Source organism: Salmo trutta, chromosome 18 (assembly GCF_901001165.1).
Source record: "Salmo trutta chromosome 18, fSalTru1.1, whole genome shotgun sequence".
Taxonomy (NCBI): domain Eukaryota; kingdom Metazoa; phylum Chordata; class Actinopteri; order Salmoniformes; family Salmonidae; genus Salmo; species Salmo trutta.
Genome location: NC_042974.1, coordinates 24,920,759 through 25,209,116, shown reverse-complemented (window position 1 = coordinate 25,209,116; position 288,358 = coordinate 24,920,759). Strand labels below are relative to the sequence as shown.

The 288,358-nt window shown below is 42.7% G+C and overlaps 2 protein-coding genes across 4 annotated transcripts; one reads left to right on the top strand and one right to left on the bottom strand.

The window, feature by feature from the left end:
• Positions 1-61,918: 61,918 nt before the first annotated feature.
• LOC115153056 (type I inositol 1,4,5-trisphosphate 5-phosphatase) lies at positions 61,919-253,872 on the top strand. 2 transcript variants are annotated; one of them, XM_029698100.1, is made up of 16 exons: positions 61,919-62,372; positions 136,357-136,398; positions 148,382-148,482; positions 149,519-149,606; positions 181,448-181,511; positions 182,940-183,043; positions 189,861-189,913; positions 190,784-190,903; positions 198,130-198,214; positions 222,601-222,696; positions 223,111-223,185; positions 238,835-238,908; positions 247,935-248,046; positions 250,980-251,048; positions 251,951-251,987; positions 252,239-253,872. In XM_029698100.1, the coding sequence occupies exons 1-16, from the start codon at positions 62,301-62,303 to the stop codon at positions 252,274-252,276; spliced, it is 1,230 nt and encodes a 409-aa protein (XP_029553960.1). In that variant the 5' UTR covers positions 61,919-62,300; the 3' UTR covers positions 252,277-253,872. The 2 variants fall into 2 exon arrangements, with proteins under 2 accessions (XP_029553960.1, XP_029553959.1); XM_029698099.1 differs by having other exon boundaries at positions 251,951-252,038.
• A 1,740-nt stretch (positions 253,873-255,612) lies between these two features.
• On the bottom strand, positions 255,613-258,241 carry nkx6.2 (NK6 homeobox 2). 2 transcript variants are annotated; one of them, XM_029698096.1, is made up of 3 exons: positions 257,322-258,241; positions 256,786-256,979; positions 255,613-256,403 (listed from the first exon to the last, which is right to left on the bottom strand). In XM_029698096.1, the coding sequence occupies exons 1-3, from the start codon at positions 257,731-257,733 to the stop codon at positions 256,155-256,157; spliced, it is 855 nt and encodes a 284-aa protein (XP_029553956.1). In that variant the 5' UTR covers positions 257,734-258,241; the 3' UTR covers positions 255,613-256,154. The 2 variants fall into 2 exon arrangements, with proteins under 2 accessions (XP_029553956.1, XP_029553957.1); XM_029698097.1 differs by having other exon boundaries at positions 256,786-256,958; positions 257,322-258,240.
• Between the last annotated feature and the right edge of the window lie 30,117 nt (positions 258,242-288,358).

Sequence of the window (288,358 nt, the reverse complement as noted above, 5' to 3'; positions counted from 1 at the left end):
TTTTCATTAAGTTTACAAAATTGTTTTTTCATGGCAAGATTTAGTCTGCGTTTTAGTTTTCTAGGCGTATTCATCTTCTCTCCTGCGTTACACTGAATAGAGCATGCTGCACGTTGAAGCATGTTTTTTTGTTGCCAAATCCCACCATAGCTGTTGCTCTTATCCAGTCTATTAGCCAATTTAGTGCACCGTAGGCAGTTGCTTACTGTTGGCTTTGCATCTGCTATGCATCCAGCTCAGCAAGGTACTTGTCTGGGCAAGTCAAGTGTTTTTAAATGCAACATACACTGTTTTTGTGTAATGTCTGTGTCTTATTGTTTTGGCCTAGTTGTGGTTAATGTGTCTAGTTATTACGTGTAGCTTTTTAAAATACAATGTGAGACAGGAGGGGAGTAGGCCTACAGTACCTCTACTGCGGTGTCACGTCCTGACCAGTAATAGGGGTATTTTGTTATTGTAGTTTGGTCAGGACGTGGCAGAGGGTATTTGTTTTATATGGTTTGGGGGGTTATGTGTATGTAGAGGGGTACTGTATTTATGTGTTCTGGGGTTTTTGGTATATGTTCTTGTGTTGGTGTTCTAGGTTTTTCCAGTTTGTGTATTTCTTTGTTGGTCTGTGTGGCTCTCAATCAGGAACAGCTGTACATCGTTGTTCCTGATTGAAAGTCATATATAGGGAGCTTGTTTTCACCTGTTTGAGGGTGGATAGTTGTATTTTGCACTGCTGTTATTATAGCCTGTGAAACTGTCGGTCTGTCGTTTCTTGTTTTCGTGTTCACTTTAATTAAAATAAAATAATGATGAGCACGCAACCCGCTGCGCCTTGGTCCCCTTCTCTCTTCAACGACGCCCGTTACATGCGGGCTCTTGTACTCAAGTGGCCAGGGTGCCTAACACAAATGTACATTGTTTGAAGCAATCTTAGTCACAAATGATGGTTCCAATAAGCCCCCTATGTTTCTTTCACATTTTTTTGTTCAGCGTTCGCTGGTAGGGGGTCCTGCGTGCTCTGGGCATTAATGAATGAAGTGGTTTGAAAGATTTGTTATTTTGACTGAACAAGTTGAACAGATTAGTCAGTAAAAAAATGCCAAACTTCCCATCACTAGGAGCTGTGGAGGTGGAAACATACAAGTCTGAGGCTTTTAGGTAAAGCAGTGGAAAATCCCCAAGTGGAAAATCCCCAGTACAAAGTCTATATTCTTATCATGTAATGACAATGCAGTGTTGTGTTGAGCCTGACCATTCCATTTCTAGGCTTGTGGCTGAAGGGTGACATAAGGTAAAATGACCCCACTGGGCACACCACATAATTTCAACGTGGACAATTGGGTAATATTTGGTTGAGCCCTATATTCACCCCAAGTTTGTTGAATTCTCAATGTGTTATCACTTTGCTTTTAACCATCTAAAAACACAACCAAATTCCAATGGAAAACATGTCTGATTTTTGGTTACGTTGTCACCTAAATGTGTTATCACTGCACTCTAAACGATTTAAAAGCACAACAAAGTTCAAATGGGAATACAATGGCAGATATTTTGTTTATATATACAACTTAATAATTTAGATTTTTGGTTGAGAGGGAGACGTGAATCCAACATATGAATTATTACCTCATAGATTAAATTGAAATCAACCCAAGCTTGAAACTCTAGGCCTATACATGCTTTTATTTCCTCATAGCTGGATTACTGTAACTCTTTGTATGTCTCAGTCAGAAATGGTCTCCATTCACTTCAAAATGCTGCAGTTCAGCTTTTAATAGGCACCAGAACATTTTAACATACCACACCTATTTGAGCTTTTTCTACACTGGCTACCAGTCACTTTTAGAATAGATTTTACCATTTTATTAATCACGTTTAAGGCTAGGCTTAGTTAAGCCCCATCCTATGTCTTGGATCTTTTATCTCGAGCACGGCACTGTTGACCATTCCAAAGTCTAGGTTGAAAACAAAAAGACTTTGGAATGGTCTGACAGATGAGATCAGGCTTGCTGATTCAGTGCCTCTTTTTAAATCCCTGCTGATGACACACTTTTATAAAGATGCTTTTAATGTATGATTTCAATGTATGATGCATGATCTATGTATGATCTTTTTGAATTCTCCTTCCTTCTGTCTTTGTTTCTTTGTTAGTACTTTTATTTCATTATGTTATAATGTGAAGCACTTGTTTACTTGTATTGAAAAGCCCTATACAAATGAAGTTATTATTATATGTATACACCCAATGACCCCAGGTTACATCACTGATGATGTGTCCAAGAGCATAGTGAGATGTATTCTTCCATTCACTTTTCTGGCAAAACCAGTGATGACCAGGGACAGACTGGTTGACAAACAAGAATAGTGTGGTGACGGCTGGAGAGACAGTGGACAGCTCGGAAAGACAGAACTCGGGCCGGGGCGGGTTGGCAACTCAAACCGCATCCTCTGTGAGAAGGAGACACAAAATAAGCAGATCGACTCATGGAAACATACTCCCAGGAGAGCCCGAGATGGGGGAGAATGTGACGGTCCAAAGGTTTATGAGGCATTGAAACGGACAACCGACTAAGAGCATGGAATGTGTTTGCGGAAAGGTCTGCAAGAACGTCCTTAAGGTTCATCAGTCCCAGATGAAATGTTCGGAGGGAGTAGCAGGGGCACAACGCTCAGGTAGCGAACCTGGTGAGACGCAGGAGGACGCAGGAGGAGCCAGGCCCGGAGTTACCCAACCTCAGACCCTGGCGCCTCCACGTGTCTACTAGATCCGGCAGGCTACACTATCCTGCTAGTGTCCCGTAAAATAATTTGGGTATTTTAAATGTGGTCACCATAATCCCAAACGAAGAATAGTCCAAGAGAATTGACCAGTTCGGGATCATGTCATCGTGTCAAAGGGAAGATTTTCTTCAGCATTGTAGCTAGGTGGCTGGCAGACTTCCTCTCAAACAACAGCTACATTGACACTTCAGTGCAAAAATTAGGCATCCCGCCTCCTGGGTGGCGTAGTGGTCTAAGGCACTGCATTGCAGTGCTAGCTGTGCCACCAGAGATCCTGGGTTTGAGCACAGGCTCTGCCGCAGCTGGCCGCAACTGGGAGGCTCATGGGGCGACGCACAATTGGCCCAGCGTCATCCGGGTTAGGGAGGGTTTGGCCGGCAGGGATATCCTTGTCTCATCGTGCACTAGCGACTCCTGTGGAGGGCCGGGCGCAGTGCACGCTGACCAGGTTGCTAGGTGTACGGTGTTTCCTCCGACACATTGGTGCAGCTGGCTTCCGGGTTGGATGTGCGTTGTGTCAAGAAGCAGTGCTGCTTGGTTGGGTTGTGTTTCGGGGGACGCATGGCTCTCGACCTTCGCCTCTCCTGAGTCCGTACGGGAGTTGCAGCAATGTGACAAGACAGTAACTACTACCAATTGGATACCACGAAATTGGGGAGAAAAAGGGGTAAAAAAAAACAACAACAAAAAAATAAATAATAATAACATTTGGCATCCCAACAGTTTCTGGTTGTCTGGAGCACACAGGAGTGGTGACCTAGCTCATCAGCAATACGTGAGAGAACAAGGGAGAACTGGCTGTGCTCTGGCTACGGATTAATGCCCCACAAGCTGGTGCAGTATACAATTACCAAACACCATGTCCCAGGCAAAGTGGCAGACCTTATTCTAGTCTACTACGGACGGTTCAGCATGAGAGTCTCATCAGGGTCAGTAACATCAGAGTGGCACAGACTTCAGTCATGGGAATCACAGGCTGCACCATCTCCGTGATCCTGTTTGCCCTGGCAATGAACATGATTGTGAAGTCTGCTGAAGCTGAGTGCCGGGGACCCTGAACCAAATCTGTGGTGCAACAACCACCAATCAGAGCCTTCATGGACTACCTGACAGTCACCACAGAGTCAGTGCCAGCTGATTGGATGGGCAAAATTGAAGTTGCTGGTGTTGAAGGGTAATGTCGTTGACAGATTCCGCTTCAACATCGCAGGAACACCGATCCCAACCATCTCAGAAAAGCCAGTAAACACCTTGCCCGAAAGGATCCAGCTGGCTGAAAGTGGTTCGCTGGTCAGGAATGCCCGGCAAGTTCAAGGTGTGGATGTACCAGCATGGCATCCTCCTGAGGATACTTTGGTCTCTGCTCATCTACGACCTCCCCATCTCTACTGTTGAGAATGTGGCGAGGAAGGTTGTAAAAATGTAAAAATCTTGTGTTCTGATTTTGACATCATGTTGTCAAATTTCTCACATCATGTTTGTGTGGATGGTTGAGCGCTTGCAGCTGTCTGTCAGGATCCAAACAACCTGTTTTTTTTACTGTTATTATAGATTAAGATGAGTATTTTCCTTTGTTATATATAATGTACTATGTTTTCTCATTCTATATGGTTGAGGAGTGCCCAGAGTGTCAACTCTATGATCACATGAAAAAGTGGGCCCTTGTAATGCATTACATCGAAGTTAGACAGGCATGGTCTGCACTGGGCATAAATCTAATAGGCCTTTTTGAGAAGAGAACCGCAGCTGGTAACCAGTATGCCCTAACCATGACTGGCCTCTTCAGGAAATGGGTGATTGCTGAACCACTGGAGGGCAAATCGGGAACAGAGAACGCTTCAATAGTCATCAATATACTTCTTGATTTTGGACTTGTGGGACAAGAAGTTTATTTCACCTTTATTTAACTAGGCAAGTCAGTTAAGAACAAATTCTTATTTACAATGACAGCCTACACCGGCCAGACCCTAACCAGGGCCAATTGTGCGCCGCCCTATGGAACTCCCGATCACAGCCGGTTGTGATACAGCCCGGGATCGAACCAGAGTCTGTAGTGATGCCTCTCGCACTGTGATGCAGTGCCTTAGACCGTTGCGCCACTCAGGAGTATCATCACTGACCAGGGCGGTGAGTTTGTAAACGATGTACCTAGTCTTACTGTCACTGATGTCAAACATTGGTCATGAAAAGTCTAACACTTTCGAATCATAACCATGCAAGTGCTATGTTTGTCACTTTTTCTTTTTCAGCTCAACATATCCATAATAGACACAAGGTTTGCCCAGCTAGATGCCAATACGGAGCTAGTAGCAGAAATGGAGACCAAAGATGTGAGTATACAAATATATTAGAAGTGTAGTAATTAATGTAATGTCTGTAACGCAAACATCTCCCCTGGTACACAACAGAGTAACACTTTCTCTCAATAGGTGAAAACACTTCCCGTGTGTACATTCATATCCTGGTTGCGCAGTTGGACTAACAGCAGACATGTCCATGTCTTGTTACCTAAAGGTATGAAATGCAGATTGACTAAACTTAATTACTTCACCTTCTTCCTCGGTGCGTGGGAGCTGATACTGAGAAAGCGGACCATTACGTCGTTTAGGTGCTTGTCCACTTAATGATATATGCGACATGTTGAAGACCTAAGACTAATTTAATGTCATATCATTTAATGTCATGGTAATGTCATGAAATATGCATGTATTTAATATATTCGACAGGTCTTTGATGGTGCGTCCAAGCAGAGTGTACAACTCAAAGGGCTCCCGCCAAGGCATCAGGTCAGAGGGTCTGGACTTGCTGAGGTACCTCAACCCTCTCCATACTTCAATTCCAAAACACATGGGAAATCGTGGTTGTGGTATATTAACCCTTTACACTAGTGGGAATTGGCTGATAGGGATAGGGCTAAATTGAAATGTTTCTTACAGAAGAAATATGAAATGCATATGCATAACCATGGTGGCAATTGAAAGGGAACAGTTTGGAAAAGTATTAGACAAAGATGAGGACACAACAATAAGAGAAGCAGAAATATTAACAAAATCTGAAAATACTCTGGATATAATAAATTACAGACAACAAAACATTTGCTAAAGTTGCAGGGTACAAGTGTAAAGGGCTACATAGCAAAATCCTATATTAATTGCAGCAATGCCTTCAGGAACGTCTGGGATCTGAGTGAATTATAAAGGCGCCGGGGGGGATGGCTGCCGTTTTACAGGCTCCTAACCAACTGTGCTATTTTGTGTTTTTTTGCATTGTTTGAAACTTATTTCATACATAATGTTGCTGCTACCGTCTCTTATGACGGAAAATAACTTCTGGATATCAGAACAGCGATTACTCACCTCGAACTGGACAAAGATATTTTCTTTAATGAGTTTGACGCAAAGGATATACTGCTTCTCCGAGACCAGGCCCAAAATCCCTGTCATTCATGTGAAGAAAAGACGGAAATACAGGGGGCAGAGATCGGGTGCCTGGTGAGAATTTGTTGGCGAGTGGGTAACCCGCCTCTACGATCTCCGTCCAAAACTATCCTACCAACGGGACATTAAAAACAGTAATACCTTATGTTTTACCGAGTCGTGGCTGAACGACGACACAGATAATATACAGTTGGCTGGGTTTTCCGTGCATCGGCAGGACAGAACAGCTACGTCTGGTAAGACGAGGGGTGTGTGTGTGTGTGTGTCTATTTGTGATTGACAACTGGTGCGCAATGTCTAATATTAACCTGTTATGGCTAGGGGGCAGTATTTTCACGGCCGGATAAAAAACGTACCCGATTTAATCTGATTATTACTCCTGCCCAGAAACTAGAATATGCATATAATTATTGGCTTTGGATAGAAAACACCCTAAAGTTTCTAAAACTGTTTGAATGGTGTCTGTGAGTATAACAGAACTCATATGGCAGGCAAAAACCTGAGAAGATTCCAAACAGGAAGTACCCTCTCTGACCATTCCTTGAGCTTGGCTCTGTTTAAAGAAAATTTAGGATCTTTGCTGTAACGTGACACTTCCTACGGCTCCCATAGGCTCTCAGAACCCGGGAAAAAGCTGAATGATGTAATTCCAGCCGCTGGCTGAAAAACTTTAGCGCGTTTGGATGGTGGTCGATCAGAGGGCCATCAGACTGAGGCTCGTGCACGAGGGGATCCCATGCTTTTACTTTCTCTCTCTCTGAACGTAAACACGCTTTGCCGGTCGGAATATTATCGCTTTTTTACGAGAAAAATGGCATAAAAATGTATTTTAAACAGCGGTTGACATGCTTCGAAGTACGGTAATAGAATATTTAGAATTTTTTTGTCACGAAATGCGTCGGGCGCGTAACCATTATTTACCCTTTCGGATAGTGTCTTGAACGCACGAACAAAACGCCGCTGTTTGGATATCAAATCAAATCAAATCAAATCAAATTTATTTATATAGCCCTTCGTACATCAGCTGAAATCTCAAAGTGCTGTACAGAAACCCAGCCTAAAACCCCAAACAGCAAGCAATGCATGTGAAAGAAGCACGGTGGCTGGGAAAAACTCCCTAGGAAAAACTCCTGAGAAAGGCCAAAAACCTAGGAAGAAACCTAGAGAGGAACCAGGCTATGAGGGGTGGCCAGTCCTCTTCTGGCTGTGCCGGGTGGATATTATAACAGAACATAGTCAAGATGTTAAAATGTTCGTAAATGACCAGCATGGTCAAATAATAATAATCATAGTAATTGTCGAGGGTGCAACAAGCACGTCCGGTGAACAGGTCAGGGTTCCGTAGCCGCAGGCAGAACAGTTGAAACTGGAGCAGCAGCATGGCCAGGTGGACTGGGGACAGCAAGGAGTCATCATGCCAGGTAGTCCTAGGGCTCAGGTCCTCCGAGAGAAAGAAAGAAAGAAAGAAAGAGAGAATTAGAGAGAGCATATTTACATTCACACAGGACACCGGATAAGACAAGAGAATACTCCAGATGTAACAGACTGACCCTAGCCCCCCGACACATAAACTACTGCAGCATAAATACTGGAGGCTGAGACAGGAGGGATCAGAAGACACTGTGGCCCCATCCGATGATACCCCCGGACAGGGCCAAACAGGCAGGATATAACCCCACCCACTTTGCCAAAGCACAGCCCCCCACACCACTAGAGGGATATCTACAACCACCAACTTACCGTCCGAAGACAAGGCCGAGTATAGCCCACAAAGATGTCCGCCACGGCACAACCCAAGGGGGGGGCGCCAACCCAGACAGGAAGACCACGTCAGTGGCTCAACCTACTCAAGTGACGCACCCCTCCCATGGACGGCATGGAAGAACACCAGTAAGTCAGTGACTCAGCCCCTGTAAAAGGGTTAGAGGCAGAGAATCCCAGTGGGAAGAGGGGAACCGACAAGGCAGAGACAGCAAGGGCGGTTCGTTGCTCCAGCCTTTCCGTTCACCTTCACACTCCTGGGCCAGACTATACTTAATCATAGGACCTACTGAAGAGATAAGTCTTCAGTAAAGACTTAAAGGTTGAGACTGAGTCTGCGTCTCTCACATGGGTAGGCAGACCATTCCATAAAAATGGAGCTCTATAGGAGAAAGCCCTACCTCCAGCCGTTTGCTTAGAAATTCTAGGGACAATTAGGAGGCCTGCGTCTTGTGACCGTAGCGTACGTGTAGGTATGTACGGCAGGACCAAATCGGAAAGATAGGTAGGAGCAAGCCCATGTAATGCTTTGTAGGTTAGCAGTAAAACCTTGAAATCAGCCCTTGCCTTAACAGGAAGCCAGTGTAGGGAAGCTAGCACTGGAGTAATATGATCAAATTTTTTGGTTCTAGTCAGGATTCTAGCAGCCGTATTTAGCACTAACTGAAGTTTGTTTAGTGCTTTATCCGGGTAGCCGGAAAGTAGAGCATTGCAGTAGTCGAGCCTAGAAGTAACAAAAGCATGGATTAATTTTTCTGCGTCATTTTTGGACAGAAAGTTTCTGATTTTTGCAATGTTACGTAGATGGAAAAAAGCTGTCCTTGAAGCAGTCTTGATATGTTCTTCAAAAGAGAGATCAGGGTCCAGAGTAACGCCGAGGTCCTTCACAGTTTTATTTGAGACGACTGTACAACCATCCAGATTAATTGTCAGATTCAACAGAAGATCTCTTTGTTTCTTGGGACCTAGGACAAGCATCTCTGTTTTGTCCGAGTTTAAAAGTAGAAAATTTGCAGCCATCCACTTCCTTATGTCTGAAACACAGGCTTCTAGCGAGAGCAATTTTGGGGCTTCACCATGTTTCATTGAAATGTACAGCTGTGTGTCGTCCGCATAGCAGTGAAATTTAACATTATGTTTTCGAATGACATCCCCAAGAGGTAAAATATATATAACTGTCACAGTTTACGTCGGTGAAGGAGGACCAAAACGCAGCAGGTATGAGTAAGCTCATCTTGAGATTTATTCACTCCAAAATGAACGCCAAAATAACAAAAGAGAACGAACGATAAACTGACAGTCCTGTAATGTTGACACACACTAAACACGGAACAATCTCCCACAAATGACAAACACAAACACACCCCAATATATGGGACTCTCAATCAAAGGCAAAGAGAAAACACCTGCCTTCAATTGAGAGTCCCAACCCCAATTAATCAACCATAGAAACACAAACATAGACCATAAACCAAAAACCCGGAAATACTAAATCAAACACCCTTTTAACAAACACACCACCCTGAACTACATAAAACAAATACCCTCTGCCACGTCCTGACCAAACTACAATAACAATTAACCCTTATACTGGCCAGGACGTGACAATAACTATGGATTATTTGGGACCAAACCAACATTTGTTATTGAAGTAGAAGTCCTGGGAGTGCATTCTGACGAAGAACAGCAAAGGTAATAACATTTTTCTTATAGTAAATCTGACTTTGGTGAGTGCTAAACTTGGTGGGTGTCTAAATAGCTAGCCTTGATGGCTGGGCTATCTACTGAGAATATTGCAAAATGTGCTTTCACCGAAAAGCTATTTTAAAATCGGACATAGCGAGTGCATAGAGGAGTTCTGTATCTATAATTCTTAAAATAATTGTTATGTTTTTTGTGAACGTTAATCGTGAGTAATTTAGTAAATTCACCGGAAGTTTGCGGGGGGGTATGCTAGTTCTGAACGTCACATGCTAATGTAAAAAGCTGGTTTTTGATATAAATATGAACTTGATTGAACAAAACATGCATGTATTGTATAACATAATGTCCTAGGGGTGTCATCTGATGAAGATCATCAAAGGTTAGTGCTGCATTTAGCTGTGGTTTGGATTTATGTGACATTATATGCTAGCTTGAAAAATGGGTGTCTGATTATTTCTGGCTGGGTACTCTCCTGACATAATCTAATGTTTTGCTTTCGTTGTAAAGCCTTTTTGAAATCGGACAGTGTAGATAAAGGAGTCTTGTCTTTAAAATGGTGTAAAATAGTCATATGTTTGAAAAATGGAAGTTTTTGTATTTTTGAGGAATTTGTAATTCGCGCCACGCCCATCATTGGCTATTGGAGCAGGTGTTCCGCTAGCGGAACGTCTAGATGTAAGAGGTTTTAAGGAAGTTTCGAGGTATTGCTCGCCTGAGGTAGAGTACCTCATGATAAGCTGTAGACCACACTATCTACCAAGATGCTGGCACTAACAAACTGGATAAGGCCATAAACCAACAAGAAAATGCTCCAGAAGCGGCGCTCCTAGTGGCCGGAGACCATAATTCTATCCTCCTGATTCCTGCTTACAAGCAAAAACTAAAACAGGAAGTACCAGTGACTCGCTCAATATGGAAGTGGTAAGATGACGCGGATGCTACGCTACAGGACTGTTTTGCTAGCACAGACTGGAATATGTTCTGGGATTCATCCAATGGCAGTATACCACCTCAGTCACCGACTTCATCAATAAGTGCATCGACGACGTCGTCACCGCAGTGACCGTACGTGCACTACCGTTCAAAGTTTGGGGATGACTTAGATATGGCCTTGTTTTGAAATAATTATTTTTTTGTCCATTAAAATAACATCAAATTGATCAGAAATACAGCATAGTCATTTACATCATTAACAATGTATATCTTAGCTTGAAACAGCAGATTTTTGAGGAATATCTACATAGCCGTACAAAGGCCCATTATCAGCAACCATCACTCCTGTGTTCCAATGGCACGTTGTGTTAGCTAATCCAAGTTTATCATTTTAAAAGGCTAATTGATCATTAGAAAACCCTTTTGCAATTATGTTAGCACAGCTGACAACTGTGGTGCTAATAAAAGAAGCAATTAAACTAGCCTTCTTTAGACTAGTTGAGTATCTGGAGCATCAGCATTTGTGGGTTCGATTACAGGCTCAAAATGCCCCGAAACAAACAACTTTCTTCTGAAACTCATCAGTCTACTCTTGTTCTGAGAAATGAAGGCTATTCCATGCGAGAAATTGCCAAGAAACTGAAGATCGGAGGGGATCACGTGACCCTTGAACGAGATGGCCGCATTAACTAAGAGCTCTGCACAAGTAGTTTCCAATTCCTAATCTTACCTCCACTTCAAGTTTAAACTCCTTTAGCTTTAGTCAAAAAGTAATGGCGGCTACAAAAGGTGACATTACAGGTGACATTTTTACCCGGACTCGAGCATTAGCGACGGAAAAAGCCTCCAAGAAGCAGCTAGCTTCAGAAAAAGCTAGCGCCATTAGCCAGGAGCAAGAGGACCCGTTCCCCCCGAGGCCCAACGAATGCCAACCTCGCACTCTGTCGAAGACATCCTTTCTGAGCTGAGATCCCAACGTACAGAACTCAACATTAAATTAGATGCCATTAACTCTCAGTTCAGTGCGATAGGGGGCAAGGTGACAATCCTGGAAAATGCTTTGCCTGACATCAACAACAAGATAACCATAAACGCGGGGCGCCTGGACGAGGCAGAGGGGCGAATCCTATCCATGGAAAACTTATTGACAGACGCCATGGAAACAATAGCATATGCTAAAAAGAAAATAGAGTATTTGGAAGAGAAAACAGAGGACCTGCAAAACAGGGGACGAAGGAATAATTGTGTTCTATTAAATCTGGGCGAAAAAGAAGAGGGAAACATGCCACTGATCCGCTACCTGCAAGACAAACTTCCCGAGTGGCTCCACCTGTCCACCGACAGGCCCATAGAACTCGAGAGAGCTCACCGAGCATTGAGGCCCACCACCAGCAGCCAGACAACCACCGCGCCCATCACCACACGTTTCCTGAGATTCACCGACAAGGAACGAGTCCTACAGGCGGCGAAAATCAACACCATTACAGTGGGAATGTCACGGTTGTCGTACGTTAAAGCGGACCAAGACGCAGCGGGGAAATGTGCACTCATCTTCTTTTTATTTAAACGGACAAGAAGGTGAACCAAAACAAACACAACAAAAACACAACGACTAATAACAGGCCGGTAAGGCAACAAAGCTATACCAAGCACAATCTCCCACAAAATACCAACACAAACACATACCTATTTATAGGACCCTCAATCAGAGGCAACAAGAAAACACCTGCCTCCAATTGAGAGTCCAACCCCCAATTACCTAAACATAGAAATACAAATGACTAGACTAAACATAGAAATACATAAACATAGAACATTGCCCAAAACCCGGAATAATAAATCAAACACCCCACTAAACACACAACCACATAAAACAAATACCCCCTGCCACGTCCTGACCAAACTACAATAACAAATAACCCCTATTACTGGTCAGGACGTGACAGGGAAATGCCAAACTCACTTTACACCAGGACCTGTCAGCTGGAATACGCCGAAGCGGTGAGAGTTTGACGAGGTGAAGAAGTACTCCATTGACCGAGGAATCTTTAGGGGATTCAAATACCCAAACGAGCTCAGGATTCTTCACCAAAGAGCCCTGCAACACTTCAAAACTCCCGAAGAGGCAAAACGTTTTTTGAAAGACAATCCTGGTCAACGAGAAATGGACCAATGACTAAATGCGATTACTGTTATTACTAAAGGAGGTAAGACAACATATAGCCGACATCCAAAGACCCACCCGCCCCGCTAAATGTCATTACAGCCGTCTAATCTATATTTATTTTCCTTTAGCTGAGAGGGATAGGCTCTATAGCCTAACCTAGGCCTACTAACGTTTCAGCCTACTTTTATTTCCTTTTTTTGTTGCTATTATTACGTGTGGTTCCCTATGTCCCTTGGGGGAGGTATATGTAGGCTGGGCTATTGATTTTATTTTCTCCCTCTTTTAATGTGGTCTGGACGGGGGCTACATTGTCATTTACTCAATGCGGGGCGGAGAGGAGAGGATGAGGCATTTTTTTGGTGGGGAGGGGGAGACGTTGTGCGTTGTTAACTGTTCCCGTTTTTTGGGGGAACACAGAATTGAGACTGAGCGGGGGGGTAATAGATCCAACGGGATATGTCGAGTTGTTTGGGAACTCGGCTGGGGTGTTCAGAGATTGTTATTTTATGTACACCATTTATTTTCCTTTTATGTGAATGCAGCTGTAACTATTATCCACCTTTATTATCCACCTTTATCCACCTTTGCACTAAAGTTTGATTACTGTTCGATGACGATGACTAGTACCTTAAATCTATTGACATAGAACTGTCATGGTCTAGGTCATGCAATAAAACGGAAAAAGATACTATGTGCTCTAAAAAAGGAAAAAGCAGACATTGCGCTATTACAAGAGACACACCTCTGTGATGCTGAACATGCCAAACTCCGCAGGGCTTGGGTGGGACAGGTGTTTTTCTCATCTTTCAAATCAAACAGTAGAGGCACAGCCATACTTATCCATAAGCATGTTCCATTCATAATTGACAAAAACATATCTGACCCGGAGGGGAGATTTATTTTGATAACTGGGTCACTGTATGGACAACCAATTACTATCTTAAACATATACGCCCCTAATACAGATACTACTGCTTTCATGTCAAAAATGATAACCCTGTTCAATGAGCATTGTGTTTCCTTTGGCTTGGTGGCCGGAGATTTTAATTGTACCTTTAACCCAACCCTAGACAAAACATCTCAAGTCCCCACCACAAATCCAATATCTGCAAAGATGTTGAACTCTCTTACTAAAGAGATGGGACTGATAGATATCTGGAGAGAGACTAATAGCTCATCTATGGACTATACATACTACTCTAATGTCTATAACACCTACTCCCATATAGATTACATTTTTATCCCAAAGAGTTTCATAAATTCAGCCACGTGTACAATCGGACTCATAGCACTTAAAGATCACGCCTTTGTCCACCTCCGCTTTGACCTCTGCAAAAACATCCCAAGGTCAAAGAGTTGGAAATTCAACACCTCCATGTTATCAAACGAAGCGTTCCATACATTGGTAACTACATAGATAGACAACTACACACAAGACAAGAAAGATTCTCCTGTTTCTCCGGCCACAATGTGGGACGCTGCTAAAGCCACACTAAGAGGTCATCTAATTGCATATGCTTCCTCTAAGAAAAAAGCAATGGAAGCACACAAGCTAGATCTTGAGAGAGAGCTGGAACGCTGTGAAAAAGTACATAAACAATCCCCAGACAGCACCTCCTGGAGTCAACTTAAAGCAGCCAAAGCCAAACTGAATTTGGACTATACTCGGGAGATAAAAAAAAGAGTTTTCTTTACTAAACAGAAATACCATGAGTATAGCAATAGGCCGAGTAGATTGCTTGCTTACCAATTTAAAAAAGAGCAGTCAGAGCGTAAAATCATGGCTATCCGAACAGCAGAGGACGAGGTTACATATGACCCAAAAAAGATACATTTAACTTTTCATGATTTTTACTGCAAACTATATACCTCTGAGAGAAAACACACGGAGGCAGAACTCCACTCCTTCCTAGAGGGACTCTCGCTATCTAAATTATCAGAGACCGACCAAGAAGATCTCAACTCCCCCTTCACTCCTGAGGAGGTCCTGGAGGCAATTACCTCCATGCCACCTAATAAGTCCCCAGGCCCATGCTGGAGGATTTTTGCAAAAACTGAGTTCTCCCAGACTCAATGCACACATCTCGCATTACAGTGTTGCTCAAAAAAGACAAGGACACTCTATCCTGCTCGTCCTTCCGGCCCATAAGCTTGTTGGATTTTGACTACAAAATAATTACCAAATTGCTCACCAAAAGACTAAACACTCTTCTTCCCAAAATAATAATAGCGGACCAAACTGGATTTATTAGAGACAGATACTCTTCTGATAACATTCGCCGTCTTTTGATATTATTGATCAAGTAAACGCACAGACCCCTGTCCTGCTGGCTTCACTGGATGCTGAGAAGGTTGTTCGACAGGATGGAGTGGAGCTTTCTGTTCTCAGTCTTAGAAAAGTTCAATATGGGCCCAAACTTTATTAAATGGATCAAATCACTATACTCTCATCCAAATGCCATGGCGACTACTAACGGACTGAACTCTGACAGATTCCCTTTGGGACGGGGCACAAGACAAGGGTGCTCGCTGTCCACCCTGCTCTACTTGTTGGGGGCGGAGCCTCTGGCAGAGTTGATAAGGAGCAATCCAAGTATTATGGGTGTTTCTGCAGGCGGCCTGCAGCACAAGATTACATATCCAACCCTGAGAAATCCCTCCCATTTTAGACACAATTGCTCAGTATGGCAAGTTTTCAGGTTATAAGATAAATTTGAACAAATTCACTGTCTGCCCTCTCAATATTACACTCACCAGCTCTATGAAGACACTATGTCCATTCCAATGGGAGACACAGAGGTTTCAATACCTTGGGATCTTCATAACACCAGATCTGAATAGCCTTTTCAAGGAAAATTATATTCCACTCCTGGATCGAATCAAGAATGATCTCCAAACCTGGATCTCCCTCCCAATTAGCTTAGAAGGAAGAATTAATGTCATCCGTATGAACATCCTCCCTAGACTGAACAATTTATTTCAGATGCTCCCATGCTATCTCCCAGTTTCCTTTTTCAAAACAACTAACCAAAGCCTCACCAAATTTATATGGGGCAATAAAAAACCTAAGATCAAGTTCTCCACTCTATTGAAACCTGAATCTAAGGGTGGTCTTGCCCTTCCCTCCCTTCAATTGTACTACTGGTCTGCCCAAATCCGCAACATGCTAACATGGATCACAAACAGACAAGAGTCAACGTGGATTCACATAGAAGCCCAATCCTGTGGTTCATTGCCCCTAAGCTCAATTATATTAATTAATAACTTTAGTGAAGTGGGCAACATAGCCAAAACTTTGTGATTTACAGCACCCTACTAGCGTGGAGGGACTGCAAGAAATACCTGGGTATTTCCTCCCAAATATGTTCTTACTCGCCTATAGTAGGCAACCCAGACTTGCCAACTTTAATCTTTGGCATACTCTAGGAATCAGGACCTTTTCAGACCTATTTCATCAGAAAACCACTACACTGAAATCCTTTCAAGAGCTCTGCAGTGAATTCAATGTGCCAAGATCATTCACAAGGCCCCGGGGGCCAGACGGATTACAAGAACTTGTACACAGAGCATGCGTGGACCAACTGGCAAGTGTCTTCACTGACATTTTAACCTCTCCCTGACCGAGTCTGTAATACCTACATGTTTCAAGCAGACCACCATAGTCCCTGTGCCCGAAAAAGTGAAGGGAACCTGCCTAAATGAAGTGCTTCGAAAGCCTGGTCATGGCTCACATCAACACCATCACCCGGGAAACCCTAGACCCACTCCAATTGGCATACCGCCCCAACAGATCCACAGATGACACAATCGCACTTCACACTGCCCTTTCCCACCTGAACAAAAGGAACACCTATGGGAGAATCCTGTTCATTGACTTCAGCTCAGCGTTCAACACCATAGTGCCCACAAAGCTCTTCACTAAGCCCAAGACCCTGGGACTAAACACCTCACTCTGTAATGGGATCCTGGACTTTCTGACGGGCCACCCCAAGGTGGTAAGGGTAGGCAACCATACATCTGCCACGCTGATCCTTAACACGGGGGCCACTCAGGGGTGCGTGCTTAATCCCCTGCTGTACTCCCTATTCACCCACGACTGCGTGGCCAAGCACGACTCCAACATCATTAAGTTTGCTGATGACACAACAGTGGTAGGCCTGATCACCGACAATGATGAGACCTATAGGGAGGTCAAAGACCTGGCAGTGTGGTGCCAGGACAAAAAACTCTACCTCAATGTGAGCAAGACAAAGGAGCTGATCGTGGACTACAGGAAAAGACGGGCCGAACAGGCCCCCATTAACATTGATGGGGCTGTAGTGGAGCGGGTTGAGATTTTCAAGTTCCTTGGTGTCCACCTCACCAATGAACTATCATGGTCCAAACACACCAAGACAGTCATGAAGAGGGCATGATAACATCTTTAAACCTCAGGAGACTGAAAATATTTGGCATGGGTCCCTAGATCCTCCTGGTGGGAGCAGTGATCAGGGGAAGAGACGGTCTGGGAACCTTCTTAATCCTAAGTATGACACTGCCAAGGGGAAGGAGAGAAGCAGGCTGGTTCAGGAGGAGGGGAGAGTAGCTGTGGAAGAAGAGAGGTCCAGCAAAACAGTCGGGATGAGTCAGCAAGGAGCCTGGACAAGGTGGGAGCAGGCAGTGGACAGGAAAGTTATGTGGACTGACCTCTGGCAGGCAGAACCAAGTTCCTAATCCAGGCAGTGTACAATGTCCTTCACAGACCATCTAACCTGTTCTCCTAGGTGCAAAGTGGAGTCTCCTGCATGCCCGCTATGCTCCAAGAGATGAACATTGGAGCACATCCTGAGCTGCTGTCCAAAAGTTCTGGGAGAGGGCTGTTACCGCTGGCGCTATTACCAGGTTCTCCAGATAATCACAGAAGCAATGTGCACAGGAATTAGCAGCAAGTAAGTACGGCCCACCATTCACACGATTGCTTTCATCAGAGCTGGAGAGCAACCAGGGTCCCGATCCAATCAACCAACAGGGATCCTGGTGATTACTCAGGCTCTCAGCTTACAGCCAATCTGGAGAAACAACATAAGTTCCCACAACACATTGTCAAGACAACTCTGAGACTAGACATCATCCAGGAGGCCTACAAGAGGAGGGCTGGTCAACAAATGTCGGAAACAGGGCTGTAGGGCAAGGTGCATGCCTATTGTATCGAGGTAGGCTGTAGGAGTTTTGCTGGCTGGACAATCTCTCAATAAATCAGCACACGGCATCACTGGAGCAAGGAGCAAAGTATGGTTGCATTTCATTTGCTCTGTTAAACCTACCCTTTGGAATGACTTTGATAGCAACACACAGTTAATCTATTTCGTTTTTATGTGGAGATGTCAAGAGAATTTTCTATCCCAATGATAATAACTAACAATCAATAAGCTTTGACTAATCCCCAAGGTTTGTAAGACACTGGGTTAAGAATAATTAGGCAAAGACTCGGCTTCTGCAAAAGGTTCGTACAGTTTATTCAGAGAACGTTCTGAAGTCCATTATACAAAGACATTCATTTTATGCTCATTCCCTACTTACGCACATACCTCCACACAAACAGTAGATGTCCTACACACATACATACACCCGAACAGTAGGTGAGTTGTATCCCTCCCCGGAGTTCTCACCACTGTTAATCACTACCCAGCGCTGTCTGTTCCTTTCCCCCGAGATTAGAGAAACCTTGAGAGTTACTCCCTTTCTCCTCATAAGTTTCTCAAAGTTCTCGCTAGGTCGGGTCAAACACAGTCTAATTGTTCTCGCTATTTTCTTAGGCACACTCATACACACATACATTTCTCTTCCTTCCGGGTCTCTACTAAACCTTATGGGACTTACGTTTAGTACTTTAATTATTCATTATACATGCTACATAAACTACCAATTACTAATTAGTTATGTTTCAGGGTGGGATTCTTTAATCATTTACCTTTAAACAAATTATTCCCTTATCAGGAGATCTCTCAACAATTATTCTCATGATAGCACATTTGTAATAGTAAAGTTACACATTTTAAAGCTAAGCAGCAACAGGCTTGGATAAAGTAACTCTCCTGTCAAAGTCATATTCTGTTAAGTCATACCACCAGTAAGTCATACCACCAGTATGACATACCACCATACCAAACTTTTATTTTAGTTTTAGTCTCTGGCAAACCCACAGGCGTGGTGCAATCTGTATCAAAAAAAGCATTAACGTGCTCCAACAGATTTGTTTTTGACTTGAAGGTGTCGCCCTGCAACAACCTCTCAGCAAGCTCAAAAGACCGCTGACATGATGTCCAAACACAAGCTCATTCGGACTCAAACCAAGAGATTCCTGAACAACCTCTCGTGCTGCAAACAGCACAAGAGAGAACCCTTGTCGTGGAAATTCTTACACAGGGACAATCAAAGTCAATCTTAAATGAATCATTGTGTATTTGTCAGAGCGCTGGAGAGGTTCCAACCGACTCAATGCACCATAGTACACATGTAAATCAGGAGCTCTGCCTGGGCAGTCCCAGCAGTTGTCTTATATACGGCTATACACAGACAAGTTATATTTGCATTATTTAACATAATTAATTAATCATTACCGTTTTGTTTAATTCATATGACCAACCAAAACTGGTTCATAACATATCACAGACCAATACCTTACGAGGCTTCTTCTCTCTAAGCTGAGACCTTGAAACTGAGATATCTTTCGTTCGTTCTCAAAATAAGGTCTGGGCGTACTGCAAATTGCAGCTACTGATAAGTGAGCATTCGTTAAATCAGTCACTTGCATCAATACAGAAATGTGTTTATAGAATAGCACATAAATAGAACACAGAAATGAGTTATAAGAAAAGCACAAACATAAAAATGCCATTACTGTAACGTCCTGACCAGTATAAGGGTTATTTGTTATTGTAGTTTGGTCAGGACGTGGCAGAGGGTATTTGTTTTATGTGGTTTGGGGTGGTGGTTTATTTAGTAGGGCGTTTGATTTATTATTTCCGGGTTTTTGGGTAATGTTCTATGTTTGTATTTCTATGTGGTCTCTGGTCTTTTGTATTTCTATGTCTGGTTTATTGGGGTTGGACTCTCAATTGGAGGCAGGTGTTTTCTCGTTGCCTCTGATTGGGAGTCCTATATATGGGTATGTGTTTGGTTTAGTGTTTGTGGGAGATTGTTTCTTGTTTTGCGTGTGTGAGCCTGACAAGACTGTTTTGTTGTTTGTGAGTTCTTCTTTTGTTATTTTGGTGTTTTCTTGGTTTAAAATAAATACAAGATGAGCATCCACATTCCTGCTGCGTTTTGGTCCTCCATTCCCGACGACAACCGTTACAATTACATTCCATCCTCTTATCACTTGTGCGATAATAATCATACAATTTTAATGCAGACATTTAGATTTCAGCGTCTATATCTCAAAATTCTATACTCTTGTTAAAGTAAGGCAATCAACACAGAAATAAACCAGACACCATATTTCTTACCACAATCGCATTGCATTGACCTATATTTTCACTAACTGTCCCTGGGACATCAACTTAGTCAAAATATTAAACCCTGTTGTTTAACAATTCTGCTAAGACCTTGGTGTTTGCCCATGAGCTCAGTGTTCCACATAATGTAAACAGGTTAAAGGTTTAGATGACTTTACTCTCAACTTCTTAAAAGAAAACAACCTTCAATCATTACTCATCGTCCGTATCTGCCTGGGGAAATGGGGGCTCATTCATAGTTTTCCCCATCCTCTGGAGGAGCAGCAAACATGATAGCTGCTGAAATCTTACCAGCCAGAGAGGTGCAGATCGCCTTAATCATGTTAATAACATTTCGCAGGGAAGAGAAAGAGAACACGTTATAACAGTTTCACACCAACCTTGCTAAGAATGAGATTGGGGCAAGGTTAGCCCGAGCTACAATCTAGTGGCTCTGCTCAGATTTTTAAGGCACAGCTCTGTCTCTAGAAGCCTTGCCTTTCCAAATCATAATTACAACTATTGATAAATGATCTAAACCAAATTTAGAATGACAGTCCTTAGTGGTTCACGTTGGCTCTATCACTTTAATTTAAGACCCTAACTTTTCTCATCACTTGTGGTAATGAGAGATTGGTATTTCAATGCATTCTTAGTCTAAATTACTATACATTTTGCAGTGTGAAGACCTTCACAATCAACCTGATACCCCAAATAAACAATTTTGAATAAGCCTAAATCAATTACGGGCATGGTTGACCACCCCTCCGTCCCCGGCACTCATCCTTCCTTTCCTGGCATTTCTTCATGTTCTTCTTCTTGTTTCAGTTCATCCTTTTAATGGCACATGTTCAAAGTGGATGGCCCTGGACAATGTCTCTCACCTGAGCCGCCACTGCCCTATACAGTCCACTATGTCTTGTCCATTATCCTAGCAGTACACCAGCAGCATGAGAGAAGTTTGGACTGGATCTCTCTCCATGCTCACTCCACATGGACATATGTCGCACTCCCTCCTGAGAGAAAAAGTATGTGAGAAAAGGCAGTTGATAGCTTCGACTGGATGCTGTATACAGGTTGCTCGCTCGGACTCAGGTCTCACGGTAGAAGTGGTGAAGGACCATACTGAACGCAATTTTCACCATTTTCAGCCGGATGGTGGGAGGGGGGGGTTGAGGTTCCCACTGTTCTCGGCCAAATTATCTTCCATGCATTTAGATACCATCTGTGGTCACCTTCGCCATGAAATGTGAAGTTAGTTGTCTAAACTAGATCTGAGTCAAATCCATACCTTGCCTCGTAACTAGACATGCCCAGAGAACTTGGCATAAAGACGGAAACTCCCCTTTGTGACCCGGGGGTATGAACTTGTGAGTTAAGATTTTACAATTGAGACTAGGTGACCACGCGCTGCAGCCAATGTCCGAGTAGTCGCATTACCAAAATGCAACACGAGGTTGAAGAAGACAAAATAACCTCTTAAAAATCTATGCTACGGATCAATAGCTGTGTCTAAAAGGGTGAATTCAAGCAGGACCACCCAGTTATTCTATCCAAGGAATCGTGTGTCTACACTACTTTCATTCCCACGCTGGAACAGCTATACACGGCTGATTAGCCGTTCGGAGAAGACCCCTTTTCAGAACGAGGGTGAGGAAACAGACCACTAAGAGAAAGGACACTGACATCGTGTGGATAATCAGAGACTTACACCCGGTAATGAAAGAAGTGCCGCCATCAGAGGAGAAGAGACCCCATCGGAGACCTTCGACAAGTAATTACATCATTATATTCTGACCCATAAGAGCGGCAGTTCGGGGCAAGGTGTTAGGGTTAAACTAAGCTTAGTTAACAAATGTATCCAAGTGTTCTTTTCTCTCGTGCACCCTCTCTTTCTAAAATCCCAATTTTGTGTAACGGGTCATATTGTGTTGGCCCGCAAGGTACCCGTTTCATTGTACTAAGTTCTAATCAATATTCAACTCAATTTGTGTGTTACGGAAGGATTTAGTGAGACTCGGGTTTGTGCAGATTTACGAATTATTCAATGTTCAGGATGAGACTGTAGAGGAAATTGATTAATTAGCGACTGCTGTAAAATAGATATTCTGATATTCTTTGAGTTAATTTGGGAAACGGAAACTCAATAAAAACAACGTTTTCCCATGGTGCCCCAGGTTACTGAGTTAATGATTACCTGATTAATTGAATCACGTAATTATAAACAGGTAATCATTCGATGAACAGCATTCGTCACATTAATTAATACAATGTTACGACATATTTATATGGTGTCCCCTGTGAGGAGTCTAAAATAAAACTAGGCCTCACTTTTGAATTAACTCCATACCAATTGTGTAGCAAGATACGTATACGCCAACAATAGCTATAAGCAGGATTATTGTTGAGAGGGGCGTGTGCGTGGTTTTTCCTTTTCACCCATATACTGGTAGGTAGAAAACCACTCATGTGTTGTATATCTGACGAAAATCAGTGTGTGGGGGGATTTACTGAATGATACGAGCTAGGGCATATGTACCAGCCGATGCAGGCATTCTGAGAATAATATTAGTTGTGCCCAACGTAGTGTTATTTCTGTCTATCGCTTTCAGAAGCAATTAGACTTGGTCATAAGTCATTTCTAGAGCAGAGGACATATGAGCCGGCCATTACTGAAATTTGAGTAGATATATTTGTTTGACCGAAGCGAAGTCATTATCTCTCTACCTCTCGCGTTTTGGTAATGTCAAGAACTCAAGGGTTGAACGTGAGACGTCACTTAGTAAGCCTGTGTCACGGGTGTCGTAAGGATTGGACCAAGGTGCAGCGGAAACGTGTATACTCATCTTCTTTATTAATCGAAAAGAAGGAAAAAAACAAAAGAAACACGTATACAAAACAATGAACAACACTAAACAGTCCTGTCAGGTGCACAGACACAAAACAGGAGACAACTACCCACAAACCCCCATAGCACAAACACCCCTATACATAGGACCTTCAATCAGAGGCAACGAGGAACAGCTACCACCAATTGAAGGTCAATCAACAAACCCTAAACATAGAAGTAGAAAAACTAGACTGAACATAGAAAAACACTAACCTAGAACATAGACCAAAAACCCCGAAACACTCTAAACAAACACCCCTCTTACATAATAACATAGCCCAACAAACCCCGAAACACTCTAAACAAACACCCCCTGCCACGTCCTGACCAAACTACAATAACAAAAAAAAACTTTACTGGTCAGGACGTGACAGCCTGTTCCCTTGTTGGAGGGACATTTCCTTGTGCTGGGAAATGGAAATCCCGCACAAGTGAAGCTAAGCATCGCACCAGATGCTAAGCTAACAAAAGGAGAGCAGCCATTTTTGTTTTCCCCTTTGTTCAAAGTGAAATCCCACGCAGGGGGGATCTCGTGTGATTTCAGCTTGTACTATCAATGACCTCTGGTGAAGAATCGGCAGTAATTGCTTTTAAATAATTCAGGTTACAGTGTATAGTATCAAACAAATCTCAACTGATTGGATACCATTGTCTCGTTCAATGTAATACATAAGTTAAATTGCCATACTACATTTTCAGGTCGTTTATTGGGATAATACACAAACTGATGTGTTCCAACCAATGAGACATTGTTAAACTTTCCACATTAAATAAACTTTAAATAAACTTTAATTAACCTGAAAACTTTAATTCCCAAATAGCCTAGACAGGTATGATTCATTAATAACATTGATTAATCGATTAAATTTGTATTTACCAGCTCATTGGTGTCTACGACCACATTACTAACAGTATTGTAAAATTCCACCTTTGCTGGTACCGTCGATTTCAGCTTGTGCTATCAGTGACTTCTGGTGGTGAAGAATCACCAGTAATTGTTTTGAAATAATCCAGGTTACACTACATGGCAGGTATTCCCAAACTGGGGTACACGTTGCCATCGGGGATGTGACAAATAAAAATGTGATTCACATTAAAACATTTTTTTTTTAAGTAACTTTTTTTAAAACATTTTTTTCTTCACATTTTCAAACAGTCCATTTATATTTTCCAACGGTGCTATACATTTGGGTGAGGTTTTTGTCTCGCCTGAGTAGCCTCGTTTCACTGGCAAAAATAAAATTAAACCATCTAGTGTTCAGCGAAATGACAACACAATGTCAAATACAGGTAGCCTAGTCAAATAATTAACATCCAATCACATTAACCTTACTCTCTTGCGGGAATTCCATTAACCGTATGTAGCCAAACGTAGCTGCTGCTCATGTTGGTATCTGTACTGATGGCGCAAAAGCCATGACAGGGAGACATAGTGGAGTGGTAACGCGCATGCAAGCAGTTGCTCCCGACGCCACTTGGGTACACTGCAGCATCCACCGAGAGGCTCTTGCTGCCAAGGGAATGCCTGACAGCTTGAAAGACGTTTTGGACACAACAGTGAAAACTTTGATAAAGCAAGGCCCCTGACCTCTCATGTATTTTTTGCACTATGCAATGATATTGGCAGCGACCATGTAACGCTTTTACAACATGCAGAAGTGCGCTGGTTATCAAGGGGCAAAGTATTGACAGGTTTTTTAGAATTGAGAGACGAGCTTAAAGTTTTCTTAGCTGACCATCATTTTCACTTGTCTGACCGCTTGCATGATGACGTCAACGTAAACAGTGAAGAGGCGACTCCGGGATGCTGGCCTTCTAGGCAGAGTTCCTCTGTCCAGCGTCTGTGTTCTTTTGCCCATCTTAATCTTTTCTTTTTATTGGCCAGTCTGAGATATGGCTTTTTCTTTGCAACTCTGCCTAGAAGGCCAGCATTCCGGAGTCCCCTCTTCACTGTTGACGTTGAGACTGGTGTTTTGTGGGTACTATTTAATGAAGCTACCAGTTGAGGACTTGTGAGGCGTTTGTTTCTCAAACTAAACACTAATGTACTTGTCCTCTTGCTCAGTTGTGCACCGGGGCCTCCCACTCCTCTTTCTATTCTGGTTAGAGCCAGTTTGCGCTGTTCTGTGAAGGGAGTAGTACACAGCATTCTACGAGATCTTCAGTTTCTTGGCAATTCATTTTTCAGAACAAGAATAGACTGACGAGTTTCAGAATAAAGTTATTTGTTTCTGGCCATTTTGAGCCTGTAATTGAAACCCACAAATGCTGATGCTCCAGATACTCAACTCGTCTAAAGAAGGCCAGTTTTATTGCTTCTTTAATCAGAACAACAGTTTCAGCTGTGCAAACATAAGTGCAAAAGGGTTTTCAAATAATCAATTAGCCTTTTAAACTTGGATTGGCTAACACAACGTGCCATTAGGACACAGGAGTGATGGTTGCTATAATGGGCCTCCGTACGCCTATGTAGATATTCCATAATATCCAGCTACAGTAGCTACAATAGACATATACAACATTAACAATGTCTACACTGTTACTCTGATCAATTTGATGTTATTTTAATGGACGGAAAAATTAGCTTTTCTTTCAAAAACAAGGATATTTCTAAGTCACCCCAAACCTTTGAACGGTAGTGTATATTCAGTATGCGGGACAAAATTGAGGCTATGATTAAGAAGTTGGAGCTCTTCTCTGTCTGCATTAACAAGGACAACACACAGGTTTTCCATCATTGTATGATTTTTTGTGTGCAAATTAACTCAAGCATACGGTCAATGTCAAATGTGATATCGTGAAGCACCTGAGTGAGTTGGGTGCGCAATTACGCAGGTACTTTCCCGAAACGGATGACAAACAACTGGATTTGTTATCCCTTTCATGCCATGCCTCCAGTCCACTTACTGATATCTGAACAAGAGAGCCTCATCGAAATTGCCACAAGCAGTTCTGTGAAAATTTAATTTAGTCAGAAGCCACTGCCAGATTTCTGTATTGGGCTGCGCTCAGAGAATCCTGCCTTGGAAAATCGCACTGTTAAGACACTGATACCCTTTGCAACCACGTACCTATGTGAGAGTGGATTCTCGTCCCTCACTAGCATGAAAACTAAATACAGGCACAGATTGTGTGTGGGAAATGATTTAAGACTGAGACTCTCTCCAATACAACCCAACATTGTAGAGTTATGTGCATCCTTTCAAGCACACCCTTCTCATTAACCTGTGGTGAGTTATTCACATTTACTTATGAATAAATAGGGTTTTATATGTAAGATGGTTAAATAAATAGCAAAATTCTTGATTATTATTATGTTATTATTTGTGCCCTGGTCCTACAAGAGCTCTTTGTCACTTCCCACGAGCCGGGTTGTGACAAAAACTCACACTCATTCTTGTTTAATAAATGTATGTGTGTGGCAAGCTTACAATGATGGCAAAACACATTTGAGAGTGCGCTGACCCCGGGGCTAGAGGGGGTACGCAGCTGGAGGTTGAATGTTTGAAGGGGTACGGGACTATAAAAAGTTTGGGAACAACTTCTATATGGTATCCAACCATTCTCAACTGATTGGATACCATTGTCTCGTTTAATTTAATACATAAGTTAAATTGCCATACTACCTTTTCAGGTCATTTATTGGGATAATACACAAACTGATTTGTTCCAACCAATGAGACATTGTTAAACTTTTCCACGTTAACTTAGATACAGCAACACTTTCAGGTTAATTCAAGTTTAATTCCCAAATAGCCAATACAGGTTTGATTTATCCTAAAAATGTATTAAATCAATAAAATCTGCTTTTGCAAGTTCATTAATAGCCCAACTTTCACATTACTGGCCCAGTCTTGATGATTCATTGACGCTTATAAACTGATTTAAATCGTGTTTGCAGCTTCCAACTCAAAAACCAAACTTTACATACATTGAAATAACTGATAATCATAATAATGAGCAAGCTATCAGATGGGTGGCCACCCATTCCCCCACTAAAAAGTGAACCCTCCCCCACGGAAAGATTGATCACTGACCTCAGCAGCGATGTAAATCCTAACTATGCCGATGGGCTGAAAATTGTAGATTTCAATGCCATAAGCGAAAAAAAATGCAGACATTGCGACACTAGATGAATCTGACGAGCTAGCTAAAAACAGGGGTGAGCAACGTGATGCCCTACAAATGGTTTTGAATTAAACCACTCAAAGCAATAATGTTCTGTTCCAAAAGCTGCAGACCAAAGACGATCAGTTAATGAACAATCAATCAATCAATCAAATGTATTTATAAAGCCCTTCTTACATCAGCTGATGTCACAAAGAGCTGTACAGAAACCCAGCCTAAAACCCCAAACAGCAAGCAATGCTGGTGTAGAAGCACGGTGGCTAGGAAACACTCCCTAGAAAGGTGTAACGGCCGTCGTCAGAATTAGACCAAGGTGCAGCGGAGGATGTGTTCATCATTAGAATTTTAATGAAAAAGAAAACACTACAAAAATAAACAAAAGACGACAGCAAAACAGTCCTGTCAGGATAAACTCTACACAAGACAGAAAACACTAGACAGAAACAATTACCCACAAAACCCAAAGGAAAAACATGCTCCTTATGTGTGACTCCTAATCAGCAACAACGAGCTTCAGATGTGCCTGATTGGGAGCCACACACGGCCCAAAACAAAGAAATACAAAAACATAGAAAAAGGAATATAGAACGCCCACCCAATGTAACACCCTGGCCTAACCAAAATAAAGAACAAAAACCCCTCTCTATGGTCAAGGCGTTACAAAAGGCTAGAACCTAGGAAGAAACCTAGAGAGGAACCAGGCTATGAGGGGTGGCCAGTCCTCTTCTGGCTGTGCCGGGTGGAGATTATAACAGAACATGGCCAAGATGTTCAAATGTTCATAGATGACCAGAAGGGTCAAATAATAATAATCACAGTGGTTGTAGAGGGTGCAACAGGTCAGCACCTCAGGAGTAAATGTCAGTTGGCTGACAAAACAGTAGAACTCCTCGATGTCGCTTATTTAATGAAGGATAAGAAAGACCAGGTGAGAAAGTTGGAAAACGTGACCTCTAAGCAAAAGGAGGACATCTCATCACTGGATCTCTCGCTCCACACTCGAGACCTCTCCCTGAAAACCATGACAGATAAGTATGAGGCCAAGCGGAGCAAGTGCAACACCTACGTACCTAAAATAAACACCCTCCTCTCCCAGGTGGACTCTGCAATGTAGCAGAATACCACCCTTAGGTATCATCTGGAGGAACTCCAGAACAGTCACGTGCTATCGCGGGCCTACCGAACCAAGCAACCTAGCTCACATCCGGAGCTCAGGGAACCGGGGAATGTAGAGGACAGGAGATTTCAGACTTCACCTCTCTTAGGGGTCCCTCAGTCTTTTCCTCCTGGCCATTCGGCCCACAGTGACATGGCGCCTCCTCGCCAACACAACCAAAGCTTGGCTTTTCCTCTTGGCCTTTCGGCCTATAAGTCCCCAGATGCTCCATGCGCACTTGGCAGGGATCGAGTTGACAAAATCGTCAAATGCTTCCGCATCTTTGACCCCGTTCCAGGAAAGCCAAACGACACCGAGACGGTCTTAGCAGACATTGAAGATGCCTTGGATGGCTACCCAAATGCTATGAATGCCGACAGGGTCTACCTGTTGAAACGAACGTCCAACAAACACGTGACAAGGTTCATCCGTCTACAAGAGCAACACGTGCAAAACGACTACGCTAAACTTTCCACGGTTTTGGAAATAGAATTCAGTGGTTCTGCGACTCGCAAACACAACAGCTCATTGTCTAACAATATCAAACAAGCTCGAAATGAACACACACAAGCCTAGTATCATAGGCTTCGTTCAGCTTACTTTGGCATGCTCGCTGAAACAGTTATGGAAGATCTATAAACATTCAAACAATTGTTTCTGTCAAACATGTCTCCCAACTTCATTAACTACTTGGGCCCTACTGTCCACGTTGGTTTGCTGATCTCGACTCTCCGAGAGCTTGCGAGCACAGCTTTTTAAGCATCGAAAGCAAGCCGGGCTAAGAGCCCCGGACAGCTCGGTTTTCGAGCTTGGGCGGGAACAATCACTCCAATTGGAAGGTGTGGCATCAGGGACAGGTGCGGTAAAAGATGACGCACAAATGGTGTGGCTACCAATAACCACCACAGTAACAATAACTATGATGAACGTCCCCAACCTAACAGGTCCCGTAGAGATCGACCTGGCCGCTAAGTCCCTGGTCCCGTGTGGCTCAGTTGGTAGAGCATGGTGTTTGCAACGCCAGGGTTGTGGGTTCGATTCCCACGGGGGGCCAGTACGAATTTTTACAAATAAAATGTATGAAATGTATGCATTGACTACTGTAAGTCGCTCTGGATAAGAGCGTCTGCTAAATGACTAAAATATAAAATGTAAAATCTAACCCTCACAAAGGGTTAGGACACAAGGGTAACAAGGGCAACAAAGTGTTCAACAACAATCTAAATGTGAACCTAAATGATATAGAAGCTCTGATAAGAGATGTGCTGCAGCGGAAGAAATTTGAGAAAGAGGACAAGGATAAGTCATCATGACTAGGCGTAAAATTGTTGGAGACCTAGTCCGCCAAAATTCACGCCATTCGCGAGGACATCAACATTCCCATTACCCCGGCCCTCACTTAAATCCCTGTCCAGAGACCGCTCATTCTAGACACAAGCCCACAGGTTTTGTCTACAGACATTGATATGGATGTGGAGACGCACAAGGTAAGCAGCGTTGCAACAAATGATTCCTCTCCCATTCTGATAGAGGACCCACTGGGTCACGAAGGTGGGTCGACACAGATAACAAACCGCTCCAATCTTCCAACCCACTCCACTTTGTTAGGGATTTGACAAGAAAAACCAACTCGAACAGGCCATACCTTAAAGCAATCTTAGAAGACTGTTTGACCTGTGATGCTCTGATAGATTCGGGTTGGACAATTTCACTCATATCTGAAACTTTGCTGAATGAACTTTAAAGGGCAGTGGACCCAGCAAAACGTTGGTTGAAAACGGAACGCCGCGCCACGAATCCTTGCGGTTTCATTCAAGCTACCTCGCCCCTAACCAACCGTCTCCTACTTAAACTCAACTTGGAAAGCGTGTCACTGATCAACCTTGTGTACGTGACTGTGTATGTCTGATCCACCCTGTGTACGTGATCAGTGACACCGAACGGATGCTGATTGGGATAGATTTAATTGACCGTTTGGTACCCCTAATGGATTGGAAAACCAACCAAGTCTGGTCACAAATAACTATGCTAACTCCGTTGACTTCACCGCATTCCCCCAAGGCCTAGATGTGTGTGTATTAGGTTTATGTTGTGGAATTGTTAGATATTACTTGCTAGATATTGCTGCACTGTCGCTACACTCTCAATAACATCTGCTAACCATTGACCAAAAGGTAAGTTGCCCCTCACTATAGCTGCACTTTCCACATGGCCAGATTTATAGTGGTCTTCTCCCCTTTTAATGCTCTAATGCTCATCCTTTAAAAAATGCCATAAGGTCTGAAATAGACATCAAAGTCAACATACTGTACAAACAATTATCAAAGTAAAACCAAATGATATTTTGATCTATTGCTGTGCTAACTAGATAACTAAAGTGCAGTCAGTGGTTAGCTAACACAGAGAAAGAGTACAGAAGAAATGAATGGATTGGACAGTGGTCTCTGATCGTGTTGGTGAACGGTAGCTGACAGTGTCGGCTAGAGATGACGTGCAAGAGCTTCCTGCAGGAATTTGTAGTCTTACTGAGGTCTTCTCTTTTGCTAATTAGCATTTCAAATTTAGAGTAAATTGAGGTGAATATATTGCTAAAACTCACCTTACATGGCTGTCAAAATGTCACACCAGGGTAAGCCTGCACGAAACACAGTCCTTATATCAAGTAGATATAAAATCCCAGATGCAAAAATGAATGGGGAAAAAACGATTGGAACCATTACTGGGTTTTACAGCTAGGTTTTATGGGTATTATGACATTATGTGCCAGACTACAGCTGCCAGCAGAGACTTCTATTGCAGTAACGTTGAAGGGCTCTTAGCCAGCTACAAGGATGAAGTAAGAAGCTAACGTTTAACGGAGCCTACCTCAGCAGGAGAAAAAAATAGGCAACTAAGTTCTCATAACTTTGCTTTACAGAGAGTAGGCTACTGAGACAGAAAGTGATGTGTCACTCAGTGGTGGAGACAGAGAGAGAGAAAGAGGAAGCAAGCAAAGAGAGAGAGAGGATAGTAGTGGTTCCCTAACTTGGCAGTCGGGGCCTAAATCTGTACTGAAAAGTTAGGAACAAAAAACAAAGATATGTTTCAATATGAACATCTCCACATGGCCTATCTTCCCTAGAGGCAGTGGTGTAAAGTACTTAAGTAAAAATACTTTAAAGTACTACTTAAGTCGTTTTTTGGGGTATCTGTACTTTACTATTTATATTTTTGACAACTTTTACGGGCTCCCGAGTGGCGCAGCAGTCTACCCTGGTTCAATTCCAGGCTGTATCACAACCAGACATGATTGGGAGTCCCATAGGGCGGCGTACAATTGGCTCTGCGTCGTCTGGGTTAAGGTTTGGCCGGGGTAGGCATTGTAAATAAGAATTTGTTCTTAACTGACTTGCCTAGTTAAATAAAGGTTAAATACATTTACTTCACTACATTCCTCATGAAAATATTGTACTTTTTACTCCATACATTTTCCCTGACACCCAAAAGTACTAGTTATATTTTGAATACTTAGCAGGACAGGAAAATGATCAAATTCACACACTTATCAACAGAACATCCCTGGTCATCCCTACTGCCTCTGATTTGGCAGACTCACTAAACACACATGCTCGTTTGTAAATGATGTCCGAATGTTGGTGTGACCCTTGCTATCCGTAAAAAAAATGTAAAACTAGAAAATGGTGCCATCTGGTTTGCTCAATTTAAGGAATTAGAAATTATTTATACTTTTACTTTTGATACTTAAGTATATTTTAGCAATTACATTTACTTTTGATACTTAAGTATATTTTAAACAAAATACTTTTAGACTTTCACTCAAGTAGAATTTTACTGGGTGACTTTTACTTGAGTCATTTTCTATTAAGGTATCATTACTTTTACTCAAGTATGACAATTGGGTCATTATTCCACAACTGCCTATAGGGCTATACCTAGATTAAAATACAAAAACAATACAGTTCTAAAAATGTAATACGTTTTAGTCTACAGTGCCTTCAGAAAGTATTTATACCTTATGACTTATTCCAGATTTTGTTGTGTTACAGCCTGAATTCAAAATGGATTAAACAGATTTTTTTCCCCAAAACACAATACCCCATAATGACAAAGTGAAAACATGTTTTTTGGAATGTTTGCAAATCTATTGAACATTAAATGCAGAAATATCTAATTTACATAAGTATTCACACCCCTTAGTCAATACCTTGTAGAAGCACCTGGCAGTGATTACAACTGTGAGTCTTTTTGGTTGAGTCTCTAAGAGCTTTGCTCACCTGGATTGTACAATATTTGTCCATTGTTCTTTAAAAATTATTCAAGCTCTGTCAAGTTGATTGTTGATCATTGCTCGATAGCCATTTTCAAGTCTTGCCATAGATTTTCAAGACGATTTAAGTCAAAACTGTAACTAGGCCACTCAGGAACATTCAATGCCGTCTTAGTAAGAAACTCCAGTGTCAATTTGGCCTTGTGTTTTAGGCTATTGTCCTGCTGAAAGGTGAATTCGGCTCCCAGTGTCTGTTGGAAAGCAGACTGATCCATGTTTTCTTCTATGATTTTGCCAGTGCTTATTGCTGTATTCCGTTTCTTTTTATCTTAAACTCCTTAGTCCTTGCCGATGACAAGCATACCCATAACATGATGCAGCCACCACTATGCTTGAAAATATGAATAGTGGTACTGAGTGATGTGTTTTGTTGGTTTAGCCCCAAACATAACTTTTTGTCAGGAATACAAAGCGTTATGTTTGGGGCAAAACAATTTCTTTGCCACATTTTTTGCAGTATTACTTACTTAAGTGCCTTGTTGCAAACAGGATACATGTTTTGGAATGTTTTTTTTATTCTGTACATGCTTCCTAATTTTCACTCATTTAGGTTAGTATTGTGGAGCAACTACAATATTGTTGATCCATCCTCAGGTTTCTCATATCACAACCATTAAACTCTGTAACTGTTTTTTAAATCACCATTGGCCTCAGCAGTTTCCTGAGTTAGGAAGGATTCCTGTATCTTTGTAGTGACTGTCACGTTCTGACCTTAGTATGAGGTCATTTTTCCATAGTAGATTGGTCAGGGCGTGACTGATTGGTCAGGGCGCGACTGTCACGTTCTGACCTTAGTATGAGGTCATTTTTCCATAGTAGATTGGTCAGGGCGTGACAGGGGGGTGTTTTTGTCTATGTATTTTGGGTTTTCTGTTTTCTATGTGGGTTGTCTAGATTGTCGTTCTATGTTGTATTTTCTATGTTGGTGCCGGGTATGGTTTCCAATCAGAGGCAGGTGTTTTTCATTGTCTCTGATTGGAAGCCATACTTAGGCAGCCTGTTTTTCATGTGGTTTTGTGGGTGGTTGTTTTCCGTTTCGTTGTTTGTACCTGACGGGACTGTTGATGGTCGTTTTTGTTATTTTGCAAAGTGTTTTCATTAAAAGTAATTATGAGCACTTCACACGCTGCATTTTGGTCTCCTTTAGACGACCCTTATTACAGTGACTGGGTGTATTGATACACCATCCAAAGGCTAATTAATAACTTCATCATGCTCAAAGGGATGTTCACCATCTGCTTTTTAAAATTTGTACACATCTACCAGTCAGTGCCCTTTGAAAGGCATTGAAAAACCTACCTGGTCTTTGTGGTTGAATCTGTGCTTGAAATGTACTACTCGATTGAGGGACCTTGCAGAAAATTGAATGTGTGGGGTACAGCGATGGGGTAGTCATTCAAAAATCATGTTAACCACTATTATTGAACACGGAATGAGTCCATGCCTCTTATTATGCGATTTGTTAAGCACATTTTTACTCTTGAACTTATTTAGGCTTGTCAAAACAAATGGGTCGAATACTTTTTAATGCAAGACATTTCAGCTTTTAATTTCTTATTATTGTGAGAAAAGCGATATCTATGTAAAGATTTGATGATTTTCTGCAATTCATCATTACAACTGACTGAACGGTCACTGATTCTACGTGTCAGCGTGAATCATTTCTCATATTTCCCCCTTTCAGGGTTATAACGCTACAATTGTATTGCTAATAGGCTATGTGTTTGTTGATCGACTGAGGTGAATGAACCTAGAGCAGCCAAGGTGGCTTGAGTCATTTGTTCCTTGTTTTTGCTGTTCTCCAAATAGCATTTAGAATTTTTTTCATTGTATAGAAATGCAGTAAATGAGCTTCAACTTTCAAAAAATGTCCCTCCTTCCGGACCTCACAAAAACTCACACACTGGTTACAGCCCTGCTAGCCAGGTAAACACTGATTGTTGAATACACAATCAGGGGGATCTCCTAGCCAGTATATGCTCAGTAATTGTGACTAAAGAAAGAGTTTGGCTGGTATAGGACTAGCTATATGCCTAATGTATAGACTATAAATGTATGCATTTAAAAATGTAATGTTTTGCTGAAATCACTGTGTTGTAGTTTCAAGGGTTGTCTTAGGTATGTTTTATAAATGCAAATATACAATATATTATAACAAATGCAATAACATAATGATTAGCAAAACATCTCCATCTGTCACATTTATATTTTTCTGCTGCCATCTTTTTTATTAGTCAGATTACTCCCAGTAATACAATAAATGGATTGCAACAGCTTCACACACATGACGAATGGGCCAGATGTGTGTGAATCTGGGGTGTGTAGGGACTGAGGGAAGACGTTTGACTTTTGGCTTGTTTTCACAGTGTGTTAATATGTAACCTCTCAGACCATATGTCCTCTCCCTTGCTTTTTCTCTTGTTTTTTCTCTGGTATGTAGTGTATCTACAGTGCCTTCAGAAAGTATTCACACCCCTTGACATTTTCCAAATTTTGTTGTGTTACAGCCTGAATTTAAAATTGATAACATTTAGATTTTTGTGTCAATGGCCAACACAATACCCCTTAATGTCAAAGTGGGAATCTGTTTTTTGACATTTTTACAAATGAATAAAATATGAAATCTGAAATGTCTTGAGTCTTTAACAACTCTGTCACGTCCTGACCATAGTAAGCTGTTAGTTTCTATGGTAGAGTAGGTCAGGGCGTGACAGGGGGGTTTTCTAGTTTAGTTTTCTATGTTATGTTCTAGTTTTGTATTTCTATGTTGGGTTGTTCTAGTATTGTATTTCTATGTTGGGCTGTGTTTGGGATGATCTCCAATTAGAGGCAGCTGGTCATCGTTGTCTCTAATTGGAGGTCATATTTAAGTTGGTGTTTGTCCCACCTGGGTTTGTGGGAGATTAATTTTGAGTAGTGTATGTTTCACCTCTGCGTCACATTTTTTTATTTTTTTGTCATTCAGTTTATTTATGTATTGCATAGTTTCACAGTAATAATAAAATGTGGAACGACACACACGCTGCACTTTGGTCCGCTCATTCCTACGACAACCGTGACAAACTCTCATCATGGATTATGTGTACAATAGTAGTCACTCAAAAATCATGTTAAACGCTATCTCATCTCTGTACTCCACACATACAATTATCTATAAGGTCCCTCAGTCGAGCAGTGAATTTCAAACACAGATTCAACCACAAAAGTCCAGGGAGGTTTTCCTATGCCTCGCAAAGAAGAGCATATATATATATATATTGGTGGATGGGTAAAAAAAAGCAGACATTGAATATCCCTTTGAGCATAGTGAAGTTATTAATTACTCTTTGGATGGTGTATCAATACACCCAGTCATGACAAAGATACAGGCGTCCTTCCTAACTCAGTTGGCGGAGAGGAAGGAAACCGCACAGGGATTTCACCATGAGGCCAATGCTGACTTCAAAACGGTTACAGAGTTTAATCTTAGGGATAGGCGTCCCGCTAGCGGGACACCTGTTGACAACATCCGGTGAAATTGGAGGGCACGCAATTCAAATAAATAATTGTAATATTAAACATTCATGAACATACAAGTTTGTTATATAATTTAAAAGCTTAAATTCTTCTTAATCTAACTGCATTGTCCGATTTACAATAGGCTTTACAGCGAAAGCATACCATGCGGTTGTCTGAGGACGGCGCCCCACATCAACATATTTTTCAACCAGCACAGGGTTCACAAAATCACAAATACCGATTTATATAAATCACTTACTTTTGAAAATCATCCTCTGTTTGCAATCCCAAGGGTCCCAGCTATAACATGAATGGTCTTTTTGTTGATAAAATCCTTCTTTATGTCCCAAAAAGTCAATTTTGTTGGCGCCATTGATTTCAGTAATCCACTCGTTTAACATGCAGACAAAGGAATCCAAAAAGCTACCGCTAAACTTCGTCCAAACAAGTCAAACGACGTTTCTATTTAATCCTCAGGTACCCTAAAATGTAAATAAACTATAATATTTAATATGGAAAGTAGTATGTTTAATAGGAAAGTAAAATTAGTAAGCGCGTGCGCCGAAAGACTGATATTGTTCTGGTGGTCTCTTCACAAAAACTCAAAATTCTTGCTCGTTTTTTAAGAAACAAGCCTGAAACCTTGAATAAAGACTGTTGACATCTAGTGGAAGCCATAGGAATTGCAATCTGGGAGCCGGAATTACATCGGACCCATAGCTTTCCATTTTAAGAGCCTGGGACTTGAACATTTCTTTTTATTCTGGTTGGTTTTTCTTCGGGTTTTCACATGCCATATCAATTCTGTTATAGTCTCAGACATTATTTTAACATTTTTAGAAACTTCAAAGTGTTTTCGATCCAATGCTATTATATGCATATCCTGGCTTCTGGGCCAGGATAGTTTACAGGTAGTTTACTTTGGGCACGTCAGTCAGACGAAAATTTAGGAAAATAGACCCTAGCTCTAAGATATATATATATATATATTATTATTAATGGCTGTGATAGTTTTCTCCTAAGGATGGATCAACAACATTGTAGTTACTCCACAATACTAATCTAATTGACAGAGTGAAAAGATGGAAGCTTGTACAGAATAAAAATATTACAAAACATGGATCCTGTTTGCAACAAGGCATTAAAACAATACTGAAAAAATGTGGCAAAGCAATTCACTTTTTATCCTGAATACAAAGTGTTATGTTTGGGGCAAATCCAATACAACACATTACTGAGTACCACTCTCCATATGTTCAAGCATAGTGGTGGCTGCATCATGATATGGTATACTTGTAATCATTAAGGACTGGGAAGTACAGGAAAAATCCTAGAGGAAACCTGGTTCAGTCTGCTTTCCACCAGACAATGGGAGATTAATTCACCTTTCAACAGGACAATTACCTAATCTACTCGTTCAAGGGTTTTTCTTTATTTTGACTATTTTCTACATTGTAGAATAAAAGTGGAGACATAAACACTGTGAAATAACACATATGGAATCATGTAGTAACCAAAAAAGTGTTAACTTGTTATGGATAGGGGGCAGTATTTTCACGGCCGGATAAAAAATGTACCCAATTTAATCTGATTATTACTCCTGCCCAGAAACGAGAATATGCATATAATTATTAGCTTTGGATAGAAAACACTCCAAAGTTTCTAAAACCGTTTGAATGGTGTCTGTGAGTATAACAGAACTCATTTGGCAGGCCAAAACCTGAGAAGATTCCAAACAGGAAGCGCCCTCTCTGACTATTTCTTGGCCTTCTTGATCATCTCTATCCAAAACAGGGGATCTCTGCTGTAACTAGACATTTTCTAATGCTCCCATAGGCTCTCAGAAGGCGCCAGAACGTTGAATGATGACTTTGCAGGCCATGGCTGAAAAACAGTAGCGCATTTGGATAGTGGTCGATCTGAGAACAATGAGACTGGGGGCGCGTGCACGAGACGACTCCATGTTTTTATTTTTTCGTCTTTGAACGAAAACAGGGTTTCCCGGTCGGAATATTATCGGTTTTTTACGAGAAAAATTGCATAAAAATTGATTTTAAACAGCGTTTGACATGCTTCGAAGTACGGTAATGGAATATTTTGAATTTTTTTGTCACGAAACGAAGCGTCACCCTTCTTTACCCTTCGGATAGTGTCTTGAACGCACAACAAAACGCCGCTATTTGGATATAACTATGGATTATTTTGAACCAAACCAACATTTGTTATTGAAGTAGAAGTCCTGGGAGTGCATTCTGACGAAGAACAGCAAAGGTAATCCAATTTTTCTTATAGTAAATCTGAGTTTGGTGAGTACCAAACTTGGTGGGTGTCAAAATAGCTAGCCATAATCTACTCAGAATATTGCAAAATGTGCTTTCACCGAAAAGCTATTTTAAAATCGGACATAGCGATTGCATAAAGGAGTTCTGTATCTATAATTCTTAAAATAATTGTTATTTTTTTGTGAACGTTTATCGTGTGTAATTTAGTAAATTCACCGGAAGTGTTCGGTGGGAATGCTAGTTCTGAACGTCACATGCTAAAAAGCTGGTTTTTGATATAAATATGAACTTGATTGAACAAAACATGCATGTATTGTATAACATAATGTCCTAGGAGTGTCATCTGATGAAGATAATCAAAGGTTAGTGCTGCATTTAGCTGTGGTTTTGTTTTTTGTGACATTATATGCTAGCTTGAAAAATGGGTGTCTGATTATTTCTGGCTGGGTACTCTGCTGACATAATCTAATGTTTTGCTTTCGCTGTAAAGCCTTTTTGAAATCGGACAGTGTGGTTAGATAAAGGTGAGTCTTGTCTTTAAAATGGTGTAAAATAGTCATATGTTTGAAAAATTGAAGTTTTCAGATTTTCGAGGAATTTGTATTTCGCGCCACGCCCATCATTGGATATTGGAGCAGGTGTTCCGCTAGCGGAACGTCTAGATGTAAGAGTTAAACAAAACAAAATATATTTGAGATTTGAGATCCTTCAAAGTAGCCACCCTTTGCCTTGATGACAGCTTTGCACACTCTTGGCATTCTCTCAACCAGCTTCACAAGGAGTTCCCACATATGTTGAGCACTTGTTGACTGCTGTCCAAACTTTTGACTGGTACTATATGTAAATTACATATTTCTGCATTTCATTTTCAATACATTTACAAAAATTTCTAAATACATGTTTTTACTTTGTCATTATGTGGTATTGTGTGCAGATTGGTTAGAAAAAAAATCTATTTAATCCATTTTGAATTTGGGCTGTAACAATAAAATGTGGAATAAATCACGGGGATTAATTATTTCTGAAGGCACTGTATGTGTGTGTGAGAACCTATTACAGTAATTTACTGTAGCTCATTCAGCCACACTAGTTTGTCCGCTGTAGCCTGTGGGCTCTTGAACATTTTCTAGAACCTGCATCCTCTGGCTAATCTGTACTCTTTTATCAAGGAATTTGACCGGATCATTGTCCTAGATCAAACAGTCAAACACAATGGGAAATGAGCATAGCATACAAGTCAAAAGATACCATGGAAACTTCACCATGAATCATATAGCCATGGCCAGCCAATCCTGATATTTGATAAAAACCTGATATATGAGCATTGCGCATGGGTGTGATGTTAACATGATCCAGAGGAGGGGGGTGTGTGTGTCCCTGCATGAGTGCATGTGTGTGGCAGTATGCATGATATTGGAAATGCCACTCCTTAAAGGGAAAAAGACTCAGTTTACTGTTATGTAAATAGCATATATTATGGAATTACAGCGCTGAACTGGACAATGCGATTTTAGTAAAGCATATCAAAAGTAATGTGAGAGAGGTTATAAGGTGAAGTAATGAAGCGGAAAGCAGAGGGGAAGGAGGAGGAGGTGGAGGAGGAGGGGGTAATGGCAGCTGTCACAGAGGCACAAATACATCCCTCTGTGAGAGAGGACATTCAGAGGGGGCCAAACAGCTGTCCCAGACCTGTCAGATGTGACATTATCTTACATCATATATCAACAACCTAATTGGATTTTACCCAGCACCCATTGTGATAAGTTGATACCACCATGTCTCAACCCAATCCACCTGGGGTTAACGAGGTTTGTGAGGCCACTTTCTTTGTGTAGGCTACTGTAGGCTAAATAATGTGAAATTCCAGTTTAGTATCTACATCTCTGTCCATCTGCTACTTCATTTCAATATGTGAAACACAGCAAATTGTAATGCATGTTATAGGAATACACTTCATATGTTAGCATGGCAGAAGAAAACTCACAAAAACTGAAACAAACAACCCGTAATGCTTTGAGGCTGTTGACTCACTGGGAGCACACAGGTTGAATCAACGTTGTTTCCAGGTCATTTCAATGAAATTACATTGAACCAATGTGGAATAGATGTTGAATTGACATCTGTGCCCAGTGGGGAGTCTATGGCCTAATGTTGTTAAGATTACCTACCTCCTGATTACTCTGTTAGCCAAAAGTTTATCAGAGCCTGTGAAGAGACTGCCACCCAGTGGACATAAAGGGAAAGTGACATCAAAAAGTAGTCTCGGAAATTGTCGGAAACTTAATAATTTACATTTACATTTTTTTTTACATTTTAGTCATTTAGCAGACGCTCTTATCCAGAGCGACTTACAGTAGTGAATGCATACATTTCATACAATTTCATACATTTTTTTTTTTTCTGTGCTGGCCCCCCGTGGGAATCGAACCCACAACCCTGGTGTTGCAAACACCATGCTCTACCAACTGAGCTACAGGGAAGGCAACCCGCATGCCTAGGAAGACTACCTTTCTAGAGTTGCAAAATGTCATAAATGTTCCCAAAATGTCCAGGTTTTCCAGAAAACAGGGTTGGAAGATTCCCAGAATCAGGAGGAAATAAGTAGGAAATCCAGAATACTCAAACCAGGATTTCTGGAAAAAAATTGCATTTTGTGGAAAGTTGTCAGACTTTTGCAATGCTATGCCTGTCACTCTACCACATAATTATCCTCCGTTACCATTCCAGTCTTAAATAGATTATCATTAATCAATTGACTGATCAGATCAAGGGAGAGGGGACTTTCTCTGATGCTGTCAGGGTATAGAGTTGTCTTGGCTATGATAAAGCACATAAGTGTGGAGTTGAATGGACCAACATTTAGAATGGACCAGTACAGGATAGGGTCTATGATTCTACGATAAATCCTGTGATATACCTAGGATTCCTCAGGTTCTTCCCTTCTCTTTAGGGGCAATATGCACCTCTGTGGCAACATAAACAGCAACAGTATAATGTTTAGGTTGTATGCTTTTGTCTCTATCTTTTGTATTTGGTGAACAATTATAGTTGTAGTTGGTGGCCAACACTGTTGACTGTGTTGTGTGTGTTAATCATTACTGCCATCCCCTGGAATAGTATGGTTATTGCAATGATAAAAATGTTAATTACTTTGTCTGAAAACGCCACAAGCTGTCAAATCTTTGCTTCCTCCATCCTTCTATCCTTAATACCTCTCAACGCTCGGTGGAGGAGAGGATCAGAGAAGAATGGGATAAACTCTCAAAATACAGGTGTGCCAAGCTTATAGCGTCATACCCAAGAAGACTCGATGCTGTAACCACTGCCAAAGGTGCGAAAACAAAGTACTGAGTAAAGGGTCTGAATAGTAAGGATGTAAGCTTTTCAGACAAAGCCATTGAGTGTATTAATTGACACAAGTGGCACACTAATGTAATGAACATCTTTCACCAGTATTTGACATGATTGGCCATGATTTGACATTAATGTCACACTGTCTTTCTATACAAATTCAGCTTGTTTATCGTAGCAGTGAAATGTATACCAATTCAATGAAATAGACAGTGTCCTGTGAAAGGATGTTTATAACAGTAAAGACTCAATTCATATGTTGTCCCTTTTATGATAATCCAGTTTGGTATTGTCTGTATATAGTCATAATGCTTTATCTGCCAGAATCAGTTGACGGTTGACAAAATGAGCTGCAGCGCAAACATCTGTCAGTCACAAGGTGGAACAAGCCCATCATTTTTAGTCTGGGAAAGGCCATAAGTTAATGTCAATTAAGACTAACTCTGTTGGGCATAAAGGGTCTGAGTAGAGCACAGAGAAGGGTTTGTTTCCAGTTTGGCAATGGTGGTTACCTAGCTACACAAGCCAGTTTTCAACACCTTCAGGATCCCTTAGCTTGACAAGCGACAAAAAGTCTAAATCCTGTAGAGTATATTTAGAACACACCTTCTCATTACCAAGATTCTGGATTGTGGAGGAGAAGGTCACATGTCATTTGACAATTGCCAGTTAAGGTTTTGAATGAAGCGGAAAATAAATAAGAGAGTGGGAAGGGGGTGGTCTTGGTCTGAATGCTACCTCCTCTCTGTGTCTTAGTAAGGGCGGCTATTTCTAAAAATGGTTGATGTTTCTCTAGGTATGGAATGACAGTGCGAGATTGACTGTATGCTAATGAAAGCGCACCAAGTGTGAGGAGCTTGTCTGTCCTTTGGTGAAATATATTTTGTACGGTTATAGTTTTGAACAATTCCCACCCCAAATAGTTGTTTGCACATTTCTTGCAGCCAAGAATTGGTATGGTAAGACAACAACAGGTCTAGCATATTCTCTGTGCTCCCACTTACAGTGCATTCGGAAAATAATCAGACCCCTTGACTTTTTCCACATTTTGTTACGTTAATATTTTGTTACGTTACAGCCCAAATCTAAAATTGATTAAATAAAGAATTGTCCTCATTAATCGACACACAATAATGACGAAGTGAAAACAGGTTTTTAGAAATGTTGGAAAATGTAAAAAATTTGAAAAACTGAAATACCTTATTTACATAAGAATTCAGACTGTTTGTTATGAGACTCTAAATTGAGCTCAGGTGCATCCTGATTCCATTGATCATCCTTGAGATGTTTCTACAACTTGATTGGAGTCCACCTGTGGTAAATTCAATTGATTGTACATGATTTATATAGACATCTGTATATATAAGTTCCCACAGTTGACAGTACATATCAGAGCAAAAAACCAAGCCATGTCCGTAGAGCTCCGAGACAGGATTGAGTCGAGGCACAGATCTGTGGAAGGGTACCAAAACATTTCTGCTGCATTAAAGGTCCCCAAGAACACATTCCATTCCTTAAATGGAAGACGTTTGGAACCATCAGAACTCTAGCCGCCCGGCTAAACTGAGCAATTGGGGGAGTAGGGCCTTGGCCAGGGAGGTGACCAAGAACCCGATGGTCACTCTGACAGAGCTCCAGAGTTCCTCTGTGGAGAACCTTCTAGAAGGACAACCATCTCTTCAGCATTCCACCAATCAGGCCTTTATGGTAGAGCGGCCAGACAGAAGCCACTCCTCAGTAAAAGGCACATGACAGCCCGCTTGGAGTTTGCCAAAAGGCATATAAAGACTCTCAGACCATGAGAAACAAAATTCTTTGGTCTGATGAAACCAAGATTGAACTCTTTGGCCAAAATGCCAAGTGTCACGTCTGGAGGAAACTTGGCACCATCCCTACGGTGAAGCATGGTAGTGGCAGAGTCATGCTGTGGTGATGTTTTTCAGCGGCAGGGACTGGGAGACTGAGATCCTTGATAAAAACCTGTTCCAGAGCACTCAAGACCTCAGACTAGGTTGAAGGTTCACCTTTCAACAGGACAACAACCCTAATTACACAGCCAAGACAATGCAGGAGTGACTTCGGGACAAGTCTCTGAATGTCGTTGAGTGGCCCAGCCAGAGCCCGGACTTGAACCTGATCGAACATCTCTGGAGAGACTTGAAAATAGCTGTGCAGCAACGCTCCCCATCCAACCTGACAGCGCTTGAGAGGATCTGCAGAGAAGAATGGGATAAACTCTCAAAATACAGGTGTGCCAAGCTTGTAGCGTCATACCCAAGAAGACTCGATGCTGTAATCGCTGCCAAAGATGTGAAAACAAAGTACTGAGTAAAGGGTCTGAATACTTATGTAAATGTTATATTTCAGAATTTTATTTTTTTGCAAAAATTTCAAAAAAACTTTGTTTTGTCATTATGGGATATTGTGTGTAGATTGATGACGGGGAAAAACAATTTTTCCACATTTTGTTACATTACAGCCTTATTCTAAAATTGATTAAAGTCAACGGGTCTGAATACTTTCTGAATGCACTGAATAAACTCTATAGCACAAATGAGGGAGCATCCATAATTTACAAGTGCAAACAAAAGGTTTACACAGGATACAAACTCATGATTTCAAGAGAGTTCAAACTTTCCAAATGTTCCTTCATTGGTTCAGATAAGGGCCCTGTTCTGGTGAAAGCCATTTGGTGGAGCCCTTGCATTCATCTGTCAAACCATGCTGAATTTGTGAAATTATAAAAGAAGTACAGTAACCACTTTAAAGAAGCAAGTACATCTCATTAGTCGCAATCCCTCTCGAATTAACCTGATTTAGTCCACCAGCCTCTTTCAGAAAATAACTGACATTTTGTCCCACAAGAATGCAGCGTTCCAAATTAATTGGTGAAAGAGGGTAAATTAGAAGGGGGGATATTATAGACCTCTCCTAAGGGAGCACCAAAATAGGTCGGAGTCACAGTGGGATCCACCCAGGCCAAGAAAGGGAGTAGCAGAAATGTGTCATCAATTTAAGGGTACAGTTCAGGCAGAGAAGGCAGACTTTGTGAACTGCTCAAATTGAAATCATGGACGGGGTTAATTGCCGCCCCCGGCATCAGAAAATAGACTTTGTGGCTATGCTGTGAGGAGCGGGATGGGGGCTGTTTCCAGGTTCCAGATCAGTAGAGGGACCTCCCTAGTCGCTCAGAGTACACGTGCTGAATTGTGTGCATAGTGTGTAGGAAAAAGACATGAATAGCCTCAGTGTAGCCTAAGCCATAGATCTACTTCAACAACTATGCAGAGAGTGAGAGAGAGAGACCTAATTGTTTGCATGAGAAACACACCACATCACAGGCCTTTATTACCTACTACAGTTGAAGTCGGAAGTTTACATACACTTAGGTTGGAGTCATTAAAACTCCTTTTTCAACCACACCACAAATGTATTGTTAACAAACTATAGTTTTGGCAAGTCGGTAAGGACATCTACTTTGTGCATCACACAAGTAATTTTTTCCAACAATTGTTTGCTGACAGATTATTTGACTTATAATTCACTGTATCACAATTCCAGTGGGTCAGAAGTTTACATACACTGAGTTGACTGTGCCTTCAAACAGCTTGGAAAATTCCAGAAAATGATGTCATGGCTTTAGAAGCTTCTCATAGGCCAATTGACATCATTTAAATCAATTGGAGGTGTACCTGTGGATGTATTTCAAGGCCTACCTTCAAACTCAGTGCCTCTTTGCTTGACATCATGGGGAAAACATTTGTAGACCTCCACAAGTCTGGTTCATCCTTGGGAGCAATTTACAAACGCCTGAAGGTAAAAAAATCAACATTAGTTCTGAAATAGCAGCACTGCTTGTAGACATATTGACCCATATGCTTGTACTGTAGCTTCCCAGTCATAAAACACAATTCAATGATTGGTTCAACAACAAAATTTCAGGAGCAATTCATCCTTGTTCAGATTTCAGAAATCAGATTTCAAAATTCGTAATAAGATACTTAGGTCATCACCTCTTTGCACAAAACATATAGTTGCAAGTATAAACACCATGGGACCACGCAGCTGTCTACCGCGCAGGAAGGAGACGCGTACTTTGGTCCGAAAAGTGCAAATCAAACCAGAACAAGAGCAAAGGACCGACCTTGTGAAGATGCTGGAGGAAACAGGTACAAAGGTATCTATATCCACGGTAAAACAAGTCCTATATCGACATAACCTGAAAGGCTGCTCAGCAAGGAAGAAGCCACTGCTCCACAAAGATTGTAATTTTGGGAGAAATGTCCTCTGGTCTGTTGAAACAAAAATAGAACTGTTTGGCCATAATGACCATCACTATGTTTGGAGGAAAAAGGGGGAGGCTTGCAAGCCGAAGAAGACCATCCCAACCGTGAAGCACTGGGGTGGCAGCATCATGTTGTGGGGGTGCTTTGCTGCAGGAGGGACTTGTGCACTTCACAAAATAGATGCCATCATGAGGAGGAAAATTATGTGGATACATTGAAGCAACATCTCAAGACATCTCAGTCAGGAAGTTAAAGCTTGGTCGCAAATGGGTCTTCCAAATGGACAATGACCCCAAGCATACTTCCAAAGTTGTGGCAAAATGGCTTAAGGACAACAAAGTCAAGGTATTGGAGGGGCCATCACAAAGCCCTGACCTCAATCCTATAGAAAATTTGTGGGCAGAACTGAAAAAGCTTGTGCGAGCAAGGAGGCCTACAAACCTGACTCAGTTACACCAGCTCTGTCAGGAGGAATGGGCCAAGATTCACCCAATTTATTGTGGGAAGCTTGTGGAAGGCTACCTGAAACATTTGACCCAAGTTAAACAATTTAAAGGCAATGCTATCAAATACTAATTGAGTGTATGTAAACTTCTGACCCACTGGGAATGTGATGAAAGAAATAAAAGCTGAAATAAATCATTCTCTCTACTATTATTCTGACATTTCACATTCTTAAAATAAAGTGGTGATCCTAACTGACCTAAGACAGGGAACTTTTACTAGGATTAAATGTCAGGAATTGTGAAAAACTGACTTTAAATGTATTTGGCTAAGGTGTATGTAAACTTCCAACTTCAACTGTATGTCTGCCTCTTATTTACCCTCTTTATAGTTAGCTGTCAGATGAAGATATAAAATAAGTATGCTGCTTAGAACATTACATGTTTATGTAGATTTCCAAGTTGATAAATAAGGAGGCACACTGTCTTTTTCAGACACAGAGTTAAAATGATTTTATGCTGCAGGTCATTCCCATGCGATTGAACAAGTTATGTCTTGAGACTGGGACTTGGGACTCTGAACTATAGTGAATTACAAAATAATATAAAATGTACAGTTGAGACATTGTTGTCACAGTTTTAAAAGGGCTGAATCACAGCTCTTGAAACCTGAGAAAGTGTTATTATTTCCAGGTTTTTCTATTTTTAGGTGAGTGAATTTTTGCAGTGGAGGGATAAGGGTCAAAGTGCACATATTTGCTCTCAGACTGGAATCCCTACATCATTTTTTCCATTACCCTGGGTGGAGAGGGAGGGGCTGCCTTCAGCCAGTTGGAAGTTGGAGTCCGATATCAGCAAAAGGGACAAAAACACACACACACACGCACGCACACACAAACATGCAAATGCAAACAACAACCCTACTACCCCCCACCCGTCATTCCCCTGTGGGATATCCTGCCCAGGGCTAACAATGTAGTATTTAGTGGGGCTCATGGAAAACATCACAGTACCTGAACCGCTATCACGTTCTACACAATCCTCCTCACATATGTATAATGTTTTTTTAGGGCCATTTCCACTAGCTTTCCCCCCCTCTCTGTTTGAATAATAAAAGGAAAGGGGCAGAAGGCTATTATAAGCTTTGCAAAGACAACCCCCCCAGCCTCAGCTAATGTAAATGGCAAAACACCAACTTTATTTTCCTCTACTCCTTCTCTCCGCCTCACTCCCTCCTCTTTTCTTCTCCCTATTAAGGGCACTGTTAATGGTCTCTTTTCTACACAAAACTGTTAACTCTCAATCACCCAACCACAGCGCAATTGCAGTGAGTCTGCCGAGCTGCTGACTAAATGTTAACTTTATGAGAATCATCAGTCAGTCTGATTACGAACCCTTAGGTAGAGTATAACCAGTTTCAACAACTGGACTTGTACTTGGCTTCAAAGGAATAGAGATATCATTATCATATATGTCAGAATTATGAAAGAACATAGGCTACTTTGTCATGTTCTGTACTATTTACATAAGTAAAAAGTAGGAACATCTGGTGAATTAATCACTTGGAACAAATAGAAAAACAAATTAAATGAAGAATGATTTGGCAATACTTAATAGGCTACAACACACCCACAACAACCAGCTCTGACTGAGAACAGCAGGATAGTAATGGTTATTACCCTCCTCATGTCTGTGGTTGAGAGGCCAGCTGCCGGTCACACCTGGTGTGCCATGCCAGCTCCAACACATTCAAAGTAGCTGGAGATCGTGTACACCGTCCAGTCTGCAGTGGATGTTCTACAGTGTAAGGGCCTGGCACCCAATCTTCTCTCCCTCAACACACACACACACACACACACACACACACACACACACACACACACACACACACACACACACACACACACACACACACATATACACCAGGGGAGAAGGACTGCCGGTAAGACGAGGGGTGGGGGTGTGTGTCTATTTGACAATAACAGCTGGTGCGCAATGTCTAATGTTAAGATAGTCTCAAGGTATTGCTCGCCTGAGGTAGAGTACCTCATGATAAGCTGTAAACCCCACTATTACCAAGAGAGTTATCTATATTTTTCGTAGCCGTCTATTTACCACCACAAACCGACGCTGGCACTAAGACCGCACTCAACGAGCTGTATAAGGCATAAGCAAACAAGAAAATGCTCATCCAGAATCGGTGCTCCTAGTGGCCGGGGACTTTAAAGCAGGCAAACTTAAATCTGTTTTACCTCATTTCTACCAGCATGTCACATGTGCAACCACAGGATGAAAAAAAAACTCTAGACCACCTTTACTCCACATACAGAGACACGTACAAAGCTCTTGCTTGCCCTCCATTTGGCAAATCTGACCTTAACTCTATCCTCCTGATTCCTGCTTTCAAGCAAAAACTAAAGTAGGAAGTACCGGTGACTCACTCAATACATAAGTGGTCAGATGACACAAATGCTACGCTACAGGACTGTTTTGCTAGCACAGACTAGAATACGTTCCGGGATTCATCCAATGGCATTGAGGAGTATACCACCTCAGTCACCAGCTTCATCTATCACGTTTTAGTGAAGACCCAGATGCATACAATGTCGAAGTAACAAGTTTATTACTAGAACAGGAGGCAGGCAAAACGACAGGTCAAGGGCAGGCAGAGGCCAGTAATCCAGATCAGAGTCCAAAAGGTACAGAACGGCAGGCAGTTTCAGGGTCAGGGCAGGCAGAGGTCAATAATCCAGTGTGGTGTGACAAGGTACAGAACGGCAGGCAGGCTCAGTGCCGGCAGAATGGTCAAAACTGGGAAAACAGGAACTAGAAACAGACAGGAGCAAGGGGGAAAACGCTGGTAGGCTTGACGAATGAAGCGAACTGTCAACAGACAAACAGAGAACACAGGTATAAACAGGAGACAAAGGGCTGTGAGACATGGGTTTAATTCTAGACACATGAAAAGAAGATGCATACGGAGGGTACGGGGCAACAGAAGACCGACAGCAGAAGGGCTAATAACCTTGGAGATGGGGAAAGGGGCGATAAAACAGGGGGGGGGAGTTTGCGGGATTCCACCCGGAGGGGCAGATCCCGGGTGGACAGCCATACACGAGACGATACCGAGGAGACGGGGTCCACTGGTGGTCTGCTTGTTGTTGATACCTGGAGGTGGTCTTGAGAAGGACCGACCGGGCTCTCTTCCAGGTACCACGACAGCGATGGACAAACATCTGGGCTGAAGGTATTCCGACCTCTTCCTCTTGCTCAGGGAAGAGTGGGGGGCTGATAACCCAGGGAACACTCAAAGGGTGAGAGACCCATGGCAGAGCAAGGAAGGGTATTGCGGGCGTATTCGACCCACATTGGTTGCTGGCTCTAGGTGGTGGGGCTGGAGGAGACAAGGCAGCGAAGAATCATCTCCAGGTCTTGGTTGGCTTGCTCCAACTAGCCATTGGACTGGGGGTGAAATGCAGAGCACAGGCTGGCTGACGACCAAATGAGTGTGCAGAACTCCTTCCAGAACCGGGACGAGAACTGAGGACCCCGGTCGGAGACCAAGTCCACTGGGAATCCATGGATCTGGAAGACTGCACCATGAGTTAAATTAAAGGTTACATTTTTTTATGAGCTGGACCGTCTCTTTGGCAGAGGGTAGCTTGGGGAGAGGAATGAAGTGGGTGGCTTTGGAAAACTGGTCTACTACTGTCAGGATGGCGGTGTTGCCATCAGACGGGGGGAGACCCGTGACAGGGGTCCAGGGATATGTGAGACCAGGGACAGTGAGGGATAGACAGAGGTTGAAGGAGACCAGCCGGAGCTTGCCGAGGAGTCTTGTTCTGCTCACAGATCGTGCAAGCGGCGAGGAATGCAGAGACATCAGGAACGATGGTAGGCCACCAAAAGCATTGTCGCACAAAGGCCAGGGTCCGACCGGAGACTATATGGCAGGCAAGCCTGGAGGAGTGGGCCCACTCCAGGACCGAGGAGCGGACCACGTCAGGAACAAACATCCAGTTATCTGGGTCCCCCCCCCCCCGGGGTTCAGCTGGGAACGCTGCACCTCACAAACCTGCTTCCCTATTCCCCAGCTGAGTGCTGTCGCCAGGCACGAGGTGGGAAGGATGGTCTCGGGTTCCGGGGTTGTAGCCGTGGGGCTATAGCGGCATGACAGTGCATCTGGCTTGACATTCTTGGATCCCGGTTGGTATGAGAGGGAGTAGTTGAACCGGGTGAAAAGCAGGGCCCACCTCGCTTGCGTGGAGTTGAGACGCTTGGCAGTACGGAGATATTTCAGATTCTTGTGGTCAGTCCACACACTGAACGGATGTTCCACCCCCTCCAGCCAGTGCCAACACACATCCAACGCCATCTTCACCGCGAGAAGCTCACAATTCCCCACATCATAGTTCCTCTCCGTGGCATTGAGGTGATGGGAGAAGGCGGCGCAGGGATGTAACTTGAGCTACAGGGCAGAACGCTGGGACAGGACAGCCCCCATTCAGACATCCGAAGCATCGGCCTCCACCACGAACTGACGGGACAGGTCAGGATGAACCAAGATGGGAGCTGTCATGAAACGGTGTTTGAGATCCCGGAATGCCCGGTCAGCAGCTGGGGACCACGTGAACAGAACCTTGTGAGAGGTGAGTGCAGACAGGGGGAAGCCAGGGCGCTGTAACCCGTGATATAGCAGCGATAAAAGTTGGCGAATCACAACAAACATTGCAACTGTACCCTGGACATAGGCTGGGGCCAATCCACCACCACTCTCACCTTCCCGGGATCCATCTGTACACTCCTTGCAGCGATGATGTAACCCAGGATGGGGATGGTGGAGCAATGGAGTTTGCATTTCTCTGCTTTCACAAAAAGCTAGTTCTCCAGGATGTGTTGGTGAACCTGTCGGACGTAGAGCACGTGTTCTTGGGCGGAGGGGGAGAAGACGAGGATGTCGGCGAGGTAGACGAAGACGAACCGGTTCAACATGTCGCAGAGAACATCATTAACCAGAGCCTGGAACACAGCTTGGGTGTTGGGTAGGCCAAATAGTAGTGACCGCTGGCCATGTTGAAGGAAAGTCTTCCACTCGTCCTTCCATATCCGCACCAGGTGGTAGGCGTTCCGCAGGTCCAGCTTGGAGAACACGGTGACCCCTGGAGTGGCTCGAAGGCCGAGGAAATGATGGTAGCGGGTATCGGTTCTTCACCGTGATGTCGTTGAGGCCCCGGTAGTCAATACACGGGCACAGGGTTTTGTCGTTCTTCTCCACAACGAAGAACCCTGCGCTGGTGGGGGAGGCAGAAAGACGGATGAACCCTGCAGCTAGGGAGTCCTCAATGTAGGTCTCCATAGCCTTGGTCTCCGGACCCGGCAGAGTACAGTCATCCCCGGGGCAGAGTGGTGCCAGGGAGAAGGTCAATCCTACAGTCATAGGGTCGGTGCGGCGGAAGCGAAGCGGCCCAGGCCTTACTGAACACCTCCCGGAGGTCCTGGTGCTCTGCGGGAATGGTGGAGAGGTCCGGGGTAACTTCTGAGCCCCCGGGAAGACGTCCCGGGCAGGCTGCGCTGACTTCAGGCAATGAGCATGGCAGAACGGGCTCCAGCTCATGATGGAACCAGCAGACCAGTCAATAAAGGGATTGTGTTGCTGGCACCAAGAGAATCCCAATACCACAGGAACCTGAGGAGACTTAATGAGCAGGAATTTGATTGTCTTGCTGTGGTTCTCTGACACACGTAGGTTGATGAGGGTGGTATTGTGGTTGACCCCTGTACAGCGCCCGTCCAGTGCTCTAACATCCATGGGAATGGAGAGGGGCTGAATGGGGATGCCCAGCTCGGACCCAGGGTAGCGTCCATAAAGCTCTCATCGGCCCCAGAGTTGATGAGTACCTGGAGAGATTGACTGGTTCCCCCACAGCAAAATGGTATGAAAAGGGGTGCGAGTAAGGGGAGAGGAAAAGTTATACGTATGGCCCACCAGAGTACTCGCACTTACCGGTGAGGCTGGTCTATTAGTGGACAGCTGGAGAAAATGACCAGTAGTCCTGCAATACAGGCAACTCTTACTGTGAAGCCTATATAGCCGTTCGGCTGGAGACAGCCTTGCTCTGCCTAGTTGCATTGGCTCGGGAAGAGGTGAATTGGCAGACTTCGGAGACTCTTGGGGGAACTTGGGTAGCCTCAGGTTCTCTCGGCAACGGAGTTGTCAGGGACTTCCGAGATGCCTTGGAGGCGAGGTGGAATCCTTGGGCAGGCGAGTGAAATCTCCTCTCCTCTCCTTCCTTCGTTCCCGTAGTCGCCCATTGAGCCGAATGGTCAAGGCGACGAGCGAGTCATTTAACATTAACATTTAAGTCATTTAGCAGACGCTCTTATCCAGAGCGACTTACAAATTGGTGCATTCACCTTATGATATCCAGTGGAACAACCACTTTACAATAGTGCATCTAAATCTTTTAGGGGGGGGGTTAGAAGGATTACTTTATCCTATCCCAGGTATTCCTTAAAGAGGTGGGGTTTCAGGTGTCTCCGGAAGGTGGTGATTGACTCCGCTGTCCTGGCGTCGTGAGGGAGCTTGTTCCACCATTGGGGTGCCAGAGCAGCGAACAGTTTTGACTGGGCTGAGCGGGAACTGTGCTTCCTCAGAGGTAGGGAGGCGAGCAGGCCAGAGGCGAGCAGGCCAGAGGTCCGAGATCCGTCGGTAGTTCCTGGGCTGCAAGTTCGTCCTTTACTTCCTCTGATACTCCATGCAGGAACATGTCAAACAGTGCTTCTGGGTTCCAGGCACTCTCAGCTGCTAACGTGCAGATCAGGGTGTGACATTCATCAATAAATGGATCGATGATGTCGTCCCCACAATGACCGTACGTACATATCCAAACCAGAAGCCATGGATTACATGCAACATCTGCACTGAGCTAAAGGCTAGATCTGCTGTTTTCAAGGAGCGGGACACAAATCTGGAAGCTTGTAAGAAGTCCCGCTATGCCCTCAGACAAACCATCAAACAGGCAAATCCTCAATACAGGACTAAGATTGAATCCTAATACACTGGCTCTGACACTTGTCAGATGTGGCAGGGCTTGCATCGGTTGAAGAGCATGCATTTAGTTTTACTTGCATTTAAGAGCAGTTGGAGGCCACAGAAGGAGAGTTGTATGGCATTGAAGCTTGTCTGGAGGTTAGTTAACACAGTGTCCAAAGAAGGGCCAGAAGTATACAGAACGCTGTCGTCTGCATAGAGGTAGATCAGAGAATCACCAGCAGCAAGAGCGACATCATTGATGTATACAGCGAAAAGAGTCGGTCCGAGAATTGAACCCTGTGGCACCTCCATAGAGACTGCCGGATGTCCGGGCAACAGGCCCTCCGATTTGACACACTGAATTCTATCTGAGAAGTAGTTGGTGAACCAGGCAAGGCAGTCATTTGAGAAACCAAGGCTGTTGAGTCTGCCGATAAGAATGTGGTGATTGACAGAGTCGAAAGCCTTGGCCAGGTCGATGAATACAGCTGCACAGTATTGTCTCTTATCGATGGTAGTTATGATATCATTTAGGACCTTGAGCGTGGCTGAGTTGCACCCATGACCAGCTCAGAAACCAGATTGCATAGCGGAGAAGGTACGGTGAGATTCGAAATGGTCTGTGATCTGTTTGTTAACTTGGCTTTCGAAGACCTTAGAAAGGCAGGGTAGGATAGATATAGGTCTGTAGCAGTTTGGGTCTAGAGTGTCTCCCCCTTTGAAGATGGGGATGACCGCGGCAGCTTTCCAATCTTTGGGGATCTCAGACGATACAAAAAAGAGGTTGAACAGGCTAGTAATAGGGGTTGCAACAATTTCAGCGGATCATTTTAGAAAGGGAGGGTCCAGATTGTCTAGCCCGGCTGATTTGTAGGGGTCCAGATTTTGCAGCTCTTTCAGAACATCAGCTATCTGGATTTGGGTGAAGAAGAAATGGGGGAGGCTTGGGCAAGTTGATGTGTGGGGTGCAGGGCTGTTGACCGGGGTAGGGGTAGCCAGGTGGAAAGCATGGCCAGCCGTAGAAAAATGCTTGTTGAAATTCTCAATTAGCGTGGATTTATCGGTGGTGACAGTGTTTCCTAGCCTCAGTGCAGTGGGCAGCTGGGAGGAGGTGCTCTTATTCTCCATGGACTTTATAGTGTCCCAGAACGTTTTGGAGTTTGTGCTACAGGATGCAAATTTCTGTTTGAAAAAGCTAGCCTTTGCTTTCCTAACTGCCTGTGTATATTGGTTCCTAACTTCCCTGAAAAGTTGCATATCGCGGGGGCTATTTAATACTAATGCAGTACACCACAGGATGTTTTTGTGCTGGTCAAGGGCAGTCAGGTCTGGAGTGAACCAAGGGCTATATCAGTTCTTGGTCCTACATTTTTTGAATGGGGCAAGCTTATTTAAAATTGTGAGGAATGCACTTTTAAAGAATAACCAGGCATCCTCTACTGTCGGAATGAGGTCAATATCCTTCCAGGATACCCGAGCCAGGTCGATTAGAAAGGCCTGCTCCCTGAAGTGTTTTAGGGAGCGTTTGACAGTGATGAGGGGTGGTCGTTTGACCGGAGACCCATTACGGACGCAGGCAATGAAGCAGTGACCGCTGAGATCCTGGTTGAAGACAGCAGTGGTGTATTTGGAGTGCAGGTTGGTTATGATGATATCTATGAGGGTGCCCGTGTTTACGGATTTGGGGTTGTACCTGGTAGGGTCATTGATAATTTGTTTGAGACTGAGGGCATCAAGCATAGATTGTAGGATGACCAGGGTGTTAAGCATGTCCCAGCTTAGGTCACCTAACAGCACGAGCTCTGAAGATAGATGGGGGGCAATCAATTCACATATGGTGTCCAGGGCACAGCTGGGGAAGAAGGTGGTCTATAGCAAGCGGCAATGGTGAGAGACTTGTTTCTGGAAAGGTGGATTTTAAAAAGTAGAAGCTCAAATTGTTTGGGCACAGACCTTGATAGTAAGACAGAACTCTGCAGGCTATCTCTGCAGTAGATTGAAAAATGTTATAGTTAGGGATGATAATTTCAGGGTTTTTGGATGTCTTCCTAAGCCAGGATTCAGACATGGCTAGGACATCCGGTTTGGCAGAGTGTGCTAAAGCAGTGAATAAAACAAACTTAGGGAGGAGGCTTCTAATGTTAACATGCATGAAACCAAGGCTTTTACGGTTACAGAAGTCAACAAATGAGAGCGCCTGGGGAATGGGAGTGGAGCTAGGCACTGCAGCGCCTGGATTAACCTCTACATCACCAGAGGATCTGAGGAAGAGTAGGATAAGGGTATGGCTAAAGGCTATAAGAACTGGTCATCTAGTACGTTCAGAACAGAGTGTAAAAGGAGCAGGTTTCTGGGCACGGTAGAATAGATTCAAGGCATAATGTACAGACAAAGGTATGGTAGGATGTGAATACAGTGGAGGTAAACCTATGCATTGAGTGACGATGAGAGAGATTTTGTCTCTAGAAACATCATTTATACCAGGTGAGGTCACCGCATGTGTGAGAGGTGGAACTAAAGGGTTAGCTAAGGTGTATTGAGCAGGGCTAGAGGCGCTACACCAAAATAAGGCAATAATCACTAACCAAAACAGCAATGGACAATCGCATATTGACATTAGGGAGAGGCATGCATAGCCGAGTGATCATAGGGGTTCAGTGAGTAGCACGGCGGGCTGGAGACACGGCGATTCAGACAGCTAGCGGGCCGGGGCTAGCAAGCTAGCAGAAGGGCCTTAGAGGGACGTCACGACAGAAGAAGTCTGTTGTAGCCCCCTCTTGCTGTTACGTCGGCAGACCAGTCGTGATGGATCAGCAGGGCTCCGTGTGGTAAAAGGGTCCAAGCCAATTGGCAAAATAGGTATAGTGGCCAAAGAATTTGTCCGATGGGCCTCTTCAGCTAACAGTCCGATATTCTCTAGACAGCTAGCAGGCTAGCAGATGGGCATTCAGGGGACGTCGTGACGGAGGAGCCAGTTGAAAAAACCCCTCTGGCAGATTACGTCAGTAGTCCAGTCGTGATGGATCGGCGGGGCTCCTTGTCGGCAGTAAAAGGGGTCCAGGCCAATTGGCAAAATAGGTATTGTAGCCCAAGGAGTGGCTGATTGACGTCTTCGGCTAGCCGGGAGATGGGCCTAGCAAAGGCTAGCTCCAGGTTAATTGGTTCTTGCTTCGGGACAGAGACGTTAGCCAGGAGTGGCCACTCGGATAGCAGCTAGCTAGCTGTCATGATCCAGGTGAGAAGGTTCAGAGCTTGCGGTAGGAATCCGGAGATATGGAGAAAAATAAGTCAGATTTGCTCTGGTTTGAATCGCGCTGTGCAGACTGGCAAGAGTTGTCCGGGCTAAAGGTTAGCTGATGACCGCTAGAAGTGGCTAGCTGACTACTAGCTAGTAGCTAGTTAGCTGGCTAGCTTCTGTTGGGGGTTCCGGTTAAAAAGTAAAGAAAATAGCAGATCCATATCACATTGGGAGAGGCGGATTGCAGGACAGTATGTTGAAGTTGAGGTTAAGAAAAATATTTAAAAATACATGCGAAGAAAAAATATATAAAAATATATATACACGGGACATGACAAGACGAAGACAAAGACATCTGACTGCTACACCATCTTGGAAACATCACGCCCTAAACCCTCAGCCCTTAGAATGGCGTTTTACATCGTCACATCCGAGTGTACATTAAATGTCCCTTGCCCAAGCGAGGGAGAGCGATGATCGGAGAGGCAACATCCTTGGTGGAAATCTTCAAGTTGAGCTTAAAAACAACCAACCTAAAGCTATTAATGTACCAAGTAAGCTAACGTATCTAGCTAGCACTCCTGTCAGGTAGATAGCTACAGTTACCCATAGCTGGCTAGCTAGTTTTAATGTATATACACTACCGTTCAAAAGTTTGGGGTCACTTAGAAATGTCCTTGTTTTTGAAAGAAAAGCAATTGTTTTGTCCATTAACATAACATCAAATTGATCAGAAATACATTGTAGACATTGTTAATGTTGTAAATTACTATTGTAGCTGGAAACGGCAAATGTTTATGGAATATCTACATAGGCGTACAGCGTTCCATTATCAGCAACCATCACTCGTGTGTTCCAATGGCACTTTGTGATAGCTAATCCAAGTTAATTTAATTAATTATCAAAGGCTAATTGATCATTAGAAAACCCTTTTGCAATTATGTTAGCACAGCTGAAAACTGTTGTCCTGATTAAAGAAGCAATAAAACTAGCCTTCTTTAGACTAGTGGAGTATCTGGAGCAACAGCATTTGTGGGTTTGATTACAGGCTCAAAATGGCCAGAAACAAAGACCTTTCTTCTGAAACTCGTCAGTCTATTCTTGTTCTGAGAAATGAAGGCTATTCCATGCGAGAAATTGCCAATAAACTGAAGATCCTGTACAGCGCTGTGTACTACTCCCTTCACAGAATAGTGCAAACTTGCTCTAACCAGAATAGAAAGGGGAGTGGGAGGCCCCAGTGCAAAACTGAGCAAGAGGACAAGTACATTAGAGTGTCTAGTTTTAGAAACAGATGCCTCACAAGTCCTCAGTTGGCAGCTTCCTTAAATAGTACCCGCAAAAATACCAGTCTCAACGTCAACAGTGAAGAGGCGACTCTGGGATGGTGGACTTCTAGGCAGAGTTGCAAAGAAAAAAACATATCTCAGACTGGCCAATAAAAATAAATGATTAAGATGGGCAAAAGGACACAGACACTGGACAGAGGAACTCTGCCTAGAAGGCCAGCAGCCTACAGTTGAAGTCAGAAGTTTGCATACACTTAGGTTGGAGTCATTAAAACTTGTTTTCAACCGCTCCACAAATTTCTTGTTAACAAAATATAGTTTTGGCAAGTCGGTTAGGACATCTACTGTGTGCATGACACAAGTACTTTTTCCAACAATTGTTTACAGACAGATTATTTCACTTATAATTCACTGTATCACAATTCCAGTGGGTCAGAGGTTTACATACACTAAGTTGACTGTGCCTTTAAACAGCTTGGAAAATTCCAGAAAATTATGTCATGGTTTTAGAAGCTTCTGATAGGCTAATTGACATCATTTGAGTCAATTGAAGGTGTACCTGTGGATGTATTTCAAGGCCTACCTTCAAACTCAATGCCTCTTTGCTTGACATCATGGGAAAAACAAAAGTAATCAGCCAAGACCTCAGAAAAAAAAATGTAGGTCTCCACAAGTCTGGTTCATCCTGAAAGTACCAAGTTCATCTGTCACAAACAATAGTATGCAAGTATAAACACCATGGGACCACACAGCCGTCATACCGCTCAGGAAGGAGAAGCGTCCTGTCTCCTAGAGATGAACGTACCTTGGTGCGAAAAGTGCAAATCAAACCAGAACAACAGCAAAGGACCTTGTGAAGATGCTGGAGGAAACAGGTACAAAAGTATTTATATCCACATTAAAACGAGTCCTATATCGACACAACCTGAAAGGCTGCTCAACAAGGAAGAAGCCACTGCTCCAAAACTGCCATAAAAAAGCCAGACTACGGTTTGCAACTGCACATGGGGACAAAGATGGTACTTTTTGGAGGAATGTCCTCTGGTCTGATGAAACAAAAATAGAACTGTTTGGCCATAATGACCATCGTTTGGAGGAAAAAGGGGGAGGCTTGCAAGCTGAAGGAGACCATCCCAACCGTGAAGCGCGGGGGTGGCAGCATCATGTTGTGGGGGTGCTTTGCTGCAGGAGGGACTGGTGCACTTGACAAAATAGATGGCATCATGGGGATGGAAAATTATGTGGATATATTGAAGCAACATCTCAAGACATCAGTCAGGAAGTTGAAGCTTGGTCGCAAACGGGTCTTCCAAATGGACAATGACCCCAAGCATACTTCCAAAGTTGTGGCAAAATGGCTTAAGGACAACAAAGTCAAGGTATTGGAGGGGCCGTCACAAAGCCCTGACCTCAATCCTATAGAACATTTGTGGGCAGAACTGAAAAAGCATCTGCAAGCAAGGTGGCCTACAAACCTGACTCAGTTACACCAGCTCTGTGAGGAGGAATGGGCCAAAATTCACCCAACTTATTGTGGGAAGCTTGTGGAAGGCTACCCGTTACGTTTGACCCAAGTTAAACAATTTAAAGGCAATGCTACCAAATACTAATTGAGTGTATGTAAACTTCTGACCCACTGGGAATGTGATGAAAGAAATAAAAACTGAAATAAATCATTCTCTCTACTATTATTCTGACATTTCACATTCTTAAAATAAAGTGGTGATCCTAACTGGCCTAAGACAAGGACTTTTTACTAGGATTAAATGTCAGGAATTGTGAAAAACTGAGTATAAATGTATTTGGCTAAGGTGTATATAAACTTCCAACTTCAACTGTATGTAGATATTCCTTTAAAAATCAGCCATTTACAGCTACAATAGTCATTTACAACATTAACAAAGTCTACACTATATTTTTGATCAATTTGATGTTATTTTACTGAACAATTTATTTATTTTTCTTTCAAAAACAAGGACATTTCTAAGTGAGCCCAATATTATGTTTGCAAGCTAGCTTCATACTTTTTTCTGACATGCTGAAATTGCAGCCTTGTTGATTACATTTGACATTTCACGCCCACCAGAGTTTGACATGTGACTACAGTTTGCATTGAATTGTGGGTCATATCAACCCCATAAGTGACCAAAGTTGTTCAATCACTCCCTCGATTTCTAAATTGAGGGCCGAGGGAGCAACGTTAGTGAATTGGACTTCCACTTAAGATGGCAATCAAACTGTATCCGGTTTCGACGGGGATTCCCTCAAGGGAAAGTGGATAGCGCAAGGGCTGAGGGGGTAAAAATAACGTTTTTGGACTGCAGCCACTCACTGAGCTAGCCTGCAACGTCACTTCCTGGATTAGCTCCATCTGCGCGAGTTCTGTCTCCATTAGACACCATCTGGACAGTTTTAATTTGGCTTCAATGTGCTATTGAGTCTTCACATAAAAATGAATGGTGTCATGTGATCAGTGGCTTTGTCCATTCATATACAGTCATTGACACACACACACACACACACACACACTGCCAGACACAGCTGTTGACACTGAACATTTTATGGTGATAATCTTCTTGCTCTCTTCACAAAATCTCAATGAGCCATGTATCCTTCCCCACTATCCCACAACCCCCAAAGGTGGAAACACCAAAACATTAAGGAACTTCCACCGTGTCCCCGTTTGCTTATCTCCCCTCCCCTTTGGATCATGCCTCCACCATCTTGTCATCTCCTCACAAAATATGACCCTCCCTGATTGGTTCTTGTATGTTCTCATGTATCTGACATTCTTGCCAGCCGAGAACTATTTGAGCGAAGAGGCCAATTTGTGACCTCACTTGTTCCTCCAGACCATTAGGGGAGGTAATGGCGTGTAACAGCAAATCACTTTTATGTCATGGGCTATTTAGTAAGATGAAGGTTGCAAGGCCTTCACAAACTTGTTGTCTTTTAGGTACATTTTGAATGAGCATTGAGAAACCATCTTAAAACTGAATGACGATTAGAGATTAAAAAGGCCTCTAACCACTTCGATAACTTTGGAAGAAAAAAAAAAGTCAGGTGGGCCCCACCAACTTCATACAATGAAATGGCATGGGAGGAGGCACTGGTCTCTTAAAGAGGTAAACGTTTCAATTTCCCAGTTTGTAGATGTAGAAATGATGGTATCCTATATACGCTATTCAATGCCAAACCTATCTAGGCATATATGTAAATTGGAAAACAAACAATGTATCTATTATCAGGTCAACAATAACTAACTACTGGTTTAGAAAAGAACAGTAAAGATAGTGTAATCTGCAATAAAAAAATGATGTAGGCCATTCATATCTCCTACACTGACTCAAGCACACTGCAGCTGCAACACCAGTTGCTTGCAATTTTCAATAACAACCCCGTTTTTAGGTAAGGTGTTGACTATAGTGCTTTCACCTTGCTTATAAGCTGACCAGCACAGTTTTCTATCATGTAGCTTCTGTGTCTCTACAGAAGGTTAGTAATAACCTGTCACTGTTATGACATTGTTATGACAGAAGCTTCATACATACGGCATTAAATTGTTTATGTAGGACAGTTATATTTCCCCCCCATTTTGTGTGAATTGTTTTTATTGAGCAACAAGAAGTCAAGTGGCATTTTTGCAAGCGCTCTGAAAGGCAATCTCTTGCTCGGCGTGTCTAGCGGTGCGTTGCCCTTTTAAAAAAGCTCCATCTTTCCATTCGCTTGGTGACGTCAGGACAGTGAAGGACTCTAGCCTATCCTCTCTAAACAATCAAAGGCAATGGTCCTGACTGAGTCGCGGCTTACGAGTGAGACTTTTTCACTGCAAAAGCCAGGGAAAAACACTCCACGTTGAAATGAACCAGAGGCCAGCAGTCGCTATGGATTAAAACAGAAACTTTTACGATGGCGGTTAATGTGAAAAAGTAGGCAAAAACATCAGCAGACCTTCAGCAAGCAACTAGATGCACGAGCCTTGCTAGTATGAGCGAGCAGAGCGGTCACAAACCTGGCTGCAGTATTTTCCTCAGTATTTTAACCGAATCAGCCTCAAACCTTTAACGACTTGTGCTACTTTAAATTCTAAAACAGTCAAAGTCCGGTAGACTTTTGATTCTGAAAGAGTTATGGCGGGGAAGGTGACAGCAGGCTCGGGAATACTGCTCGTGACAGCCAACGTTGGATCGCTCTTTGAAGATGTGAGTTGCTGCGCCTGCGACAGCTTGAAACACGGTGTCTGCTACACTATTTCTTTGTAACTAATGTGAATGTTGTCCTCATGTGTTGGTTACAATGTATTCAACAATGCCGCTTTCAATTTGTGTTCCCTGGGCCCTCGATATGTCAGGTAGTCTTTTATTATAGCGTCGTAAGTAACCTACCTTACTTCACGTATGAGCACAACCACAGCGTGGGCCTCTATAGCCGTCAAGATTGATCATGTTTGTAGCCTCTATCATTGCACTAACAGTGATTTGGGGAAACAACGATTTGTTGGGACGTTGCCTCGGGTTACATCGATCATTCTGTCCTGCAGCTTGCTGTAAAATGGTAGTAGTAGTCTACCATCATGGCCTAGACTACTTGAAAACATTATTGTGACATAGCTAAGGAGTGGAGGCGGAGATTTAGCGTGCCTGTTTTGACTTTCACCTAGGGGCTTTAAATTCTCATAGAAGTCCACTATTTTTTTTAAATAGAGAGAGAGGTGTATTTTTGTTGTTGTCTGTTTGTCCATAGATAATACATTTTCCTCATGCGTTCAGATGGGCAACATATACATTGCCTTCAGAAAGTATTCACACCCATTTACTTTTTCCATATTGTTACAGCCTGAATGAAAAATGTATTAAATTGATATTTTGTGTCACTGGCCTACACACAATAGTCCATAATGTAAAATAATTACGTTTTTAGAAATGTTCACAAATTAATTAAATGAAAAGCTGAGATGTCTTGAGTCAATAACTATTCAACCCCTTTGTTAAGGCAAACATAAATAAGTTCAGGAGTAAAAATGTGCATAACAAATCACATAAGTGTGCAATAATAGTATCTAACATAATTTTTTTTGACTGTCTCATCTCTGTAGCCCACATATATAATGTTTCTGTAAGGTCCTTTAGTCGAGCAGTGATTTTTAAAACACAGGTTTAACCACAAAGACCAGGGAGGTTTTCCAATGCCTCGCAAAAAGGGCACCTATTGGTAGATGGGTAAAAATAATTAAAGCAGTGAATATCCCTTTGAGCATGATGAAGTTATTAATTACACTTTGGATGGTGTATCAATACACCCAGTCACTACAAAGATACAGGCATCCTTCCTAACTCGGTTGCCGGAGAATAAAGAAACCGCTCAGGGATTTCACCATGAGGCCAATGGTGACCTTGGAAATAGTTAGAGTTTAATGGCTGTGATAGGAGAGACCTGAAAATAGATCAACAACATTGTAGTTACTCCACAATAAAAATATTCCAACACATGCATCCTGTTTGCAAAAAATGTGGTAAAGAAATTAACTTAATTACAGTTTTGACTTAAATCGTCTTGAAAATCTTTGAAAAGACTTGAAAATGGCTGTCTAGCAATGATCAACAACCTACTTGACAGAGCTTGAAGAATTAAAAAACAAATAAAGTGCAAATATTGTACAATCCAGGTGTGGAAAGCTCTTGGACTTACCCAGAAAGATTCACAGCTGTAATTGCTGCCAAAGGAGATTCTAACATATTGACTCAGGGGTGTGAATACTTATGTAAATTACATTTCTGTATATTTCATTTTCAATAATTTGCAAAAATGTATTTTTCTCAAATGTTGTGCACAAATTTGTTTACATCCCTTTAGTGAGCATTTTGTCTTTGCCAAGTTAATCCATCTACCTGACAGGTGTGGCATATCAAGAAGCTAAATAAACAGAATGATCATTACACAGGTGCACCCTGTGCTGGGGACAATAAAAGGCCACACAAATGTGCAGTTTTGTCACACAACACAATGCCACAGAAGTCTCAAGTTTTCAGGGAGTGTGCAGGAATGTCCAGCAGAGCTGTTGCCAAAGAATTTAATGTTAATTTCTCTACCATAAGCCACCTCCAACATGGTTTTTGAGAATTTGGCAGTACGACCAACCGGCCTTACAACCGTAGGCCACGTGTAACCACGCCAACCCAGGACCTCCACATCAGGGTTCTTCACCTGCAGGATCATTTGAGACCAGCCACCCAGACAGCTGATGAAACTGTGGGTTTGCAGAACCGAATAGTTTGTGTAGAAATTGTCTCGGGGAATTTCATCTGCTTGCTTGCCGTTCTCACCAGGGTCTTTTGACTTGACTGCAGTTCGGCGTCGTAACAGACTTCACTGGGCAAATGTTCACCTTCGATGGCCACTGGCATGCCAGATAAGTGTGCTCTTCACGGATAAATCCCGGTTTCAACTGTACCAGGCAGATGGCTTCGTGTGGGTGAGTGGTTTGCTGATGTCAACGTTGTGAACAGGGTGCCCCATGGTGGGGTTATGGTATGGGCAGGCATAAGCTATGGACAATGAACACAAGTAAGTGCACTTTATCAATGACAATTTGAATGCACAGAGATACTGTGACGAGATCCTGAGGCCCATTGACGTGCCATTCATGCGCCGCCATCACCTCCTGCTTCAACATAACGCATGGCCCCATGTCGCAAGGATCTGTAAAATGTTTGGAAGCTGAAAATGTCCCAGTTCTTCCATGGCCTGCATACTCACCAGACATGTCACCCGTTGAACATGTTTGGGATGCTCTGGATCAACGTGTACGACAGCGTGTTCCAGTTCAAGCCTATATCCAACAACTTCGCACAGCCGTTGAAGAGGAGTGGGACAACATTCCACAGGCCACAATCAACAGCCTGATCAACTCTATACGAAGGAGATGTGTCGTGCTGCATTAGTAAAATTGTTGTCACACCAGATACTGACTGGTTTTCTGATCCATGCCCCTACTTTATTTTTTTAAGGAATCTGGCCAACAGATGCATATCTGTATTCCCAGTCATGTGAAATCCATAGATTACAGCCTAATGCATTTATTTATATTGACTGATTTCATTATATGACATTGTTGCGTTTTTACATTTTTGTTCATTTTATATTTATTCCATTTTGAATTCTGGCTGTAACACAACAAAATGTGGAATATGTCAAGGGCTATGAATACTTTCTGAAGGCACTGTATCTGCTATTCAGTATGGGTCCAGTGAGAAGGATTTGGATGCATTTTCTTGACAGGTATAGCCTGTAGGCCAATCATAGTAAATATGTACAAAGTGAAACCGACATGTTGTGGAGTAGACTGTAGATTATTTGAATTAGAGTTTTGTTGAAGTTTCTCATGCTGTATTAAATAAACCTGTTTTATATCCTAGTTTCCTTCTAATAGCTGCTGGTTCATCATTTTTATGACCCTTTCAACTTAGAATGGCTAACTTGATGATCATAGAGGGATATTTGGCAGACTACTTGTTGTTATGGTCTTTGCTTCGGCTGCTCCTACAACTTCAGCATCCAGTAGAATCTTTGATAACACTTTACATTACCATGTTCTTTTTACTGTGTATTTCCTTTAAGTAAATTGCAATGACTATGGAGTACCACAGACCCTAAACCTAAGTACAGTGTAAGCAGTACAATGACATTTGGATGTGTTGGAACAGAATTGCAAAGTAAGCCCAGTTAGGAATAAGAGCTGTGTTTTTATTCATAATTCCGTGTTAATACTGACCTTTTTATATGAACGCTACAACTCCAAACAAGTTGTATCACTTTCAGTGTTGTGTCAACATTTCAAGAGCCTCTAAGGGTTTTTTCACTCTGGCTGTTATTAGACTGCCTGTCATGACTGCTGAGTTATGGGTGTCTTATGGATACTAGGTTATTGTTTTTAGAACAGACTTTTAATGTGAGCCATAATGCACATTCAACTAGTAAACACTGGGCATGTTTTTAGTGGGCGTGCAGTGACATTGAAACATTAAATGTTTTTCCAGACTCCAGATGTTGAATTTGGGCATTTGGATGGAGTCTTTGACTGTAAGTTGTTCGTGATGTTTTTTTAATTACACACATGAAACAAATACAGGCTTTGTGTTGAGATCACAAGTTCTGGTGTTTTGTGACCTATTTGGCAGAATCTAACATTAGGGGATCAGCTGATGTTAAGGCGGTACTAGTCAAACGCGCGCTCTGCTATTTTCCAACCCTGGTGCCAGGATTGGTCATTTACCTGCCTTATATCAGCTCGCTTGCGCTGAGGGGTGGAAATATTTGAGGTGTGCCCTTAATGTGTGCCAATTTCAAGCAGCGCTACTGGTGATATTTAAGACACACCAAAAGCTTGTCTTAGCAGTAACGTAATTGGTTATGGCATCGATTTTTACCAGTGGAGGCACACAGTAGGCTAATTGGTATTGTTTTATTAAAATAGGGAAATCAGCAAAACTGTCAACAGACATTCCTCTTAAAAAAATTTTTTATTGGACATTATTTTTGTCCATGCAGCTTCTGTGAAAAGTTTGGACTCAGTAGGCCTATGTACGATTCCCATTGAATGAAAGGTGTCAGTGACTGTAGGAAGTATGTTCAGGGACATCAAGTTATTGTTTTTCCTTGATCATTTTGTAAAACAATAGTATCTTACACTTTCATCTGTTGGACCTAACTGTCAATCGCAGGAATTTCGATCGCTGTCCTTGGTGCTGAATCCGGCCCGGGCCTAGTCTACACAAGAAAAGGAAAGTAGACAATCAATGTAGGGTGTTCCAGCAAGAGTGGACATCGAAATATTTCTTTATTGAGGTATCAGGGAAAGCTGTGTGCTTAGTGTGCAAAGAGAGCATCGCTGCCTTGAAAGACTACAACTTGTCCCGACACTTCCAGACGAACCATGCAGAGAAATATAGGAATATGTCTTCTGAGCAGAGGGCAAGTGCTTCAAAAGAGCTGCTTTCTCAGTTGCAAAAGCAGCAAGGACTTTTCACAAAACTGCGTTCAGCAAATCATGGAATTGCAAGAGCTAGCTATGTAATGTCCAATAAAATTGCTAAACATAAACCATTCGCTAACTAATTAAAGAATACTTAATTGACTCTGCAGCAATACTTTGCCCCGACAAGAAAGAGCTGTTTGAAAATGTTTCCCTGTCAAGACGTCCTCAACACGCCGTGCCATTGTTCATCGCAGAGAATATGGAACAACAGGTGAAAGACAAGGTAAAGGATTTCTCCTTGGCCCTAGATGAGAGCAGTGATGCACGTGATGCGGCGCAGTTGTTGATATTCTTACGAGGCAAAACCCTAGACTTTGAAATTACAGAGGAGCTTGCTTCAATGCAGTCAATGAAGACCACAACCACAGGGAAAGATTTATTGGAGGAGGTTAATAAGCGTGTGGCAAAGCTGGGACTGAGTTTTCAAAAGTTTATCCAGTGTGACCACTGATGGGTGCCCAAACTTGACTGGAAAAAAACGTTGGCCTTTTGCAAAGGATACAAGATCAAGTAGCTGAGCTGAACATAGATAGGAATGTTTTCCTGCATTGCATTATTCATCAAGAGGTGCTCTGTAAACGTGTTCTGAAAATGAGCCATGTTGTGGATACAGTCACTAAAGTGGTGAACTTCATAAGAGCAAAATCTTTAAACCACAGGCAGTTTGTCTCACTTTTGGAAGAGACAGAGTTGGATCATGTTGATCTCCCCTACCACACAAACGTGAGATGGCTGAGTATGGGAAAGGTGCTTAAAAGGGTGTGTGACCTGAAGTCGGAGATTGGTGAGTTTTTACAAATTAAAGATATATATGTGGATTCCCCTCAACATAATGAATGGTTGGCTGATCTTGCCTTCACCGTGGACATCATGGCCTCATGAATGAACTGAATTCCAAACTGCAAGGGAAGGGCCTTTTTGCACATCAGATGTACAGCCTTGTCAAAGCCTTCAAGGGAAAATTACTCCTCCTGACCCGCCAAGTAGAAGCCAACAATCTCACCCACCTTCTGACACTACTAGTCTGTTCCCTATCAGATGACCAGTGGGAGACGTATACATCGCTTCTGTGTGCTTTGAACGGTGAGTTTTCTGTTCATTTTGAGGATTTTCAAAGTGTTGGAAAATGACATGGTGTTGGTTTCCTCTCCTTTCCTCTTCAATGTGGATAATGCTCCCACTGACCTGCAACTTGAGCTTATCCATCTTCAGTCTGATGCAGTGATTGGAGAACTATTCAAAACAATGTCACTGACAAGGTTTCATGCATCTCTTGATGAACAAAACAAAGATTAGGAGTCGCTCCGATGTTTGTACTGTTTGGGTCAACCTATGTATGTGAACAGACATTTTCAGTGATGAAATATAACAAGTCAAGGCACAGATAATCTCTTACTGACTCACCTCTCAGCAGTCCTACGCATAGCGACGTCAGAAACTATATCTGACTTCACTACTCTAGTCAATGCCCATCAGAGGCTTCAATCCTCACACTGATTGAGTAGTTTAAATGTAATGTTGAGCTCTCTTTCTTGTGCTGAATGCAGTGTACTTTTCCCTCCATGTAGTTCATTGCATGTTTAATAATGAAAATACCAATCACAAGGAGAACATGGATGTGTTTTTATTTCTGTGCATGTTAAAAAAGTTAAATAAGTAGCATATCTGGACGTGATTTACAGTAGATATATCTGCCAACACAGTCATACACATGATGTAGAATCCTGTAATATGATTCTGGCCCACGATGGCTAGAATATATTCTAATGTGGCCCTCCATGGAAATTAATTGCCCAGGCCTGGTGTAGACGTTGTTGAAGCCGCCCGCCCGCCCCCCCCCAAAAAAACCGCAAAACATTTCATTGGCTACATGTTTGTTATAACTAGGCCTATTGTAGGGTTAGTGTATACTTTTTTAAATAACTATATGGGCAATTCCACAGTAACGGAATTGCGGTGAGACTCAGCAACAACCATTGATTTCAAAGTTTAACAAACCATACAACTCTATGCACAAGGACTACTTTAAACAATTTACACAGATTTTTTTTTTTTTTTTTACGAAGACACATTTGTTTGAGGAACTTTGCAGGTGCGAAGTTTGGTATCAGAATTTTCGTAAAATATCTCTCAATTTATGTTAAATATCTGCTCCGGATCAGGATTAAATATGTCTGCTGAAAGAATGGGATGTCAGCTATGATGTGACACCTTGAGTTTGAACATTTTTTATTTTGGTTATTGTAAGTGAAGTGGATTTACCCTCTAACAGAATTTCATCATCGGTCCCTGATCTGTACTACACAGAAATGCAAAATTATGGATATGAATGTCATTCTCTTCATGGTAATATATTCTAAATAGGTACAAAAGGTAGAAATATGTTATATCCTCCTTCGCATATTTGGATAATTATTCTACACACTGGCTATTATTTTAACGAGCTCCACCACCAAACAAGACCAAATTTGGTTGTACCGGACCAAATCTCAACCAATCATAGCTGTCTGTTTCACAAGTTTGGACATAAAAGAGTACAGTAAAGTTTAGTATAGGGCTGGGAATTGTCAGGGACCTCACAATATGATATTATCACAATACTTAGGTACCGATACGATCTGTATTGCGATTCTCACATTTCTATATGTATTGTGATTCGATGGTCGAAACATATTGCTCACCATATGTCTGCTGCAGAGGAGCAAGAGAGCCATGAGAAAATTCATTTTGATCAGTCATGGAAATAAAAGCGCTGAAAACAAATTGCCTACCTAATTTTAAAATAACAATCTTGAAGGGAAAATACTGGAATTTTGGTTTAGGTGAAGGCCAACTAATGCATAATATTGCGATTATTGTCAAAACAATATGATATTGTCAAGATAATACCCCGATTTCTAACTGTATCAACCCCCCCATTTATAGTGTACTCAACTCTAGTATGCCTTGTGTACTGTACTGAACTCTACTCTAGCGTGCTATATGCTACTGTTCTTTACTGTGATCTACTGTACTGCAATGTACTGATCTGAACTATCATACATTTTCTTTACTGTGCTCTACTGTACTGTCCAAACTTGTGAAACATATACGTGTATGATTGGTTCAGATGATCCGGCCAAATTAAGGCCGGTCCAGACATCTGTGTTCTGTGCGTCTGCGGACTGACCAAATTTCAATGTCCGCGGACGTCCGGTGCCGGTCAGTCCACAATGAGCAAGAGAATGGTTGCCCAAAAAAGTGTTAAACAAATCCAATTATATTTTAGATTCTTCAAAGTAGCCACCCTTTGCCTTGATGAAAGCTTTGCACACTCTTAGCATTCTCTCAACCAGCTTCACCTGGAAGGCTTTTCCAACAGTCTTGAAGGAGTTCCCACATGATAAGCACTTGATGGCTGTTTTTCCTTCGCTCTGCGTTCCAACTCAGGTCGGGATTGTGGAGGCCAGGTCATCTGATGCTGCAATCCATCACTCTCCTTCTTGGTCAAATAGCTCTTACACAGCCTGGAGGTGTGTTGGGTCATTGTCCAGCTGAAAAACAAATGATAGTCCCACAAAACAAATAAACCACCGACAGTGTTACCAGCAAAGCACCACCACACCATAACATCACCTCCTCCATGCTTTACGGTGGGAAATACACATCCGGAGATTATCTGTTCAACCACACCGTGTCTCGCGAAGACGTGGCGGTTGGAACCAAAAATCTCCAATTTAGACTCGAGACCAAAGGACAAATTTCCACCGGTCTAATGTCCATTGCTCGTGTTTCTTGGCCCAAGCAAGTGTCTTCTTATTGGTGTACTTTTAGTAGTGGTTTCTTTAGAGCAATGGACCATGAAGGCCTGATTCATGCAGTGCCCTCTGAACAGTTGATGTTGAGATGTCTGTTACTTGAACTCTGTGAAGCATTTATTTGGGCTGCAATTTAGGAGGCAGGTAACTCTAATGAACTTATCCTCTGCAGCAGAGGTAACTGGGTCTTCCATTCCTGTAGCAGTCCTCATGAGTGCCAGTTTCATCATAGCGCTTGATGGGTTTTGCGACTGCACTTGAAGAAACTTTCAAATTTCTTGAAATGTTCCATATTGACTAACCTTCATATCTTAAGGTAATGATGGACTGTCATTTCTCTTTGCTTATTTGAGCTGTTCTTGCTATAATATGTACTTGGTCTTTTACCAAATAGGGCGATCTTCTGTATACCACACATACCCTGTCACAACACAGCTGATTGGCCCAAACGCATTAAGAAGAAAATAAATTCCACAAATTAACTTTTAAGAAGGCACACCTGTTAATTGAAATGCATTCCAGGTGGCTACCTCATGAAGCTGGTTGAGAGAATGCCAATAGTGTGCAAAGCTGTCATCAAGGCAAAGGGCGTCTATTTAAAGAATCTCAAATTCTTTATTTATTTAACACTTTTTTTTGTTGGTTAATATATGATTTCATGGGTGAAATAATATAGGATTTGAGCTAATCTAGGTTTATAATTCATCAGATGTGTTGCACCACTTAATCATAGATCCATTGATCCAGATTTAAAATGATCGGTTTTAAACTATGATTGGTGACCTGGTACACCAATATGAGGTATTTCATGAGTTGAAACCAAGTAACTAGCCTACTTGACAAATGAGGCCACACATTTCTGTTCGTTGATAAGATAATAACAATTAGAACTACTGCAACTCCATTGTGAAAGGTTGTCATGGGTTGGCTGATTTTGAAATAAAATCTGTTATTTGCCAGTACTAGACAGAACTAATTATTTAGCTAACGTTAGCTACTGTAGCTAGCTAGTTTATAAACCAAGCTAGCTAGCATACAATGTTATTTATTATTGTCATTACTTAACGTTGTTTAGCCATTATTTGTCCGCTAACCACCTGATCATGGCACGTCAAAGCAGTTCAGATTTCTCAGCTTGTGGAAAAAAAACTCTTGTCGGGGCTGATGGAGATATTTTGTAATGTACTGGAGGATTAAAAAGACAGACAACACGACTGTCAAAAAGAAGACCGACACCTGGGCCATTTCATGCAACAAATGTAATGGATCAACACAGATTTAAAGAGAAGAGGGACCCAAATCGGATGAAACAGTGCTGGAAAACAATTACAAGCAAAATCCAAAATTGATGCGGCAGAGGAGAAGCGTGGGCTATTTCTGACCGGAGCCGGAGGGGGACCTCTGTCCAAGGGAATTGATCCTATCACCCAGAATAGATGCGAGATTTCCCAGCAGTTTGCCCCTCTCTGTAACTCCTATGACGACGATGATGACGACAGACAACTTGACCCACCATTATTTAGTAAGCATAAATAACTGGTAAATAGCAATGCCTATAATGCACGTTAAAACTAACGCTCATGTTACTTCACTACAATGTTATCATTATCAGGCCCTTTACAGCATGTTGCTTAACATCATTCGTACCAAGGCTGGGTATATCATAAGCACCAATTCAATTGTTGTACAAAATGGGCACGTAAATAGCCTACTGATAATTTAGTTAATTATCAGAAAACTCAACATGATTCAACTTGTCTAATTATTCTCTGAGGAATTAGTTTTGGTCTCTCCACAGTAAATATTATCAGTTAAACCACCTCCGTTTAGAATGTATCTCCAATCTACATTTATATTTTTTTAATTTTTTTATCTACAGGCTTAAATTTAATCTAGGTTTAAAGTGAAAACTAAACTTAGATTAGAGGAAGGATTTAATTTCACTAGGATTCATTTAAAACTAGGTTTAAAATTTGGTGCAACAAGAAAAATAGATAAATTGGGTTAAAAGGTTTAGAAGTTAATCCATATTGGTGCATCCCACCCCATTTGTGTTATTTCATAGTTTTGATGTCTTGACTATTTTTCTACAATGTAGAAAATAAAGAAAAACCCTTGAATAAGTCGGTGTTCTAAAACTTTTGACCGGTAGTGTATGTATGCATGTACATGCATGCATGCATAAACTCAGCATAAAAAGAAGTCCCTTTTTCAGGACCCTGTCTTTCAAAGATAATTCGTAAAAATCCAAATAACTTCACAGATCTTCATTGTAAAGGGTTTAAGCTTTAATTTGGTTTATTGCACTTGTGAATGTATGATATTTCTAATAATTCTTTTTGAATTTCGCGCACTGCAATTTCACCGGATGTTGTCAAATCGATCCCGCTAACGGGATTTGATCCATAAGAAGTTTTAAACTCTGTTTCCCATGCTTGTTCAATGAACCATAAACAATTAAATGAACATGCACCTGTGGAACGGTCGTTAAGACACTGACAGCTTACAGACGGTAGGCAATTAAGGTCACAGTTATGTAAACTTAGGACACTAAAGAGGCCTTTCTACTGACTCTGAAAAACACCAAAAGAAAGATCCCAGAAGGACCCTGCTCATCTGCGTGAACATGCCTTAGGCATGCTGCATGGAGGCGTGAGGACTGCAGATGTGGCCAGGGCAATAAATTGCAATGTCTGTACTGTGAGACGCCTATGACGGCGCTACAGGGAGACAGGATGGACAGCTGATCATCCTCGCTGTGGCGGACCACATGTAACAACACCTGCACAGGATCGGTACATCCGAACATCACACCTGCAGGACAGGTACAGGATGGCAACAACATCTGCCCGAGTTACACCAGTAATGCACAATCCCTCCATCAGTGCTCAGACTGTCCTCAATAGGCTGAGGGAGGCTGGACTGAGGGCTTGTAAGCCTGTTGTAAGGCAGGTCCTCACCAGACATCACCGGCAACAACGTTGCCTATGGGCACAAACCCACCGTCGCTGGACTAGACAGGACTAGCAAAAAGTGCTCTTCACTGACCAGTCACGGTTTTGTCTCACCAGGTGGGATGGTCGGATTCGCGTTTATCGTCAAAGCAATGAGCGTTACACCGAGGCCTGTACTCTGGATCGGTTTGGAGGTGGAGGGTCCGTCATGGTCTGGGGCGGTGTGTCACAGCATCATCGGACTGAGTTTGTTGTCATTGCAGGCAATCTCAACGCTGTTCGTTACAAGGAAGACATCCTCCTCCCTCATGTGGTACCCTTCCTGCAGGCTCATTCTGTGACCCTCCAGCCTGACAATGCCATCAGCCATACTGCTCGTTCTGTGCGTGTTTTCCTGCAAGACCGGAATGTCGGTGTTATGCCATGGCCAGCGAAGAGCCCGGATCTCTATCCCATTTAGCACGTCTGGGAGCTGTTGGATCGAAGGGTGAGGGCTAGGTGCCTTGGTGGAAGAGTGGGGTAACATCTCACAGCAAGAACTGGCAAATCTGGTGTAGTCCATGAGGAGGAGATGCACTGCAGTACTTAATGCAGCTGGTGGCCGCAGCTGGTGGCCACACCAGATACTGACTGTTACTTTTGGTTTTGACCCCCCCCCCTCCCCCCTCTTTGTTCAGGGACACATTATTCAATTTATATTAGTCACATGTCTGTGGAACTTATTCAGTTTGTCTCAGTTGTTGAATCTTATGTACATACAAATATTTACACATGTTAAGTTTGCTGAAAATAAACACAGTTGACAGTGAGAGTGTGTGTTATTTTTTTGGGCTGAGTTTATATACAGTGCCTTCGGAAAGTATTCAGCCTCCTTAACTTTTTCCACATTTTGTTACATTAAAGCCTTATTCTAAAACTGATTAAATGAAATGTTTTATTACAAATAAAAAATCTGAAATACGTTATTTCTGTAAGTGTTCAGTCCCTTTGCTAGGAGACTCGAAATTGAGCTCAGGATCATTCTGTTTCCATTGATCATCCTTGAGATGTTTCTACAACTTAATTGAAGGGGACTTTCAATGCTGCAGAAATGTTTTGTTACCTTTCCCCAGATCTGTGCCTCGACACAATCCTGTCTCAGAGATCTACGGACAATTCCTTCAACCTCATGGCTTGGTTTTTGCTCTGAGATGCACTGTCAACTGCGGGACCTTTTATATAGACAGGTGTGTGCCTTTCCAAATCAAGTCCAATCAGTTGAATTTGCCACAGGTGGCCTCCAATCAAGTTGTAGAAACATCTCAAGCATGATCATTGGAAAGAGGATGCATCCGAGCACAATTTCGAGGCTCATAGAAAAGGGTCTGAATACTTAAGATATTTCATTTATTTGTAATTTGTTTTGTAACAATTTCTAAAAAACGGTTTTCGTTTTTTCATTATGGGGTATTGTGTGTAGATTGATGTGGAAAACTATTTAATCCATTTTAGAATAAGGCTGTAACGTAACAAAATCTGAAAAAAACTAAAGGGCTCTGAATACTTTCCGAATGCACTCTAGGCCTAGCTGCTGCTCCTGCTGGATTGGAACCTTGAATGACTCCATAATCAAGCACAGCGTGTGTATTTGGAGGTTGTTGATTTTTCATGTTGCTACCGTAGGTGGGCCCACTGCTAACGCTTTGTTAACAATCGGAGAGGAGGGCCTGTGGAGAGAATTGTGCTTTTCTGGTAAACAGATAAGAATGTTATAGTTTAATCTCAGATGGAACAGAAATAGCTTGTGGAAAATCTGTGTGTTTATATTTAGTCCCAGATCACATGGTTGATGCTAGGTAATGGTGCGGCTAAGTGAATAATATGATATAATAGTCTGCAGTAAGTCTTTAGAGTGGTGGAGGGGTATTAGACTGCAATATGTGTGTTTTGGTTTATGGTGCTGAACATTAAATCTGTTGTGAACATCATTTAGAATTTTTCTTTTTTGTTTGTTTCGTCACGTTGTCTAGAAGGGCTGGGCGATATGGCCTAAAAATCATATGTCAATTTTCTTCTTCAAACTTATGTGCGATTCACGATATACAGTATATTTTCTCTAAATAAGCGTTGTTGTACAATTTTAAAGATCAAATCTGCATTTCAGCCAGCCAGAAATAATGTAATGAATTCAGGGCTTGTGAAATTATACCTAGGCAAAATATAAGCCTCCGACAACTTTAAGACCCACTAATTTCATTTATCAAAAACATTTAAACCTGCTTTTTTGCAATTATCAATGATCTGGCTTTCAAGTCAGAATTTTTGTTTTGTAAAAAAAAAATACCAGAATGCATGCATAATGCACATTCACTAATAATGATTAACTATTTGTAGCAGTCGTTATAGAAAATGAACACAGGTCTCATAAACTCGCAGAAGCCTACATGCTAGTGAGTAGCCAGCTAATCTTATTTTTCAATTTTAGCAAACCTATTTTCTAACTAACAATTTAGAACAGAAGGGTATGTTCAAAACAATTCAACTATCTCCAACTGTTTGAACAGCATGCTAGCCTGTCCACTTTGTTCAGATGTTGAAATCAAGTGACCTACCTTATTTCTCAGACTGAAAATGAGTTGCCAATTCCTTTATGTAATAGTGTTTTTATGCTTATTGAACATGTATAAAATAGACTAGACAGCTAGTTTAACAGAATTTGGCTAAAATGCTGCTAGCTGTGCGTGGTACTGCAATGCCGCGCTTGACAAACTAAGCATTTTCCACATTCAATGTTCATTGATACTCCCGTTTTAGTCGTGTCTGCTCTCCGCACAATTTGAGGAGTTGAGACATAAAAAGTGTATCGTTAGAAAGGTTAACTTCTCTATTACACTAAAATAATGTCTTGACGCGTTTCGGTGTCCATATGAACGATTTCAGTTGGACCCAAGCTCAAATGCAAATAGCGAGTTGAAACACTTGTCAGAGAGGAAGACGCGATCTCTCGTCTTTGTTGTGAGTGGCAGAGGGAGGAGCTTGGTGTGTGTGTAAGTGGGAAGGTGCACACAGCCTACAGTCATTGTAAACAGCACAGAACTAGCGAAAGAAACGAGACCAAAAAGACAACGTACACGCTTGTAAAAACGAGCCAGCCCTAGTGTCTAGCCCACAGTTCAGTCAGATTGAAGAGATTTCAAGGCTAGCGAGAGATGTTTAATAGTGTATTTGCAGAGAGGAGGTTGACAATGAAAAGTTTTGAGAAAAGGGTAGCTAATAATGACCTCTATAATGGGTGAAGAGCTTCGTGTCCTGACCAATTGACTTCAAATGACTAGGCTTGCTGAATCACTGACCTTACCAGCCAATGGTTGACTTGCCACAATTGCAGAGTTCCTGGAAGTTGAGACTTTCAAACAATTGCTTTTGATGACACCACCATCTCTCCTTGTGTTTTCAGTCTTAGAGAGTTCCAGTATGTGTTAGATGTTGGAATGGAAGGTTTCTGAAAGAAGTATCAGATGGTGCTATTTTGGTGCGCTCCCAGCTTGCGCTCTCCTCCTGCCCCCTCAGAACATGAAATTAGATTTTTAAATGGAAGATTGAGTAAGATGAATTGTGCTGGCATCTAGAAGCCAGAATAATCAGCTTCTATTGCCTGAGCCCTCTTTATTCCTCGCCAATGTTATTTATTTAATAATATGTTGACTTTTTGGGCCTAGATTATGCTGCGGTGATTTTATACACCATTTATAATTTTCTGTTAAAGAATACTGAACTCTTACGTCGCTGCATTTGTACAATTCACTTAATAAGGAAAATGGTGAGTTGTCTGGACATTTAGTTGATTCTTCTCTAATTGGTACAGCTGGGAGTTTAGTGGCATTCTGCTTCTCTTTTACCACCCGTAATTTCTTTGGACGAGAATCTGAGCTGTTCAGTAGATCTCTTCAGATCACGGCCATTACATTGATGAGAACTGGTCATATGCACATCCTTAAAAACAGGTGCTGGGCTAATAAAGATTTCTAGTAAAGAACAAGCCCTTGATGACCTGAACTCCTCTAACATTACCAGCTTTAAAACTGTATAAGATATCACACTTTGATAGCTTCAGGAATTTCAGCAGCATTCAGCAAACTGAGCGTTGTTATTGAGGAGTCCACCATTCAAAAGAACCGTGAATACATTTTTCTTTCAGGTGGTTCTGCTCTGTATCTGCATGGGAGGTATTGCCTTTGTGTCACTTAGTGCTTTCCTGTCATTTCTATGTAATATCACCCATGAGCACCAATGTGAAGTTCATAGGAGCGTATCAAAATGGGTGTCAAATGAATGCAAGGAGTCTATATTTTGGAGAAATGAATGCACAAACAAGGTTTCCATCCAACCATTTCATGCGGATGAATTACTTTACACATGAAAAAGTCACGACCGGGCTGAGGAAATAGGACAACCTTCCTAATGTTTGGTAGACTCGGTGTATATACAGGCAGTTTGTGGGCCTGGTAACAGATAAAGACTGACTCTGATGCTGTTGAAATGCAGTTCTTGAGGAGAAACGACCACACAGGATTTGTGTACATCTTGCCAGCCAAGGATGACAAGGCTTGGGTAGCTGTAGGTCAAGTTGTCCAGTCCCTGTGTCCTTTTGTGGACAACGAGGAGGAGGTACCATTTTCATAGAGCCTGTACTGGCACATTAAAAGGTGTGAGATTAATACAAAGCATGGGTTTATAAAAATACTTTATTTGAGTTTGCATGTTTATTCTGTTACTCAGTAGGCGAATGATAATAACATTTAATATTTAAATAAGACTTCTGTCATTAATGATCTAGAATATAATTTTTATGTTTGTGCTTTTCTGTAAACCAATTTCTGTGTTCATGTAAGTGACTGACTGAACGCCTCACTTTAGTATCTGCAATTTGGCAGTATGCCCAGACCCTTGTTTTGAGAACAATATCTCAGTTTCAAGGTCTCACCTTGGCGAGAAGAAGCCTCGTGAGGTATTGGTCTGCCACATGCATGAACCAGTATTGGCCGGTCACATGAAGGAAGCAAATGTTAATTCATTCTCAATGATGAATAAGCTTAATCATGCAAATATGACTTGTCTGCAGTATGTAAGAGAACTGCCCCGCGAGAGCTCCTGCCAGACATTCACTGGTGCATTGAGTTTGTTGGAACCTCTCCAGAGTGCTGATAATAAACAATGATTAATTTACTGTTGACTGAGTGTCCCTGGGTAGTATTTCCACGACATTTTGTTGAAGTACCTTTGGCAGCGATTACAGCCTTGAGTCTTCTTGGGTATGACGCTACAAGCTTGGTACACCTGTATTTGGGCAGTTTCTCCCATTCTTCTCTGCTGAGCCTCTCAAGCTCTCAGGTTGGATGGGGAGCGTCGCTGCTGCGCTATTTTCAGGTCTCTCCAGAGATGTAAAAGTCTGGGCTCTGGTTGGGCCACTCAAGGACATTGAGACTTATCCCGAAGCCACTCCTGCGTTGTTTTGGCTGTGTGCTTAGGGTTGTTGGAATGTGAACCTTCACCCCAGTCTGAGGTCACGAGCACTCTGGAGCAGGTTTTCATCAAGGATCTCTGAACTTTGCTCCGTTTATCTTTGCCTCGATCCTGACTAGTCTCCCAGTCCCTGCCGCTGAAAAACATCTCCACAGCATGATGCTGGCACCATGCTTCACCGTAGGGATGGTGTCAGGTTTCCTCCAGACGTGACGTTTGGCATTCAGGCCAAAGAGCTCAATCTTGTTTCTCATGGTCTGAGAGTCTTTAGGTGCCTTTTGGCAAACTCCAAGCGGGCAGTTGTGCCTTTAACTGAGGAGTGGCTTCTGTCTGGCCACTCTACCATAAAGGCCTGATTGGTGGAGTGCTGCAGAGATGGTTGTCCTTCTGGAAAGTTTTTCCATCTCCACAGAGGATCTCTGAAGCACTGTCAGTCACCATCAGGTTCTTGGTAACCTCCTTGACCAAGGCCCTTCTCCCCTGATTGCTCAGTTTGGCCGGGTGGCCAGCTCTTGGAAGAGTCTTGGTGGTTCCAAACTTCTTCCATTTAAGAATGATGGAGGCCACTGTGTTCTTGGGGACCTTCAATGCTGCAGTAATGTTTTGCTACCCTTCCCCAGATCTGTGCCTTGACACAATCCTGTCTTGGAGCTCTACGGACAATTTCTTTGACCTCATGTCTTGGTTTTTGCTCTGACATGCGCTTTCCAAATCATGTCCAATCAAATTGAATTTACCACAAGTGGACTCCAATGAAGTTGTATACACATCTCATGGATGAGCAATGGAAACAGGATGCACCTAAGCTCAATTTCGAGTTTCATAGCAAAGGGTCTGAATAGTTATGTAACTATTTCTGTTTTAGTTTTTTCATACATTTGCAAACATTCCTACAAACCTGTTTTTGATTTGTCATTATGGGCTGTTGTGTGTGTAGATTATTTTTTAAATACATTTTAGAATAAGGCTATAACATAACAAAATGTGGAAAAAGTCAGGGGCTCTGAATACTTTCCGAATGCACTGTGTGTATGTGTATATATGTGTATGTGTGTGTATATGTATATATATATATATATATATATATATATATATATATATATATATGTATATATATATATATATATATACGTATATATGTATATATATATATATATATATATATATACGTATATATATATATATATATATATATATATATATATATATATATATATATATATATATATATATATATATATATATATATATACGTATATATATATATATATATATACGTATATATATATATATACGTATATACGTATATGTATATGTATATGTATATATATATATATATACGTATATGTGTATATGTATATGTATGTATATATATATATATATATATATATATATATATATATATATATATATATATATATATATATATATATATATATATATATATATATATATATATATATATATATATATATATATGCTAAAGGTTTAAACTAAATGTCATGTTTGACAAATATAATGTAGGATCATTATTAATATCTGAAGGCTTGATTCTGTTAACATACTTGAGGCACTGTTTGCTCAGATAGGAGAGAGACCAGTGCCTGTTGCACAATGCAAAATCCCCCACCTTGCAAAAGCGGATGCAGTCCAAATGTTGAAACTATTTAACCATAAACGTAATTGTTTAAAACCTGGAAATGTTTTGTCATTTTATGAGGCATGTCTTAGTGTGTTCCGATCCATAGGTATGTTAATAAAATGTATTATTTCCTCATGCCATTGAAACCAGTATTTCCCTCATGTTCTCAACTTTTTTTTTGTCCAGCAGCTAAAGACCTAGTCATATTAACAACCCATGCTTGGGAGGATATTTTCATCTCTGTCAGATGAAACCGCTCGTGTTTTCGGTGCACATTTAAGAAAGGTGTTTTCCCACATTGCATTTTGGTTATATCCTACTGCCGTGTGCGCATTGCTGCGCTTATAATGTGGAGAAATAGCCTTTTAGTTTATCAAATTTTAAGCTCAACATTCTCATCTGTTGCGTCAGTCTCATTTACTTTAAAATGTTTTTTGATGTACAGTGGTTGTATTAATTTGGGATCTTTCGCATCCCACAATTGTCCCAGAGTATTTTTGGAATATTTATTTCTCGCACAGAAGGACAAGCTGGCCAATAGAATAGGTGAACTTTTTTTACTAACAGGGAGCGTAGATAGACAGGCTAGTGCTTATGCTATTCGTTAGGTCTGCTCATCTTATTGGCTGACAAAAAGTAAATGTGGACAGTTCTTCTAACATCTTCAATATGCGCCTCGGAATTCGATAAGAATGCATTGCTGTTGCATCCCCGATGTGTCTGTCTTCATTTGTAGCCTACTTTGGCGCTGAGATGCTTGTGAGAAGGACCTGAAAACGTGATGGGCATTGGCTAATAATAATTAAGATATCAGAGCGCCATGTGAGTGAGCGGTGCTTCGGTGTGTGACGATTGGCAGCCGGGAGAAGGGAATTGAATTATTATATTCAGCTCAAGGGCACAACAGCCTGCCGTGGGGAAATTGGAGGCCTGGTGGTGTCTCACTACGTTGCATCAGCAGTAGATGAGAGGAGGGAGAGAATAAGTACTGTAGTGAGTGCTTCTGTGGATCTCAGACTGGTTGGTTACATCAGAGGTGTGGTGTTGCTTTTCAAGGCGCTTATTCTCACAGAATAGAGTTGTCGGGACAATTTCAATTGACATATGTACATTACCAGTCAAAAGTTTAGACACCTGTTCATTCAAGGGTTTTTCTTTATTTTGACTATTTTCTACATTGTAGAATAATAGTGAAGACATCAAAACTATGAAGTTACACATGGAATAATTTAGTAACCAAAAAAGTGTTAAACAAATCAAAATATATTTTATGAGTTTCTTCAAAGTAGCCACCCTTTGCCTTGATGACAGCTTTGGCCACTCTTGGCATTCTCTCAACCAACTATATAAGGAATGCTTTTTCAACAGTCTTGAAGGACTTCCCACATATGCTGAGCCCTTGTTGGCTGCTTTTCCTTCACTCTTTGGTCCAGCTTATCCCAAACCATCACAGTTTAGTTGAGGTCACGTGATTGTGGAGGCCAGGTCATCTGATGCAGCACTCTCCTTCTTGGTCAAATAGCCCTTACACAGCGTGGAGGTGTGTTTTGGGTCATTGTCCTGTTGAATAACAAATGATAGTCCATCGACATTTACATTACATTTACATTTAAGTCATTTAGCAGACGCTCTTATCCAGAGCGACTTACAAATTGGTGCATTCACCTTAAGATATCCAGTGGAAAAACCACTTTACAATAGTGCATCAAAATCTTTTTTGGGGGGGGGGGGGGGGGGTAGAAGGATTACTTTATCCTATCCCAGGTATTCCTTAAAGAGGTGGGGTTTCAGGTGTCTCCGGAAGGTGGTGATTGACTCCGCTGTCCTGGCGTCGTGAGGGAGCTTGTTCCACCATTGGGGTGCCAGAGCAGCGAACAGTTTTGACTGGGCTGAGCGGGAACTGTGCTTCCGCAGAGGTAGGGGGGCCAGCAGGCCAGAGGTGGATGAACGCAGTGCCCTTGTTTGGGTGTAGGGCCTGATCAGAGCCTGAAGGTACGGAGGTGCCGTTCCCCTCACAGCTCCGTAGGCAAGCACCATGGACTTGTAGCGGATGCGAGCTTCAACTGGAAGCCAGTGGAGAGAGCGGAGGAGCGGGGTGACGTGAGAGAACTTGGGAAGGTTGAACACCAGACGGGCTGCGGCGTTCTGGATGAGTTGTAAGGGTTTAATGGCACAGGCAGGGAGCCCAGCCAACAGCGAGTTGCAGTAATCCAGACGGGAGATGACAAGTGCCTGGACTAGGACCTGCGCCGCTTCCTGTGTGAGGCAGGGTCGTACTCTGCGAATGTTGTAGAGCATGAACCTACAGGATCGGGTCACCGCCTTGATGTTAGTGGAGAACGACAGGGTGTTGTCCAGGGTCACGCCAAGGTTCTTAGCACTCTGGGAGGAGGACACAAGGGAGTTGTCAACCGTGATGGCGAGATCATGGAACGGGCAGTCCTTCCCTGGGAGGAGGAGCAGCTCCGTCTTGCCGAGGTTCAGCTTGAGGTGGTGAGCCGTCATCCACACTGATATGTCTGCCAGACATGCAGAGATGCGATTCGCCACCTGGTTATCAGAAGGGGGAAAGGAGAAGATTAATTGTGTGTCGTCTGCGTAGCAATGATAGGAGAGACCATGTGAGGATATGACCGAGCCAAGTGACTTGGTGTATAGTGAGAATAGGAGAGGGCCTAGAACAGAGCCCTGGGGGACACCAGTGGTGAGAGCACGTGGTGCGGAGACAGATTCTCGCCACGCCACCTGGTAGGAGCAACCTGTCAGGTAGGACGCAATCCAAGCGTGGGCCGCGCCGGAGATGCCCAGCTCGGAGAGGGTGGAGAGGAGGATCTGATGGTTCACGGTATCAAAGGCAGCAGATAGGTCTAGAAGGATGAGCGCAGAGGAGAGAGAGTTAGCTTTAGCAGTGCGGAGAGCCTCCGTGACACATCTAAGTGCATCTAAGTGCAAACCAGATGGGATGGCGTATTGCTGCAGAATGCTGTGGTAGCTATGCTGGTGAAGTGTGCCTTTAATTCTAAATGAATCACTGACAGTGTCACCAGCAAAGCACCATCATACCACTTCCATGTTTCACGATGGGAACCACACATGCAGAATTCATCCATTCATCTACTCTGCGTCTCACAAAGAAACGGTGGTTGGAACCAAAGATCTCACCTGTCTAATGTCCATTGTTCGTGTTTCTTGGCCCAAGCAAGTCTCTTCTTCTTAATGGTGTTCTTTAGTAGTGATTTCTTTGCAGCAATTCGACCATGAAGGCCTGATTCACACAGTCTACTCTGAACTGTTGATGTTGCGATGTCTGTTAAATGCTCCAAAGAGTTCAAGTATCTGGGCTGCTATGTCTGAGGCTGGTAACTCTAATGAACTTGTACTCCGCAGTAGAGGTAACTCTGGGTCTTCCTTTCCTGTGGCGGTCCTCATGAGAGCCAGTTTCATCATAGCGCTTGATTGTTTTTGCGACTGCACTTGAAGAAACATTGAAAGTTCTTGAAATTTTCCGTATCGACTGACCTTCATGTCTTAAGGTAATGATGGCATTTCGCTACACTCGGGTTAACATCTGCTAACCATGTGCATGTTGTGACGGCCCTGAATTTTCCTGAACCGTCTCAGTGCTTCTCCTTCCAATAGGGCGCTTCCCTTTAATTCTTAATTAAATAATGCTTCTCCTTCCAATAGGGCGCTTCCCTTTAATTCTTAATTAAATAATGCTTCTCCTTCCAATAGGGCGCTTCCCCTTTAATTCCCAATTAAATAGTCAGCATCAGCTGCGCAAAAGTGGGGTTGTGATGGAAACGTGAATGAGGATGTGTTCAACCCTCAGTTCTGAAGCTTCTCTCTTCCGTTTGTTGTGTTGCTTTAAAAGTGTGCTTTGTGTAGCCTAATAGCAAATCTACCCAGGATCAGATCCATTCTTTGCATCCGTGGACTACACCTCTCCGTTGTTCTTCGTGGCCTTTCTCCGCTGGAGATCTGTCGGCGGATTGGATTGTCTGACTGACCGACTGACTACAACCTTATGTATACGGTATTTCATTTGTTTTGGTGTGATGTATACCGTGATGATTTATGTAGTTAGTTGTAGTTGAGGACTTATTAAGGTGTGATACGCTTTATAGTTGTGTGGTAAAATATGTGTTCTTTTGGTTGTATGATTGACACTGGGTTTACGCTACACTGTATGAATGGACAAACATTGCGTGACTAAGGTCACTTGAGTTCCCTGAACTTGTTTACCGGGCTGGACTCTTTTTAGGCCCGAGGTACAGGACATTTCTGGAGGAACTAGAGCTGGTTAAAGCTCATTATTGTATATTGTTATATGTGTTTGTGTGTGTGTGTGATCATTTGTTAGTAATGCAACCACGCAAAAGAATACAGTTGTTTTGTAAGTTCTTTCCAATGTTTTAAGGGTTTATGAAAAGTGATTTTCATCCTGACTTTTACATGAGTCCTTTGTATTGGTGTAGACTTGACGGACCAGATGGGACTCATTCTCTCCCAAACTAAAAGGAGAAACCAATATTTTCTCTGGTAGGCACAACCTACCTGGCACCCCTATAAATGATAACCTCAAGTCAAAAGCGTTACAATGTGACCAATAAATTTGTATATGATTTGACTGTCGTTTCTCTTTGCTTATTTGAGCTGTTCTTGCCATAATATGGACTCAGCCCTTTTTGGTAAAAGACAATCTTCTGTATACCAGCTCTACCTTGTCCCAACACAACTGATTGGCTCAAACGCATAAAGAAATTAACTTTAAACAAGGCACACCTGTTAACACTTTATGGGTTACTACATGATTCCATGTGTTATTTCATAGTTGTAATGTCTTCTATTATTCTACAATGTAGAAAATAGTAAAAATAAAGAACTCTTGAATTAGTAGGTGTGTCCAAACATTTCACTGGTACTGTACAATTTGGTCACGAATGCAGCAAAATATTTTGCTGTGCGACCTAGTTTTATTTTGGGAGCACTGTGCGACTAATGAAAAAAAAAAAAAAAAGAAATCTCTCATAATGTAATGATAAGGTTTCGCTGTACAAGCAAATGTAGATTCGTTAGCATCATGGTTTCACTATTACTACAGTGAAAACGGCTTTCTTCTACCCCAACCGGCTAAGGGGAGTTGAGATGCTGAGCTGTTTTTATTTCGAAGCTCATTCCTTCCACTCCAAAATAAAATACATGTAGGTCATAAATAAATAAATATAGGTTGTTTCTTTATTTTTAGCATTGTGGAGATTTACATCTATCCACGTTGCAGAGATCAGCACAGCAGGGCCGCCGGCAAACGTGTGGCGAGCTGGAATTTGCACCAGCACTTTTGATTTGGTTTGATAAAAATATTGACATCAGCATTAAACAGAGTGACAAAGAACTGTTGTTCAGACTGATTCGCCTCATGATATGTTTGTCTGGATTTTTGTTTATATCCGTCTTGGGGCCAAAGGCTTTTCCAGGATTTTTTTTTTTTTTACAAATATAAACTTAAAAAAATGTTTATAGCTTATTTATTATGGTCATACCCTGCATTTTACCTGGTTTGGTTAGCCTACCATATCAGGAAAAACATTGGGCCCCAGGAAAACCATTTCCCCACCACCACTCTGGGACCTGTGATGCTACTTCTGAAATCACCACACAATGTTAGAACATGTTTTTTCATTTGTATTTGAATGATCTACTATCTAAAAAAATTCACTTGTGTATTTCAAAATGTTAGTATATCAAAAAAATGTAGATAGTATCGACATAAAAAAAGATTGTTGGCGGGAATGGAAATGCCTCACACTTTTCCTCAAGGTGTCAACACTTTTGAGTGAGCCTAACACAGATTCTCATGACTGTCTTGTTGAAGGAGGAAACTACGCTCATATAGAGAAAGTCATGAACAGAATGTTTTCATTTCATGTCTGAAAAGTTTTTGCTCCTTTTCCAGTCTACCTGTTGGCCACAGCAGGGCTAGTATAGAGACTGTATAGGGCTATGTCCAGTGCAGGTCCAGTGAATAAGCGTCCGCTTAGGCCCCTGCATCTGCTAGGGGGCCCTGACCAAGAGGTGGGCCACTAAAATGTTTTGCCCGGGAGGTGGTGGGCCCCCCATTAGCCTGGCTGACTCTATCCACGATTCACAGCTGCAGGGAGAGCTGTGACACACTGGTCCCTCAGAAATGTAGTTACGGGGTTTGATTGGTTCTCTGAAAAAAAAAAAAGTATTCTTTTTTTCCTCAGGCGTTGAGACCTCATTGTTTTGGATTAGAAAAACCAAGTGTTGTAATGAAGAGGGCGGGGGCTCTGTGTGGGTGTTTGAGTGAGAAGAGGAGAGCCAACCAGTAAAAGCACAGCTCCCTTCATTATCTACTCATTGTGCCGACAATATCAAAGAGCCATTCCAGACTCTGAAGTTAGGTGTTAGGTGCTAGCCAGACTAGTGCCCCCCAACCACATCTAGTTTAGGGCCCCCAAAAGGCCGGGGCGTGCCCTGGCTATGTCCATGCACTCCTATAGACGTGCACAATGTCCACCGAATCCAGCTTTCTTGTGTCTACCGAACCTTGTGAGAACAGCCTGACTCAGTACTCCTTTAATGACATGCATGTCGATACTTGCCTTGTCACAAGAATGTCAACATTTTTTAATATAACCTTTATTTAACTAGGCAAGTCAGTTAAGAACAAATTCTTATTTACAATGATGGCCTACCGTGGCACAGTGGGTTAACTGCCTTGTTCAGAGGCAGAACGATTTTTACCTTTTTTTTTTTTAACATGTGTTGCCCATATTAAATAAAGCAGGTAAAGTAGAGACTCCTTCTGTGGAGGCTTGCTGATTAACCTGACTGGGGCTTGTCACAACTGGAATATAGACTACCCTATTACATGACTAATAGAGTATCACAGTATGAGTCTGCTCACCAACAACGATGAGACAGCTATAGGGAGGTCAGAGACCTGGCAGGGTGGTGCCAGGACAACAAGCTGTCCCTCGACGTGAGCAAGACAAAGAAGATGATTGTGGACTACAGGAAAAGGAGGCCCGAACACGCCCCCATTCACATCGACAGGGCTGTAGTGGGTCGAGAGTTTCAAGTTCCTTGGTGTCCACATCACCAACAAACTATCACAGTCCAAACACACCAAGAAAGTTGGTAAGAGTGCATTCAGAAAATATTCAAATCCCTTGACTTTTTCCACATTTTGTTACGTTACAACCTTATTCTAAAATGTATTACATTGGGGTCTTTCCTCATTAATTACCCCATAACGACGAAGCAAAAACAGGTTAAACATTTTTTTGGCAAATTTTAAATAAAAAAACAAAACAAATTACATTTACTTAAGTATTCAGAACCTTTGGCTTCGATTACAGCTTAGTCTTGAGTATGAAGCTACAAGCTTGGCACACCTGTATTCTTCTTTGCAGATCTTCTCAAGCTCTGTCAGGTTGGATGCGGAGTGTCGGTGCACAGCTATTTTCAGGTCTCCAGAGATGTTCGATCAGGTTCAAATCCGGGCTCTGGCTGGGTCACTCAAGGACTTGTCCCGAAGCCACTCCTGTGTTGTCTTGGCTGTGTGCTTAGGGTCGTTGTCCTGTTGGAAGGTGAACCTTTGCCCTAGTCTGAGGTCCTAAGCGCTCCAGAGCGCTTTTCATCAAGGATCTCTCTGTACTTTGCTCTGTTCATCTTTGCCTCAATCCTAACTAGTCCCCTATTCCCTGCTGTGGAAAAACATTCCCACAGCATGATGCTGCCACCACCATGCTTCTGAGAGTCTTTAGGTACCTTTTGGAAAACTCCAAGTGGGCTTTCATGTGCCTTTTACTGAGGAGGGGCTTCCATCTGGCCACTCTACTATAAAGGCCTGATTGGTGGAGTGCTGCAGAGATGGTTGTCCTTCTAGAAGGTTCTTCCATCTCTAGAGGAACTCTAGAGCTCTGTCAGTGACCATCGGGTTCTTGGTCACCTCCCTGACCAATGCCCTTCTCCCCCGATTGCTCAGTTTGGCTGGGCAGCCAGCTTTAGGAAGAGTCTTGATGTTTCCAAACTTCTTCCATTTAAGAATGATGGAGGCCACTGTGTTCTTGGGGATCTTCAATGCGGCAGACATTTTTTGATACCCTTCCCCAGATCTGTGCCTCGACACAATCCTGTCTCGGAGCTCTACGGACAATTCGTTCAAACTCATGGCTTGGTTTTTGCTCTGACATGCACTGTCAACTGTGAGACCTTATAAAGATAGGTGTGTGCCTTTCCAAATCATGTCCAGTCAATTGAATTTAACACTAGTGGACTCCAATTTGTGGAAACATCTCAAGGATAATCAATGGAAACAGGATGCACCTGAGATCAATTTCGAGTCACATAGCAAAGGGTCTGAATACGTATGTAAATAAGGTGTTTCTGTTTTTTATTTTAATACATTTGCAAAAATGTCTAAACCTGTTTTTCTTTGTCATTATGGGATGTTGAGTGCTTAGATTTGTATTTTTATTTAATCCATTTTATAATAAGGCTGTAACGTAACAAAAATACTGAATACTTTTCAAAGGCACTGTACCTAATTGAAATGTAGGCCTACGTGATGGTATTAAGGCTAAACAGGATGTGCTCTTAGGCCTACAGCTTGATGTTTGTTATACAAAGCTGCTATACTAAGCCTGCTAATTATACTGACATTACTTATTATAATGTGGATCAGAATAAAAATAGTAATAATGAAATCAAGAAAAAGGACAATTGTTATTATTATACATTATTTTTTGGACAATTTGGAACAGTGTAAACAACACTAAATAAACTGTACAAAAATATAAGTATAAGTAAAACATGCAACAATTTAAAATATTTTGCTGAGTTACAGTTCATATAAAGAAATCAGTCAATTGAAATGAATTCATTAGTCCCTAATCTCTGGATTTCACATAACTGGGCAGGGGTGCAGCCATGGGTGGGCCTTGGAGGGCATATGCCGATCAGAATGTGTTTTTCCCAACGAAATGGCTTTATTACAGACAAATACTGACTTGGTAGATCATGGCCCTTGCGGCGCCAAGGTTGCGTTCGATTCCCACGGGGGACCAGTATTTTTATTTTTTTATATATTACACATGATGCACTCATAAGTCGCTCTAGATAAGAGTGTCTAGTAAAATGTAAATATTTTTTTGCTAAATCTCGGTCGACCAACAGCCTATAGACCAAACTATTGACCAGTCGACTAAATTGGGTCAACCCTACTGAAGAGTTATAGCCAAATCACCTGCTGGGTGATACTTCATGTCATTTTCTTTACTTTTGCAAATGTCATGTCTGTCTTTTGGTGTGTGTGTGTGTGTGTGTGTGTGTGTGTTGTGCATTTTTATAAATGTCAAATCTGCATGTTGGAAAAGCTGCTGCTGCCGTGCCTGGTTTCCCTCACTAACGAGCAGAACCATAATCTAGATGAACATTAGTATCTCATTGTTTGATATTTACAGGTGCCCATTTAAGGAAAAATGTACACTTACGTGACAATACATTTACGCTTATCTGTGACCACACACACGACGCACGCTCAAACTTATGCACACAGACACGCACACTGTTTGTATTCCATCTTATACATTTTATTAACGCCTCGCTGCTGTTTTCATGTCACATGCCTGTTTACAAAGTTTGGTATAGTCTGTTGTGCTCAAGAAAGAAAATTGTGTGTTTTTGTATGTGTTGATTGTTTGGTGGGGGTTGCCAGTCCTGTATCTAATCCGCCAACGCTGTGGCTTTATTCAGGAGTGACACAAATAGAAGGCCAGCTGCAGGAAGATGGAGGGAGAGAGGCGAGAGAGAAGCAGGGGGACAACGAATGGTTCTCTCTATAGTATTACTCACCATGGACGTGGGGCTGCTGTATCCTGGCGCCATGCTTAATTACTGCATCATTACTCCTCCCACTGAATCCCGCAGTCCCTTGTTTAAGGCCCCTCCTAAGTGATGTGAATGTGCTTTGTGCATGTACTCAGTCATGAGAGGGCAACTGAAATAGCAGGATGTCTAACTGGAAACCATTCTATGTGCTGATGATCGTCATATGTAGTAACACAGGCTTACGTCAGTGTGTCCATGTCCCACTAGAAACCTCCCAGTAGTGGAAATACTAGTAGGGGGTTTAAGCGTCACGCGTCGGTGTGTGTCTGTCTTACTGTGTGTGTGTTTGACACTGCGTGCATATGTGTCTGTGTACGTCCGTATTATGTTTGACTGTGTCTGTCACTCCAAATCAAATTTTATTCGTCACATGCTTCGGAAACAACAGGTGTAAACTAAAAGTGGAATGCTTACTTACTGGCCCTTCCCAACAACGCAGAGAAACTAAAGAGAAATGATAGAAAAGTAAAACATGTAACAATATGAGGAACAATAACATGGCTAAATACACTAGTACCAATATCGAGTTGATGGGCAAGGCTCGACATTAATGCTTGTCCGCTTCTCCGTAGCAATTAAAAATATTTGCCAGACAAGCAGTTTTATCGATTGTTGTCCAAATGGACAAGCAAAAAAAAGATTGCGTCAAAATCACTATCAAACAATTTGGCTACGCCGATCAGAATTGTATGAAAGTGTCCTAAGGACACGATGTGTTATGCACTTAACACCCAATCTCTGCAGAGCACATTGGAGTCAGAGTATGTGAGCGGAGCTGGAGCAGAACAAACCAAATTATGCCTGGAGACCCCAGCGAGATTTCCAAAGGCTGGAGCATTTACCTTCTCGCCCTCTCCAATAGCGCTAACTTCATGAGCTCAGGGCATGCCTGGCCCAGCATGCATTTGTAGTCTATTTGTGTGCTGCTATAGCCCCTTGCTTTAGCTACTGTCATGGAGTTTGTTAAATATTTTCATAAAGAAACTGATAAAACCCACAGGTGCAAAACCAAGGTGACTTACAATGTCTTGCCTAAAAACCTTGAGGACTACACACACACACACACACACACACACACGCGCACTACCGGACACACACACACACACACTACTGGTCAAAAGTTTTAGAACACCTACTCATTCAATGGTTTTTCTTTATTTTTACTATTTTCTACATTGTAGAATAATAGTGAAGACATCAAAACTATGAAATAATACATTTGGAATCATCTAACCAAAAAAGTGTTAAACAAATCAAAATATATTTTATTTTTGATAATGCAAATAGCCACCCTTTGCCTTGATGACAGCTTTGAACACTCTTGGCATTCTCTCAACCAGCTTCATGAGGTAGTCACCTGGAATGAATTTCAATTAACAGGTGTGCCTTGTTAAAAGTTAATTTTCCTTAATGCGTTTGAGCCAATCAGTTATGTTGTGACAAGGTAGGTAGGGTATGCAGAAGATGGCCCTATTTGGTAAAAGACTAAGTCCATATTATGGCAAGAACAGCTCAAATAAGCAAAGAGAAATGACGGTCCGTTATTACTTTAAGACAGGTCCGTCAATACGGAACATTTCTAAAACTTTGACAGTTCCTTCAAGCGCAGTCGCAAAAACCATCAAACGCTATGATGAAACTGGCTCTGAGGACCGCCAAAGGAAAGGAAGACCCAGAGTTACCAGTCTCCTAAATTGCAGGCCAAATAAATGCTTCACAGAGTTCAAGTAACAGACACATCTTAACAATAACTGTTCAGAGGAGACTGTGTGAATCAGGCCTTCATCGTCGATTTTCTTCAAAGTAACCACTACTAAAGGACACCAATAATAAGAAGAGACTTGCTTGGGTCAAGAAACACAAGCAATGGACATTATACTGGTGGAAATCTGTCCTGTGGTCTGATAAGTTCAAATTTGAGATTTTTGGTTCCAACCGCCATGTCTTTGTGAGATGCAGAGTAGGTGAACGGATGATCTCCATGTGTGGTTACCACCGTGAAGCATGGAGGTGTGATGGTGTGGGGGTGCTTTGCTGGTGAAACTGTCAGTGATTTATTTAGAATTCACCTGGCGCCATGGCGTCAGAGTTTCTTCCTCCTGTCTGTAGGCCGTCTCGTCGTTGTTGGTAATCAAGCCTACTATTTTTGTGTTGTCAGTGAACTTGATAGCGCTGAAACTGCGTGAGACCCTCTCCCTGCCTATATCTCCTCAGCCTTTTGGCCCACTGAGAGGGCTTATCACTTTACTGTTTCACCCAGCCCTGTTTAGTCTGCACGCCAATGTTTCCACTCTGGACCACTCAAACAATACACGACCCCCTCTGAAACTTTTGATCCCCCACCCTTCCTCTCTCTCTCTCCCTCCCTCACCGCTTCTCCTTTGGGTCTATTTATAGCTTTCACAAGTGTATCTTTGTTGAAGACATCCTTTTATTGGGCGATGGCGGCGGTGGAAAAGGCCCCTTGGTCTGGGAAAATTGACTGACAATTAAGACTTAGGCCCTAATTTCCTCTCGTAGTGAGAATAAATAGAAGTTTTGGGGTCATCTGCATTTAGCTGAGATTTGGATTGTACAAAATGTAGCTTCCTTGTTCTCGCTCTTTGTTGGATTTCCCTCTTATACTGTGATATGTTTTCCCCCTTGTGCAGCATGGAGCACAGATGAGCGCTTCCTCACAGCTTGGTAGAGTGAGAAGGCCCCATGTGCATTTTTGTTGTTGCTACACGGAATAGGGTTACATGCACACAATAATGTGATTATTGTGCATAGTCTAATAATAGTTTGATTAAAACATTTACATGCTTTGCAAGAAGACCGATTTCCCTTATAATCCCGTTTTACATGGACACATCTGAAATCTGACTACCTGATGGCACTCTGATGCAGAAAATCGGCAATCAAAATAAACATTCTGCCGCAGCAACATTGATATTTTTGGGAAGCATAATTTGATTCTGAGTTCGGACATAGTTCCCATGCAAACTTTCTATTTCTAAGACGCATACATTTAGTTGTTCCGAACTCACTTCACTCGTGCTAAAGAGTGAGGCTCGCTCGGTTAAAATGCGCAGATGAAATACATAGCTGGCATTCTGATTCAGGTGTTTACAGGTCCTAATAATTCTCTAGATTGCAGAGTAAAGTGTTTATATGACTATTGCATAATCTGCCTACTGCCATAATCAGTTTAATATCAAATTATTATTGTGGGTGTAAACATGCTCACTGAGTGGTTCTAAGCAGGACTGTTCCCTCTCTGTGACTCAGTTTAAGGCTGGACAATATATTGTCCTTTTTATGGTGTACTGGTATGGATTTTTTAAATTACCTTTATGAAGTTATTTTGATACAGTGCTAAATAAATGAAACGTTGTGCAAATTGGACTACTTCACTGTCAGTTTTGTCCTAGTTTGGTTGAGTATTAAACTATCATAATGGAGAGAGCCCATTAAAACCACTTAGAATTCATTGGTTGTCATCCAAGGGTGATGCGCTACTCATGAAACATATTTAGAACTTTACTATTCAGAAAAAAGAATACTCAAATACAGCCATACCACCAAGAATTAAGAAACATTGTGTGATATATTTTGGTTATATCTCCCAGCCCTAGCTCACTTGTCTTATGTAACTTGAGACCTGTCATTGTTTATGTTGCATGTAGACCTTTAGTTAATTGGTGTCTGTGAGTGTATAGGCTAGCATCTGTGGTTTGTGAGATGTCTAAGTATGGATTTAGAGAGCAGCTGGTGGTGAAAACCAGTCCCACTGATCAAAGGTGGATGGATTGGACAGATGTTATCAGAGTTTGGCAGCAGCCACTGGTCACTGTCCTCATAAATCTCCCTTGCGCACACAGACAGACACGGACAGACATGCTTCATTCTAGGAAGTGCCCATTCCATCTACCTCAGGGCAGTAGGAGCTCCTCCAAAACTGTCTAGCTGACTGGCCCTCACCCACCCAGAAATTCCAATCTTCATACCGCTTGGCAGATGGTACTCTGCTAGCATTCCTGGTAAACATGCCCGTCATTGGACGTTTTGGATGGGGACAGTTGGATTGGCTCAGAAGATGCTTTCTGGGACAGTAGTACAACTGAAAATAGTCATGTCAGATGTATAGGGATCTAGTCTTGTTTTGGGAGTTGGGCATTTCCAAGCTGACGGAATTACGCTCAAACTCCAATTTTTCACTTTTAAAATGTATGTAAAAAAAAATACAAATATTTTGAAGTTGAACAAATGTATAACTCTATGCACGAGAATGACAGAATAACATAATTATGATACAATCTCCTTTAATTTTCCCAAAAATATCTGCTCTGAATTAAAATGTAAAGATGTCTGCAGAAAGAATGGTGTGTCAGCTATGACATGACACCTTGAGTTTGAAAAAAATATATTTTGGTTATTTAACTACAGTGAGTGAAGTGGATTTACACCCGGTAACGGAATTGCATCATGGGTCCCTGATCTGTACTACACAGAAATCCATAAATTATGGATATGAATGTCATTCTCTTCATGGTGATGTGTACCTATTCAAGATACAAAGGTAGAAATATGCAATATCATCCTTTGCTGAATATGGACATTAGTCTGCACCAGTGGTTAGGCAACCCTGTTCCTGGAGTGCCACAGTTACTGCAGGATTTTGTTCCAATTAGCCACCACACCTGGCCAACTGAACTAGTTCAGTGATTGCCTAAATTCAACACACCTGGTCTTCCAGGTGTAGAACCCCTGTTCTACACACTGGCTATTATTTTAATGAGCTCTGACCCCAAACAAGACCAAATTTGGTTGGTCCAAAAACCAAATATGAACCTATCATAGACGTCTATGTTTCACAAGTTTGGACAACAAAGCAGAGTTCTGTACAGTACATTAAACTGAACTTTACTCTAGTGTGCTCTTGCCCAGGGACCCCTGCCCAGGCAAACTGGCAACCTAGGGAGCCCCATCATATATTAGCAAAAAATTATACGAATATCACATCTTGTCTTATCAGTTGAATGATAATGGCAAGTGGAAGTAATCAACATTTTAAAAATAATAGATTTGTTAGACAGTTTTATTATTTTGACCTCCCCACAGTTCATTGGAAGTGTAAACTCTAGCTTACCTTTCTAGCTTATAGGCTATCTTGGCAAACAAAAACAATCCATTGAGCTGAGAGAAAATGTTGCCATTTTAAAGCTAATTTCTAGCAATTATACAGTTTGGCATGGAGCTGATAAACAATTTAGCCATTTAAAGCTAATTTCCTGAAATTCTATGCATTTTGCCATGGTTAATGCTGTACTCCTCTGCTCAAACATTATAACTAAATCAATGGGCATGTGTCCTGAAATGGGTAATTCTGATTAAACCAGTTGTTTGAAAGTCTGTAGCAAATTGAGTTGATGCATCTGAAAAAAATTAACTATCATTTTGAGAACTAAGATGTCTAGTTTTTGTCAAAGTGTCTTATTTTAAATACGTTTTACATTTTTGCCTGAATTTTGTACATTTTGACCCCAGACATAGGTCCAGATTAAATTCTTGGGTCATTTTATACAATTGTATTTTTGAAAAACTGAGCTTATTTGAATAAAACACGTGTTGCTGTGGTTTGTCCATAAATCATAAAAATTGTATACTAGTTGAAGTTGACATTTAACTATAGAATTTATTACGTACAATTTTTTCAAGTTCCAGTAAAAACTAAAAAATTTGTACATAGTTTTATTCACCCATCATGGAGAGGAGTAGTTCATTTATTTGCTTATATACCGTCAGAATTAGGTTTTTATTCTCAAAAAAAACCTTTACCCCACTTGGCCTTCACATTTAATGAAATGGCTAAAAAGGTAAAATTGGGAAAAAGTCTGGTAAAATGTTATAATCATTTATTTTCAATTATGTTTAACTCAGGCCTTTTCGTTAGGGGAGCAATGTTCAGTGATGAGAGTGGAAATTGTTGTAATAATCACAATAGAAAGGAAACAGTTATGAGCTGAACATAACAGTATGCCAGTGGAATGGAGGACAGCAGCAGCTGACCCAACGGTGGTTTGTGACTATTATGATTTCCCATTGTAGCCAATTCAATTGCAGTAATTCCGTTAAAGATTTTTCATTAACTCTGTCCCCAGTTTGGTAAACAGAATTAAGTTTTAATAACTTCATAATTCATAAACAAATTGATATCAGTAAAAACACTAACTAATTGGTAGGTTTTCCTTTACTTGTTACTTATGGGAACTCTCATTATCCTCCTTCCTCATGAGCGAGAGAAATGAGAAAATATCGTAAAGATATGTGATTTTTTTGGTAACGGAATTACAAGTCAAATAACTGGTCAGCAGTCGTTATTTCAACATGACTGTTTTTTGATGTATTTCTAATACCTTTAAGACTTTTACTGGTAGATGTTTTCTAAGACCCCTTTCCACCTGTTTGACCAGAAATCGAAGCCATTGCATATGCCTTATTTTTAAGTATTGAAAATGGTAGAAAAACGTGTCTTTGACTTTGTTTTCCAAAAATGTGGACTCTTCTCTTTTGATATGCTCCTATGAACTTCACGTTGGTGCTCATGGGTCCTTTTACATGGAAATGCCTGTTCTGGTTTTTCTGCCGTTGGAAGAGGCAAAGCAGGTGAAATTCCTGTAGTCCTACGCACCAACTGCACCACTTAATTTTGACTCTGTGTATGGCTGAAATGGTTTTACTCAGGAAATCTATATAAACCTATACAGCTGCTTTGTTGTACATTTATATAAGCTAATGTAAATAATAAGTCAGTGAAGAAAGGCAGCCCTGGGCTTTGAGTTTCCACCTCTCTAAAGTGCTGGTGACAGACCTAGTCTTCATGTAGCGACTATTAGGGCAGGCTAATGAAGCAATAACACAGGAGAGGCTTCCATAAGGATCTCATAAGACCTGGGTCCTATTCATTAGGCACCGATTGGAAGAGAACTGACTGAAATGGGGAAGGGACTACCTGGCCTAGTCTAAGAAACACTCATTTTTGTTTTCCGTTTGCGAAATGTTTTAGACCGTTTTCCGTTGCGTGCTCAAATTATTGAATTGTTTTATTTAACCTTTATTTAACTAGGCAAGTCAGTTAAGAACAAATTCTTATTTACAATGACTGCCTACCAAAAGGCAAAAGGCCTCCTGCGGGGACGGGGGCCTGGGATTAAAAAAATAAAAAAATAAATTCAATATAAATATAGGACAAAACACACATCACAACAAGAGAGACACAACACTACATAAAGAGAGACCTAAGACAACAACATAAGGCAGCAACACATGACAACACAGCATGGTAGCAACACAACATGGTAGCAGCACAAAAACATGGTACAAACGTTATTGGGTAAAGTCAACAGCACAAAGGTCAAGAAGGTAGAGATCACAATACATCATACAAAGCAGCCGCAACTGTCAGTAAGAGTTACCTAGCTAGCTAGCAAACGGGTCATTTGATCCAGCTAGCTATCAAGATGCTTAACAATGCTAACAATACTTGTTCCACCACACTTTCTCCCTCACCTCAAACTTTCCAAATGCCAGTTTGTTTTTCGGTTACAGCTCATGAAGTACGCTTCATCACCTTCTCACCCCCGTCTCCATGGTCAGGCTTCTCACCGACCTCTTAGTTATCGTTCAGGGGATGCGCTGCTGTAAGTTAACTGCTAAACTGCCTTTCAACTCTCCCGCTGTCATTCCGGAGCGCGCGCTGATGCTGTAACTAGCCAATCTCTTCTCTCTTCAGTCACGTGCTACATTCTGTTGTTATGTGAATGATTTGGCGGAGCCTTGGATACAGCCAGTATTGCTCCAAATGCGGCTCACTAGTTCGCTTACAGCCAGTCGCCATCCAAAGCCCCCCCCCCCTTGCCCAAACTTTGTCATCAGATCTACACGAATCACGTAGGTCACCTATTTTGGATTCAAAACAGCGAATTTTGCCGAAAGGTGACGAGTTTGCATCCCTGATTGACTACAACCCAGGATGATCTAGCTGGTGCTAGGTGTTATAAGTAGCAATGTCTCCTGAATAGTCCTGTCTCCAGGCTGAGCTAGGCTCAGTAACTTGGCTGACTGTTTGATCAGCCACACCATGTCTGGCTTTTATTACCAGGGGAAAGCAAGGGAATAGAGCCCACCCCGCCTCACCAAATGACTCCTTTAACCTCGCCGTGTTCATCAGGGAAGACCGTAGCAAAACATTTTGCAATGGAAATCAAGAATGATCATTTCTTATTTGACAAGTCTAGGTAGTCCTTCAGTCTCATTCGTTTGGTGCCTAATGGACACAACCTTGTCTCTGCCACAGTGTGATTTAATGTCAGATGACTTCAGATTGTAGCCTGGCGGTTACATGAGCCGTCCAGGAGTGTGTTGCTCGCTGCCTGTTCTCAGGCCACTGAGGAGCAATGTGTTGTGGGAAGAGATGGGAATGACTTATCTGATTGGGCGCAAGCAGAGTGAAAGTTGTGTAAAAGAAAAACCCTTGAGAGGACTGACAAGGTGGCCTGGTCTGTCTGCTCTCCTCTCTGTCTTGTTTTACATGGCCTCCCTTGGACCCCCAAGGGAAGCTGTCAGTCAGGCTATTGTGAAGGGTTACAAAACTGTTTACACGCGCCACTAACATACAACCATACAATGTGACTTACACAATGTAGGTTATTGCTAACGCCTCTGAACTGGATCACAGCTCTGTACGTCTAATCGTTAGCTCCAACTCAATAACGTTTTCGTGAATATTCTGCACACGTGTGTAGGCCTAGGTCTACATATGTTTTTGAGTGGTATGTGTGCGTTGTGCATTTCAGCTTGTTAGATATGAGCCCATACTACGAATCTGGTTCGAGGAGTTAGTGAGGTGACTTTGGTCAGCTCTCAGTTGAACTTCAGAATAACCGAAAGTGGCTCACCTTTTAGCCATGTAAATTTCTATGGCAACGGATCTTTCGGAACTAACCTGCTCCGGGTGCCGCGAGTTCAGGACCAATGAAATCCGATTCCCTCCCTCGCGCAAAGATTGCATCATTATCCCCTTCATTTGAAGACGACTGATTTTTAAATATTTCCTAGGCCACAGTTTTTGAACCAAGTCAGCTAGTCACTTTAGATACTGCATGTTCTTTACACTCTTTTAGTGTGGCATTTTCATCAGCAGAATTGAATGTAAACCGTAACGTGTACACATTTTTAAAGGGTTAGGCATAGGAGTGGTTGACTTCTTAGGAATCCACAGGTTCTTCCTGTTTCATTGTTGGGTCATCATCATGTCTTCCTTGAAATTCGCACACTCTCTCGCTCTCTCGCTCTCTCACACACACACACACACACACACACACACACACACACACACACACACACACACACACACACACACACACACTGTGTGTTATCTCTGACTGGACATTAGTCCTGGGAGTGGTTGTCTCTGACGATCAGTATTTGTTTACACAGGCATCTGGAAGACGAGCCACTTGCTGCCCGGCTCTCCAATCGACCGTGTCATGTTTGTGATAGTTGGGATAAGTGTGTGAAGCGATAGGCTAGCTACTTGAGACAGCCTTGACTGCCTGACTGAGCTGTGATGTGAGGAGAGCAGCTCACCGTGATGAGAAGATACTCACTTCTGTGTGTGCTTTCATGGCTCGATAGACTCTAGACATTTTGGATTTGTTGAAGATTTCGGCTGAAGTGATAAACAAGGTTTAACCATGCAGTGGTCCTGCTGTGTCAGAAATAGTCTGCCTGCCCATCAGGATTCAACACCTGTGTTTGTGTTTAGTACCTCTAGGAACCAGAAACCCTTCTCCCAGCTGTCCCCCTCTCTCTGTCGCCTGGCCTCAGTCAGCACAATGTGTGATACACACCGTAGTGGAGGTTTAGGTGCTCTAAGATTTACATCTGTCGCAATGACTTTATTTGCTTCGTGTGTGTGTGTGTGTGTGTGTGTACACTTGTGCATCTGGAACACAGAGATTAGACAGCACTTTGTCTCTCAATTTCTGTTTACGACTCCCTCATGATATTAAGTGTGTACTGCACATCCTGTGTGTGTGTGTGTGTGTGTGTGTGTGTTTTCCATTTCATTCTGTTTTATTCCTGGTCTAGATGTTGTTGGGATGTCAGTGGAGACGGATTGGGCTGTCAGTGGTGTGGTTAGAGCAGATGAAAGATGGGAGCAGACATCTGCGGTGAATAGGTGGCCGTCTGGCTGGATCTGTGAAATTGATTAGGCTGAATGTGAGCGAAGGCCCATGGCACTGAGCTGAGATGCGAGGTGACAGTCACAAATAGCGTGAAGATGGTTTCGCTAGATCCTAAGGCACAGTTTTGGGGCAGGGAGAGAAATGAGCCTAACCCTAGTCCATTCTGTCACATATCTCAAGTGTATTTCTAAATTACACGAAATGTCTTGCTCCAAAATAACCCTTTAATTGATGGTCTTATCTGAGACACTTTACGTTTCCACAGAAACCTAGACCGCCTAACACTTTCATGACTCGCTTTCCTGTGATGACAGAGTTGTGACTTGGAATTGCAACATTGCTAAGTTGTGTGTCATCATACACCATTTCATTAGAAGTGGAAACAGCGCACCATCAAAGAATATTTGCAATCGTACTATAAGATTAGGGGTTGTGTTCGACAAGAGGGAGTTCCTCGAGACTTCTATCAGACCGTTGGCGTACACTCTGAACCACAGCATAGTTCAGATAAACAACAGCTTACACAACTCCCGCAGAGGGGGATTGTCAATCTCAAAGAACGGGGCTCACCCCTCTTTTCTAAGTTTGGGCTTCTGAAGCAGTTCAATGTTGTTTTTAAAAAATATATTTTCAAGGAAATGTCTGAAAATAGCCTGGGGATGGGCCAGTGGGAATGAGTGTGAGAGGAAAGACGGGGAGAAGAGGAGGAGGAAGAGGGAGGGAGGCGTAGCTAAGTTCAGTGACAGGGCACAGGCCATGGGAAATAACCAGCAGACATGGACACACGCACAGCAGAGTGAGAATAGAGAGTAGACGCAGCTCACAAGTTCCTTTTTCCTAGCCTGAGTAGCCTGGGCTATACTGAGAACCACAGCTGCCAGACCCATCCATGATCCAGCATGCAGACTTCCAGACCATAACCACTCCCATCACAGTGGGTGATAGACCCAAGCTGTCTGTCCGGTGTCTTGGCCCAGGTCCTGAGCCCTCTACTGTGGTGGTGTCCTTGGGGTTTTGAGGGCATGACTCGTATATACAGTGACTTCGGAAAGTATTCAGACGCCTTGACTTTATCCACATTTTGTTACGTTACAGCCTTATTCTAAAATGGTTTTTCCCTCCTCAATCTATACACAATACCCCATAATGACAAAACAAAAACAGGTTTTTAGATTTTTTTTTGCAAATGTATAAAAAAAAAACTGAGCACATTTACGTACGTAAGTTTTGAGACCCTTTACTCAGTACTTTGTTGACACACCTTTTGGCAGCGATTAGGCCTCAAGTCTTGGATGACGCTACAAGCTTGGCACACCTGTATTTGGGGAGTTTCTCCCATTCTTCTCTGCAGATCCTCTCAAGCTCTGTCAGGTTGGATGTGAGCTGCACAGCTATTTTTGGGTCTCTCCAGAGATGTTTGATCTCGTTCAAGACCAGGCTGGGCCACTCAACGACATTCAGAGACTTGTCCCGAAGCCACTCCTGCGTTGTCTTGGCTGTGTGCTTAGGGTCTTCGTCCTGTTGGAAGGTGAACCTTTGCCCCAGTCGGAGGTCCTGAGCACTCTGCGGCAGGTTTTCATCAAGGATCTCTCTGTACTTTGCTCTGTTCATCTTTCCCTCGATCCTGACTAGTCTCCCATTCCCTGCCGCTGAAAAACATCCCCACATCAAGATGCTGCCACCACCATGCTTCAACGTAGGGATGGTGCCAGGTTTCCTCCAGATGTGACGCTTGGCATTCAGGCCAAAGAGTTAAATCTTGGTTTCATCAGACCAGAGAATCTTGTTTCCCATGATCTGATAGTCCTTTAGGTGCCTTTTGGCAATATCCAAGCAGGCTGTCATGTGCCTTTTACTGAGGAGTGTGGCCACTCTACCATAAAGGCCTGATTGGTGGAGTGCTGCAGAGATGGTTGTCCTTCTGGAATGTTCTCCCATCTCCACAGAGGAACTCTGGAGCTCTGTCAGAGTGACTCGAGTAAATGGTCACCTCCCTGACCCAAGGCCCTTCTCCCCCGATTGCTCAGTTTGGCCAGGCGGTCAGCTCTAGGAAGAGTCTTGGTGGTTCCAAACTTCTTCCATTTTAGAATGATGGAGGCCACTGTGCTCTTGGAGACCTTCAATGCTGCAGACATTATTTGGTATCCTTCCAGAGATCTGTGCCTCCACACAATCCTGTCTCAGAGCTCTACGGACAATTCCTTCAACCTCATGGCTTGGTTTTTGCTCTGACATGCACTGTCAACTGTGGGACCTTATAGGTATGTGCCTTTCCAAATTACGACCAATCAACTGAATTTACAACAGGTGGACTCCATTCAAGTTGTAGAAACATCTCGAAGATGATCAATGGAAACAGGATGCACTGAGCTCAATTTCGAGTCTCAGCAAATGGTCTAAATACTTTACATTTTTTATACATTTCCTAACATTTTCTATGGGGCATTGTGTGTATTGATTTAATCCATTTTAGAATAATTCTAACGTAACAAAATGTGGAAAAAGTCCAGTACCAGTCACAACTTTTGACACAGCTACTCATTCCAGGGTTTTTCTTTATTTGTACTATTTTTCTACATTGTAGAATAATAGTGAAGGCATCACAACTATGAAATAACACACATGGAATCATTTAGTAACCAAAAAAGTGTTAAACAAATATATATTTGAGATTCTTCAAAGTAGCCACCCTTTGCTTTGATGACAGCTCTGCACACTCTTGGCATTCTTTCAACCAGATTCATGAGGTAGTCACCTGGAATGCATTTCAATTAACAGGTGTGCCTTGTTAATTTGTGGAACTTATTTCCTCAATACGTTTGCGCCAATCAGTTGTGTTGTGACAAGGTAGGGATGGCATACAGAAGATAGCCCCATTTGGTAAAAAAAAACAGGTCCATATTATGGCAAGAACAGCTCAAATAAAGCAAAGAGAAACGAAACCACTAATAAAGGACACCAATGAGAAGGAGAGACTTGCTTGGGCCAAGAAACACAAGCAATGGACATTAGACTGGTGAAAATGTTTGGTTCCAACCGCCGTGTCTTTGTGAGATGCAGAGTAGGTGAATGGATGATCTCCCAATGTGTAGTTCCCACCATGCAGCATGGAGGTGTGATGGGGTGGGTGTTCTTTGCTCGTGACACTGTCTGTGATTTATTTAGAATTCAAGGCACACCTTAACCAGCATGACTACCGCAGCGATACGCCATCCCATCTGGTTTGGGCTTAGTGGGACATTTGTTTTTCAACAGGACAATGACCCAACACACCTCCAGGCTGTGTAAGGGCTATTTGACCAAGAAGGGGAGTGATGGAGTGCTACATCAGATAACCTGGCCTCCACAATCACCCGACCTCAACCCAATTGGTATGGTTTTGGATGAGTTGGACCGCAGAGTGAAGGAAAAGCAGCCATCAAGTGCTCAGCATATGTGGGAACTCCTTCAAAACTGTTGGCAAAGCATTTCAGGTAAAGCTGGTTGAGAGAATGCCAAGAGTGTGCAAAGCTGTCATCAAGGCAAAGTTTGGCTACTTTGATGAACCTCAAATATAAAATATATTTTGATTTGTTTTAACCTTTTTTGGTTACTACATGATTCCTTATGTGTTACTTCATAGTTATGTCTTCACTATTATTCTTCAAAGTCTACATTTGTAAAAATAAAGAAAAACCCTTGAATGAGTAGGTGTGGCAAACTTTTGACTGTGTGTGGGTGTGTGGTTACCTAGCCTAGCTCTGGGTGAGGTCAACTAAACCCACTGATTTCTGGTGTTTATTTTGGAGGGCCCTTTATGGCAGGATGTGCCCAGGAGGGTATGAGAGAGATTTTTGGGGATTTGGACCAGATTTGGACATATTTTGGACATACACGTAGATGGGCTTATTCTTTTTTGTGCCGACAGTACCAGTCCTGTTTTGGGTCTTAGTCTCATCAGGGGGGATTTAGACGTTGTTATTACCTTATGTAATGATATGGAAACAATGTTGATATTTGTGAGGGTAAGGCAGTGTGTGATGATGGAAAGACTTGTGGAAAATGAATGTCCTTGTCTCCATTTCTGTCCCTCTTCACTCACTCTTTCACTCTCTCTCACCCCCCCCCCCCCCCCCCCCCTGGCCAGCAGGAAGGGCCCAATTATAGAGATATCAGGCCAATGCAGAAAACCTGATACTCTGTGAAATGTCTTCCGCGCCACAGAGACGATGTTTGCCCTGCTCCAGTGCAAACAGGATACAGTGTGCAGGAGAGCAGCACCAGATAAGAACAACAGACAGTCAACTTAAGGAAGGAAAAAGGGAGGAGAGGGCGGCATGGGACAGAGAGAAAAAGTAGTGGAAAACGGGGGTAGTGACAAATAGCGGTAGTGGTAGGCCACACAAGCTCACAGAACGGGACCGCCCGAGTCCCCGGTTACAACACACAATACCGAGTTCCAAACTGCTTCTGGAAGCAACGTCGGCACAAGAACTGTTCGTTGGGAGCTTCATGAAATGTGTTAACATGGCCTCGCAGCCACACACAAGGGCCAGGCCCCTTAGTTCCAGTGAAGGGAAATCTTAACGCTACAGCATACAATGACTTTCTAGACGATTCAGTTTGGGGAAGGCCCTTTCCTGTTTCAGCATGACAATGCCCCCGAGCACAAAGCAAGGTCCATGCAGAAATGATTTGTTGAGATCGGTGTGGAAGAACTTGACCTACCTGCACAGAGCCCTGACCTCAACCCCATCGAACACCTTTGGGATGAATTGGAACGCCGACTATGAGCCAGGCCTAATCTTCCAACATCAGTGCCTGACCTCACTAATGCTCTTGTAGCTTAATGGAAGCAAGTCCTCACAGCAATGTTCCAACATCTAGCGGAAAGCCTAACCAGGAGAGTGGAGGCTGTTATCGCAGCAAAGGGGGGACCAACTCCATATTAATGCCCATGATTTTGGAATGAGATGTATGACGAACAGGTGTCCGCATACTTTTGGTAATGTGGTGTATCTCCCCCCCATGAATTATGCATGGCCTGCTAAGTATGGCCATGTTTGAAACAATTTCCTTTTTGAACATAGAGGACTACTTTTGGTAGAATCTGGATTTGTCACTTACTGCACCTTATGGATTTTGGGGACTGTGAAGTGCCTTCTTGAGAGAAGTTTGTTGATGGGCCTTGTATTTTGAGGACATTAGAGGTCAGATGGTTTCTGTCCTGACCTGGGGTTACTAGAGGTCAAATGATTAGGGGGTGAAGGCCCTGCACTCTCCAAATGCGTCCTAAAAATACAATGACCTGGTTGTGGCTTAGGTAATAAGACTCATACGGGTAATTCCATTTGAATTCGAGCACTTTTTGCAAGGCACCCCTTTTGATTTGAACGAAACATACATATTTGCCCATTGTAGAAAACGTTGAAGAGATAAAGGCACTCAAAGTCGACCCATTTTTCATATCCCGCCATACCATGAGACGTCCCTGTCTTCATCACTGAAAAAGATAAATGGTTCGAGATTGATATCATTTAAAAGCTTACAAACAGTTATATGAAATGGGGCCAAATTTGGACTCACTAAATATGATCATTTTTATTTTACAGTTTATTAAAACCTCAGCAATTTATTTTTAAAAATTACTAGAAAGGTGATTTCCAGACATTTTTAGAACTAAGCTTGCTGGTCATTGTTTATGGCCATCTCAGGAAAAAATAAAGCCAGTTGTAAAGCTTGGCTTGCATGGTTACTTACACTTGGTCTGCGGTTGTGAGGCCGGTTGGACATACTGACAAATTCTCTAAAACGACGTTGGAGGTGGCTTATGGTAGACAAATGAACATTACATTCTCTGGCAACAGCTCTGGTAGACTTTCCTGCAGTCAGCATGCCAATTGCACTCTGCTTCAAAACATGAAACATCTGTGTGACAAAACTGCGCATTTTAAAGTCACCTTTTATTGTCACCAGCACAAGGTGCACCTGTGTAATGATCATGCTGTTTAATCAGCTTCTTGATATGTCACACCTGTCAGGTGGATGGATTATCTTGGCAAATGCTCACTAATAGGGATGTAAATACATTTGTACCCAAAATTTGAGAAGAATAAGCTTTTTGTGTGTATGGAATAATCCTGGGATATTTTATTTCAGCTCATGAAACATGGGACCATCACTTTACATGTTGCGTTTATTTTTATTCAGTGTAGTTCTCTATGGGTCTGCAGTTTTTGATTTAGGACTGTAATTGCATAGCCTACTACTTTGGGACTTGGTCACATAACATATGGCTTCTATATGTTCCACAGTCATCTGCTTTTCTCCTCTTGGATGTAGCATCTGTATCAAAGGATGTCTTCTGTGGTCATTAGGATGGGCTCTTTGTCTTGTAAGACAGTGGGGGGTTTCCTGCTCCCAGGGCCCTTATCTTCCTTGCCTGAACATTGTCTAACTCCAATCACTAACATCTGCAAAAATATTGCGTGTTGACGTCTTTGCGTTGTCCAATTTGCGTGAGCTTGTCAGTGTTTCCCCTAGATATTATTTTATTGGCGGGGTGATGGTAGGGGAAAAAATTACTTGGCTGTGGGAATGTTACTTAAAGGGATATTTTACTCAAACATTTTTGTATTTTGTTTGTTAGCTCACTGTTGATATGGTCAAACAAACTATGTCAGCAGTAAAGTTTTCAAGACAAATCGGTACAAATCAAAAACTGATGTGTTTGCATCATATGATATGTTTTCCTTCCTTCTGCCAACCAGATCCTACCGATGACGCCAACACTTTCTTCAGTTTACTGACTCTGGTTTACTGACTGGCTTTAAAGCACCTTTTTGAGGCAGAGACACAGTAGGGGCAAAATTAACACAGGGGTTAACCTGCAGCCCTTGAGCCGACACTGCCTTTAAGCTCAGCTTTTTTTCAAATGTAAAAAAATAAATAAAAATGCTATCAAGTACTAAGGAATTCTCATGGCGGATGCTAGGTAAATGCTAAGGAGCGCATGCAAACATTTACTGCTAGGACAGACAACCCAGCTCATAAAGTTATGCAAGTATCTCAAAACACAGTTTGCAGCATGTAAAAAATAAATATTAGGCAGCAGGGACCTTAATCCAGGAGGGGATTGTCTCTGCTGCTGTTACCAAGAAGCTTGATCTTGCAGCTAACATTAGCAACTTAGCAAAACCCAGCTGGAGAGAATTTATTTGGCACTTAGTAGTTAACTTCATAGTTAAATTGTTTGCCAGCTATATATTTTAACTTGATCACCTCACTTAAGTTGCGCTGCAGGAGTGACTCACCTCACGAAGCTCTCGTTTTACTCGTTGTTCTTCTTTGTAAACAAACACACGTGACTGTCTCAAACCTCTGTTTCGGGAAACTAGTACCGGTTATGAAAGCTTCATAATGAAAAATGATCAAAACGGGCGAAATGATGAACGCGTGGTCTGCTTTATTTATAACCTAGAGCGCAAGTTGACTACAGGTATTTATTTAAAAAGTACTAATATTCAAAGGCCAAAAAATGATCACTTACCAGAATGCTAACAAAATGCTAACAAGTACTAAGGAATCCTCATAGAGAATGATAACGAGCGCATTGCAAACATTTTGTAGTTTCTGACATAAACTATACAAGTAACTCAAAAATGCTACTCAGTTTGCTGTACACACAAAATTAATATTAGCCAGCAAGGCTATTGATCCAGGAGGGGATTCTCTGCTGTTACCAAGTGAATGCTTGCTTTTGGAGGAAGCTAACCACTAGTACGGCAACTGCAAGGCACTACAGAGGGTAGTGCATATGGCCCAGTACATCACTGGGGCCAAGCTTCCTGCCATCCAGGACCTCTATACCAGGCGGTGTCAAAGGAAGGCCCTAAAAATTGCCAAAGACTCCAGCCACCCTAGTCATAGACTGTTATCTCGGCAAGCGGTACCGGAGTGCCAAGTCTAGGTCCATGAGGCTTCTACCCCCAAGCCATAATTCCTGAACATCTAATCAAATGGATATCCAGACTATTTGTATTGCCCCCCCCCCCACCCCACCCCTCTACACTGCTGCTACTCTCTGTTATTATCTATGCATAGTTACTTTAATAACTCTACTTAGATGTACATATTACCTCAACACCGATGCCCCGCACACTGACTTTGTACCGGTACCCCCTGTATATAGCCCCGCTATTGTTATTTACTGGTGCTCTTTAATTATTTGTTATTCTTATCTCTTACTTTTTTTGTATTTTCATTTCACTGTAAGGTTACTGTTGTATTCGGCACATGTGACAAGTACAATTTGATTTAACTTATGAGGGCTGCAGTAAGATATCTCAGATGGGGGGGGAGTGAGGCCTAAGAGGGTTTTATAAATAAGCCACAACCAGTGGGTCTTGCAGCGGGTATACAGAGATGACCAGTTTACAGAGGAGTATAGAGTGCAGTGATATATCCTATAAGGAGCGTTGGTGGCAAATCTGATGGTCAAATGGTAAAGAACATCTAGCTGCTCGAGAGCACCCTTACCTGCTGATCTATAAATTATGTCTCCCGTAATCTAGCATGGGTAGGATGGTCATCTGAATCAGGGTAAGTTTGGCAGCTGGGGTGAAAGAGGAGCGATTACCATAGAGGAAACCAAGTCTAGATTTAACTTTAGCCTGCAGCTTTGATATGTGCTGAGAGAAGGACAGTGCACCGTCTAGCCATACTCCCAAGTACTTGTATGAGGTGACTACCTCAAGCTCTAAACCCTCAGAGGTAGTAATAACACGTGGGAAGAGGGGCATTATTCTTACCAAACCACATGACCCAAGGTTAAGGGTAGAGAAAGCTTGTTGGACACTAAGAAAGCTTTGTTGTGGAGCATTTAACACAAAATCCGGGGAGGGGCTAGCTGAGTATAAGACTGTATCATCTGCATATAAATGGATGAGAGGGCTTCCTACTGCCTGAGCTGTTGTTGATGTAAATTGAGAAGAGCGTGGGGCCTGGGATTGAGCCTTGGGGTACTCCCTTGGTGACAGGCAGTGGCTGAGACAGAAGATTTTCTGAATTTATACACTGCACTCTTTGAGAGGGGTAGTTAGCAAACCAGCCCAAAGACTCCTCAGCGACACCAATACTCCTTAGCCGGCCCACAAGAATGGAATAGTCTACCGTATCAAAAGCTTTGGCCAAGTCAATAAAAATAGCAGCACAACATTGCTTAGAATCAAGGGCAATGGTGACATCATTTAGGACCTTTAAGGTTGTGGTGACACATCCATAACCTGAGCGGAAACCAAATTGCATACCAGAGAGAATACTATAGACATCAAGAAAGCCAGTCAGTTGATTATTGACAAGTTTTTACAACACTTTTGATAAGCATGGCAAAATAGAAATAGGCCTATAACAGTTAGGATCAGCTTGATCTCTCTCTTTAAATAAAGGATGAACCGTGGCTGTCTTCCAAGCAATGGGAACCTCCCCGGAATGGAGAGACAGGTTAAAAAGGTTGGGGATAGGCTTGGTGAGGATAGGGGCAGCAACCTTAAAGAAGAAGGGGTCTAAACCATTTGACCCAGATGTTTTTTTGGGGTCAAGTTTCTGGAGCTCCTTTTAGCACCTCGGACTCAGTGACTGCCTTCAGGGAGAAACTTTGTTGCGGGGCAGGGGAAAAAGTGGGAGAAGCTTCGGGGATAGTCGCATTAGAAGGGGTGGGAGATAAGGAAATGTTGGACGGGCAAGGAAGCATGGCTGAGTCAAATAGGAATCCTGACTTAATGAAGTGGTGATTAGAGCTCAGCCATGTACTTCTTGTCAGCTACCATAAGCTACATAATAATGTGACAAATGGAGGGCGGGGGAGAGCTTTGTATGCATCTCTGTGTGTGGGTAAAGGTGGTATAGGATTTTTTTCCCCCCCCTGGTTGCACATGTGACATGCTGGTAAAAATTTGGTAAAACTGATTTAAGTTTGCCTGCATTAAAGTCCCCGACCACTAGGAGCGCCGCTTCTGGATGAGCATTTTCTTCTTTGCTTGTGGCCTTAGAGTTGGTTGATAGCGGTCTTAGTGCCAGCTTCGCTTTGTGCTGGTAAATAGACGGCTGCGAATAATACAGATGAGATCTCTCTTGGTAGATAGTGTGGTCTACAGCTTATCATAAGGTACTCTACCTCAGGTGAGCAATTCCTCGAGACTTCTTTAATATTATACACTGCTCAAAAAAAGAAAGGGAACACTTAAACAACACAATGTAACTCCAAGTCAATCACACTTCTGTGAAATCAAACTGTCCACTTAGGAAGCAACACTGACTGAAAATACATTTCGCATGCTGTTGTGCAAATGGAATAGACAACAGGTGGAAATTATAGGCAATTAGCAAGACACCCCCAATAAAGGAGTGGTTCTGCAGGTGGGGACCACAGACCACTTCTCAGTTCCTATGCTTCCTGGCTGATGTTTTGGTCACTTTTGAATGCTGGCAGTGCTTTCACTCTAGTGGTAGCATGAGACGGAGTCTACAACCCACACAAGTGGCTCAGGTAGTGCATCTCATCCAGGATGGCACATCAATGCGAGCTGTGGCAAGATGGTCTGCTGTGTCTGTCAGCGTAGTGTCCAGAGCATGGAGGCGCTACCAGGAGACAGGCCAGTACATCAGGAGATGTTGAGGAGGCCGTAGGAGGGCAACAACCCAGCAGCAGGACCGCTACCTCCGCCTTTGTGCAAGGAGGAGCAGGAGAAGCACTGCCAGAGCCCTGCAAAATGACCTCCAGCAGGCCACAAATGTGCATGTGTCTCCTCAAACGGTCAGAAACAGACTCCATGAGGGTGGTATGAGGGCCCGACGTCCACAGATGGGGGTTGTGCTTACAGCCCAACACCGTGCAGGACGTTTGGCATTTGCCAGAGAACACCAAGATTGGCAAATTCGCCACTGGCGCCCTGTGCTCTTCACAGATAAAAGCAGGTTCACACTGAGCACGTGACAGACGTGACAGAGTCTGGAGACGCCGTGGAGAACGTTCTGCTGCCTGCAACATCCTCCAGCATGACCGGTTTGGCGGTGGGTCAGTCATGGTGTGGGGTGACATTTCTTTGGGGGGCCGCACAGCCCTCCATGTGCTCGCCAGAGGTAGCCTGACTGCCATTAGGTACCGAGATGAGATCCTCAGACCCCTTGTGAGACCATATGCTGGTGCGGTTGGCCCTGGGTTCCTCCTAATGCAAGACAATGCTAGACCTCATGTGGCTGGAGTGTGTCAGCAGTTCCTGCAAGAGGAAGGCATTGATGCTATGGACTGGCCCGCCGGTTCCCCAGACCTGAATCCAATTGAGCACATCTGGGACATCATGTCTCGCTCCATCCACCAATGCCACGTTGCACCACAGACTGTCCAGGAGTTGGCGGATGCTTTAGTCCAGGTCTGGGAGGAGATCCCTCAGGAGACCATCCGCCACCTCATCAGGAGCATGCCCAGGCATTTAGGGAGGTCATACAGGCACGTGGAGGACACACACACTACTGAGCCTCATTTTGACTTGTTTTAAGGACATTACTTCAAAGTTGGATCAGCCTGTAGTGTGGTTTTCCACTTTAATTTTGAGTGTGACTCCAAATCCAGACCTCCATGGGTTGATAAATTGGATTTCCATTGATTATTTTTGTGTGATTTTGTTGTCAGCACATTCAACTATGTAAAGAAAAAAGAATTCAATAAGATTATTTCTTTCATTCAGATCTACAATGTGTTGTTTAAGTGTTCCCTTTATTTTTTTGAGCAGTATACTTTGCGCACCAGCTGTTATTGACAAAGACACACACCCCTACCCCTCGTCTTACCAGAGTTAGCGTCTCTGTTCTGCTGGTGCATGGAAAATCCCACTAGCTCTATATTGTCCGTGTCTTCATTCAACCATATCTCAGTGAAACATAAGATGTTACAGCTTTTAATGTCCCGTTGGTAGGATAATCTTAATAGTAGGTCATCAATTTTATTTTCCAATGATTGTACATTAGCAAGAAGAATGGAAAGCAATGGGAGTTTACTTGTTCGCCTCCGGATTCTCAGAAGGGTGCCCGATCTGCGGCCTCTTTTCCAGCCTCTTTTCTTCACGCAAAAGGCGTGAATCTGGGCCTGTTCCAGTGAAAGCAGGATATCCTTATCGTCAGACTTGTTGAAGGAAAAAGTGTCTTCCAGTCCGCGGTGAGTAATTGTTTTTCTGATGTCCAGAAGTTATTTTCAGTCATAAGATGCGGTAGCAGCAACATTATGTACACAATATCTTAAAAAATGATTTACAAAAAACGCAAACAAAAATGAAAAAGATTTGCACAGTTGGTTGAGAGACTGTAAAACGTCAGCCATGTTCTTCGGCGCCAGGGAAACGAATGGACCCCTTCTTCATGTCCTCATTACATGTAGTACACCAACATCATTTAGTCAGTAAAGTTCTCTACTTTTTATAGATTTAAACAAACACTATTTAAATCACCATGGTCACAACCATAAAATGTCAACTCCATCTGATAGATTAAGATGTAACATATTTGAACCAAAAGGCATATTCTATTTAATTAGGTTTTAAATTCATGAACAAAACAAAATTGCTACTTTGTACACCACTTGAATTAAGAAGAAAACGTGATTTTTTTTTTGTCAACTCAGTAAAATGTAAACTGTGTCAAATTTTTGTATAATGTCAACTCCGTCAGTGCTGAAAGTTCTATTAGAATGGTTGTTTTTATTGATGATTTTCAAATGAATACTTTTCCATATTTTACAATGTTTGTAATGGAACTTTTATAGAGGCCAAAATATGTCTGTTTTGAGTATCTGCTGTCGACTCTGTCAGTGGCTTGTCAACTCTGTCACTGCTGGCTTACCCTTTTTAATATAGATGTTTTGTCAATATTAAGAAAACATTTTTTTTATGACTGTTTGAAGTATTTTCTCTACTTGACTTGAGGGATAATGTTTGCTTTACATTTTTTTAATTTTCTAAATCTACATGGAGTTGACAGATACTTTGGTCTAACAAAATATTTATTTCTAATTTGTTAATATTAAGAAAAATGTTTGGGGGAAAAAAACTGAGATTGTTCTGACTTTCACGAATCCCTTTAAGAGCAGATCTAAAACCAAGCAGCTTTCCTGTCAGCTGTACAGTCTGTCGCAGTGACACCCTTTAATTACACAATCCTCCCATACATTGTGTGTGTATAGGATAATGAATGGGCTTGTGAGCTTCCAGACACTGCGGAGACCTTGACTGACCTCACATCCTCAGTACTCTCTCATAGTCTCTTGTCTTATGTGCTATCTATGGTCGTCTTAGACCCTCCTAGGAGACAGACCTGGGTTCAAATACTATTTGAAATCACTTCAAATCCTTTAGCTGTGCTCGATTAAGCATGCCTGTTGCGATGGGACCAATTGACAAGTCCCAAAATTGCAAACCCCACCCACCGGGCACTCCAGGTAGGCTAAAGCAAACACTCAATGTATTTAAAGGATTTTAAGTTGTTTGAACCCAGGTCTTTTGGAAGAGTTGTGGTTATTCTTTAGATGTCTCTTGTGCTCCAAGCTGAGTGGTATACACATGCCTGCTCCTCGAGCTCTCATAAGCTAAATGATGCACACCGTTCACTTGGACTTTCACAGGCCTCTGTCATATCTTTAGACTCATGGGTCTCCATGTGTAACGCTTCTGACTGAAGCATTTATTTACTGTAGTAAGACTAAATGCATGTCTGATAGATGCGGTATGACAGGGTTTCCTGTTGTTTGTGTAACATGGGCATAGAGAGTGAAACTACTGACATTTCAGCCACTTATTTACTGTGAGGAAAAATGCACATTGATGCCTTGTATGTCTTTAAATCTTTGTTTTGACGTCTTGGTTTCCACCTTACTGTGGTAGGCAGAGGTGATTGCTTAGATACAGTAGCTGCAGCATATTGATTGTGGGAGACCTAGTGTCTGTGTTGAATCACAAGTGGCTAGCAGTGTCAGATTCTCTGGTCTTGTGTGGTTTTTTTTGTGGGGTGATGGCTATTGTATTCATTTTTGGCAAAAAACAGTGGAAGTCTTACTGCGACAGAACAGTCATGTGTGCTGCTGTAGAGACGATGTTGTGAGACTGAGTCTGTATCCGCCTTCACCAGTCACCACACAGCTGTTGTTATTCTCTTTGCTGTAATTTCCTGTTCGCATGACACTCACCTACTCAGCCTAGCTAATTGCACTATTGATTCTCTCTGAGGTCTACGGTGGGAGTCTCCACTGAAAGGATGTACACTAGTCCTCCTCCTCCCGGGATACAGTACAGGGGCCAAGGGCTGTTTCTCAATGAACAAAAATCTATTCTCTCCTCCTCTCCTTCATTGCACTGATATTTAAAGAACTGACCAGATGAAAGCCAGCCTAATGATGCGTTTACACCATCACTTGTCAGTCTTTTTTCAATAAGTGCAGATGAAGGGGTTGAGACGAAGAGACCATTTGCGCTAGACCCATGCTCTACCCTGCTCCATACTGTCTACCTCCAGACCTCTAGTCCCCCACCCTGTCAGTTGGGTGGGGAGACCCCAGAGGAGGCGGGCTCATTGAGGTTAATTCCGAGTGGCTCTGTTCTAATTAATTCTATAATGAGCTGCTCTATAGCGAAAGCAAATGATTATGCAACATTGTGAAGGAAACCCCTAGTCACTCGGCCTTTACGGTTAACATTAGAACCGCTAAAGCACTGATTTGGACTGCTCATAACATTTTCATTATCAGACATTTTTTAAGTTATGCCCCCATCCGACAGAACTGTAATTCTAACCAATTTTAGGAGGGCATGGCATTTTTTGGAATGGTTTTCCCCTCCTCCCGACAGTAGGGCTCCTCTCCTTCTCCTGACAGCTGGAGGTACCCTGCCCAGTTTATAATCATCCCGATAATTGCCTCGAAACTGAACATAAACTATTCCAAAACTAATTTCACACATATAACAGATGACGTAAAGTATGATGACGGGGAATGGGTGAGTTGATGAACGAGGGAAAGCGAACAATGCATAATTATGTAATCACCAATTGTGAATGATGAACAGGGTGGGCCATTCTGTTGTTTTGATGTATTCCTATTCCAGTCCACCGAATCCAAGCAGTCTTATAAGTCTACTCTGGCCTACTTGGAGTACACAGTGAGAGTGTCTAATTTACAATGGCAAGAAGACGAATGGATGCACATGCTGCGTTAGCGTTGCTACAAAATCTGAATTAAAATGTTTCAGATGGTGGGGAAGAAATTAATCATGACATTTCTGATTATTCTTCTGTTTCTGAACCTCAATCTGAACCTACACTTCTGATATCTAAGCAAAAAAAAAAAAAAACCCAGAACGATGCATACTAAGCAGGTGCCCACGCCACCAAATTCAACGATGAGACCGGAGAGAGCAAGGGACCGCCCCGTTTGGATAGAACAAGCTGGTGACAATACTACGTACCTATTATCGCTTAAAATTATGTTAAGGTTACTGATGTTTTTGCTGACCATTCGTCTTGGTGGTAGGGGTATCTTATTTTGTCGTTATTAAAAAGCAGTTACCGTGTTCCAACATATATGCTTTCTGTTTAATAGTTGTAACAAAGGCACTCCACGAAGTAAACTGATTTGAACACTTACATTTGTGTTTTTTGTTTTTACATACAGTTGAAGTCGGAAGTTTACATACACCTTAGCTAACTACATTTAAACTCAGTTTTCACAATTCCTGACATTTAATCCTAGTAAAAATTCTCTCTTAGGTCAGTTAGGATCACCACTTTATTTTAAGAATGTGAAATGTCAGAATAATAGCGAATGATTTATTTCAGCTTTTATTTCTTTAATCACATTCCCAGTGGGTCAGAAGTTTACATACTGAATTAGAATTTGGTAGCATTGCCTTTAAATTGTTTAACTTTGGTCAAACGTAATAGGTAGCCTTCCACAAGCTTCCCACAATAAGTTGGGTGAATTTTGGCCCATTCCTCCTGACAGAGCTGGTGTAACTGAGTTAGGTTTGTAGGCCTCCTTGCTCGCAGACGCTTTTTCAGTTCTGCCCACAAATTTTCTATAGGATTGAGGTCAGGGCTTTGTGATGGCCACTCCAATACCTTGACTTTGTTGTCCTTAAGCCATTTTGCCACAACTTTGGAAGTATGCTTGGGGTCGTTGTCCATTTGGAAGACTCATTTGCGACCAAGCTTTAACTTCCTGACTGATGTCTTGAGATGTTGCTTCAATGTATCCACTTAATTGTCCTACCTCATAATGCCATCTATTTTGTCAAGTGCACCAGTCCCTCCTGCAGCGAAACACCCCCACAACATGATGCTGCCACCACCTTGCTTCATGTTTGGGATGTTTCTGCTTGCAAGCCTCCCCCTTTTTCTTCCAAACACAACAATGGTCATTATGGCCAAACAGTTCTATTTTTGTTTCATCAGACCAGAGGGCATTTCTCCAAAAAGTACGAAGTTTTTTTTTTATGGCGGTTTTGGAGCAGTGGCTTCTTCCTTGCTGAGCGGCCTTTCAGGTTATGTTGATATAGGACTCGTTTTACTGTGGATATAAATACTTTTCTACCTGTTTCCTCCAGCGTCTTCACAAGGTCCTTTGCTGTTGTTCTGGGATTGATTTGCACTTTTCGCACCAAAGTACGTCTCTAGGAGACAGAACGCGTCTCCTTCCTGAGCGGTATGACGGCTGCGTGGTCCCATGGTGTTTATACTTGCGTGCTATTGTTTGTACAAATGTACGTGGTACCTTCAGGCGTTTGGAAATTGCCCCCAAGGATTAACCAGACCTGTAGAGGTCTACAATTTTTTTTCTGAGGTCTTGACTGATTTCTTTTGATTTTCCCATGATGCCAAGCAAAGAAGCACTGAGTTTGAAGGTAGACCTTGAAATACATCCACAGGTACACCTCCAATTGACTCAAATGATGTCACTTAGCCTATCAGGAGCCTCTAAAGCCATGACATCATTTTCTGGAATTTTCCAAGCTGTTTAAAGGCACAGTCAACTTGTAGGTGTAGGTCAACTTGTAGGTGTAGGTGAACTTCTGACCCACTGGAATTGTCATACAGTGAATTATAAGTGAAATAATCTGTCTGTAAACAATTGTTGGAAAAATGACTTGTCATGCACGAAGTAGATGTCCTAACCGACTTGCCAAAACTATAGTTTGTTCACAAGAAATTTGTGGAGTGATTGAAAAACGAGTTTTTATGACTCCAACCTAAGTGTATGTAAACTTCCGACTTCAACTGTATGTGTCCCGTTTCACGAAGCTAGGCATATGTCGCATGTCACTATTTCACAGGAGAGGCATTTGAACGTTATTTTTTTTTAATCAAAATGTGTTTTTTCTCAAATTACTTCTGGAACATGTGAACTTTCATGTGCCTTAATAACAAACTTGTATGCCATCTGTAAATACGAATACAATTGTTAAATTATTAGCGTAGTTTGTTTGGCCACAGAATACGGCAGGAACCTTCCCACTAGCTATGATTGGCTGAGATAATGGATGGGCTGGACATGCCTGGAGATGAGTTTGGATTGGTCTGTCATGTAGTATGCTTCTGTCTGTAACGTGAGCTGCTCAGTACGTGTAGATAATCCTTGCTCCCATGATTTTTTGGAAAGATTTAACGTTAACCATGGAGAACTGCAAAAGTGTTGCTACTGCTCTCAATAACATTGCTGCCCAGAATTTAGCAGGCGCTATCGACAAAGATCAGTAGGAAAAAGTTGACTTTCTGCACATGGTCAGGGTGAACCGGAGTGACTTCACATAATGGGCTAAACAAGTTGTAGCTCGCTACAAACCAAACGAAAAAGACACGCTACCGTGAAGCGGTCATCCATGTATACGGGTGAGAGTCTAGCTAAATGTTCAGATATTATACATTACTAATTTAGTTTTCATTACAAGTTAAAGTGTACTGTTAGCTCGCTAGCTACCGTTATGTGTATGATCTGTGTAGTAATATTATTTGTATCTCAGAAAGCCGTTTGGATTGCTAGTTATAGCCTAATGTTAGCTAGCTAGCTAACATTGACCCTAGTTGGTTAGCTTTAGCTTCCTGCAGATTCATAGCCACCATGCATGAAATGCTGTACTAACTATGACAATCCGTTTGTACCGTAGTTATGGGTTAGTATTATAATTAATTGATTAGCTAGCTACAAGTCTAAACAAAAGACTCCACTTCGCTCAATCTTAGTCAGGTGTGATATAGGGCTCCAGAATTATTATTATATATATTTTTTCAATAGACATGAATTTCCCTTTATCTTTATTTGCACTAATATTCTATTTAGGCCTATATCAATTGGTGCTAATTCACCACCTGAGGAAGTGGAAACTCGACACATTAGCTAAATCACAAACTTTAAATATTACACCTCCTACTGCTAGTAGGCATTTATTAATCTAATAGTACATGTAATGTTGCTATGAGGCCTAGTGCACTTTCACACACTGACTGACTGCCTTGATTCGATCTTATGTAGCAAAATTTGAAATTGTGTTTTTTTTCCATTGGATAAAGAGACACAGACCTACAAAATGGTATATCATACACTGCAGTTGAGGAACAATGGGAAAATAATTATGCTTTGAAAGTTGATAAACTTGTAACCTCACTTTTGAGAAAATGGCCTTTGAATGTTTTGGTACCTACTGGAGAGCTCTTAATTGTCTATACCCATTCAGCATCGTTCTCACCGTCTTAAGCTTTAGCCCCACCCATCTCTTTAAGGGTTGATCTGAGCTTTCTGTCCCAACAGCAGTCAAGCACCCAAGCTAACTGGCTAACGTTGGCTAGCTTGTTAGCTACTTCCAGAGACACAAATGAGAGAACTGCTCACTGACCATTTTACTCGCCCTAGCAGAGTTGGTTAGGCTGTTTTTATGTTATCCAGAGCGTTGGTACACCAGCTGTGCTGCTGGCAACAATTAACATTGTTTACCAAATTTTACTGACACCGGCCGTATACAATAGGTGTTCGTAAATCATCAGATCTTCTTTGCTCTGGCACACACAGACGAGAGTGCTCTGAAATTTACCAGCCACGTCAGTTGTCGATGGTGACATTCTATTGAAATGGATTGTTGCATAGTGGAGTCTTTTGTTAAGACATATAGCTAGCTTTCTGTCTAAATTCAAAATGTGTAATATCTGAAAATGTAGCTAGCTAGACTATCTTACCCATATACATCATGTATGGATGCTTCTCGCTGCCACGGATACCATGGTTGCCCTTAGTTTGAAGATGTAATCCGGAGACAGGTGTTTTCTCAATCTCCTCAGCTATCATTCTCTAATAACGCTGATTTCAACACTCGGTCCTCTAGAAAGCGGATTTCAAAACTCAGTCCTCCAGAAAGTGGAGAGCAACAGTTATGCAGTTCTGCTACACAATATATTTTTATTTAACCTCTCTAGGGCAGGTGGCACCAAATCGTCCCACCTACGTAACAGCCAGTTGAATCCTGTGGCGCGATTTTCAAATACCTTAGAAATGCTATTACTTCAATTTTCAAACATATGACTATTTTACAGCATTTTAAAGACAAGACTCTCGTTAATCTAACCACACTGTCCGATTTCAAAAAGGCTTTACAGCGAAAGCAAAACATTAGATTATGTCAGCAGAGTACCCAGCCAGAAATAATCAGACACCCATTTTTCAAGCTAGCATATAATGTCACAAAAACCCAGAAGACAGCTAAATGCAGCACTAACCTTTGATGATCTTCATCAGATGACACACCTAGGACATTATGTTATACAATACATGCATGTTTTGTTCAATCAAGTTCATATTTATATCAAAAAACAGCTTTTTACATTAGCATGTGACGTTCAGAACTAGCATACCCCCCGCAAACTTCCGGGGAATTTACTAACAATTTACAAAATTACTCACGATAAACGTTCACAAAAAGCATAACAATTATTTTAAGAATTATAGCTACAGAACTCCTCTATGCACTCGATATGTCAGATTTTAAAATAGCTTTTTGGTGAAAGCACATTTTGCAATATTCTAAGTACATAGCCCAGCCATCACGGGCTAGCTATTTAGACACCCGGCAAGTTTAGCCTTCACCAAAATCAGATTTACTATAAGAAAAATGGTCTTACCTTTCCTGTTCTTCGTCAGAATGCACTCCCAGGACTTCTACTTCAATAACAAATGTTGGTTTGGTCCCAAATAATCCATCGTTATATCCAAACAGCGGCGTTTTGTTTGTGCGTTCTAGACACTATCCGAATGGTAAAGAAGGGTCGCGTGCATGGCGCATTTCGTGACAAAAAAATTCTAAATATTCCATTACCGTACTTCGAAGCATGTCAACCACTGTTTAAAATCAATTTTTATGCAATTTATCTCGTAACAAAGCGATAATATTCCGACCGGGAATCTGCTTTCCGGTAAAAAGAGGGAAAAACAGAAAGGCGGGGGCGGCCAGTGCACGAGCATGAAGCCCTTTGTCCTCTGATAGACCACTTAGCAAAAGCGCTCGTGTGTTTCAGCCAGGGCTTTGAATTACGTCATTCAGGTTTTTCCCGGGCTCTGAGAGCCCATTGGAGCCGTAGGAAGTGTCACGTAACAGCAGAGATCCTTTGTAATGAATAGAGATGACAAAGAAGGGCAAGAAATGGTCAGACAGGGTACTTCCTGTACAGAATCTTCTCACATTTTGGCCTGCCAAATGATTTCTGTTATACTCACAGACACCATTCAAACAGTTTTAGAAACTTTGGAGTGTTTTCTATCCAAAGCTAATAATTATATGCATATTCTAGTTTCTGGGCAGGACTAATAATCAGATTATTCGGGTACGTTTTTTATTCAGCCGTGAAAATACTGCCCCCTAGCCATAAGAGGTTAATCTAACCACACTGTCCGATTTCAAAAAGGCTTTACAACGAAAGAAAAACATTAGATTATGTCAGCAGAGTACCCAGCCAGAAATAATCAGACACCCATTTTTCAAGCTAGCATATAATGTCACAAAAACCCAGAAGACAGCTAAATGCAGCACTAACCTTTGATGATCTTCATCAGATGACACACCTAGGACATTATGTTATACAATACATGCATGTTTTGTTCAATCAAGTTCATATTTATATCAAAAACCAGCTTTTTACATTAGAATGTGACGTTCAGAACTTGCATACCCCCGCAAACTTCCGGCGAATTTACTAACAATTTACTAAATTACTCACGATAAACGTTCACAAAAAGCATAACAATTATTTTAAGAATTATAGATACAGAACTCCTCTATGCACTCGATATGTCCGATTTTTAAAATAGATTTTCGGTGAAAGCACATTTTGCAATATTCTAAGTAGATAGCCCGGCATCACAGGGCTAGCTATTTAGACACCCAGCAAGTTTAGCCTTCACCAAACTCCGATTTACTATTAGAAAAGTTTGATTACCTTTCCTGTTCTTCGTCAGAATGCACTGCCAGGACTTCTACTTCAATAACAAATGTAGGTTTGGTCCAAAATAATCCATAGTTATGTTCCAACAGCGGCGTTTTGTTCGTGCGTTCAAGACACTATCCCAATGGTAAATAACGGTCATGCGCATGGCGCATTTCGTGACAAAAGATTTCTAAATATTTCATTACCGTACTTCGAAGCATGTCAACCGCTGTTTAAAATCAATTTTTATGCCATTTTTCTCGTAAAAAAGCGATAATATTCCGACCGGGAATCTGCAATTAGGTAAACAGCCGAAAGAAAATACAGCATGGGGTCGACTCGGGCATGCGCCTAATTCCTTTGTCCTCTGATCGGCCACTTGGCAAAGGCGATAATGTGTTTCAGCCTGGGGCTGCCTGGATATCGTTCAGCTTTTTCCCGGGCTCTGAGAGCCTATGGGAGCCGTAGGAAGTGTCACGTTACAGCTAAGATCCTCACTCTTCAATAAACAGAGACAAGAACAACAACACCTTGTCAGACAGGCCACTTCCTGCATGAAATCTTCTCAGGTTTTTGCCTGCCATATGAGTTCTGTTATACTCACAGACACCATTCAAACAGTTTTAGAAACTTTAGGGTGTTTTCTATCCAAAGCCAATAATTATATGCATATTCTAGTTACTGGGCAGCAGTAGTAACCAGATTAAATCGGGTACGTTTTTTTATCCGGCCGTGTAAATACTGCCCCCTAGCCCTAACAGGTTAAAGCCTCGTTAGACAGGATTACCTACACATACGGACTAGCTCACATTATAGACCGAAGCGTGCTACATGGCAGACCAATCCAAATTCATCTCTCAACATGTCCAGCCCACTCATCATCTCAGCCAATCTTGGCTAGGGGGAAGGTTGCTGACTTTTTCCAACTCGGCTCGTAATTTAACTATTTTATTTGTATTTACAGATGGCATACAATTGTGTTAAGGCATATGGAAGTTCACGTTCCAGAAGGCATTTCTGCCAACAAAAAAAATGCATTTTGAGAACAAAAAAAAAGTTTTTGTTCAAATGGATCTCCTGTGAAGTAGTGACCCACAACATAAGCCTAGTTTCCTGAAACCAGTCACATATCAGATATCTTGATTGTAAAACAGTGTGCTTTGAGCTCAATAATTACTGTTGAAAAATACAAATTATACCAACAAAGTTAAGACCATCCTTTCTTTAGTATGGACAACTTGTCTTCCAAAATAGTTTTCTCCCCGCAATTGCATTTGAAAATGTTATACAATAACGAGGGGCACATGGGGGGGTGACGGTGTGAGAGGCTAGCTCATTACAGCAGCCGGCCCCAGCGAAACAGGCAGGCACTGCGGCAGGGCAGGCATGTTTGTTACAGGGATCACGCAGTTTACTGTTTTAACAAATTCATGGTTTTATCCCCCCCAAAATTAGGACATGTCCAGGTAGAATGTGCAGCAAATAAAACATTGAGACGAGAGAAAATAGACCTCACATTGTGTGCTGATGGTCACTCCATTTTCTTTTGGGGTCAGGCGATCTTTTCTGTACTGCAGTGTTTGCTTGAAAATGTATTGAAAAATATACATTGGACAAAATACATGCGGTACAGTGTATAGAACCCCATCTCTCCCCAGTCCCCACAGCCACCATTGTACAGTATCACACTATTCTTTCTAAAGACCTACTTTTATCTGTCAATGGCAGTGTATTCAAGCAGCTGTGGCCTATTGCTTGGATTCCTGTCCTGCACTCCTATCCCATTGCTGTGGTTGTATGCTACAGTGGTTGATAGGGGTAGGGGTGTCAGGGTAGGGGGGCGAGGAATGGGGATTGGGGAGTCATGTGAAAGGATTTAAGACTCCAAGATTATGGCCTTGTCGAGCCTGTACTCTTTTATAGCGGAAAGTGCAAAAATAACTCCAGTCATGGTTTTATTGCATGTCTCTCACCTCTCCCTGACACATGGACGTAAACAACTCCTCCGACCCTCACGTTCTCACCCGGTGACGTGAAGAAAAGAGGAAAGAACACAGAGAGCAAGAGTGATGGGGAATAAGAGAGACGATTATCAAGAAAGATGGCGCATAGTACGGAGGCAGAAATAGAGGGATCCTCAACATGTCCAGATTTGACAAAAGTGAAAACAGAAGAGAGAAATGGAGTGAGGGAGAGGAAAATAAAGCTGGGAGAAAGGATGATTGAGTGACCTATGAGGAGGGAGGCTCATCTGGTGACCATGTGTTCCCAGCTGATCAGCGGGTCTGTCTTTGATGGGCAGAACCATGCCGTAATTTCCCATCTCCACAAATCTCAATATACGTGTTTTATGTCCGAGCCAGGCACACCATGCAATGGAAACAGAGAGGAGGGCCTCAGCGGGAAGCAGCATGAGGGGTCTCTGTTACACCTGGAACGGGGGTCATGACCTCTGGTTTAATTGTTGGGCTCAAAATGTCATGGTCAAGTTTATTATTTATTATATAATATACAGTATAAGTTACATGTGGTGACACTGTGGGAGGTCATGGTACAGTCGATCACCTATAGATGACCTCTCTTGACTTGTTTAATTAATGAAGCTTTAGATAGCTACTCTGTGGAAAAGCAAAAACCCAAGAAAGTTATGTTTGTCAAAAAAAAAAGTATGCTTTCACTTACTGTAGCCTTTGATGTTCTTTGTGGACTGAACCCTACAAGTTCCTCCAAACTTGCTTATATTCTGCTGAATTATGTACTCGTCTTTTGCGTCATCATTGTGCTGCTGAGCTCAGTTCAAGGTTGCCTGTCAGTGCTCTTGAACCACTGCCTCTCTCTCTGTGAGGATACTTTCACGCTTGACAACACTGTGAGCATCTAGTACTTTTATGGTCGCTTTAAGAATTTACCACTTTGACGACAACAAAAGTAGATTTTCACTAAAACCAGAGTGGAATATTTAATTCCCCGTGCTGTCTTGGAGGTAGGCCATCGGCCGAGAGAACGGAAGACATGGGCAAAGAAAGAGAGGGAGGAGAAGGTAGAGGGAGAAAGAGAGAGGGTGTAAAAAAGAGAGGGAAAGGAAAATCTATTTTAATCCGTCTGCCAGTGTAGCCCATCTCTAATTAACTGCCAATTAACTTTTGATAAGCTGTGGGAGGGTACCGAGGTGCAGGGCTCACATTTAGATCACCTAGGAGAAGCCCAAAATGTTCTTACTTTAGCCCTGTTCTCTCTCTGGGGCTCTCTAGAGCCCCACATAGCAGAGGACCTGGGGGGGGGGGGGCCAACATGCCAAGGTCTTTGTCTGTTCCTCAAGACCATCATCCTAGTTACCTCAAGCTAGGAAAGAGTTCCTGCCCGGCCACCTGAAATTTAGTTGGATTACAAAGTAACAAGTTTGGCATTGTTTTCTCTCTCCTCTCTAGATCTCGAGGATGGGTACTTTTAAGTCCTGATGATTTACTCTAGGATTTGTTTGGAGGACTGTCAACAGTTGAGGTTTTATTGTCTCATTAGTGTGTTACGCCCGAGCTGGCTCATTGTGAACACGCTGCAGATGTACCAAGTGGGACGGCTCATGCAAGGTTTTTTTAAGCTGCAGAGTTTTAATAGACAGACTCACATTGATTAGCCCAGTAAAACTACTGCGGTGGACTATATGTGTGTACACGGTTGTTATACACAGATGGAACCCTTTGAAATGGCAGAGCGGTCCACTATCACAGATCCTAGAGGGAACTAAACAATGGAAAGACCTATAAATAGAGAATAAGCCCTAGTTAGTAATGGACTGGATGACCGTGGTGTACACACAATGGATGGTGGTATTAGGGGAGATGAAGTGAAGAGAGGGGTGACTTTGTTAAAACCAGTCAAACATGTAACTACACACACACACACACACACACACACACACACACACACACACACACACACACACACACACACACGAACACACTATACTGTACACGGGTGACAATTGGTCCACCTGACCTGTCCACACACAGGGGTCACTGCATTTAATCCCAACACCATAAACAGACAGTCAGGTGGCTTTAGACACTTGTTCACTGTGAGACCCCCACTACTTCTGTGTTTCTATGTTTCTCTCTCTTTTTTTTCTTCTTTCTCTCCTTCTTTCCCTCATTCTCTTCCTGTGTGACAAATGACAGGGTCCAGTGCTCATGTCCTTATATAGCCCTATGTTGTGATCTGGCTGGGTCCGGGGCCATGGCTCTCACCCTGGCACCTGTGGGACACAGATGGTGCTCTGGCTCTCCAAACACACACACACACCAAACATACTGCCCTATAGTGGCCATGATGCTGACGCTAGCTTGCCGGGCCACTTTCTCTCCCTCAGTGGCCAGTGTACTCTGTCTGGCTCTGGAGAGGCTCTGGTACTCCCTGAAACATCAACAGACCGACTGACCCCCTAATGACGGTCCGCTAGAGCACGTGTGGGGAAATGCTGGCCTCAGATTTGACAGTAGGTTTAAGGATAAGCAAAGTGTGTTCTTAACGGGAAAACAAAGGCCTCATGGATGGTTACAGTGGGCCGATATTGCATAAGAGAACGTTTTTATTTTATTAAGATGGTTGCCATGGTGACATTTTGGTTGTCTTTTAAGATTTAAGAATGTAAAGGTGTATGCTTTCTCCCCTGTTGATGTTTTCCAGGGGTATTGCACCGCAGCTTACTACTGTACAGTACTCTGAAGTCACCAGTTGCAGGGCTTGACTTTTTTCCAGCATTCTTAATATAGTCTCTCTGCTGCAGAATGAACTCAGAACACACCAGTTCATCAGAGCCCAGTTATTGACATGGGGAGATCTTTCCTTAAATGGTAGACTGCCCTGGGCTTTATTTCCACCACGGCACAAATGAAATGAAGTCCAGGTTCCTGGGAATGGCCTTTTCGAGTGGAGAGGCAGAGTGAATAGGGATCTGTTTGAAAGATGGACAGTAGAGCCAGAGCAGCAGACTGCATGGATATTGCCTTCCCATGGAGAAAGGCAGTTGATTGGATGTGGGGCGGCTCTGTTAAAACAGATAATAGATTTATACTGTGTATGGGCGATTTCCGGCATTATGGACATTATATATGCACGTACAATCCCAACTTTAATATCTCTCAAAATGGACAAACAAAATATAAATGAAACTGTTGAGGTGTGTGGGTGGGGGGGGGTTATACCCAAAAGAGCAGACTTCAAAATAGTGACATGTTGGAAACATAAAGCAAATAAGAAGCATTATGGATGTTACATGAACATATCAAAACTCAAGAGTTTGTAGTTTGTAAGTCTTAGGTTAACACATGGATAGCCATTTCAAAGGATATTTGTATTTACAGATGGCATACAAGTTTGTTATCAAGGCACATGAATGTTCACATGTTCCAGAAGGAATTTCTGCCCAAAACCTTATTTTGATCAAATTAAAATAATTACGTTCAAATGCCTTTCCTGTAAAGTAGTGACGTGCGACATCTCCTAGTGTCTTGGTACTTGGTAAAGTTCAAGATGCTGGTAACCGTAACAAGGGTCCCAGGACCAGTGGAAGCAAAATAGCACAATAACATCAAAGCTCCACCACCAAATGATACATTAGGGATGAGGTATTTTCTGCATATGCATTACTCTTTTAAAGGCCTAACCCACCGCTGGTGTGCATGGCCAAATACCTCTCTTTTCATGTCATATGACCATAAAGTATTACCTGTTAAGCAAAATCATATACACTGCTCAAAAAAATAAAGGGAACACTTAAACAACACAATGTAACTCCAAGTGAATCACACTTCTGTGAAATCAAACTGTCCACTTAGGAAGCAACACTGATTGACAATAAATTTCACATGCTGTTGTGCAAATGGAATAGACAACAGGTGGAAATTATAGGCAATTAGCAAGACACCCCCAATAAAGGAGTGGTTCTGCAGGTGGGGACCACAGACCACTTCTCAGTTCCTATGCTTCCTGGCTGATGTTTTGGTCACTTTTGAATGCTGGCGGTGCTTTCACTCTAGTGCTAGCATGAGACGGAGTCTACAACCCACACAAGTGGCTCAGGTAGTGCAGCTCATCCAGGATGGCACATCAATGCGAGCTGTGGCAAGAAGGTTTGCTGTGTCTGTCAGCGTAGTGTCCAGAGCATGGAGGCGCTACCAGGAGACAGGCCAGTACATCAGGAGACGTGGAGGAGGCCGTAGGAGGGCAACAACCCAGCAGCAGGACCGCTACCTCCGCCTTTGTGCAAGGAGGAGCAGGAGAAGCACTGCAAGACCCCTGCAAAATGACCTCCAGCAGGCCACAAATGTGCATGTGTCTGCTCAAACGGTCAGAAACAGACTCCAAGAGGGGTGTATGAGGGCCCGACGTCCACAGGTGGGGGTTGTGCTTACAGCCCAACACCGTGCAGGACGTTTGGCATTTGCCAGAGAACACCAAGATTGGCAAATTCGCCACTGGCGCCCTGTGCTCTTCATAGATGAAAGCAGGTTCACACTGAGCACGTGACAGACGTGACAGAGTCTGGAGACGCTGTGGAGAACGGCCTGCAACATCCTCCAGCATGACCGGTTTGGCGGTGGGTTAGTCATGGTGTGGGGTGGCATTTCTATGGGGGGCCGCACAGCACTCCATGTGCTCGCCAGAGGTAGCCTGACTACCATTAGGTACCGAGATGAGATCCTCAGACCCCTTGTGAGACCATATGCTGGTGCGGTTGGCCCTGGGTTCCTCCTAATGCAAGACAATGCTAGACCTCATGTGGCTGGAGTGTGTCAGCAGTTCCTGCAAGAGGAAGGCATTGATGCTATGGACTGGCCCGCCCGATCCCCAGACCTGAATCCAATTGAGCACATCTGGGACATCATGTCTTGCTCCATCCACCAACGCCACGTTGCACCACAGACTGTCCAGGAGTTGGCGGATGCTTTAGTCCAGGTCTGGGAGGAGATCCCTCAGGAGACCATCCGCCACCTCATCAGGAGCATGCCCAGGCGTTGTAGGGAGGTCATACAGGCACGCGGAGGCCACACACACTACTGAGCCTCATTTTGACTTGTTTTAAGGACATTACATCAAAGTTGGATCAGCCTGTAGTGTGGTTTTCCACTTTAATTTTGAGTGTGACTCCAAATCCAGACCTCCATGGGTTGATAAATTGGATTTCCATTGATTATTTTTGTGTGATTTTGTTGTCAGCACATTCAACTATGTAAAGAAAAATAATTCAGATCTAGGATGTGTTGTTTAAGTGTTCCCTTTATTTTTTTGAGCAGTGTGTGTGTGTATGTATATATATATATATATGTGTATATATATATATATATATATATATATATATTTGTTTAAAAAAAAACATTTTTTAAAGCACACACAATATAGCTCAGTATTAGGATTATTTATTTTATACTGTCATTTTTGCTAATCTTTTCAAGGGTGTCAATCATTTCGGACCCCAATGTGTGTTCTAAGATAATCTTAGCTATAAAACATAACAATTTTCAAGATATCAACAATTGCTTCAGTTAGTCTGAAAACTACATCTCAGAACAAGTTCACAAAATTTGGTCAATGCACAAGCTTCTGAAGCTAAGATATGATACATCAATATCTCTCACATTGACGACCATTAAGGATTTAACAGATATCATGACGCTGAAAACGATACTGACAATGAAAAGAGAAATAATTTATAGACTGTATTAAACTTTGATGAAAATTAGCTTTACAGAGAGAGCTGTAATATGCTCCAGTGGAAGGTCTATGTTTTACAAAAATGTTTGTTAAAAAACCTTATGTACAGAATGTTACATTACCTGTCCTGGTCACCACCTATACTCCAGAAAAATGTAGAGCTCACAAACAAAGGTTCTTTCATTTTGTTTGTGTTGCTTCATTAACATCGCAACTTCATAACTAACATGCCAGCTGTGAGTGGAAAAACAAGCTCTGTGAGCCATTTCTAAAAGCAATGACATTTGATTGATTGACAAATAATTATTTTAGACTTGGCATCCTGCTCTGTAATGGTTAAAATTCATACAATTTCCTATTTAAACTTTTCAAATAAAGCCCACACGCCAACATATGTGACTCGTTTCGGGAAACTAGGCGTATGTCGCGGGTCACTACTTCACAGGAGAGCCATTTGAATGTAGACTTTTATTTTTTTTAACAAAATGTGTTTTTTTGCCAGATATGCCTTCTGGAACATGTGAACTTTCATGTGCCTTAATAACAAACTTGTATTCCATCTGTAAATATGAATAAAAAAATGTCAATTACGAGCCTAGCTGGTTTAGCCATAGAAAAAGCGAGCAACCTTCCTGCTAATGAGTGGGCTGGACATGCCGAGAGATGGCTGGATTGGTCTGCCATGTAGCAGCGTTCTGTCTAATTGAGCTTGTCAGTATGGGTAGGTAAAACTTTCTAACACAGCTTTTTTGAAAGAGATCATGGAGTAGAAATGCACACGTGTTGCTCTCCACATTCTGGAGGTACGAGTTTTGAAATCAGTGGAATTAGAGTATGATAACTAAGGAGATGGAGAATATGATTGCAAATATGCAGACGGAGTCGAAAAGAGAACACACAGAAGGCTGTTGTATAAAACACCTGTCTCCGGATTACATCTTCAAACTAAGGGCAACCATGGTATCCGTGACAAAGGGGAGAAGTGTCCATCCATGTATACGGATAAGATAGTCTAGCTAGCTACATTTTCAGATATTACACGTTTCTGATTTTGTCAGAATGTTGTTTTCATTTTGAGTTAAAGCGTACTGTTAGGTAGTTAGGTAACTAGCTAACGTTAGCTGGCTGGCTCGCTAGCTAATGTTACGTGCATGATATGTGTAGTAATATTATTTGTATTTCAGAGCCATTTGCTTTGCTAGTTATAGCCTAATGTTAGCTAGCTAACTTTAAACCTGGTCGGTTAACTACCTGCAAAAAAAGCATAATTCAATTTTTGCCTGCAGCACAGTTGCAGTCACCAACACCCTGGATAACATGAAAAAAGCCTAACCATCTCTGCTAGGGCGAGTAAAATGGTCAGTGAGCTGTTCTCTCATTTGTCTCTGGAAGTAGCTAGCAAGCTAGCCAGCGTTAGCCAACGCTGCTGCTGTTAGGACAGAACGCTCGGATCAACCCTACTCCTCTGCAAGAGCGTCCAGTGAACTCTCCAAGAGCGAAACGCTCTGAATTTACAAACAGACAATCTGACAGCGCTCTGAGTTTTCGAACGCCCAGAGCACACTCTTAAATTTACAAAAACACCCATTGTATAAACCAGCCTTTAGACTTGAAGTCTTTGGTTGTCTAGTACATGGCCTCACGTGCAAATCCTTAAAGAGATGAGTGGGGCTAAAGCTTAAGAGGATGTGAACGATGCTGAATGGGTGTAGACATAGAAGAGCTCTCCAGTAGGTGAACCAAAACATTCAAAGGCCATTTTCTCAAAAGTGAGGTTACAAGTTTGCCAACTTTTAAGCAGAATTACTTTCCCATTGTTCCTCAACTGTAGTGTATGATTTACACTTTTCTAGCTCGGAGTCTCTACTTTTATCCGATGTAAAATACACCATTTCAAATTTTGCTACATAAGACCAAATCGAGTTGGTTGGTACGTATAGACCTTCAGGATAATGATGAACATGGTTTTGGAAATGACTCACTTTATTTGGACATGCTCAGGTTGACTTTTCCATGGAATTGGCCGTATGCCACTAGGCTATTTTCCTGTGTATTACCATGATATGACTGAATGCTAACCATCCCCTCATTTGTTGTGTGTGTGTGTGTGTGTGTGTGTGTGTGTGTGTGTCAAGAAAAAAAATACGTTTTATTTTCACAAACACCATATAGGTGCAGGGAAATGTGTTGTTTTACAGGGTCAGCCATAATAGTATGGCATCCCTGGAGCAAATTAGGGTTAAGTGCCTTGCTCAAGGGCACATCGACATATTTTTCCGCCTTGTCTGCTGAGGTATTCGAACCAGCGACCTTTTATTTACTGGTTCAGTGCTCTAAGTGCTAGGCTACCTGCCTTCCGCCTGTCTGTGTGAGAGAACTATATGAGAGTGTATTTGCAACAGTGAGAAAAAGGGAGGAGAATAGAAAGTTTCTCAACAATGTGTCATTTAACCCTACTCTCAACTGGCTGGTAGAGCATGTTTTGAAAATGGATTTTGAAAAACATTTTCACTTGACCTTGATTGGTCAACTCCTCCAGCCCTCCTGTATCAATTAGCATAATTTGTACCCGATCGGTTGCTGCAGTTCTGTGTCATGGCACTTTAACTTTGCCCACTCAGAGGGCAGTAAGAAAACTCAATCACCAATGGGATAAAAGGCAGGAATTCAGTTGGTGTGGGATTAATATATTGCACCATTCCTGTTTAGTAGTGACCTTGAAGAGTAGGAATATTACAATAAATAGTTAATATAAAAATGTGCTTAATCATATGTGACTGACGATTTGGTCTTATGTAGCAAAATTTGAAATGGTGTGTTTTTACATTGGATAAAAGTAGAGACTCAGCTAGAAAATGGTATATCATACACTGCAGTTGAGGAACAATGGGGAAGTAATTCTGCTTTGGAAGTTGATAAACTTGTAACCCCACTTTTGAGAAAATGGCTCTTGAATGTTTTGGTACACCTACTGGAGAGCTCTTCTTTGTCTACACCCATTCAGCATTGTTCACACCCTCTTAAGCCTTATCCCCACCCATCTCTTTAAGGATTCACATGTGAGGCCATGTGCTAAACAGAGTGTGTACGGTAGTGTACTAAACAACCAAAGATTTCAAGTTTAATACTACGTCTATCGACATGTCTGTAGACAGTTGTCGCAGGGACATCGTGAACATTCTATTGTCGTCCAACATCAAACTTGTTGTTATGAAAAAGCATAAACACAAAATAGCATAACTGGTGTATTTTAACACCAATAAACCCATCAGTTTAAAAATGAATTTAGTATATGTCAATCTAACAAACCAGGCAACTAAAAGCAACTTTCAAAATTTTTTTGAGGTTTGTTTCTAGTTTAAGTTAGCTGACTAGCCAGTTTAAATAATGGCCATATCATATAGCTGACATTCTTAACTTTAGCTCATTTTTATTCATTATTACAGGAAAATGAACTCACAACAAGATCATTACTTACAAGTTAATGGCGAGCTAATTACAGAAAATATCTTACCGTTCTGAGTGTGACGAAATAAAAGCAGAGCGTTCTACCGGAGAATCTTAGAACTTGGACACTATCGTTGGCCTAACGTTATATCCTTATTTGACTTTGGTGCAGGTCATGTTGTTATTCACATTACCCTCTCTGGTAAACACACATCAACGTTTATTTGTCACGTGCACAGGATACAGAAGGTGTAAACGGTACAGTGAAATGGTTACTTGCATAGTGGAGACTTTTGTTTAGACATGTAGCTAGCTAGCTAAAGAATAAACCATATACCCATCTCATAACGTTACTACCCAGCAGGTAGCTAGCGCAAACCAACTAGGTTCAATGTTAGTTAGCTAGCTAACATTAGACTATAACTAGCAATGCAAATGGCTCTGAGATATGAATAGTATTACTACACAGTTTATACATGTAATGTTAGCTAGCGAGCCAGCCAGCTTACGTTAGCTAGCTAGCTATCAGTACGCTTTAACTCGCAACAAAAACAACTTTCTGACAAAATTAGAAACGTATAATAAACGTATAACATTTCGCTATCTAGACTCTCTTACCTGTTTACATGGATGAACTCATCTCCCTCTCTGTCACGGAGGCCATGGTTGCCCTTAGTTTGAAGACGTAATCCGGAGACGTGTTTTATACAACAACCTTCTGTGTTTTCTCTTTTCGTCTCCCTCCACACATTTGCAATCAAATGCCAGAATTGTCTTTACTATTATACTCTGCTTCCACCGGACGTTTCACTGATTTCAAAACTCGGTCTTCCAGAAAGTGGAGAATAGAAGTGGGAGGCCCCGGTGCACAACTGAGCAAGAGGACAAGTACATTAGTGTCTCATTTGAGAAACAGACACCTCACAAGTCCTCAACTGGCAACTTCATTAAATAGTACCCGCAAAACACCAGTCTCAACGTCAACAGTGAAGAGGCGACTCCGGGATGCTGGCCATCTAGGCAGAGTTGCAAAGAAAAAGCCATATCTCAGACTGGCCAATATAAAGAAAAGTTTAAGATGGGCAAAAGAACACGGGACAGAGGAAGATTGAAAAAAGTGTTATGGACAGACAAATCTAAGTTTGAAGAACATTCGTGAGATGCAGAAAAAATGAAAAGATGCTGGAGGTGTGCTTGACACCATCTGTCAAGCATGGTGGAGGGAATGTGATGGTCTGGGGGTGCTTTGGTGGTGGTAAAGTGGGAGATTTGTACAGGATGAAATGGATCTTGAAGAAGGAAGGCTATCACTCCATTTTGCAACGCCATACCCTGTGGACGGCGCTTAATTAGAGCCAATTTCCTCCTACAACAGGACAATGACCCAAAGCATAGCTCCAAACTATGCAAGATCTATTTAGGGAATAAGCAGTCGGCTGGTATTCGGTCTGTAATGGAGTGGCAAGCACAGTCACCGGATCTCAACCCTATTGAGCTGTTGTGGAAGCAGCTTGACCGTATGGTACGTAAGAAGTGCCCATCAAGCCAATCCAATTTGTGGGAGGTGCTTCAGGAAGCATAGGGTGAAATCTCTTCAGATTACCACAACAAATTGACAACTACAGATAACCTCAACAAAATGACAACTGGAATGCCAAACGTCTGCAAGGCTGTAATTGCTGCAAATGGAGAATTCTTTGATGAAAGCAAAGTTTGAAGGACACTTATTTCAATTAAAAATCATTATTTATAACCTCGCCAAAGTCTTGACTATATTTCCTATTCAATTTGCAACTCATTTCATGTGTGTTTTCATGGAAACAAGGACATTTTTAAATGACCCCAAACTTTTGAACGTTAGTGTATGTCAGTAAAAAGTATGGGTTAAATTTGGTGAAAAATATCATTTGAATTGTTGACAACGCACTATATCAGTAACAAATTGGTTAAACCACATTTCATGACCCATGGGGTCAATTAATCAATATTCAGATGAAAGGTCGCCTATAAAATAATGCCCATAATAGTAAAAAAAAAAAGATTTAAACGTCACTGTCATGTATTGTCTGGAAATGTGGAAACATGGTGGAAGAACCTTAATCATTTGAAAGTTAAGGACATTACACTATACACAACCTGAAAACACATTCATTGCAATGTAATTGAATATTCATGTTTGGACATACTACATTTGCATCATTTGTTACAATTTGACATCAGTTCTCATTTAACAATAATTACCTACCTGTAAAAGCCGTTGAAGCAGACCCAAAGTCATTTTTGTAATATTGTTGAGATCCATTCTATTATGGCATTGTTGGTATGACCCTCTTTTGATCAAGAGGAATTCTTTTTTTATACTGGGAGTTCTTATTTGAGTCGCTAGCAATAGGAATTCAAGGTCATTTTTTTCAAGAGTCATAAAATACATGTCAAAATGACCTGACTGACAGAGTTTATCTTGTGTTTTCAGCCTGATAACCTACAGAAGACATGGCTGCGGGAATTCTACCAGGTACGTTGAACCTCTCCTCTCCATATAGACACAGTGCTGAATACAGACATGTACAACTCTTCTCTAGGCCCATCTGCTCTTTGCATTTCTAGCGCTCTATCGTAGTCATGTGGCTGTGTTTGACTCATTGAGTGATAGTTGCTTTGAGGAGAAAAGAGCACAGGCCGTGTCATATCTTACCTTTGATCTACATAGGAACATCTGAGAAACCACAACTTTTTCCACTCTAGCAGGGGAAGTCAATTCAGATAGATAGACAGCTGTTGCACCAGCCTGGTCTCATAGATTATACGTAACATAGTAAAAGTACATTTGGGACGCTCAAATAGGTATGTTATGGTTGGTATGGTTACTTAAGGCAAAAAACAAAAGTAGGATGGTTAGTCGGGGTGGATGGGTGGGCGTATAACGCAAAAATCTAGCAACCCTAAGGTTGAAAGTTGGAATCTCATCACGGACAACTTTAGCATTGTAGCTAATTAGCAACTTTTCAACTACTTACAACTTTTTAGCTACTTTGCAACTACTTAGCATGTTAGCTAATCCTTCCCCTAACCTGAACTTTAACACTTTTCGCTACCGTAACCCTAACCTCTAGCCTAGCTAACATTACCCAGCTAGCTAATGTTAGCCACCTAGCTGGTTACCATACAAAACTTAACATATCATACTAAATGGAATGTCTTGGATTTACGTTTTTCTCGTATGTTTTCTTTACACATTGTCCTTACCAGCACCATTCCAGCAACTGTAGCAGATGTGTAACCAAGCGAGTGCAGTACAGCTCAGCTTGATCCGGCTTAATTTGGCTCAGTAGTGTGAAGAGGGTACTACTGTTCTGTATTCCATTAGGAAGATGGACCATTGCCTTATATGCCAATAAGAGTGGCATGAGCTTAGTTGCCAGCTGTGTATTAGAATGATGCATGTTTGTGCCTACTGGTTATGTGCCAAGCCAAGGTTCTGGAAGCACAGAGAGCAGCTACAGGTCACCTGTTTAATGGTAAGAGGATTAGACCTAGGCTTAATTCAGGTTAACACACACACACACACACACGCACACGCACACGCACACACACACACACAAAAAACATTACACCAAAGGCCTTGCCATGTACGCCACAGGTTAATGTCTTGGAACAGTGCACTTCAAAGTGTGGGATTTCTCCCTTAGCACTGTGTTTTAACTTAGACACAGCTGGGCTATACCATCACTATGACCGACACAGCGGAGAAGTTATGGTGGCTATGAGTGAGTAGAGATGGTGTACTCTACAGTGGTGTGCAGTGAGGGGTGACTCTGACTAGAAAGGGCTTCAGTAGGCCCATGTCTCTCCTAGCTTGTGGAACGGAATCACTGCGGTAGCAAGTGGCAGTGAGCGAGTAGAGATGGTATCCATACGCTGTAGTGTGCAGTGCAGTGCGCGTATTCAGTAGGCCCGTTTCTCTCTTGATCTCCTATCTGGTGGAAGTGAGGAAGGGATTAGAGGCCGCATGCTGCCTCTCCTTATCGTCCCAGGTCACCATCTGGCCATGGTGTGTGGGATAGTTATGTCTCTGGGCTGCTGAGGGCCCTGCTGCTGCCTCGGATCTATGGATACACACGCAGTCACAGACAGCCAGAGAGAAACATTTATAGTGCTACGCGTACATTCACTGAGTCATGAGGCGCGGATACACACGTTCACAGACAACCATAGAAACACGTTGATAATGATATGCGTCCATTCGCACAGAGACGTGGATACAAGCACAGCCGTAGACACAAGGATAAGCACACAGTCACATTAACAGCGAGAGATGTGGATTCACACAGAGCCAGAAAGATCAGGATATAGTTACACATGCAGACAAACAGCCCGAGAGATGCACTGATACACGTGGAAGGTTGGACGTCACACACCTTATGCATGCTTTATATAGGAGACCTGTGTGTAATGGCTTGGGATGCATTTTTATCAACCGTTTTGAAGTCCTTTTAGAACAAGCTAGCATAGATGTAGGTCTGCCTTCGGATCAGCCACATTAAAAAAAAATGTAAACACTGTCGCCTGCACTCAAACAGGTGTTTGTATTTTCTCCCTAATGCTTTCTGTAGTCATCATTCAAGTCACCTGTTCTTTGATTTAAACTGAGTAGTTGAAAAAAGAGGTTACCATATGGCTTATTTAAGACTCGGGTAAATTCACTTTTTTGTTGGTTCAACACACACACACACACACACACACACACACACACACACACACACACACACACACACACACACACAGAGTGTGGTGACAGAAGTGATTGTTCTTAGAAAACTCTGTGGATGTGTCAAAGTCAAGCGTGCTCCCGGCTTTCACACGTCACACACACACAAACCAACACTAACACCACCTTAACAATGTTTGACAGTCAACACATTCTCGGTTTACTTTCAGATGCACAAAAACACAGCCAAAATCAAATGTGAAAATTTGCACATTGCTCTAAATTTGCATATTATTTTCTTAACTATTGTTTGCGGTGCTTTGGTTTGGAAGTGACGCAAATGCAGATGCGCTCAAGATGATCACAAACACAGAATTTCCTGTTGGTCTCTCCCCTTCATGCGTTAGATATAGTAGTCAAGAGAAATCATGCAGTCAGCTGGCTTTTTCATTTGCGCTCTAGTTTGTCAGTTGTTCACCATGCTCTCGCGGTGTGCGTTTATGACAGTGAATTAACCCTGAGGCATGTATGGACAGGTTGATTGCCTCAGGATTTAAGTGGGGGTTTTTTTCTGTGAGTGTGTGTGGGGGGGAGGGGGTGTCTTGCGTGTGTGTCTGTGAGAGAGAGAGGAAGAATGAATGAGAGAGAGAGAGAGGTGTGCCCCTGCTGTGTGAACTAGGCAGGCCTACAGGCTCATGCCAGCTATGTGGTGTGCTGTCTTGTGCTGCTGGGTGACGTCATGGAAAGCAGCACCGTACTCTGTACTCCTAGGGCAACTGGGACAGAACAGCACCAGTGTATGCTAGAGCTCATAGTGTAGCGTTGCAAGGCTCACGACTATGTTAGCCTGCCCCTACTCAAGTTACTTATATATCAGCTTAGCACACATATTGTAATTGCTCTCAATCTCACACACTATCAACAGATGAGAGAAGACCGATGTCTGTTGTAAGGAATAGATGATGCAAGCGATTTTTGAATTGCAGCATCAATATTATCAACAAGTGATCTTTGCCCCGTTGGTATACATTCTTTAAAAAAGTTTACTGTGTGGTTGAAAGTGCTACAGTTTAGACAGTGGGTCAGAAAGAGTTCCTATTGAGAAATAGTTCAATGTCTCACTATACTTGATAGTGTTGGAAAGCAACTTGCACTGCAGCTAACCACATTTGGAATGACTATTTTGATAAGATTGCTTATGTTTTTATGGAGGGTAGTTTGAAGGTCCTTGTGAAACCGGGCCATCAGATACAGAAAGGTGGCAACGGCAACATCCTGAACAAAGCTGTTTAACTGCATTTTTGGTTGTTACAATCGAAAGGACATCCTGCAAGTGTGTGTGCGCGCGCGCACGTGTGTGTGTGTATGTGTGTGTGTGTGTCCCACTCAAGGAACTTGCCTACTGTTGATACAAGCCCTTGCTTCAGGGTTTTCCTTGAAAGGCAGCTTCCGGAAATAAAGTGGGCTCTTTGGACACCGCTTGATTAGTATCAGAGACATACATTCTGTTCAAACACTCCCAAAGCAGGCATGCGGTCACACTCCCTGCCTGCAGATGAGACCAGAGTATACAAATGACAAGTGTATATCGGCAAGCAAGGCTAGGCATTTATTAACCCCACTACAATGTGTCTATGAATGATCTGATATAGACTGTCCTTTACTGTATAGAAGGATTTAATAATGTGTGTTACTGTTTGTTCAATAAGCATGGATCTGATGGGCATCCAGGTAGCTTTCTCTAGTCCACTGGGCTGGCACACAGCAGAGTGGCACCGACTGACTGGAGTAATCTTCAGGCAAAGCAGGGCATTTGCCTGCTCCACATGTGCAATGGAGTGAAATGGTATCCCGGCACTAGAGTGCAGTATAAACAATGCTTTGAATTGCGTTATGCTGAGTTGATTGATCCCTCAACCTATTTGCATTGGAAACCTTACCCGGCTGTCATGGGCCACTGGCCTCACAGGACACTCCCGGGCTCATCCAAACACCTGACTTGTTAGATCAATTAAATAGGAGAGTTATTTCTAGGGTAATTAGTACATGGCTAATTTATTATAAGTTCTAACAATATAGTTAATACTTCAACATAATGTGTTTCTTCTGATTTACTGCCCTAGTGTGTGTGTGCACTTTCTCACATGTGAGGGGAGTGTGACTCAAAATGTATTAAGACTGTCTGTCTGTGTGTGTGAGCCTGTCCGTGAGCGATTGTGCGCGCGTGTGATTTGTAGATAGATTCAGTGTTGTAAAGACTGTTGATTTGAATGTGCAGCAACAGGTGGACAGAGTTCAGTGTCTAGAAAAGACTTCTCATCACATCACATGCCCGTTCAGAAGCCCATTTTATCCCCCCTCCGCACACTGTCACACTCTCCAGCCATGTTATTTTCCGCCTAATCAGTACCATGAAATAGTAAGCCTCCCTATTTTACAGCCCATCAAAGGCCCTCTGAGAAGATTCAGAGAAAAGTGGGCTTTTTCTGTTGCCATATGCATGAGTCTTTAAAAAAAATCTTGCATGGAATTCACTTGTAAAAACATTCAATGGTGTGTGTGTCTTGTGCCATAATTGATAGGAAAACACTACATGACAAAAGTGTGTGGACACCTACTAGTCGTACATCCCCTTTGCTACTATAACAGCCTCCACTCTTCTGGGAAGGCTTTCCTCTAGAAGATGCGGTTGAGCTGTTGTTGCTCCTAGATGTTTTCGCTTCAGAATAACAGCACTTAGATGACCGGGGGCAGCTCTAGCTGGACAGTAATTTGACGAAATGACTTGTTGGAAAGGTGGCATCCTATGACAGAGCCACGTTGAAAGTCTGAGCTTCTCAGTACGGGCCATTCTACTGCCAATGTTTGTCTATGGAGGTTGCATGACTGTGTACTCGATTTTATACACCTGTCAGCAACGGTTGTGGCTGAATCCACTAACTTGAAGGGGTGTCCACATACTTTTGTATTAATTCAGAAAGTATTCAGACCCCTTGACGTTATCCACATTTTGTTACATTACAGCCAAAATCCTCATCAATCTACACATAATACCCCATAATGACAAAGCGAAAACAGGTTTGTAGAAATGTTTGCAAATGTATTACAAATAAACAGATACGTTATAACATAAGTATTCAGACCTTTTGCTATGAGACTCAGAATTGAGCTTAGGTGCATCCTGTTTCCATTGATCATCCTTGATGTTTCTACAACTTGATTGGAGTCCACCTGTGGTAAATCCAAGTGATTTGGAAAGGCAAACACCTGTCTATATAAGTTTGCAAATTTAACAGTGCATGTCAAAAACCAAGCCATGAGGTCAAATGAACTGTCCATAGAGCTCTGAGACAGGATTGTGTCGAGGCACAGATCTGGAGAAGGGTACAAACACTTTTCTGTAGCATTGAAGATCCCCAAGAACACAGTGGCCTTCATCATTCTTAGAAGGAAGTGGGGATGTTTTTCAGCGGCAGGGGCTGGGAAACTCGTTAGGATCGATGGAAAGATGAACAGAGTAAAGTACAGAGAGATCCTTGATGAAAACCTGCTCCAGAGCACTTAGGACCTCCGACTGGGGGCAAAGGTTCACCTTCCAACAGGACAGCAACTCTTAGCACCCAGCCAAGACAACGCAGGAGTGGCTTCGGGAGAAGTCTCTGAATGTCCTTGAGTGGCCCAGCCAGAGCCCAGTCTTGAACCCGATCAAGCATCTCTGGAAAGACATGAAAATAGAGGTGCAGCAACGCTCCCCATCCAACCTGACAGAGCTTGAGAGGATCTGCAGAGAAGAATGGGAGAAACTCCCCAAATACAGGTGTGCCAAGCTTGTAGCGTCATACCCAAGAAGATTTGAGGATGTAATCACTGCCAAAGGTCCTTCAACAAAGTACCGAGTAAAGGGTCTGAATACGTATTTAAATGTAATATTTCAGTTTTTTATTTTTAAAACATTTGCTAATGCATCAGGTATCGAGCAGGCATCCCCAGTGGATAGGAGGCTCATCACACAACCATAGCATATCTCTCCTACACTTCTCACTGCAGCCTGCAGCTCAAATCAAATCAAATGTTTTTAGTCACATGCGCCGAATACAACCGGTGTAGACCTTATAGTGAAATGCTTACTTACGAGCCCCTAACCAACAATGCAGTTTAAAGAAAAAGAAAAGACAAAATACGAATAAGAAATAAAAGTAACAAGTAATTAAAGAGCAGCAGTAAAATAACAATAGCGAGACTACATACAGGGGGGTACCAGTACAGAGTCAATGTGCAGGGGCACCGGTTAGTTGAGGTAATATGTACATGTAGGTCGAGTTATTAAAGTGACTATGCATAGATGATAACAGAGAGTAACAAAAGGGGGGGAGGGTAATGCAAATAGTCTGGGTACCCATTTGATTAGATGTTCAGGATTATTATAGCTTGGGGGTAGAAGCTGTTTCAAAGCCTCTTGGACCTAGACTTGGTGCTCCGGTACCGTGTGCTGTGCGGTAGCAGAGAGAATAGTCTATGACTAGGGTGGCTGGAGTCTTTGACAATTTTTAGGGCCTTCCTCTGACCTCGCCTGGTATAGAGGTCCTGGATGGCAGGAATCTTGGCCCCGGTGATGTACTAGGCCGTGCGCACTACCCCCTATAGTGCCTTGCGGTCGGAAGGCCAAGCAGTTGCCATACCAGGCAGTGATGCAACCAGTCAGGATGCTCTCGATGGCGCAGCTGTAGAACCTTTTGAGGATCTGAGGACCCATGCCAAATTATTCAGTCTCCTGAATAGGTTTTGTCGTGCCCTCGTCACGACTGTCTTGATGTGCTTGGACCATGTTAGTTTGTTGGTGATGTGGACACCAAGGAACTTGAAGATCTCAACCTGCTCCGCTATAGCCCTGTCGATGAGAATGGGGGCGTGCTCAGTCCTCCTTTTTCTGTAGTCCACAATCATCTCCTTTGTCTTGATCGCGTTGAGGGAGAGGTTATTGTCCTGGCACCACACGGCCAGGTCTCTGACCACCTCCCTATAGGCTGTCTCGTCGTTCTCAGTGATCAGGCCTACCACTGTTGTGTCATCGGCAAACTTAATGATGATGTTGGAGTCGTGCCTGGCTGTGCAGTCATGAGTGAACAGGGAGTACAGGAGGGGACTGAGCACGCACCCCTGAGGGTCCCCTCTGTTGAGGATCAGAGTGGCGGATGTGTTGTTACCTACCCTTACCACCTGGGGGCGGACCGTCAGGAAGTCCAGGATCCAGTTGCAGAGGGAGGTGTTTAGTCCCAGGGTCCTTAGCTTATTGATGAGCTTTGAGGGCACTATGGTGTTGAACGCTGAGCTGTAGTCAATGAATAGCATTCTCACATAGGTGTTCCTTTTGTCCAGGTGGAAAAATGCAGTGTGTAGTGCAATAGAGATTGCATCATCTATGGATCTGTTGTGGTGGTATGCAAATTAGAGTGGGTCTAGGGTTTCTGGATAATGATGTTGATGTGAGCCATGACCAGCCTTTCAATGTAATTCCTGGCTACAGACGTGAGTGCTACGGGTCGGTAGTCATTTTGGCAGGTTACCTAAGTGTTATTGGGCACAGGGACTATGGTGGTCTGCTTAAAACATGTTGGTATTACAGACTCGGACAGGGAGAGGTTGAAAATGTCAGTGAAGACACATGCCAGTTGGTCAGCACATGCTCAGAGTACACGTCCTGGTAATTCGTCTGGCCCTGCGGCTTTGAATGTTGACCTGTTTAAAGGTCTTGCATCGACTGCGGAGAGCGTGATTACGCAGTTTTCCCGGAACAGCTGGTGCTCTCATGCATGTTTCAGTGTTATATGCCTCGAAGCGAGCATGGAAGTAGTTTAGCTCATCTGGTAGGCTTGTGTCACTGGACAGCTCTCGGCTGTGCTTCCCTTTGTAGTCTGTAATGGTTTGCCAGCCCTGACGAGTGTCAGAGCCGGTGTTGTATGATTTGATCTTAGTCCTGTATTGTTGCTGTCCCTGTTTGATGATTCGTCGGAGGGCATAGCGGGATTTCTTATAAGCTTCTGTGTTAGTCCCGCTCCTTGAAATCGGCAGCTCTAGCCTTTAGCTCAGTGCTGGTGTTTCCTGTAATCCATGGCTTCTGGTTGGGGTATGTGCGTACGGTCACTTTGGGGATGACGTCATCGATGCACTTATTGATGAAGCCAGTGACTTATGTGGTGTACTCCTCAATGCCATCAGAGGAATCCCGGAACATATTCCAGTCTGTGCTTAGCATCTGCTTCAACTGACCACATTTTTATTGATCTAGTCACTTGTGCTTCCTGCTTTTAATTTTTGCTTGTAAGCAGGAATCAGGAGGATAGAATTATTGTCAGATTTGCCAAATGGAGGGCACGGGAAGAACTTTGTACGCGTCTCTGTGTGTGGAGTAAAGGTGGTCTAGAGTTTATTTTTTTCCCTCTTGTTGCACATTTAACATGCTGATAAAAATGTGTTAAATTGGATTTAAGTTCGCCTGCATTAAAGTCCCCGGCCACTAGGAGCGCCGCCTCTTGGTGAGTTTTCCTGTTTGCTTAGGGCGGAATACAGCTCATTGAGTGCGGTCTTAGTGCCAGCATCGGTCTGTAGTGGTATGTTGACAGCTACGAAAAATACATATGAAAACTCTCTAGGTAGACAGTGTGGTCTACAGCTTATTATGAGATAAGTCTGTAATTCCGTGGTGTGTAATTGCACTTTTGATGTCCAGAAGTAATTTTTGGTCATAAGAGACGGTAGCAGCAACATTATGTACAAAATAAGTTATCAACAATGCAAAGAAACGAACAAAAAAGCACAATTAGATAGGAACACGTAAAACGTCAGCCTTCTTATCCGGCTCCATCATACGCAGAACCCAGGCTCCTGTGATGACACACATTGGACAATTTGGTCTGATAGCAGCCAAGTTAGGCTAGCTGTGGACCTGGTGTGCTTGACGTTGAGCCAGTGGTCACTTAAGTTCTGTGGATCTAATACCCTTTTTACACTGCTAAGCCAAATCTGTGCCAAGTCACCGAGCCAAGCTGTACTGGGCTGAAAAGAACAATGTGAAAGGGAAATATTAGACCCAATAAACGGCACTTCGTTCAGCCCCGTAGTGTGAATCGGCATGAGCTTAGATGTAGGCTACTATAAATGGATTTGGACAGGTGGAGGTCAATGATGTGTTGTGTTCCAGTTAGGTATTGGTCGAAATGGAAAATGTCTCCAAACTGAGAACCAGAATTATGGGCTAAGCCTAATGATTATTTTATATTGTGCTCAATGGTAATGGCACATATTACATTGTTTGGCCGTCAAAGAAATCCAGTGCCTTCCATGGTTTGCAATTTTAGATGATGGTGATTTGTTATTGCCATTATTAAGGGAACCTCCGAGGAATCAGGATGGAGGGAGAGAGGACGACTGGAAGCACCCCTTTGACAAACACGATGGATTGATTATCCCCGTTTTGGTACCCGTGTCATCACAAGTGCTGCGTGGTCTAAAGGCATCACCATATAGCAACTGTCACGCTAACAAGGGAGTTCTTGCATCTGATAGATCTTTACTGCTCTTAAAGGGATAGTTCACCAAAATTACATATTGGTTTCCTCACCCTGTAAGTAGTCTATATACAAGGTATGCAATCCATGATTTGGTTTAGTTTCCCTGGAACTGGTTCCACATGCTAACATTTTAGCATTTGGCACAAATCCCATTCAAATCATGGGACCAATATTTGAATTTTTCACGCATCATGTTTAAATAATCTATAATTGACTTTGTTGAGCTTCAAAATACATTTGAAGTACTTTTGGATGATTTGGACATGATGTGCGAAAAAGTGCTAATATCGGTCCCATGACTCGAATGGGATTTGTGCCAAAAAAGCCAAAACATTAGCATGGGGAAACCATGCCACGGGAACTTAACCTAAAGCACGAATTGCTGTCATACCTTTTCCATAGACTGCTTGCAGGGTAAACCAAAGTGTAATTTGGGTGAACTATCCCTTTAAGGCTGACATGACTGTACACAGTGTGTTTTATTGCCCTCCTATTGAAAATCAATCTGTCAACTATAACTCTTAGTCTGAAATCAAAATGAACCGATAGAGCAAAAAGTGCCGCTGAGCGTATCTAGAATGGGTTGTTTGGTTGGCCTTCAGAAAGATGGAAGAAAGTTGAATAGTTGTTCTTGTTTGACCTTTTCTATCAATAGCATTTCTGATTAAAGTAGTAGGATTAAATTAGGCTTCAGGATTATGAGTCTGCATGGGAAACTAGAGCTGGAGTTACACTGCCTGGAAAAACAAACAGAAAACCCACACTTGGACAGATGCAAAATACACACAGTCTTGCATTCTCTCTCTCACATGCCCACAGGCTCACACACCAATGTAACTTCTAGCTAAAGCTCCTTGAGAGTCTGACCTTTTCAGTGGGAGCTGATAGGTCCACTAATCTTTCTAAGTTTGAGAACCCTGGTTCTTAGGGGCCCAGTCTCTGGGTCATCCAGCTAAGTGACGAGCCATAGGTGGATGGAAAATCCATAGTGTTATTGCCATACATTACTTTTATTAGATTTTGCATTTAGTGAGAATAATGCAGGCGGGGGAGTGAAGTAGGGCCAAAGTAGGCCCCCAGGCCTGGAGCTGTCCCAGGCTTAACGCTGTCCCAGGCCACATATCCTGGGTGACGGTGATCTATGGCATGCCCGCCATCTATAGCTCGACCCTGTGAGTGCCTCTGAGCGCTGTAATTCACTCAGCAATGGATTTTCCGTTACGGGTCAGCACCCCTGAACACTCTGGGCTTGGTGGCAGTGCACTCACAAACACCTCTTAGTGTTAGGGGACGGAGGGGGGGGTGGCATGGGAGAGGTCATGTGACTGGAGTGGAAATGACTGTGTAACGTCTCTCTCTCTGCTCTGAGTGCTCTCCTTCTCTGACCAGGTATTTGTTAGCCTGATCCCAGATCTGTTTGTGCTGTTTGCCAATGACTAAAGACATTGCCGAGACAGCCCCAACAGATCTGGGACAAGGTGTAGTGCAGTGTTAGATCGCCAATGTCTCTTCATTCATGTACCGTATATTTTATGACAGGGCTATGTTCTGTAACATGTATTTTCTGTAGTGTTTCCCGTACTCTGACATGATAACATTTCCCAATGGTGAGAGACTCGTTATTGCTCTAGCGAGACATCTAAAACTCCCGACGTTGTCTGTCACACCCTGCACACAGACACATCTGTCTGACTCTATACTGTACAGTAGCTGGGATGGTTTTCCCTGTTGGCTATAATGTATCTTGGCCTCTGCTAGTCGTTTGTCCCCCAGTCTTGGGTGTTACCCAGCTTCTGTCAAACTCAAAAACCACCAGACCTTATTATAGGGTTTCAATGTGCTGTAAATGGGTGCTTTTGGGGTGTTTGGTTAGGCTTGTTGCCTGGTTGTGACTTTTTAAAATCCCGTAATTCAGCTATTTGTGGAAATCTAACTCTGTAGAATGTTTGGAGAACAGTGTTCTCTTGAGGAAGGCAGTATCATTTCTGTCCGCAAACTTAAGTTCAGAATGATAGATAATTTGGGTGGGAAGTTCCTTATGTTGTAAATGATTATCAAATCAAAGTTTTTGTCACGTGCGCCGAATACAACAGGTGAACAGTGAAATGCTTACTTACAGGCTTTAACCAATAGGGCATGAAATGATATTTTTCATACTGAAACCATCAAGTAGTGGTCTAGACAGTTGTTAACGCCATGCCTTGTTCTCTTCTCCTTTGCAGACTGTCCAATCACACAGGCCCCACTTCATCGCAGTGCACTGTCAAGAGGTGGGCGGGAAGAACTACGAAGCGTCCATGTCACACGTGGATTGTTTTGTCAAGTAAGTGGCCTCGCAACCTCAACACTCGATGGTCCCACTTCAAATTGCCCTTCACTGAAGAGGTGCAGCCAACTCTAATGTTCATAGCCAACTTTAGTGATGATTATGGGGTATTTTTCTATCAAGGAAACACCCACTGCCTTGGTCCACAGGAAAACTGTCCAAGAACTCTGAAAATGAGTGAACAACTCCACCTTCTGGTGACATACCTTATTTGGTTTCATTTTTGGTGGTTCTTTTTTTTCTTCTTCTTTTTTTTTCAAAAAAGGTCAGAGGTTATGAATTTCATATAATGAAACGGATGTACTAGAATACCATTAGCTTATTTGCATGGCTTGTTTATGTAGTCTATCTTGTTTATTCATATGATGGAATAACAAAGTTTTATGTCAATGGGGATTTGGAAAGATTCTCTCAAGTGGATATCATAAGGTGAATGCACCAATTTGTAAGTCGCTCTGGATAAGAGCGTCTGCTAAATGACGTAAATGTAAGTGCCCTCTTGATGAACCTCTTTTTCAACCAATTTAGGGTGTCCAGGTGTGCACTGCATCTCAGTGCTAGAGGTGTGACTACAGACCCTGGTTCAATTCCAGGCTGTATCACAACTTGCCGTGATTGGGAGTCCCATAGGGTGGCGCACAGTTGGCCCAGCGTCATCCGGGTTAGGGTTTGGCCAGGTCACTGGCTAACTGGCTTGCCTAGTTAAATAAAGGTTAAATAATTTTTTTTTTAAATAAAATAAGCAGAAGACTGTCTGAGGCCTCAACAGATTTAGCAGAATATCCCAATACTCTCAATATCCTGTTCTTCATCTCTTCTTCCTTAAAGGGATAGTGTGAGATTTTGTCAATTAAGCCCTGCCCAGAGTCAGATGAACTCATGGACACCATTTGTATTTCTCTGCGTGCCGTTTGAAGGAAGTTACGTGAGCCATTGCTAACTAGCGTTAGCGCAATGACTGGAAGTCTACCGGAACAACGAACACGAAAATAACTGTATTTTCATATTGTGACGTGTGTCCTCTGTCTTCTAGAGAGCTGCTGTCCAGTGATGCCATGAAGGAGTACAACAGAGTCCGTGTCTACCTCGACGAGAACTACAAATCCCAGGAGCATTTCACAGTAAGTGCGGCTGGTCCATTTGCCCTTGCTAAGTGGTCCTCTTCCTTTAGATCTCAGGAGATCTTTGTTTACTGCACACAGTCTTGACTCACCACAGACGGGCTGTATTCAACTGGGTGTTGCACAGCAGCCATTTCCATCAGAACGCTCTACACACATCAGTGACATTAGTTAAGATGGCCGAGGAAAAATGGAAGCTGAAGCTGGGGAAGCTCAGATGGTAGTAAGACGTGATATAGAAATTCAATCAAGTAATTATTTGAGGGACTTCAACCCTCCGACTCATTTTCCTCAGCTTTGTGGACCCCAGCATTTTATTAGAATGCGCAATAATGGTAGACCGCCACTAGACGGTGCTAGATGGTCTGGAATGTTTTGTGGATCTGCAAACCAGCTGCAACTTTTCAAGTGTTATCAAATTGTATTTTTCACATGCTTCGTAAACAACAGGTGTTAGACTAACGGTGAAACGCTTACTTACGGGCCCTTCCCAACAGTGCAGAGAGAAAAATATTCAGAAAAATTGTAACACAAGGAATAAATACACAATGAGTAACAGTAACGTGGCTATATACACAGGGTACCAGTACAGAGTCCATGTGCAGGGGTACGAGGTAATTGAGGTAGATATGTACATGTAGGAAGGGATAAAGTGACAAGGCAACAGGATAGATAATAAACAGTAGCAGCAGCGTATGTGATGAGTCAAAAGAGTTAGTGCAAAAGGGGTCAATGCAGATAGTCTGGGGTAGCTATTTGGTTCACTATTTAGCAGTCTTCTAGCTTGGGGGTAGAAGCTGTTCAGGGTCCTGTTGGTTCCAGACTTGGTGCATCAGTAGCAGAGAGAACAGTCTATGACTTGGGTGGCTGGAGTCTGACAATCTTTAGGGCCCTCCTCTGACACCGCCTGCCATAGAGGTCCTGGATGGCAGGGAACCAGTGATGTAATTATCACAAAGATGTGCAACGCTTGGGCCAAATTGTTGCTCGGTTCATTTTGTGGCCTGTTCCCTCTAGATCACGCGCAACTACACGTCAGTTGCATTACATGGCCTCTCGGTGGAGCCAGATACTCAGTGTTGACGATACCAGGTGAACGTTTCATCCGGACACCGTGGCCTTTCCCCCCCACTTTGGACACACACACGCACATTTAATGCTGCTAACGTTGTACTCCCACCAGTACATTTGGAAGAAGTGAAGAGCGGGGCTGATGGTTAATTCTCTGGCTCTGGAGCCCATAAAGAGAAGGGAATAGATGTGTTTTACGGAACCCTCTAACAATCAGTGTAGCCTTGACTGCTGAGCCATGTCTGTCATGATTTTCCTTTCTATCCTAGGAGGTATTATTACCACGGTACACTGCTCTCCCTCCCTAACAGCAAACAGTGGTAAATCACACCACACCACCAGTCAAAAATGCTCTTTTCATAAACCTATTATGAACGTATTGGATCCATGTGCCCTATTGCTAAAATAATTAACTGCCATTTCGGTTAGGTGATGATGATGATATCCTCTTGTTTTTGATTTATTTCTCCCAAGTTTATTTAATAAGGCTCCGTCACGCCAATAGCGTTTGCCGGGCCGAGAGTACTTAGCACTTTTGAACGGAGTGCCGGCTGTAATTTGCGAACCAGGTGCAAACCGATTTTTGAAGGTTGAATCGCGTGAAGATGTTGGCAGTCAGACATCCACCAGCGGGTGGTCCTTAAAACACAGCGTGCTGAATGGTCCTTTTTAGACTCTCGTATGTATGTATGTATGTATGTATGTATGTATGTATGTATGTATGTATGTATGTATGTATGTATGTATGTATGTATGTATGTATGTATGTATGTATGTATGTATGTATGTATGTATACAAACCACAAAATAAATATGTTTATAGATATTCAAATCGGGGCGACAGTAAGGATACAGACTCTCCAGTGCGCTTCACACAGGGCTTGCCATTTAGTCCAGATGACATCACTCATATTTGTTTACTCAAACTTCGATTTCTGCTCGTGGGTAATTGTTTGTTGTCTGCTCTGCCTGTCAATTTCCAGATAATGTAAGTGGCAACCCCGGTGTGGCTCCCTGAGCCTACCAGTAATGGCAGCCGGTGTGTGTTTTCCTTCGGAATATCTGTGTGAGTGCGGCAGCGAGCGGGTGTGCTATAATGTAGTGAAAGTGTATGGTAATGACCTGGGGGAGTGTTTACTTTACCTGTCTGTCTCTGTCGGGTACGCTGGCTGGATGGCGGTGCCATATGCTTCCCTCTCGCCACAGCCAGCGCAGCCTCACCATACCTAATGAAGCACACGGCTGAGCGTGTGCGAGCTGTGTCAGCGAGGTGCGTGTCTGTTTGGGTCATTTGAGTACGCCTCTTAATTTACCAAGAAAGCACTGGCTGATTCTTCTGATTTTGTGATGAGACGAATAATCAACAGGCTAAAATGGTGAAAGAGGCGGCTGGTTTTGAGGGTAGGGTTTTTGTTAGTATGTCAGGCTATACTGTAGGACCTAGTAGGACACTGTATAATATAAAATGTTTGATTTTTTCCCCCGCCCACCTGTGTGATAACCTGGACTAAAATGTATGTCCAACTTAGCACACGGTGGTCCTAACTCCATACCAGAGTAAGTCTGTCAGTCAGGCATTGAGCCCGTGTTGGATGCAGACCGACAGTGAGGGATGCGGGCCGGCCTAACCTCCACGTCTTTCCTGTGTGTGTGCTGTGCAGTGATGAGGGGGGGGGGGGGGGGGGGGGGGTGGTGTCTTGAGTGACACATCCTCCTCAGCCTGAGGCCTGGTGTTTTACGGGGCTGTTAAGGTATACAGCAGGTAAAATGTCAATTAGGAAAGCCCGCCCTGATAACTCAACTCCCAATCCACTTGTTCCAGGCCATTAATATTTATCACGGGCCCGGCCCTTTGGGCTGCTGGGGTGTCATGTGGAATGATGTTCACTAATGCCTTGCCTTTATTACCTAGGCTAGCGTTTCTCACAGACTGACGTGTGTGTGTTTGTGTGTGTGTGTGTGTGTGTGTGTAGGCAAACACACACCACCCTCACAGTTTCTGTCACAGCACTCACTCTGTTTTTCTGTGCGTCATAGCAGAATTATGAAAAAGGTTTAACAGTATTTACTACAAACACACACACACTCACACACACCTTCTGCATCGAGTCAATGGCTACAAGTGACCTACAAATGAACACACACACACACCAACACATACAGCCCTCAGTTGTTCCGGAGCATTTTAATGGGAAATTAAAGGCGTCCTTCCCTGCTCTGGTCCACAAGACAGGAGTGAGAGGCCAGAGGATAAATCAGGCTCTTTGCTCTGACAGGAATCGCACTCCGTTTCTGCGTCCGCGTCTGTTCTCAACCCAGCTGTCACATTGGCTTAATCTGTTTAGCTGCTGTTTGTGCTGGGTGCCATCTTTGACGCCTCCACTGGATGTTTTGATTGGATTTCCCCTGTGGTGTCCTTTGGTGTGGAGACTAGAGAGTGTTGTCACCCTGAGAGACACTGGGAGCACTCCCATCAGCTTCCCGTTCCGTCTATCCAGTTAGCTCTGTCTGTGCCGTGTGTACGCACAAGCGCGCACACACGTACATGCAGCTATGTTCTGTACACACACTGAGACCCACATACAGACTCAACGGAAAGTACGCATTCCTAAGCTTTCACATTAGGAAGTTCAATCAAACGTTTTATTTTCTTCCTATCAAGGTTTTGCCTACTTTGAGTCTTGAGTCAGTTCACATGATTATTTCCCAGCTCTTTTCTTTTCAAACCTAATGGTGCATCCCTGAGTAGCTCAGATCTGTCTCCGTGGTTGGGATGAGGGAATAGCTGCTGAGGGCTGGGCCCCATTTAGAGGCATGTCAGAAACTGCCAGCAGCACCCTAGCCTGCTCCAGAGGTGAGACCTTAAAGGTGCAACATGCAGAAATCGTTCCGCCATTTCCTGGTTGCTAAAATTCGAATAGTTTGTCTAATTTCAGTTTATGTGATAAAACAAGCGGTCATTGTGTCGAATCATTGTACCACCTAAACCGCTGCAAAATATATTTTCCATAATCAAACCTATTGTATTTTCAGCTGTTTTGAAGCTGGTGTTCAAAAGTTTAAAAAAAACTAAAAAAACGGCTAAAACTTAAGAATGGGAAGCATAGAAATAGTGCACACAGAACATATCTACCACTTCTTAGACTGAGAATTACAGATCTATAACTCACATTTCTATGTGAATTTGGTTGGGTCGCCCAAAAAGTGACGCATTGCAGCTTTAATACCTGCCTCCAGTAGGCCACAGTAATGTAATCATCCAAACTGCACCCAGGAATTTATGAACATTTAGTGGCCCACTGCGGTGACGGGGCTTGGGACTGTGTGTGTTCACTTGCGTTGTACTCATCACCTATTTTCACGGTGTACCACCATCTCCCCTCCCCCTTTAAGGCCAGATGATGGGGGATCGTTTCATCCTTTACCCCTTAAGCATCCCCTGCTCTGCATTTACAGAGAGAGAGAGAGAGAGTGAGAACGACAAGGTGGTCGCTACGCTGGTTTACACACACAGGTTCAACAAGTAGGACCAACCCCAACCTACACACAAACCCCTCCACCCTCATGGTCAGGGAGATGGCATTGTGAGGATAAGCAGGTTAAAATATTGAAAACTAAATCTCTGGGCTCTTATTTCGATATGGTGAGAAGTACAGTGCAGGCGAGGCAATTTGAATGGAGTAGATGTCATCATTGTTGGGCAATAACTCTCCATGACCATCAGTCATGCACTCAGGGCATTCAAGTAAGCGCATACTGTACACACACACACACACACACACACACACACACACACACACAACGTGTTGAGCGACAATCAATGAATCTGCCATCAGATGTGAATTATGAGGGAGAGAAAGCAGGCTGTGCCTCCCTAAAAAAATGTAGGTTGAAAATGTGTATATAATTAATTAATTGAAAGGAGATGCTGAAAAATGTATGCATTTATTACAAGGAGCCTAATCTATGGAACTTGGCCTATGCCCTCCTCTGGAACAGCACAGAAATGAGCATCTGACACAAGCACACATTCAAGTGCACATACACACACACACAGTCCGTCCCCTTCACCCTCATAAACAGAGCTCTGATTAAGTGTTTGTGTGTGGTGGGATTGGTTTAGTGGGGGCTGCAGGCAGGACCTGGGCAGGGAGTAAATCAGGACTGTCTGGGGGGTGGTGGTGAGGGGGGGGGGGATCGCCAGCACAGATAATGATGTGATTCCAGCATGCGGCGGCCAGGTGCACCTTGCCACCATACATTATGATGTGTGGACCCCAGCCGGCGAGGGGCAGAGTGAAGGTGAGCCTGTCATATCGATCTTTTTAGCGCTAAAATATGAGCCACTTTACTCAGCTCCCCGGCGCAGTGATGTGAAAAATAATAACTCGGACCCAAATTAAAAATATTGATCGCTTAGGAGGTGTTGAGCGCAAATAAACATCCCCCTCCCTCCCCCTTCCTTCACCCCGACTCCCACTTCTCTCCCACTTTTCTCCCACCCTTACGCCAGCAGCAGGGTTGGGTCAGGGATGTTGGTGTGCTGGACTGTAAATATATCTGGCCATCTTTACTCCTCTACCAGCAAATTACAGTATTATACTGCATTGCCCGGTTGTGGTCTGTGTATTTCTCCAACCCAAATGAACAGACCTTGGAAGTCGCTCTGTCCCCATCTAGTCTGTCATTGATTGATCTGGTCTTAACTTCATAATCTGGCATTAGCCATGCTTTATTGATGGCCCTTAGTCATCATTTTTTGCACATTGGAGCTTGACTTTTTTTTTTTTCTGGCCCGTAACGGATGAGCTGAAACCCGGCTATCAAATGTGTGGTAAAACAATTGCCACAAGGTTAATTTTATTGGCTGCTCCATGCATTTGTGAGTAGGCAGGCAAGTGTCCTCTGCCTGGGTCCTGATGAATGGTTGCGCCAAGTGGGTGGGAATGAAAATGAGAGGGGAGAGGCCATGCATGGGGGACAGAGTTAGACCGCCTGCTGCAAATCTAAATTAAAAACCCTCTGATGTGCAAAAAAAACAAAAAAACAAATGTAAACCACTTAACATCCAAAACCTCATACTTGAAGTTGCTAATATGTGAAATTTCCCTTTATCTCCAGCACCACCCCAGCACATGTGAAAATTGCGCATTTCTACATTTTGTAGTAAAACATTTAGAGGAGGATGTTTCTCCAATGACATCATCGGTGTGCATCATGTGATTTTAACCAATTATGAGTAGGCATAGCCTACTAATTGGTGGATGTCATTGGGAAACACTTATCTTCAAAACATAGAAACGTGCCATTTTCACATTTGTTGATGTTGTGCTGGAGATGACTATTCTTTATGCAACCTTACTTTAACTAGGCAAGTCAGTTAAGAACAAATTGTTATTTACAATGACCGCCTACCCCAGCCAAACCTGGACGATGCTGGGCCAATTGTACTCCGCCCTATGGGACTCCCAATCACAGCCAGATGTGATACAGCCTGGATTCGAACCAGGGACTCTAGTGACGCCTCTTGCACTGAGATACAGTGCCTATGACCGCTGCGCCACTCGGGAGCCCGAGTGAAGTTTAAAAAATGACCCTTTAACTTTCCTACCGACAACTGCTATCGATTGAAAACAAGGACATTTGTTTCCTGTATCCTACAAGCGAGAGTGAATGAATAGAGATTTTATGAGCAGGGAGAGAGATAGTGGGTCGGTGTTTCAGTGGAGACGAGGCATTGGGATCACATGCTGAGTGTTGACGTCAATGAGGGCACTATCTGGCGACGTCTCCTCTGCTCCATTGCTCTCCTCTCCACTCCTGGTGAAAGCTGCCCTCTGTGCCTGGCGTCAGGCCGTGGCCCTGCCCCATAGCTACTAGCTGATCTGATTCCCATGGGTATTAATTCTCCCATGCAGCAGCACTTGATTTGCATGGCCCAGTTGACCCAGGCAGACACTGGCCATTACTTCCCCATTAGCTAATCTCTCTGGTTTGATTTCCATAATCCTCCCGCAATTGAGGGCCCTCACATGCCCATAATTCTTCCCCCCCCACCCCCCACCCCCCATGCACACACACACACACACGTATTCCCATGCACTAATGAATTCTTACAACACACTAAGCTCTGAAACAATTCTCATTAGAACAAAAGTACATCAAATACACACGTGTACTGAGTGGACAAAACATTTAAGAATACCTGCTCTGAAAACTATGATCCCTTATTGATGTCACTTGTTAAATCCACTTTAATCAGTGTAGATGAAAGGGAGGAGGCATGTTAAATAAGGATTTTTTTTAAAGCCTTGAGACAATTGAGACATGGATTGTGTGTGTGTGTGCCATTCAGGGGATGAGTGGGCAAGACAAAATATTGAAGTCCCTTTGAACGGGGTACGGTAGTAGGTGCCAGGCGCATCGGTTTGTGTGTCAACTACTTCCCGTGTGAATCAAGAACGGTCCACCACCCATAGGACATCAAGCCAAACTTGACACAACTGTGGGAAGCATTGGAGTCAACATGGGCCAGCATCTCTGTGGAACGCTTTTGACACCTTGTAGAGTCCATGCCCCGACAAATTGAGTCTGTTCTGAGGGCAAAGGAGGGTGCAACTCAATATTAGGAAGGGGTTCCTGATGTTTTGTGCTCTGTGTAGGTATAACTTGTCACTTTCTAAGAGAGATTTCTCCCATAATAAACTTTACAAATCATAGCAAACGTCTCCACCCTAGTCAAAACTGCGACTATCCTCATAACCATTATGTGAATACAGTGGGATGGTGGCTTGACATCCCTGTAAGTGGCACTTGCCGCTGAGAGGGTGTGCTGTTTAGATTTGTGGTGTGTGTGTGTGTGTGTGTGTGTGTGTGTGTGTTGGGGTGTGTGTGTGTGTTGGGGTGTCAGGGGAGGCGTTGCTAAATTGCTTCCGGCGTCTCTTTAAAACCCCCTTTATTAACATGAGTATCAGAGCGATGCGTATCTGTCTATGCAACAGATTAAGCCCTCAGGAACATGATCGTATTTGAGCAGCACTCCAGTGCTCCCTTCTCCTCTCAGAACAGAGAGGCCTTCACGAGATAATGTGAGGGTGTTATCATTGACCAAAGACGGGGTTATATGGAGAGATGTTTACCCGTCTAACCGTATTTATAGTTTGCGTTAAGACTTCAATATGCTGTAGATGTTTGATCAAATATATAAAAAAAAAAATTCAAATCTGGATGTTCTCAGTCTGTGTACTTCTATACCGATCCTATACATATCACTTAAGACACTGCATTTTAAATGTTTTTTTCCCCGTTAATTCCTGCCATGCAATCCTGTATGGTATATTCTGTACAGCGAGTATGCATTCCCTGTGTATGTATGTTATAGACCGCTTGTGTTCTCTAAGAGGTTTGCTTTAATGACATGAAACTGACTTTGGTTAGCCTTGATTTAGAAGCTTGTCTGTGTGTGAGGGCGCCGGTATCTAGGTCATGTATGTACGAGTGCTTGAATACTGTGACTGAGTTGTTACTTCTGCCTGTGTGTAGATGGCTTTATTTTATGAAATTTTATGTTTATTTTATGAAAATAACTCCAAATATATTTAATAATAATTTATTTTCCCAAGCCTCCTTTTGCCATTGAAATGCTCCGTCTGATTGTGTGGGTGTTGATACAAATTGAAATATATTTGCATACACAGCCCAGATTGGCGCATAAAGTAGGAGGCTATATATGCAAATAAAAGATGACTGATCATTGATCAGAATAATCAGATCAGATTGTGATGTCATGATCTGGGCTAAAAACTCCATCCCACCTGAACGAGCTGAAATTCCAAGCATTTTTTTCAAACAACTCTTACACGAAAAGGGCATTATCATAATTGTCACTTTCAGTGTCATAAAAAAAAAGAAGTGAAATCACGTTTTTGACTGCACTGCTCCTTTAAGGGACCCCTTTTGGCTCAAGAGCACCCCCAGAGGCGAAAGTTCTTTGTAGCTTCTTTAACTCTAATACACCAGAGGAAACAGTGATATGGATTATCTATCTATAAAGACAAGATCCACCACCTTCCACAGCTCCATCCCAGGAGCTTTCCCACTTGTCCTGTCGTGTTCGGAGGGGAAAAGACTCGTCATGCCAGCCCAGTCTGATTGATCTTAATCGCCTTCCGCAGGAATTCTCACGGAGCGACAGTTTGCATTGATTGCAGAGGAGCTCTTGCAACCCCCACCGCTCCAAACGAGCTGATAATTAATAAGGCCCGCTTCCACTAACAGCCAGTCAACAGGCGACGTGATGGATCGGACTGCCTGGAAGCTGACCAATGCAACGCCCCCTTCGGAAGAGCAGGTCCTCAGCCCCCAGGTGTCCATTACCATGGCCTGATCAGAAATGCAGAGCAACATCCACTGCTAATTAAACACCCAGAGGTTGCCTTTGTTTTTCAGCCCACTGTTGTCTATCTATTCATTATTGGCATGCATTTAATAATTCATGAAGCAGTGGCTTGGGGGGGGGGCAGGCAGCCCTCAGCAGTGGACACAGATGAGCTCTGAGCCGGAACAAAGAGACACAGGTCACAATGGTAATAGAGACTGGGGCACAAAGTAACAACTAAATAACTCAAATTAGAAACCACTGAGAAAGCAGTTATTCAATGTGCTAATGCTTGGTTAGAGTATCTACCTGCCTATTAAGTTTTGCTTAAATCCATAATATTTATTTTGTTTTATTGACACATTTCTAAATATTCTTGCTGTCTCTTTTTATTATTGACCTGTGGAACATTCCCCATGTAACTAATCATTATATACTTTTTATCAGTAAGAAGAGGCCTTTTGGTATAGTTCATGACAATAGTGTTTTTTCACAAGACCATAATGGTGGTAAATTGTAACATTTGTTACAATTAACCCCTTACCTAAAATTCTATAGTGTTTTATAAGATATTTAGACATATAAACCATAATGAATATGTGTCTAAATATAACTTTACCAGTACAACTAAGATAATACCTTTTAAAAGTCAAATACTTTTGAATGCTTAAAGTATCTTCTATAAAATATATACATTTTGGCTACTCTGTTTTTGGTCAGTATGATATGCCTAAAAGGTATGAAAATATTTTTGGACAATTTAGTGTATCATCAAAATATCGGTTTCAAATCAGAAGATTTTTCAATTACCCCTAATTTTTACCATTGAAAACAGTGTTACATTTAACCCTGTTACAATTAGCCTGTTTCAATTAACCCTGCCTACTTCTGCCACTTTCTGATGAATTGTGAAAGACTGGTATGTCCTAGAAACATAGTTACAGTATGTAATGGTAGCTGATATGTATGTTTGTATAAAAATATTCTTAATCTACTGTAACTCAAATAATCTTTTCATAAATAAATGAAAGACTGAATGTGTTACTTTGTGCCCCGATCTCCCCTAGTCGGTTGCTTTTTTTATGTCTTAATATGACACGTTAGCCATGATATTATGACTGATTTAAATGGCAACACATTTTTACTGCTCCATAAGGTTGTGTGTCAATGCAATTATTTTGATTCCTGTTTTGAATGTATTAATTGAACTTCCATGTTTGCTTTAGTAGCGTAGCATTGTCAGTGAATAAAAATATAAACGCAATATGTAAAGTGTTGGTTTCATGTTTCATGAGCTGAAATAAAAAATCCTCAATGTGTCAATTTTGTGCACAAATTTGTTTACATCCCTGTTAGTGAGCATTTATCCTTTGCCAATATAATCCATCCATCCACCTGACAGGTGTTGTATATCAAGAAGCTGATTAAACATTATTACACAGGTGCACCTTGTGCTGGGGACAATAAAAGGCTACTCTAAAATGTGCTGTTTTGTCACACAACACAATGCCACAGATGTCTCAAGTTTTGAGGGAGTGTGCAATTGGCATGCTGGCTGCGTGAATGTCCACCAGAGCTGATTGCCAGAGTATTTAATGTTCATTTCTCTACCATAAGCTGACTCCAACGTCGTTTAGAGAATTTGGCAGTACGTCCAACCGGCCTCACAACCGTAGACCACATGTAACTACATGCCAGCCCAGGACCTTCACATCCGGTTTCTTCACCTGCAGCATCGTCTGAGACCAGCCACGCTGACAGCTGATGAAACTGGGTTTGCACAACTGAAGAATTTCTGCACAAACTCTCAGACTGTAGTTCGACATCGTAACCAATTTCAGTGGGCAAATGCTCACCTTCGATGGCTGCTGGTACACTGGAAAAGTGTGCTCTTCACGGATTAATCCCGGTTTCAACTGTACTGGGCAGACCGCATGTATGGCGTTGTGGGCGAGGGGTTTGCTGATGTCAACATTGTAAACAGAGTGCCCCATGGTGGTGGTGGGGTTATGTAATGGGCAGGCATAAGCTACGAACAATGAACACAATTGCATTTTATCGATGGCAATTTGAATGCACAGAGACACCGTGACAAACACCTGAGACTCATTTTCGTGCCATTCATCTGCTGCCATCACCTCATGTTTCAGCATGATAATGCACGGCCCCATGTCGCAAGGATCTGTACACAATTCCAGGAAGCTAAAAATGTCCCAGTTCTTCCATGGCCTGCATACTCACCAGACGTGTCTCCCGTTGAGCAAGTTTGGGATGCTCTGGGTCAACGTGTACGATAGCGTGTTCCAGTACAAGCCTATATCCAGCAACTTCGCACAGTCATTTTAAAGAGGAGTGGGAAAACAGTCAACAGCCTCATCAACTCTATGCGAATAAGATGTCATGTTTCATGAGGAAAATGGTGTTCACACCAAATACTGACTGGTTTTCTGATCCACGCCACTACCTTTTTTTAAAAAGTTATCTGTGACCAACATATCTGTATTCCCAGTCATGTGAAATCCGTAGATTAGGGCCTAATTACTGATTCCTTAAGCTTTCAAATTGTTGCGTGTTGCGTTTTAATATTTTTGTGTATTTTTTTTTTTTTTTTAAGATTATTTGACTTATTTAGTTCTTTCCTTGAGCTGCAGGTGTTTTATTATTATGATGTGTTATGCCATGTTTTGTGTGGACCACACAGTTGCTGCTTTTGCAACTGCTAACGGGGCTTTTAATCAAATAAGTTATACCAGCCACTGTATGTCCAGGCTGTCACATTGGGCACTGGTCTTATCGCTTAACACAGACAGGTCAGATGTACGACACGGTTTCCATGGCAATGGTATCGCTGAGCAACAGTGGACTGGACTGATCCCTGAGTGATCCTTGGGCCTTCAGGAACAAATGGCCTCTTTTAATCAGGACATCCCTCCCCTGTTTGTCAGCACATGCCTCGTTGGCAACTAATTGTGAGATATGGACGTGTCCCGAGCAGCAGGGAAATTCTGTTAGCCACTAGCATCCAGCTATCCACAGGACTCTCTCTCTACAGATTGACACTGTATGGGTATTTGGAGAATGGAGATGGCTATGACCTCAGTGTGTGTTGGTTGCAGCGCCACTCCAGTGGGAGTAATGATGCCTGTGTGTGTCATAAGGAAGGTATTAAAAAAAACGCAGATCCATGGTTCTAATGGCATGAGAGTCTGTCAGGGCGTGTCAGCCGTAGCGGGAGTGTGTTTGGTGGTCCCCGTGTGGCCCCTAACCGGTCTGATTGGGGTAATTGGTAGATCCGCTGGTCTCCGTGGCTGTCAGCTTTGTTGGTTAATAAGACGCAACAATGTGATCATCTCATTTCCGTCCTCACTTACACAGCACCTCGCATGGGATAGGATGGCGGCTTTAGACAGTCCTCCAACCACACACACACACCAGGTTAACGTAGGAGCCCATTTATTTCACTCCAACCATCACAATGACTCTAAATGGCCTTTCAAAACCAGAGAGAGGAGGGGGACCAAAGTAATCTAATAACACAATTACTGCTGTGCTTCATTCTGGAGTTAAGTGCATTTTTATTGTGTAACTTTTCTCTTTTCTCTTCTACTCTCTTAGCCTACAACCCTTTATTTGTTTTATTATTCTTCAGCAAGCGCTCCCTCCCTGCCACTTCTCATCTAATATCGGCATAATTGGGTTTGGTTCTACAAATCAAATTTCTCCAATTGGGTTATCCTGCTCTGAAATTGGAGAGGTCCCTTGGCCGGCATGGGCGGGGAGTTAATCTGCTTTTGTTAAGCCCCTTCAGTGGCAGTGCCGGCAACAGGGGCCACCGCCCCAGTTAAAGCATTCGCCTGTCACTGTGGACACGCTCATAATTCACCCCCTCCCCCCCACCACACCCACCCTGCGCCCCCCTCTCCCACACACACACAGCCATACCCTGATTCCCCTTGTGCAAATAATGACATTTTGAATCGAGCATTAACAGGCTTAATTACTTTAAAATTGTCATTTTAATTTACACTGATATAGTATTGATCACACAAGCAGAGATTAAGGCCCTCACTGGAGCGGATGATGTGGAATTAAACAGGGCCGGGTCCTCCTGGGGCCTGCCTGGCCTGTCCCGCCGCAGCCAGAAGAGGAATGATATTTCTCCGTAATGAACTGGCAGCATGCGCAGACATGAATCTCTGGCCCGCTGGAAAAGGAGGGAAATGATGGGGTTTGGGGAGCCATGGAGGGTTATTCATTCACTGCCATGCACCAATTCTCCTGTGATTCATCCGAGGGGGCCCGGTGCTTCGTGTTTGCCTGCCAAGGTCTGGCTGACCTTTCCGGGCTAAGTGTATATATATCCCCCTCCGTAGGGAGACGCCCAGGGCCAGGCAGGTGCCACGCCACGGCCGGTGGGTGGGGGGGTGGAGGGGGAGGGAGCATCTTCAGGGAGCCATCAGCCTCTAATCCAAACATCCGCAACAGGGAAAGTGTCTGTCCGTGATCCCCCCTCTCATCCTCACTCATCAGCCCTGTCGGAAAACAGGACACTTCCCTGGTGGAATTGATCTGGGCTCTCCAGCCATGTGTCACGTACAGCAGGTTAATATCAGAGAGAAATCGTTACTTCAAATCCAAGCAATTTCTCTCCAGGACAATAAAAGGTTTCTCTTCTTAACCGGCCTGTTTTGGCGTAATCACAGCTGTGGAACTTACCGACTTGACACCTGTCTCTGAAGAGACGACTCAAACAATCTCTCCACACACAAGTGCATTTTAGGTCTAGGCAGCACTTAAACCTATAGATTTGATAGGAATTAAACCATGTAAATATATCAAGAAGGGCTGATATATTGCAACGGCTATCTCAGAAGCTGATTCCCCCCACAGTCTTGATATGTGTAGTCTTGCTCCAATAAAGCTATCGATGTAAAACAACGATTATTTAAAAAGTTTTGTGCTTGAGGAACACAATCCGGAAATGAATAATATTCTTGTCTGACCGTGCGTGAACATTCTGTTTTGTTTTATGTTTATTTACAATTGATTGAATTGGGGGGGACCAAAGTCAAAACGTCCTTGATCCAGCGTAGGTTCTTAAAAACAGTCCAAAAGCACCAAAGCAGATTGAAAAAGGTTGTGAAGGTCCCAGGTTCTCTGCTCATTGCATTACCAACACCTAGATGTCGTGGGGTGGAAGCCATTCCAGCGATGAGGCACTTGTTGTGCAACACCTTTTACGCCTGCCTGGCAAATCTCTCCATGCTGGATCCCCATGAATGTCTCCAATACACATAATGGACTTGGCAAGGCCTGGGGTGGCCTGGCTTAGGCCTTCTACTCCACACTGTCATCCAATCACCTTATTCTTATGCTCTTGGATTGTTTAGTCACACAGCCGTCCATTTACATCAACCCATAACCAAACCGCCACACCACCTCACACACCTCTCTCGCCACAGAGGCACCTCTCTCGCCACAGAGGCACCTCTCTCGCCACAGAGGCACCTCTCTCGCCACAGAGGCACTTAAAAGAATTAGCAGGTATTGTGCGGCACATTTTAAATACAAAATACCGACTGCGCTCTCCCTCACTCCCTCCCCTACTCCCTCTCTGCATATAGCAGTCCAGTCTTCTTCCGTAGTCCTTGGTGGTGCAGTCTCTTTCTACTGTTTTTTGTATTTTTTGTTGCCTCCCCTTTACTGGTTATATACTGTAGGTGTGTAACTCGCTCTCCTCTCTGACAATTATAGATCTATTTTTTTATTTATTTTAATGGTGTGGTCTTCCTGGCTTTGTTGTGACACAGACGTGTGTTTATGGTTGATAATATCACATCTGGCATTTGTGCCGCTATTTTACCTAGGCCCAATGTCTTTTACTCTACTCTGAAATAGAATCGGTTCATTCTTGTCACACACACACAGTTTCCTAATCTGATTTTGGAACATGTTTTGCATCTCTTTTTCGGTAGTAGTAGCGCGTAAATAGACCAATTGAACAAATTGAAACATCCGTATGCCCCCATTTGAGTGGATGATACCCCCCCCCCCCATCTCGACACTTCAATACTATCTTTTAAAAACAAGATCAGTCTCATATGCTTTGCCCCTTGTGATTGTCAGAAGATGAATCCACATCGACTAACCCTGAATGCTTTTAGCCCCTAATTTTCTCACCGTATTGAAACATGCATAGGGAAATCAATTTGGAATGGCTCTTAGTGGGTGTTCAGGAAAATGAACAATCCCTTTGTCCCCTATTGGCATGGTCCCTCAGATCCTCAAAGTTATTTAGCTGCACCATCAAGAGCATATTGACTGGCTGCATCATATTGACTGGCTGGTGTGGCAACTGCTTGGCATTCCACCGCAAGGCGCTACAGAGGGTACTGCGTACAGCCCAGTACTTAACTGAGGCCAAGCTCCCTTCCATCCAGGACCTCTATACCAGGCGGTGTCAAAGGAGGAAGGCCCCAAAACTTGTAGGACTCCAGCCACCCAAGCCACAGACTGTTTTTCTTACTACCGCATTGTAAGCGGAACCAACAGGACCCTGAACAACATCTACCCCCAAGCCATAAGACTTCTAAAGAAGACTGCTAAATAGCTTATCAAATGACTACCCGGACGACCTGCATTGAACCTTTTTTGCACCGACTCTCTTGCACAGACTCAATACTCACACACTCACACATACTTACACACTCATCACATATGCTGCTGCTAGTCACTTAGACCTATTTGTACAGTACATAACTACCTCCATTACCTCATACCCCTGCACATCGACTCGGTGCTGGTACTCCCTCTATATAGCTATGTTATTTTCTACTCCCTATATATTCTATAGCCTTGTTATTTTTACTCATTATTTTTATTTGTTATTCTCTGTCACTATTTATTTAAATGTTTAATAAAAAATCTTTAACTCTGCATTGTTGGAAAAGTAGGTGAGCATTTTTTACTGTTAGTCTACACCTGTTGTCTACGAAGTATGTGACAAATAAAATGTGATTCATATTTTGATATATATTTTTATGGTCCATAAAAGAGGGGGTGGGTTCCTTCTCCTTCTGCGGGTCCAATAATGAGCCCTTTCTTCCCCGTTCCCAACCTTCTCCAATTGATTTTTGCCAGGAAAATGAATACAGTCTCCGAGGTTCTGGGGGTCAGAGGCAGAGCTCATCCCTGCAGAAGAGGGGCGGCGCTGGGTAGAAATGAACAGCAGTAGCCCTACCGTGGGACCTCTGGAGCTCCCTGATGAAAGCAGCTATTGGCTTCCGAGGAGGGCGGATCCCGCTGCTTTATGATCCATTGTCAGTTTGTTTTTGTCGAACACCAAACATCGGGGAGGATACTTGATGTTCACAATGCCAGACCGTGTGATTCACATCAAATAGGTCTGCCTGGGCAAGTAGGGCTTTTACATGCGGTCGTAATTGGTTGAAATGAATAATCTGGCTAGAACGATCTAAACCTTTATTTGAACCCCTCAAGGACACAGAATTTGTCTTTTTATAAAGGCATAAAGTAACCGTAACCATATTTCTGTAAGTAATTCTCTCCAAGTGGGGTTTAATCTGTCTTCCCCAGTCAGCAGGGCGGCTGCACACGTTCAAGCCCACAATGGCATCCTGTGTGTGAGGCACTCCTCCGCTAATTACTAACTCATTAAAGCGCTGGCTAATTAGATTGGATGTAATGCTCTTTTAAACAGATTCAACCTCCTTCATTTTAACGGCCTAATTGCATTCCTATGCTTTTTGCGGGGGAACATCTTTCAAAGCCATCCCGTTTGGCCCTAAGATGAAGGGTTTCCACAATGAGCACGGAGCACGGAGGGATCGTGTCCTGGAACCCTCAGCTGTATGCCTCACTTGTTCCTCTATGGAAGATATGTCTGTGGAACTCTATGGAAACCATGGGTTTAACGAAATGGATCACGCGCACAGTTACAAGAGTGTTTTGTTTAGTATGTTTGTAACTGGGATGAACTTATGGGCCAAATGACCAGGAAATGCGGGAATCTTAGAGCATGGACGACCGGAGTCCAATCACGCACATTAAATCCAGGTGATTTGAAATGTGGCTTGTTGATTTTTGAGTAGTTCTAAGGACGTTCTGATCTTACTGAACAGAGCCTTTTTTTATTTCGGCCCTCTACTCTTCTCACATGACCTAATGATATACAGTGCTTCTCTGTCATTTGGAGAGCTTTGAAAGGAGCACACAGAGGGCCCTGGAGACAGCTTACAGGCTTACGTGGGCCCAAAAATCCTATTTTCCCTGGGTGTTGTATTTACAGGAGAGCAGACTGCTCCCACTCACTGGCACTGGTCCTCAGCTCACTTACATCTCAATGCTTCCTTTTAAGGGGGCTAGTAAAGGGTCTGATTGATGCTGCGATTGTACGCATAAGAAAGGACATCAGTGTAAGAAAAGTCCCCCTCACTCTGTTCCGGTTTTATATTTATCATTATTATTATAATACAAAAAAGCATGCCATAATTTCTGTTATCTGAGAGGCTGAGGCTCCCATTTACATTTGGCTTTTCATGCTGCGGCCATGTGCTCTTGAGTCGATGCACTGGAGTATAACTAAGCTAGCATGGAGGATATCCAACCATTTAAGTAAAGCCCCGGGAATTTTACATAACACATCATCGGCAAGCATTGGTTTTTAACATAAAGACAAAGAGGCCACAAAGAGGGACCAGACCGGGTCTTAGCCGAGCCAACCGACTGCGTGTGTTTTGCTGGCTCCTCTAAAGCTTCACGGTCCTGTGCTCACTGTTTGTGCTCTGAGAACGCCTCTGCCAGTACCAAGGAGAAAGCTGCTTATTTTTTGCCCTGAGAAATAATTTTTGTCTCTGCCCTCAAAACTGAAACCTGTCCTCCAACGTTTGTGTCCCTCAGCTGTCCTGGCTCAGAGAGGGACAAGACCTCATGTCCAAGGAGTTGACGCACACGGCCGCCATATTTAAAGTCCATGAATTGTCCCTTTGACGTGTCACCCTCAACCACCATTATGAATGGTTTATGAAGAGTTGTGTCCCTATGGAAGGAGTAGGAAAGGTTGTTGATGCAGAGATATGGAGTACGTTCTGATAAATCCCTCTCGGAGCTGACTGACGGATTCCGCAAAGATGCCCCAAACTAATATATTTAATTGTGGGCCCTGGCAATAAAGCTGTATCTCATTGGACAGCCAAGGAGGCCACTTCGTCAATGCAAGGCCACATCCTGTAGCCACTGGCAGCATGGGACAGGGACAAAATCAAAGTTACTGCCTATGGCCCCGTGCTATCTGACTGACTGACCTGCCATCACGTCACTGATTACTATTGACATGGAGAGCTGCCACTGTCAGTGGTTGCTCTGGCATGGTGATGTGGACGTGAATAATTCACATCGTTAAAAAGTGCAAGTGCAACATAGCTAAGTCATTGCAAACTTCCAGCCTCTGTTGAACACACTTAAAATGAGATTTGTTCCCTTCTCTGCCTGTATGATCCTAATCCAGTTAGCAATATCACAAATGAACCAATAGGAATAGGCTAGATATTAAATCAGATAACAATCTAGATTGATGAACAGTCCGTGACAACATTAGCGGCCTTCTCCCAAAGCTGAGGGGAAATCAATAGGCTCAAAGACCTTGCATTTGCATGAGTGTCTAACCACCCCCTCACCCCTAATGGGACTACTTTCTGATGAGAAAAAAATTACAAGTTGAAATATTATTTTTGATTATTGGACATCCATAGCAAAATATGATTTACATTAATGAGAATAAGTATATTAAAGGCATTTTATCCCCAGCTTCCATAACTATTGAATAATGGCCTTGGCAGCCATGCATGGGGCCGAACAAAAGAGAGGGGAGGTAATGTCATATTAATTACTAATGGATGCCTCCATTGTTCAACCTTTTTTAGGCCAATCTAATAATGCAGATAATATTCATCATCTGCGTATCTTAAAAAAGATATAATCTCGTTAGCCCCGTAACCGCATATTTACTTAAAGAAAGTGGTTATTCACCACGCTGGCCTTTTAAATCACCGGTTTATTTGAAGATGGGTTTCAAAGGAAGATTAGATTTCGGAGAAAGATGTCCTTTCATGTCGCCGTACAGATGCCTGTCTGCTGCAGTTAGAAACTAGGACTTTGACCTCGTCTGGGCAACAGATATCGAGCAATTTCCTCGAAGCCATGTCATGCTGTCTGAGTTACTATGCTATTCAGTTTGTCACCAAATTAGTGTTGCATCCTGTTGTCATATAGCTATATAGGTTATGCGATCTTCTTAATTAGTATATACTGTGCTCTGTCGTGTCATGAATGATGTTGTGTTCACATTCTAGCGAGTGGTACAACTGCTAAGGAGTTGTCTGGTCTTAGCAAACCTTTTTATAGCACTCTGAGCTACTTCATGGCCAGGTAAAATTATTTTAAAGGTCCCACATATCCTCAACATTAAGTTTAGTTCCCAACATTTTAATCCCAGACAGTATGATGCGAAAAGTACTGCACTGTTCGCGGCCCCACTCCAAAACAAGCCACATTGCCAGGCGCTACAAATTCTTAGCCAGCCCTTTTAATTTGAGGTGAATAACTCAAGCCAGCTTGATCACTTACACATGCTTTGTGTATTTAGATGCTAAAATACAAACAAGAACTGCAATTGTAAGACTAAAGTGATTTGCACCTTAACATAGCAGTTTAGAACTTGATCATGTCGTATTTTAACATTTTTTTAATAAGTAGCTCACCCACATGTTTCCATCTGCCATTGAGCTTGGCTTGCACACTCCACAACCATTAAGCAGGTCAGCGGCATAACAGGCACCACAGGTGTAATTTTCATTTGCTTTGATGTCCTGATTTTATATCCTCGTTAAAATGTGCTGAAGTTGCAGCACAGTATTAGCAAATATGCAGTTGGAATGTACAAACATGAATCATTCGTTCCTTTTTAACGGGCTTCTGCTCCTGCACTGAAAATTGGGCTTCTTCTAAAAACCATTTTATTGAGTGCAATTTGGAGATCTAATATTCTAATTGATATTTGTGTTATAGGTACCTTGAATACCTTGGTATGCCTTGGGTTCAAGGATACAGCAAGGGGTTTCATAGAAAATGTCAAATCATCAAAATAGCTACAGATGTACTATCTTAATTTGAACACAGCAGGGAAAATAATCCTGCAGTAAGAGGTAATGTGAATTATTATGCGGATTATAACTAATGGACATTATTACATTTACGTCATTTAGCAGACGCTCTTATCCAGAGCGACTTACAAATTGGTGCATTCACCTTATGATATCTAGTGGAACAACCACTTTACAATAGTACATCTATCTTTTTTTTGGGGGGGGGGGGGGGTTAGAAGGATTACTTAATCCTATCCCAGGTATTATTGTAGGGGTTGATATATTTTTCGTTTGGGGCAGATCAAGTCTGACATTTTAAGTGGAAATTAAACACTTTAGAAGCCTTTTTAACCCTCGAATACACTAAAAGTTTGCATTTCCTAATTATCTCTGACAACAGAGTGATCAAATTAAGATAGTGTATCAAGTTTCAAGTATATCTTTAGATCACTGTGAATTCGTCTTTATTTCACCAAATGAAAATGTATAAAAATAACCTACTTTGGAAATGGAACCTGCTATTATGTACTCTATATCGAACCTTTTTAATGAAGTTATTCAACTCTTCAATCTATATCACCTGAATGATATTATACAGAGCAAAATCCCAAGGCATTAGAAGGCCTCTTTTAAAGTCTGAATCATATTAGGTAGAGACAACATATTCTGGTTTCTTGTTTTTTGTTGAACGTCATTGCCGTGATGGTTTTATTGCTTTAGAGCCCTCCGGCGGGCAGGTTAGGGGAGCGACTGCTACGACTGATGAGCGTGGCAGGAAATTGGCAGATGGAAGCATCCATTTCAGCGCTAATTAGAGGGTCCACCAGCCTGAGGACTGACAAGGTTCAACTGGCCAATGTAGTGCCTGCCAGCTCCTATCCCGTGCGTTTTATAAAATGCTCTTTAATTCCCAGGCACAATATCATTAACTTTGTAAGTGGATGAACACAATGGACAAGCAATTTAATTAACTTCAACCATTGGATGTTGGAGGGGAGACTAAATGAAATGAATGCACAATATTTCCTAGGGAGGCAGCCAACCTTGGGATCGGGGCCTGATTGTTGGCAGGTCAGGCCGCTGCTGTGGGTTTGGCCAATTACATCCTTGTTTAGACCATCCATAATATTTTCTCCAAAAGAAAATAAAATCAGTGGATTTGGAGATCAATCATGTGTGCATGTCACTCCAATTTCCAGGTTGGATCTTAGAATAAGGAGCAGGAGCTGCTTTCTGCTTTCTAGAAGTTACCCAGCTCAGTTCCCTTCAAAGCATAGGGGTCTAGACTCTCTGAGACAGACCGTTTCTGCCAGCTTTATAGACAGACCGTTTCAGGTCCATGATCAGTGTCATGGTTTTGTAGACAATTTAAAGCAATTCTTGGCTCAAACAATCAACACTTTCCCCATTTTTCTGCTCACTTATCCCTGGAATGTGGAAGATCCCTTAAGTTACCCCCTTATAGTGTTATGTCATTGCTGTAAAATTGGTGTGTTAGTACTTGTAATTCCATACCGTTGTTAATTCTAATTTCCACATATGTACTTAAGAAGAAGGTAGTTACTTTGGTTGCTACTCTGACAAAAGATGGAATATCTCTGGCCCTATGGGATATAAAGTGTGACCTAAGAAAAAGCAGTTTGTGGGCATTTCAAGAAAGATCGTCTATTCTCATTGACTTAGCTGGATAAATAAAGATGGATGAATCCTAAGAACAATGCATTGCCTTATAAGAATGGCACCCTTGTATTTCTTTGCAAGATCCCCCTGTGAGATGTGTGTACGCATCACGGGCCAAATACCTATGGCACCACCGTCTTCTAAACGCCCCCCCCCATTGACAAGGGCTCCTTTGCGGAAATGATCGATGGCTAAACATTCAGCCTGTTTTTCAAATAAGAGGAAGTGACAGAATAACTTTTAATGAGAGTTTTGTCTGTGTATCCAGTCAGGCCTTCCACCAGACGATGAATAATAGACACTGTAGCTCAATACTCTGAATACTCAATCAATTGGACTGTGAGTGGTGCTTCGCAAACACGTATGGCAGAGCCGGGTGGGTGGGTGGGGGGGTGGGGGGGGGGGGGGTAAAAGTACTAAAGCGGTCTCGGATCTGTATTTCTCTGCTGAAAAGCAAGCCTTCTCTATTGACGCTTTCTACTGCCCGGGGTGTTTTCATTGCAGAGGATGACAAACAGCTTGTTTGTGCAGTATTGGAGATTTGTGCAGCGCTTCCCTTCACACAAGGCGCACAAGTAAGCCTGGTCCTTGAATATCAAGTGGTCAAGCTCTCTCGTTGCGCCCTGTCTGGTCGGGATAACCGTTGAAGTAACGCCATAGAATGTATTGCTTGTTGAAAGTAGGACTTATGTGTAAAATGCGATGCTAAGTGTTCATTATGGACATGATGCATTGAGTAACTATCGTTGTGGTGCAATCTTGTTTAATTTACAGTATCTTTGGTGTTGGATAACGTAGTGTGAGGTTGGTTGAAGACTGTCTGCATGGCAACCAATGAGTGAATTGTGTACCCATTAGATTAGTCAGTATCCATGTTCAGGCACCAAGCGTATGAGGGACTGTGGCTTGCCTGTGCTGTTGATGCATGGCTACACCGTTCCATCATGACAGCATATAGCACTGACCTTTTACATCTAAAGACTCTATGTGTGCGTGTTGTCGTTGTGCGTGCATATGTATGTGCGTAAGCTACAGTTGAAGTCGGAAGTTTACATACACTTAGGTTGGAGTCATTAAAACTCATTTTTCAACCAGTCCACAAATTTCTTGTTATCAAACTATAGTTTTGGCAAGTCGGTTAGGACATCTACTTTGTGCATGACACAAGTCATTTTTCCAACAATTGTTTACAGACAGGTTATTTCACTTATAATTCACTGTATCACAATTCCAGTGTGTCAGAAGTTTACATACACTAAGTTGACTGTGCCTTTAAACAGCTTGGAAAATTCCAGAAAATTATGTCATGGCTTTAGAAGCTTCTGATAGGCTAATTGACATCATTTGAGTCAATTGGAGGTGTACCTGTGGATGTATTTCAAGGCCTACCTTCAAACTCAGTGCCTCTTTGCTTGACATCATGGGAAAATCAAAAGAAATCAGCCAAGACCTCAGAAAAAAATGTAGACCTTCACAAGTCTGATTCATCCTTGGGACCAATTTCCAAATGCCTGAAGGTATCACGTTCATCTGTACAAACAATAGTACGCAAGTATTAACACCATGGAACCACGCAGCCGTCATACCGCTCAGGAAGGAGATGCGATCTGTCTCCTAGAGATGAATGTACTTTGGTGCGATAAGTGCAAATCAATCCCAGAACAACAGCAAAGGACCTTGTGAAGATGCTGGAGGAAACAGATACAAATGTTATCTATATCCACAGTAAAACGAGTCCTATATCGACATAACCTGAAAGGCCACTCAGCAAGGAGGAAGGGACTGCTCCAAAACCGCCATAAAAAAGCCAGACTACGGTTTGCAACTGCAAATGGGGACAAAGTCCGTATATTTTGAAGAAATGTCGTCTGGTCTGATGAAATACAAATATAACTATTTGGCCATAATGACCATCGTTATGTTTGGAGGAAAAAGGGTGAGGCTTGCAAGCCGAAGAACACCATCCCAACCGTGAAGCACAGGGGTGGCAGCATCATGTTGTGGGGGTGCTTTGCTGCAGTAGGGACTGGTGCACTTCACAAAATAGATCTGCATCATAAGGCAGGAAAATTGTGTGCATATGTTGAAGCAACATCTCAAGACATCAGTCAAGAAGTTAAATCTTGGTCGCAATCGGGTCTTCGAAATGGACAATGACCCCAAGCATACTTCCAAAGATGTTGCAAAATGGCTTAAGGACAACAAAGTCAAGGTATTGGAGTGGCCATCATAATGCCCTGACCTCAATCCTATAGACAATTTGTGGGCAGAACTGAAAAAGTGTGTGCGAGCAAGGAGGCCTACAAACCTGACTCAGTTACACCAACTCTATCAGGAGGAATGGGCCAAAATTCACCCAACTTATTGTGGGAAGCTTGTGGAAGGCTACCTGAAACGTTTGACCCAGGCTAAACAATTTAAAGGCAATGCTACCAAATACTAATTGAGTGTATGTAAGTTTCTGACCCACTGGGAATGTGATGAAAGCTGAAATAAATCATTCTCTCTACTATTAATCTGAAATTTCACATTCTTAAAATAAAGTGATGATCATAACTGACCTAAAACAGGGAATTTTTACTAGGATTAAATGTCAGGAATTGTGAAAAACTGAGTTTGAATGTATTTGGCTAAGGTGTATGTAAACTTCCGACTTCAACTGTGTGTGTGTGTGTGTGTGTGTGTGTGTGTGTGTGTATTCACGTGACTTGACAGATGAGGGGACTCCAGGGATTTATTTGCGAGGAGACTGACACAGCTGCTGTTGGGAAAGCTGAACAGCCCATTTCCACATTTTATTTGGCCCTGCCTGGACCGAGAGGGCACAATATTTTAGACCGGAAAAATAAAATCTAATAGAAACCCCATGGAGATAAGCCATCCTTTGCTCCCAGAGCAGGTACACTACAGCCATCCACTGCCATAGATAACACTGGTCCCTCTGACGGTAGTGAGCACTATCCATACTGTCCCTGTTTGGAACTCTCCTTATCCGTCTTACTTTATAACGGGCTCCTAAAATAGTTGTGTGTGTCTCTATCAGTCTCAAAATGCTCATCAGGATATTCAGTGCATTGCATCGCTTGTGGCTTGAGGATAGTATGGTATTTGCCCCCCAGAAGTGCACAGTGACACGGGAGTGTGTTGAGGCTACTCTCTTGGGACAGACTGTGCTCCTCAGGGCGGAATGGAGAAATTATTACTTTTATGTTTGCTTTATGGCTCATTTTTCACATTAAATGCAGAAAATCCATTAGAGGTCACTGATTCCGTACTTCTTTTCATCTACTATAACTAATTTCTGCAGCAGAGTATCGATATAGCACTCAGTGAAACAGACTATGCAGGCTTCTGGATCTCTCAACTCTCCAGCCCCTATCTACTGGGGTTTTTGGAAATGTCATATCTCTCTCTCTCTCTCTCTCTCTCTCTCTCTCTCTCTCTCTCTCTCTCTCTCTCTCTCTCTCTCTCTCTCTCTCTCTCTCTCTCACACTCTCACACTCTCACACTCTCACACTCTCACACTCTCACACTCTCACTCACTCTCACTCTCACTCTCACTCTCACACTCACACTCACTCTCACACTCACACTCACTCTCACACTCACTCACTCACTCTCACACTCACTCACTCACTCTCACACTCTCACACTCACTCACTCACTCACTCACTCACTCACTCACTCACTCACTCACTCACTCTCACACACAGGGCCATGACTACATATGTGACCGACCGGCTCGATTTAGTCTTATGTAGCAAACTTTTTTTACATTGGATAAAAGTAGAGACTCCGAGATAGAAAATTGTGTATCATACACTACAGTTGAGGAACAATGGGAAAGTAATTCTGATTTTAAAAGTTGATAAACCTCAATTTTGAGAAAATGGCTCTTGAATTTTTTTGCTCTTCTTTGTCTACACCCATTCAGCATCGTTCACACCCTCTTAAAAGCTTTAGCCCCACTCATCTCTTTAAGGAATCACATGTGAGGCTATGTACTAAACAACCAAAGATTTCAAGACTAATGTCTGGCTTAAACCACGGGGTGTGTTCAGAAATGTAATATTGAGTGCCAGAGTGTGCTCTGGGCGTTCGTAAACTCAGAGCACTTCGCTCTGGCCGAAAAGTAGGGTTGATCTGAGCTTTCTGACCTAACAGCAGCAGCCAAGCTAACTGGCTAGCTTGCAAGCTACTTCCTGACACAAATGAGAGAACACCTCACTCTGACCATTTTACTCAACCTAGCAGATCTGGTTAGGCTGTTTGTATGTCATCCAGAGCATTGGTGACTGCAACTGTGCTGTATTACGCTTTTTTGCCGTTTACTGACACTGGCCATGTTCAACGAGTGTTGAGCGTTTGTAAATTTGTCAGTTATTCTACGCTCTGGCACACTAAGACGAGTGTTCTGAAATCGGAGTAGATAGCCAGAGTGAATTTACCAGCTACGGCTATTGACAGTTGACGCAGTGACATCATGAACATTCTATTGAAATATTTACTTGCATAGTGGAGTCTTTTGTTAAGACATGTAGCTAGCTAGCTAAACAATGAACCATAATCCCAACTCAACTTTACACCCCTGCATGAATCTGCAGGTAGCTAACCAACCAGCTTCAATGTTAGCAAGCTAAAATTAGGCAATAGCTAGCAATGCAAATGGCTCTGTGGTACGAATAATATTACTACACAGATCATACACATAACGTTAGCTAGCTAGCTAACAGTACACTAACTTCAAATTAAAATGACTTTCTGACAATTAGAAATGTGTATCTAAACATTTTGCTAGCTAGACTCTTACCTATATACATGGATGGACACTTCTCCCCTCACGGATACGATGGTTGCCCTTAGTTTGAAGATGTAATCCGGAGACAGGTGTTATATACAGCAGCCTTCTGTGTGTTCTCTTTTCGACTCTGTCTGCATATTTGCAATCATATTCTCCATCCCCTTAGTTATCATACTCTAATTCTACTGATTTCAAAACTCGGACCTCCAGAAAGTGGAGAGAAACACTTGTGCATTTCTACTACGTGATCTCTTTCAAAAAAACTGTGTTAGAAAGGATTCCCTACCCATACTGACCAGCTCATATTATAGAGTTCAGACCAACCCGAACTCAAACATTTAACTGGTACTGTGTATATATACACACCAACTCATTCCAGGGTTTTTATTTATTTTTTACTATTTTCTACATTGTAGAATAATAGTGAAGACATCAAAACTATGAAATAACACATATGGAATCATATAGTAACCAAAAAAGTCTTAAACAAATCACCCTTTGCCTTGATGACAGCTTGACATTCTCTTTTTTTATATATTCTGAAATACTCCCCAGTCCTTAATGATTGCAATCACACCCATAAACATGATGCAGCCACCACTATGCTTGAAAATATGGAGAGTGGCACTCAGTAATGTGTTTTTATTGGATTTGCCACAAACATAACCCTTTGTTTTCAGGATAAATAGTGAATTGCTTTGCCACATTATTTTGTGCCTTATTGCAAGCAGGATATGTATTTTGGGGATATTCTGTACAGGTTTTCCTTTTCACTCTGTCAATTAGGTTAGTATTGTGGAGTAACTTCAATGTTATCCATCCTCAGTTTCTCCTATCTCAGCCATTAAACTCTGTAACTGTTTTAAAGTCACCATTGGCCTCATTGGGAAATCCCTGAGTGGTTTCCTTCCTCTCCGGCAACTGGATTAGGAAGGACACCTGTTTCTTTGTAGTGACTGGGTGTATTGATACACCATTCAAAGTGGAATAACTTCACCATGCTCAAAGGGATATTCAAAAGGATAGCAAAACATTCACTCCTAAGTTCTCATAATAAATTTGCTTTACAGAGAGCAGGTTACTGAGACAGACAGCGATGTGGCGCGCAGGAGGAAGCAGAGGAGAGAGAGAGAATGAAAGAAAGCAGAGAGAGACTAGTACAGTGGTTCCCAAACTTGGGGTTGGGCCCCATGTGCAGTCCCCTGAGAAAATCAGTACTAATCTTATCAAACACGTTAGGAACTTAGAAAAAAGGTATGTTTCAATATGAACATTTCCACATGGCCTATCTTCCCTATAGGCCTACATTGAAATGCAATCAAAATACAAATAATAAAATGTCATATGTTTTCGTTTATATCGATGGTTGTTTGTCTCATCTCAATCGCCCACTGGAGTCTTAATAGGCTATGTGTTTGTATATTGACTGAGGTGAATTAACCTACAGCCAAGGTGATAATGGCTGGGGTCATTTTTGCTGTTCTCCAAATAAGTATATAAAAGTTTTTTAATTGAATATAAATGCAGTAAATGAGCTTCGACTTAAAAATATATGGTTCGGAGACGAACCCCCACCCCCTCTTCCGGACCTCACTAAAACCCTGATTATGTCCCTGCACACACATATATATATATATATATATATATATATATATATATATATATATATATATATATATATATATATATATATATATATATATACACACACACACACCTATACAGCTTCCATTGTGTAAGTGTGCTCACAGCGGTGTGGCCTATACGACTCCCGATAAGAGAGAGCATTGCCAGTTTGGGCAGTAAAACCTGGCTTTTATGGAGAGGTCATTGTCTTTCTGTCTACAATTATGGCGATTACTCTTTTCCCCTAGCTCCCCCTGGCCCTCGCCAGTCACACTTAGAGTACATTTTACTAATGGAAAATTAAGTAGCGGTCGTGACAGTGGGGTTTATAAATATGTAAAATATACTTTTAATTATTTCAAGTGAATCTGGCAGCTAATCAATGAAGTGGGACGTGACAAACGTACGCTTGACACAGGCCATTGTAAAGCCACTGGTAAAAGATAAGCATATCCTGTCGGCGCAGTCGGTCTCTAATTAATATTTTGAGCCTGTCATGTCCAGAGACAAATGGATTAATTGCAGCCCACTAATAATAGGTTCTTCATGAAGAGTGCCTGAGGCTGGGGGGAGCATAAAACCAGCCTGTCGGTGTTTTGAACCCTGATGCCAAATAAATATTTATTAGGCTAGAGGTTAAGTAGATTTTTCGTGATTACACAGATAGCCACTTAGGCACAATTGTTTATCATTTATTTGAAGTTTGATTCATTGCGATTTGTTTAAAGTCATCATATCAATTCTATTTTGGACGGTCGCATTCGCTGAGTTTTGTGGAGTAATCGATGTCCACTGAGCATTTATGAGCGTGCAGCAACCCATGGCTGCAACTAGTTGGTCTATGAGTTATTATGTTGCTTAGGCCCATACCTGTGCAGTAAACAAGCCATATTGATTCTCTGTTGACTATACGCTAGACCTACATAATGTTTGCATATTTGAACATAAATCAGGTGGTTTAGAAATGGTAAAAATTTTACTGAGTTTAATTGAGTGGAAGTCATATTTTAGACTGATCTTTTTCTATTTTAGCTTAATTACTAGGGTGGTGTGGTATCCAGGTCATACCGTTTCTGTACCATACCAGGATATACGCTATTACCTCATGTGCACACAAGGGCTGCTATTTCAAAAATATATGTATATGTTGACGCACAAAACAATTTAGGTACAGGGATCTTCATCCAGGAGGGGATTGAATGTCTCTGCTGTAACCAAGAAGCTTTATCTTGACATGTAGCCACAGTTAGCAAGCTAGGAAACCAAATGCATAGCTGGACCCTTTAGCTGGATATAATTGATTTGACACATCTTGGATTTCTTATAGTTATACTTATAGTTGTAAGCAGTGGTATAGCACGCACCCCCCGCGAGACGGGGGTGACACCAACCCCCCTAAAATTTAATAAAACCAAAATATTTTTGGGGAACGGTATTCAAAATCGGACCGTCTGTATTTTGAATTACCCCAGTGTACGGTATATCGCCCAAGCCTATTTATTACTATTTATTCTGGATCGATACCAAATAGAAAATAAGCAGCAGCAACAACAAAAACAATAACAGTAGTATCATTTTGACATCTAGCACAGTTTCTCCCCCTCTCTCACTCTCTCACTCTCACTCTCAGTGGCAGTTTGAGGTGAAAAATAGCATAAAGAAAAGCTAAGACATATAAATAGGGGGCCCGTCATGGAAGCCGTCCTGCTGCTGTGGAGAAAGTTGACCTTGAGTCCACCCGCTTTTCCTCCATCCCTCACTTTTCTGTCCTTCAGAAAAAGGAGGGAGGAAGATGGAAGGAAGGAGCAGTACGCAGCGGTGGGTCTGGGTCACCAGCCGCTGTTCTCGTCAATGAAATGTGCGACAGTGTTTTCCGTTGAACCTCCGTGTCAAGGAGATGGGCAGGACCTCATGTTTGTGCTTTCGACAAATCAGCCTATGTTTAATCTCAAGATGTCCCGGCGCTCATAAATAATGCAGGGCCGGCCCGGCGAGCCCCCAAACTCTCCCCCCTGCCAGAGAGGGAGTCTGCTCCGCGCCTCAAAGGACAACGGTACAAAATTGGACTACCCTCGCTCTCTCTCTCCTGCTGGTGTCCGTCTTCTCCCCTCTAGGGAGACGTATGCCTCTCTCTTTCCCTCTCTTTGCATCTCATGCGCCCTTCCTTGTCCCACCACTACCCAGTCCACTACCTGCACATGACTTAACTGGTCTACTGCAGTATTTTGGGAGTTTCTCCCTCTGTTGCGCTCTCTCTCACACACACACACACACACTCTCTCGCGTTTGTGTTGTCATTCAGCCTCTCTCCTTCTTCTCTCCCTAATATCTCTTTCTAACCGCTCTTTTCCTCTCCATGCTCTGTGTGCTGCAGTGTAGGAAGAGAAAGGAGGGTTGTAGGCAGCAGGAGCAATGACCAAATAACCCTCAAGCAAGGGTTGAGGGCTCACTATCTCAAAGACCCAGAGGACCAAGAGCAGTCTTTTCCTCTACTGCCTGGATGTAAAGAGAACAGTAAAAAGCACCCTAGAAAGCATGTCATGGCGTAGTGGACTGTGAACTGCATCAAATCCCCTGCATTGTATTTCTTTTCCCTCAGTGAGTTTGTTTGGGTTGTCTACAGACTGGGGAAGCTTTGTGATTTGATTGTTCTTTCAGAAATTATGATTTTAATCCTATTGAAGTAGATCTTTGGTTGTTCCAAAGTCCATCTGAATGTGTCCTTTGATCAACTGGAATGATTTATTCTTCACATCAGGAAGCCTTGTACCAAGTGTAGGGTCTGAGGACTCTGTATTGAATGCACTGCACTGTACTGATAGTTCCCTACACTGATAGTATACAACACACTACTTATATTGCTTGTATATTACATTGACGGATTTCATTCAATATCTGCTGTGGGGAAATAGTGGTGTGATCGGTTTCCTGGGATGGTTAGTGTATACCTTGTTGCCCTCCACATCAAAACTCTACAAATGAATGTAACTTCGTACTACCTGGAACCAATCTTTATTTCTATTGCGCAGTAATATTTTGTGGTTCGTTATTTTCCAATCATCTCTGACTGAATGGTGTGTGAACAATTCTCCCAAATCTCATACCCTCTCTTTTTCTCTTCCAGGCACTAGGAAGTTGCTACTTTCTTCACGAATCATTGAAAAACATCCAGCAGTTTGATTTCAAAGGTGAGTCGTCCCCCCCCCCCCAATGAAATCTCCACTCCTGCTCTCTCACAGTCCCCCCTCCGTATAACACCCTACACGACCCATCACCACTTCCATCAAAACCAGTACAGTTGACATTGACTGGGGAAGATAATGTAAAGTGAGCGATAGAATGGTAATGCTTATTAATATTAGGATTTAATTCATGACATTTCGGGCTCCACGGTAATTGTGTACAGAGGTTATTGGACAGTTACGGCGCTCTCATCAGCCCGGGGTGTCAGAGGGCCAGGGGCCCGGCGGCCAGGCTAATTAAAGAGGGGATATAGATGTGGAGCCACAACGTCGTTCCCATTACACCAGAGTCAGCATTAGCACCATGCACTCACCCCCAGTGAAGGACGGGGCGAGGGGGGGGGCGAGAGGACACACCCATGCATGCGGACATGGATACACACACATAAGCAGGCATATACGTGCACACACATCCTCACCTTCACCCGTCAAACCTGGAAAACAACATGCTTCTCTTACATGGGATTAGGATATGCTCAGAATGAGCTCATTCACACTGTACAAGATGTTACTGGACTGAATAAAAATTAACTTTGTAGCAAAGCTTCCTTGGTAAAGAACTATGCCACATTTGCCAGGATCCATATTAATCCATTAAGCGTCTCAGAGTAGGATTGCTGATCAGGTCCCCCCTATCCATTCATTATAATCTAGTCAAAACTGATCCTAGATCAGCCCTGCTAATCTGAGACTCTTCATGGAAACGGTTCCAGATGTCACGTGACTGTGGAAGACATTTTTAGGCTCTGACCCCAGTTCAGGTTATGTTTTGTACTTATGCCGAGGCCATGACCCATAGTCATAGGATCAATCTCCCCCAGAAATATATCTCAACTTCCTGTTGTGTTAAAATATTTAGAATACACAAGGTGCAATTTCCACAGCAAATTGCCCCAACAAAATGTAACTTAGGGCCCCCAAAAGTCTGGTGCCGGCTCTGACTGCGTGTTTGGATGTGGGTACACAGACCCACGAGCCACTGCTGCCCCTCGTGATGAGTTCAGTTTTGTACCCCCACACCCATCAAAGTTGCCCATCCCGGCGCTATTTGGATCGCCTCAACATCGGATCGTCTAAGGCCTCCTTGTCAGTACAACACACAACCTGATCTTAGACTAGGTAGGCGTGGAGAATCTGTGCAGGAGAACCTCTATAGATACTTCCACTTACAACCAGCAGGTGGAGTAGTAGCCTGATGAAGCTCTGGATTTATGCACGCATGACTACATCTAGATCTACAGAACTGCTTAGTAGGTTAAACTACATTAGTAGGTTTGGACTACGAATCATGGCCTCTTAAACGACTAGCTTGTGTCTTGTGTCTTGTATTAATACGGCCTCTTTGGCTTTCTTTGTCTGTGTTCTTCCCCATAGCCAAGAAATTCAAGAAGGTGGTTGGGAAAGAGATCTACTCAGACACACTAGAGAGCACACCCATGTTGGAGAAGGAGAAGTTTCCTCAGGACTACTTCCCTGAGGTGTGTATCACTTCACTGTTGCTGTAGTGACTGAGTGGGACTGTCTCTCGGCCTCTACTGCATCCTGAAGTGCTGGGACTTTGATTGATATACAGTAGTGCTGTCAGTAATGGACACTACACAGCAATGTGACATGACGTCGCCATCTTAAAAAAAGATAACTTATGAGGCATGGAGCTTGACAAAACATTTTAGGTGGTTGCATTTAGTCCCCATAATGCAGTAGGTATTGCAAGAGCTGAAAACATATTGGTGATAGCTCATACTTTAAAAAAAAGAACATAAACATTTACTTTGTAAATGTCACAATGCACAATTTTTGTGACTTGCAACACTTTTTGTGCTGCTTGGTTTTTGACATTTTTTCATATCGAAATAATTTATGTTGCATAATATTTTCAAAAGTAGGTACAGTTAAAGTCGGAAGTTTACATACACTTAGGTTGGAGTCATTAAAACTCATTTTTCAACCACTCCACAAATTTCTTGTTAACAAACTATAGTTTTGGCAAGTCGGTTAGGACATCTACTTTGTGCATGACACAAGTAATTTTTCCAACAATTGTTTACAGACAGATTATTTCACTTATAATTCACTGTATCACAATTCCAGTGGGTCAGAAGTTTACATACACTAAGTTGACTGTGCCTTTAAACAGCTTGGAAAATTCCAGAAAATTATGTCATGGCTTTAAAAGCTTCTGATAGGCTAATTGACATCATTTGAATCAATTGGAGGTGTACAAGTGAATGTATTTCAAGGCCTACCTTCAAAGTCTGTGCCTCTTTGCTTGACATCATGGGAAAATCTAAAGAAATCAGGCAAGACCTCCACAAGTCTGGTTCATCCTTGGGAGTAATTTCCAAATGCCTGAAGGTACCACGTTCATCTGTACAAACAATAGTACGTAAGTATAAACACCATGGGACCACGCAGCCGTCATACCGCTCAGGAATGAGATGCGTTCTGTCTCCTAGAGATGAACGTTCTTTTGTGCGAAAAGTGCAAATCAATCCCAGAACAACAGCAAAGGACCTTGTGAAGATGGAGGAAACAGGTTCAAAAGTATCTATTTCCACAGTAAAACGAGTCATATATCGACATAACCTTAAAGGCCGCTCAGCAAGGAAGAAGCCACTGCTCCAAACCCGCCATAAAAAAAGACTACGGTTTGCAACTGCACATAGGGACAAAGATCGTACATTTTGGAGAAATGTCCTCTGGTCTGATGAAACAAAAATAGAACTGTTTGGCCATAATGACCATCGTTATGTTTGGAGGCGGGCGAGGCTTGGGGGAGGCTTGCAAGCCAAAGAACACCATCCCAACCGTGAAGCACGGGGGTGGCAGCATCATGTTGTGGGGGTGTTTTGCTGCAGGAGGGACTGGTGCACTACAAAATAGATGGCATCTTGAGGTAGGATAATTATGTGGATATATTGAAGCAACATCTCAAGACATCAGTCAGGAAGTTAAAGCTTGGTCACAAATGGGTCTTCCAAATGGAGAATGACCCCAAGCATACTTCCGAAGTTGTGGAAAATGGCTTAAGGATAACAAAGTCAAGGTATTGGAGTGGCCATCACAAAGCCCTGACCTCAATCCTATAGAAAGTATGTGGGCAGAACTGAAAAAGCATGTGCGAGCAAGGAGGCCTACAAACCTGACTCAGTTACTCCAGCTCTGTCAGGAGGAATGGGCCAATATTCACCCAACTTATTGTGGGAAGCTTGTGGAAGGCTACCTGAAATGTTTAACCCAAGTTAAACTATTTAAAGGCAATGCTACCAAATACTAATTGAGTTTATGCACATTTCTGACCCACTGGGAATGTGATGAAATAAATAAAATCTGAAATAAATAATTCTATCTACTATTATTCTGACATTTCACATTCTTAAAATAAAGGTGTGATTATAACTGACCCAAGACAGGGAATTTTTACTAGGATTAAATGTCAGGAATTTAAATGTATTTGGCTAAGGTGTATGTAAACTTCCGACTTCAACTGTATCTGTTTTATAAAATAAGTAAAACATATGACTATTGGTACTGTTACACATTTATGGCAGTGTATTATTTTTTTCTGTGGAATACTTTCCTTTACTATTTAGCATTTTCACAAAAGACAGTTATTTCAGTTACAGAATTGTTTTTCTTTAGTTTACGTTGCCTCAAAAAGCTAATTTATTACAAGGCTCAGTTGAACAGTGAAAGATTGAGATGGCAGCATTGCAAAAGCTTTAATGTGGTTGCTTGCCGCGCTTTGTAATGCAGCCTGTGTCTCTCTGTTCGTTCTGTGGGTTCCTCTGCTTGGTCCACATCATAAGGTAGCGTCGCGCTGTGCTGATATAGTAATAAAAAGCGTGACCGCCCGCGTGTCATCCCCATACTCCTCGCTCATCTGTCAACCGCGCTCCACCGGCCGCCTCCTCAAATATATGCAAAGGAGATGGATACGGCCTTTCACAGACGCAGTTTCCCAATTTCTGTCTCTTTCTCATACACACACACACACTCTTTCTCTTCCACCCCACCTTGGAGTTCCCCAGTTTGCCGTTTTCGCAGATGATCTAAAACCAATTACGTCGATTGAGGCGTGAAGTCGTTTACAATTATGACAAGAAAGCGGTGTTCGGTGAGTTACGAAGACGAGTGGAAAAACAAAACAAAACCAGGAGCGGGCGCTAAACGCGAGCACGTAGGAGAGAAAAGTTTTCTCCCTGATTTATTCCTCTTTATTCCTCTTTCGCGGCTGGGTTATGAATCTTGGATGATGCTTCCGAGAGCAGCACTTCAGATAATGTTAGCCAATTTAAAAAGAGCAGATTTGTGTAGTCTATCAGGGCTGACAATTTTTTTTTTTTGTCCCCCCGCCCAGCTAGTGAGAAATTGGTTGTTATCATAGATCACAAATACTGCTCAAACCTCTTATGAAAGATGAATTAATTTCACTAATGGTTTAATGCAGAGATCTCATGAGTAAGTCAGGCGCGCGATAACCCCTGCCTCGTCCCCGCTTCTTCCATGGTGATTTATGCTGTCTTTTAGTAGATGAAACCGCCTGGATTTGCCATCCATCTGCAGCCTTAAGGAATCCTATTAACATGGGATCTGGGACAAGAAGGACCGCCACAGGCCCCGCAATGTGGTTCCAACTGGGTTCTACAGGGTACCGCTCTGGGTCTGAGGATTGTGGAACCAAATCCTAAGACATGCATACACACATGGACCGTGATAAACAAGAAAAAAGGCCTCGCCAAGAGCTTAGAATATGTGAGTTACAGAGAGCATGTGTTAAGACACGTTATCTTCCATTGGAATCTATACGATTGACATTTTTTTACATCCCATAGAGAGGTGATGCAGCAGACAGTTTAGGCGGCTCGTCGGAGACGTAACACCTCTCTTTCTCCACTTGAGCGTTACCTTTACAGTCCACCATTAATAAACTGTCACTCTTAGAGGGCCTGATGACATCATGGTAGGAGGGGCTTGGTCTTGGGTTGGTCGGTGTGGGTGGGTGTGTCGGACCTTGTGTCACACACATACCCTCCCTTGCTGTCCCATGTAGACCTCCATGTCCCCAATTGGGGTGAACAGGACCCTACTGTGACCCCAAGTCCCTTAGGTTGAGTCTGCTGAAATCACAACCCCTCCCTCCCTGTATGCAAAACACACTGCCTTCATACTCCCCAGACTGTGAGTTATGGCTTCAAGTGGAGGAGAAAGGAGGGGGGGGGGGACATTAATTGAAAAGCTGAATAAGAAGGAACTGGACAAAATAACAGGCAAATTTCTTTTGAAAAATCGATGTGATGGATTTGGCGAGCTGTCATTTCTTGGTTCATCATCAAACCTTTCAACTTGCCCAAGTATGCATGTATGCATGCTTCCCCCCAAAAATGCCATCATAAGAATTTGTCATTTGCTTATATAAATAAAGTACACGACCGAGACCTTAGGGTCCCCTTCCCATTGGACGGAAGTGATCATTGTCCATATAATTTGTATTTTTTGTTCTCTACCACACATCTGCTTTTAAAAGCATTGGTTGTAGACTACAGTCAGACACCCTTTTAGTACCCTTTGGTAAACTCTTATATTATGGTTATGCGGCAGCCATTGAATTCCAGTTTTCATGGCAAGTCACCGTCCCTTTAAATGGGAAAGTGGTATTGTTTCTGTCCATGGTCCAGGGACAATCCAAGACTTAGTTGCTAGGATCCATTTTGAGAGAAATAGGTGGGCTAGAAAATCCATCTAGATTTGTCCCATTGGCTACCTATCCCTTTCCCAAGCCCCTGTACGTCCTCCCCTCAGTCTCCACTGTCTCTATAAAGGGCTTGTCCTTCCCTTCACCCTCTACACAACACTGGTTTGGGACATTTTAATCAGAGACCCCCCCCAATCGCACCACACAAGTGTACACACACACACAGTCTTGTTTTACTAACCTTGTGGGGACACAATTGATTCCCATACAACATTTCCCTTACCTTTAACCCCTAACCCTAATTCTAACACTAATTCTAACCCGAAAAGCTTTTTTCCTTGTGGGGACTTCTGGTCCCCACAAGGTTAGTGGGGACCACTACATTCAGCACCCGATCTAAGTTTATATAAGGTGGAATCGAGCACGTTGTTTATCTTTCCAGTCCTGTAAAACTCACCCTAGTCCTAAAGACCCCCCTTTCTTATTGGATGGGATCCCCGTCTGATTGGGGGGGGGGGTCTCAGCTGAGATATAGGAAAGGTCAACAAATAAATTAAAAAAGGACTGGGGAGATGGGAGTGTGTGTGACACGCGTGACATTTGATAGTGGAACTGAAAACTTCCAATGGACGCAAGTGGGGAGTTTATGGTGCCGCTTCCTGTAACGGGAATCCATTTGATGGCCCCATAGCCCGCTCTCCACTACTCGCCTCTCCGTCCCGTATCGGCTGGGAGCCTGGCTGTCATGGCTGACCCACTCTACAGCCGTTCATCACTGTCACAGTCTGGGGACCCATCACTGGCCATGGAAGGTCAGCCTCAATCCTTTACTGCCTTCACCCTCAGCCTGTGTCATCCCCCCCAGCTTTTCAACTTGTCTTACCTAGAGCAATAGGGCATGTACATTTTAATCACTAGGACCCAGGTGTTTTCCTGGCCCTGTAACACATACTGTAGGCATTTAGGCAGACATTACACTCTTGTATTTGATTGAGTACATGGCAGTTGGTTGTCACTCTGTCTGTGAATTTCCCAGGCCCTTGTGACAACACTGTGTGTTGATGAATGGAGGGGTATGCGTGCAGCGTGACGTGGGGCGTGTGTGTGCGTGCGTGGTGCCATAACCAAACAAGGCGACAAGGGTCAATCAGTCATATGAGGAGGAAACGGGGCAATCTGAGGTTGCACGACAGGAAGTGATGGATTGAAATGTTATTATTGTAGTTAATGGCTCTTTAAATTACATTTTAGATGAAATGTATTTCGCGCCGTGTTAAGAGTGCAGGTTTGGAGCCCACCCTCTCCTCGCCTCCTCACTCCCCTCCCCTTCTTCCTCCTCTTCCTCATTTTCCTCATCCTCTCTTTATTAAAGTCATTACAATGTTGTCACACGTCACATATATACACTAAACATGAATCTCCCTCAGGAAGTCGGGTTAATATATGATGCATAAAAACCTCTTCTTACCACCTAAATGTCAATGTGATTTCTGAATCAATATCCTTAAAACATCTGTGTTTGTTTTGTTGAAGGTAGAAGTACTTCCTCATCTATTTTATTTTCGACGACAACGTCGTGTAAACTATTCGTTATATTATTTGTCTTTTAAAATGATCACAAAAATATTTGAGTGCAATCCATTCATGGAAAAACGATTTCGATTTACCTCAAACACACTCGTGCGCGCACGCACACACAATATTGGACAGTGGGGTATAATTGGGCCCATACATTCTGCCAGGCGGTATAGATTAATTCAAGTATGCTAATGTAATTCAATTTGATACAGTTAATCTTGTACTAATGCAGATTGAAGGATGTGAGATGCAATCAAATACCTCTCAGGCCTTTAAATTTGCATCTAAGTTTTTAAATAAAATGAGTCAATTTGTAATTATGTGACCTGGGCCATAATTAGTTTATTCATCACCACGGTTAACTCCCCATTAGGACGCTCAGAAAGCCCCTGGATTATTTCATTATTTATGCGTTCAAAATTAGGACGGTTGCAGCGTCAATTCTTCTCTCGTTCAATAACGAGCTTCATGGTAAATCATATGCTGTGTGAGAGCTGGGACTCCTGGCCGGGTAATTCACTCAGTTAGTAGCACTATGTGCTGAGGCTATAGGAGGTTGACCAGGTGACTTTAGGTCAGGCCGCTAGAACACTTTGGAAGTTGATACTGTTTTCCCATTGTCATGACAGTGCTGGTCCTCTGTAGCTCAGTTGGTAGAGCATGGTACTTGCAACCACGGTATAGTGGGCTAAATTCCCATGACCACCTATACATAAACAATGTATGCACGCACGACTGTAAGTCGTTTAGGATCAAAGTGTCTGCTAAATGGCTTATGTTATATATTATGAGGCTCAGGTTGGACAAATATGTAAATACAGAGAAAATGGATATGCTGTATAGTAATGATTAGAATCATACTGAAATTAAAAAAACTCTCAGAAGAGAGTTTATCTTTGCGTTGTTATAGCCCACACTTGCTATGTATGCCAGTTGAGATTGTTGGTGCACTGCAGTAAGTTCCAATTCCATGCTATCAATGCTAACGTTCAGTCTGCATGTGTATCCTCCCTATGTTGCAGTGCAAGTGGTCCAGAAAAGGCTTTATCAGGACTCGATGGGCTCTGGCTGACTGGTGAGTTCCTAGCACATCTCATGTTACATCTCACGCTACGCTTAGGATCAAATTGAATATCAGCTTTTCATCCAGGTGCATTTCAGCGTCACGTCCAACTGTGACTACCCGTAAAGCCGAGCGGTATCACTCGCAGTACCTGTCACTTTGGCTTTACCCCTCTATCCATAGGGTATATCCCATGGGGCTTTGCAGGTCTGTTCTTCATAGACAGAGGAGAGGTAGAGTCAGTCTTCCCTAGAGAGAGAGACTTTACTTCGCTCCCTCTCCCAACCGACAGCGAGCTAGGAATGGCCCAGGATTGGATTAGGCATAATCACGTTAGTCAGCAGTTGCATATGACAGACGACAGAAAACATTACATACAATTGAACCTGTGCGAGATGAATACCAGCGTTTGGGGAGGGATGGCGGGCGGGGTCGTAATCTAATAGAAGGATGACATGAGAACAAAAGGGCTGAAACGGTAACATTCTAAATGAGGCAGGCATGACTCGAGACAGGGACTTGGAGGAAGAGACAGAGAGGGACAGGAATGACCGAGAGGGACAAGGATGAGGGGGACATTTTGCGTATTTATTTAGAAGTTTGTCAACAGCATAAACGTCTTGAGGTGAGACGTTCTGAGAAAAACAGTTAGAGATTGATTTAGTCGATCAATGAGACGGGCTTAGCAACAGTAGCACTACCAGGAGGAAAGTGGACATGTCAGTCTGCCTGTAGTGCAGCGAGACAAATTCATCTCACCACTCCATTCACACAACCATACCAGTGGTCCACAGGCCAAGAGGTCAGTCATGTAGTTCAGGGGTCTCAAACTGAAATTACCTGGGATCCAACTAACATAAGTCTCTCTCTGTCCGCTCTCAGTGCTTTTGACCTGGTCAACATCCACTTGTTCCACGATGCCTCCAACATACTGGCCTGGGAGAAGAGCCCCTCATTCTACTCCGGGACGAGACAGAAGGCCCTGGGCTTCGTCTTAGATAGGTGACTGGCACGCTCCTCCTTATTCTCGCCATCTCATCTCTGCAACTATTTTCTCTGTCCCTTCTCCATCTAGCCTCTCACCGTTATTTCCATCTCTCCACCCACTACTCTTTCCGTCTCTCATCTCCCTATATTCTCTCCACCTATTCTCTCCATCTTTCCTCTCAGTATCCTCTCCATCTCTGCGTTCACCATTTTCTCCATATCGCCTCTCACCGTCCTCTCCATCCCTCCTTTCCATTCGACCCCGAGCAACACGCTCACCTCTCTACCAGCAGAGAATCCTGCACCCAAAGACCCCACGAAGAAAACATGAGAGCCGTTCCCGCTAATGTGATTTATGTGACGTCCGTTTACGGTGGGGAAGGAGGATGTAATGTTCTAGTGGCCCTTTGCTCTTTACCTGGTCATGCTAACATCAAATAAAAGCTACATGGCAGCCCTGCATTACGTAACCCCCCCCCCCCACACCACCATTTGAAATGGAGTCTGAATGCACAGCGTCTTTCATCTCCTTCCACTTTGAATAACTGCGTGCATATGGCCGCCATGTATTATCAAGGGTTTTGACACCTCGTGAATTAGCGTTTTATGTAGTGTTTTATGTATTTCCAAGATCATATTTTCCCCCTCCTTCATGCTTTCGTTTGATGAAAGAATGCTTTGCGTTTAATGGACAGGGAAGTGGGGGGTGTTTTGGGAAAATGGTTAGCTTTAAAAAATAAAAATATAAAAATACGAACCATAATTTACCTGGATTTATGGGCATAATGAAGTAACTTGTTGCTTACATTGAGGGTTTTGACCGTATTTTCTACGCTTTCGTCATGTTTTTGAAGTTGATTTATTTGTAAAAGTCGCCTCGTAAATACGGCTAAATGGCGCGTTTTTCTGGTGGAGAGTGAATAGCACTGGGCTGGTGAGTGGCAGTTTCCACGCTCCCCTCTAAGTCCCCTTGTGCTCAGAAGGTATCCTTCACTGTTAATTCCTGGGACATATCATTAAAAGGTGACAATGGCAGGGGATTTTTTCTCTTTTTCGGGAGGTGGGAGGAGTAACCTAAGGGGTATGGGAGGTGTAGACCTATGTTCTGACTAGGCTGGTATCCCATGCAGGGGGTGAAGGGGGGCATCGCGCCTCAATCGCTCACTTTGGGGAAACACTTGGGCACAGATCCGGCCTGCCTGAGAGTGAAAAAGCTGGCTGGGCAGGGGGGGGGCACACAAAAGACCCTGGGCTCTGTTAGGGGCAGTGCATAATGGGCTGCTCCTTTCACAGGAGCTGCTAACCTTTTGGCAGCCACCAGCGAACTCCATTCTCCTCCGCCGATCGGGGAGGACAATGTGCCCAGGCCGGCTTTGAATGAAGCGCTACCTCCAACAGTGTTCCCATTCAGCGGCCGGTTGGGAACCGTCATTTTGGCCATTGTCCTAACTCTGACTCCTACCCCAGAAAGAGAGCAGGAAAAGGGAGAGGGTGAATATCTATAGCCAAAGCCTCCTCTCTCCCCCTTCTCTCTATTTCTGAGCTCTAATCTCTCATTGTGGGGAGGGGGTAAGGAGGGGAAGTGGACACCACCAGCTGAGATCCAGAGGGGCTGCTGGTGCAGGAGCCTGGTCAGCGAGACAGTCTAGGGAACGAGCTCCGTGGCTGGGCCCAACCTCAGCCCCTTCCCTTATCTAGCGCTCTGGCTAATAATGCAGCTTACGGCCCATTGAGAACACATCTGATAAGCCCCTTCCTCTGTGGCCCTTTTAACTGCTAAGCAGTGTTTATTTCCAAAGCGCTTCAAGGCCTCCGGGGAACAATGCTGAGAAGGAACAGCGTTTAGCCAGCCAAACCTCTCCATTGAGTCACATCAAAAAAGCACTTCTCCGGTCTCTGGCTGATGTGTGGCCGGGCAGCTTCATGAGAGAAGGGAAAGTCCTCTTTGAAATGTATACCCTCCTTGCCTGTTTTTATTCCCCCATGCCTTCCCCTTTGAAAACTGAGATATGAGCCTCAAACGGCATCTTATTAACCCTTTTATTAAGATTTGCCTTGACGCTTGGCGTCATTGCTTCATCACATAAGACATTTGTTTTCGTGTAGCGTGGGAATATACAAAAATTATGCTATGTTCTTAATATCAGAAATATACATTCGATATATGATCCTGAAATTGGTTTGGGAATTGTGTTTTTGATAAAACCACTGCAGATCTCAATGCTTCCTCATGAGACTCTTACAGACCCTTTTTCCTGTAAGGAAGCATTGATATATATGACTCTGTATCTAGTAAAATGCCCTCTAATTTGCTTAGTTCCACCAAGGACTGGTGATTTGCTTAGTTCCACCAAGGACTGGTGAAAATCTTTTGTTTATTGGAGTTGTGTTCCTTTTTATTCTCTCCCTTTGAGTGGCTGGTCCGGTTCAGGAGAGAACAGTTTTACATTACATCCGTGAAATCTTGGTATAAAGACCACCTTTGTCCCCTGCCATTATTTTCACACAAATATAGTCCATTGTCACACAGCTGAAGTTAATTTGATCAACATTGGAGACATTTAATGGTTTTGTTCGCTGAAAAGGCTCGTTTCATGCTCATTTTCGAGGCATTGAAAAGCAATGATTGGCAAAAAAATGATGTTGCCGTTAACAATTCAGGACAATTAGTTTCCCAGGGGGAAGCAGTGGGCCGTACTGGCCGCCATACAGCAATTCTTTGTCATTTTATGGACGGTCATCAGTCAACTGTCAGAGCATCTCAAAGAACCCTCCAATCTAAATGTTTCCTTTAAGGCTTTTCCCAGAACAACAGGCTGAAAGAGAAGAGAAAGGAGAGCCTGTTTCCAGGCAATAGACATGTTCAGCTGGAAGAAGGACTGAATAATTGCAGAGAGATCCTCCATAAAAGACAGATAAATTGATTAGACAGGGTAGTAGTAGTGTGGTGCGCGTACGTGTTTATACAAAATGTATAAATTAATGTTTTAGTGGAGGTGTGGTGAATGTGATAGTAGAATATATATATATTTTAAGAGCATCGGATTGACTCAATGTGTGTGCTTATGCTTATTTGGGTTTGCATGCAGGCTCCTGCTATGACCTGTGTGTTTGTGTGACACAGGGAATACTGTGGTTGCTGCCTTATGTCATGCTGTGGTTGCTGCCTTATGCAACATTTTCAAGAATTTTCAATACATTTTTCCCAAATCCCAGTTGGAGGATTACCTTAAATCAGGAGGGAATAAGCAGGAACCAGAATTTTCCTCCAACCAGGATTTCTGCAAAGCTACGGAATTGATTGAAGGTTCCTGGAACTTTGCAACACAATTCATTAGAGACTGAAGGAGAGCATAGGCTTTAGGTGGCTAGTTGTGTTTAGGGGCTAGTGGACAGTGCTAGCTCAGCTAGGGACCAAATACAGTATAGCCCTGCATGGGGGTAGTGGTGTGGAGAGGGGTGTCAGTGTGTGACTGTGAACTGCCTCCTCACCCTGGGAGGCCTGGGGGCAGCAGGGGGTTAATCCCTCCCCAGTCACTCTACTGTATAGAATCAGTTCATTAGCAAGTAGCCACCATTCACTATTAGCTCTGCAGCCATGGGGATTGAAGAACCGTAAATGAGTATATTGTCTACAACCGTTTGACCTAGTTATGTATCTTCAGAATAGAGACCTGATGAAATGAGTCAATATGATAGGTTCACAAGGCTGTAAGATGTGGCTCCCATGCATGTTGGATTTGGCAGATGGGTGTTACTGCTGAGAAGAGGTTGGACAGGCTTGTAATCTCCACCTATACCAGTCCACCCAACACCACCAGATCCAGTGGCTGACATCCTTCCTCCCTGGGTTCGTTCTATTAGAAATGCTGTGGGATTTGACCAGTCATTGGGTTTGACGTTGTTGGGTTGGTTTATCCTCTAACCTCTGTGTGACCGCGACACCCCACAAGCACCCTTTTGGCATGACTCAACTGGGAGAGCTGGGTTGGGTGGAAGAAGGGGTTCTGGGTGGGGTGGGGGGGGGCGCTGGTAGCGGGTGGCCAACCCTGGGTGTCACAGGTCACATCAGGGGTCCTCCCCTGGCCCATTGAGCCAGACGTCAAGAAGCACATTCTTCACAATGTTAACATTCTCCAAAATTCTCAACATCACACTCCCAATGGATGACTCTGCATTGGCTTTTGTAGTGTGCCGCCGAGTTGAATTTGAATGAATCATTCATTTTTGATAGGCTAACGTTACTTGACGAAGGCGTGTTAGCGTTAGCTAGCAGTAAATGCTTTTGTCTTGAAGCTAAAATGTAACGAGTGTACGGAAGAGAAGAAAATAAACCCTTTAATTGTCTGCACATGATTGTGAATTGTTGAATAATACAAGCGTGTAATATGGTTAAGACGAAAAGTTTCTTGCATAGTTGAACAGTTTTTTTGTAAGCACGCTGACTGGCTAGTGGATGTACTATAGGCTAACGTGACTGGGATATTTAAGCTGCAGTGCAAGAATGTCTGTTGCCAAGCCCACAAATTCTCTCTCGGCACATGACAGTCCGTTGCTAATGTAAACTGGAAAGTTTATGTCCATATTATGTCAGTTGAAATCTCGTCGCGGTGCTTCTGCTGCAACTCTCTTCAATCTGAATAAGCCCTAAGCCATTTATGTGTGTGTGTGAGCAGTGAATGTGTCAGGAATGTGCTCCCTGTGCTTTGTGCGGCTGCAGTAGGGGGCCTGGGAGCAGAGTTGGGGGGCCATGTTATAAATTAGCGGCTGACCCTGTCTTTGTGTGGCCCCAGGAAGGCCTGACTGATAGCCCCCCCTCATTGAGAACGGCCCCTGTAAAGAGCCTCTTTCAGAGGTGTCACCGTGCCATGAATTGGCCGGGGGAAGCATGTTTATAGACTGTGTAAAGAAGTGCGTCTTTGTGTGGAAATATCGCTGACACTGTTACAGTTTGCTTGAATGAACTGTGATGACGTGACTAATGGGGCCCCCGCTGGGGGGCCTGCAGGGGGCCCTCAGGACCCCCCACCACAGCCCCATTCACACCCAGTCCGCTGTGGCTAATGTCAATTCTTCGGGACGCCATAAAGGCCAAGCAAAAGTCAACTTTCACACCAGCGGGTCACCACAAGTGCTTTAGGAAATGACAATGTAAACAGAGCGTTACCTTCTGACCTGCGGCTGATACCTTAGCCCTACAGACAGAACATCCAGGGCTACGGCATTAGACATGGCTATTAGAGGGATGAAGCTGGGAACAGGCTCGCCCCAGCACTGGGCCCTGGGGAAATGCACACGCTCTCCAGGGAGAGTGGCATGGTCTGAATCGTCCCTTTGTTTTCTCTCTTGTCCCTTTCGCCTCTCCTCACTCTCTCTCTGCTCACTCCCTCCACACTCACTCTCTCCTCTATTTTATCCCCGTCCCCTCCTCTCTTCACTCATTCTCCCCTCTCTCTGTTCTCCTTATCTCTCCTCTATGCAAATGTACTCCATTCACTTTTTGGAGTGAGCTCATTTCTTTTTTAAGAATAAAACCACCTTAAAGCTGTCTGTCTACAAATGTTCGTAATGCTTCATGTCGGCAAGCCTCCGTTGTACGAGTTACATGCTGAGCATACACAGATAATACCATTATTTGAATACTATTCTCATCCTAATCGTCACTATAACCTTTTACTTTTATTAGGCCGATATTAATTTTTACAGAGAACTTGGTCCATTTAACCCCGGGACACTGTGAGTCGTGGGTTTGCAAACACATCGATTTAAGGGACCCGAGGAATGTGTTGAAGTGGCCGTTCCATTGGCCACTTGCACATTTACATTTGAGTCATTTAACTCTCATCCAGAGTGACTTACATGAGCAATTAGGGTTAAGTGCCTTGCTCAAGGGCACATTGGCAGATTTTTCACCTAGTCTGCTCTGGGATTTGAACCAGCGACCTTTCGGTTGCTGGCCCAACACTCTTAACCACTCGGCTACCTGCCGCTAGGCTACAGCAAGTGTGAACTGTCCTTGTATTTGAATAGAGTGCTCTTCCAGTCCCCATGGCTGGGGAAGGTCAGTGATGACATCACCCAGCCTGTGTGTTACCCCCATCCCTTCCCCCACCCCGAGCACCCATGACTGGTTGTCTGAGGTGCAGGTGTCCGCCAGTCTCCCCACAACAAGCAACCCCCCCCCTCCCCTCCTCTTTAGAGAAACACTGGCTGGGCTGTGGTGATGCTTTATGACACAGGTCCAGGAATGGACCCACCACAGAGTGCCTTCTCTTTTTATGGCCTCATAAATATATTGTTATCAGGGGGCCGGGAGAGAGTCTGCCCTCCGCCTGGCGATTTATCCCCCCTCCCCGATTAACAAGGCGCTAGCATTCTTAATCATTAATTACGCAAGTAGGCTAGCAGCGCTAACTCTGTCGTCTTAATTTCTTATCTCTCCCCTGTAAGAGGGAGCCTCTTTTTAAGTCAATGATTAGGTATAGGAAGTTAATTATACGTCGCTTAGGTGCGTTTTAAATGCGCTCGGATGCCAGTGCTGCTGTAGATCTGGAAGCATTCCATGAACCTGGTATCTGGACTCCATGAATCCTCCCTACCTCACACAGCTCTATATATTGGATTGAATTAGATACTGTGGGTTACAGGATTTCTCTCTGTGTTACTGTTCAATGATCATGTCCCTATATTTATTTCACCTTTTTGTTCCGTGGCTAGATGGTCAATACATCAACACATACTAGGTAGTATTCAAGTGTGGATATTGGGACAGAGTTCATGACTGCTTACATTCCATGCAAAGTATTGCAGCTTCCCATAGAATGGAGATCATACTGTCCACACAGACTCAATATAATTTGCTCATACACTATTTGGAACAGCATGCTCAAGTCAGCTCAGTCACATTACTAGAACATAATTTGAGACTTTCACAGCTAATTTCACTTTCTAGTCGAGATTAACAATATTTGAAAGGCCCCGATTTTACTCAAACCAATTAATGTTAACTGCTTTACAATTCTGTCTGGGATTTTGTCATGTTGAATATTATTCTCCATGGGGTGAACCACTTCTGATCAATGTGCTTGTGCCACCAGGTGGTGCTGTGCACCTCATAAATGAAATGAAATGCCCTAAGGCAACCAACCACCGAGGCCAACCTGAGAGGCCCATCAACAGTATAGGCCTACTCCACTTGAAGCAATTCACTGTTGATGACAAATTGTTTTCATCTTTTTCAGGATCACTGACCAGAGGTTTGAAAAGGTGCCATATTTTGTCTTCGGAGACTTCAACTTCAGGTTGGATACAAGGCAGGTTGTTGAGGTAAGCACTGATGCATGTATTGCAAGCATATCAGTTACAGAGTCTACAATGGTGTGTGTGTGTGTGTGTGTGTTTATGAACATAGTTTGTCAGGGTTTACGGGGGACACCAAACACCAGCCCCTCACAGTTATGGCTCATTATCACCCCTCTACTGTGGCTGGCCCAGCTGTGTTTGCCAACCAACCCTCCAAGTGCATTGTTAGGTTCCCCTCTCTATCTCTTCCTCCCTCTCTCCCTCCCCTTCTCTTGGTGCAAATGAGGCTACATTGCAGAGTAGTCATTCAGCAATCCTCATCAGGAGATGGGGGGGGGGGGGTTGTAGGATAACAAGCCGTAAAGTTCCACACAGACTGTGGAGCTCCATGATAACAGAGACTAGACACTTGTGGGGCAAACCCTGCTCTCACCACACAATGGCCCCTCAAATCAGTGGCTCTGTTCAAGGTGTGGGCATTGTTCATTTGGGAGAAACACCGCTCTCTCAAAAGGGAAGGGGAATAGGAGTGGGGAGGAGGGAGGTGGGCGGTTGTTGAATGGAGGGGTTTTGCTCAAATGGTTCAGGAAAGACTTCATCCTGTGAGGTAAAGTGAGAAGGGCCTTTTGAGTGGGGAATGTGGTTGAACCATCCAACCACTAGGGGAGGAATTAAATAGAATACTTTATTGAGTGCAGCAACCAACTAGTCCTGTGCCAATGGGACTGGGAGAGGTCATGCATTTCCTCCAAAGATTCGTTGAATGAGGATGTGGTTTCAAACTGCTGAGTTGTGTGTGTGTGTGTGTGTGTGTGTGTGTGTGTGTGTGTGTGTGTGTGTGTGTGTGTGTGTGTGTGTGTGTGTGTGACCATATGATGTACTCTATCTATCACATTGATATATTGCATTTTCTAATTCTCCGGTGGTACATTGGATTCCACAGAAGTAATTGGTGCACATTAGAGCTGCTGATCATGTGAGAATATTATAAGTTGCTTTGGAGATAATACAGTAAGCCAAGGTCCGAAGTCCACAGCAGCCACAGCCTGAGAGGGAGGAGGGAAGAGTAGATGCCTGAAGAATTATCAGAGAACACTGAGACTATTGAGAAAAACTGTTGTGAATCAGTCACTCGACCCAACATCTAGTTTACCTCGAGTGAGGAGTAGGATGTGGTTAGCATGACTGTGATCATTAAATACAAACAGCGGGCATTAGTTTGATATTACAGCTACTGCTGAGACATAGTCATTGTTTAAAAAATAAATAATGGAACCTTTATTTAACTAAGCAAGTCAGTTTAAGAACAAATTCTTATTTACATCCCAGCCAAACACGGACGACGCTGGGCCGATTGTGCGCCACCCTACGGGACTCCCAATCACGGCCGGATGTGATACAGCCTGGATTCGAACCAGGGACTGTAGTGACGCCTCTTGCACTGAGATGCAGTGCCTTAGACCGCTGCACCACTCGGGAGCCCATTGTGACCATAGGTCCACACAAAAAGTGACGTTTTCAACAAAAATCCCAAAAGTAGCAATCTTTCCCCATTGAAAGCAGTTCAGCCAAGTCTAAATTCAAGCCTCAAAGACACACGTAGTTCACTTTTTTTTATTATGACTGTCCAAATATTGTGAATGATGTATATTCATATCAGAGGAGGCTGATGGGGAGGAGCTATAGGAGGATGGGTTAATTGTAATGGCTGGAATGGAATAGATGGAACGGTATCAATCATCTGGAAACCGCATGTTTGACTCCGTTCCATTTATTTCATTCCAGCCATTACAATGAGCCGGTCCTCCTATAGTTCCTCCCACCAGCCTCCTTTGATTAATGTCATAAACCCTGTTTCCATCGGACATTTTTATGCGAGGTAAAGTACGATGAGCTTGATGCTCCTTTCCAATAACTATAGAGGGTCTTATTCTGGTGATATGATTGATGCTTGGCTGCTGTTTGACAATAAAAAAATAATCTTGCTCTTTTGTCCATAATAATCTCATCATGTAGGCTATTCCCAAAATGTATCTGTGAGTTGTTGGCTAGAGCGCACATGCCAAGACCATAGTGGGTACATTCACTAAATAACAACAAAAAAATGTAATATATAATTTTTTTTATTTATCGATCGGGCCTGCATCCTCCGAAACATGACATGAACATGAACACGGCAAACCGCACTTCTTAACACCTGCTCGCTTAACCTCTCTGGGGTATGTGGGACGCTTCTCGTTAATCCAACCACATTGTCCGATTTCAAAAAGGCTTTACAGCGAAAGCGTAAAATTAGATTATGTTAGGACAGCGCCGAGACAAGAAAAACCACACAGCCATTTTCCAAGCAAGAAGAGGCGTCACAAAAACCAGAAATACAGCTAAAATGAATCACTAACCTTTGATGATCTTCATCAGATGGCACTCATAGGACTTCATGTTACACAATACATGTATGTTTTGCTCGATAAAGTTCATATTTATATCCAAAAACCCCATTTTACATTGGCGTGTAATGTTCAGAAATGTTTTGCCTCCCAAAACCTCCGGTGAAATACTCATCATAAACGTTGATAAAATATTAAACAGTTATTCAAAGAATTATAGATACACTTCTCCTTAATGCAACCGCTGTCAGATTTCAAAAAAGCTTTACGGCGAAAGCAAATTTTGCAATAATCTGAGTACAGCGCTCAGATATCAAAACAAGCCATACAGATACCCGCCGTTTTGGAGTCAACAGAAATGACAAAAATTACATTATAAATATGCACTTACCTTTGATGATCTTCATCAGAATGCACTCCCAGGATTCCCAGTTCCACAATAAATGTTTGTTTTGTTCGCTAAAGTCCATCATTTATGTCCAAATACCTCCTTTTTGTTCCCGCATTTAGTCCACTACTCCAAATGCAGGAAGCACGTGCAAAATGTCACAACGAATAGTCAAAAAAGTTATATTTACGTTCGTAGAAACATGTCAAACGATGTATAGCATCAATCTTTAGGATGTTTTTATCATAAAACTTAAGTAATATTCTAACCGGACAATTCCAATGTCTTCAAAAAAGAAAAGGAACACAGCTAACTCTCACTTGAGTGTGCGCCACTGAACTCATGTCATTTTCTCACTCATCTACTCTTATTCTCCCCCTATTCACAGTAGAAGCATGAAACACCGTTCTAAAGACTGTTGACATCTAGTGGAAGCCTTAGGAAGTGCAAAATGAACCCTAAGTCACTGTATACTGTATAGGCAATCACTTGAAAAACTACAAACCTCAGATTTCCACACTTCCTGGTTGGATTTTTCTCAGGTTTTTGCCTGCCATATGAGTTCTGTTATACTCACAGACATCATTCAAACAGTTTTAGAAACTTCAGTGTTTTCTATCCAAATCTACTAATAATATGCATATCCTACCTTCTGAGCCTGAGTAGCAGGCCGTTTACTACGGGCACGCCTTTCTTCCGGACGTCAAAATACTGCCCCCTACCCTAGAGAAGTTAACCCAGAAGCCAGCTGCACCAATGTGTCGGAGGAAACACAGTTCAACTGACGACGCTTGGCCAATTGTGCGCCGCACTATGGGATCGAACCCCAGGCTGTAGTGACGCGGCAACACTGCGATGCAGTGCCTTAGACCACTGCGCCACTCGGGAAGCCATAACAAACTCTTAGTAGAGTTGAAAATGCAAAGGAAACCAATGTTAATTTAACCGTAAAAGTTATTTTTATGTGCACGTTTTCATCACGCACAGCATGTTATTAGCACACCCTGCACACCAAAATGTATATTTTTAACTAGTATGCAGTAAGTTGATAACGATTTCACCAAAGTATGTTGTATCAGACATTTCAAACAACATTCCCAGCTAATGGTATTTAATTTAAGAGAATGAACAAGATTTAACAATGCAACCGTGAGGCTAATTTTAAGTGTTTAAAAATAAATAAATAATTACATCTATACCCCAGTACGACCTACGTGACCGCAGTGAAATGGTGGGGGGGGGGGGGGGTCAAAAGTACAAAGAGTACCTCAGGAAGTCAGATCTGTGGTCCGTGAAGTCCCTTCTACCACCACTCTCTATTCTCTCACACACACACACACACACACACACTTTCTCTCACCCTGCACACACTTATTCATAAGCCCCTCTACTTCCTTTTACTCCTTCCTAAGAGGTCCTCCTACTCACCCTTTAACAGGACAACACCAAATGCTGATGACATCATCCAAGGGGCTCGGCTTGTTAAAGAGGCAGCATTCTACACATATAAACCCGTCCAGTGCGGAGCTCACCGGTTTGATTTAATGGTGACCTGTACTATATGTGGTTGTGGAGAGCCCCTGTGATGTCACCAGTAAACAGATGAGTGTAGTCTCCATGTGGCTCTCTAACTCCCAGCCAGCGGCTATGTCAACCCTATAATGACAATTAATGTCAGCCGGACAATTAGTGCACATTGGGACTATGCTTTACTGTAGATTGGCCCTGGTGGATCAATCGGCCCTGCTTATCTGGAGATTGATTCAGATGTAGGCTCTCTCTCTCTAACACACGCATGCACGCACATATATACTACTTGGCAGAAGTTTTAGAACACCTACTCATACAAGGGTTTTTCTTTATTTTGACTATTTTCAACATTGTAGAATAATAGGGAAGCCAAAAAAGCTATCAAATAACACATATGGAATCATGTAGTAACCAAAAAAGTGTTAAACAAATCATAATATTGTTTATATTTGAGATTCTTCAAATAGCCACCCTTTACCTTGATGACAGTTTTGCACACTCTCGGCATTCTCTCAAGCAGCTTCACCTGGAATGCTTTTCCAACAGTCTTGAAGGAGTTCCCACATACGCTGAACACTTGTTGGCTGCTTTTCCTTCACTCTGCGGTTCGACTCATCCCAAACCATCTCAATTTGGTTGAGGACCTGGCCTCCACAATCCCCCGACATCTGATGCAGCACTCCATCACTCTCCTTCTTGGTAAAATAGCTCTTACACAGTCTGGAGGTGTGTTTGGGTTATTGTCCTGTTGAAAAAGAAATGATAGATCCACTAAGCCCAAACCAGATGTGATAGCTTATCGCTGCAGAATACTGTGGTAGCCATGCTGGTTAAGTGTGCCTTCAATTGTAAATAAATCACAGACAGTGTCACCAGCAAAGCACCATCACACCTCCTCCATGCTTTACGGTGGGTAATACACATGCGGAGATCATCTGTTCACCCACACCGCGTCTCACAAAAACACAGCGGTTGGAACCCAAAACATTTTTGGGGGACTCATCAGACCGAATGACAAATTTCCACTGGTCCTAATGTCCATTGCTCGTGTTTCTTGCCCCGAGATAGTCTTTTTTTCTTATTGGTGTCCTTTATTAGTGGTTTCTTTGCAGCAATTCGACCATGAAGGCCTGATTCTCCTCTGAACAGTTGATTTTGTCTGTTACTTAAACTCTGTAAAGCATTTATTTGGACTGCAATTTCTGATGCTGGTAACTCTAATGAACTTATCCTATGCAGCAGAGGTAACTCTGGGTCTTCCATTCCTGTAGCGGTCCTCATGAGAGCCAGTTTCATCATAGCGCTTGATGGTTTTTGCGACTGCTTGTGAAGAAACTTTCAAATTTCTTACAATTTTCGGCATTGACTGACCTTCATGTCTTAAGAAGGAAAGAAATTCCACAAATTAACTTTTTAGAAGGCACACCTGTTAAGTGAAATGCATTCCAGATGACTACCTCATGAAGCTGGTTGAGAGAATGCCAAGAGTGTGCAAAGCTGTTATCAAGGCAAAGGGTAGCTATTTGAAGAATCTCAAATATAAAGTTTTAGAACACCTACTCAGTCAAGGGTTTTTTCTTTATTTTTACTATTTTCTACATTGTAGAATAATAGTGAAGACAAAATATGAAATAACACATATGGAATCATGTAGTAACCAAAAAAGTGTTATTAAACAAATCAAAATATATTTTATATTTGAGATTCTTCAAAGTAGCCACCCAAGATCTACCTTCAAGTGCAGTCGCAAAAACCATCAAGCGCTATGATGAAACTTGCTCTCATGAGGACCGACACAGGAAAGGAAGACCCAGAATTACCTCTGCTGCAGAGGATAAGGTCAGTAGAGTTAACTGCACCTCAAATTGCAGCCCAAATAAATGCTTCACAGAGTTCAAGTAACAGACATCAACAGTTCAGAGGAAACTATGTGAATCAGGCCTTCATGGTTGAATTGCTGCAAAGAAACCACTACTGAAGGACACCAATAATAAGAAGAGACTTGCTTGGGCCAAGAAACGCGAGCAATGGACATTAGACTGGTGGAAATCTGTCCTTTTGGTCTGATGAGTCCAAATTTGTGATTTTTGGTTCCACCCGCTGTGTCTTTGTGAGACGCAGATATGGTGAACGGATTATCTGTGCATGTGTGGCTCCCACCGTGAAGCATGGAGGAGGTGGTTTGCGCTTAGTGGGAGTATAATTTGTTTTTTAACAGGACAATGACCCAACACAACTCCAGGCTGTGTAAGTGCTATTTGACCAAGTAGGAGAGTGATGGCGTGCTGCGTCAGATGACCTGGCCTCCACAATCACCCGACCTCAACCCAATTGAGGTGGTTTGGGATGAGTTGGACCGCAGAGTGAAGGAAAAGCAGCCAACAAGTGCTCAGCATATGTGGGTGTCATCAAGGCAAAGGGTGGCTACTTTGAAGAATCTCAAATATTAAATATATTTGTTTATTACTTTTTTGGTTACTATATGATTCCATATGTGTTATTTCATGGTTTTGATGTCTTCAGTATTATTCTACAAGGTAGAAAATAGTAAAAAATAAAGAAAAACCCTTGAATAAATAGGTTTGTCCAGTCTTTTGACTGTTACTGTATTTCTCTCTAGTTGTGATACACTACAGTTACACTGCTTCGCTCTGTCTGAGTGTCATCATGGACAGAGCCTCCCCTTTACCCATCATGCCCAGGCAGGTGGTTGTGGTGGAGTCTGCTGTGTCTGTGTGTGTGGTGTTCTACCCTCCAGGCCCAATGTCCTATACCCCATTGTCCCAGGGTTGGACACAGGTGGTGGATTCCTGTCATGCTTGTGCGGCAGGATCAGTAACCAGAGGCTGTTGCCAGCTCCCCTCCCAACTGGGCTCTCCATTAATTGTGTCCGACAGAGGGAATTGGCTTCAATTGACCCCCATTCACTGGGCCTTTCACCGGGGGACAAAGGACACAGCCAAGTGGAGACTAATGCCGGGGTTGAGCTCCCTGGAGGTGGTCTCCCCAGTGTCATCGCTCTGTCCCTGGTCCTTTTCTCCTGCTCTGACTGGTTAGTAGAGGTGCAGGGAGAGGTGGGCCCAGCCAGGGAGATGTGGAGGAATGAGGCTGCCCAAGCGCTCGTGGGTGGATGGGGCAGTGGGTGCCCATTTTCCAGTTGTATGCCATTACACTCTGTTTACTGCTTGAAATCTAACCACTGCATTCTTAATGGTGCACTGAGTTTTATGTTTTATTTTACATTTATTTAACTAGGCAAGTCAGGTAAGAACAAATTCTTATTTACAATGACTGCCTACCCCAGCCAAACCCTAACCCGGACGACGCTGGGCCAATTGTGCGCCGCCCTATGGGACTCCCAATCGCGGCCGGTTGTGATACAGCCTGGAATCGAACCAGGGTCTGTGGTAACGCCTCTAGCACTGAGATGCAGTGCCTTAGACCGCTGCGTCACTCGGGAGCCCAAAGTTGTCATGGTTCCAAGGAGAATACTGTCTGTTCCTATATTACTGCTGTTTTCAGTACATACTGTCCTGAGTGTGTACAGTATGTTTGAGAGAAGGTATTTGGAGCAGAGGAACCACCTGTGTGTTGAGACGGTCTGGCAGAGACGAGGAAGAAGAGATGCATGGGATGTCCGGGACCCCTGGGGACCAGTGGCTGTGAATCACACTGGCTCAGTGACAGGCCCAGGCTCCGTGCCTGGACTCTCAGTATATTTAAAATCCCTCCTAATTAAACTTTATAGAATGTAAATTTAATATCTGCAGAAATTGTGCGCTTCTGGCCGCCCCCTCCAATTTAAGGATTGATGGAGGTCAGCGCGGAGGTTAATTGCTGACTTGATCTACTGTCCCCATGACATAGCTTGTGCCTGTTTTAATTGGAGTTTATCTGGCCGCTACATGGGCAGATTTCATTAAGCTTGCGGCCTCTCACCGCGCCACCGCTCCCTGTGTGAGGGAGATCCAGGTTGGAGGATGTGTGGAAGTGTTCGGTAGAGCCCCCTGTCTGTGGCTAGAGAGAAGAGCAGGAGGATGGCAGGGGACGGCTCAGGCATCAATCTTCCTGCTTTGTCCTGGGTCTTTCTCTCACTTGAGCAGCATGAAATTTAAGGTGGGGCTGTTGACTAGGACCCACTCCAAATGAATGTTGTAAAATGCTCATTAATGACAAGCAGGGTAATAAATATTACATGTTTGTCGTGGTGCTTTACAGCATATGGCCCATGCCAGGGAAAAGTGTGACGGGTGTGTGATTATATGTGTGATTCTGTTTTGCATATTCTAAGCATATTCTCAATACAGTGTGCCTCTACACTGGCCTATGTTGAGATGTTTGTGAGTCTGTAAGTGTGTGTGTGTGTGTGGGCATACATGGGTGTGTGTTAGTGATGCGCGGGTCAGCTGTTTGTACACCTGTACCCGCCCGCAATTACTCATAACCAATCCGCAAGGACTCGAGTCGCATGACTTGGACTCGAGTCGGACTCCAGTCGCAAATTTGATGACTTGAGACTCGACTTGATAGAAAATAACTCGACTTGGAGCCTCGAGACTCGACATTAACTTGAGACTGATGACTTGAAATTATCTGGTCAGGTTTTGTAACGTTTTGTCACTCATTTTGTGACAGAGTCTCCATGAATTACTCTCCATACAGCCATAGATAGTAGCAGCAGCACACTCGGCCCTCTGATTGGACCAGCAAACTGCCGTTCAACACATCGGGAGAGCTAGCGCAGTGGTTCTCAGTTGGGAGAAGGTTTTGGGGGTCGCAACTCACCAGTGTGAAACTGAATGGGAAAATATATTTTTTATACATATTTTAATAGGCTACATATAGTTTACCATTTGTAGTTTAAACAGTTGAAGTCTGAAGTTTATATACACTTAGGTTGGAGTCATTAAAACTAGTTTTTCAACCACTCCACACATTTCTTGTTAACAAACTATAGTTTTAGCAAGTCGGTTAGGACATCTACTTTGTGCATGACACAAGTCATTTTTCCAACAATTGTTTACAGACAGATTATTTCACTTATAATTCACTGTATCACAATTCCAGTGGGTCAGAAGTTTACATACACTAAGTTGACTGTGCCTTGAAACAGCTTGGAAAATTCCAGAAAATGTTGTTATGGCTTTAGAAGCTTCTGATAGGCTAATTGACATCATTTGAGTCAATAGGAGGTGTACCTGTAGATGTATTTCAAGGCCTACCTTCAAACTCAGTGCCTCTTTGCTTGACATCATGGGGAAATCAAAAGAAATCAGCCAAGACCTCAGGAAAAAAATTGTAGACCTCCACAAGTCTGGTTCATCCTTGGGAGCAATTTCCAAATGCCTGAAGGTACCACGTTCATCTGTACAAACAATAGTACGCAAGTATAAACACCATGGGACCACGCAGCCGTCATTCCGCTCAGGAAGGAGACACATTCTGTCTCCTAGAGATGAACGTACTTTGGTGCGAAAGTGCAAATCATTCCCAGAACAACAGCAAAGGACCTTGTGAAGATGCTGGAGGAAACGGTACAAAATATTTTGACCCCTGTGAATGTGATGAAAGAAATAAAAGCTGAAAGAAATCATTCTCTCTACTATTATTCTGACATTTCACATTCTTACAACAAAGTGGTGATCCTAACTCACCTAAGACAGGGAATTTTTACTAGGATTAAATGTCAGGAATTGTGAAAAACTGAGTTTGAATGTATTTGGCTAAGGTGTATGTAAACTTCCAACTTCAACTGTAGCAAGCTTGCAAGTCATCATTAATCAAGTCGACAATCTACTGGCAAATCCTTTTCAATCCTTGTCATAAAAAGAGAAGAGAAATTATAGATAAAATGTATCGGTGCTCAACGGCCATTGGACATAAACATTACACAACAAGTTGTAAATTGCAAATTCAACAACGAGTGGTTTGGAAGGATCAGTGGCTAACTGCAGGCATTGCAAAGCAATTACTAGCCTGCTATTCATTGGAGTGTATCTGTGGTCCAAGTCTGGGTTTATGAACCTCCTTTACAAGCTTAAAAGGATAAACATCCGACTTTGGCCATGCTGTCAATCCAGCTTGACTTCCGCTGCGCTCAAAACAACTGTAAACTCGGAAATCTCAGACTTCAGTGAGTTCAAGACTACTGGGAACTCGGGGGGGGGGGGGGGGGGGGGGGAATAGCTCAGACTGGGAAAATACGTTTTGAATGGTCATCCAACTCGGAATTCCAAGTCGGGAACTCTGTTCTCTTTCTAGAGCTACAACCTGAAGAACACTAATGTCATGATTCAACCTTGTTTTTGCCGAGTTCCCAGTTGTCTTGAAAGCACCATAAATCCAGAGGATGCCAGACTTTTACAAAATTTGCCAACGAATTAATGATCTGTTCAAGTGAGCACAGCACAACAAGGTGAGTTCAAAAATGTCTTGTATGCTGCGGTGTAAATGATGTAATATGCCAACGAGATATATATACTGTAGCTAAGAAAATAATGCTAAGTATATGTTGTGTAGTAAGTTGTTAGTAGCCCATGTGCCTCACCCTAATAGTTTGGTCCCTTTTCCACTCATAATTTAGCCTACTGTTCTGATTTGGTGGTGCACATATAGCCTGTTTTAGAGAGATGTCATCAAATATTGTAAGAGCTTTCATTATCTGCTTATATGCCTCCTTTATTCATCCTACGGTTCTGACTTGGTGTACAGGGAGAATACTGTAAGAACGGCCCATGTTCTGAATTCTGTCACTGTACATTTCAAAAGTGCTGAACATATAGTTAAATTGACTGCGTCCTTCCTAGCTCGCTCATTAATGTCTTAATCTTTTTTATTTATTTTTTTAATCTAAATGACGGATTGCCTCTTATCGGCTTGTCGTCGCCTTATGCCATAGTTTGTACATCTCAATTGTCAGTAGAAACCACATTTGTTTAAGCAAGTCAGCCATATCAGCTATGTTTTTTTTAAAGGTAGTAAATGAGGCTGAATGAACTGTTTCGCTGCCAGACAAAGGCTCTGCTGACCGCCAGGTGTAACAGTGGTAAAGTGTTGGGACTGCTGTTGAGACAGCTTTATGTAAACCCTAACAGTTTGTGGGCACCATTTGTCACCATTATAGTCCAATTAATGTATTGTTTAGTGTTGTGTTGTGGCTTTGCTGGCATGCATCTAAAATCATTTTTTTTTGAGTGTGCTCCACCAAGATCTACATGGTAAAATTGCCACTGGATCGGCCTACATTTATATTATCCATATAAAATACAGTTTAGAAATCTACTACAGAGGCATCCTTGCCAGAACAATAATAGGCTACGTGGCAATTTTATTGATCATTTTCATATTTTTAATAGGCCTAGTTTAGGTGGCTACTGGCTATATAAGATAGCTGTAACATCGCGCTGCTTTCAATATTATGGGATGAAGATCTAACACATTCTGACGAATTAAAAACAGTATTTGTGAGGAAGAACTCGGCAACGGGTGTTCTGCGGACATGCAGCCCTCCATGGTGATAGTGTGTGGTGCAGAAAGACCATGCTTTCCATCCGATCCTCTGCTGCATACAGGTTGGTAGGCCTTATGATTCTGCTTGCTCTGGAATCCAAAGAAGTGGCATTGTATCCCTACCTGATATTGGCTGCTAACATGAATGACTTTCTGCTTAAAATGCAGGTGTAAAACGCAGTTTATTTCTGTATCTTAAGTTTTGAAAATGCGTTGCCGTTTATGGCTGTAATGACAGGCTACATTTTGCGCAGCCGCTGCTTTTTGGGGTTTGTGTGTCAAAAGGTTTAAGAACCACTGAGCTAGCGAACAGATTGCTGATTTGCTGTACATCTATTGGATCGGGTGCAGCTCAAATTTCAAGTTGTTGGGAGAAAGGATTGCCATAAATATCCAGCTCCAAAAATGGTTTGGTGAGCAAGAATATTAACCGTTTACTTTGCAAGCTCACCAGCAATGGGGCATCGAGCACCAATTACTAGCATAGGCCTACTTGTCTTTTGTTATGTCAAAATTGCTTGAAATGTATCATTTTAGTTATGAAGCTTGCATTTGGAATTTGTTCAAATGAATTATTACTTAATCAAAATATGTTGTAGAAAAAATAATGAAAAGGGCAGTCTGGTAGACTCAATAAATATACAAAGATTTGTAGTTGAACTAATCAGAGCATGTAGAGATTTTTTTTTAAACGTGTGACTCGACTTTATCTTGGAATGCACGACTTGGATTTGACTCAACCCGTTCGTTCTACTTGGGGCTCAAACTTAAGAGTCGGACCTTGTGACTTGAGACTTGCTTGTGACTTGATTAATAGTGACTTGATCCCACGTCTGATATGTGATAAATGAAAATCTGAGGCCTGCACCCGACCCTAACCCGCAATTATAGAAAATGTGCTGTACAGTCAGGCGGCTGAACGATTTTTTGACAGGCCTTTTTAGATAGGCCTATGTTTCTGCTTATAATTTCCGACATTTTGTTTGGCTATTTGTTAGTCAACTTGTCTATAATTAGATGCATGCAGCATCTCTTCTGTCATTACTTGTTGCCTTAGAAGACTAAGTAAACCCTTGCTCACCAGAATGTCATAAATCGATTGAATGAATGCTTCAATGTAGTTGACATCGGTAAAGTTTGTTTTCTCTTTCTGCTTTCATCTCTGCTTCTCTCATGCAGCAAAGATGTTTAGGGACTGGGCCCACCGGGGGAGAAAATGGGCCCACCGGGGGAGAAAATGGGCCCACCGGGGGAGAAAATGGGCCAACCGGGGAGAAAATGGGCCCACCGGGGGAGAAAATGGGCCCACCGGGGGAGAAAATGGGCCCACCGGGGGAGAAAATGCAATAGCAAAAAAAAAAGAAATGGAAAGATTTCCGTGCAAAATTTCCAAATGACATCAGTTTGACCGGTTTTAAGGAAATTAAAAGCTGTTAAAATGACCCAACATGTTTTTTTGATACGTTTTCAGTTCGGCTTGGATGCATATTTTATGTGGTTGAAATACTATCCGTTTTTATGATGCTGATAAAGATAGCACCGCCACCTTTACAGATGGTCTGTAACTGCGCGTTCATTCTCTCAAGATGCTGAAAGAAAGAAAGAAATCATATTTCTCCACTCCTGTTCCCGAGTCAGCATTTTTGGTGCATCATTTTACTGCAAGAAATGTTTAATTCTGCAGGAGTTAATATTGTATAGGATATGTGAGAGGTAAGTTTCAAGTTTTAATGTCACGTGCACAAGTACAGTGAAATGTCTTTCTTGCAATAGACCTACAGTCAGTGTCCAGATTTCAGTTAGGCTACTATTCCATTTAACCCATCTGAACAGTAAGTACAATTCCCTTGACGTGCCATTTTGAAGTCCCCATCCTGTGACTGTCAAATTTTATAGCACATTACAATGATGGCACAGCACTGCTATTCTCCTCATTTACCGCATAACCAAATCTTTCCCCAACATTACCACTACTGTTCTGGCCCTCCCTTCTATTTCTTTTTAACTCTCCATTTTACATATTTTCTCTTATTGAATTAAACTTGTCCTTTTTTTTATCCTCAGTGGATTGATAACTTTTTCTGCTCAAGTTACCGAAAACATTTTAAGCGTTTGCCAGTTGGCGTGTATTTCACACGCTACGGTTAGGCGCTAAAGCTTAGGCTTGCTACGCACTAACGCCAGATAAAAATTATGAAAGAAAAACCTCAATGTATGTAGCCTATAGATATGAATTGCACAAGAATTATACATTTATGCATTGTTTTCTCTTTATTTTACCCACCCACAATATTTCATGACCCTAAACCCGCCCGCCCCGCGGATATAACCGCAGGGACTACGGGTTATAAGTCAACCCGCGCATCACTCGTGTGTGTGTGTGTGTGATTGCTTGCATGTGTTCTTCCATGACTGTAATAATGTATTTATGCCTTCATGTGATACATATACATTACTCTTCAAATAGGCTGGAAAGAGTCATTTAGGGTTGTTGATGCGTACTGTCTTGGCTCGTGAGCCTGTTTCTGGGTAAATAATATTCACTACCTTGTCCCTTTTTGCCACAGCCTTTGATTAGCGTGTGTGCTAACGTGGGCCCTGCTATTAATCAAAACAGAGGGAGTGTAATTAAGTATACACTACATTAGTCAGGCTAATTAATTTTGGGGGCCATCCATCCGTTAGCCACTGGGCTAGCACTGATTGGGCCTCTGTTCCGGGGGACCCTGGACACCAGGGACTGTGGGGACTGTGACCCTCCTTGGCTGCCGTCACACACATGCACATGTGCACCCACTCACATGCATATTTACGTGATTGAGCACACACACGCATATTCACGTGTTTGAGCACACACACACTACTGCCTACTATCTCCCCAAATCCCACAGCAGGTGGGAGTTTCCTACTTAACCAAACTTAACAACATCTCTATCATATACACGATTTTGTGATACATTGAGAATCTCATTGTATCTCTTAGCAGCACCATCTTAGGTTTTTAAACCCATATTATGACTGACAATGAGGCCTGCAGTAATCCAAAAATAGGGATTATGAGATAAATTTGTGAGGTCGTCATGATACAGCCTCACCTTGTCACTAGACTAGATGTTGATTCTCGATAAAATTTTATCAGCTCGTATTTCAGACAAAGATGTGTCTATATGAAGATAAACCTTCATGATCTGGGTAATTCATCACAGAGGCCCCATTATATGAGAGAGAGAGCCCATCTGGATAGAGTGAGATTATTCCCCCTGGGACAAAAGAGCCTGTTTTCTCCTCTCCTTCTTATTCCTCTGTTTGCTTGCCATGCTAATGGAAACACAGAGCGAGAGTTCAGTGACGAGGGAGGAACTTGAGCGATGTCACTTTGATCAGGACGCCGTTCCGCAATAAAAACACTCTGCAAATGAAGAACAAGCAGTGGCTTCTGTTGGTCCTCCTCATCAACAACAGCCTCCTCATCAACAAGAGCTGCAGCCATTGTGTTACTGGCCGGAGCTGCTGGCAGCTGGGCCAGCCATGTCAGGGGTAAATGACATGGTGTGACAGGGGTGAGGGCAGCGCCTGGCACCAGTGGTCACCCACCGTCCCCCTCAGACCATAGCGTCGTGGCCTCTCTGGTCCTTGGTTGGCCTGGGCCGTAGCCCCATTGACCCTCAGTCAATGATGCCACACCTGCTGGTCACTCTGGCTACCCACCTTTTTAGTCTCTAGTGGGGCTTTAGTTCTCTCATTCGCATTTTATCATTTATGATTTATGTCCTCACACACTTCTCACACTTGTTTTTCTTCTCTCATCCCAAGTTTCTTTCAGCTGGCTCGCTCACTCACCCTCTTTCACTCTCTACCTGTCTTTCTCGACCATCTCCCTGTCACCCCCCCATCTCCATCTCGCTCTCTTTCTGAATGCAGGAGTTTTTTTGTCCTCATTTTGGACTTTTTTTTCTCCATCCTCCTCTCCTTTCTCCTGACAAGGCCCCCAACGTTCCAGAGCACTGATCATTCGTCTTTAACGGCTCAGGAAAGCTTTTCACTCCGGGGAGGGGGGGGGGGGTCGAAGAAAAGGAACAAGCCGATTTGTCTAGTGGAGGGGGCTCTAGTCTCACTGAAAGGTTTGGCGTTAAATTGGGTCAGGAAGGCAGGTTACGCCACAATGGGGATATGAGGATATTAGCTGAACGCACATGGCCAGCCAGACAGACAAGCATGTTCTAATATAGTCTTGTCATATGAGCTTAGAGCTGCCTAGCTGCCACCCCCTAGGACGTGTGTGTCTGGCGATATTAGGCTGTCTGAGTGTGCATGGTTGTAGACAAGATGAGCGCTATTATGTTGAATTATGAGATGAATGCTGGAGTTTGAGTTTCCCTATGGATCTTATTGGTTTTATCTCGTCTCCCAACGCGCTAGATAGACACTTTTTCACAGAGTCATCCTCGCCTCTATCATAGTCAAAAATGGAGCCCGTCCATGCAGCCCAGCAACTGCTAACAGTGGGTTTTTATTTAGTTCCAAATTAAATGTGGCATAAACTGTTGAGGATAAGGTCGTCTTTGTGCCTGGTGCATAGTGCCTTGCTTGTATGATGTCAGTCTATGTTTGACTAATGCAGTGCTGGAGGGGGTTGCACACACACAGATACACACACACACACACACACACACACACACACACACAGCCATTCCATTTCCTCCACCCTGTGATGGAGTTTACATAAGGTTCTGCCCCCCCCCCTGTGAAAGTTCTCCAAGTCATCTCTGTTCCAGCTCAAAATAAGTCAAACTTAATTTGCGAGTTAACGTCGTTAACATTTATACCATTCTATTTTATATCAATCATATCAAGCAATCCTACTTTCATGGGCAGTTTCTCAGTAGCACAACGTATTACATATCAACATCTGGGATAGATTTCCAATTAGAAGTTAATGCTGTTTGAATGGAGAATGTAAAGAATGTAATATCCATTCAAAGAAGATGGAGAGATCTGATTTGAAATCTTATTCATGGAGTTGGATAGGCTATAGATACTGTCAGTCATAGAGAGGTGGTCCCACAGAGCATCTCTTTGTAGTAGCACAGCTGTAAACCCAGCGTTGGCACCTAGGGCTTTTAAACAACTCTGCTCAGTGACATGAGGAGTCTCTCAGCTCTTTTCACAGCCCTCCGACAAATACCCCATCATATTTAAGAGGCCCCATTTTTAAGAGGCACAGTGAGAAATCACGGACCTCTTTCTACAATCCCCCCCAGTGATTTATCTGTGACGGCCATATTGGCCTGGCTCTTTGAGGAGGTGCTCGTCTTTGTCTTAGAGGAGGCCCGAAACAATCCATTTCAGGCCCATTTCACCTACAAGACTTTCCTTTCAGGGGACTGTTAGGCTGAGAGGCACTGGGCTGTCCTAACATCTGTTTGTGTCCAGATCCAGGCGGGGCCCAGAGCACAGCGCGCCTCGGCGGCCCCCTTCTCCTCTCCTTGGGGGTCTTTGTTCCCCGATTTCATGCTATCAGAGAAGCAGCATGTTTTCCTGCGCAGAGCTGTCAGGGGCATAAAGGGACCCCGAGTGGGGTCACATCTAGAGGGATGGTCATGAAAAATGTGTAAAATGTATCACAAAGCCCACCCACAAGATGGTTGCCTAGCGCGTCGCGGGGTAGCAGGGCTGCTCTGTATACCTTTCTTTCCCCTTCGCCGGGCTGAATTACACCACAGGGCTCCCCTGTCGCCCTGCCGGACAAGCCGCATCGTTTAGATGCCATGAAACAAATGAAAGGGTGGCGCTAGCTTCCAAATGAATCCTTGTTCTTTGTCTCCGGGGAGGCATTGTGACGGGGGTCCTTTTTAAAAACATTTTTATAAATAAATAAAAAAGATTGAATACAGTATTATAAACTCTTAAGTTCCTTTACTTACGTGCAGGTCTCATTTAGTTTCCTGACTGCATTACTTAGTACCTACTTAGATAAACCCGGGGCCCTAGTTATAATCCTGTATTAAGTTTTAGTTAAAGCCTAATAGTAATTCTCTGGACTCTGCTAATGTGCATGAAATGTGTTTGTTTGACTTATCCTTCATGTTGAGGCAGGTGTGCTGTTATTAGACAACAGAAGCGCCATCCAATTTTGGAGTAGTTTAGCAGTCAAAGCCCTGCCCTCTTCATTTGGGCATGCAACAGAAAACATTGAAACGTTTTTTTTTGCACCGGAAAACATAAAGAAGTGTTTCGTATTGGACAATTACAGCTTAGTCCTTCCCTGTGTCAGTCGGTTTTCATTGCGTTTGGTGCCTACTGAACACAGCCCAGGTCTCACCCTCCAGAGGGGACAGGAGGATTAGAGCTTCATTAATTGTTCAGCCAGGATCGCTATTGATCAGTGCGGTAATGAACTCCATGCAGAGCCTCTGGTCTCTTTAATAGAGAACCCGTGATCACCTCTCCAATATTCTCTAATTGACCTCCCAACAATAAACCCCCCTCCACACACACAACCTCACTCTCTAGGCTAACTTAAATTAGTCACTAGCTAGTGTGGAATGAGCAAAAAGTTTTGGATTATATATGAGTAAATACAACTCCCAACAGTGCTAAGTGAGTGTGTATGATCTGTAATGGCCTCAAAGCTGCGTCTTTGTTTTGTTTTTTTACGTTGTACCACACAATAATCATCACCTGATGTTTCAATTTCACTTTCTGGTTGTATTCTTCATTGGGAGGATAGGTTTTCTTCTGAGATGTGAAAAAGTATTAATTGCACAAACATTGACGTCCATTCCAAAACTTGTATCGAACAACGTTCAAATGAGGCATTATCCCAATAAGGGAGGCGAGCTGTTGAAAGGAAGGGTTTGACTGTAGGACTGACTATAGGCCTATTGCGTTTTGGAGAGTAACTCCTGTGCGTTAAACAGTCTTGCGGACATCTGCCGTGATTGGTTTCAAACTGCTGACTTAAAGTGTCAGAGGGGAGGTGGGCTGGCCGAGGTTTTCAGATGAAATCTTTCATTAGGCTTTCTTTATACAGGTGGCAGTAGCCTGGCCTGAGACAATGGCTCCTCTTACTTTGCCTAATACGCTGAGGAGTTCCCAACCTCCTTTACTGCCACCACTTTATACACACACAATGAAGCATCTGGTGGCCTTTTCCTGTTGAGAAGTCTGTCGTCAGCCATTGTGGTGGTAAAATGTGTGGGATTGGGGAGGTTTTGTCTGTTTCATTGCTTTCGCAAGTGTGTATGAGATAATGTTGAGTGTGGAATGAGTGTATGTTTGGAAGGTTGGTAAAGTTGGCTATATTAGCAATTTGTGTGTGATGGGGGGGGGTTACTGCTGTGTGCCTGCTCCCAGCTCCAGGGGTGAGTCTACTCTGGAACCCCCAGAAGGGTGAGGTCGTGGGGTCAAAGTGATGAATTTTTATGGGGCTGTTCCCTGTGTTTCAGCCCTGTCCCTTTCTCTACGCGCTGCACTGCCTCTCAAAGACAACTAAGCAGGGCAATTTGTCCTGCGGAGGCCCCTGGAGAATGGGCGAGCAGAGGAGTTAAATACCAGGGGAGGCGAACACACACACACAGGCTCACACACACGCACACACCCCACCCCTCCATCCTGTTGTCCTGAATGATTTGTGGCCTGTCCATTATGCTTCGGAAAGGACAAATACATTTGGCAGGGCCCTGAAGGAAGGACAGGGGCAAGAATGGCACCCCTCCCAATGCCACCCGTTGTTTTAGAGAAGCTTCCCAGATGTTATAATGCACAAGATAAATAGGGCACATTATCTTTACCTCGCGCACCCCTTTTACCTAACCTCGTTTGAGAGGGGGCGTTGCGCACTTGGAGACCCCCCAGTGCGGCTTGCTATCACCGTACTTCAGCTCTCACACTCTGTGGCTCATGGGAACCAATGAGAGTTATTTATGTATCAGTGTGTGTGGTGGGGGATGCTGAGGCGAGACAGTGAGGAGGGTCGACCATTCTTTCGACCAGAAAGACGCCCATGCATGGTCCCTCCTGAGTTACCTCTAACCTAGTGTGAGTCTAGGTCAGAAATAGGGTAACGCGCTAACTGTGAGGGTAGCAGGATAAAGCCACAGGGTCCATAATAAATAGTCTCAGGGTAGGACTGCTGATCTCTGATCAGGTCCACCTGTCCTGTCCATATAATTGTATCCATTATGATATAAAAGGCTAAACTGATCCTAGATCAGTACTTCTACTCCTACTGAAACGGTTTTGTGTACTATCACCCCCCCCCCCATGTTAAATCCCCCCTCCTAGTTCTTCATCCATGGCATTGATGAATCCACCGTGTTTAGTGGGATTAATTAGCAACCCGCAGGGAGAGAGTGTGGAGCTCTCTGGCTGGACTCCAGGCAGGCTGGGTGGGGAGGGTCAGCCCTGATTTAAAGGCTCCCTGGGTAATGGGTGGCAGGTGGGGAGGACATTTGTTTTTGCCCACTTTGGATCTGAGTGCCTCACCGGTAGGGCAGATGTCTCAATCATGCATGCAGTGCCGGCTGATTAGGGGAGGGAAGAGAGGAGGAGCGTGGTAAGTTAAACCTGCCAACCGTTGGCACCACTCAGGAGCGGGTTGGCAAGTCCCCTCACGCAGCGGTGGGAAAATAATGGCATGCCGTGACAATGCCCCCCCCCCCCCCCCCCCCCCCCCGATGACAAAGGCTAGCCCTGCCCCATCCCCCCTCGGCGTAATAGAGAATGATCTCTTTAAGCAACAGCGGACCGAGGGCCATATTCCAACTCATTGTCGCATCGCTCTCTCTCGCTCCCTCCTCAACAATCGAGATTTAATCGCACTCAATGGGTTATTTTATTGGGCGGAATGGGGGTGGTGGGAGAGTGAACAGTAGGCATGGGAAATTATTGGATGGGAATCACCCAGTGGTGGGGTTGAGTGTCCAGGCTCTTTGGCGTAAATCCGATAAAACCACCATTGCGCATTGCTATGCCAGGGCAGTCACCTGGCACACTGTCATGCCCATGGACCCCTGGGACGTTACAAGCCTTGGACTGGGGCGTTGTGGAGAGGACGAGACATATTACCTCAGTGCTATCTTGAAACCAATACAGCAGTTTTTCCCAAACCTCTCCTTGAGTACCCTCAGCTGTTCCACCTAATTGACGTATTCCAGAACCAGCACACTTGTTTTAATGAAGGGCTTGGCGATTAGTTGATTAGTTGATTAGTTGAATCGGGTGTGCTTGTACGGCAATAGGTCTGTGCATTTGGAGGGGTTGGTCGAGAAGAGGTTTGGGAAACACTGCCATATCCGCATGCACAGAGATTTGTTATGCATGTCTACGCGCGGTATTGGATGTGCTGAATGGAAGGTATATCGGGGCAAGAGGGGGGATACTGGCTTTGAGTATACAGTAGGTTGTCTTAAGTGTGGGAATGGTGTGTCAGATGGGTTGTGGCAAGGTTGAATGGGGGTTGCGGCATGGTTTTGTTGGTTGTGTCAGTGTTGTGTTTGCGTTGGGCTCAGCAGAGCTCCTCCATCTGTTTGAGGGGCTGGATCAGGAGCAGAAGGGGAGAGACGGTCGGTGTGCCTGTGCTTTGAAGTGGGACAGATTGCTTTAACCTTGTCTCTTAAAAGAGCAGCTGGAATAGAGAGGTCTTTTCACCACCCATTTCCTTCTCGGACACTGATGAGATTATTCCATTGAAGCCCAAAGCAAGCGCCATCCCCAAGATGCACCGGGGCAACCTCTTATCTAACCCCTCCACAAACAGGCCCTCTGTCTCCTGTGTTGACCTGTGACCTACGATGCAAAGCTTTGCCGGGCCGGGGACTCTCTTTGTATGGGCTGTTGGAGATTATTGGCGTTCTGAAGCAGTGAAGACATCCCACTGTACATACTTGTTTACCTTCTAAACTTCTCATCCCTGACAGCTGTACCGTCTATTTTTCTTCTTTTCCCCCACATCCTCATGTATCAAATTAAAATCCGATTGCTTAACTCAAATTAGTTATGTTAATATCATTTGGGGAGTCAATGAGAGCATGTTTAGATGTAATATGTTTAAAAGACAGGCGCTTTGATCGGCCCAGCCACACTTGAAGAGAGAGCTCTGTTCAGGAGCCTGCCTCTCGTTCTCTCGTCTCTTACCCAGGGTGCCTATTACCAGATGCATGATCCACAATTAGCAGCGGTGAGCTTGGGTTAACTCGTGGTCAACATCTGTCCTTGTTTTTTTTTCTTTGCGTGAGGATATTTTTTTTCCATTGAATTTCTTATATCTGAGAACACCTGGTCTCCTTTCAGACCCGTCCTGCATTTATCTGTAAGACTTAAGCGACGGCATGGCGTTCTCATTTACCCTGCCTCTTCGTTAGGTTGGGGGGTCTCATGACTAAGGTCCCTGCAATGGTCAAAGGGCTGGTGGGTCGGTAGGCTAGGCTGATCTAAATTAGGGATGGGGGGAGTTATACAGAGTATGTAGGAGGTGTAGTAGAGGGAGGTTGTTTTCTCCGAGGTCAAAGGAGCGCACTGTGATCAATGGCGTACAATCAGCCCCCTCAGACTCCCATGACTCACTGATCAGTCATAGTCAATGAACACATAAATGAATCAATCAATAACGTCAGGCCTGGCCACGGAACTGCTAAACCTGAACCACTGTGAGGACAGACCACCACCAAACTGCTGGGTGTGTAGGGGACGCAGATTGTAGACTAAAACAAGTTGCATAATTTGTTCTGCATAATTAGGCAGATTTTCACTGTAGGCGCCCTATTCTGAAAAACATATTTGTTTCTCAAAAACAATTCCTCTCAGATGAACTGGGTTTTCTCTAAAATTGTATAGTTTCACCCAGAAAAATGTAAGCCAAGTGAAATAATTTCCCCTCAAAACATGACACTGTCATTGTTGCTTTTTCTTGTTGTACCTTCGGTTGAGAGTCAGAAACAGTTGGCGAAAGGTGTGATAGAAAAGCTACAGCATTGTGGACCTATGATCTCATGTCGCTACGCTCTCAGAAGAAATTAGTACAAAAAACTGTGCACAGGTGTGCTTTTCACTTGCAATGGGGACATAGTCATGTATAGTGATAAGCAACATTGACCCTTTCTTGGTCGAGGCCAACGCTCACTGGATTACAGAAATAATTTGAACGTGAATGGAGAGGCCATTTCTGTCCTTCAAATATCTTTCTTTTTTTTTTTTTTTTGTCCAATAAGCTGTGTGGGTTTCTGGCAGTGCTGCTGGCCCTGAAGTGGCCAGGGATTTCTGCTTGGCTGGGTTTTGGATTTGCAAAGCTGACAGAAGGGCTTCGGTTGGGAAGAAAGAGAGCCAAACGCTGCTACCAAGTCACTAACTTGAAAGGCTCATTTGAATAAGATACCTTTTTTCCAAAAATAAATACACATATTTGCTTAAATGTCCTGAGGCTCACTTAATGGCTCCATTTCGTTTTCTGATTCGCTTGATTTCAATACGTTTTGAAGTCGTTCTAAGTAAACAATAAAAGTTGCCAAAAGAGAGACATTTTGGTATGTTTTTTGTAATAATCGTAGAAGTGGATGGAAAATGACATTTGCGGGTTGTCTTTTGCTGGTGTGGCTACAATTACTTTTTAACAGGGAAAGTATCTCTGCCTTGCCCTTCTCCAGCTTCTTTGGCCTATTCATTGAACAAAGCTGCTTAAGCGCACTTAAGCGCATTAGCATTTGGATGACAGGGGACCATATTGACCCTGCATTTGGAGGGCCTAAATGAGTGAAAGATGGAGCGATTTGTTAGGGCTTTAGAAACCAGCTTTGAGGAGGGGAGGGTGGGGGGGGGGGGACCGGGAACTTCACTTACTGCTCAGTGTTTGTTCTAATCTGGTGTGCCGTTTCGAGCAAGCAAGACTGATTTGTGACATTTCAGTCTAAAGGCCCTTTTTCTGCCCGTTATATTGGCTTGACCTGATTAACTAATCTGTGCTTTGAATTTCAATCAGGCTGCTGTCCCTGCAGTGTGGTATGGGAACCACTGGCTGAGGGATTACCTCATTCAACTGTCTTCAAACACAGATGGTCGAATGTTTAACTAATTGTTAAAAGAGTCCACAAAGGGGAATTTAACCATGCACACGGTCCATAGGGTCAATACATATGAGGGGGACAGTAAAATTTGGCCTTTTTTTTGTTTTGTTTTTTTGGTCGGGGGGGGGGGTCTTAAAAAATAATTGAAATGCATAGTGGTGTGCATGTGTTCTGTGTGTGGAATATAGAATGGGCATCAGTAATGTGATACAGTATAGCCTTCTGTACTGTAGGCTGTACCTCTTTTCAAGTGTGTGTGTGTGTGTGTGTGTGTGTGTGTGTGTGTGTGTGTGTGTGTGTGTGTGTGTGTGTACGCGGGCGCGCATATGTGTGTGAGAGAGATGTACTGTTTTGTTGTCTTTTGTTGCTGTACTTTGATAAGTTGCTATCCTTTGGCACCACACAATACACGTTGACATTTGTTTTATCCAAGCCTATCTTAATCTACCCCAGTATGATATTTTGCTCCATCCTATGAGAAGTAGTGAATCCTGCCACTAACCCCCCGTCTCCCTTCCTTCCTCTCTCCCACTACAGAGTCTGTGCTCCACTGCCACCATGCAGACGGTCAGACTAGGTGACACCAATGAAGTTGACAAGCTAATATTCAGAGAATCTGAGAACGATCGCAAGGTATGCTACATTATTGAAAATGCACTGTACACGCACAATACCTGACATTTCAAGGTTTTATCAGAATTACTCATGTGTAGCATCTCACCTGAACACAGAATAGCTTCTTTGTAATGGGCCTTTATAAAGAGAAAAATGACACAACCTTTCCCATACATTAGAATCTACAGGCCTTTGCGTGACAAGGCCAGCCTAGTACAGCTTTATAAGGCTTTGCTCAGTTTGGCCCTATAGTGAGAATCAAGCATAAGTGAACAGGTGGCGTTTATATTACACTTCTGACCAAATGAATGCTGCCCCCAACATCACAGCACATTACCCTTCATTAAATTAGTTGAAGCTCTAATTAGGGCTGGTTCAGATGAGGATCGCTATTAATCAGCCCTATATTCTGCTCCCCTCTGCCCCTTTTAGGTTGTACTTCAACTTGAAAAGAAGCTTTTTAATTATATTAACCAGGATGTTTTCCGAGAAAACAATGGGACCCTGGTAAGTCACTCATTTTGTTTTGTAACTCTGAGAGGTTTATTCAATTTGGTTTTTTTTGCGGACGGTATGATATTCAAAGTAACAGGAATGTGCAACATTTACAAAATGTCAAAATTCACTGCGAAAACAAGTAAATAAAAGACGTTGATGTGATGCAGAATTTGATTTGAGGCTTTGAGGGTTTTTTGGGGACGTGGGGTTAGGTATAACAATTAGGCCACACAGTGGGTGTCATTGTGACGGGACAGAAGCGAGTGGTGCAGATGTTCTGACGGAGGCCCTCACGCCTTCCTGCCTCATATGAACACTGATTTCAAACATCCTCACCGTCCTACCTGAGAGGTCAAACACCTCATGAATGCCTCCAGAATTGACAATCTCCTTGCCTCAGCTCCACCCCTCCCTCTCCCCTCTTCATCTCTCTCCTCCTCTGCCCCTTCCTCACTCCTCACTCCTCTTCCCTCTCCTCCTCCACCCCTCCCTCACGCCTCTTCCCTCTCCTCCATTCATTCATGATTGTCCGTAATCATGGTAGCATCCACATTAATGTAGAAGTGTTCAGAAATGTATTCTATTCTTATTCCCGAAAAAAGTAAATATCAAATACTGTACGTAGGGGAGTGTATGTCCTCTTTAATAAGTGATTCAGAAATATCCATATTAAGATTCCCATAGAGGTGAGGAGATACACATAGTACATACCAACGTATGGTGCTTCAATCCTTGGACATATTCATTGGGCACCAAATGGAAGAAAATAGATTGAATCGCAGAGGGACGACCTGGTCCAATAATAAAATCATTTTCGTTTTCCATTGCGTGTGTCCTAATGAATACAACCCTGATTCTTAGTATCCTGACCCATCCTCTTGGGACACTATACTTTGAGTGTATGTACAGTGGCAAGAAAAAGTACCCTTTGCAATTAGCTGGACTTCTGCATAAATTGGTCATAAAACTTTATCTGATCGTCATCTAAGTCACAACAATTGACAAACACAGTCTGATTAAACTAATAACACACAAACAATTATACGTTTTCATGTCCTTATTGAACACACTGTGTAAACCTTCACAGTGCAGGGTGGGAAAAGTATGTGAACCCTTGGATTTAATAACTGGTTGACCCTACTTTGGCAGCAATAACCTCAACCAAACGTTTTCTGTAGTTGTGGATCAGACCTGCACAACATTCAGGAGGAATTTTGGCCCATTCCTCTTCACAAAACTGTTTCAGTTCAGCAATATTCTTGGAATTTCTGGTGTAAACTGCTCTCTTGAGGTCATGCCTCAGTATCTCAATCAGGTTGAGGTCAGGACTCTGACTGGGCCACTCCAGAAGGCGTATTTCTTTCTGTTGAAGCCATTTACTTCTGTGTTTTGGGTCATTGTGCTGATGCATCACCCATCTTCTGTTGAGCTTCAATTGGAGGACAGATAGCCTTACATTCTCCTGCAAAATGTCTTGATAAACTTGGGAATTCATTTTTCCATCGACGACAGTAAGCTGTCCAGGCCCTGAGACAGCGAAGTAGCTCCAAACCGTGATGCTCCCTCCACCATACTTTACAGTTGGGATGAGATTTTGATGTTGGTGTGCTGTGCCTTTTTTCTCTCCACACATAGTGTTGTGTGTTCCTTCCAAACAACTCAACTTTAGTTTCATCTGTCCACAGAATATTTTCATGGTTCACGTCAGGCAACACTTCTTGTGAATAGCAAACTCAAATTTTGTGAGTGTTTTTTTTAGGGCAGGGCAGCTCTAACCAACGTCTCCAATCTTGTCTCAATGATTGTACTCCATTCACATCCAACCTACACTGTGAATGTTTAAATAATGTATTCGATATAGACAAGACACAAATTATTGTATTTTTCTTATTAGTTTAAGCACACTGTGTTTGTCTGTTGTGACTTAGATGAAGATCAGATCTAATTGTACGACCAATTTATGCAGAAATCCAGATAATTCCAAAGGGTTCACATACTTTTTATTGTCACTGAATGTTCATGCAATTGGACATACATTGCATTCGGGAAGTATTCAGACCCCTTGACCTTTTCCACATTTATCATGGTTTGAACGATGTGCGTAATTCCAGTCCACATAATACAGTACAATACAATAGTTATACAGTTCACACCCAAAAAGATTAGCCTACTGGAGCTAGTTAAATGTATTTACCCAAGACAGCATATATTGTAGCTAGCTACATCTATGGCCTTATGTTTTTCTGTTGTGCGTAATGTGCAGTAACCTAATATCATTTATTGGATAACGGCACAATCATTTGGGCTTTTTTGGCTTGGGCTCATTAAATGTATTTAATATATGGCTCATCAGGCTCTGGTAGCATCAGACTTGAATTTTCGATCAAATCTCGAATAAAGTCCAGACATAGGCATATTTATATGCTTTATAATGCTTTTGAATAACACATCTGGTTTTGGCGGGAAATACCGGGTTACCCGTGTGACAACTGATATATCCTCGGTTATCAACATTTGTAAAATATCGGGAAAATATTAAACCCTTGGCTGTGTTGTTTTTCGGAGGACGCACGACTCGCGACCTGCGCCTCTCCCGAGTTCGTACGGGAGTTGCAGCGATGAGACAAGACTGTAACTACCAATTGGATGGCAGGAAATTGGGGAGAAAAAGGGAGAAAAGTAAAATACAAAATAAGAGTTCAATCTTGGTTTCATCAGACCAGAGAATCTTGTTTCTCATTGTTTGAGAGTCTTTTGGCAAACTCCAAGTGGGCTGTCATGTGCCTTTTACTGAGGAGTGGCTTCCGTCTGGCCTATCTACCATAGAGGCCTGATTGGTGGAGTGCTGCAGAGATGGTTGTCCTTCTGGAAGGTTTTCCCATCTCCACAGAGGAACTCTAGAGCTCTGTCAGAGTGACCATCGGGTTCTTGGTCACCACCCTGACCAAGGCCCTTCTACCCTGATTGCTCAGTTTGACCTCAAGGCTTGTTTTTTGCTCTGACATGCACTATCAACTGTGGGACCTTATATAGACAGGTGTGAGCCTTTCCGAATCATGTCCAATCAATTGAATTGACCACAGGTGCACTCCAATCTAGTTGTAGAAACATCTCAAGGATGATCAATGGAAACAGGATGCCAATTTGAGAGAGAATGCATACACTAATTTAAAGCAACAATATTTGAGTGATAGGTTTTAAAACTCTGCAGCTACAATTAGAAAAATAATCATCTGTGCAATAAAAAAATAAGGAGATCCCCGAAAGCCAGATGGAGATGGGTAAATTAGATGCGCATTCTGTCTTTATATTACTGTAGCATAGGCTATGCTGCAGCAAATGCAGGTCTACCTGTCACATGAAAAAAAGTTACCATGATGAGATGATAGGTCTACATGCATTGTGAACTGCGCTCCATACTGAGATGGACTGTCTGCCCCCACCCTGAGTGTTGATGATTCATCATGCAGAGGCCGTAGAGAAGCCAGATTTAGACATCGCATTCAATTTCACTCCATGCTGTTCATATAAATTATTTATTATAATTTACCGGTTTCTCAGTTATTTATCCTGGGAAAAGGGATTGGTTTTGGGGTGGTAAATCTCCTTTCCCACCATTCAACCGTAGTAGGTGCACAGGTCAAGAGACAAATTGGCGTAATCGGGGAAAGGCGGACACCTAGTCAGTTGTACAACTGAATGCCTTCAACTGAAATGTGTCTTCTGCATTTCACCCAACCCCTCTGAATCAGAGAGGTGCGGGGGGCTGCCATAATCGACATTCACATCTTCGTCGCCTGGGGAACAATGGGTTAACTGCCTTGCTCAGGGGCAGAATTACAGATTTTTACCTTGTCAGCTCGGGGATTCGATCCTGCAACCTTTCGGTTACTGGCTCAACGCTCTAACCAATCAAGGTGACATACAGTGCCAAATTCAATATCGCCTTACCTGGGGTGTGTAATCATTAGTTTAAACAGTTTCTATTATTAAGAACAGTTTCTATTGTAAGACAAGAGTTTATTTTGGACAAATTCAGGTAGGTCCCTCACAATTTGGTTTACTTCCGTTTTTGTAACAGAATTAGTGGAATGAATACACCCCTGATCACCCGCACACACAGTTCACTTTCATAGCAGCCACATACAACATCACTTTGCTTATTATATAATTCCTTCTCGCATCTACACGTTCTCCTCCTCTCACCTTTTTCTTCACTTGTGGACTTCAGTGCAGAACACGAGCTGTCTGTGACCAGGTGCAAAGACCCCTCCAAATAAAACTTCCATACCATAACCGCAAATCCCTACACAGCCTACATCGTTGTCAAGATATTAACGTTATAGTCAACATACTAGAACTAACGCATTAGTAAACCCACAATCCAAACCATATGTACATCATGTAGTAGTGTACAGTCAGCAGTTTAACAGTTACACCGGTGGGCCCCGGTGGCAATAAATTAATAAAACCAAAAGCTTACCTTGACTTGGAAGAGTTGCGGTGTTGGATAGCCTTATCCAGCTAGCTAACATACATAGCATTCGTCTTTGTTTGAGTCGGGTTATTGAGTATGCTAAATTAGCTGTATTAGCTAAGTAAGCAAAATGTAAGCTAAGAAGAAAACATAATAATTCATGTGACACATATGACTCTTCAAGTAGTGTCTGTCTGTGTGTATATACTGTAAGTGTATGTGGGGCTCTATGTCTGTGTCTCTTTTAGTATTGGTGGGTGTGTTTATGTGGTGTGTGTGTTGGGCCTCAGGAGGCCCCCACTTCCTTCTTTCCCTCTCCCGTGCAGAGCCCAGCAAGATAAATGGCGTAATGGGGGATCAGAGATAATCTGATGGTCATGGTCGAGTTAAACACACCGTGTTATGATCCTTATAAAACAAACTACCTTTCCAAAAGAATAAATGTTCCCCCCTGCAACCCTCGGAGGAGGAAAAAAAATCCATTGCGTCTTTTATCAACTACTAGACTTGTACCAGCTTGACAGAAATTTAATTCGAGGTAGCTCTCAAAAATAATTATTGTATTTTGAGGAGTAATCATTGGTCGGGACATGATTGAATGTGTCCATGCCTATTGACTTTTGCTAAGATTAATAGGATTGTTTAATCAATATTCCCATCGAAATTGTATAATTAATTATCCCGAACGCTGTCAGGCCGGGACGATGGAGAGCCCTGATGAGTATTTGGGAAGATTACATTTTCTGGGAGTGGTGGCGTCGAGCGGCACAGGGGCTTGCTCCTCATCTGAGGGGAGGAGGTAAAGGGGGCGGGCGGTGGGGGGGATATATGTCCCCGTGGACACGGATTCTGTGCAGACGCGTGCCCCCCTCTACCTCCTATCTATCCAGTAGCGCATCCTCCATCCAGTCGCCTCCCTCCCCTCTCCATCATTGATTTTGTTTCATTATCTTTTTATTCTAACTTTATCAGTTGTGGTATCAGCTGACGTCCTGGGGAAAGAGGGGGGTGTTTTTGGAGTCCTGTTGCGAGTGATGAACTTTTCTGTCAGGGCCGCTCTTCCTTCTCATGCTCCCTGCGTACTCGCAACATTACTCAAGCCGCAATAGTTTTCCAAATGAACTAAATAAATATCAATCACCTTCTCGGCTAAACTTCTTTCATATTTTACCTGTCCGTTTCCTTAAGTGGTAATACAGCAGAATGCTAAATAATGTGTGACCTTAGCTGGGAAGATAAACATGGAAGGCCAGGGAGAATGGGCTCCTGTGCTGTCTCTTATACCTGAATGCCTTGCTACACTGAAAGGCTCATTGTGCTTTTACTAGTATTGATCAGTTCCTCAGTCTGATCATGAGGTGTGTATATATATATATTACTGTATGTACAAACTGTACTTTATGTTGCTGTCCATGTATGGATTGTCCTTTTTAATGTCTCCCAGTCAATGTTTTGGTCTGCAAACGAGCAAAATGTGGATTATAGGAAAAGGCACTTTTTGTGTTTTTTGCCCTTGACACAGGTCTGGGAATACACACTTGGCCAAAGGTATGTGGACACCTGCTCGTCGAACATCTCATTCCAAAATCATGGGCATTAAGGTGGAGTTGGTCCCTCCCTTTGCTGCTATAACAGCCTCTACTCTTCTGTTTCCGCTAGATGTTGGAACATTGCTGCGGGGACTTGCTTCCAATTAGCCACAAGAGCATTAGTGAGGTCGAGCACGGATATTGGGCGATTAGGCCTGGCTCACAGTCGGTATTCCAATTAATCCCAAAGGTATACTATGAGGTTGAGGTCAGGGCTCTGTGCAGGCCAGTCAAGTTCTTCAACACTGATCTCGACAAACCATTTCTGTATGGACCTCCCTTTTTGCACGGGGGCATTGACAGGCTGAAACAGGAAAGGGCCTTCCCGAAACTGTTGCCACTGTTGGAAGCACAGAATCGCCTAAAATGTCATTGTATGCTGTCGTCTGGCCCGAACCATGAAAAACAGCCCCAGACCATTGTTCCTTCTCCACAAAACTTTCCAGTTGGCACTATGCATTCGGGCAAGTAGCTTTCTCCTGGCATCCGCCAAACCCAGATTTGTCCGTTGGACTGCCAGATGGTGAAGCATGATTCATCATTCCAGAGAACGCGTTTCCAATGCTCCAGATTCCAATGGCGGTGAGCTTTAGACCACTTCAGCCGACACTTGTCATTGCGCATGGTGATTGTAGGCTTGTGCTCGGCCATGGAAACCCATTTCATGAAGCTCTCGAAGAACAGTTCTTGTGCTGACGTTGCTTCCAGAGGCAGTTTGGAACTTGGTAGTGAGTGTTGCAACCGAGGACAGATGATTTTTTTTTACGCACTTCAGCACTCGGCGGTCCCGTTCTGTGAGCTTGTGTAGCCTACCACTTCGCGGCTGAGCCTTAGACATTTCCACTTCACAGTAACAGCACTTACAGTTGACTGGGGCAGCTCTAGCAGGGCCGAAATTTGGCGAACTGACTTGTTGAAAAGGTGGCATCCTACGACGGTGCCACGTTGAATGTCACTATGCTCTTCAGTAAGGCCATTCTACTGACAATATTTGTCTATGGAGATTGAATGGATGTGTGCTCGATTTTAAACACCTGTCACCAATTGGCTGAAATAGCCGAATCCACTAATTTGAAGGGGTGTCCACATACTTTTGTACATATAGTGTAAGTAAATTAATGAATTAACAATCCCCCTTGAGATTTTAAGGTATTATGCAATTGATATAACCTTAACTATCATAAGAGAGAACATAATAGGACTGTAGCTTCTAGCCGGCTGGCTGTTTAGGTTGACCCTCTCAAGGCGCTCGGCCATTCCCTATCAGCGACAGTTTATTGATTCCACACCAAGTGATGAAGATTTCATAAAACTAAGAAAAAATATGTCCTGGCAATATAAGCCAAATGTGTGCCGTAAAAATAAAATTAAATGACCTTTCACCTCTGTGTGTACTGATGGCTTTTAATGGCAGCAGGTGTTATCAGAGGGATAGTTTGACAAGGTGTAAATCAAAGCACAATTATGAGCTTGGACAACCACTGGCCGGGTTGGAGGGACAGTCAGCCCAGAGACCTTTTATTCCCTCTGTTCATGCAACTTCTCCCTCTTATAACAATCCCAGCTAGTGTGATTTAGGTGTGTGTTGCTCATCGAGGAGAAGCAAGAAATCTGGATCCTGCACTTCCTCATCTTTCTCCTTGTCTACGATATTGCCCGAGCCGTATTGACTAGCAGCCCTCTCCAACAACTCCAAGGTCATTTCGGTCTGACAAACTACTGGGCCAGCTTTATAATGCAACGAGGCCTTGAACCAATATAAACTGGGATTTTTTTTTACTGCTGACCTACCAGACCAGCAAATCATTATGCTTAATTGACCCGGGATGAAATGTAGTGTAAAATTTCAGCCCTTGGGTTTTCCAGTCAACCTAAATGAATTACTCAACATTCACTTAAAAGCTCTGTGCACACACACACACACATCATGGAAACACAATGTGCTTCATCACCCCCAACATTGCTCATCTGCTGCCTTTTAAAGGTGTCACTTCTCATCCCGGCTGCACTAACTCTCCATGGAGACAAGAACACCTGTCCACACACACTCACAGAAACAGACCAGTGTACACATACACAGGTACTCTATTAGGGTAAGAATAACAAAGATCTGAGGCACTATAACGCACACGGGAACAATTACGTACTGCACCTCTATAAACTTATATGCTGGCACACTCTTCCACACAAGGTCTCTCTGCACACACACACACCCTTGGAGCAATGCGTGTCATTGGGAGGATGGTGTTGGTGGTGGTGCACAGTGAAGCGTATCCTCTGGGCTCTATTCCTCATTCAGTGTGTGAGCTCTCCTGTGACCCTGTCTCTGTGAGTTTGATGAATGCTGCACATCTGCCCTCCTGAACCACAGAGACTCTGTCTGAGGGCCCCACTGCCTGAAAAGTAATGGCCACTGTTCTACACCACTGACACACACACACACACACACACACACACACAGATGCTCACACTTTACACATAAGCATGCATAAAGTATGGAGTAGGCTACTCGCGCTTACCCACAAGCACTCGCTCATACACACTTGCACAGGCTCCAGACATATACACACACACATGTACATTTATCCCACATACGTATGTAAAAATGCCAATAAAGTTTTAATCTGGTTTACAAACGTGTTGGGTTTGTGGATTGATGGCTGTTATTGTACTCCACTGATGGTGGTTAATGCTCCTCTTCTGCCTGTCTCGGCCTCCGTTTGGTTAGATGTCTCCTCTAAATATTATTGCTGTTGTCATTTCACCTAGATGGAGAGTACATTATCATCTAGATGGCGATTGCATTCCATTCACTCCATTTTTACATGTCGTACAGCAATGTAATGTCATTAGTGTTAAACTAGCGTTAAATGTACTGACAGCCTTACACAGGCAGTGTATAGGAACTCATCAGACACTGAGCTCTAGTTTTGGCTGGCGTTTAGCCAGCGCAATTGTCAAACGCATGCTCGTTTGCAATTTTGACCTGTTAAAGCCTCCGCTTTTCTGTTTTCAAACCCTAGTTGCAGGATTGGTAATTTACCAGTTTTATATGAGGTCGCTTGCTCCGAGGTGGGACGGATGGCAAAATGGCAATTTCAGTAAGACCAACCAAAATCTGGTGTTAGCGGTTATGTGGTTGGTTTATGGCATGGAATTTGACAGCGGAAGTGCAGCCTATCCAGCCATGACGAACAGTGCCCATATGCACATGGGACAAGAGATGTGTGCTATTTGTGCCCGTAAATTTCGTATTTAGAAACGGAACTCTATTTTTTCCCCGTTTCATTTTATTAAAAACCAAGCATAGCCTCCCCCCCTCTCAATTAAGGTTGTTGTTTTTTGTCATACCCAATTCATTCGCCAAGTTGTCAAGACTATCTATAAAGGGTTTGGCTCATGAGACCACTTTGAAATAAATCTTAAACCAAAGCCTAAAAGATAATGTAGGCTCATTGCCCATCATGGAACGAGAGATGAGGTAATCCAGTGACACTCGTATTTAGAAACGTCTAAGTTATTTTCCTGTAACAACTGCTTGTTTTTGGTTTTATTAAAAAACAAGCCCTTTATAGTAGGCTCCATTTATCCTACTATGACGGAAGCTGGTTCAACAGCAATGTGTCTGTTGTCAACCTATCAATAAAAGGTTTCTAAATGGTCTACTCGTGGGGTTTTTGCCAACATGCTTTTGCAGTATTCACATAGGCCTCGAATCGGCTTGTATCCATTCCCATTTCCAAAGAGCACCACTTGTCCGGTTACAAAAGACACGCTCTTCCAAACATAGGCTATTCAAAATTGTCTGTCCTATAACGGCATATTAATGGTAGGCCAAGGCTATATCTTGTTTATTTACAACGTGTCAAATGAATTGCATTGCGTAAAAGCCTATCCTCGTTGAAGCCAATTACAACATTAGTCAACACTCCAAACATATTGAGCAAACACTGGAGGTTTATTTGTATTTATTTTTATTTTACTGTTGCTATTACTCGTTACTGTAGCCTATGCTAACTGTATTGTCAATCCACAATGGACTAGGACGAGAATATTCCGTGCCGCAGTGGCGGCCGCTGATTGGCTGAATACAGGGGCAGGAGTTGGTTTGAGTGGTCAACAAAGCAGCATAACAGAAATATGATTCCAAGTTTTCTAACTGCAGGTAGTTTCTTTGAGAAGATATACCGTGCCTTCAGAAAGTATTCACACCCCTTGACCTTTTCCAAATTTTGTTGTGTTACAGCCTGAATTTAAAATTGATTAAATTGAGATTTTGTGTCACTGGCCTACACACAGCACCCCATAATGTCAAAGTGGAATTATGTATTTAGACATTTTTATTATTTAATACAAATGTTAAAGCTGAAATGTCTTGACTCAATAAGTATTCAACCCTTTTGTTATGGCAAGCCTAAATAACTTCAGAAGTAAAAATGTGCTTAACAAATTACATAGTATGTTGAATGGACTGTGCGCAATAAGTGTTTAACATGATTTTTGAATGACTACCTAGTTTCTGTAGCCCACACATACAATTATCTGTAAGGTCTCTCAGTCTAGCAGTGAATTTCAAACACCGATTCAACCACAAAGACCAGGGAGGTTTTCCAATTCCTCGCAAAGAAGGGCACCTATTGGTAGATGGGTAAATATTAAAAAGCAGACATTGAATATCCCTTTGAGCATGGTGAAGTTATTAATTACACTTTGGATGGTGTATCAATACACTCAGTCACTACAACGATACAAGCGTCCCAAAGATACAGGCGTCCTTCCTAACTCTAGTTGCTCAGGGATTTCACCATGGTGACTTTAAAAAAAGAGTTTAATGGCTGTGAAATATGACATTGTAGTTACTCCACAATACTAACCTAAATGACAGAGTGAAAAGAAGGAAGCCTGTACAGAATAAAAAATATTCCAGAACATACATCAAATCAAATGTGTTTATAAACCCTTTTACATCAGCAGATGTCACAAAGTGCTTATACAGAAACTCAACCTAAAACGGCAATCGATGCAGATGTAGAAGCATGGTGGCTAGGGAAAAACTCCATAGAAAAGCAGGAACCCTGCAACAAACCTAGAGTGGAACCAAGCAAATGCATCCTGTTTGCAATAAGGCCCTAAAGTAATACTGAAAAAAATGTGGCATAGAAATTAACTTTATGTCCTGAAATCAAAGCATTATGTTTTGGGCAAATCCAACACAACACATCACTGAGTGCCACTGCGTATTTTCAAGCATGGTGGTGGCTGCATCATGTTATGAGTATGCTTGTCATCGCAAAGACAGAAGTTTTTGGGGATTGAAAGAAACGGAATAGCGCTAAGCACCAGCAAAATCCTAGAGGAAAACCTGGTTGTCTGCTTTTCAACAGACACTGGGAGACAAATTCATCTTTCAGCAGGACAATAACCTAAAACACAAGGCCAAATTTACACTGGAGTTGCTTACCATGTTCCTGAGTAGCCTAGTTACAGTTTTGACTGACTTAAATCAGCTTGAAAATCTATGGCAAGACTTGAAAATGGCTGTCTAGCAATGATCAACAACTAATTTGACAGAGCTTGAAGAATATTTTTAAAGAATAATGTGCAAATGTTGTACAATCCCGGTGTTTAAAGCTCTTAGAGACTTACCCAGAAAGACTCACAGCTGTAATTGCTGCCAAAGGTGATTGTAACATGTATTGACTCAGGCGGTTGAATACTTATGTAATCAAGATATAGTGTTTTACTTTATTTAATTTTTTTACAAATGTTAGAATTTTTCCCCACTTTGACATTACAGTATTTGGTTTAGATCGTTGTCAAAAAATGACAAATCTATTTTAATCCCACCTTGTAGCACAACAAAATGTGGAAAAAGGGGGGTGAATACTTTCTGAAGGCACAGTATAAAGCGATTTGTGCATCAGAATAACAGCATAAAAAAAACTATTTACATTTTACATATCAAAGTACTGAACTACTACTTTGAAGTATGGGTGTAAAAAGTACTAATGTGTTTTAAACCAGATACTTTTAGACTTTTACTGAAGTAGTATATTACTGGGTGTTTTGACTTGAGTCATTTTCTATTAAGGTATTTTTACTTTTACTCAAGTTTAACAGTTAAATACTTTTTCTTACCACTGAAAAAACTGAATGACCACTTCTGCACAAGCTGCCACTGTTTCGAACAGATTCGATTCTACTATTTAGAACGAGCAGCCACTCTCGAACGAACGAGTGCACCAGGGAGAACTCACCAAGCATGCAAATGCAACAAGTGAAAACACATTATCTAACTGGGGATAGCTAGCTAACTTAATGTTACAAAGTATAGTTCTGAATTAACTTCATATTTCCAAGTTAGTCAGATATTAGTTTAGAAAAACTTGAAACTGGCTTGGGAGCTAGCAAAAGTAGAAAACTGTTTAATTTCACCCAAAAATCGACCAAACTGTTTCTCAAAATTACTGTAGCTGGCTAAATAATTTGGTCATGCTTTGTGATGCACCCGTTTTTATGCTGTTTTGGTCCACGCAACATGTCACTCTGTCACCTACAGTAGAACCTGATGAACAATATGGGGGGAAACAATAAGCCACTGTCGTGCTTTTTTTGTCCTACCAGATCCACGGTGAGAAGGTTCTAGCTATTGTATCCCTCTGTCCTTCCACTCTTGTTGGATGTTGACGTCTGGTTTATCAGGTCCCAGGCTCCCATGACTGTTATGATAATTTTACAATTAGCTTTTTGCTTTAGCACCATCTGTACCTGATAGAGCAGATCTAGTCGCACGTGCGGAAGTAAGCCGTCTAGCGCGAGAAACATATTGGGAGGGAGAATAGAGCAGACCCAGAAGTTCTGACTGAACACACATTTGAGCGGCCCAGGACGGTCCATTTACTTTGTGCTGTTAGAATTTATGCTTTGAAATCCTGCGATTTTCATTGGAGCAGTTCCCCCCTCATAGCATATCTGGCAAAACAATCCAAGCAATGTTCACACGGCCTATGCGCCCGTAGAGGCGGAGCTGCTGCTGCTGGCAGTCACTGAAGGGCAGAGTAGGAACTGAACAGCTTCTTCTGAACAATATGTTTTCAAACAGGAAAACGTACACATTTACCTCACTTTAATGAGCATTTAAAACATAATACATGAATTATATTTTGGAAAATAATTATGTTTTGACCAATCACAAGTGTTCTTTTTTTTTACCCTAACGTCTTAATGGGCGGGCCGCTGCTCAGCCGAAGTGGAGTTGATGACAATGCAAATACTGTCAATCACCTATCGAACTTGAGAACAAACGCATGCAGTATTAAGCCATGGAACGCCTCGATTGGCCACTGAGTGGCCAAGCCCTCGTCACACCTACAACTTGTTTATTCATCAAAACCCAGCCCTTTCGCACTAACGTCAGCTATTGCGTTCATAATAAATATTATGAAAATAGCAAACATATCTCTGATACACCTCCGGACATATAGCGCTATGGTCAGTGCTTAGATTTACCATTGCATTAGATTTGTTAAAATAGAGCCCACTATCACAGGGGTTGTCGGATATCTGGCCATCGCTCAGGGAGTCAGCAATGCAGGTGCCCCTGCTACCTGCTGATCTCCCAGATAATTAGTGTGTATAAGGATCTGCTAATTGCACTTCTCACTAATGATTTATGGGATTTGGGAAGGGGGGAGATGGAAGGGGGAGTGGGGGTTGTAAGTTGGTGCTGGTGCAGTCAGAGGTTGTGCAGCTGGGGGAGGGGACATGATTGATGAAGACTGTTTGGATCCACTGTCAGCTTAGAGAGACAGACCTCCACCATCAGCAGCAGACTGGGAGCTGTGGTAGGACAGGACAGGTATGGCTCTGGAATAGCCAGGCCAGGGACACACACATCAACACTGGTCAGCTGTTCTCACACACATGCCTTTATGTACCACCACACTGTTCATGACACTTATACAGTATGGTGGTAAAGGCACAAATCCACACGTCAAAAAAGAAGGGAAAGTAATCTAACACAATTATCTGACACAATTACCACACACTCATAGTTATTCACTCAGTGAGTGATGACTGACGCAGAGGATATTACATGCTGTAATACATATTTTTACACTTTCTGAAGGCACTGTAGTTAGAAATAAATTACTTATACCCCTTGACTTATTCCACATTTTGTTATAACCTGAATAAATAAAAATGTATTACATTTGGGGGTTTTCTTACCCATCTACACACAATACCCCATCATGACAAAGTGAAAACATGTTTTTAGAAATGTTTGCAAATGTATTGAAAATTATATACAGAAATCTAATTTAAATAAGTATTCACAAGTAGTCAATACATGTTAGTCACCTTTGGCAACGATTACAGCTGTGAGTCTTTCTGGTTAAGTCTCTAAGAGCTTTGCACACCTGGATTGTACAATATTTGCCCCTTATTCTTTTTACAATTCTTAAGTCTGTTAAATTGGTTGTTGATCATTGCTAGGCAACAATGTTTTTAAGTCAACTGTAACTCAGCCACTCAGGAACATTGATTGTCTTCTTGGTAAGCAACTCCAGTGTAGATTTGGCCTTTTAGGTTATTGTCCTGTTGAAAGTTGAATTCATATCCCAGTGTCTGTGCTTAGCTCCATTCTATTTATTTTTTATCCTGAAAAACTCCCCAGTCCTTAACGATTACTTGCATACCCATAACATGATTCTGCCACCACTATGCTTGAAAATATGGGATAGTGGTACTCAGTAATGTGTTGTATTGGATTTGCCCCAAATATAACACTTTGTATTCAGGACAGAAAGTTAATTCCTTTGCCACATCTTTGGCAGTTTTACTTTAGTGCCTTGTGGAGTAACTACAATGCTGTTCATCCATCCTCAGTTTTCTCCTATCAGAGCCATTAAACTTTTTTAAAGTCACTATTGGCCTCATGGTGAAATCCCTGAGCGGTTTCCTTCCTCTCCGGCAACTGAGTTAGAAAGAACGCCTGTGTCTTTGTAGTGACTGGGTGTATTGATACACCATCCAAAGTGTAATAAATAACTTCACCATGCTCAAAGGGATATTCACGGTCTGCTTTTTTACATTTTATACCCATCTACCAATAGGTGCCCTTCTTTGCGAGGCATTGGAAAACCTTCCTAGTCTTTGTGGTTGAATCTGTGTTTGAAATTCACTACTTGACTGCGGGACCTTACAGATAATTGTATGCGTAAGGTACAGAGATGAATAACTACCTCAAAAACCATGTTAAGCACTTTTGCACACAGTGAGTCCATGCAACTTATGACTTTTTAAGCACATTTTTACTCCTGAACCTGTTTAGGCCTGCCATAACAAAGGGTTGAATACTTATTGAGTCAAGACATTTCAGCTTTGAATTTTTTATGAATTAGTATAAAACAAATAAACATAAAATGCTGACATTATGGAGTGTATAGGCCAGCGACACAAAATCTCAATTTTAAATTCAGGCTATAATACAACAAAGTTTTTGAAAAAGTCAAGGGGTGTGAATACTTCCTGTGTGCACTGTATCGCTTTCTTCCTCCTTTCATCCCCCTCCTCCCCTCTCTCTTCACAGTTTTTACAGTTTGACAGTGAGCTGTCCTGTTTCAAGGAACGGCTGCACGAGCTGGAGATATCCTTTCCTCCCAGGTATGGAATCCTCTGTGTTTCCTTGTGAATCAATGTCTGAATGAACCATACCTATTCAACTCAAGTCACTCCTGTTATTTAGGAAAATACTTGTATATTATCATACTTGTGCGTTTCTTCCATTTTGGTATGGTACAAGGCACAATCAACACCAATTAAAACGACTGAGGTCTTCCAGAGCTGAAACCGTTTATTACCCTGGACATTAATTGGTATCTGTATTGGTACCTATCTGTAACTATCTAAATTCAGCAAAAAATATGTACGCCCCTTTTTCAGGACTCTGTCTTTCAAAGATAATTCGTAAAAATCCAAATAACTTCACAGATCTTCATTGTAAAGGGTTTAAACACTGTTTCCCATGCTTGTTCAATGAACCATAAACAATTAATGAACATGCACCTGTGGTACGGTCGTTAAGACACTGACAGCTTACAGACGGTAGGCAATTAAGGTCACAGTCATGAAAACGTAGGACACTAAAGAGGCCTTTCTACTGACTCTGAAAAACACCAAAAGAAAAATGCCCAGGGTCCCTGCTCATCTGTAACACATGTAACAACACCTGCACAGGATCGGTACATCCGAACATCACACCTGCGGGACAGGTACAGGATGGCAGCAATAACTGCCTGAGTTACACCAGGAACGCACAATCCCTCCATCAGTACTCAGACTGTCCGCAATAAGCTGAGAGAGGCTGGACTGAGGAATGTAGGCCTGTTGTAAGGCAGGTCCTCACCAGACATCACTGGCAACAATGTTGCCTATGGGCACAAACCCACCGTCGCTGGACCAGACAGGACTAGCAAAAAGTGCTCTTCACTGACGAGTCGTGGTTTTGTCGCACCAGGGGTGATGGTCGGATTTGTGTTTATCGTCGAAGGAATGAGCGTTACACCGAGGCCTGTACTCTGGAATGGGATCGATTTGAAGGTGGAGGGTCCGTCATGGTCTGGGGCGGTGTGTCACAGCATCATCGGACTGAGCTTGTTGTCATTGGAGGCAATCTCAACGCTGTGCGTTACAGGGAAGACATCCATCTCCCTCATGTGGTACCCTTCCTGCAAGCTCATCCTGACATGACCCTCCAGCATGACAATGCCATCAGCCATACTGCTCGTTCTGTGCGTGATTTCCTGTAGGACAGGTATGTCAGTGTTCTGCCATGGCCAGCGAAGAGCCCGGATCTCTATCCCATTGAGCACGTCTGGGACCTGTTGGATCTGAGGGTGAGGGCTAGGGCCATTCGCCCCAGAAATGTCCGGGAACTTGCAGATGCCTTGGTGGAAGAGTGGGGTAACATCTCACAGCATGAACTGGCAAATCTGGTGCAGTCCATGAGGAGGAGATGCACTGCAGTACTTAATGCAGCTGGTGGCCACACCAGATACTGACTGTTACTTTTGATTTTGACCCCCCCCCCCTTTGTTCAGGGACACATTATTCAATTTCTGTTAGTCACATGTCTGTTGAACTTGTTCAGTTTATGTCTCAGTTGTTGAATCTTATGTTTATACAAATATTTACATTGGTTAAGTTTGCTGAAAATACACGCAGTTAACAGTGAGAGGACTTTCTTTTTTTTGCAGAATTTATTACCCTGCACATTAATTGGTTCCTGTATTGGTACCTACCTGTAACTATCTATTGTCCTGTATATTACCTACTACCTCTGTCTATTACCCCATAAAGGGCCTACTCTCTGCCCTTCACTATCATTGGCCATGAAATGGTGTGCCTACCCTTCATCTCGCATTCTAACCATGTGTTTAGTCACAGTACGTATTCACTTAGTTATCCAGGATTCAGTTAACGGTGTACAAATCATTACTTTTTGGAAGGACTCATTCTATCCATTGGTAAGAATGTGTTGTAAAAAGAAGTGGATCTTACTACTAAAGCACCACATCACTGAAAATCAGCAGTGCACAAACAGGCTGATGTTTTGCTCCATTAATGGTATGGGGCCTTAACATTACTCAATCAACCCTCTTGGGCCAAATGGCTTTGTTTGTGCCAACTATATGTTTGATGGTTATCAATTGTTTAGTATGATTGGATGTGCTTCTAAACTGCTCCCCTGGGTGTGTGTGTGCGTGTGCACGTGTATTTGTTTGTGCGGTTGCAGGCACGTGTATGTGTGTGTCTGTTCTTGCTTGTGTGTGTGTGAAGAGCACTGCATTGATATTCTGTCGCGGTGGGAGTTGGGGGACCATGGAGAGGGGGGTCCTTCTCGTCTCCTCTTCCTCAAACAAATGCATTTGCAATTAGCCCTTTTCAGAGCAGAGGGAGGGCAAGCACACATGCCGGCCTGTGTGGGAATATGTTTTGGCGGTGGCGCGATAATGGCGCTTGACCTTTGTCACTCGTGACTCAATCAGTGCAGATAATGAAATGCTGTATTCAAACAATAATTACTTGATAAACTGCTCTGGTGGCGGGTGTGGACCCGGACCGGTGGAGTGTGTGTGTGTGTCAAGGTTCTGCCAGTCACTGTTTTTAAATTACTCCGTGTCTTAATCAGGGACCCCATTTACATCGCTTTGCATAAGTGACGTCTGGATTTATTGTCCTTTTACACTCGGTGACTTTTGCACCTATCTATCCATAATATAATATTGAATCATCGTCTCCCTGCCGAGTCAATGAACAGGCTGCTGTGAAAGAATACGAATGATGTTCACCTAATGGGGACATGATGAATCAAATTGCTAAAACCTGGGCATAGTGTATGAAATTTGATTCAATCCACTCAGCGTCTGATACAAGCCACTTCCTTGTCAGTGGTTAATGAGTAGAAATGGCCTAGTTAAACTTAAACAACCTTCTCCTCCCATTCACATAACACACACTTGCACCAACACATACACACACCGCATACATACTTGTCCCCCTCCCCCTGTCAGATCATCCTTGTGCTCCATGAGCAATCAAGCACTCAATGATTGTTCTCCATCACATAGCCTGCTCCGGAACAGCCCCTCACCATCTGTGAGGTTATTACTCCCCTTAACACAAGCCGCAGAGGCCCCCTGCACGCACGCACATACACACATGCTCGCTTACATTCAATCTAGAAATCAATACCGTTCAATACTGTTTATTCTATGAATTAATCCTGCATGTGGAAGTCTATGTCCACCTATGTAATTGGATAACCATAGCCTAGTTGCTGTATTTTAGGTCATTTAGCATGTTGCCAGGGATAAAGATGTCATCAAACCCTCACTTATTTTGGTTTTTGAGATCAGGGTCTGTATTGTCAACGCGTCTCAGGGTAGGAGTGCTGGTACAGGATCAGTTTTGCCTGTTTAGATAATAACGAGTGCGATTGTATGGACGGTGGGGGACTGAGCTAAGATCAGCGCTACTACTCTGAGACCATTTATGAATACCGGACCAGAGCTGTGTGTATGAGGTTGTGGAAATATGTAACAGCGGGAAAAAATGATGATCCTCTTTCACCTCCACCACGCTGCAGTAAAAGCTCAAACACCCCAAACTGGAGGTTCCATTCCATTTTTAGAATAAGACACTATAGTGCTATTGAGACTATACATTATTTCAGTGCCGTACGTTCTCGTGCATCATGTTTGCATTTCTGGAATGTGCTCCAAGCTGTAGATATAATATCGCTCCACCTTCAAGAAGCCGTCTGTCAAAGTTGGCCCGTGACATGTCTAAGCACTCGGTCACCGGGGTGTGGAATTTAGCCGTAGCCCGCGAGACTTGTACCTGGTGCCAGCCGGCTGCCGCACGCTGATAGGCTGCGGGGTATCCCATTCACACAGAAGCACACACTCATACACACAAGTATGCTAAAATGCGATATCTGTTGGAGTTTAGTAGTTGGGAGGGGGGCACAGTCTTTCAAGACGAGTTTATCAATTGGAAACCAACCTCATGATAAAAATAGTTAGAGCCCCCCCCCCGCCCAATGAAATGGTACATTTCTGATTATGTTTGCTGGAATAGCATAACTAAGGTAACCTCCCCAAAACATCTAAGGAGGCTGAGTAACTTACGTTATTCATATATTTTGATTGATTTTAGGAGAATGCTTTTAGTACTGCCCATTATCTGATTTATTTGCTCTTTTTTGTTGTTGTCTAAGATCGATGCAAAAATGTAATCTAAACCTGGAGCGGGGGGAAATTCAGTGAACAATGAGAGAGTAGGGGAAGAATGTATTCCTGCTTTAACCAGATTACCCTGAATGGGCTCGGAGGGAGCTTTTGAGTGACATCAGACAGACTGGTGTTCTAACTCTATCAGTGTACCGCCCCAATGAGTCGACTACTCCGAGAGGGACGAGGAAAGAGGGATAGTGAGAGTGGAACAAGAGAAGGATGGGAAGACACTGGACCGAGTAAAGATGGCTCCAGTCCCATGCGTCTGTGTTTGCCAAGTCTAGACAGGCCAGGGGCGAGAGGAGCAAAGTGGCCAGGGGGTCGCGAGGTGAGGAGGGGCAGGGTGTGCGAGGAGGAGGGCTGATAAAGAGTTGTCTCTTCACCGTTTGGTGTTGAACAGGAAGCCGGGAGCGCCCCGGGACCAACCCTGGGACATTAGCATACATTTTCCAAACATGGCAGGTCTATGAGGATGGGCCGAAGACTGACTCCCCCCCCCCCCCCCCCCCCCCCCCCGGGAAAAGACCCAGCGTTTACAATGCAGGTGGAAGAAAACCTTGAGAAAAACAGATTGCCCGTGTGGTTGCCCATCAGTTTAGGCGGGGAAATAGTGTTTGGTCTAATGACATAAATGGTGATTTGCCAATACTCCAGGACATGCTCTCGAAAACACTCGTCTGTCCATATGCCCTGTGCCCTGCCTCAGAAAACAAGCCGCAGTTGAAACCAAACAGCTGAATGCTAAGCATTATCTCTGTTTGATGGCCATGTTCAATTTTCCAGCAGTTCACCATTGGATAACAGTGCTTTACTGAGTGGGATGTTTCCTCATTGAATGGTAGAATTTGTGAATGAGCCAGTAGGGCCTTGGCACACTCACTCTCCCTGCAGAATGAGGAAGACATTGAGATCCCACCCACTGGGCCTCTTAAGAGTGGTGTGCGTGTACGCACGCTTGTGCATCTGATGGCCAGTGCAAGCCAAGTGAAGTCCTGTCCTCTGAAAGGTTCTCCTATACTGCGGTGGAGGCGCATGACTGTTTATGGAGTACCAGAGATGTCCGTTAGCCACTGTTTCGTTTAGCGCCGCAAGAGAGCGATTCTAAGGCACGCACACAGCTGATATTGTTTGCTGGAGTGTCGATGAGATCGTGCGTTATCACACACAATCAGCTGAAGAGGAACATTGTTTCACACTCTCAACACGTCCATCGTTCTAACTGCTGGGGATCCATTGAAAATGTGGAAGGGGCTATTGTAGTATATATATTTACAATGGCCGTGTGTCTGTGTGCTTCTTCCCTGGGCTGATGCTTCGCTGGGATGAGAGGGAGCCTTTTGTTTAAATGGCTCTGGTACAGAGAGGGTTAAACAGATGCTCAAAACTTCCTCCTGAGTGGAAAGGGGGCTGCTGAATAGTTGCAGCTCTTCACCGATACAGAACCTCTTGCACAGAGTGTAGCTGTCTGTCCAACACACACACCACCTCTGAGCAACCTGTGGCATTTGACACTGTGTTTGTATTGGGCCAATGTTGTGGCGGCGAGCTCCCCAACCCTGAAATGTGGAGCAAACATTCAGGGAGTTTCAGTGATAGCAGTTTGTGCGGCTGATCTTTGTGAATGAAAATTAAGGTGTGTCACTCCTCGTTTCCGTCCTTGCTTTGCCAAGCCTTCCCTGATAACGGTAAACAAATGTGGCTGAGCGGGGAGAGGTGAGTCATTTGGGAGGGAAAAAAGTTTACTTTACCGTAAAGAGAAAATAACCTGACGGCTAAGCCAATCCCTGCGTCCATACAGCCCCGCAACACTGAGTCATGTGACATTAGCCCCATGATGCCCCTCCTTACCTCTGCCCTTGTGTCATTCATACTGTAACCAATCTTATCTCTGGCTCCCTGCCCTGCCCATATTCACTAGTTTATATTCCCTTTGTTAAATACGGGCACACTCAATTGGCCCCTGTTTTGCTTGTCACTTATTTGTCATTATGTAAAACAAGATAACAGAATTTGGCCAGGAGATAAGAAATGTTGGACACAACAGAACGGGGATGGTGCTCGACAGTGCTGGGTGACTGCAGCTTGGGGACAAGAGCTCCCAACTGGCCTGGCCCGGCCCACTTCCGCTCTCTCTCTGGATGGTGAGGCTGAGTGATACCAGACCTGGGTTCAAATAATTGAACTTCCTGTTGCAGTGGAACCAATAGAATAGCTGCAAAAGTGCAAATGCAAACCCCAGCCATCTGGCACGTTTAGAGCTAACTCTAAAAGTTTTGAACCCAGGTCTGACTGATACACATTAGGGCTGGGTTTTACATCGCCGATGCTTGGTACTGCTCAAACACACGACTGACAGGCGTTTGACACTTACCAGAAAAAAATACCTACGAGTGATGTTACAGCAGGAAGTGGAACATTAAAAACCCACATGAAGAATGAGTAATGGTGTGGTGGCTTTGAGAGACGTATGCTGGATATGCGGAAGTTCCCCGTGTTGAAGTCTGTGAACTTCACACTAGAGGTTATAACCCAACAAAAGAGGATGTTTTCAAGGGTGCACAGGTGCACATTTTGACTTCCTCATTTCCAATGCTTCCTGTCATCCCATAGTGCATCTTGGTTGCAATATAAGCATTGGCAACAGCTCACGGCTCCTTATAAACCACCTTTATGAATGCATGTGAATATATTCACAATGCACTATGCATTACACACAGGTGGTTCATAGAAGCTGTTAGCAGATCTGCTGGTGAACCTCTGGCCTAGGTAGTTAAGCCAGGTGCAGTACCACCACAGTAGCCTGCTTGAGGGACCGAAGTTGGGCCAGCGGAGTGGGTGTGTGGGTCTCAGTCTCACAGCGAACATGGCAGACTCATACACACAGGTGGGCGATTGTTGAGTTTATCAGCTCGGCCCCATTTAATTCGTGTAATTAGTCTTGCTGTGGGCAATAAGAGACTGATAGGAGCTGACGGGCTCCGGCCGCGCACACCCACTAGCCCCGTTTGCTTTCAGATACGTTTGTATCTGCGCTAATCGGACACATTAATCACACAGTGCTCCCCAAAGCCGCCACTGATGTTTGCTGTTGCATTAGGACCTGTTATCTCAATTGGAGGTATTGGAGGGTGCGGGGAGGAGGAGTGTAGGGTAAGACTGCCTGCAGATAGACATTATCGTTCACTTGCCATTGTTGAGTATCGCTAATCCCCTTATACGATGATTAATCACCTTTTTCCGATATATTTCATTATCAAAAACAGTTAAGTAATAGTGGTACAGGTCCCTTTATTTCCCTTACGATAGAGAGATCGCATAGTCATTTAGGGCCAGTTCACTGTATGGACTGGGGAGTCTGTAGCTATGCCACCCCTGAAGATCGAGTCACTTTGATGACTGCTCTCTTCGTCCCGCACTCTCGTTTTACTGTCTGAGCCCTCTCTATCCCCTCTCTTCCTCTCATCTTTGAAAGACTTTCATCCGGCGGATCCCTCCATCATCCCTTCTTTAGCATACCAAAACCTGCTGCATTTCCACATGCTTTAACGTGCCATTAATGCTAATTGGAGGCCGGGGCCTCTGTAAAGGAGCCCTCTGCAGGCCTGTTTGTTCACCCAGCAGGGGGGGGGTGCTGTGTGCTGGCCGGATGTGGGTACCTCTCGTCCCCTATCCCCCCCCTCCGCCCCGCCCCGGTCCGCCCTCCTGTAGTCCCCAGTCTGTGATCGTACTGGTCGCCATGGCACAACTGTAACATCCCCCCCGTGGTGTGTGTGTGTGTGTGTACGCGCGCACGCCTGGAGGTGTTTACCAGGCCTCTGTTTGCACAGTTGGTTTCCTGCCTGGTTGCCTGAGAGTGACACAATCACCCTTCATGGCTGCAATGTGACAGTGTACGCTGGCCTGCCCTGCGCAGCATGGCTGGTTGGCCTAAAGAGGTGCCTGTGTGTGTCGTAGCAGCCACGAGTTAGCTAGGTGAATATATCCGATAGCTGTGTGCTAGCAGCCTCTCATTCGGACCGATGGACCCATCTTACTGACTAATTGGAGAATACTGGGAGTGGGGGGGGTGGGGGTCGCATCACATTATGGTGTAAAACACACGAGCATACACAGGAAGGTGTGTGCGCACACAAACAGACACACACAGAAACATAATAATCGCACTGTTACTTTCAAGTCTTCTAACGTCGTCACCTGAGCTTCTCGACAATGGAGAATAATATCGGACGGCTGGGGTTATTTTGTCATTCGTTTATTACTGGCCCCGGGGGAAAACGCGTGTTGTGTTACGCCACGGTGAGCCCTGTGTGTAGCACTGAAGGAGCAAATTGGATTGGTATTACAGTATGTAAACCCGGGCCTATCCTGATGAGCCGCACAAACAAATTGGATTGGTGGCATGTAAATCTAATGCAGTTTGATGAGCTGTAGGGCTAAATTGAATTCTCAACAATGTAAATCTGCATCGGCTCGATGGGGTTCCCGGCGGGCCCGGGCTACTTAAATCATCCGATTGTTCCTCCTGTTACCAGATACAATCTCACTTGGCCATTTGCCACAGCCCTAATCTCTTTTTGATGGCTGCATAGGGATGTAGAGGGGGGGAAGGCGGAGAAAGAGGGGGAGATCCACTGAGCCTGTAAACATTTCTCTGATTGAGCCATCCATGTGTGTTTAATCAAAAGATGATTTCCAGACAGTCAAAGCTGTGTATCTGATTTAGATTCAATGTTCTCTCCTTTTCTGTGTTCTAGCCCCTAACTAAGAATGCCTTTAACAATCTAATTTAGAATACACAGAATTGTCTTTTTGTATTTCTTCCTCTTTATTAACACGGAAGTCTTGATTATTTTATGATGATGGTGGGTTTTTTGGGTGGGTTTGTTTCCACAGTTATCCGTACAGTGAAGACAGCAGTCAGGGGAAGCAGTACATGAACACCAGATGCCCTGCCTGGTGTGACCGTGTCCTCATGTCTGCCACAGCTAAAGACCTGGTGTTAAAGGTGAGTTTTTAAGAAGCCTAAGACACATACACACGGCGATCTGCCAATAACAGTCATTGGCAGACCATCACCCCGTGGTATATGCCAGATTCATGTAGAATCTTGGATTGCCAATCGGGGATAGCTTCACACCCTTGGTCTATGGCATCTGCTCTTCCTCCATCCCTCTTTCCTTCACATTCTGTCTCAACTTCTTCCCCTCTCCTCCAATCTCTCTCTTTCTTCAACCCACTCTGTTACTCTCACTTCTCTCTCTCTCTCTGCTCTGCCCATGCTCTGCCAGCCTTCCAGATGGAGGGATTTACTGTATGTGAATATTCATACGGTGAGTTTAAGCCCAGGGTCCACACAGACAGTATATATGTCCCCTATCTTCTTGCTTGCCAGCGGGCCATAATGTCCCTGTAAAGAAGGAGATCTTGTGCTCCCTCTGTCTGCTCTTTCTCAGAGTCAACACAGTGGCAGAACCCAAAGCTGTGGCCCACCACCCTGCCTAAATCCAGGAGAGGCATTGTAAACTCTCAACCAATCTGCCACCACTCCCCTCCCTCCCCGTCAGCACGGCACCAGTTTGGACTCCAGACTGTTGTCTTTCCCCTGTTGTTTGCTGGATTACTTGAAATATCTACCATGCTAGTCTCTCAGTTGTTCACGTCTGACTGTGATGTTTAGAGAACATGGCGGATCTGGGGTTGGATAATGCAAAACTGTTTCTAAGACCTCTTCAGCACTTGGCATCTTCACAAAGTGCATCTCTTAACATGTTTACGATCAGCCTAACTTACCATTTTCCATGTAACCACAACTTTAAGAACGGCATCCTTTTTTGGTAAGTTTTCTCTGTTGGTTGCGGTTGTTGTCGGGAAAAACAAGTTTGTAAATCATTCAGTTTAAATCATTCAGTCATTTCAGTTTACACTGAGGTGTCCCATTTTTTTTGCTTTAATCAGCCCAATGAATGGATTGAGTTTGTCCACCTATTGGATTACTATGCTTTTTAAGGTGACAAGAGGAGAAATGTAGTGTGTCTAAAAGTGCACACTCACACTTGATTAAGCTGGAGATGGTCCATGACAATAGAGCTGTTGGAAGGCATCTGGTGTGATAAATGAGACTAGATTACACTGGCGAGGCCAGCTGTAAATTTAAGTGAAGGCAGCCACCTTGACATGGCATGGCAGATGTTCAGTAGGGACAAAATTGTCCGAAATGGGGTGAAACAGAGAAAAACAGTCTGAACATGTCCACTTCAAAACGTTTTGCTACGGTGTGCCCTATTGAACATGTCCCTGTACGGGGAGGAACTTGCCGTCCACGGCAACGAGAGAATCTTTAATGAACACAACACCAGAGCATCACTACCGTAGTTGTGCCTGCCGTTTATCTGATGGTCTGGGTGTGTGCAGGAGTCTCCAGGATAAAAGCCCAGAACATTAGTCCACTTCACAGTGGGAGTCTGCACACAACCACACTCACATCTCTGAGTTCCAGAACACAGAAGGGAGGAAGTTGGCTTCCTAAAATATAACAATTCCTATACTAGCCTTTCTTCTCATCTGCTGTGGCTTTACAGGAAGGTTTGGCTAATCCCCCTTTCCAAAACACTTGCCCTCATCATTAGTTTTAAAAAAGAGACAAAAAGGCTATAAATTGTCCATAAATAGTAGTTCTACAATTATTTATTTTCTCAATTACAGGTTAATTGCTTGTAATGTAGGGGAGCCTAACGTTAAAATGTTCACAGATTGGCTGATGATGCACTGAGCATACGCACGCGCGCACACACACACACACCATAGACACACACACACTCAGTCACTCCAAGGCAGCGTTACAGATTGTTGAGACATGGGCCTGAAAAACAGGCGTCCACGTGGCATCGTCTATCATGGCATGGTCGGTTAACTCGCCGCCATGTTATTTTCTGCTTGCCGAGCCCTAACACGCCAAAGGTTGCTCGCTGCCTGCGCGGCACAGCGCCGGAGGGTGGATGTGCGGTAATGAATGCTCAGCGGAGCGAGCGCTCTGTTTCTGCCGGAGGGCCCCCGGTAATTTGTTTATCTGTCTAAAGATTATGCAGCCCGAAAATCCACAATTTGATGCTGTCTTTGTAAATGATCAAGTCTCTATGTGATGAATGTATCCCGGGCTCCAGGAGTCAGCGACTTATGCGTTTGGCAGGCGGTTGGGGAAAGTGCCGGTGCGTGGCCCAATAGAAAGGTAGAGGGAGGTACCCGCCGCACGGTGCTCGCCAGCGCACCAGTGACCTTAGACTAGCAGGATAGGTTTGAAGTTAATTTGGATTTAAGTTTCTGGTCCATTCTGAAGCTACTCGTTGTTTCTTCTCAAGTGGAAGCGCTGCTCACCTAGTCACAACTGACGGCCCTCGGGCTCTTAAAAAGTCTTCAGTTCTACCAGAGAAATGATTTATTATACTCTAGGCCTGAGGTTCATGTCTGTGTTTTGACACTTCCTTTGTGTGAAATATGGAAACATGATTCATTCATATGCTGTATGAGCTCATTTGTTTGGGAGGTAAATATTGTCTTGGTAACTGGTTTCCTTACAGTTCCTGTCTATTCACTGTATTCAATCGTCAAGTAAAATGTGCAATATTGACTTTCTGAAGTTGTGTTAACTATGTTAAGATTCTGCTCTTAGTTATAAATCAGTCATATGTAATCAACTGTAGGCTACTTCAGGATCAGGTTTAATAACACCGCATGAAATGTCCAAGATAAGAATTTTCTTGTAATAACATTGTTAAAATGAAATCCGAATAATGCTTATTTGACCTCGAAATGGCAACAAATAAAATGATTTGCCACACTGGGAGGAACATTTTTCTCTTTCGATTATGTTTTAGTTATTTGTTTACATTTTTATACTACTGTTATTTTAACATAATTATTTTACTTTTTTTTTTCTCTCAGCCTGAAAATGAGGAGAAGAACTTGGTCTATGACAATATAGGGCCCAACGTCTGCATGGGGGACCATAAGGTAACATCACAGGCCTAGCCCACTTCTGGGTTGTGTTGTGTTGTTTTTGCCTGTTTGTGGGTATGGGTGGTTGTCTGTCTGTGTATGGATTTGTATGTGTGAAATTGAGTACATTATTTCATCATGTTCTATTGTTTCAATTGAAAACTAAGTTTGCACTTTGTTGGAATTTGGGATTTCCAGTCAATTTCAATTAATGGAATTCGGTACAGTCCTTGATTTGAAAGAATATGACTAGAACAAACTACCTTACCTTATCATAACCAAAAACTAGTACTCCACTGACCTATTACTGCAATTGCTTATGCATGTGCCTATAATGAAACCAAAAGTTGGCTGTGAACAGTCACATTGTGATCAGAGGCTCTTTTGTCATGCTGACTTTATAGATAGTATTTAACACAGTCCCTCGAGTCTGTAGTGTCAGACAGTGGCTGTTAGGCTGACGGAGAGAGAGGCGCCTTAAAGCTGAACTCCTCAGTCTTTCATCATTACTTACTGTGGACTGGACAGTAGTGTGTGTGTGTGTGTATGTGTGTGTGTGTGTGTGTGTGTGTGTGTGTGTGTGTGTGTGTGTGTGTGTGTGTGTGTGTGTGTGTGTGTGTGTGTGTGTGTGTGTGTGTGAGGGGACCAAGGTACAGAGAGATACTCCACCAGACCTAGGCCAAGAACCACATGCACCCGCTAAAATCACATTCTGCTATGTTTACATTTTTTCCAATGTAGTTAGCAGGCAGGTGAAAATATGTGTTTCCCCCCGGTATGTGAGTTTAGGGTGTGTGTCTTTGTGCGTGTTTGAGAGCTTTAAACTTGTATTGGCCCCATTTGCCTTTGACCCTTCACACTCAGGGCAGGACTGTTGCTAACTGGCTCATTTGTCTCTGTGTCCCTCTGTCTGGCAGCCTGTCTACCTGTCCTTTCGTTTAACAGCCGGGGCAGGTAAAGCTAATGCAAATAAGCACAAGTGTTGTAACGTGCAGTGATGTCTTGGTAAATATTTTTATTTATTATTAATAAATTATAGATTTTTACCATCATTATTTCTCTTATTAATATTATTATTATTATTAGGCTTCGGTTTCCTACATTTTTTTGCATTGCGTTTTTTTAGTTGTTCATATAAGACATGCTTGACGCTGAGGCATAATTCTCATTGCGTCTCTGTTTTTTTTCCTTCTTTATTTTGTCAGGGAAGTGGTGCCAAAGGGTGGAAAAGATATCTGCGTGAAGCGCCTCTGTGATAAGAACACGAGAGTTGGACACAGGACACACACACACACACACACACACACACACACACACACACACACACACACTGAAGACCCTATACAGACTTTTCAGCAGTGCTGACCAGTTGCAGTCATTCTAACACCTCATTCATACAAGCTGTTGTTTTTCCACACAACACGTCAGTATCTGGACTACCCACCCGAGACACGTTTGCGATAAGACATATCTTACTGACCTCACCATTGCGACGTACCCTTTTCCCCCAGAGAAAGGAAGGACAACTATTTTCCATGTCACAGCCTTGTTGCCAAAACTCTAATATAAATTAGTCATAACTACATTATTTTAGATACCATATTTGCAATTTTAGGTACGCCTCTAACATAGAAGCTACTTCCATTCAGTAAGATGTTTTTAAAAAGTGCAATGCAAAAAAAATGGTATATCTATATTGTTAGGTTTATTTGTACATTGGACAGTATAACATAGAGTTGTTGATGGTTTTAGTGCTGTTCTCTCTCTTCTGACCAAACTTTGTGGTCCCACTGTTTAGAATAGATAAATATTTTCACTTAATTTTTTTTTTTTTTGTCATTGCTGACTTGTGTGCATAACACTGCCATGCCTCACATCAGCTGAATCTCATTTTATATACTGTACTTTTTAAAGAGATAATTTATCATTCTTACCACAATTGTTATGCTGAAGTATATGGAGACAATATGGCTGCTGGGTGTTTCATCAGCCATGACCTTTGAATCTAACATTACAATGGAGAGAAGAAAAAAAAAAAACTTTTCAGCCAACATGATTTATATAGCCTATCCAAGGATGTTTTAAGCAGTGCCATAGACCATGCAAGTATATAAGATATTGTTTCATATATAGCAGTCTCACATTATTTCATTATTATTATTCTAACTTATTTCTATGTAATAATATTATGGTTATGAATGTGATGTTTTTAGATAGGCTTGGGTATCTATTTTTGTTACTGCATTATGGTGCCAAGTATTGTACAAAGAAATGAATTGTGTAAGAGTTAACATAAAATAGTTAAGTCCAACTGATAGATAAAGGTATTGATTATACATTGTAAAAAAAAAACAACAACAAAAAAACGCTAACGTTGGGTAAGACCAGGAAGAATTGCTTTTTAATTTTGTATGTAGCCTTCAACAGCCTTCACTGCTATGTTGCAAATAAGGTCCTCTCATCGCTCGTTAGAGCGTTAAAAGGCGATTAGGGGAGGCTGTTGATGAAACGCGAAGGTTTCCTTTTATTGATTCAATGTACTACACTACAGAGTTCAGACTGTGTGAAGCCGTTAGATTGATCCAGGATTTTTTATTATTTTTTCTCCATCTAAATCACCGCAAGTGGAAATTATATTGTGACTGCCGCTGAATTTGTTGTCTTAACAGTGTGATTTGATTCGTAGGCAAAACTGCTTGTTTTACCCCGCTGGTCACGTGATAAGAGAAGCTGCGGTTTGTTCACTTCTTTCAGCAGATAGAGATTCTATACCCCATTGACGTCATGGCCTCTAGTGTTGGTTATGCGGTTCTCAAGCAATAAAACCATTAGAACTCAATGGGTGTTTTGTCATCATTCCACCGCATCTATCACTTCAGCGTTGCATACCGCACAACAAGATTGATTAGGTCTTATTATTTGTAAAACTTTCTCAACTTGCATGCGTGGCCACAATCGCACAGAGGCTATGTGCACGTAGGGATGCCCGTTTTCAAAGATGTTCGTGATATCGCATCAAGTTAAACCATGCAGCTTTAACGCCTCGATCACACCGATAGAGATGACGCGCAAAATGAACGCAGCATCATCTGGACATGTGTGCAACAAAAGTTCAACATTCACCTTCTGCTACCATTTCTGTCAAGCCATCTGCGCATACAGTTTGATGCATACGTTCGATAAATCCAATTGATGCTCCACAGAACGCACTGCAACTGCCTCTGTAACACAATGGTGCAAGGCAAACGCGGCGTTCCGTTGCACATGGGTGTACATCTTCTTTTTAGCAAAACGCAAACACACTATCGGTGTGATCGAGGTGTAAGTCCTATGGTTATTGCAGCTAGACTGGCCTTCTAGGCCTATTATGCTGCGTTTACACAGGCAGCCCAATTCTGATCATTTGTCGGTCTTTTGACCAATCACATCAGATCTTTTTCAGAGCTGATCTGATTGGCCAAAATACCAATTGGTGGAGGAAAGGAGGTCAGAATTGGGCTGCTTGTGTGGACGCCGAAAACATTTTCCCGTGTTAGACATATATAGAAAACAGTTATGGATTAATGAAAAATTGCTATTTTCTATATTTCAAGTAAGTTAGACCCAGTGCATTTATATAATAACCAATAAATGTAATAGGGCAATAGTCAAACGTGGTATAAGTGTACCAGATATCTGAAATGCATACAAAATACAGTACAGTATGCAGTTTAATTAATTAGCTTGTAGGGGCCAAGCACTATGGACATTTATATTTTTTTCTGAAAATGTTTGTGCTTTAAATATAGCCTAAATTGTAGGATAGTCATTCTCTCTCCTATTGTACTTTAAGCATGAATGAGCCCGAATCAATCCATATGACCAAAAGTCCAAACTACACTTCCGAGCGTTAGGTCCAAAGAAAATCACTATTTCAAAATAAACTGTTCTGAGATGTGTGAAGTCTATAATATACTTTAAAAGGGATAAAGTAGTCTACACACTTCACTCTAATAATTACAAACATAAAGTAGGCTACAATTTGGGGTTGTAACGCAAACATATGGAGGCTATAACCTATAAACAACCCTCCATTCCAATTACCATATCTGGGTTTGTGAATGTAGACAATTTCGTTTTTGAAATGTTGAGAAAATTGAAAAAAATACAGATTTTAAATTTAGCCTATATATTCATGGAACTCCCTATGCATAAACGTATATACATTGCATTGTTTAGGCCTAATCACCACCATCATTCACAACACTGTTGTAAAAAAATAAAAGTATAACATTGAGAATAACGTTACAAGTAGTCTAATGTCAAGTGTAATTTATAGTTTGTCCTTGTTGGCCAAATTCACAAGACCTAGGCCTATTAGTTCAGCGTAAGCAAAGTTTACAAAAGTGATCCAAAACATCTCAGACGGTCTTGGATAGAAGAAGAAAACAGGTTTCCGTTCATTATAATTTATTAGACCCATCTTTCTCAGTATTTGAGTGGGTCTCGATCAATGTCAAAATATGTGGTTATTCAATGAAGAGTAATTTCAGTGAAGATGAAAACTGTTCAAAAACAAAATTCCATTTTAAAAACAAAAGCTTGTTAAATAATTTATTCATAATACGTTTTTTTTCTTCCATCTTCGCAGAAGTAATAATACTCTCTTATTCCAACATACACGAGGGTCCAGTTCTCTATCTTTGTTTGATGAGGTAAAACATAAATTCCTTCAAATTATAGAACTGAGTTGAAATCGTTAAAACAAGCTTTTTACATTATAATTTACAACATTTGCATTTATACATTGTGTACCTGTATTGAATTTAGGATGGTAAAAGGTGGAGAGATGGGTAACATTATTCGGCAATAATATAACAAAAGGAAGCTATAATATTGCGAGGGTATATGCTTATCGGGATTTGCGGGAAAGGCTGCCATGTCTTGTTTACATTGGTTTAATAACATAACTTACTCAGTAAAAAATATATACATCTCACTTACATTTTCGTTTGTACAACATAAATCATTCACACCACCCATCAGCGCCTTTCTTTCCATTTGAACAATTTATACCCTGGTTAAATTCGCTTTAGAAGCACCATGGAGTGTTTGTCTCTTCACGACAAGTTGTCACTGTCATCACAAGGTGTCCGAGCTATTGCTGCAAGGACTGATCAGGGAATGGTTTGTAGCCTTGTGCTTTTTCAGAAGTCTTGTGATTTTTTCGTCGTCTGAATTAGGGTCCAGAGGTTTGTTGTACTCGTCATCGTCCTCATTGTCCGAGCTTTCCTTCATCTTCTCAGTTTCAGAGTCATGTTTCTTTTTGGCTGTTGCCATTTCTGCTGCGTGTCTCTTCCGCCATTTGGTTCTCCTGTTTTGAAACCATACCTATTGGGAGGAGCAATAACATACAATTAAACACTTAATAAATACAACTATAAGACATACTTATAGTGGGTAGTAAGTATTCTTCCAACATAAACGTTATTACTATCTGAGTTGGAGCAAAGAAAAATCCTTGCTAAACATGAAGTTACTAATAGCTCCAAATGCATAATAAAGAAAACATAATAACAGCATAGGCAAATACCACCAATGTTAACAATATTGGCAATAATAATAATAATAATAAGCCTGCTAATAATAATAATAACTCAGAATAACACACATTACACACAACTGCCACATACCAATTTTAATTTTGAAACGATTAACATTTAGGCTTATAAATTCATTCATGTTAAAAGATGACTCAAGTAATGATACATACCTTGACTTGACTTTCAGTCATTCCTAAAGAGTAAGCCAGTCGAGCTCTCTCTGGGCCAGCAAGGTATTTCGTCTGTTCAAAGGTTTTCTCCAATGCAAAAATTTGCTGTCCAGAAAAAGTTGGTCTGGAGTGTTTTTTCTTTCCATCCTTGTCGAGCATCATGTTTGCTTGAGCTACAAAAAAGATTGAAGAGTCTAGTCAAAAATATGTAAACACAACAGTGATTAGTATTTCATCATCAGTAGTAAACAGTTGTCACGAGTTTACTCCTGGAGAGAGACTTCGTGTTGACTATCATAGCTAGGCTTAGAATATTCATTAAAAAGGAACCAATGTAAATGGATAGCCCATCGAATTTGTTATGAATAGGTAGTTATAAGTTATTTACAAGCATAACCAAGACATAGGTTACCGAACAAATAAACAAATATCCTAGGCTATTCAACAGATGTCTACATTAAAAAAGTAAAACATAAAGATTCGTATAGCTGCATTTAAACATTTTGCACTAAACACAGCCAGATAACAAAGCGTACCAGGACAGGGCACTCGAGGATCCCTCCAAGGGGAGCTCTGCATCACTCCAGGCCAGAATATGGGTGCTCTTCCTGGGAGATCCGTCAGGGGCTTCGGGTACCGAGAAACGGCTGCTGGGTTAAAGTACATTCCTGCGGTGGCCAAGCCGTTTATCCTTGGAAAGCCCGAGAGCAGCTGTCCAGCTGAGTTGATAGGTCTACCCAAGATATCGCTAATTCCATGTGGTGTCCCCAGGGCAAGCTGTGTGTTCAAATTATTGAGAGAAGGCGCCTTGAAGCCCGCGTGATTCTGCAAAGTGTAGGGAAATAAAGACGTCTTCATTTCGGTCATGTTGTGCAATGCTGCCAGCGGTGTACTGCCTAGGACGAAAGCACTCTGCCTGTTAGCATCCATCTGCCCAACAGCTAACATTTGGGAGCATGAACCACCAAATTTGCTCGAGTAAATATAATAATAAACCGGAGAAACGAATAAATATAAAGGTGCTGAACTGGTCGATAAGCAGAGGCCACTACAGGAGCTTCTGAAGTATATCCTGGATACGGCAAGCCACTGAAGGTTGAAACTTCAGAAAACAAAAACACTTCTTTAGGAGAGAAATTCTCTTGCGTTGTCGGACAAGAGTTTGATAATAAAAAAAATATCTCTCTCCGGTTCAGACTGTCAATAGTGAGTTTGCCGCATGCGTCCACATCGAGAATCCTCTCGGAAGTCGAATGATCTGATGATGTTTTTTAGTGGTTATGATGGTGACCATAAGGGTCGGCTTTCTTCGTAAATTGACTCGAACTATGGCGTGAGTGAAGCGGGATGTACTGATAACCGTGCAGCAACCTGCATGCACATATTTCCCATTGGATAATGTTGAGTGAGAGAGCGCTCTGATTGGAGGGAACACACTCGGGTACTTTGCATGTGCGTCCCTTGGACAAAGCCACACTATCAAGATCGCCTTGTACTGCTATTAATGATGCATCATACGGTAGAAATCATTTTTTCAACATTTGACAAATACTATTTATTTACAATATAACCCATTACCGATGACAATGTAAGTACATTAAACTCAATACAACTATGCTGTATGGGGATTTCATTGTTACCAGTGATTTGCAGGAGGTTGAAGATGCGATTATAGCCTTTGCATTTCTAGAAGAGGCATCCGGTATTTATTGAAAAGCATGCTTTATGTTTTGGGATTGTGGATAACAAGCATATAGACTAGGCATACTTCACTAAGGTTTACATTTTAGAAAATGATTAATCAAATCTATTTCAGCGCCAGATAAAATTAACTGACCACAATAATGGATTTTTTTTTTGCAGCCAAGTATCGTCTTAACTTTACACTAAATTCCTATTTTTGCTATTATTCGTAGCTTACATGGTCCGTTTTAGAAGTCGAAATGAATAACGGTTTCATTGGGCTGTTTAGTTGTTGTGGGGTTATCTTGATATTGTCTGTAAATTCTGTAAACAAATGTTTTAGGCCTACATACAAATGTTATATACATATATTTTTAAATATATAAAAATTATCCTTATTTTGGTTTTATGTCATGTTGTAAATCCATTTTTTTCTAGTTCGGGTCAAGACAAACATAGTGAGTCTTAAAGATGGTATCACTTGGCCTACTCAATAGAAAGTCAGATAAGCGATTGTAATCTGTATCGCTGTCACTGGTCAGAGGCACGGATATCTTTACCCTGGTAGCCTTCATCGTGTCCACACTGACAACTAAACCGTGTAACAGATGGACCTGTCTTTTTTTTCATTACTGAAATTATCATAGTTGTTTTTGCATTATTTCCGTCATGAGATATGACCTGGACTGAGAAAACCGCGTGGCTCTAGACGTCATCAAATTGAGTGCTGCTTCAAGCCTCGGCGCTAATATTTTATGGAGATGTATGAATGTTGTTAGAGTGAAATATGGCCACGTTAGCATTTCAAGGGTTCAGCAAATGCACCTTGGACCTTTAATAACAGAGACAAGTACGTTCATTCTAAGGGGTTTCAAAAAGTAAAGGTTTTCCAATTTTGCACAGCATTTCTTTAGGCAATTTAGTTAACAATAGGCCTATAAATTATATAGGGGCAGAGAGATAAAAACGAGTCTATAGTTAGTGACATTTTCAAACGTGTTAAAAACATGAATAATACTATAATTGGATTTCACATATTTGTTTGTTCATTGTCATTATTTTAGGTCATATTATCCACAGTCAATATAATGTTATTGACGACCTGTTATGTAACTATTTCATCGGAAAGGACAGGTGGTGAAAACAATCATCCGTCAATTCACTCATTCGTTTTCACAGTCATTGGAAAGTTCAATACACCAGACACTGTTTGACTATTAGGCAATAATCAATCAGAAAACAAAACGTTCATTTCACCTGCAACCACTGGATAACTGCAATTGCACAGAGAATAATGTAAGAAAAGACAATCTACTTTTAAAAACCATATTGTGAAATGATTAATACTTTGTGATTGAATAATCCTTTGCCCACTAGTAGCCTATGTATTTTCTGTCTTGATGCATCAGCCTATGACAGATAGGGACACATTTACAGGCCATAACTAAATGGGGCTATAGTTTCGTTCAAATTCATCACTAACAAATGTTTTGTAATTATTATTTATCAACCAACTTTTTGGTTTTGGAATGCATTTTCCACCCCAATATTCCTAGTACTAGTGTGCACTTCAGTCTGTGCATTTGTAGGCCTACTAAGCAGCATGGTCGACTCAAAATCTGCTCAAACTATCTCTATCTTGACTTTAACATAAACGTATTATATTTCTACTAATTACAGGAGGCCTTTATTATGGAGTTTTATTATAGGTGCCTTACAACTTATTAATTGTAAAATGGCAATATTATATCAGCTATTTGAATTATATCACCCTGTAAACGCATTAGTTTGTTATTACAAGTATTACAAGTATTGAAGGTAGGCCTATTACAAATATATATATATATATTTCTTCTTATTATTATTAATCATCAATATAAGTCATTGACTGTTGTTTACAGCGGAAGGGTAACCTGTACGCAATAGGCAAGTGCACCCATCACATTGCATGTAAAACAAAAAACGAAATATACAAATTCAAATTATAATCGAACATTTTAATGTTCAATTTAATGAATTCGTTGTTATAATTGTTTTATATCTCATGATTGAATTAAATGGAGGTTTAAAGCTAATACCAATCAGAAAAAAAGCTGACGTCAACTATAACATTGAAGTAAATAAACCATTTGACAAAAATGCCAGAGGCACGAATCCCAGATGACCGTTTCGAAGAACCCCCTCTTGGCGTCAAGAATAGTTGTTTATCAGAGACTGTTTCATAATTTGCTCCAAACTAAATCCAGGTAGGCTAACATAACATTTTTAAAAAGCCTAGGCCATCACCCACTAAACTCAGAGCGCACACCCTTGAGCAGTGGTGTAAAGTAACTAAGTAAAAATACTTTTAAGTAGGCTACTACTTAAAGGCCCAGTGCAGTCAAAAACGTGATTTCCTGGATTTTATCATTTATATATATTTCCACACTATGAGGTTGGAGTAATACTGTGAAATTGTGAAAATTATGATAATGCCCTTTTAATGTAAGAGCTGTTTGAAAAGATCATCTGAAATGTCAGCCTGATTTGGTAGAAGGGAGTTTTGGCCTTCCATAGATGCATCACCATGCAATAAATTAGTTAATAGACCAATAAGAAAGAGACTTCCAAACCTCTCTACCAATAACAGCTAATTAATTTCCAGTTTTCCCCTCCCCACTCAAACCTCTCCCAGACAGTCCTAGCTAAATTATTTATTGAGAAATTGTTGTCTGCAATAAATTATTTTTGTTTCTTTTTGACCATTTTAATTGAACATAATCACAGTAAGGTATACTTCATTGTTACCCAGAAATGATTTGATATTGAGATCAAACAAATAAAAAAAACGTTTGCATTGGACCTTTAAGTATTTTTTGGGCGTATCTGTACTTTACTATTTATATTTTAGACAACTTTTACTTCACTACATTCCACAAGAAAATATGTACTTTTTACTCCCATACATTTTTCCTGACACCCAAAAGTACTCGTTACATTTTGAATGCTCTGGCAGGACAGCAATTGAGCAATACGGTCCAATTCGCGCACCTTCAATTTAACTCGTAATTTCTACTGCCTCTAATTTCGCGGACTCACTAAACACAAATACTGCGTTTGTAAATTCTGTCGATATGAGGTTCTGTTGAGTCAGTTACAACATAACTCTCTACCTTTGTTTTGAAATTAGACAACGTCCTATACAAGCCTGTGCAACATAGAGCAGCCGTCAGACATCAGTTTACAATGCCTTCAGATAGCATTCACACCCCTTGAATTTTTCCACATTTTGTTCTGTTACAGCCTGAATTTAAAATGGGTTACATTGAGATTTTGTGTCACTAGCCTAAACACAATACTCCATCATGTCAAAGTGGAATTAGGTTTTTCGATTTCTTTCTAAATTAACTAAAAATGAAAAGCTTAAATGTCTTGATTCAATAAGTATTCAACCCCTTTCCTATAGCAAGTTTAAATAAGTCCAGAAGTAAAAATGTGCGTAACAAGTCAGATAATAAGTTGCGTGGACACTAATAGTGTTTAACATGCTTTTTGAATGACTGCCTCATCTCTGTATCCCACAATGCAGTTATCTGTAAGATCCCTCAGTCGAGCAGTGAATTTCAACCATAGATTCAACCACAAAGACCAGGGAGGTTTTCCAATGCCTCCAAAGAAGGACACCTATTGGTAGAAGGGTACAAATAAAAAAGCAGACATTTAATATCCTTTTGAGCATGGTGTTATTAATTACAATTTGTATCAAAACACCCAGTCACTACAAAGATACAGGTGTCCTTCCTAACTCAGTTGCCGAAGAGAAAGGAAACCGCTCAGGGATTTCACCATGAGGCCAATGGTGACTTTAAAACATTTACAGAAAATTGAGGTTGGATCAACAACATTGTAGTTACTCCACAATACCAACCTAATTGACAGAGTGAAAAGAAGGAAGCCTGTACAGAATAAAAATATTCAAAAACATGCATCATGTTTGCAACAAGGCACTAGAGTAATACTGCAAAACAATTTGCAAAGACATTAAAGTTTTGTCATGAATACAAGGTGTTATGTTTGGGGCAAATCCAATACAACACATTACTGAGTACCTCTCTCCATATTTTCAAGCATCGTGGTGGCTGCCTCATGTTATGGGCATGCTTGTAATCGTTAAGGACTGGGGAGTTTTCAGGATAAAAAAGAAATGCAATGGGAGCTAAGCACAGGAAAAATCCTAGAGGAAAACCTGGTTCAGTCTGCTTTCCACCAGACAGTGGGCGATGATTTCACCTTTCAGCAGGACAATAACCTAATACATACAGCCAAATCTACTCTGGAGTTGCTTACCAAGAAGGCAGTGCATGTTTCACAGTGGCTGAGTTACAGTTTTGGATCTGCTTGAAAATCGATGACAAGAACTGAAAATGGTTGTCTAGCAATGATCAACAATCAATTTGACAAAGCTGGAAGAATAAAAAATAAATAAATAAATGGGCAAAAGTTGCACAATCCAGGTGTGGAATGCTCTTAGAGACTTATCAAGAAAGACACACAGCTGTAATCGCTGCCAAAGGTGCTTCTTACAAAGTATTGACTCAGGGGTGTGAATACTTACGTCAATTGGATATTCCTGTATTTCATTTTCAATACATTTGCAAACATTTCTAAAACATGCTTTCACTTTGTCATTATGGGGTATTGCGGCGTTTGTCAGACCCCATAATACATCCCAAAAATTGTTCTTCTCGTGAAAATGTCTTTAGTGTCTGGTTTAGGCTACAAACTAATGTCCCCACCCACCATTGAAATCTGACTCTCACTAAGTCGGTTGTTTTGCTGTTTGACGCCCACAAGCCTTACAAGACTCGTCTGAATGTAACCTGGTACCAGTTTTAAAAAATAATGGAATTATGGCAGTAGCTTTGGCCCAAAAAAACGTGTTAAATAAGGGTAAAAAATGTATCACAATAATTTCCCTAGCTTTCTTATATCTCTCAGATATACAGTAGGACAAACATTTCAAAACATACTTCCTTTTGATTTATTTTTTGACAATGTGTTTGCCATGCATGAATATATTTTTCAGTCAACATGGGCCAGCATTAGAGTCAACATGGGTTAGCATCCCTGTGGAACGCTTTCAACACGCCGACTGATTGAGGCTGTTCTGAGGGCAAAAGGGGGTGCAACTCAATATTAGGAAGGTGTTCCTAATGTTTTGTACACTCAGTGTAGAATCTATGCCCCAAAGAATTCAGGCTACTCTGGAGGCAAACGGGGGTCTGACCCTTGTACTAGCTAATGAACTAGCCGGTGAGTGTATATACACTGAGTGTACAAAACATTAGGAACACCTTTCCATGACAGACTGACCAGATGAATGCTATGATCCCTTATTGATGTCACATGTTAAATCCATCTAAATCAGTATATAGATGAGTGGGAGGAGATATGTTAAAGAATGATTTTTAAGCCTTGAGACAATTGAGACATGGAGGTGTATTTGTGCCATTCAGAGGGTGAATGGGCAAGACAACATATTTAAGTGTCTTTCAATGGGGTATGGTAGTAGGTGCCAGGTGCACTGGTTTGAGTGTGTCAAGAACTGCAACACTGTTGGGTTTTTCACGCTCAGCAGTTTCCTGTGTGTATCAAGAATGGTCCGCCACCCAAAGGACATCCAGCCAACTTGACACAACTGTGGGAATCATTGGCGTCAACATGGGCCAGCATCCGTGTGGAACGCTTTCGAGACCTTGAAGAGTCTATGCCCCGACAAATTGAGGCTGCTCTGTAGCCAAGGCTAAAGTAGGGATATTGAAGATTACAGTATTATTATTGCAAAATTATAGACTAAAAACTCACAATATCATCGGAAGTATTATCGTTTACGACATGAAATAAAGGATATAAATCAAACCAATAAACAGAACACAACATGAGGTCAATAACAGCCCAGATTCCTACCCAGGTATCACATTTGAGAATGAGGCTCCTAATTTGATTGGATCATATATGATTTAGATACCGGCGTTACTGTCGAGAAATACCAATCACTTTTTGATATACACCCCAGAGAGATAAAGAGCAGACACCATTATTTGATGCTTGTCAGTGTTCCAGCTCAGCATCGCATCTGATCCAGACATATAACAGGGTTGAGTGCGCACTCTAGTGACACAAACTTTGTCCTACAATACAAAAGTGGGTTATCGTCAAGTTATTGTCAGACCTTGGCTCACGTGGGTCAATTCAATTGATTTCATATGGATTACCAAGGAAACCATCTTCAAAGCAATCAAGGGGGAGATTACTGGTATTTTGATCATATACTGGACATCATAAAGAACCACACATGAAGGACAGTGTGAGCCCCCATGTTGTACACCGTTGGAGCAAGGACACATGAGAAACTGTCTGGTTTATAGCTCAAATCCATCATGAGTTGTGTTGCTCCTGAATTCTCAAGGGTCGAAAGTTCCATTAGACCATAGCTTGTATGACATAAGTGAAACACATAACTCACAAAGCTCTTCAGGAGCTGTTCAACACTTGCCATCCTCTGGCAACAGCATATCAGGCTATTGGCATTCAGTACTTTATTAAAAATGAACAAATATTGGTGCAGTATTAGATACTGAAAACTTGAATGTAAAGGTACTCAAAAGGAATACTGAAATTGACACTGTGTGTGTGTGAGAGAGAGAGAGAGAGAGAGAGAGAGAGAGAGAGAGAGAGAGAGAGAGAGAGAGAATTATGGGAATACACCATTCAATGTGCTATTTTGCATCAGTAGGGAATTGGGATGGCCACCATTGGTCTGACCAACTCTAACATGTGGTGAGATCAATGAGCAGGGAGGTAAAATGGCTGTCAGTATCAAGACAACGCGTTGTCATTGGTATTGCAGTGACCTTCGTTCACCACCTTGCAACCGTATGAAGAGGTTTGTACCTCTTAGGTCTTAGGCTTAGGTGTGGACTGACAGTTGCAGGGATCTGTGTTCAATTCCCAGTTGGGGTACCCCCAGAATGAGCTCTTCTGGTGTGAGAAGTGTTATGGCGTTATGAAGGTATGTCCAGCTGTAAAATAGAGCACGGGGCCACGCTTTCCAAAAGGAAGGGGACAGCGACCTTAAAGTGACCTGGTCAAGAGGTTTAAACCCATTGATGTTATGGCTAAAGTGTTGGACTGACAGTCACAAAGCCCGTGTTTAAGTCCCACAGCAGTATCGTTTTTCAGATGTACTTTGACAGTAAAATTGTAATTCAAGTGTCTTCACCATTCATTTATGTTAAGTATTAAAAGCCTGAATACTATGCGGATTTGTTTTTTGAGTCATTTTCCTGACCACATGGTTCAACAATAATACAGAGATAAACACTTTTCTAAATCTCCACTAGATGGCAACAAATACTAAAGAGAGAGCACAGCCACACACCCATAAAGCAAAGCAAATCAAATGTTATTTGTCACATGCGCCAAGTACAACAGGTGGAGACTTTACGGTGAAGCGCTTGCCTATGAGCCCTAGCCTAACAATACAGAGTTAAAAAGTAAGATTTTTGTGTTTTTTATAAAAAAGGAAATAGTAACGGAATAAAATAGCAATGATGAGACTATAAACAAGAAGTACTGGTACCGAGTTAATGTACAGGGGTATGAGGTAGTTGAGGTAATTGAGGTAATATGGACATTCCATGTAGGGATTTTGGAATCTGGGCAAGTTGATTTATCAGGATATTACTGCTCAGCTTTTGAAGACATAGCAATAAATATTTTTCAACTTTCACTGTACCTTTGGAACTGTATTAGTTTTTTACATTTTTTAAATTTAACTAGGGAAGTCAGTTAAGAACAAATTCTTAATTACAATGACGGCCTACCCCGGCCAAACCTGGACGACGCTGGGACAATTGCGCGCCACTCTATGGGACTCCCAATCACGGCCAGTTGTGATACAGCCTGGAATCAAACCAGGGTCTGTAATGATGCCTCTTGCACTGAAATGCAGTGCCTTAGACCGCTGTGCCACTCGGGAGCCCAATTAGGAATAATGTCAGGATATGAAAAGTGATGAAAAATATCCCACTGGATACACTACGTAATTTCAACGTGGATAATTGAGTAATATTTGGTTGACACATTGATTTTCTTCATTTATTTAACTAGGCAAGTCAATTAAAGAACCAAAATATTATTTACAATCAAGGCCTACCAGTGGTAAAAGGCCTCTTGCGGGGATGGGCGCTTGGATTTAAAATAATTATCTGGGAGTCTCTTGGAAATGCTGTGGGGAAGATTAAGGTTATTTGATTTATGGAGCTGATAAAGTTAAATTGTTAACTATCCAGAGCCTGTGCATCTGTTGCTGACAGACAGTGCATTCGGAAAGTATTCAGACCCCTTTACTTTTTCCACATTTTGTTCGCTTACAGCCCTATTCTAAAATGTATTAAATATTTTTTTTCCCTCATCAATTTACACACAATACACCATAATGACAAAGCGAAAACAGGTTTTTATAAAATGTTGCACATTTATTAAAATAGAAAACAGAAATATCACATTTACATATTTACGTATTCAGACCCTTTACTGTGAGACTCGAAATTGAGCTTAGAAGCATCCTGCTTCCATTGATCATCCTTGAGATGTTTCTACAACTTGACTGGAGTCCAGCTGTGGTAAATTCAATTGATTGGAAATTATTTGGAAAGGCACACACCTGTCTATTTAAGGTCCCAGGGGAGCAACTTTCACTGGGGACGTGGGGGACATGTCCCCCCACATTCTGAAAGTGCATTTTTGTCTTCCCCTGTTTTATCATTGGAATGTGACACAAAACAAGGCAACGGTGTGCTTTAGGACCATTCGGACGCCTCCGAGCGTTCGGGGAGGCTGTTTGGAGTGTTTATCTGACTGGATAAAAAAACGAATATATCTGCATAGTATTGTATAGTTTTGATGTCTTCACTATTATTCTACAATGTACAAAATAGTAAAAATAAAGAAAAGCCCTTGTGTGTATATATATATATATATATATATATATATATATATACTGCTCAAAAAAATAAAGGGAACACTTAAACAACACATCCTAGATCTGAATGAAAGAAATAATCTTATTAAACACTTTTTTCTTTATATAGTTGAATGTGCTGACAACAAAATCACACAATAATAATCAATGGAAATCCAATTTATCAACCCATGGAGGTCTGGATTTGGAGTCACACTCAAAATTAAAGTGGAAAACCACACTACAGGCTGATCCAACTTTGAAGTAATGTCCTTAAAACAAGTCAAAATGAGGCTCAGTAGTGTGTGTGTGGCCTCCACGTGCCTGTATGACCTCCCTACAACGCCTGGGCATGCTCCTGATGAGGTGCCGGATGGTCTCCTGAGGGATTTCCTACCAGACCTGGACTAAAGCATCCGCCAACTCCTGGACAGTCTGTGGTGCAACGTGGCATTGGTGGATGGAGCGAGACATGATGTCCCAGATGTGCTCAATTGGATTCAGGTCTAGGGAATAGGCGGGCCAGTCCATAGCATCAATGCCTTTCTCTTGCAGGCACTGCTGACACACTCCAGCCACATGAGGTCTAGCATTGTCTTGCATTAGGAGGAACCCAGGGCCAACCGCACCAGCATGTGGGCTCACAAGGGGTCTGAGGATCTCATCTCGGTACCTAATGGCAGTCAGGCTACCTCTGGCGAGCACATGGAGGGCTGTGCAGCCCCCCAAAGAAATGCCACCCCACACCATGACTGACCCACCGCCAAACCGGTCATGCTGGAGGATGTTGCAGGCAGCAGAACGTTCTCCACGGCGTCTCTAGACTCTGTCACGTCTGTCACGGGCTCAATGTGAACCTGCTTTCATCTGTGAAGAGCACAGGGCGCCAGTGGCGAATATGCCAATCTTGGTGTTCTCTGGCAAATGCCAAACGTCCTGCACGGTGTTGGGCTGTAAGCACAACCCCCACCTGTGGACGTCGGGCCCTCATACCACCCTCATGGAGTCTGTTTCTGACCGTTTGAGCAGACACATGCACATTTGTGGCCTGCTAGAGGTCATTTTGCAGGGCTCTGGCAGTGCTTCTCCTGCTCCTCCTTGCACAAAGGCGGAGGTAGCGGTCCTGCTCCTGGGTTGTTGCCCTCCTACGGCCTCCTCCACGTCTCCTGATGTACTGGCCTGTCTCCTGGTAGCGCCTCCATGCTCTGGACACTACGCTGACAGACACAGCAAACCTTCTTCCCACAGCTCGCATTGATGTGCCATCCTGGATGAGCTGCACTACCTGAGCCACTTGTGTGGGTTGTAGACTCCGTCTCATGCTACCACTAGAGTGAAAGCACCGCCAGCATTCAAAAGTGACCAAAACATCAGCCAGGAAGCATAGGAACTGAGAAGTGGTCTATGGTCACCACCTGCAGAACCACTCCTTTATTGGGGGTGTCTTGCTAATTGCCTATAATTTCCACCTGTTGTCTATTCCATTTGCACAACAGCATGTGAAATTTATTGTCAATCAGTGTTGCTTCCTAAGTGGACAGTTTGATTTCACAGAAGTGTGATTGACTTGGAGTTTCATTGTGTTGTTTAAGTGTTCCCTTAATTTTTTTGAGCAGTGTATATATATATAATAGTGAAGACATCAAAACTATAAAATAACACATATGGAACACATAACACATATGGAATCATGTAGTAACCAAAAAAGTGTTAAACAAATCAAGATATGTTTTATATTTGAGATTCTTCAAAGTAGCCATCCTTTGCATTGATGACAGCTTTGCACATTCTTGGCATTCTCTCAACCAGATTCATGAGGTAGTCACCTGGATTGCATTTCAATTAACCGGGTGTGCCTCGTTAAAGTTCATTTGCGGAATTTCTTTCCTTCTTAATGTGTAGAAAATAGTACAAATAAAGAAAAACCCTTGAATGAGTAGGTGTGTCCAAACTTTTGACTGGTACTGTATATATACAGTATATCTTTTTTTAACAGGACAAATATGAGGGGGCATGTTCCCCTGTGCCCCCTATGGACATGACACTTCTGTATACATACATGTTCACAGATGACAGGGCTGGAACATAAAGGATGGTCAAAAAAATTACCCAGTTAGGGTTTCAAGGTGCTTCAAGCCATCAAAATGAACCAAACTTGCTCTAGTCAGCTTGCTTATGCAACAACAACACAGTGTCTTTAAAACATTTCATGATGTGGTTTACCAGACCTAATTTTTACCTTGGGAATCAGATAAAGAACATTCAACTTTGCTCAGAACTTCTGTATGATGTTTTTGACAGGAGGATTCCAACCTCTAATGTTGAGACGAGATAACGATAAGAACAGAATAATCATCCAGTCTCTGACAAAATATTCTCAAATAATATTCAAACAAATAGTCTTACAGACAATAAAATAATCACCCACATCTAGGAATAAAGCTTACACTGTAGGAGTTCTGATGTTGCAGTTATTTATTTTTAGATCACTGAAATGAAACATGTCACTCAAGAAACATGAACCTTTTGCGGAAATGTTAACGTCTTAAAAAAAGAGACAGTTGGGGGTATTTGGAAAGTTCATTTGTCAGTGGTTTTTACCCAAATGATGTCTGTGTTCTTTAGGGTGACTCACTTTTTCTGAAACCAAGTTCAGTGGAAAGACAGTTCCTCTCTCTCCTGCTCTGCTGCTTAATTTAATGGGAATGAATTCAATAATAGTATACTATGTTTGCTAAGATTTAATAACTCACAATCTAGCCACCTGCTGGTTTCCAAATGTGCTTGTAGTTTTTTGGTCAGAAATGTGCACTTTCTTATCCTGCAGCACAATATTAGCACACTAACAAGCTTATTTGTAGGGGGTAGGAGACATGAAGTACAGTAAGTCATATTATGTGCCATTATGGAGTCTGCCTCTTGCCATTATGGCCCTCTTTATGTCCCCCTGCCTCGCCTCTCTCCATGATCTGCTTTGAGCATTCACACAGATGCCTCAATAATTGAAATACACTTGCAGTGTCCTTGTTTAAAGCCAAACTACAGTATAAATCTGTCAGGTGTCAAATAGAGATAAAATTTTTCCCCTAAACTTGCCATACATTTACCAGCATGTCACATGTGTAACCAGGGGGGAAAAAATCCTAGACCACCTTTACTCCACACAGAGAGATGCATACAAAGCTCTCCCCCGCCCTCCATTTGGCAACACAATTCTGACCACAATTCTATCCTCCTGATTCCTGCTTACAAGCAAAAACTAAAGCAGGAAGTACCAGTGACTCGCTCAATACGGAAGTGGTCAGATGACGTGAATGTTACACTACAGGACTGTTTTGCTAGCACAGACTGGAATATGTTCCACGATTCAACCAATGGCATTGAGGAATACACCACCTCAGTCATCGGCTTCATCAATAAGTGCATCGATGACGTCGTCCCCACAGTGACTGTACGTACATATCCCAACCAGAAGCCACAGACAATACAGGATTAAGATTGAATCCTACTACACCGGCTCTGACACTCGTTGGATGTGGCAGGGCTTTAAAACTATTACGGAATACAAAGGGAAACCCAGACACGAGCTGCCCAGTGACGAGAGCCTAACAGACGAGCTAAATGCCTTTTATGCCCGCTTCGAGGCATGCAATACTGAAGCATGCACGAGAGCACCAGCTGTTCTGAATGACTGTGTGATAACGCTCTCGGTAGCCGATGTGAACAAAACCTTTACATTTACATTTTAGTCATTTAGCAGACGCTCTTATCCAGAGCAACTTACAGTAGTGAATGCATTCAGTTTATAATTTTTTTTCCCCCCATACTGGCCACCCGTGGGAATCGAACCCACAACCCTGGCGTTGCAAACACCATGCTCTACCAACTGAGCCACACGGGACCTTTAAACAGGTCAACATTCACAAAGCTGCTGGGCCAGACGGATTACCAGAACGTGTACTCAAAGCATGCATGGACAAACTGTCAAGTGTCTTCACTGACATTTTCAACCTCTCCCTGACGAGTCTGTAATACCTACATGTTTCAAGCAGACCATAGTCCCTGTGCCCAAGGAAGCGAAGGTAACCTGCCCCAGTGGCACTCACTTCGGTAGCCATGAAGTGCTTTGAAAGGCTAGTCATGACTCACATAACAGCATGCTCCTGGACACCCTAGACTCACTCCAATTCACATACCGCCCCAACAGATCCACAGATGGTGCAATCTCAATCGCACTCCAAACCGCCCTTTCTCACCTGGACAAAAGGAACACTTATGTGAGAATGCTGTTCATCGAATACAGCTCAGCGTTCAACACCATAGTGCCCACGAAGCTCATCACAAAGCTAAGGGACTAAACAACTCCGTCTGCAACTGGATCCTGGACTTCCTGACAGGCCACCCCCATGTGGTAAGAGTAGGCAACAACATGTCCGCCACGCTGATCCTCAACACTGGGGCCCCTCAGGGGGTGTGTACTTAGTCCCCTCCTGTATTCCCTGTTCACCCACGACTGCGTGGCCAAACACGACTCCAACACCATCATTAAGTTTGCTGACGACACAACAGTGGTAGGCCCCGTCACCGACAATGATGAGACGGCCTATAGGGAGGAGGTCAGAGAACTGGCAGTGTGGTGCAAGGACAACCTCTCCCTCAATGTGAGCAAGACAAAGGAGCTGATTGTGGACTACAGGAAAAGGAGCGTCGAACTGGCCCCCGTTAACATCAATGGGGCTGTAGTGGAGCGGGTCGAGAGTTTCAAGTTCCTTGGTGTCCACATCACCAACGAACTATCATGGTCTTAACACACAAAGACAGTCGTGAAGAGGGCACGACAAAACCTTTTCCCCCACAGTAGACTGAAAAGATTTGGCATGGGTCCCCAGATCCTCAAAAGGTTCTACAGCTGCACCATCGAGAGCATCCTACTCGGCACCTGACCGTAAGGCGCTACAGAGGGTAGTGCGAACGGCCCAGTACATAACTGGGGCCAAGCTTCCTGCCATCCAGGACCTACATAATAGGCAGTGTCAGAGGAAAGCCCATAAAATTGTCAGAGACTCCAGTCACCCAAGTCATCCGCACAGAAAGCGGTACTGGAGTGCCAAGTCTAGGACCTAAAGGCTTCTACCCCCAAGCCATTAGACTGCTGAACAATTCATACATTTTTTTATATTGCCTACACTTTCTCATTCTAAACTTCTAAAGCAGTTACACCTCCCAACACTGCCAAAACATCAGCTATGCTGGTGTCGGCTATCGCAGGTTAACGCTTGATCTGATTGAATCTAGGCTTTGGTCTCCACACCTTATAACTGGATTTTCAACATTGCAGAACCAATTACATTTTTGTAAACTTAATTTTACGATTTTAATTGAGAAAATAAAGGCATGGACAAAATGATTGGCACCCCGGAGCGGCAATTTGGCCAACTCTCCAGCAGCAAACGACTCTTTCTTCAATGTTTTAGGGGTTCCCTCCACCAACAGTTGTTTTCAGATCTCGCCATAGGTTTTGGATTTGATTCTTGTTGAACCCTTCCAGGATGCTTTTGATGTGTGTTTGGGGTCGTTGTCCTGCTGAAAGACCCACAATCTTCAATGAAGGGCAAGCTCATTGATGGCTACAAGATGCATTTGTCTGCAGTTATCTTGGCCAACGGCTGTGCAACCAAGTACTAGCTCTGGGGTGCAAATCATTTTGTCCATGACGTCTTTATTTTCCGAATTCAAATTGTAAACTTACTTTACACAAATCAAATTGATGCTGCAATGTTGATTATCCAATTACAAGGTGTGGAGACAAAGTTTTCAATAAGGGCTGTTCTTGAATTGCAGTGGCATTTGCGTCCCTCGTCTTTGCAACCATGAAAAACAGTTAAAGGACAGAAGCATTCGTTTTTACTCACCAAAGTAACAATGCAGTGTGGTCAAAGACTTAGTAACTTAGCTGTAGTCACTATTTGGTTACCTATAACTACAAACCAGTGGGGAACCGTCAGGGCCCTCTACACCCTCAGAGAGGGCCTAAAGATAGATACAAATCTGTATATATTTTAATATATTATAATTTGTAATTTTGTTTTCATTGATTTAATATTTTTTGTCTTAATTGTAGTGATCTTCCTGTTGAATTTCTTCAGTTTGTGTTGGAAAAAGAAGGGTAAATATCCAAGAGAAAGAAATGTCCAATCAGAATTTTTCTTTGGTAGTCTCTTCGTAGAAATAATCTATCTGGGATCAACACTCATTGGCTAGGCCCTCAGGCTTTGAATAGAAGTCACCAGCCAACTTCATTGACATTGACTTCAGTTAGAGCATCATTTTGGAATGACAGTAGAATCAACCAATCACAAATTGTCTAGTAATAGGTGGGACAATTGTATGATGCCTCAAGGCCCTCAGGAGGGCCTAAGTATACGTCAGTAATTCAGAGCCAATAGCGAGCCTTATCTTGTTTTCTCACGCTTGAGCCTAGCTAGCTGGCTAGCTTTTTGCAGTGAGTGTATGTAACGATGGCAACTGCAGAGAGAGTAATCGAGGACGATGTGGTGGCTAAATTGTTACCATCGCCCTTTGCAAGACTAACTTTTAATGAAAAATGTAATATTGTACAGACCGGGAGACCAACTCCTGCACTGCCTGATTTGGTGGAACGAGGAAAGAGAAAGCCATTTTCAAGTTAATAATTATGATTTCTATCCGTGGATAACCGGCTGTGAGCTGACAAAAAACCTTTACTGTTGGAATTGCCTACTCTTCAGCACCAATAATAGCTCAACCTGGACAACTGGTTTAAAATATTTAGCCTGTTTGACAAAGTCAGCACTTCGACACCAAAACTCAACTTAACACCTGCGAGCTACAGTGACTTTAAAAACATTCGGGGAAACAAGAGTAGACCTTCTTCTTAACGAGCAGCGGCCCAACGAGACACTTGCCAACAATGATAAAGTCAGGCAAAACAGGGAGATTCTGAAGCGCCTTATTCATATGGTTGTGTTTTTAGGCACGCAAGAATTAACATTCAGAGGACATGATGAGGGTAAAGAATCAGCTAATAAGGGAAACTACTTGGAAATACTGGATTTCTTGGCTGAGTACGACAGCACTTTAAACTGCCATTTAGCTATGGCTACCGTGTCCACAGGCACTTCCTACAAAATCCAAAATGACCTGATACACGCGGGCACGAATGTAATGCCAGATGTCATGAAGGAAGAAAACCCTCTTTGTAACCATCATGGTTGACGAGACGACAGACATCAGCAATGTAGCCCAAATGTCTTACGTGTTGCGTTACACTACCGATGGTGGTGTGAAGGAAAGGTTTTTCAAATTTGAGGATGTAACTGAGGATAAACGGGCAGAAGTGGTTGCTGACCGAATTAGCCACTTTTTAGAGGAGTGTGAATGCACAGCCAAAGTTGTGGCACAGTGTTACGATGGGGCCGCAGTCATGGCCTCTGGTATAAATGGAGTACAAGCCAAGGTGAAAGAAACTATCCCGCAAGATCTGTTCATTCATTGCCAGGCGCACACTCTTAATCTGGTGATGTCACAAGGTGCTGGTAAACTAAAAGAATGCACCATTTTTTTTCTCATCTTGGTGGCCTAGCAGCGTTTTTCTCAAGATCTGTCAAACAAAATTACTGGATGAAATATGCCAGCGAAGACTACCCAGAGTGGCGCCAACATGATGGAATTTCTTTTCAAGCTTAGTTTGAGCTGTGTATGAAAAAAAGGCAGAACTCATTGGACTCTTTGAATAAATAGTGGACCATCCCGATGACTTTGATGAAGGCACGGTTCACAGCGCAGATGGATACATGATGCACCTGACAAGCTTCGAGTTCTGCTTCCTGCTAACCCGCGTTCTACTCCATATTTGCGTACTCCGATGTGCCGTTTGGAATATTGCAGAACAGGGAGTTTGACATGAAGTTCTGCTTGTCCAGGGTGGACGACTTCTGCAACACCACAGTGAGGGAAAAGGGAAAATTCGATTCCATCTACCAGGACACTGTGAGGGAGACCGGAGTTCCAGGGGGGCTCAGGACACATATACAAGAAGACGTTCGTGGGCAGTACCAACAGCTACACAGTGCGATCATTGACAACATTGTCACTCAGCTAAGAAGCAGGTTCAATGACCATGAAAGGCTCATGTTCCTTGCCCTCCTTGACCCACAAAAGTTCCCAATATATAGGGAAACACCAAACTTTCCAAACGCTGCGTTCTCAAGCCTCGAGGAAAGCTATGGCCCTAATTTTGATTTGCCACGGCTTAAAACAGAACTCACCGTTATGCACTCAATGTCTGACTTTGAGGGTAAGAGCCCGGCTGATCTGCTCCACTTTCTCCAGCAGAAGAGAATAATTGATAGTATGCACCAATTGTATCTGCTTACCTGTCTGGTTTTGACTATTCCAGTGTCCACTGCATCAGTAGAAAGAACATTTTCTGCACTAAAAAGATCAAGACATATTCCAGGAACACCACTGGTCAGGCCCAACTGTCAGCCCTGGCTTTGATCTCAATCGAAATAGAACTTCTTTCGGATTTAAAATCAAAACAAAAGCAATTTGAACCTGCCATTGCCCATTTCATAAAGGACAGGAGAATGTCCGTTTTTAAATGATAATCATAATGGTGAGTGGACTTTTTGTTTTCATCTACAGCTTGCTTTTTGTTGCTATCTCGTTCATATCATTTTGAATACAATGTGTAAAATATTATTTCAACTTTAGATCACTGGTTGTGTGGTAAAAACAAAGGTAATTACGTTGCAATTGGTACATGAAATTTCGTGTTGTGGTGCATTCTTTTATTGTTGCATGCTGGAGAAAGAACATCGAATACAGCGCAACTTTTTTCTCTCTGACATACTGTCTGTGGTCTTGAAACAATGCGAGTAGTTGTGTGGTTGAATTTATTCCACCACTATATGAGTTTCTTCTAATGTGGTTCCTGCTATCGATATTTACAACCGCTGTGAACGTGTGCTACTTCTGTGAGCCACAGCCGAGGCGTGACTTAGGACCGTTTGACTCTGTCATCAAAGAATTGCTTCTCCTACATAGGACTGCAAAAGAAAGGTCTCAAGTCATGCTCTGTATACACAGGCATCCGAGTACTCTATCTATATACATGACGTCAGATCTTTTTCCACAACTGAGGGCCTAGCTCCAATAGTCACGGTTTGCCACTGCAACAAACATAATCCTTTAAAACATTTTTTTTAACATATTTATTAACTTACTTCGGGATATTTTCTAAACGACCCACAATGCACTATTTCTCAACGTCATATGGAGAATCTACTCTGCGTTAGCTAACTCGAGCTGGCTATGGTTAGCCACTATTGATTCATACCGAGTGTTGGCAGTGGTGAGCTACAATCTACCAATCATGAGGAGGTGTGACGAAAACAACCACATGTGGGGACTGCATGGTCCTGCTCATCTGCTCCAAGCAGCTCTGACTTCTCCTGCACCAACATGCTTGGTTCTGGCTTGAACAGAAAGTGGAAAATCATTTCCTGCCTGCTCGAATTGTTCAGTACCTCGAGTATTCTTTCTTTGTTTTTCGTACTCTAATTTGTTTGGTCAGCTTTTCGATGTGTTCTTTGTGAAGTACACCACCTGAGTTTTTCAACTTTGGCTTAGTACTAGCACGCTACAGTAGCTGAATGACTGTGTTGTTGTGATCATTTCCATCTGTCAGGAGTCTTCCTCCGATCGAAATCTTATTGTTGACTCTTCCCCTCGTCTCCTGTGCCCAAAGCCGTCTCTGCATTATTGTCCCTAGAATCTATCTACTTTGTATTTACCTCACTATATTCATCGGCTGATGAAACTTTTTCCGGCATTCTTCGGAATTCTGATCGGTTTTATGTAATAACTCAAAAAATTGAAAAGTGAGTTGTAACTTTGCATTGGTACTTTTTATGCGTATACTAATGCAAATCCAGATGTTACATGTTACATGTTATCACCCAGTATATTTATTGTGACATGTTTTTAGGAATTAGAGATATCTACAGTTGAAGTCGGAAGTTTACATACACTTAGGTTGGAGTCATTAAAACTCGTTTTTCAACCACTCCACAAATTTCTTGTTAACAAACTATAGTTTTGGCAAGTCGGTTAGGACATCTACTTTGTGCATGACACAAGTAATTTTTCCAACAATTGTTTACAGACAGATTATTTCACTTATAATTCACTGTATCACAATTCCAGTGGGTCAGACGTTTACATACACTAAGTTGACTGTGCTTTTAAACAGCTTGGAAAATTCTAGAAAATGATATCATGGCTTTTGAAGCTTCTGTAAGGCTAATTGACATCATTTGAGTCAATTGGAGGTGTACCTGCGGATGTATTTCAAGGGCTAACTTCAAACTCACTGCCTCTTTGCTTGACATCATGGGAAAATCAAAAGAAATCAGCCAAGACCTCAGAAAAAAACATTGTAGACCTCCACAAGTCTGGTTCATCCTTGGGAGCAATTTCCAAACGCTTGAAGGTACCACGTTCATCTGTACAAACAATAGTACGCAAGTATAAACACCATGGGACCATGCAGCCGTCATACCGCTCAGGAAGGAGACGCTGTCTCCTAGAGATGAACGTATTTTGGTGTGAAAAGTGCAAATCAATCCCAGAACAACAGCAAAGGACTTTGTGAAGATGCTGGAGGAAACAGGTACAAAAGTATCTATATCCAAAGTAAAATGAGTCCTATATCGAGGTAACCTGAAAGGCCGCTCAACAAGGAAGAAGCCACTGCTCCAAAACCGCCATAAAAAAGCCAGACTACGGTTTGCAACTGCACATGGGGACAAAGATTTTGTAGAAACGTCCTCTGGTCTGATGAAACAAAAATAGAACTGTTTGGCCATAATGACCACCGTTATGTTTGGAGGAAAAAGGGGGACGCTTGCAAGCTGAAGAACACCATCCCAATCACGAAGCACGGGGGTGGCAGCATCATGTTGTGGAGGTGCTGCAGGAGGGACTGGTGCACTTCACAAAATAGATGGCAAATTTGGTGCACTTCACAAAATAGATGGCAAATTTGTGGTCAGAACTGAAAAAGCGTGTGCGAGCAAGGAGTCCTAAAAACCTGACGCAGTTACTCCAGCTCTGTCAGGAGGAATGGGCCAAAATTCACCCAACTTATTGTGGGAAGCTTGTGGAAGGCTACCCAAAATGTTTGACCCAAGTTAAACAATGTAAAGGCAATGCTACAAAATGCTAATTGAGTGTATGTAAACTTCTGACCCACTTGAAATGTGATGAAAGAAATAAAAGCTGAAATAAATAATTCTCTACTATTATTCTGACATTTCACATTCTTAAAATAAAGTGGTGATCCTAACTGACCTAAGACAGGGAATTTTTACTAGGATTAAATGTCAGGAATTGTGAAAATCTGAGTTTAAATGTATTTGGCTAATGTGTATGTAAACTTCTGACTTCAACTGTATCTATTATTTTGAATGCTAGGAAGTTAACAAAAGTGATTAGTATATTGTATAGATCAGTGGTTCCCAAACGTTTTATAGTCTCGTACATCTTCTAACATTCAACCTCCAGCTGCGTACCCCCTCTAGCACCAGGGATAGCTCACTCTCAAATGTTGTTTTTTGCCATCATTGTACACACACACTATACGATACATTTATTTAACATAAGAATGAGTGTGAGTTTTTGTCACAACCCGGCTCGTGGGAAGTGACAAAGAGCTCTTAAAGGACTAGGGCACAAATAATAATATAATAATAATCAATTATTTTGCTCTTTATTTAACCATCTTACATATAAAACCTTATTTGTTCATTGAAAATTGTGATTAACTCACCACAGGTTAATGATAAGGGTGTGCTTGAAAGGATGTACATAAATCTGCAATGTTGGGTTGTATTGGAGAGAGTCTCAGTCTTAAATCATTTTCCACACACAGTCTGTGCCTGTATTTAGTTTTCATGCTAGTGAGGGTCGAGAATCCACTCTCACATAGGTACGTGGTTGCAAAGGGCATCAGTGTCTTAACAGTGCGATTTGCAAAGGCAGGATACTCAGAGTGCAGCCCAATCCAGAAATCTGGCAGTGGCTTCTGATTAAATTCAATTTGTTGCAATTTCGATGAGGCTCTCTTGTTCAGATATCGGTAAGTGGACTGGAGGCAGGGCATGATTGGGAAATCGAATCCAGTTGTTTGTGTCATCCGTTTCAGGGAAAGTACCTGCGCAATTGCGCACCCAACTCACTCAGGTGCTTCGCTATATCACATTTGACATTGTCCGTAAGCTTGAGTTAATTTGCACACAAAAAAACATACAGTGATGGAAAGACCTGTCTGTTGTTCTTGTTAATGCAGACAGAGAAGCGCTCCAACTTCTTAATCATAGCCTCAATTGTGTCCCGCACATTGAATATAGTTGCAGAGAGTCCCTGTAATCCTAGATTCAGATCATTCAGGCGAGAAAAAACATCACCCAGATAGGCCAGTCGTGTGAGAAACTCCTCATCATGCAAGCTGTCAGACAAGTGAAAATTATGGTCAGTAAAGACAACTTTAAGCTCGTCTCTCAATTCAAAGAAACTTGTCAATACTTTGCTCCTTGATAACCAGTGTTCTACTGTATGTTGTAAAAGCGTTACATGGTCGCTGCCCATATCATTGCATAGTGCAGAAAATACACAAGCGTTCAGGGGCTTTGCTATAACAAAGTTAGCAATTTTCACTGAAGTGTCCAAAACGTATTTCAAGCTGTCAGGCATTCCCTTGGCAGCAAGAGCCTCTCGGTGGATGCTGCAGTGTACCCAAGTGGCATCGGGAGCAACTGCTTGCACGTGCGTTACCACTCCACTATGTCTCCCTGTCATGGCTTTTACGCCATCAGTACAGATACCAACACATCTTGACCACCAAAGTCCATTCGATGTCACAAAGCTGTACAGTACTTTAAAAATATCCTCTTCTGTTGTCCTGGTTTCCAGTGGTTTGCAGAAGAGGATGTCTTCCTTAATTGACCCCCCATAAACGTAACGGACATATATCAGAAGCTGTGCCAGGCCCGCCACGTCTGTTGACTCATCCAGCTGTAACGCATAGAATTCACTGGCATGTATGTGACGCAGTAATTGTTTCAGAACATCTCCTGCCATGTCATTGATGCGTCGTGAAACAGTGTTATTTAATGTTATTTGATGGAGATATTGTCTGTATAGTTTTTGGGGCCTTTTCCCCCAGCATAGCCCCAGCCATATCCGAGGCGGCAGGAAGAATTAAGTCCTCCACAATAGCATGGGGCTTGCCTGTCCTAGCCACTCGATACCTCACCATATAAGGCACTTCTAGCCCCTTCTTATTAATGGTATCTGTTCCTTTTATACGTTACTACTCGAAAGTGCATCAGATTCACAACTGTCAGTGTCCATGCTAGCTGGGCTAACAACAAACATACAATTACTGATGCTAGAATTGGATGTGCTTGTGGAAGCAGAACAACTTGTGTCGTCGACAGGTAAAGGTGTAGTACTGCTGGTAGTAGCAGTATGGACACGGGCTTTACTTTTTTTAACCATTTATCAATTTTCGAGCAAACGGAATGAGCAGCAGTTACGTTTGGCTGCATACGGACCGTTAGTGGAATTCCCTCGAGAGAGTAACAGTTAATGTGATTGGATGTTAATTATTTGACTAGGCTACCTGTATTTGACATTGTGTTAATAGATGGTTTAATTTTATTTTTGGCAGTGAAACGAGGTTACACAGGCGAGAAAAAAAACTCACCCAAATGTATAGCCCCGTTGTAAAATATAAATGGACTGTTTGAAAATGTGAAGAAAAAAATATTAAAAAAATGTAAATAAAAAAAGGTTTTGAGTATCTGTACTTTACTTGACAACTTTTACTTTTACTTGTTGTACTTTTTATTCTATACATTTCCCTGACACGCAAAAGTACTCGTTACATCTTCTGTCACGTCCTGACCATAGAGAGCTTGTATTTTTCTATGGTAGAGTCGGTCAGGGCATGACTGGGGGGGTTTTGTCTAGTTTATTTATTTCTATGTTTGTGTTCTAGGTTCTTTTTTCTAGGTTGGGTTTTTTGTATGATTCCCAATTAGAGGCAGCCGGTCATCGTTGTCTCTAATTGGGGATCATATTTAAGTTGTTGTTTTCCCAGTAGCGTTTGTGGGAGATTATTTTGAGTTAGTGTATGTTGCACCTCTTCGTCACGGTTTGTTGTTTTGTTTATAGTTTATTGTGTGTCTTGCATAGTTTCACATTCAAAATAAAAGATGTGGAACGAAACACATGCTGCGCTTTGGTCCGCTCCTTCATACAACGAATGTGACATCTTCAGTGCTTAGCAGCACATGAAAATGGTCCAATTCACACACTTATCAAGAGAACATCCCTGGTCATCCCTTCTGCCTCTGATCTGGCGAACTCACTCACTCAACACAACTGCTTTATTGGTAAATTATGTCTGAGTGTTGGAGTGTGCCCCTGGCCAGCCATAAATAAATAAAAACAAGAGAATTGTGCCTTCTGATTGGCTTAATATATAGATTAGAAATTATTTATACTTTCACTTGTACTTTTGATACCTAAGTATATTTAAAACCAAATACTTTTAGACTTATACTCAATATTTTACTGGTGTCACGTCCTGACCAGTAACGGGGTCATTTGTAATTGTAGTATGGTCAGGGCGTGGCAGGGGGTGTTTGTTTTGTGTGTTTTGGGGTTTTTTGGTTCTAGGGGATTTTGGTTCTAGTTTTCTATTTCTATGTTTCTTTTTCTATGTGTGGCCAGGTATGGCTTTCAATCAGAGGCAGGTGTCTTTCGTTGTCTCTGATTGGAAGCCATACTTAGGCAGCCTGTTTTTCCTGTGTTTTCGTGGGTGGTTATTTTCCGTTATAGTCTGTGAACCTTACGGAACTGTTTGCTGTCATTTGTTTTTTCTTTGTTTAAGTGTTCTCTTTAAATAAACAAGTAAGAATGAGCACTAGACCCGCTGCGCCTTGGTCTGTCCTTAACGACGCCTACGACAGAACCACCCACCAGAAGAAGACCAAGCAGCGGACGAAGAAGCAGCAGGAGAAGTATTTGGAGTCATGGACGTGGGAGGAGATCCTCGATGGCAAGGGTCCATGGAGCCAGGCTGGGGAGTACCAGCGCCCGAAGGCGGAGCTGGAGGAAGCAAAGAGGGAACGACGGAGGTACGAGGCATTGTATCCTCCTAAAATATTTTTTGGGGGGGCATTAGGGGAGTGTTGCTAGGTCAGGGGGGAACCCTGACCTGACCTCCCGGGCTATTCGGAGGGAGCCGTGGAGCAAACTGGAGCCGAGAAAGGAGTCGAGCGCCGAGCTTGACGCGAGATTCCGGAAGGAGGTACTGGCAGAGAGGGCACGACTGAGCAGGCGTGCAGAGGGGCGAGCGATGCATTACGGGGTGATGCGCACTATCTCGCCCATCCGCACGCACAGTCCGGTACGGTCGGTACGGGCTCCGCAGCGTTGCCGTGCTAGAGTTGGCACTCAGCCAGGAAGGAGTGTGCCTGCTCAGCGCATCTGGCCGCCAGTGCGTCTCCTCGGTCCAGCTTATCCTGCGGCTGCTCTACGCACGGCAGCCCTCATCCCCCAGCACAGCCCAGCTCACCCAGTGCCAGCGCTCCGCCCGTGCCGGGCTACAGGGACCATCCAGCCAGGACGGAGTGTGCCAGCCCTGAGCTCCAGACCTCCGGTGCGCCTCCACGGCCCAGTGTGCCTCGTGCCTGCTCTGCGCACCCAGTCTCCTGTGAGTCTTCCCAGTCCGGGAGACCGGTCCCAGCTCCACGCAGGAGGGCTCCAGTGACGCTCCTCAGCCCGGAGCCTCCAGCAACGCTCCTCAGCCCGGAGCCTCCAGCGACGCTCCGCAGCCCGGAGCCTCCAGTGACGCTCCCCAGTCAGGAGCCTCCAGCGACGCCTCTCAGCCCAGGGCCTCCAGCGACGCCTCTCAGCCCAGAGTCTTCGGAACGGGAGCTACGCCCAGAGCCAGAGCCACCTCCGTAGTGGGAGGATTGGCGAAGGGAGGGTGTAGCACAGGAACCGTCGTTGACGGTGGCCACCCTCCCTTCCCTCCCTTTAGGTTTGGGGTTGGTTTTGTGGGGTTTTTTGTTTTGGAGGTGCAGTTGGGGTCTGCACCTTTGGGGGGGTACTGTCACGTCCTGACCAGTAAAGGGGTCATTTGTAATTGTAGTATGGTCAGGGCGTGGCAGGGGGTGTTTGTTTTGTGTGTTTTGGGGTTTTTTGGTTCTAGGGGATTTTGGTTCTAGTTTTCTATTTCTATGTTTCTTTTTCTATGTGTGGCCAGGCATGGCTTCCAATCAGAGGCAGGTGTCTTTTGTTGTCTCTGATTGGAAGCCATACTTAGGCAGCCTGTTTTTCCTGTGTTTTTGTGGGTGGTTATTTTCCGTTATAGTCTGTGAACCTTACGGAACTGTTTGCTGTCGTTTGTTATTTATTTGTTTAAGTGTTCTCTTTAAATAAACAAGTAAGAATGAGCACTATACCCGCTGCGCCTTGGTCTGTTAAGGTATCTTTACTTTTACTCAAGTATGACAATTGAATACTTTTCCCACCACTGTATACAGTGCATTCGGAAAGTATTCAAAGTATACATATATTTTTTTAAATGTACAGCCTTATTCTAAAATGTATTAAATTAAACAGTTTCCTCATCAATCTACACACAATAAACAAGTCCGTAGAGCTCCAAGACAGGATTGTGTCGAGGCACAGATCTGGGGAAGGGTACAAAACATTTCTGCATCATTGGAGGTCCCCAAGAACAGTTGCCTCCATCATTCTTTAATGGAAGAAGTTTGGAACCACTGAGCAATCGGGGGAGAAGGGCATTGATCAGGGAGGTGACCAAGAACCCGATGGTCACCCCGAATGAGCTCCAGAGTTCCTCTGTGGAGATGGGTAAACCTTCCAGAAGAATAACCATCTCTGCAACACTCCACCAATCAGGCCTCTATGGTAGAGTGGCCAGATGGAAGTCACTCCTCAGTAAAAGGCACATTACAGCCTGCTTGGAGTTTGCCAAAAGGCACCTAAAGGACTCAGACCATGAGAAACAAGATTCTTTGGTCTGATGAAACCAAGATTGAACTTTTTGGCCTGAATGCCAAGCGTCATGCCTGGAGGAAACCTGGCACCATCTCTATGGTGAAGCATGGTGTTGGCAGCATCATGCTGTGGGGATGTTTTTCAGCAGCAGGGACTGGGCGACTAGTCAGGATCGAGGGAAAGATGAACTTAGCAAAGTACAGAGAGATCCTTGATGAAAACCTCTCCAGAGCGCTCAGGACCTCAGACTGAGGCGAAGGTTCACCTTCCAACAGAACAATGACCCTAAGCACACAGCCAAGACAAGGCAGGAGTGGCATCGGGACAAGTCTCTGAATGTCCTTGAGTGGCCCAGCCAGAGCCTGGAATTGAACTTGATCAAAAATCTCTGGAGAGACCTGAAAATAGCTGTGCAGCGATGCTCCCCATCCACCCTGACAGAGCTTGAGAGGATCTGCAGACAATTTTTTTTTACCAAAGTTTTGTTAAGAGCCAGCAGCAAGCTGGTTGGTCGGCTATTAGAACCAGTAAAGGGTGCTTTACCATTCTAGGGTAGCGGAATGACTTTAGCTTCCCTCCAGATCTGAGTGCAAACACTGTTCCCCAGGCCCAGGTTAAAGATATGACAAACAGGAGTGGCAATATAGTCCGCTACCATCCTCAGTAGTTTTCCATCTAAGTTGTCAATACCAGGTGGTTCCTCTTTATTGATGGACAACAAACATTTTCACACCTCTTCCACACTGACTTTACAGAATAAAAAATTACACTGTTTTTCTTTCATTATTAGGTGTTTTATGCATGAATTTGATGGCTCACAGTTTGTTGTTGATATTTCATGCCTGAGTTTGCTCACTTTGCTGTTGATATTTCATGCTTTGCTCACTTTGGCAAGTAAAATAATTGTCAATATCAAAAGTTTTTGTGATAAATGAGCCTTCTGATTCAATGAAAAATGGAGTAGAATTAGTCTTTCTGCCCATAATTTCATTTAAAGAACTTTAAAGAACTATATAATTTATCTTAGTTTCATAACACAGTTTCTTCTTAGTTTTGTTCAGTTTAGTCACATAATTTCTCAATTTACAGTAAGTTTGCAAATCAGCTGTGCAGCCAATCTTATTAGCCACTCCTTTTGCTTCATCTCACTCAACCATAACATTTTTCAATTTCTCATCATTCCACAGCTTTAACAGTTCTAACAGTCAGCTTCTTAATAGGTGCATGCTTATCAATGTATTGAAGAAACAATATCATAAATGCATCAAGATGCTCCTCATTACACACATCAGACCAACAAATGTTTTTTACATCTTCAACATAGGAATCATAACAAAACTTTTGAATGATCTCTTATACAGTATTTTAGTCCTTTGGAACTTTGGCTTTTTAGGACATACAGTACAGTAGGTATGGATACAGCTTTAGAACAAAGTTCTACAGCATTGGTAAAAATGTGATCAATACACGTGGATGATGTAGTTCGTGGACTATTTGTAAACCCTCTGGTATGTTGATTGATAACCTGAGCCAGATTACAGGCACGGGTTACAATAAGAAGCTTCCGCTTGAGCGGACAGCTTGATGAAAATCAGTCTATATTCAGGTCACCGAGAAAATAGACCTCTATGTTGGCATCACACACATTATCAAGGATTGCAAATATGTGACCCAGCACCTCTCTGCAAGCGTATGTAGCAACATTTGAAATTGTGTTTTTTACATTGGATAAAAGTACAGACTGAGAGGTATAAAATGGTATATCATACACTACAGTTGAGGAACAATGGGAAAGTAATTTTGCTTTGAAGGTTGATAAACTTGTAACTCCACTTTAGAGAAAATGGCCCTTGAATATTTTGGTACACCTACTGGAGAGCTCTATTTTGTCTACCTTTTCACATTTTCACATTACCATCTCTGGGAAACACACTATATCAAATAAAATCCTAAGTTTATGTGTCACATACACATGTGTAAGTAAACAGAACAGTGAAATGGTTACTTGTATATTTGCATAGTAGGAGCATAAAAATAGAAAGTGTCCAGATAGAAATATTGTATGAATATTTAATAATTATTAGATGATGCTTACTCAGACAAACTAATCTAAATTGATGGGTCATGTGAAAGAAATGCTATAACCACCCCCCAGACACATCTAGCTAAATGGATAATGGGCAACTCTTGTCTAGACATGTACACATGTTCATGAAATACAATAGATGGCCGTAATCACCCCCAGATACACATGGCTAACTTGATGGGTCATGTGAAAGAGATGCTATCTACCCCACAGTCACGTCTAGCTAAGTGGATGGGTCTCTAAGGAAGGTGTAAACGGTACAGTGAAATGGTTACTTGCATATTTGTATAGTAGCAATATAAAAAATAGAAAGTGTCAGTATAATAAAAAGAAGAACAAAAAGTGTCAATGAAAGAACAAAATAATATACAGTATGTACCAAGAACAATATAAAAAATGATATCAGCGATACTGGTGATAGATGAGGTAGTTATATGCATACAATCAGGGGTAAAGTGGCTGAGCAGCAGGATTTTTTTGTTTTATAGTAGCAGCAACATATGGTGTGTGTGTTAGGATAGAGTCATGTGAATGTGCATAGAGGCACTGCAGATAGTCCGGATGACTGGGAACTCGCCCCCAGTGATGAACTGGTACGTCCGCACCACGCATGAACAAGGGAATCTATATTCGGAAAGCCTGTTTATGTCCTGCCCTTGACTTTGGTGCAGGGCATGTGATGTCCGTGCCCTCTTCGTCGCAAAACTCCCTGATTTTCTCATATAAATATACGTTTGTCCAGGTGGTGCATGTACAGGCAGGCCATCTATGAAAGGAAGCACGTCAGCGTTCTGCAGCAGGTGAAACCTGGTCCCAACTGAGTCCAAACGCTCCTTGGCAAGAACAACACCAGGTTCCAGAGCATCGAAGCTGTAAAACAGGAAAATAGACAAAAACAATTTGAAGATTACAACCTGGTATAACATCAATTCACCTCCCAAGTTTAGATAAAAATAATAACCTCATACAATGCAATGAAAATGATATTCACCTGAAGTGCTCGTACTGCTTGCTCTGTGGCAGTGGCCTGAAGTATGGAGTCAGGTGTTGTTATCAGACATAGCTTTCCACCAGCACTGTACCATCCTCCAGTCCAGCCAGCTGTGGGATGTTGACCCCTGTCACAGTGCTGTCCTTCCCCACACCAGCCATCTCTGACAAAGCATCATTTGGGAGCAAACTTGGTGTGGCCTGTGATCAGGTCCAGACTGTGGGGGAGCTTGTGCATGGTATAGTACTAGCAATACACACAACAATATCAATACAAAATGCAAGCACAAAGACCAACACGGTCATAAAAACAAACATTCATCAGTAAGGTCCTCAATCAGTATAAAGGAGGAAATGTTGCTTACCTGTTGAGCAAAATCAAAGCTGTAATGTATCCTGATGTCTTTGCTTGCTGGTTCAGTAGGGGCCCCCAGAGACAACTGCAGGTCTTGACAGGTGGTCTTGCAGTCAGCAACCAACTTCTGGTATACAGAACGCTCACTCTGAACAAGCAGGAGACGCTGCTCTTGCTTCTTCAGCTTGGCTGACTTAACAGCTTCTGGCAGATTTGCAGATCTTTAGAGCTGATAGGTGTTCCTCTGGCACTGCCAGCACAGGTCTGTCCTGGGTTTAGTGCTCGAGATGTGGGGCAGCAATTTTATCTACAG

Coding starts and splice junctions, on each gene's coding strand:
- LOC115153056 (XM_029698099.1), top strand. CDS start 62,301: ATGGCGGGGAAGGTGACAGCAGGCTCGGGAATACTGCTCGTGACAGCC. Junction 149,607..181,447: donor AATCCCAGGAGCATTTCACA/GTAAGTGCGGCT, acceptor TTTCTCTTCCAG/GCACTAGGAAGTTGCTACTT. Junction 189,914..190,783: donor CGATGGGCTCTGGCTGACTG/GTGAGTTCCTAG, acceptor GTCCGCTCTCAG/TGCTTTTGACCTGGTCAACA.
- nkx6.2 (XM_029698096.1), bottom strand. CDS start 257,733: ATGTTAGCTGTTGGGCAGATGGATGCTAACAGGCAGAGTGCTTTCGTC. Junction 256,980..257,321: donor TCCTCGAGTGCCCTGTCCTG/GTACGCTTTGTT, acceptor ATTTTTGACTAG/ACTCTTCAATCTTTTTTGTA. Junction 256,404..256,785: donor TGACTGAAAGTCAAGTCAAG/GTATGTATCATT, acceptor TCCTCCCAATAG/GTATGGTTTCAAAACAGGAG.